Source organism: Ceratotherium simum, chromosome 11 (assembly GCF_057802395.1).
Source record: "Ceratotherium simum simum isolate JZ-2026a chromosome 11, ASM5780239v1, whole genome shotgun sequence".
Classification (NCBI taxonomy): Eukaryota; Metazoa; Chordata; class Mammalia; order Perissodactyla; family Rhinocerotidae; genus Ceratotherium; species Ceratotherium simum.
In genome coordinates, this window is record NC_141910.1 from 11853690 (window position 1) to 12108142 (window position 254453).

At 44.7% G+C, this 254453-nt stretch overlaps 2 protein-coding genes and 1 long non-coding RNA gene across 3 annotated transcripts; 1 reads left to right on the forward strand and 2 right to left on the reverse strand.

The window, feature by feature from the left end:
• Window positions 1-22746: 22746 nt before the first annotated feature.
• POLE4 (DNA polymerase epsilon 4, accessory subunit) lies at window positions 22747-32883 on the reverse strand. Its single transcript, XM_004437185.3, has 4 exons — window positions 32650-32883; window positions 32074-32158; window positions 31384-31425; window positions 22747-24621 (listed from the first exon to the last, which is right to left on the reverse strand). The coding sequence occupies exons 1-4, from the start codon at window positions 32866-32868 to the stop codon at window positions 24608-24610; spliced, it is 360 nt and encodes a 119-aa protein (XP_004437242.1). The 5' UTR covers window positions 32869-32883; the 3' UTR covers window positions 22747-24607.
• A 50065-nt stretch (window positions 32884-82948) lies between these two features.
• HK2 (hexokinase 2) lies at window positions 82949-143300 on the reverse strand. The gene is made up of 18 exons (XM_004437184.3): window positions 142798-143300; window positions 125710-125872; window positions 109970-110118; window positions 104495-104614; window positions 103779-103874; window positions 102855-102954; window positions 102390-102573; window positions 99017-99172; window positions 97454-97687; window positions 95819-96123; window positions 94295-94443; window positions 93920-94039; window positions 90333-90428; window positions 89771-89870; window positions 89490-89673; window positions 88401-88556; window positions 86905-87138; window positions 82949-85034 (listed from the first exon to the last, which is right to left on the reverse strand). Exons 1-18 carry the CDS (start codon window positions 142858-142860, stop codon window positions 84890-84892), a joined length of 2754 nt encoding a protein of 917 aa, XP_004437241.1. The 5' UTR covers window positions 142861-143300; the 3' UTR covers window positions 82949-84889.
• LOC147915920 (uncharacterized) lies at window positions 141884-187507 on the forward strand. Its single transcript, XR_015553617.1, has 3 exons — window positions 141884-142703; window positions 185709-185854; window positions 186374-187507. It is a non-coding gene; the product is annotated as an uncharacterized LOC147915920 (long non-coding RNA).
• Window positions 187508-254453: the final 66946 nt, after the last annotated feature.

Below are 254453 nucleotides of genomic sequence, written 5' to 3' on the forward strand. Positions count from 1 at the left end.
GGTTAGAGTCCCCTGGGTCCCTTCCCCAAGCCTGCCAAAGTAAATAATGTCCCCTAGTCCTCCACTGGATACCATTGATTTATTCTCTGGGAAAACAAATTTGAAATTAAAATGACTTTCAACCTACCAGCTAGCCTATACCCAGCCAAACTATCAAGTCAATGTGACGTAGAATAAAGGTCTTTTAAGACATGCAAAGACTCAGAGAACATACTGTCCTGAAGAAGTGCCTGTGATATTGTGATTTATAATAAGAAACATATATTTCGTCTTCATCGCCATTCCTGGCACAGATCTCCTAAAACTTGGAATTTCCTAAGTCATAATGGAACTAGGAGCATCTTGTTCTAATATTTGGTCTTCGACCCTGGTTCTTGACACAGAGTTCCTAAATCCCTTAGAATATTCTAAGTGATTGCAGCATCTTTTGTTCTAAAAAGCTGACTCTGGGTGGGCTCCTGGATGGGGGCTGGTCACCAGAAAGACCAAGCCATGGTTAGAAGCTTGACATTTGCAGCCCCATCACTCATTCTCCAGAGAGGAGAGGGGTGCTAGAAATGGAGTTAATAATTGATCCTGCCTCATGAGGAAGCCCCCATAAAATCCCAACAGCATGGGGTTCAGAGAGCTTCCACGTTGGTGAACACATCCATGTACCATGAGGGGGATGCACCCCAACTCCACAGGGACAGAGGCTCCTGCACTCGGGACCCTCCCAGACCTCACCCTGTGTATCTCCTCATCTGGCTGTTCATCCATATCCTTTATCATATCCTTTAATAAACTGGTAAACGTAAGTAAGTGTTTCCTGAGTTCTGTGAGCCACTCTAGGAAATTAATGGAATGCAAGGAGCGGGTCATGGGAACCTCAGATTTATAACTATCGGTCAGAAGCACAGGTTGCAACTTGGATTTGTGATTGTCATCTGAATTGGGGGCAGTCTTGTGGGACTGACCCCTTAAGCTGTGGGATCTGACGCTATCTCCAGATAGCGTCAGAATTGAATTAAATTGAGTTAAATTGTAGGACATCCAGCTGGTGTTGCAGAGAATTGCTTGGTAAGGGGAAAAAGACCCCTACATACGTGGTGTCAGAAGTGTTGTGAGTGTGGTGATAGTGTGAGAATAAAGGAGACACATAGGAGGAAAGACAGGTTTTACTTTAAACAATGCCTATCAAACTTTCCTGGGCACAGGAACCACCTAAGGATCTTATTAAACTGTATATTCTGATTCAGAAGGTCTGCGAGTCTACATTCCTAATGGATCCTGTGCTATTTTGGTGCTGCTGGTCCCTGGACCATACTTTGAGCAGTAAGATGCCACAGTAGCAGTTTTCAAAGTGTTATGAAGGGACCTCTGGGGGCTCCTGAGATCCTTTCAGGGATCAGTGAGGTCTTTGCTTTTCCAACTACATATATATTTCTGTCAAGACCAGATTTTCTTCATACACTTTAACTAAAATGAAACAGGGCAACAGGTACGAGCATCCAGCTGTCTTCTATTAAACCAGACATTAAAGAGATTTGCAAAAATGTAAAACAAACCCTCTCTTCTCAGTAATTTTTTGTTTTAAAAAATTTTTTTCATAAAGAATGTTACTAATGTTAATATGTAATGTGTTTTATTATTGTTCTTTTGAAATTAATTAACGAATATTTGAAAGATCTCTCAGCTTTGATTTCCAACATGGTAAATATAAGTAGATATAACCATGTCAACAAACATTCTTTGAGGTCCTCAATAATTTTTAAGAATATAAAAGGCTTCTGAGACCAAAATGTTTGAGAACAGCTGTACTAGACAATATGCTCCAGGAGGAAGACAAAGGATGGAGAAAATGAGGAGTTCAACGCAGCAAAGATGAGAGTGAAGCCTGTGATGACAGCTGTACTAGTTTTCTCTTGCTGATGTCACAAATTACCACAAACTTAAGTGGTTTAAAGCAACACAAATTTATTATCTTACAGTGTCTGTGAGTCAGAAGTCCAGGCACAACATGGCTTAGCCGGTTCTCAGAGTCTCATGAGGCCAAGATCAAAATGTTGCAGGATACATTCCTTTCTGGAGGCCCTGTAGTTGACTCTGCTTCCAAGCTCATTGAGATTGTTGGCAGAATGCAGTTCCATACAGTTGTAGGACTGAGGGCCCTGATTCTTTGAGGTCAGTCTCAGTTTCTGGAGGCCATCCCCATTTCTTGGCTCATGGCTCCCCTCTTTCATCTTCAAAGCCCACAACAGCAGATCAAGCCCTTCTCAAGCTTTAAATCTCTCTGACCTCCTCTCCTGCTTCGTCTTTCCTGCCACATCTCTCTGACCAATTTTTCTGCCTCCCTTTTCTGCTTTTAAGGGCTCATGTGGCTACACTGGGCCTGTTACTGGATACATACCCAGGTTCTTTACTTGCCATACAAGAGGGGCCAAATAAAAAACTGAAATGCCAAGCTTATGGCAAGGAAAGAGTTTTTATTTCAGGTGACGTCAGCTGGGAGACGAGAGCTCTCAAATTTGTCCCATCACCCCGAAAGATGGGAGGCAAGGGGTTTTAAAGGTTGCAAGGGAGAGCATGTGCTGGGGTTTTAGGTAAAGGAGGGGGAGCCTGTGGCAGTGATGGTTGGCACCTTCCCACCGGCTTGTGTTTGGCCTTGAAAACTGAATTTCTTTCCCTTGACTGTCTGGACTTTTCTGGTTAGTTTTCATCTTCAGCCTGCATTTGGCCTTGTGAGGCTGAATCTTGATGTCTGGACCTTGATTCCCTGGGAAAGACAGCTCACTCATATACTAAGGAGGGACAGGGAGACCTGGTTAGTTTTAAACAACAGTTGATTATGCTGAATATGCACAGCTGCAGTTAGCAAAGCTTATCTCAAAGTTTTTGGTCGCTTCTTCTAGCCCAGGGAAGACTTTTTAACCTCTTCATGCTCGATTTCAATCCCCACTGTCTTATGATCATTCCTCAATCTTGGTGAATGGGGGCAAAGACTGCTCTAGCTACTTCCTGCTGTAAAAGGGCGAAGATCAGGATCAGAGGAATGAAACTGTTTTACCTTTGTTTTAAAATATTTTGGAGTACCAGGTGGGAGAGCAAGATATGCTTTGCATGACTAACATTTAAGAACTCTGATCAATGGCTTTGGAGCAATACTTAAGGTTAAGTTCACATTTTATAAAGGCATAGATGACCACACTATTAGCAAATAGCCCAAATTTTAGTATCCCCTCAATAATGGACCTCAGGCCTTGGGGAATCTAGGAAAAGAGGCCTGTAAACCAATCAAGGTTAGTGCCTAGAACCTCAAGTGAAATCTGATGTAGCCAAGTAGCCTGCTGTCTATAGTCCAACAAATAAGGTAGGAACCTGGGAGTCATTTATTACTTATCTTTAGAAGACTGTTTTCTGAACAGCAACTTGCAGTCTGTCAGGGATTCACTTAACCATTCAGAGAAGTCAGTGTCTAGAGTATGAAGTCACCCAAGGTTTGGGTGATTCCAGTTGTAATGTTTTTCTATGGCATGGTTCATATTCCCTGTAGTGTTTCTCATACGGTCCCATCCAGCAGGGATGAAGTCCACGATTTCAATAGGACCCAGTCTCAATGACAAAGATGATGTAGAGAAACATCTGACATTGGCTAGTTCCGTAGTTTAAGTTCCCTTCAAGTCCTTTGGATCATCTCTAGAACATAGAAAGCATCTCCCAAAGTTAGGCCTACATTGTGTAAGCAAGTAACCAGATGTTTAATAACAATAAAAAGAAAAACAAGGTTAATGATTGGAGCAAATTATAAACCAATTTCTGAGCCCAGGGGATGGTCAGTCAAGAAGATCTCTAGGTGTCAAGGTTGAAGCATCCCCTGCAGTTTAAAATGCTTCCAATGATGTCATCAGGCATCCAGGTAAACCTTTTAAGTGACTTACAGAGCAACAGGCACGAAGATTGTCCAAACGAGGGCTATCTTGGTGCCCTCACTTAGGTTTATATCAAGTTGTCCAGCTTCAGTTTGCAGGGCTTCAGGAAAAAGGATGGTTTTAGTTCTCAATGACTCCAAATGAAAAGGACAGAAAAAAAAATTGAAAATGTTAATTTGGAGATCTGTACCAGTTATTTGAGGAAACTAGAAGAATTCAGGATCCAGATCAGTTTACAAATAGAAAACAAAAACCGCAAAAACAATTCACAGAACCAGAATCCAGCATCCACAAATATGTATTATAGTTTATGTTGAAACATAATTTTCTCTCTAAAATCACCCTCATTTTTACCAAAGATAGCCAAATTAAGACTCATTGGTTTGCTAAATAAGTCTAATTTCAATAAACTCGGCCCAATTATTTACATAAGTACAGCAAGAATAGCAACTGATCATATAGGCCCTTTTAAATCTGCTTTACTGGAACTTTTTATAAGGAATCTCAGATTGAACTTTAAAGGCCTCTTGAGGTCAGGAAAGTCAAGCCAAGGACTTGCCATCAGATTCTGCCTGCAACACCTACAGATTTGGGTGAATTCCTCTCTTCTTGAAGTCCCCAAAATTTACTGGGGTTCTCTGCACCTGCCAGAGGAGTGACATTCCTTACTCAACTCGAAAGGTTGCTGGGAACAATGTAAGCAAGGTACTAGGCCAATATTTCCAAGTGGCTTTATTCCATAAAGTCCAATCTTCATTCCTCAAAAGCTGTCTGGTCATCTCTGAGTCTGCATATGTTTTTCTCAAATATAACGTTCCAGGCAAAGCTTTGGTAATATAACCAATGTTTCCAATTGTGTCCTGTTATAAGAAGACCAGATTCTTATTGAACTTATGCAAATGACTATATTGCCGTGAAATAAGAACATTCACTCACTAAGAGTTTCCAAATTCTGGAGGGATCAGGTAGAGAGAAAAAGATAAATGCCTCAATTCTGTTTACAAAAGTGTAACTTACCAAATTGTTATAAGTCATAATTACCTTAAGAGAAAAGAGAAAAAGTTTTCCTTAAACCTGAAAAAACAAAACATTAAAAAATCAGTAATATTTCAAACAAAAAGTCATAAAAATTATAATCATTCTTGTCAGTTTACTTAGTTTCATGTAACCAACTCTTGATCTTCTATTAGCAGTTTCATGAGGCCATGAGTTTCTCTTTTATAGTTCTGTAATTTTTACCCAGCTCAGTTTCATAATCTGAAAGCTTATCATAAATCTGTATTTTAGAGCAAATGTCAGTCTTTTCCATGAATCTCTCTGAAGATGAAACATATTTTCAAAAACATTAGAGTAAAACAACAATCTTCTGCAAATGACAAAACATTTAAAAATGGCAATTGATAAAGACACTTGGCTATTTCTGTAACATACAACACTTTGAAATAATAACTAGAATTATGACTGACAATCAGGACAGATCAGAACTTTTGGAATCTTATATATTTTTTTAAAAAACACTTATACTAATAACATTTACCCATACAATGTAACCTAAGAAGGCTCATTATTATTTATTTGACAATATTTCCCATGTAACTTAACATACCAAATAAGTCTAATTAGTTTAATATCTTCCTCTTTATAGAAAGAGAGAACAAATTCTTTGAGAAGTCTCAAGGCTGATTGAAAATTCTCAAAGTTTCCTTTTTAAAACAAAAAAAGAATTTAATTTGGGGGAAGTTTGTCAAAAATATCAAAAGGCTTTAAAACACTTGGTCAAATAGGAAACAATGCCTAGTTATCCATTTAAACAAGGTGACAACAAACAGTCAAAGGCAAAAAGAGTTAAAGCAGTCAAAAAAACCTTAATAGAGAGACCTCAGTCCTTTTGAACTCAGGAAATTATTTTAACAAAACATAGATATTCTGTCTGTTAGGTAGACTTACTCAAATGAACACCTTTTTAAGCTCTACATAAAGAGCAGACCAAAAGTTTAAGAAAATTACCTTTACAAGAGAGAAAGCCAAATCCTAATTTTCCACCAGCTTACTTTAGCCAACTTGACCATATACAAAACTTCTCAGGGTTTCACTTCTACAAACCTTTTGTCACTTACTTTTTACGTTCAGAATTTGTCCCATGCCTTCTTTTCCTTTTTCTTTCCTAGTCCATTAGGACAAATTTATCTTTCTTAACAAAACAAACAAAAATATCTATATTATTTATACCTTCTTTACTGACAACATACATTTTGCTTTCCTTGTATACAGACTTTCCAGAAATGTGTGCTTTCTCATAGAAAATTTCTCAGCAAGCACAAAATATGTCTATCAGTAAACCCAAGCATAGTTCAGCTTCTTTGAGATAAGAAACCAAAGGTAGACAAATCTATACTTAGTAATCAATTTCTAACATTTGATCTTGTGAGGAAATGACCCAGATACTCAATAAATTTTATCATTTAACTTAATTTAGCAAAACTCTAAAGTTTCAAGTTACCAAAAAGATTTTGGAAGCTGTTTTTCAAGTATACAGACCATAACACATAATTATTGTTAAAAAAGTTCCCCCAAAACTTTCATCCTTTTCACATTTATTTAGTTTACTTGTTCCCAATAAATATATTTAGATTGTCTACAAAACCCTCATGAGACATCAGACAGAAACAGTTATTATTCTGTTATTACTTTTGCTGATGAATTTTGTAACAGAGATAAGATGAGCTCATTTGACCAGTAAACCCAGGCTGTATGTCTGCATCATATCCAATGTTGATAACTCTGAAAACATATTTATTTCAATTAAACCAACAAACTTAAACAAGCTTTTATGTACTAAAGATCATTTTACATCACGTTAATTTGAAAGACATCTGGGCTAGTTTCTGTTACATTTAGAAATAACTTATTAGAGCTCCTTTAGAAACTGTACCATCCAGAAGCAAACAAATACACATAGAGACAGATAAACACAAACAGAGATCTTCAAAATTTTAGCCATGTCTCAGGTACAAAACTCAAAAGAATAGTTAGATCCAAACTATTTTTCTAGCAGGTGGATCTGCTCAGATGGTCAAAAATATTCACTAAAGATTCTTTCCTTTTGCTCTAAGGCCTTTTTACAGCTGTTTTTGAAATAACTTTGTTTTCTAGAAGTTTCTGTATATTAATCAAACATTGCATCCCATCGTGAGAGGTTTTGAATCTTCTCTTTTAAGGGTGACCTTTAAGGCAAACTCATTTGAAACAGAAGTTCCCCAGAATGGCCATTACAATTCCAAATTACCTCAAAAGTTTACTTATTTTCACTTATTTAATTTTAGATCAGGAATTTTGGAGAGTTGAAGTGGGGGAGCTCAGCAAGAGAGGAGAGAAGAGCAGCAGATTTGGCTTCTGCTGCTGGCATGTTTAATTATTTAATTATTTTCTTTTAAAGATGCAGTACAGTATTCCTGATTTCATTCAGAAGCCTCAAAAGATTAAAATAGGCTTTCCATTGGTTCTTTAACTTTGTAGCTGGCTTTTTCCAATTGCATAAGTAAATACACCAGTTTGGGTAAACTGAAATTGCCCCATTTTGGCCATTTTAAAGTGAGATCTTCTTTAGCATGTTTAATTAACACTGCCTAAAGAGGAGATTTAATGCTCTTACAATATCAGGCAGGGGAAACATTCCCTTTCCCCAGTGAGACACAATGTCTATCCCCATAACATAATCTATAATGCAATCAGACAAAAGAGATGTAATCATTTTACTTAAAGCCCATTTAAATATACCAACTTTTACAAAACATCATCTTAATTTTATCAACTCTTATATCTCTAATTACAACTTTTATTAGGATTCCATTAACAAGTTTCGCTATTACAATACTGTGTAGACAAAGCATTCTCAGCCAGACATAACATTCATTTCCAAAAAAAAATTCAGGCAAAATTGACATAACCTCTTCATACAATATTAGCTTAAACACTTTAATCTTTATAATCTTATCAACCTGAGCAGCCCAACTGTTGCTGAAAAGAATTGTTGGTCAGGTTTCTCATTGTGATTTTTGCCTACTGGCTTTTTAAATTTTTCAAACTGGGGTGAATAGAACAGGCCTGTCTGAGGTCCTTTAGTGTTGGGGGGGCCAATAGGAGGTTCCTTTAGCCCATCCAACCTTAGGCAGTGTTTTATTAAAACCTTTGTTTTAATTTCATTCATGTCCATTCAATTCATCCCATTCTTCTTTTTAGTAACTAGTTAAAGATTTCCATCCTGTTGAGATGAGTCCTGAGACTCTTCCCTTTTTTATTCCTCTTTGCTTTTTCCCCTTTTAATATTTGTCTTATTTACCCCACTGTCTTATTTACCTTATTATTTTTTTTTTAACTCTTCTAAAAATTTCCACCTTGTTGAGGAGTCCCTTTTTTTTTCTCCCAGCTTCCCTTCTCCCCTCTGTTAACTCAATCCTTCATTAGCATCTGTAAGACCATGAAAGGAAGCTGAAACCCCGAGTTTAATTAAGTTTTTTAAGACTAGTCCTTGTATTTCCTTTACATAGGTACCAATAAAACAGTTGTTTATGAGGAGAGCTCTCTAAAACTTTTCCAACTTGAGGATCCACTGTTTGGCCATTTTTTTTCCTCCACAGTCTAAAGAATATTGTGGCCATGTGGTGTTATAAAAGAAAACCATCTTCTTCTTGGACGTGGGCTCACAGCTGAATACAGCTCATTTAGCCAAGAGGTGGCACAGAGGGCTTTGCTTGGGGACAGATGGAGTTCCCCCCCTTTCAGAATTATAAATATACAGAACAGACAGCCAGACAGGACCCCAAACAGAACCAATAGCCAGACAGGATCCCAAACGGAACAGATAGCCAGATGGGATCCCATACAGAACAGACAGGTGCACTCAACAGATTCTGGGTAAATGTCCTACAACTATTCCCACTCTGGTAGGGCACCTTATTAACCAGATGGCCCTATCTCACAAAGAGATAGGACCCCAGATGGAGGAGAAGGGAGTTGTCAGTGTACACGTGAGGCAACTTACCCTACTCCAGATCGAGTCTGTCGACTCACCATAAGCAAAAACAAAGAAATAAACACACAAACAATTCTAGAGCCTGTTTCCTTGCCATAAGAAAATGTGCCTAGGGTCAGCGGTGCCGGGTCAGACAGAAAGTACTGGGGCAGTCCCTAGGGCAAATCACCTAGGCAGCTGCTGGACTGCTTCCCAGGAAATCCCAGTCAGCCCGGGGTCGCAGAGCCACGAGCAAAGAGCCACCTGGCTGGCTCACCAAACTGTTACCAGACACGTACGCAGGTTCTTTACCCACCACACAAGAGGGGCCAAATAAAAAACTGGAACACCAGGCTTATGGCAAGGAAAGAGTTTTTATTTCGGGTGACGTCAGCCAGGAGACGAGAGCTCATAAATTTGTCCCCTCTCCCCGAAAGATGGGAGGCAAGGGGTTTTAAAGGTTGCAAGGGAGAGCATGTGCTGGGGTTTTAGGTAAAGGAGGGGGAGCCTGTGGTTGTGCTGGTTGGCACCTTCCCACCAGCTTGTGTTTGGCCTTGAAGACTGAATTTCTTTCCCTTGACTGTCTGGACTTTTCTGGTTAGTTTTCATCTTCAGCCTGCATTTGGCCTTGTGAGGCTGAATCTTGATGTCTGGACCTTGATTCCCTGGGAAAGACAGCTCACTCTTATACTAAGGAGGGACAGCGAGACCTGGTTAGTTTTAAACAACAGTTGATTATGCTGAATATGCACAGCTGCAGTTAGCAAAGCCTATCTCAAAGTTTTTGCTCTCTTCTTCTAGCCCAGGGAAGACTTTTTAACCTCTTCGTGCTCGGTTTCAGGCCCACCAGGATAATCTCCCTATTTAAGGTCAGCTGATTAGTGACCTTAATAAGATCTGCAAAATCTCCCATAGTCATACCTTGACTAGTGTTTGCCTGAATAAGCATTGGATGGGAAACTTGGGGAATGTCTTTACAATTCTGCCTATCACAACGACAGAGCGAAACTTGCAGACGACAGCAGGTAGCTGGTCTAGGCCCCAACCTGCCCAGATTGGAACAGGCAGACTGAGGAATATAAAATAAAATAAAAGGAACAGATATGTCTGAGCATATGAAAAATTTTATTGAAGGCATGGCACATAGCTGTTAGAGTGTCTGGATAAGCTTAGCCAGAAGCTAGTAGAAAGCTAGGCAAATGAAAAAGCAATGTGCTTATTACTCCAGAACAAAATGAGGCATTTAAAAAGAAAGTAGGTCCAATCATCATGAACCTCTTGGCTTTGCACACTCATAATACTTGACTATTTATTTAACAACAACAGCAAAAATATAAAACTATGATGGGAGTGAAAGAAGGGGATGAGGTGGTTAAGGAAGTCAATTGATAAATCAAAAAATGGCAGTAGAAGTCTATTGTTCAGAAATATGGAAGTGAGTACTGAAGAGACAACTAGAATAGCTGAAGATGGTTGTCTCTGAGGAGCAGGACTGGGAATAGACTGGACAGGGCATGGCTGTTTCTCATTCGAAGCCTATGGGTACGGTGCTGGCCCTTCTCTCTCTGCCCAGCATGCCCACTGTCCCTCCCCCACCCACTCTTCACCCTTCTTGGTCGGTCCTGCTCAGAGGCCAGGAGGCTGACTTTGTGTTCCCTTGCCCCTGGGCTCTGGTTGAACTCAGCCACTGGGAGGCGCTGCAGAGATAAAAGGCTGGAAGGAGGGAGGGGGTCCTGAAACGTGGCGACCTCCGTGCTCTGGGGGGTGTTCCTGGGCAGGGGCTCCATTTCTCCTCCAAGCTCCAGCTCCCCCCAGGTCTCCTGCAATGTCCCCTCTTGTTGCCCTTCAGGCCCAGGAATGGGATTGGCTTCTCAATATCCCTTGCTCTATCCCTTAATCCTGCCCACACCTTAGAAAATTGTCCCTTTACTAAAGTCTCTTGAACTCCTGAGTGCCTTTCTTTTCTGCCAGGACCCTGACTGATACAAACACTATAATGTGTGACTTTTAAATTTTTGTACATGCCCAAATTATATTCTAAAAAAAAAAAAATTAATGGTCTGTTTTCTTAAAATGTCAAAATCATGAATAACAAAGTCTGAAGATCTGTTACAGATTAAAGAAGACAAAAGAGACATGAAGACTAAATAGAAGAAGTGATCCTGGATTGCATCTAGATCAGAAAAAAAACTACTATGAAAATTACTGTAAAGGACATTTTTGAGAAAATTGACAGAATTGGAATAAATTCCATAGATTAAATAATAGCGTTATAAAAATGTTACATTTCCTGATTTTTATCATTGTACTTTGGTTATGTAAGTGAATGTCCTTGTTCATAGAAAATAATTGCTGAAGTCATTAGGAGTAAAGGTACATTGTGTCTGCAATTTACTTTTAAATGGTTCAGAATAAAAATTATGTAATAATAATATATATAATAAAGAGAGTGATAAAGCAAAGGTGAATCTGGTGAAGGGAATATGGGAGTTCTTCCATACTAGTCTTGCAACTCGGGTTTGAAATTATTTTAAAATGTGAAGTTCCAAAAAACATATAAAGCTTTGGGCCGGCCCCGTGGCTTAGCGGTTAAGTGCGCATGCTCTGCTACTGGCAGCCCGGGTTCGGATCCCGGGCGCGCACCGCTGCACCGCTTGTCCGGCCATGCTGAGGCCACGTCCCACATACAGCAACTAGAAGGATGTGCAACTATGACATACAACTATCTACTGGGGCTTTAGGGAAAAAAAAAATATATATATATATATATATATAAAGCTTATTTTGACAAAAGGTTTAAATTAAATAAACAGTTTGGCACTAGTACATGAATAGACTGATGAGTGGAACAGAACAGAGAATCCATAAATCCATGTATTCAAGCATGGAAGGGATGTAAGACATTAAAACGGTGGCATTTGGAAGCGTGTCCTGAGGGTAGGGGTGGGATGGATTATTTTTAAAACGGAACATGGAAAACTGAGTAGCCACCCAGAAGAGGAATGAAGTTGACTCCCTATATCACTCTATAGGCCAAAATAAATTCCAGATGAGTCAAAAACTTAAGCATCAAAAGAAAACAAAAAATACTAAGAGAAAAACCACGAGAGGAGGGGACTTAGCGGGAGGTAGAGCCACCTCTCTAGGAGTCAAAGTCTCCACAATCTGCATGTCCAGTCCCTCTGCTGCTGCTGCCATCTCACCGGCCCTGGCCAATCCTCTGACCGGTCCTTTGTACAGAGAATTAACGAGGCAAAGACCACGGGTTGGGGGTGGGGTGGCTCCATCATGACACGGGGGGCAGCGTGGCAGGATTTGTTGGTCGGGGCAGTGGTGGCAGCAGCAAGGAGCACTGACAGAGATGGTGGGGGCCTGGCTGAGGAGTCTCGGCTCAGGGGACAGCGGAGGTGTCCTCACCAGACCTGCTCTGCGGGGGATCTGGCTGCGCCGCTGGTCGCCCAGCTTCTTGTTCTTCCCGCCTGCTTTCCCAGCCTGCTTCTCCAGCCTACTGCTGATTCTATGAGCCACTTGACGTTAAATTCCTTTTCTGTTTGAAATCAACCATGGTTCGCTTCTGTTGCGAACCATGTAGAATGTCAACTACACACACACATATTCATTTTTACATAAACCTGTGTGTGCATATATATCTATATATCACATATTTACCATGATATGGCTTGTTAGCACAGATACTGATTTGCTGGCACCTGCTGGCATATTCACTCTCCTCTTCCTGGCTCCCAGTGCCACCCCAGCTTAGGGTTTCCTCTTGTCTTGGGCTCAAGCGTGTGCTTTTAGGCCATAGTCTGTCTCTCAAGCTCTGAGCTTGAGGGTTTCCCTTAACAATGAGCTCTCTTGGGAATTTTCTCTCCCCAATTCTGTTATGTCTGACATTTTTCTCTACTAGGACTCTCGTTCTGACTTACAGACCTTTTCACTTTTACAAACTGCTTCATGAAATCACTGTGATTTTTGCCACTCGCAATTAGGAATGACAATTAGGAGAAAAACCAATTAAGATTCTTGCTTTTAGCATGCAGCATATAGTAACAGTGGCATGAGGAGAAGTCCAGAAATCATCCCTAAGATTTTCATCCAGCATTCACCCAGTGAGTATTTTACTATTTTAAAGCACTGAAGGCACAAAGTTTCTTTTAGCGTAAAGAAAATAAGAAATATTACAGCCCACTGTTTTGAAATACAGTTTCACAGTTGTTGATTCTGAAATGATGCATTTCTTTAAAACACATTGAGAGGCTTTAGTGAATTCATTATCTTTACTGTAGTAATTTAAAAAGCCAAACATTGATTTCCGCTTCGTGACACTCTGGTGTGGCATTCCCAAGATGAGGACAGATGATTTCCACAATTGTCACTGCCCTGCAGTGCCCGGGTCAGTCTCTATTTATCTTCTCTAACAAAGTAGAGAAGTGCTCATTATCAACTCGTCAAGAAAACACCATGATGGGCATAGACATCTTTTTTTAAAGCATGTCTTTCTCCATTCTCTGTACTAGACTTTATTAGGGAATGGAGAGCAAAAGAGATATGTTGTCTGTCTTGGGTAAAAGCTCTCCAGTGTCTCCAAAGATGTCCTTCACGGTGACATTAATAATCTCAGTGAGTATGTCTCAGGCTAAGAAACCTGGGATTGTCAGCACATCAGAATGAACCTTTTCCTCAGAAGCAAACTCATTAACCAAGCTCAGTGTCTGATATGCAGACACATGTCTATTTACGGTGTTTCCCTTCTGTGTGTTTGGAAGAGCCCTCATTTGTTAGAGCTTTGGTTACTGCAGGCGAGCCACGTTCAGAATAGGAAGGGCTGCAATGCTCGGTCAGCATTATTGAAGGCTGACACTGGAGTTGATAAAAACCTCAGTAACAATGCCCAATATTGACTCAATACTATGTGCCCAGGGGACTTGACCAGCATTATCTCATTGTGACCCTCACAACAACCTTATGGAGTAGTGACCATTATTATAACGGAGCCTTAGAAACGTTCATGTGCCCATAGTCCCACAGTTAAGAGTCGCAAAGATGAGACGCTGTAGCTGAGACTTCTAGATGTCCACCAAAATCTGCCCATCACTTGATCATGAGAATAGAATTGTAGCTGGGCACCTGGCCACCTCACCAGAAGCTGTACTTCCTCACTGTCCTTGCAACTAGATAACGGCCAGTTGACTAAGTATGGATCAATGGTATTTGACCTGAAGTAATGTATACAACCTCTGGGTCCTCTCCAACTTCACAGATGAGCCCCTTGCTCTACTAACACTCTCTTTCCCTTCCTGTGAACTGGAACTGGACTTGGAGACCACCCAGCTTTGATGTAGAGTTGTGCTGTCAAACACGGTAACCACCAGACCTGTGGCTATTTAAATTTAAATTAAGTAAAGTTAAAAATTTAGTTCCTCGGTCATACTAGCCACATGTGGCTGGTGGCTACCATATTATACACCACAGTTGTAGAACATTTCAAAGAAAGTTCTCTTGGACAGTACTATAGAATAGGGAATGAGAAAGCATTAAGATGGAAGGAGGCTGGATCCCGGAATGACCCCATGGAACAGAGCTTCCCACTAGTCTAGACTGGTGGAATTGTTACATGGAGGAGAAATAAACTTCTACTTGATTTAAGTCAGTGTGTTTTGGGGCATATTTGTTACAGCAAATTAGCTTTTTTACCCTAATACGGAAACCTAGGAGTGTCATTGCCAGGCAATTCAGCACAACAGCCAGTGGGTGGCAGTGCTGTCTTTCTCACCCGCCCCACGGTTTCCACTGCCTTGAGACTGGACATTTTTGTGTGTTTTGTGTTTTGATTATTTTAGACCTGGTCCATGATGCCCCACACCCTTGACCTGTGTAGATCACTTTCTCCTGATTCTACAGCATCTCCTTCCTCTCTCTTCCTCCACCAACACATCTGACACATTGAAATACCCACAGAATTTTATAAATATGGGCATAACACAGCCTAAAGATTCTCCCAAACGTGACCAAAATGCTTCAATTCCTTCCTGGATCATTTCCCATGAGAAATTTTCTTTTAATGGGTTTTCTGGCTGTACACAATTTTCCAAGAACACATCTCTCGCCCATGTCCCTTGCTCATCCCTTGCTTGACAAGTCAGTAATCTGCAATGTGGAACAACTCGCACAAGGACTGAAATATTCCCAATGCGTATGGCCACCACATCCTCTCATCTCTCTGTAATGATGCAACACGGACAGACAACTCATAACTGAAAATGGCCCTATTCATTCACAAGGAGAAGTCACTGTCACAGTGAGTGGAAATAGCCCATATCTCCATGATCAGCGTCTTTTCTTCCTGGGGTAGAGCTACCTGGGAAGCCAGGTCAGCATCAAACCATTGCTTGGGGAAGGTGGGCTCAGAACAAAGGGAGTCCGATATATGATTCCAGTGTTTGAAGGCACCTGAATGGGACAGGCTGACATGTCTGGTCAACAGGACCGTAGTAATCAGAGGCACTGCCAAAGGCTCAAGCTACCCTACGTAGCGGGGGGATGGGCTCTACCAAAGTGTCTCTGGGACTCTTTCCTCACTCTCACGACTGATCAGTGCCCTCTACTAACTGACACACTATTCTAGATACATTTGATCAGGTCTAGTTGAGTCTGGGAGCAATTCAGCCTCTGAAGTGCTTGACTTTGAGGTTCCACTTTCAGAAGGCAATCTTCCTACCTCTTATTTCCAAATTTTGGGGGAAGCCCACAGTAGTTCACATACTGGAGTATGTTATTATGAGGAAAGGGCTTTGACCCTGGGATTCTGAGAAGAAAACACTTGTTTTCTTTGTACTACACGCAATCTTCCAAGAAGGACAACACATTTCTGAGGTTCAGAGAGCCAGCAGTGAAAGACAAGTGAGAACTCTGTGTATTGCACTTGATATACTGCTTGGAGAGAGTCTGGGAGGCTTCTGGGCCAGAATCCATAGAAAAAGTGTAACTGTCATTTTTCAGAAAACTCAAAGGAAATTCCCAAAATTGTCACAGCCTTAACCTGATTTGGTTGGCAGAAGACAGCACTTCTACCAAGTGGTGGTCTAAGGGCAGCTGCCTTCACCAAGGGCTTGAGGAGCCAGCCTCCTTCTGCTGGTTGTGGCCCAGGCATGTGGGAGCCTCTGAATTCCTAGGCCACCTGCAGGCTTTAGGTCAGCATTCCAGGACCGCTTTTTACCATGACAGTGGCTGCTTTATTAATGATGAATCAGTTCAACAGACATGAATGAAGGACCCCTGAGCCAGGCACTCTGCATTATGAGGACTGTATAGACAAGGAATGTGATAAACTACGAACACAAGTACACTGAATAGATGGAATAGCTTTGCAGACAGTCTAACTGGGGCCCTTCTTTGGTTTGAATCTTTCTCTGCACCTTTCTGTGTCCAGTCCTTTCCTTGACCCAGGACTCTCACTAGAAGGCCTACACAATCTGATTTTCTCCTCTTACTTCTTAAAACGGATGGTTGTTGTTGCTATTTTCCTTCATTTCCTCTCTATTCCAGACATTCTACACTCATGCTTTCTCTCCACTGTCCTTAGGAGGGAGATTTACATCTTCCTGTAGACCAGAAGTTTGTGGACCAGTGCTGGGATAAAAATTACCTGGGGAATTTGTTTAAAAAAAGAGAAAGCGATTCTTGGACCTGAGATTCTGATTCATTAGGTCTTGTGGGGGTGGGGGGGTAACATCCAGAAATTGGCATTTTTAACAAATGGCACAGATGAATCTGATATATGGTGAAGTTTTGGAACTGGTGTTTAAATTGGTAATTTCCAAACTGAATTTCCAGCAAGAGATACATAGCAGGGGCTGATCATTCATGTGATGCTCTAAAGGATGCAACCTCAGTATGTGCAGTTCTCACGGAGCCAGCTCTAACTGTACCCGTAGGCTCCCATTGAAAGAGTACATTAGAATGGACATGAGAATGGTTTTATCTGGGAAAAGCCTTAAATCTATTCTAATAAACATTTTAAAGTCAATTATAACTGTTATTAGTAACAAGTCACTTCTGATTGATCTATCAACACACCTATAACATAACTAAGAACAGCTGTTCCACAACAGGGACTGAAGACACCAGCATCAGTCACCTCTTCTGGAGGCGAGGGGAGCATTCAGGTAGGGATCCTCAAGGTCTAGGAGATGGCTGCCCTTTGTTGGGGGTGGTGAGGTGGTTTATCGTAATTTCCTCTGGTTGGGATGTAACTTTTCTTTCTCACATTCACCACTTTGAGTCTCTATTAATGCATCACTACAATATTCATTTGGATTGGAGAAATCCAATCCAAGTGGATTTCTTTACTCCCAAGTGGCTCTCCTCCCAGATTCTCATTTCCTGCAGGACCAGGATGGATCTTATTCATCTCAGTGCCTGTGCTGCACATAAAATGCTTGATGGACTGGACCTTTGCTTCCCCTGTCTCTCTTCCATTTTCACTCAACTCTCATGGGACTGCAATGGTCTTTATTTTCCCAAAATTTTATTACGAAAATTTTCAAAAAGAAAAGTCGACTTATCACCTAGATTCTATTTGTTAACATTTTGCTCCATTTTATCACATTTCTCTTCATCCATCAATCCACCTTATTTTTGATGCATTTCAAAGTAAGTTGTAAATATCACTACACGTTGCCCCTAAACACTTCAATACGCACATCATTAACTAGAATAAAAATTTGTTAATGGGCTTTTTTTAGGTAAAATTTATACATATTGAACTATTTCAATATATGTAATTAAGTGTACCATTTGCTGAGTTTTGACAAACACGCACCTCCATATGACCCACACCCCTATCAAAATGTAGCACATAGAAAATTCCCTCCCCTTCCCAGTCAATTCCCACCTCCATCCCCCAGAGATAACCACTGTTCTGATTTTTTTCCTCTATAAATTAATTTTGCCTGTTCTAGAGCTTCATATAAATGGAATTATACAGTATTACTCTTTTGTGTAACATAGAGAAGACGAAATGTAATCTGGCTTCCAAAAAATTGGGAGATTCTTACCACTCTTGGGAAACCATTAGGCAATACTGGGGCAAGCAATCTCAAGCCCAGCTCGGAGATTGTAGTGGTTAGTCCTAACCCAGTTTCAAAAAAGCTTTTCCAATCTCCTCTTAGTTCTGGTGCCTCCTTGCATCATAAAACTTGCATCGTGTAATAAGCAATGCAGGAAAGAACACAGGTGAAAGCTTTTAAAAAAATGCCCACCACCTAGAAATAACCATCATTAAGATTAGGTAAAAAATCACCCTAGGCATATTTCTATGACAGAAAGTTTGGTAGGTTGAGTAGATAGGTAAATAGAAATACTTACATAAAATAACATTACAGCTGCTATTTTAATTACAAAATACTAAAATTGGTTTTATTAAAATTTAACAAAAGAAAAAAACTAAAGTGAAAATGAACTTTAATTAGGCTTAACATCAAATATTTCTTCAGCGTAAGAAAATGATTTCCTAAAACATTCCTCTAAGGTTAAGAAGAGAGACTAGAAAAATATAAGAAATTAGTCATTTTTTTAAATTACATGTTTCCATTTTAGATAGTATAGCCTGGTTACTGGCAATGAAAAGTAAGGTCTGCAACCTCTCCTTCATTTCTTTAATGTATTACTAGCTTTTGAACTCTTATTAAATTCATGTTATTATGTTATGCTGTAATACAAAACACTCATGAGGAATCTTCTTGTGTTCCTTGCACCATGTTTTCTTCTAGACTGGGCTCCTTGTCTTTTGAATACTATGTTTCTATTGTTTGTTTGTTTTGCTGTTGCTTGTTTATATAGTTGTGCTATTTATTTTCACTCTGCTCATGCTTGGGCAGTCTTTCTAGACCTTTTATTTGCTCTGATATAATAGTAACAGCAATATTACCTAGCACTTAGCTATATGGCACTTACTATGTACCAGTCACTTTTATAAGTGCTTTCTATATATTAACTCACTTAATCCTCACAAGAATCCTGAGGTATTATTACTAGCCCCATTTTATAGATGAGGAACTTTAGGCACAAAGAGGTTAAATAACTTGTTCAAGTAACTTGTAAGTAGCAGAGGCAGGTTAGAAACTAGGCATGCTGGCTCCAGCCTCCATTCCTTAACCACTTTACTTCCCACCAGGTGTTCTCTACTGAACTATAGTTTGAGGACTGGATATTTCCTGATCTATATACTTTTCCTGCAGCCTGAAGGCATGGTGAGTGGAGAGAGAGAGCCCATCCTAGATGCTGGGCCAACTTGGAGGTTTAACTTAGAGTACTAGTATTCACTCCACCTTGTTGGAGGCTGTTTTCCAATCCCCTTAGAAAGAGTGCCCTTGGCCTTTGGATTCATCCTCTAGCTCAGCCTACTGCCCTCACAGCCACTCAGAAGGGTCCACTTACATCTGCTTCACCCATTTCTCCCCAGCAACCATTTCCACTTCTCTCCAGTGAGAAAAGGGAAAAGGAAATATCTCCTTGGTTTTCTTTTCTCCTGATTGAGGGTATAAGTAAGAATCCTCAGGATTTTGGGCGACTCACAGTTACAATTCTGGAAGAGGGGGTGAGGAACCTTTCTATGCAATGTACTTCCTCTCAATTCCGGAATCTGTTCTGTCATTCTTTATTTACCCCTTTTTGAAGTTTGTGGCACTGCAACGTGCCTATTCCTTGTTTGACTGTTGCAGTAAAATATTTTGCTAATTCGTATGAACTTGGAGGGGATTGTTCATTTATTTAATTAGATAGGTATTAGAGAAAGGAGACGTCATAAGGCATATCCACTCCACCATCCTGAATCAAACATGCATGCCCACAGTTAAGCATTCACTGTTTCTTGAAGATCCCAAGTTACCTGAATTTTATATCTGCTAGGGGAAATAAGGTTCCTATAGGAAAGGATGGAGGAAGAAACATAAAACACTAAAGAGTAAAAAATATCCAAGATTAGGTAGAATATTCTGAACCAATCAATCGGGAAAATAAAGAAAAATGCTTTATGTACTGGGATGTTCAGAGCTATTCAGTCTTGAGTGAGGAATGTCAGATCCCTGGTTCAGATACAGAGAAAAAAGGAACTGGGACAAATTTAACATTTTTCTTTTTAGCATGATTTGCACTTATTCTTTTTGAATATTAGGCCTTCATACTATTAACATCAGGATTTGGTAGCCTTGGGCCTTCACCCTACTTAACATCTAGTAATGGTCTCATTTGCCTTTCCCAGCCCCAAACATGATCTGAGATACCAGGGAACTCTACGGTAGCGCTCCCAGCCAGCTACACTGGGAATGCAGGCTCCCTTTCTGACCCATTAGCTCAAGACTGATTGATAACGAGCGAAAAGAAGGAGGGCATGGGAGCTGCTGACCATGAAGGAAGCCCGCTCCTCCACAGGCCTCATACAGAAACGTAAAAGAGCAAGGAGTCCCTGGAAGTCACAGATGCCTCATTTAAGCCATTTCACCAACAGAACAGAGTGCAGTTAAGACTTATTTATACGATTAAAAATAACAATGTCAGGTCCGGCCCCGTGGCTTAGCGGTTAAGTGCGCGCGCTCCACTACTGGCAGCCCAGGTTCAGATCCCGGGCGCACACCGACGCACCGCTTCTCCAGCCATGCTGAGGCCGCATCCCACATACAGCAACTAGAAGGATGTGCAACTATGACATACAACTATCTACTGGGGCTTTGGGGAGAAAAAAAAAGGAGGAGGATTGGCAATAGATGTTAGCTCAGAGCCGGTCTTCCTCAGCAAAAAGAAGAGGATTAGCATGGATGTTAGTTCAGGGCTGATCTTCCTCACAATAAATAAATAAATAAATAAATAAATAAATAAATAAATAAATAAAACTGTAAAAATAACAATGTCATGTAGGACTGGGAGAAAATATCTGCATAACACATATCTAACAAAGAATTTGTATCTAGAATACATAAAGAACTCTCAAAACTCAATAATAAAAAAAATCAACTCAATTTCTAAAATAGGAAAAAGCTAAGAGCAGATAATTCACCAAAGAAGTCATACAGTGACAAATAAGCACACACAAAAATGCTCAACATACTAGTCATTAGGGAAATGAAAACTAAAACCACAATGAGATACCACTACGTACCTATTAGAATGGCTAAAATTTTTTTAACACCAAGTGCTAGCAAGGATGCAGAACAATTGAAATTCTCAAACACTGCTGGTATAAATGCAAAATGGTACAAGCCACTTTGGAAAACAGTTGGCCAATTTCTTTAAAAACTAAACATATGTCTACAATAAGATCCAGCATTCCCACTCCTATGTATTTACCCAAGAGAAAATTTATGTCCACACAAAAACCTGTATGCAAATGTTTATAGCAGCTCTATTCATAATTACCAAAAACTGGCAACAACCCAAATATCCCTCAATTGGTGAATGGATAAACAAAATGTGGTGCATACATTCCCTACAATGGGATCCTACTGAGAAATAAAAAGAAATAAATTACTGATACACACAACATACAGTCATACGTCACTTAAAGACAGGGATATTCTGAGATGCGTCGTCAAGTGATTTCGTCGCTGTGCAAACATCACAGAGCGTACTTACACAAACCTAGATGGTATACCCTGCTACACACCTAGGCTATATGGTACTAATCTTATTGGACCACAGTTGTATATGTGGTCCGTCATGACCAAAACATCACTATGTGGCACATGACTGTAGATGAATCTTAAATGCATTATGGTAATAAGCCAGACTCAAAGTCCACATACTCTATCATTCTATTTATGAAGGCAAAAATATAGGGGCAATAAATAGATCAGTGGTTGCTAGGGGCTGAGACACCAGTGGGGTGGGAGAGTACTACAAAGAGGCAGCATGATGGAATTTTTGTGGTGATCTAACTGTTCTAAATTTTGATTGAGATGCTAATTACGTGCATTTATCAAAACTCACAGAACTGTGCACTAAAAGGGATGACTTTTGCTGAAAAAAAATAAAGCAGTTCATAAAAGAAAAATACATCATGTAGAAGAAACTTCAGAATATCCCGCTCAACTGAGAAGACAGAAAACTCAGGAAGGATGAATGATCAGCACAATTTCATCTAACGTAGTGGGAGCGGTGAGATGAGAAAGTCTCCAGACCTCCGTCCAGGATCCTTTCCACGACAGCATTTTCCAATGTTTTCTTACCTTGACCGCCAGTAAGAAATATATCGTTACCACAATTTTGGCAGCTTAAAGCAACACTCATTTATTATCTCACACTTTTACAGGTCAGAAGTCTGGCACAGTGTGGCTGGATTCTCTGCTCAAGGTCTCACAAGGTCAAAGTAAAGGTGTCAGCTGGCCTGGGCTCTCTCTGGAGGCTCTAGGGGAAAATTCATTTCCAAGACCATACAAGTTAGTGGCAACATTCAGTTCAATGCATTTGTGGGACTGAGGCTGTTTCCTTGCCGGCTGTCAGCCAGAGACTGTTCTCAGCTTCTTAAGGCTGCCACATTCCTCGGCTTGTGGCCCTCTCCATCTTCAAAGCCAGCAACAACAGGTCAAGTCCTTTACATGCTTTGAATCTTTCTGACATCCTCTTCTGCCACATCTCTGTAACCTCCTCTTCTACCCTCAGCCAGGAGAAAGCTCTGCTTTTAAGGTTCATGTGATTACTTTGGACATGCCCAGGTAATCCAAGATAATCTACTTTAAAGTCAACTGATTAGTAACCTTAATTACATCTGCAACAACCCTTTTGCCATGTAACATAACATATTCACAGGCAAAGGGGCAAAAGTCATGGGGGCCAAAATTCTACCCAGCACTTAGATTTTACACAACGACCTGGTGCACACACATACAAATGAAAGAAAAATTAATACTCTTTACTCAACACTCTTGATGCTTTTAATTTAAAAATGCCAGTGGCAACATACTACATTGATTCCATGTCCCACTAATGGGCTGCAACCTCTAATTTGAGTTTATCTTGGAAAAAGTCCAGCATGCCCTTTGAAAGTCCCCTTTGCAATACTAGGAGGCCCATGGAAGGCCCTCGGGAGTCTGTGTAACCCCCAAAATTATGTACAAAGTTATGAGACCTACTAATCATGAGAAAAATACAAACCCATTTGGGTACATTCTATAGATACCTCCCCCATGCTACTGAAGGCTGTCAAGGTCACAAAAAATGAGGAAAGACTGAGAAATTGTCACAGACGAAAGGAGACTGGGGAGATGTGAGAAGTAAATGCAATGTAACATTCTAGATTGGATCTTAGAACAGAACAAGGGTATTAATGGGAAAATTGGAGAAATCCAAATAAAGTCTGGAGTTTAGTTAACAGCAACGTATAAACATCAGTTTCTTAGTTTTGACAAATGTACCTGGCAATGTAAGATGTTAAGGGGAACAGGTGAGGGGTATATAAGAACTCTGTACTATCTTTGCAATGTACTTTTCTGCAAATCAGTATTATTCTAAAAGAAAGCTTATTTATAAAACATCACAGGACTGAGCATCTGTACATTTTTCTAGGGAGATCTGTAGACTTTATATCTTCAATCCATGATCCAAAAATACTTAAGACCCACTGACTGAGGCTTCCTGCTGCTTTCCTCAACGACTGCTTTCTAAGCCTCTTTCCTGCTATGTGACCCACGCCTTCCCTCAAAAACCAAAATTTAGGCAGGACCTGGGGGGAGGGGAGAATGGGGAGTTACTGTTTAATGGGTACAGTTTCAGTTTAAGATGGAAAATGTTCTGGAGGTGGATGATGCAGATGGTTACACAACAATATGAATGTATTTAATGCCACAGTACTGTACACTTAGAAATGGTTAAAATGGTAAACTTTATGTTATCTACATTTTGCCACAATTTAAAAAATAAAAATAAAGGAATTGGTACTGATACATGCTATAACAGATAAACCTTGAAAACATTATCTAAGTGAAAGAAGCCAGACAAAAAACACCACATAATATATGATTCCATTAATAATGTTCTAAAATAGACAGCAGCGATAGTTGCACATTATCTGTGACTATACTAAAAACTACTGAAACGTACACTTTAAGTGGGTAAATAGTACGGTATGTGAATTATTTCTCGATAAAGCCATTAAAAATTTTTCATTGGTTTTAAATCTAGGATCACGTTTATTTGAACTTTCGAGACCTTAAATGGCATCCTGTAAATTGTGGAACCACAATCTGGTAACATGCTGGAAAAAAATGAACAAATAAATGAAAGACTGAAGTTTACAATGGCTGGCAGGGAAGATCAGAAGGGTCTGTGACTGGGCATGGGGCTCTCCAGGGGCCAAAACAAAGGCAAGATTATACAACACACTAAGTTGAAGCTGATCACAGACCTTTATTCTGGTCCTTATCATTCATTAAGCAACCTACACACATCATTTTCTTTATCTCTGCCCCAAGCAGCAGCAGCTGCATCCAGGCCAGAAACGGAAGACACAAGTAGTGGAAGATCTTGTAGAAAAAGCTAACAGGTGAGATGTCTGCTTATCCCGGCTTGGCAGAAGATAGAACAGGAAAGTGTGAAAGTGCAATATTCCAAAGACTCTGTTCTTCAAAGCTGAGGCCTGCAGATGGACTAGCTGAAGGATGCAGGTGAAGGCTCACAAAACTGCCCGGCTCAGCAATCAATCCAAAGTACCTAACAACACAAAGAGCAATGAGTAAAGCAAGGTGCCTCCAGAGCCGGATGAGTGTAACAAGCTGGGCAAAGTTAAAGTGGAACCTGCTCTGGTACTGGTAGTTCTCTAAGAGCAAAATACTCATTTGGAAGAATATTGATCCAAAAGATCCTTGGGGCAAAACACATCATTACAGGGGGTGGGCAATTGGGAATTAAGAATACTGGTCTGGAGAGTTAGAATTAGAGGTGGGAAAAGGGCTAAGAAGTTGTGTTGGTTAATGAGCATTTGTGGAGTCCATGCAGGGGGTGAGTGATACAAAATAAATGAGGTAAGTTCTCAGCAAAGAGTTTATAATCTTTTCAGAAAGTTCCATTTCAAGATGGTAGACTGAGCCCACAAGTTTGTATGCCCTCCCATCCAAGATTCCATTCAAAAGGAAAAAACGTTTAAAAAAGGTATAAATCTACAACAAAGAACGGGGGCCCATCAGCAGTCAAGAGATTTCAACAAAAAGCTAAATAATAGAAATCTGACTGAAGTATGTTTATAAATAGAGCAGAGGAAAATGAGCCTAGAATGAACACAGAGGGGGCTGCAGCAGAGGTGGGAGCTCATCTGCCTAGAACACTCATGGGGAGGCTCCAACCCAGACACTGGGAATGACAGAAAGAGACGCAAGACTAAAACAGGTTAATGGCTCCAGGGTCGACATGAAAAACGGCTGGCCCCATCTCCCCACAACCCTCCCTGCATGCAGCACTGCCAGAAAACCAGCATTTAAACCTAACTAGAAAACAAAATCAGAGGGCTCTCTTCTAAAGAACTAAATGAATTACCTGGAGAAGTAGAGCAGCTTCTGAAAATACCAGCTCCCCACAGTACAGCTTTCTGCATTCTGGCCTCAGAGGCCCACAGCATAAAATCTGGCCCCACTCCTGCCCACTCCAAAGTAAAACTGTAGACAAACGCCACCCTCTCATACACACACATATACGGCTTCCAAACAGTCTTCTTATTCTTTCATTCTTAAATAGAATGAAAATTACCAGGCACTTGAAGAAAGCCTACATAGTGAAAGATTAAAATTTATTTAAATAGATAAATAAATAAGAAAAATACCTAGAATAAAACAGATAATCCATGGAAAAGAACACATAAGAAAACAAAGCAAAAATATCTCTATTTTTTTTTAAAAAAACAGCCTCTGTTTTTGATAATGGCAAATTACTGCTGAGACCAACTGATAAAGATGATTAAAATATTTTTTAAAAGAAAATCCTTCAGACATTGAAAAGGCATCAAGAACAGGCAAACTCAAAATCTAGAGAAGGAAAGAACACAAAGAAAATCCAGCTTCCAAAACTGCTTTTGCCCTGAGGGCATTTGCCAAACCAAAAGATAGAGCTGAGCAACTGTGCTGTGATTTTCATAGGCTGAGAAAATCCAGAGTCAAATCTGAGAGTCTGCTCAAATGGGAAAGTCTGATAACCGCTCCCTTTTTAAAAGCTGGAGTCCCAAAAGGCTACACCCTCAGAGTAAGGCTGGACTAGAATTAAGTGAGCCTCCTCAATGGCCTGTAGTCAGGGTTCACATCACCACGGTGATCAAAGAATCCTCAAGTCTTGGATTTGGAAAGGAGGTCCTGCACTGATACATGCCACCAGGTGCCTTGCAGAAGCAAACAAAAATCTTCTTTGGAGAAAGGTTTCATCATACAGGCCTCAAATTATCCAACAAATAATTTTCTCAAGTACAATGACCAGTATACCAAGATAACTAGGCATATAGGGGAAAAGACCATGAGACATTACCAACAGAAATAGACAGAAAAATAAAATAAAATAAACCAGCCTCAAAAGGCTTTGGATATTAGCTTAGACACAGACCATTACACAATTGTACTTTCTATGTTTAAAGAAATAAAAGACAAGCTTCAAAACATTTGCAACAAGTACAAACAATAAAAAGTGACAAAAGAGATCTGAAAATAACTAAATAGAATTCACAGAACTTGAAAATACAAAAACTAAAACTAAGAAATCAATAGAAAAGTTTAAAGGAGACAAAACCACTGAAGAGAGAATTATTAATTCTCTCTTCCGGTCAGAAAAATTACATAGAATGCATCAAAAAGAGGCAAAATTATGGTTGAGTTTTAACATATGTTTAACAGGAATCCCAGAGAGAAAGGAGAAAGAACAAAACAGAGCGAATATCTGAAAAGATACTGTCTGAGACTTCTCCAGGACAGATGAAAGACATCGATCCATAGATTTAAGAAGCCTAAGCAGACTACAAAAAGGGAAATTACACCTGGATACCACAGAGTGAAATTATAGAGAAATCAAAGACAAAGAGAAGATCTTAAAAGCAGACAGAAAAAAAAGGACAAATTAGCTTCAAAAGATTAACAGACTGATTTCTCAACATAAACAATGAAAGCCGAAAAACAGTAAAAGGACAGCTTCAACATGCTAAAAGAAGTAACTTCCCATCCAGACTTCTATATTCAGCAAAATGTCCTTCAACAACGAAAGTAAAATCAAGGCTTTTTCACACCAAAAAAAAAAAAACCAGAAGAGTCAGCTACCAGCAGACCCATATTAAAGGAAGTTCTAAAGGATTTACTTCAGAAAGAAAGAAAATAATCACAAATGGAGGAGAAGAAATATAAAAAGAGCAAAGACAGTATAAATACATGGATAAATTCATATATCATTTGCCTTTATAATATAGCAATAATAATGCCTTTTGTGGATTGATGAAGACAAAACAAAAATACTTTACGATAACAGCGTGAGTGGGGGATGAGGAACTTAGAATTAATGGACTCTAAAACTCCATTTGTTCAGGATGAGGGGGAAGGTACTAACATTAGGCTCTGATAAATTACAGATGCATGTAGTAACTGGCAGAGTAACAATAAAAGAAGAGATGTATAACTTCCAAACTGATAGAGGAAAAAATAGAATAATAAATTATACTCAAAAAAAGGGCAAAAAATGGAAAGAAAAAGATAAAACATAAAACAGGCAAGATAAACAGAAAGCACAAAATAAGATGGTAGATTTAAACCCATATGTATCACTAATTATATTAAACTTAAATGAACTAAGTGCTCCTGTTAAAGACAGTCAACCTGAATTTTAAAAAATAATCCAATTATATACTGTTTACAAAGCTATGGAAAGGTAAAAATAAAATGATGAAAAATACATACCATGCAAATACTAACAAAAGAAAGCTGCTAAGTTTTAACAATATTAGACAAAATAGACTTTAAGGCAAAAAGCACTACTAGAAGTAACAATGGTTAACTTATAAAAGTCTCAATCACCAACAATATATAACAATATTAAATTTATATACAGCTAATCACATGGGCTCATATAAAGAAAAAACAGACCTAGAAATATAAGTAGAAATAGTCTGCATTCATAGTAGAAGACTTTAACACATAACTCTCAAGAATCAACAAAAGAAGCAGACAAAAGAAATTCATTAAGAACAGAGAAAATCTGAACTACACAATAACCAAACTTGACATTGCACCCAACAACTACAGAACACACTTTTCTTCAAGCACACACACAATGTTCACAAGGTTGACCATACACGCTGAGCCATAAACCCAGTTTCAAATATTCCAATGGACAGAAATAATAGAGTACATTTTTTGAACACAATACAATTATCATTAACAACAAAGATAACTAAAAAATTCCCATATTTTTGGAAATTAAGAAATAGTCATCTAAATAATGCACAGGCCAAAAAAAAGCACTTAAAAATATTTCAAACCAAATGATGATGAAAATACTACCTATTAAAACTTGTACAATACAGCTAAAGCAGTATGTAGCAGGAAATTTATAACTTAAATGTATAAAGCTAAAAATTAATGAACAAAAGATCCATCTCAGGAAGTTAGAAAAGAGCAGCAAATTAAATGCAAAAAAATCTAAAAAGAGCAAATAATAAAGCACAGAAACTAATGAAATATGAAACAAAAATATATTAGAAAGAATCAACAAAACCAAAGGTTACGTCTTTGAAAAGCCTAAGGGACAAACCTCTAGTGAAAGTGATCAAGGAAAAAGAGAAAAGGCTCTGATAATACCAAGAATAAAAAGAGGACATCAATAAATATCTTATTTACATTACAAAGATAATAAGAGAATACTGTGAAAAACTTTATGTCAATAAATTTAGATAAAACACAAATTCTTACAAAAACTATAACTCTTTGGGGGGAAAAAATGTCTCAAGAAAATAAAACCAGAATAGTCCCGGAAACATTCAAAAAACTGAATCAATAAAAATATTCCCACAAAGAAAATTCCAGGCCCAGATGGCTTCACTGATGAATTTCACCAAACATTCAAAGAAATAATTCCCATCTTACAAAGTTTTCCAGAGAACAGATAAAAAGGGTACACTCTCCAACTAATTTGTATGAGGCTCACATTCAATATGAAAAAAAAATGCCAATCTCTCTTATAAACAATGATGCAGCATTTGCAATTTGACTAAATCCTAGTATTTAGGGATACATGCTTATGTGGTAAAACTACAAAGAAAAATCAAGGAAGTAATTACCAAAAAGTCAGGATACAGTTATGTCAGGAAAGCGGTGGAAAGACTTATGACAAAGAAGGAACATATATGGGGCTTCTGGGGGCTGACAGTATTCCACCTCTTGGCCTAGTTGGTGGTTACAATGGTGTTCATTTTATTATTTATTGACTTCACATTTTTTCTTTGTGTTACATTTCATAAGGGAAGGCTTAAAAATATAAATATACATATATAAACATATTTGCATAAAAGATTACACAAGAGACTAATAAGAGTTGCCGGCAGGGAGGGGACCTGTAGGGGATTAAAAGACAGAGAGGGTAGAAAAGGACTGTTCACAGTACTGTTTTTCAACTTCCACACTCAACCTACAGATAAAGCACAGAAGATTTAATTACGATAAGAAGATATGTTATCAGCCTCGACAATGTCAAAGTACAAGTATAGATGACACAAAGTGACAGTTAGAAGTGGGCTAAAAATGGGAAAGGATAGGTGCACCAATAGTCATATCTCACAAAGTGGGGAATAAACAAAAAAAATAGATATTTTAGTATGTTACGTAAACTGAAAAGGTAACAAAGGAACTAAAAATAATGATATAACTATGAAAAATCAGAAAGGAGGGAAGGGATTTATGGGGTAGTATAGGTTAGCCAAATGTTTACTGATCATAGCAGGAAGTCAACAGATAACATCCACAGTCAATAAATCAAAGACAAAGCATAATATTTAGAAATATCTAAGTAATCACCTGAAAAGCTAAAAACAGAAACAACAAAAGGGTGAGAGGCAGCAGCTGCATTTCATTATAAGCCATTAGGTAACTATTTGATTTTTTAAGCATGAATATATATTGCCTTGACTAAAAAAGAAAAAATCATAATTTTCTATTTAGAACATACACATCTATGGATATAAAACATTTATTTTACCAGGCAGAAAATAATATATACTGATTGAATCCACAAGGTCTAAAATGGCCAAAACTCCGATCTACTAATGTACAGCAGAGTAGAGGGATTCAATTACCGAGATTATTGGATCAGAAGATGAAAATGAACACATCCACCACTCAATAAATGGCCATTTATTAAAAATCCAAGCTAAGCACCATGCCGTGGTAGAGGCTAGACTGGGAAACTGCATAAGGTCTCTCCATTTCTATTCCCGGCACCCTCCAACTTATTATCCACAGGTCGGTAGTGTTATATCTTTAAAATACGAATTTGATCATATCGCTCACCTCTTTGAAAAGCTGGTAACTAAAAATGAACAGGTAAAGTAGCCCCTAAACATTTTTGATTGGGGAACTGACAGGAAGTCAGTCACAGGAAGTTGCCTGCCTTAGGTAGGCAGCTAACAAGTTATTTTTAAGAAAAATGAGTAAACAGAAAAGAAGGCTTAAGAAAGATCTACAAATTAAGAGAATAGTCAATAATCTAGGTTTGAAGCTGACCATGGGAATGTATCTTAAAAAACATTTAAAAGAATATATCAAAAAGGCCAGAAGCCTAGGTTGATGTACAGATGCAGAACAAAGGAGTAAAAACAGCCAACGAGGCTTGAAGGAAGTAATGCGAACACTCTGGTACGGTATGGTAAAGCTACGCCACAGTATACCAGAGGCAGGTATGGTACAGATGAGAATGAACTGAAGGTGCACGGCTTTCACACAACTATTCAACCAGAATATGCGTACAGAGGAGTAAGCTGATCAGATTTAGGAAAGAGAAGGTAGATAAGATGAGGTATTTCAAATATTTTCTATTTCAATGACAAGATTTAGTTAGCACATGAGCTAATCCAAAATTCCTAAGAACAAACAGATACAGGAAAATACAGAATCTCACTGCAGCAAAATCATCACTTTACACAGATTGTTAAAGAAGAAAAAGGAACAGAAGCAACCCTTTAAATGTTAGCAACTGTTTCTGATCTCTAGCATTATGATGAGGGAAGGAGACATATCTAGAGATGGAAATCAAAGTAGTAAGCAAACTTCTGAGTCCACCTAACTCCACTGGGATCTTTATATTCTCTTCCATTTTGTATGGATAGCAACATTCAGGAAACAGTTCTAATTCCAAAGGGAATTAGAATTAAAATTGCTAAATCTCACCAGTTTTATAAGGTTTTGAACTCAGATCATTAGCATGGAAGGACAGGTGGAAATGATTACCCATTGACAGAGAACTCACCTTCCAGAAAAGCAAATTCATCCACAGCTTCTATTGCATTATCTGAAACACAAGATAAAGGGACATCTGACCAACTCTGGTCATTTGGACATCAGCCCCTTAAAAAAGTACAACCCACACAGTGAAGGGCATTTATAAAATTTGTTCTTTGCTGTCTTGAGACTCATTCCTACTCCACCTCCAAGTCTTACATATCAGCTGTCTCTCCACAAGAGCAAGAAAAGCATGGGTAAATACTGTTCAGTGGGGGGGGAACTTCTTTGCTCTGAAAGTCATCAGAGAAGAGTTTGGCAATGTAGCAGGGCAGTAAGATGACAGTATATGCAAGTTTACACATGTGCGAGGGTCACCAACTAGAAAGAAGAGTCAGAAATCAAACCCTCAGTTTCCAGGGGAAAAAGAAATGTCAAGCCTGGTACAATATGGCAGAGGGTATAAAGGGGTCTAGTTAGCTTTGGCAACACCTAGACTCCTTTTGTTCTCCAACCCGCACCTCTCCAGCCACCCAAAGTATATAGATTCTAAAGGTGGGGCTTTCTGGCACTGTGGCAGTCCAACAGAACACATGATAGAAAGACCCTGCGGCACCTCTCTTTTTGCAGTGATGCCTTCTCAACCAGTGAAACAGAAAGCCTGGCCCAGCCCTCCCTTGTCTGCCCCCAGATTCAAGATACCACTGTGACACTCTACCCAAATCTCTCCTCTGCAGGGTTTTCCTCTTCCCTTGTTGAGCACAGCAGTAGGCATCTTTTGCAATGGTCTCCACGAACAGTTCCTGTGAAGCAAACAAGGAGAGTTGTACCCATGGGTTCTAGCACAATTCTGGTGAGTGCTCCTGCTTGAGGAGAGGGAGAGGGATGAAAGGGGGCTCAGACGCATGGGGAGGTTCTCAGGACGCTGAAGGTTGTCCTGGACTTCATGAAGGCCTATTCCCCTTCCTCCTCCCTCACTTGTAAATTCAACCCACTCATTCATTTGAGACTCCTACATGTTCTGTGTTAGACACTGGAGATGCAAATTAAAGTCGCTGTCCAGGCCCTCATGAAGACGCAGGTATGTCAACAAACCAACATAACCATGGTATGTGACCCTTTTCCTGTCTTCCCTCCCTCCACTCACATCTCAGAATGCGGCCCCAGCAGCTCCTTCCCCTCCCTGTCCTCAGCACACCCCGCCCTCCCCAAATCCGGCCCAAGACGCCGCTAAGTCCCGCCCCTCTGACGACCCGAGGCCCCGCCCTCCGTGTCCCTGGCGCTCCCGCCGCACCGCGGCTCGCGCCAGAATGAAGATGGCTTCCTGTCCCGCGAGCGTCACGTCGGGGTCCGCCTTCACCAAGGCCTTCACTCGCGCCAGAGGCAGCCTCGACAGACGAGCCCCGGGCGCACTCGTCGGGGCCTGGGGCGGCGGGGCCGCTGCCTCCGCACCGGGCCCCTCCTCCTCCCGGGGCGTCCCGCTTCCAGCCGCCGCCGCCGCCGCCGCCGCCATCCGGCCCCAAGCGTGCTGCGCGCGGCCGCCGCCTGTGCGCGCGCAGGCGGCGCCGGCCCCTTTCCCGCGCGCATGGAGGCCACGCCCCCTGTGCTCGCGTGGCTCCGCCCGTCACGCGGCAGGGCGCTCCCGGGACCATGGTGGGCGGGGGCTGGGCGCCGGGCGGTTTTCTCTCGGTGTCCGGTCGCCGCTGCTGGGCTCTGAAGGCCTCGCTTGTCGTGCCTGGTGACTCTCCCGGCCTAGCGGAGCCCAGGCAGCGCCTCTTAGTTGGTGAATATGGTGGCTGGGAGAGGCTGGTGCCGGGAGGAGTGCCGAGGTCTGGAGAAACCCAGACCTGACCCGCTAGAGAGTCTCAGTCAATTCAGAGTGATACCCAAGGCTAGGAAGGGCAAGTGTCCGAGGGAGCCCCGGACCTTCCGCCGAGAGCCTAGCCCGGAAAGAGGGTGCCAAGGAGGGTGGAAATCTGGACCAGCTTCAAGGAGAACAAGATGCTCTTGAAGGCGGGGTAGGACTTTTAGGCAGAAATGGGAGAAGTTCAGTGCAGACAGGAAACCGCGAGAAAAATGCATAGAGGCTGGAAAGCATGAAGTTGTGGCGATCACAAGGCGTCCACGTTTGTTCAGTTACCAGTAGCATCAGAACACTGGTTCTCAAACTTGTAAAACTTGACGCTTTACACTCTGAAATTATTGAGGCCCCAAAGAGCTATTGTTTCTGTAGGTAATATAGATATTGATAGTATTAGAAATTAAAACAAATTTTTTAAAATATTTAATACATTACATATAAATAACATTTTCATGACAAATAACTTTTCAAAAAAGTTTAACAAGAAAAATCTCTTTAATGTCTGGCTGGATTCTCTAGCTGCTTCTTTATGTTAACGTTATCACTTTTCATGTAAATCTGGAAAACACTGCATCTTCTAGAGAGAATGAGAATGAAAAGGGCAAATAACATCTCAATATTATTAAGAAAATAGTTTTGACTTCACGGACCCTTGAAAAGGGTCTCTGAGAACACACACACCCCAATTGGTCCCCACACCAAACCTTGAGATCTGCTGGTATAGAGGAACAGTTGATATTTGCAATAATAGGTTTAATCTGTCAATTCTGTTATAATAGCTCACATTTTTTAAGCACTTACTATGTGCGTGGTTCAAAGTGCTTTACATTTATGTATGTCATACTGATTTATATAATTTTCATAATACTTATTTGAAGTAGGTAATATTTTAACCTTGTTTTACATTTGCGGAAATTGAGACACAAGGTGGTTAATTTACCCACAGCAGAATGTGGTGAAGCCAAGAAGAGGTTGAATTAGATAAAATCTGAAATCACTCTCCCTTCCAAAATGATGTAGTAAACTGTACCTGACTGGATTAGCAGAGAGGCTCCACTAGAGCAGAGCAAGAGGCTTGGCTCAGATTAAAATCTTCAGAAGGGGGTCTGAGTCACTGAAAATTTCACTACAGCCTCCTTTAGGACCTCAGTCCTGAGTCCATCTTCAGATTACATTTGTGGACACTCCTGCACGTGGAAAGCTCCATGTAAAATTCATAGAAGCATGGCCAGATTCTTGTGTCACCTTACAGTAAAGTGCTTCATGGTGCAATATTCCAACAATGTCAAAGTAGTTAAGCACTAATGGCGCCTAAATTCTGAGTTAACACAATAAAATGGTTGACCACTGTGGGAACAGGGTTAGTTACGACTTCCTGAAGTTTCTGGGTCAAATTGGCTTTTGGAGGATTCTCTCTTTAACCTCTCTTCCTTCCCAGTTTTCTCTCAGTATTTGTATTTTCCCTACCTTTCTTCCATTTCCTCCTCTCCCTCCTTTCTCTCCCCTCAATGCCTGTTTTTTTCCTCATCACTTGAATATTTTACTGCTTGGCCCAGCTTCATCCTTCTTTCCCTGGTTTTACATGACTAAAAGAAAGAGGTTTATTTAAACCACACAGGACTTCCCGACTATGGGCGCTGAAAAGTGGTAAGTCGTGTTAAAAAGGGGAATCATGTTTGAATTTCAGTGGCAAAAGGGCAGAGGAAACAGGAAGACAAGGGTCAAAAAAGCTACACACACAAAAAAAGTTTACATATCAATCCATATAGAATGAAAGGCTAAAATTACCTTTAAAAGGCTACAAGAAGAAAATTAATGCAAAAGAGAAATGTCATGTGAACATTTTATGTAATAAACTAAATGTTTAAAGACAACTTACCATCTACCCCCCTGGAGTAAGAGTTCTATCCAGGAGATATGTATTTGGAGGAAACCAGTGACACTTCATTTCTGAATTATTTTTAAAAATAATTGTGTATGTGTTGTATATTGTTAAAAAATAAAAGTCAACTGAGTAAATTTTAAAGATCTTGTTACTGTACCAGGTCCGTTTTTGCCCGCCACCTGGAAAGCCAGTCACTGAGACAACAAGATTGCAGAACGAGAGAGGGTTTATTAATCTTAAGGCAGCCAAGTGAGGAAACGGGAGAGTGAATCTCAAATCCGCTTCCCTGAAAACAGGGACTTGGGGATATTTATGGGGTAGGGGGCAAGGTGGTCTGAAATGATTGGAGGTGAGGAAAGATGAGTTAATTGATGATCTGGGCAAGTGTAGTCAGGCTTCATGCCTCTTCCTAGGACGTGTCTTCACAGAATGGCATGTTCACAAAATGGGGGCATTAGCATGCCCTGAGAGTGGAGTTCCAATCTCTTGACGTCAAAAGGCCGCTTATCGGACACATGTCTGCTTGGGCCCAGTTGATGAGTTGGTGGTCTCAACCGGCCTGAAGTGGATAATGGGTTCCAATTCCTGAAAAAAAATAGCTCAAACACCCATTACCATGGTGACCCAGTCTCCAGGGAGATGTCATCCATAGGAACCTAGTGGGAGTCAGATACCACATTGCCTAAACAGCACGGTTAGCAATGGGTAAGTTTATCATGCAGATTTAAGTCCTCACCTTCTGTTCTGATAAGTTTCCAGGTAAAGCCATTCCCCCTTCTTCCTGGCAGAGGGAAGAAGACACCCTTATAAATGGAGATTTCCTTTACAAATGTGGATGTCTCTCACAAAGGGTAACCAGAACTAAGAATGGGCTTAGCAAGGACCCTCCAGATACCCGGAGACGTCTATGGTAATGAGCTGTTCTGGGGGCAGGCCTCCCATTCCAAACTCCTTTGGTCAGTTGGTGGGGGTGGGGGCCAAAGTGTCTTTCAGGCAGAGACATAGTTTGAGGTGGCCAATTCCTATCCCCCATGGTTACTAGCTGCTTGCTCATCAATAGCTAATTCTTTGCCGGTTTCAATCTGATTGGCTTTATTCAATAATTCATGAATTGGGCAGCATCCAGCCTAGCAGAAAGAAACGAGCTCTGAGGAGCTGTACAAAATGAAAGACTTTTATAGGCAGAAGGCAGCAGGAACAAGGAAGTTGTACTGGGCAAAAAAGCAGATTGGTTATTATACAATTTCTTTCCTTTAGAGGATGACAGGGGTCCATCAGGCAGATTACCTAACTAGTGCTGATCAGGCAATTCCTGATTGACTAATTTAAGATTCCATTTATGAGAGAGCTGAAACTATTTTGGTTGGGTGACAGGAGCTTAGCATAAATGACTTCACTTTGGGCCTGTTGTCTTGTTTTTAACAATGTGTTACAGAACACTCCTCCTTCAAGAAGTGGGACCTAAATCTCCTCTTCTGAGTGTGGGCTGGACTCATTTCTAATGAGTAGAACCTGGCACAAGTGATGCTATGTGGTTTCCAAGACTAGATCATAAAACACATTGCACCTGCTGGAGCTAATAAATGAGCTCACCAAGATTGCAGGATACAAAATCACTATACAAAAATCAGTTGTATTTCTATACACCTGCAATGAACAATCTGAAAATGAAACTAAAAAATAATTTCATTTATAATCATCAAAATGAACAAAATGTTTAGGAATAAAATTAACAAAAGTAGTGCAAGATTTGTATGCTAAAAACTGTAAAATCATTGAAAGAAATTAAAAGGAGACCTAAACAAATGAGAAGACATCCGTATTCATGGATTGGAAGACTTCATATTTGTCAAAATGGCAGTATTCCCCAGATTGATCTACAGATTCAGTGCCTATCAAAATCCCACCTGGCTTTTTTGTAGACGTTGACAATCTGATCCTAAAACTCATATGGAAATGCAAGGGGCCTAGAAGAGCAAGACAATTTTGTAAAGGAAGGACAAAGTTGGAGGACTTACACATCCCAGTTTCAAAACTTACTACAAAGGTATAGTCATCAAAATTATGTGGTAGTGTCATAAGGATAGACATGTAGATCAATGGAATAGAGTTGAAAGTCCAGAAATAAACCAGTACATTTATGGTCAATTGATATTTAACAAGGGTACTAAGACAATTCAATGGGGGAAAGAATAGCCTTTTTAACAAATTTTGCTAGGACAACTGGATATCCACATGCAAAAGAATTCATTTGTACCCTATCTCACAGGATATACAAAATTTAACTCAAAATGGAACCTAAATGTAAGATAAAAAACTATAAAACTCTTAGATAAAAGCATAGGGATAAATCTTCATGACCTTGGATTTGATTCTTAGACATCAGAAGCATGAGCAGCAGAAGAAAAATTAGATAAATTGAACTTCACAAAAATTAAAAAATGTTGTGCTTCCAAGGACACTATCAAGAAAATGAAAAGACAAAATATTTGTAAATCATATATATGATAAGGGCCTTGCATCTAGAATATATAAAATAATTACACCTCACTAATGAAAAGACAACCCAATTTAAAAATGGACAAAGGATTTGAACAGATTTCTCTCCAAAAAAGATATATAAATGGCCCATGAAAAGCACATGAAAATAAGTACATGAAAAGATGTTCAACATCATTGTGCATTAGGAAAATAGAAATACAAATCAAAACTACAATGAAATATCACTTCTCACTAGGATGACTATAATCAAAAAGACAGATAATAACAACTACTGGTGAGGATGTGGAGAAATTGGAATCCTTTTATGTTGTTGGTCAAAATATAGATGGTGCAGCCACTTTGGAAAATAGTTTAGCAGTTCCCCAAAAAGTTAAACAGAGTCACCATATGACTCAGCACTTCCATCTCTAGGTATATACCCAAGAAAATTGAAAACATATATCCACACAAAAACTTGTAGACAAATGTTCACAGCAGCATTATTCATAATATCTAAAAAGTGAAAACAACCCAAATGTCAATCAACTGATGAATGGATAAACAAAATGTGGTATAACCATGTAGTGGAATATTATTTGGCCATAAAAAGGAATAAAGTACTGATACAGGCTGCAGTATGATGAACCTTGAAAACATTCTGCTAAGTTAAAGAAGCCAGTCACAAAAGGCCACATATTATATGATTCCATTTATACAAAATGTCCAGAATAAGCATTCATAGAAACAGAAAGTAGATAAATGGTACCACAGGCTGGGAGGAGGGAGGAAGGGGAAATGTCTGCTAATGGCTATGGGGTTTCTTTTTTGGGGACAATGAAAATATTCTGGAATTAGATACTGGTGACAGTGCAAAACCTTGTAAATGTACTTTAAAACCCCCACTGAATTATACGTTTTAAAAGAGTGAATTTTATGGTATGTGAATCACAGCTCAATTTTTAAAAAGAAGAAAAAAGAGCCTGAAGAGCCTGTTTTTTAAAAAGGCATTGCTGCTCGTCTCTCTCTCTCTCTCTCTCTCTCTCTCTTTCTCTCCCCTTCCACCAACATCCAGGAAAGGAACTGAGACCTTCTGCTAACCGCCATGAGAGTGAGCCGTCTTAGAAGTGTATCCTCCAACCCTAGTCAAGCCTTCAGATGACTGCAGCCTGGCTAATATCTTGACTACAATCTCATGAGGGACCCTGAGCCAGAACCACCCAGCTAAGAAACTCCCACATCCCTGACCCGCAGAAATCGTGAGATAATAAATATTTGTTGTTTTAAGCTGCTAAGTTTTGGGATAATTTGTTATGCAGCAATAGATAACTAATACCTATAACCAGGAATAGCAGTCAGTCAGTCATTCTTAAAGAATTTGTTGAAAACCCTCTCAGGCACTGTGGTAGCCACTGGGCTCCACTGGCAAGTAAAAGTAGATACAATCCCTGCCCTTGTATAGCTTAAAATATAGAACGCATGACAGACGTTAATCAATTAAGTGCACAAATATGTCATTACAAACTATTATAGGTAATAAAAGAAAATTACAGGTTGTTATAAGAAAGTAGAATAAGAAAACCTTGGATCTCAATTTGTATCTTTATTCTAGAAAGTATTATTCAAAGCCTCTCCATTTTCTAGTTCACCTATCTACCACTCATCACCCACAGATAGGGTCAGGGAGGATACACTGAGCAGGTCATAGACCAGTACTGCTGCTGCTGCCCAGTGAACAGATAACACACCTGTACTGTCACTCTACTACTGCGTCCAGAAGAGTCCATTTCACAATATCTATAGGATGTTTCTGTACGTCAGGGAACTACTGCCCAGCAGCTGACCAGTATATTGAGGAACTAGAGGTAGCTTACAGCATCTGTCAGTCATCCTCTGGTACACCAAGGCTTACACTAATCAGCACCAAGCCCTGGAGAGAGCATGTCACAAGTGTCATTAATCCTTGGCATTCTCCCTCCAACTACATCTATCCGTGTGGATTCATCTGGTCTTTCACTCTTCCCAGAAAAACTTTGACCAAGACCTACTTCTCCATCCTATATACATATTTAAACAACCATGACACAGAACTGAAATAAACAGTAGAAGAGGTGGTAGAAGGAGTGCTGGCCTCCCAGCAGCACCATGGTCACCCCAACACTCGATTGCAATGGAAAGTAATAGTTCTGAGAAGCAGTTGTGGGAGCTTGTCTCCAACCCCAGAACACATCTGGACTTACACCTGGGAGAACCCAGGGAAGCCCCAGACCAAACCCTTCTGGGGAAAGAGGGTGATGCCATTCAGCCACATACCCCATCCACCAGCTCACAGACACCTGTAGACAAATATCTTGGGAACTTCAACACATACACACACATTCATTTGTTCCAGACACACATAAGCTTCATCTCATCTCTATGAACCTAAATTTCTAGTTTTCTACACTTACCCCAATATCCACCTTTACCCCATTTGGTTTGATCAACACTTAAAACTCTCTCCTGATTTTCTTAGAACTCAGATGTCCCATAAGGCCTAAAAAATCTATCAGCCTCCTTAACAAAATAAAATAAAATTCATCAAGGTTGAGACTGAAGGGAAATTATCCACATGGAGAGGATGAGCTAGTCCACAAATATCTAACTCATCCCAGATTCTTCCCTTATCTCTCATTAATTGCCTCTGTCACCAGCCTCAAGAGGGGCTGTGACCCCTTTAACCTGGGACAGAAAGAATAGACATAAGAACCTGCCATTAGTTCTCTATAATAGGTTTCTGAACTTGAATAATGTTTGAATATCCTGTAAAGAAAAAGATTTCCATAAACTCTTACTGTTGATCTACATTATTTTTATTATGTTACTTTAAAAATGAGCAAATATAAAACTAGGTACAAATTTTCTAGACATATAGCTCTTAAATTACTTTAAAACCCAAACAAAGCTACAAATTAAAAACAAACAAACCTACAAAATCACTGGAGTTCAAATTGAAACATCAATGTGATGGATGATGTTTTGCTGGAACTAAATTGCTGATGTCGGGTTTAATAGATCTACTATTTGCATGTCTTATGCTTCACATCCTGTCGACCTGATTCTTTTGACTTTGAACAATATTGGGACCATCACTTGAAATGACAGAGGGTCTTTGGAACTGAAGATGCCTGCAGTACCCTTGGGCCGGGAAATTGATCAATTTTACCACCACCTTAATCTAATTCAAATTTACCACAAAATCTTTATTCTCATAGCATACCATGATGATATTTGTCCTTCAGTTGTCACCAAACTCAGCCTCAGGCACTAAAATAATGTGGTAGAACATTTTAACTTTTTTAAGATTATTTTCAAAACAAAAACACAAAATTTGGAAATTCTTGTGGAAGACTCCTTCACAAATATGCGTCTACAGACCTACTTTGAGAAACACAGCTTCAATAACACAACTGAGTCACGGCCAAAACATTTAAATAGTGTTGTACTAAAACCTTGAAAGATTTCCCAGAAAACAGCAAAAGGGAATGTCATGAAGTTGGTAATCTGGTTTACAGAATATGGTTCATCCATCTTCAGATTGAAGCCCACTTCAGGGCTACCTCCCAGCCTCATCCACCCACAGGCAGGTCAAGACCCAGCAAGAGATGAGATCACCCTCTGCTGCTGACCTGGGGACCATTTTCCCTTGCCCTTTTCCATGAAAGGTCCTGACTTCCCCAAGAGTTAATGCTGGGGTTGATTCTGCCTTTCAGAGGAAACTGTTACTTGGGGTGGGGACAGCCTGGGTTACCCAATAGGCCTCAAGGGGATCATCTTCATCATTCCACTGATCATCTTTGTCATTCCACATCATTCCATTCATTCCATTCCACATCTTCATCATTCCACAGTAGCACAGGACTCTCATTACTGATGCTCCCTGTCCTTGGCTTTCTCCTTTGGTTTTCACTCTTTCTCATTCCCTCGGGTAAGAACTCTCTTGCCAGCTTTAATTATGAACAAATTTTCAGTCTTGCTATACCATTAGCTCAAGGATTACAAACATGATTACCTCCACTAATTGCCACATATGACTGTTCCAGTCCCACCAAACTTGCCTCCCCCAGCCCTGAGGACTCCCTCCTCGGACTCCTTCCCCTTTACAACCATGAAGCAAGATGCTGCAGAAAGTTCCAATAGTTCAGACGTCATGAGTACCTGCAGATATTATTTTCCTAGACTTGAAGATCTACTGAGTAACAAAGCCAAGGGGGTTTGGTGAAAGGAAATTCAACTTTGGAAAAACTGGGCAAATTGCTTTGGGTTGCTGAAAAGGCCTTTTCAAGGAGAAAAGTTTCCTCTTTATGTATTTGGCCAAGGACCCTCTTCACAACCATCCCATTTGTGGCTCCACTTCTCTGTCCTGTTGTAAAGTTACAGTCAAAGCCAGATGAAACATTATGTGGAAATAAATAAAGTTAGTAAAATGAGTATACCAAGAACAAAATTGTGTGATTATCATGGCGTTAAGATAAAGTAGCAGAAAAGAGATTAGGAAGCAGAATAAATATTAAGGATAAATAATATAAAACATGAAAGATTAAAAAACAGAAGTTCAAAAGATAAAATAGGCAAAAAAAGAAGAAAATAATGTTAGCTAAATAAATATACAAGAAAGACAAAAAAGAAGGAATAAAAAATGCAGAGTGCAAAGGCTAACATTCTCTAATAGGGCATAGAAGATGGGCCCTTTGAGCTGTGTATCCTGCAGATTTCCCACTTGACTTATCTCCCAGGATTGAGAGCCACTGAAAGCAGTCCCTGGGGGTCTGTTCTCTGGGGAGGTCTCCCCAAGTCAGCAAGCCCCAGCTAGAAAAGGTCAGAGAAACAAGCTGCTATTAGGGTCTCACCATTCAGCTCAAGCCTCCAAGCACTTTTAGGTAGCTTTCATTCCCATAACTAAGAAGCTTTGCCATTAGACATCAAATTACGCCAGTTGACTTTAGAACCTGACCCCTATAGGCATGCAAAACCATAGCCAAATTGGATGGTTTCCCCATAATCAGAGAGCATGCCTGCCAGTGCCTATTAACTACATATTTTAGCCTGGGAGGCAACACTTAACAGAATCTTCATGGGATCCCTATTTATTAGTCCTGCACTTCACACTGCTCTGGGCTGGTCCATGTTAGACCGGGGCTGCTCTGCTAATTCAAATTGATAGCTTCCAGGCCTCAGGTCAAAATACAGGCTTCTACTGTTTTTCTTTTGCTCAAGCGATATCTGTTTCTATTTGGCACTTAATAAAGCTGAAATCCTAGAGAGCCACTGCCTGCTTGCCTCATCTAGTGAGAAGTGACAGGCTGAAGCCTGCAAAAGCAGCTTTCTCTAGCCTGATGCGGTGCCAGGAGCCGTCACCTCTTCAGCTTTGTTAAGAAAACCAGAAGCATAATTACTCAGATGGGAGGAGGGACCAGAGAGCGGTTGCTTCCCCTTAGCACCTTCTTCCAAAGAGACACCTTTCAAACACATTTTTAAGGTAATCTGTTCTCAGAACTGTTAAGACAATGCTAAAAAGGCTAGAAAAAAAATGTGAATGGAAGACCTTGACATCCTGGAGACGGAAACCAAAGGTAACTTGTTTTGTCTTATTCACCTCCCCACGCTAATAATGAAGATTCCGTCTCTAGAGCCACACCAGTCCCGCAGCACACTGTCCGCCCCCATCCTCTGTGTCTGGAGCTTGGTCAGCCCTGCGGGGGCCAGGCAACAGGGAAGGATGGCTACATGCCGTCTAGCCTCTCTGTCTAAAAGTCAACAATGTCCTGCCTGTTGCTAAAATGGTTGCTTTTTGTCCATTTCTTAACTCCTTTGCTGTTGAAATACTGGACAAAACAAAACCTTGCTTCCAAATCTCTTCAGTTCTGTCAAAAATCTGTTACTAAGATAGTACTCAAAGTGTGATCTTCACCAATCATGAATAGTTTCATGCTTCAAATGGACTTTTTAATTGACATATGTCAAAGAAGAGACAAAGATCTCAAAAAAGAAGGTTACTAGAGCCAGGGATCACAGCCTTCTTCTATACACAGGGGTACCAGTGCAGGGTGAGGCCCCTGATTATTGGGGCCCCACCAGCAAGGCAGATAAAGAAAAAACTGACTTTCTAGGTACAACAGCAAGTCACAGGCAAGAACAGAAATAAATGTTCAGCTGCATATATCATTGAGCAATTCAGAATCCACATGATGAAATGGAAAGAATTTAGGACTGGACATTAGGCAATGCTCATTCCAGTCCTCTATCTATCAGTCACCTTGAGCAAGTCACTTAATCTCCCTGGACTAGATTTCCTTATCTACAAAATGAGAGGGTTGGAATAAATGATTCCTCAGGTCTGTTCTGCTAAAATAGTTATTGTCATATCACAATGGTGCTTCTTTTACTCTGATACAACTACATTCTTTTTAATGTTTTGCTAGAGTCTATTAAAAAATTGTGGTTTATATCCTATACCATTAGTATTGACAGACCTTTTTAGCAATGACCCTTTGTGTCTGCTGCAGATCAGAACTGCTGTGGTTGTGGTGGTGGTTATGACTGTATATATTTGTCAAAACTCATAACACTAAACAGGGTGAATTTGACTGTATATAAATTATACCTTGATAAATCTGCCTTTAAAACATATATTTCTCCCTTATACACCGCTGGTGGGAATGAAAACTGGTACAGCCATTATGGAAAACAGTATGGAGAGTTCTCAAAAATTAGAAATAGAAATACCATATGATCCAGCTATTCCATTTCTGGGTATTTATCCAAAGAACATGAAAACACTAATTTGAAAAGATATATGCACCCCTATGTTCATTGCAGCATTATTCACAATAGCCAAGACATGGAAGCAACCCAAGTGCCCATCAATGGGTGAATGGATAAGGAAGATGTGGTGTAAAAATACAGTGGAATACTACTCAGCCATAAAAAAAAAGATGAAATCGTGCCATTTGTGACAACATGGATGGACCTTGAGGGAATTAGGCTAAGCCAAATAAGTCAGACAGAGAAAGACAAATACGTATGACTTCACTCATATGTGGAAGATAAACAAACACACACAGATACAGAGAACAGACTGATAGTTTTACCAGAGGGGCTGGGGGTGGGGAGAGGGCAAAAGGGGTAAAGGGGCACATTTGTGACGGATGGAAACTAGACTTGGGCTGGTGAACACAATGCAGTCTATACAGAAGCTGAAATATAAGAATGTACACCTGAAAGTTACACAATGTTATAAACCAATGTGACCTCAATAAAAAAAATACAGCTCTAAAATACATTTAAAAATTTTAAACCGCTGGACTACATGAACAAACCAATTATGTATTCAACAACTATTTACTGAGTTAAGCATTGTGCTAGGCACTGTACAATGGTGAAAATGACAGACAAAGGCCCTCCCTTTGGAGTTTACAGTCTAGCTTGGGAGAAAAACATTAAACAAATTACTAACACATAGATAATTATACTTATAATAAGGGATATGAAGAATTCTTACTAAGCTTGAGATTTTGTGATTTTGAATCTAATTTTTTATTATTAAAATGGTTAATTAATAGAAGCTGCTATTGCTGACAAAGCTACATAAGAAATATGAAAGTTTTGTAAAGGTTTTTGTGTTTCTATAAAAATAAGGATACACGCAAAGGCCATAGTGTGCATGTACATGTGTATGTGTGTGCACGCATGTGTGTATAGGAAGATCATGGAGGAAGGAAGATGTGTGAAAGTACACACCAGGCTATTCACACATGTTATTACCTCCAGAGGGTGAGAAGGGAGAGGTTGGGGAGGCAGGGATTATTAAGTTTTTCTCTACAGATCTTAGCATTATCTTTCTGGTTACAATGAATATATGTTACTCTTGTTATTTAAAAAATTATAACAAAATTAATTTTAAAAAGAAAGGAAAATTTTTCCATTACAGTAAGACTGCAAAGAAAGAAGAAATGGTTTACAAAGAGTGGCTGAGGGTATGCATTTGTGTTAAGTACCGGAAGACATACCTGATGAATAAATATACCCAACCAGATCAAAGACTATTAGCATAAAACACATCTGCTCTCCTTCCAGACCAGATCAGGTCCTGCAGGATGTTGGTACTTCAAATCATCACTCCAAGAGCAAACGTGGCCTGGCCAGGCAAGAATGAGAGATAACTATCTTCACAGGGAGGGGTCTGTGCAAACTCCTTTGACTTTGGGGCTCTGAGAATAGAATATCTTAGAGGCAACTTAACTCTACCACCCTTGAAGACGCTGCCTCAAACTTCTCTAACACCATAACCAGCAGAACCGAATGGATTAGTCACTATGAACTCTCGGTGCAAGTGTGTGTGTGTGTGTGTGTGTGTGTGTAAGAGAAACATTGTGATTAATAAGTTTATTAAAATAGGAATTCCGTGGGCACTAATTTTTTAATTTTTATTTATTTTTTCACAAATAAAAATTGTATATATTTAAGGAATACAGCATGATGCTTTGATATGTGTATACACTGTGAAATGATTACCACGATCAAACTGATCACCCCCCATAGTTACATTTGCGTGTGTGTCGTGAGAATACTTGAGATCTACTCTCTTAGCAAATTTCAAATATACAACACATTATTATTAACTATAGCCATCATGTTGTACATTAAGTCTCCAGAACTTACTCATCTTATAACTGAAAGTTTGTACCCTCTGATCAATCTTTCCTTTTCCTTCAACCCTCAGCCTCTGGTAGCCACCATTCTACTCTGTTACTATGAGTTTGACTTTTTCTTTTTTTAGATCCCACATATAAATGAGATCATGTATATTTGTCTTTCTGTGTTTGGCTCCAGGTTCATCCATATTGTCACAAATGGTAGGATTTCCTTTCCTTTTAAGGCTGAATAATATTCCATTGTATATATGTGCCACATTTTCTTTATCCATTCATCTGTTGATGAACACTTAGGTTGTTTCCGTATCTTGGCTACTGTGAAAAATGCTGCAGTGAACATGGGAGTGCAGATGTCTCTTCAAGATTCTGATTTTATTTCCTTTAGATATATCCCGGAAGTGGGGTTGCTGGATCATACGGGAGTTCTCTTTTTAATTTTTTGAGGAACCTCCGTACTATTTTCCATAGTGGCCGTACCAATTTACATTCTCACCAATAGTGCACAGGTGTTCCATTTTCTCCACATCCTTGCCAACACTTGTTATCTCTTGTCCTTTTGATAGTAGCCATCCTAACGGGTGTGATACGATATTTCATTGTGGTTTTAATTTGCATTTCCCTGATAATTAGTGATGTTGAGCACCTTCTCATATACCTGTTGGCCATTTGTATGTCTTCTTTGGAAAATATCTGTTCAGGTCCTTTGCCCATTTTTTAATTGAGTTGTTTTCTTGCTATTGAGTTGTATGAGTTCCTTATATATTTTGGATGTTGATCTCTTATCAGATACATGGTTTGCAAATATTTTCTCCCATTCCGTAGATTGCCTTTTCATTTTATTGATTGTTTCCTGTGCTGTGCAGAAACTTTTTAGCTTGATGTAGTCCTACTTGTTTATTTTTGCTTTTGTTGCCTGTGCTTTTAGTGTCAATTCCAAAAAACCATTGCCAAGACCAATGTCAAGAAGTTTGACATGCCCTAAGTTTTCTTCTAAGAGTTTTACAGTTTCAGGTTTTATATTTAAGTCTTTAATCCATTTTGAGTGGATTTTTGTGAGTGGTGTAAGATAGGGGTCCAATTTTATTCTATTGCATGTGAATAACCAGTTTTCTCTAATTCTACCTTCTTAAGGTATTTCACTGGTAGATATCCTATTTTCCTTTATTTAAAATTCCTTTAAAAATGTTCCCACATAAGTGGGGGAATTGATTTTTCAAGATGGCCAAGGTTCTAACAAAAAAAATGACCCCACTTTTCTCTCACCATAGTCACCACCTCTATCAAAATAGTCTGTAGTGTCAAAGTCCAGTCCAGAGACCCAGCCCGAACTCCAAATTTCAGATGAGAGGGAAGATTCTGAGGGTCCTGGTGTCTCATGGGGGAAAGAAGGCAGGCGGAGCTGATGAAGGTTTGAATGCCAGAAGCCTGTGGCACTGCCCACAGACATGGTCCGTGAGTGGGGCTGGAGAGATGAGGACGTGGCTCCTGACACAGAGGAACTCAACATTGCCTAACAGGCCCTGGTGCTTTAGACGAGGAAAGGTTTCTTTTTAGGAATACATGGCTTCCCTGGGAGTTTTCCTTGGTGCTTGTCTCAGATGCTGGCCTTCAGTGGACCTCAGCAGCTACACTCACCTCTTATCTTGACCCTGCCCTGGCTCCTGGAGCAACTGCTTAACAACTGCTTCTCATGTTTCAGCCAGGCTCCTGCCTGCGTTGTCCACTGCTCTTTGCCCCACTGCACCTGACCTTCACCTATCCAACCACCACCTCACCTGTGGCTCCTGCCTAAACCCCTGCCCTACCTGACTTCTCTCCCAACTTACATCTCCTGCTGACCTGCCCCATTGTTCTGTTTTTTAAAAAGACTCTGATAAGGAAAATCAAGCGAATATGATTACGGATAGCACACAAATCAAGTACTGATGGTCCAAAATGGAATGAGTTGCTCTTAACTTTTTCTCCATGCCAGCTCCTCCAGAGGCTTCTTCTAGCCAAGTGACCCTCAATTCTCTTTCTCTTTTTGGAAACCGTAGAGGGCTACAAGGTCTGAGGTTGTTCCTTGATGACTTATGTATAACCACTTGGGTCTTCTCCAAAACACTAAGTTCCCTGAGGCAGAGTTGATGTCCTATCTCTTTTGTACTCCCCACAGCACCTAACAAATGGTTTCAAAGTAGATGCTTAATAAATGCTTACTGGTTGATTGGTTGTTTGATTAATTAATTTAGAACTCAGTTATTCTTTAGTCATTAAGCGTGCCCATGAAGAACCTAATCTCAGCATTTAAATATCAGTGAGAAGATGTACAGAAAAACAGTGACATCAATGGATTATGTATCAAATTGATGATTTTTTCTGGCCATAGCTGAGGAGTGTTTTTTGACCTTTTATGAGGGGAGAGCAAACACAGAATTGAGCACATTTATACTTGACATCAAACCCTAGGAAATTAGAGCTCAATAAACTTTAAAGCTTTTTGAATCCAACTCCCACATCCCCATTTGAAGTGAAAAAGCAGAAACCTAGTGAGTTTAAGGAATTACCCAACTTTCCAACACAGAATTATCTCCTGGGTTCTGAATTTTTACTTTTTAATAAATTTTTGCTCAATTTTTATTTTTATAATTTATATTTACAAACCCCTTATTACATTATATTCTTTCTTCTAACTGTTTTACTATAAAAATTTCAAACATACAGAAAAGTTGAAAGAATAGTACAATAAACACTCATTCACCCTCCACCTAGATTCAACATTGTTAAGGTTTTGCTATATTTACTTCATCTCTCCATAGATAGATAGATAGACATAGACAGACTGTTTTTTCTGAATGATTTGAAAATGAGTTTCAGACATGTAACATTTCAGCCTCTCTTAAAAAGAGTTAAGACTTCACTCAGCGAGCCCCATAAGAGAAGATCTACAGAACCCACTCCCACTCTGTGCTACAGTTCCCACCAAAGACCCACAGCTCGGGACAAAGAAAGTGTGAGATAATAAAAAATACATATTGGTCTCTGGACCCCAGTGTCCTAGTCTGTAAAATAGAAATAGCTGAAGCTTTACCTCCTTCCCTTAATCCTTAGGTCTAATCTTCTAAGTGGATTTAACAGCTCCCTCCTGAGCTCCTACAGCGTCTGTACACAACTACGCTAAACTTGCCACCTACATCCGTAAGGTTTGTTTCCGCTAGACTGGAAATTGTGATCCCATATGCCCTCCTGGGCCAAGCTGTTGATACAAATCAGAGGCCAGAAAACTATGGTCTGAGGGTGAAATTGGGCCTGCCACTTTTTTTGTAAATAAAGTTTTATTGAAACCCAACCACACCCATTCGTTTATGTATTTTCCATGACTGCTTTCATGCTACAAAGGCAGAGTTGAGTGCTTATGACCAAGACCACATGAGCCAAAAATCTTAAAATAGTTAGTCTAAGCTTTGCTGAAAAAGTTTGTCAACCTCTCATATAAATGGCGAAGCAGCCATATGAAATGCAAATTCAGACTACTGGATCTTCCAATTTTCCAAAACTTCTCATTTTTAAATGGCCCTGAGGAGCCCATGAGCCACCTGTGTGATCTCTGCAAGAAACCACACCCTCCTAGAGAGCAAGGACTCCATCATTCCTCTCTGTATCTCCAAGCCTTTTACATAACAGGAAATCATTGTTTATGGAATAAATATAGGTAGGACAAGATTGTCCCTAGTTTCTCTCAGTTCTAACAGTCTATGGTTTCCACGTCACGTGAGAGCTTTTGAAGAATAGTTTGGTGACCATCTGCCACATCTACCCATTTTAGCAAAATCTCGACAGCCCTACATCCTTTAGAGAAAGGTGTGAATTCCCTGGGGAGCAGACATTTCTCGAGCCTTCAAAAACATTGGTTAAAACTCCCTTCCAATAAGTGTCCTAAGAGAAGTTCCATGCACCTTCAGCCACTGCGACTCAGCACCTCCCAGGTTGTCTGTAGGGTCAAGTTGATGCATTGAGGGAACACTGGCTGTTTGCTCCAGCCAAGCTGGATGGCATGGGAGATACAAGGAGAGGAAAAAGATCCTAGCACTGCAGGTTTTACAATCTGCCCAAGACAGGAGTAGCACACAGCAAACAACTGGAGACCAAGCCAAGGCAGTGGATTCTACAGTGCAAATCATGAAGACTGCAAAGATCCAGACAAAAGTGAGATAGGGCTGAAGGAGGAGGTCAGAGAGAGCTTCAGGGTGGAGAACCAGACTCTGGACAACAGGTAAGATTTGGATAGAAGGATGTTCAGAGCTGACAAGTATCACCAAAGGGTGGAGGGGTGGGGACTTTGGTGTGAAGGCCCTTAAAACCATCAAGCAGGAAACTGACTTTTTGCTGGCTGAAAAACAGCCAGATATTCAACTGAGACAATTTTTGGTGGCTCTATTTAACTTAAAGGTGACTTTAGCAGAGTTTTATCATTATGGAAAGAAAAGTACTCTGTCTCATGATTGTCCTTATTGCCATTTGCACTGTACTCATGTAATCTCGTGCCTGAGGAAGAATTAATCAATAAACCACTTTAAAAAATCAAAAAGTGGGGGGCTGGCCCAGCGGCATAGTGTTTAACTTCGTGCACTCCGCTTCAGCGGCCTGGGGTTCATGGATTCAGATCCCGGGCATAGACCTACACACCGCTTATCAAGCCATGCTGTGGCAGCATCCCACATAAAAAATACAGGAAGATTGGTACAGGTGTTAGCTCAGGGCCAATCTTCCTCACCAAAAAAAAAAAAAAAAAGTCAATAAGTGGTAATTAAGGTAAAGATTATCTACAAATGGAGAAAGTAAGTAATTTGGGCATAGTACAAAGATAGGACAAAGGGTCTCTGATAAGTGTCCTGAAATATCTTTTTGAAGAAAGTAAGATAGAACTACAAGAACAGTAGATACCTATTTGGCTATTGAGGAATTTGGTGAGGCCTCTCTCAAGTATGTGTAAATTAAGGAAGTAAGGTGACCCTCTGAGAATTAAGCTCTACAACTACAGAAAATCAATCAGAGCTGAGGTAGATAAGTCATCTTAGGGAGATAGAATAAGCCTGAAAGCTGAGCAAGGAGAAAGACTAAAAGGGCCAGTCAAAGCAGGGTTGGTTGGCCATGAAAGCACTGAAAAAGGAGGATCATGGTGGTGAACATCAGCAGAACCCATTTAAGAAATGTCCACTGGAGATGGCCCCTCAGCCAATGGCTGTGAATATTCTGGTGCCACTGGCATGGCCATTCCTACAGTAAAAATGGTGATGTCAGGCTTTCCCAGCTTAAGCCATTAAACATTTGAATCATCTAACTTGCTCCCCTCATTTGGATTCCAAGCTTGCTAAGCAACCTTCAGATAATTTGCCTTCCTTGCAGGTCTGTCTTCAGTGAAACAATGAGCGAGCCACGTGGAGACAAGTATTCCAGACACGGAGGTGGTTCCAGTCCTCTTGTGAATTGATAAATAGACATTCTGGTTTCATGCATCAGCTCTCTGAGCTTAATTAATTAGACTCAAAGCTAAGAGATGGATCCACACTCGGTATGCTGACAGTTTCTGAACCTACAGGGTGGGGACCAGACCCTTGGCAGAGGGAGTACCACACCGTGAGGTCTCCTGGGAGAGAGCCAAATACTCATCCTCTGATATCCCCACATTGCCTTTGGCAGTGAAATTCCTCTAAGCTTTGTACCTGTCTGCTGACTCTGAGAGCACTGATTTACAGGGAAAGAACCTGATGCAGATTGGCAAATCTCCAATCCTGATTAGAGAGAAGACACTAGAGTAAAGTCAGAGCAAATATGACCCTCTTCACTAACCAGCTCAAGCAATTCCTAATGCAGTTGGTGCCTGAAAATGTTATTTGATCCTGGTCCACTTTTCTATTAATTTTGGTTAATGAAATGCCATTTGTGACTCTGGGTTGTGAGTATTAAGCATCTCTTCACAGCTGTCAACTTTCTCCACTATAAAATGAAAATAATAATACCTACCATCGCATTGATTTACTAATCATTTAGTCATTCAACAAATATTTATTGAGAGTCTGTCATGCATGAGGCACCATGCCAGGCACTGGTGACACTGGGAAAATAGAGATGCATGCCTTCTAATGGGGAGACATAATTTAAATCAATTGTAACACTCTGCTCGGGCCGCTATAACAAAATACCACAGACTGGCTTACTCAACAGAAATTCATTTGTCACAGTTCTGGAGTTTGAGAAGTCCAAGATGAAGTTGTCAGTTGATTCAGTTCCTGATGAGAGCTCTCTTTCTGGGTTGTAGACGGCTGCCTTCTCACTGTGTGCTCACATGATCTCTTCTTTCTGCATGCACAGAGAAAGAAAACTCTCTGGTGTCTTGTCTTATAAGCACACTAATCCTACTGGATTGAGGCCCTACTCTTATGACCTCATTTAACCTTAATTATCTCCTTAAAGGCTCTGTCTCCAAATACTGTCACCTTGGGGGTTAGGGCTTCAACATACGAATTTGAGGGAGACACAAACATCAATAATGGCAACTGATGAATTAATTAATTATAGTTGTGGTCAATGTTGCAAAGACGCTAAGAAAACCCTTTTGGGAGGGTTAAATGTGATCACCTACCTGGTTTTTTGCCCACTCCATTTCCCTGGGTGCTCCATTGTCATTACCAGAAGAACAGCACAATCTCCTACCAACTTACCTAATGTGCTCCTAATCTTCTTTCTTTCCTGTAGAACCTAGTCCTTAGCTAAACCTATAAACAGAGCTCCCCAATGGGATAAAACAATTGATCACAATTGCTAGAACTGAACAAATGATGCAGCATGAGCATCAGTAGAAGATGCTTGTGTCCTTCTGATTCTAGAACCCACTGTGCCTCTGCTCTGCCTCTGCTGCCCCCTGAAAAGAGTTAACCAGGGCAGCCTTGGCCACTGCGGCTTGCGCACCCACTGTTCTTACTGCTGCTGGAAGCTGGCAGAGCATATCTCCTTCAATGATAACTCCTTTTTGTTTTTGCTTTATCTTCCTCTCTGTCTTGGGGACTGTAGAATAAATTCTCCCAGGACCTGGATAGAACTTCAACTCTCTTCTACCTTAGAAAGTGTTCCCTGCATATTCAGAAGACTCTACCTACCCAAGATGTTGGAAGAGGCTTTTCTCCCTCCTCATTTCTCAGGAGAGTTAATCCTAATTGTTATAGATTGAATTGTGTCCCCCAAAATGTATATGTTGAAGTCCTAACCCCCAGCTTATTTGGATATAAGGTCTGTACAGAGGTCATTAGGGTGAGCCCTAGCCTGATATGACTGGTGTCTTTATAAAAAGTGGAAATGTGGAGACAGACACACATACAGGGAGACACCATATGAACAAGAAGACAGTCATCTACAAGCCAAGGAGAGAGGCCTGGAACAGATCCTTCCCTCACAGCCTCAGAAGGAACCAACCCTGCCTATGTCTAGCCTCCAGACCCAGTTTATGTTACTTTGTTATGGCAGCTCTAGCAAGCTAGTACACTAGTGTTCTAGAGCCCAACCTCAGCATCAGGATCCTCTCTACCAATTTTACTCATGTAATCAGGACTCCTGAAGGCCTGCCCTGATTTGCCAGGACTCTTGAAGTCCTCATTTGGGTTATATGCCTATATGAAAATGATTTCCTTAGGGACTAGGGATCAAATATGAGTAAGACTCAAAGTTTTGAAAATATAGTGAAATATTGGAATATTTTTGTTGCTTTTCTTTATTTCTGAAGCTAAGATGGTACCAGGGAAAAGAGTAGGGTGGTGGTCAAAGCTACGTTCACAGAGCAGGCCCTCAGCTGGGCTCCACATGACTTCTCATTCCAGGTCCCAGGCCAAAGGAGCAGCCACAATCTCTCATGTTAGAGAACAGATGCTCAAGAAGGATGAGTGGAAATATGTCTTGTCTCATAAATCTGCTTAGAACTGTCACTCTGTTATTTCCGCTGATGCTCCGTAGATCAAAGCAACCATCATGGCCAAGACCCAAATCAATGGAGCAGGGATGTGCACTTCCCTTCAAGAAGGATGGTCAAGGCACATGATGGGCAGGGTTGTGTCATTCTATTTCAGGGAAGGAACTGATAGTTGGAAACAACAGTGCATTCTACCACAGTAATTTTGGAGTATATTATTTTGAGGATCTTGATTGTAAAAGTAAACAGAGCAGTAACTATAGGAAGAGAAGGGGCCAAGTATGGGTTCTGTTTTGTCTTATTTTTCATATAGGAGAAATCTGAACAAGTTTATACGCTACTGGAGAAGGAGTTAGTAAATTAGGAGCAATTAAAATATAGGAAGGAAAAGAAATATTTCTTTCCTCTCTCTCCTGACAAAACCTCGACTATATCATTTAGGGTCCAGTTAAGAGACAGAAACCACAGAGGATTTGAACAGGGAAAGTAATTTGAATGGGAAACTTTAATATAAAAAATTACTAGCTATAAGAGGGGATTGGCTACTAAGGGGTCAAGAGAAGTTGAAAGAATAAAGGAATTGCATGTATAGGGAGCAGCTACTACCTCCAGGCTTGGGGTAGAAAACTCACAGATGGGATGATTACGGGAGAGCACTCCTGCCACCAGAGCTGAGACTGAGACCTTGCTGGAGAGGGCACAGCCATGACTGACTAAGTGGTGAAGGCATTGAAGTGCCTGCTGACAGGGCTCACTGGCAATCCACCGTCTGGGATGCTTTGGGAAGATGCCTATGGAGAGGTGCTGCACACTGTGCGCTATGAAAACCTGCTCAAAAAAAAGGACACTGGACCAGGAAATGCGCCCTTTGTCCTCCAATGCCCTCTATTGATTAAGCACGACATCACGTCACCTGGCCAAGGAGAAACAGTCCAATATCACAAGCAAGCAATGAAGGTGGATTCGAAGCTGAGAATCAATAGGCTGATAACAGCACACCACCCCTGGTTAAATCAAATTCTACGCCTATTTCACACTGGCACCCGTGCAGCTGTATGTGGGTAGAGAAGACAACATCCCCACGACAACATCAACAACAACAACCAACCTGACTGGTCTCACTGGTCTTGCCATTAGTCTCAAGTGGGCATCAGGGCAGCCAGCAACCAACCACATTTCCCTGGTCTGCTCACTCACCTACTCACCCAGGTGATTATGTGACACCTCCTCCTCACTCCTCAAACGTATAACACCTTCTCCCCAGTCCAGGCACTCTCTCTGCTGATGACCTCAGTTCTTATTTCACAGAGAGAATAGAAGCACTGAGAAGACAGCTTCTGCCCACTCTCCCCACCACACCTACACACCTACCAGTCCCTGCACCACATATTCTGCCTTCCCATCTGCTGCAGGCTGAGATGTTGGTGCTCCTCTGAGGCCAGCTCCTCTGCCTCTCTCCATTGGAGTCCCATCCCTCCTGCATACCCAAAGAAATCACTGTGGCATTTCTTCTCTCTCTCTCTCTCACAGCATCAATTTTTCCTCCTTCTGCAGGACCATTCCTATCAGCACACATCTAAAAAAAACAACCCACATTCTTGACCCCACACATTCCTCCAACTTCTGCCTCATTTCTTTGTTGTCATTTACAGCAAAAGTCTCTTTAAAACTTGTCTGTATTTATTGTCTCCAGTTTTTCTCTTCTCACTCCCTCTTGCACTTACTCCAACGAGTGTTTATCACCACCAGTCCACTGAGACAGCATTTTCAAGATCACCAATGACCAGGGCCGCCCCTGGTGTGCAGGGCCCTGGAAAGATATTTTTTGCAGGGTCTTTGTCTATCTAAACAATTTGATTTAAAAATTTATTTCAAAATGTATGGGCCCATGTGAGATGTTGACATTTATCAATGATTTAGAATCCTCAGTAGCAAAGAGGTACTTACGTACTTGTTCACTGTTCTATCCCTGCGTGTGAAGATCCTCCATAGAATCCAGGCACCAGCTATTCCTGGTTCAGATCCAGGAAACATCTCTTCACGCTCTTTTGGTTGGTGTTATTCTCTCACAGTGACAAAAAGGCAGGAACACTGTTATTGTTCACAACGTCATGGCTTTTTGAAACATGTTCGTATTGAAACGATATGGTTTCTGGTTTGGGGTTTTTGTTTGTGCCTCTGCAGTTCTCCAATACTGGAGCATTAAATACAATATTTAATGCTGGTTGCATCATTACTCCCAATGCTGCATCACTCGTCATGGCATCGGTGAGTACGGCTCTCGGTCACTCTCTCAAATGTTGTCTCTGTGCTTCATTGATGATGACCAAAAATGCAAGTCTTACCCAAAGTATGCAGGAAAATGTAATTATACTTAAAGTTTTATGTTTGGAATTTCATTGTAACATAGAACAACACATTTTCCAACTACATATTCTCTTGAATTCTTTACACTGTAATTATTGCATTGCTGGAATATTGCCTGTTTAATGTTGCCTGTACTCCTGCTTCCACACCCCACCACCGACACAGAGGATAGGCAAGGAGGCATGGACAGAGCGAGAAAAATAGTCCCATTCACACAAGGAAGCTTCATTCCTTGTTGGGCATAGCTTAAGATCGACCTGTGATATCACAGGATCACCATATCATTTGGAGGCAAGAGAGGACACTGGATGGAAGACCTGTTGGCATTGCAAAGCAGCAGTCTTAAAAGCCCTCAGAGGAGATAGGCATGACTGCCCCCGGAGGACCTCATGATGGTGTGATGCAGAGCCCAAGGAGGACGGGGGTGACAACCGTAGGTGCCAGTGGCAAGGGGGCATATAGGGTAAAGAATGCCTGCTACCATCCCATACCTTTGAGGGCTATAAATCAGAGACACCGTGCATGGTTGGAACACAGACAGGTGAGAGCTGAGGCATGAGACCACACATGCAGCCCAAGTCCAAGTGTTGGCAGTGGGTCATCAGTAGGCCAGTGCCCTGAATTTGTCCTGTGCTGATGTGACAATCACCCCAAATTAGTGTGTCAGTGCCATTCTGGTGACCCAGTCTCACATAATCCCACACCAGCGAGCAAGAGCAATCCAATTGCCAGGCCGCCCTCCTGGACCAGGGCCCAGCCAAGAGCCCTCAGATGACCCCATTGGTGCAAATCTTAGAGTTCCTTGAGGCACTGAGTCAACTCTACACATAGACTGGAGATTCAGAGAGTCTCCCAAAGGGGAGAAAACAAGGAGTGGGATCCATGCAATTACCTATCTAAAGACAGGGGCTGCTCTTTGTCCCCAACCCCCTGAGGTCTGCCATGACTAAGCCAGCTCTACTGAAAGAGGAGATCAGATAAGCCCACTTATATTTTGCTACTTACATTATTGCCCGAGCTTCACTCCAGGGATCCTCATCTTTGTTCTGGGTTTAACTTTACCCATGATCACTTTAAGGCCCAGATACAAAATTCCATATTGCCGAGAATTTATTTTTGTAGTCTTTGGAGTGACTCTGATTCATCAGGAGGTTTGTTTTCCGAAAGATGCAGTAGAGTCACAGAATTTCCCAGCTTGAAGAGATTTGAGACGTTCATAAAATCATAGAAATTCAGATCTGAAAGCTTTAATGGTCATTCAGACCAATGCTTTCTTTCTGAATTCCCTCTTTCCAAGCCTCCTCTCTTGGTTTTTATAACATCCAATGCCCTAGTTTCCCTCCTACCTTTCTGGCCACTCCTTCTCAGTCTTCTTTTTCAGGCTACTCTTTCCAGGGCTCAATCTTCATACTCTTCTTCTCCCTCTAGATTCTCCCCAGGTCATTTCATCTAGGCCAGTGTCTTTAAATAGCATCCATATGTTGATGATTCCCAAATTTGTATTTCTGGCCCTATCCTCTCCACTGAGTTTCAAGCTCATATATCCATCTGTCTATTCCTTGCCATTAGTATATCTCGCAAACAACTCAAACTTTGCATGCTTAAAAATGGACTCTGGATCTTGTCTTTCACCCATATCAATGAGTTCCTCTTCTAGTCTTCCAATCAAAGAAAATGTCTCCACTATCCACACAGATGCTCAAGCCTGAAACCTGAGAGTCCTTTTGCTTACCTACCTTCCTTTTCCTCGCTCTCACATCCAGTCTGTTAGTGAGTTCTTTCCATTCTTCCCACCATTTCTCAAGTGCATCTACTTCTCTTCATCTCCACTGCCAACATTCTTGTCCAAGCCATCATCATTTCTCCTCTGGACCACTCCAGTAACTGGTTTCCCTACTCCTATATCACCTCAATCCATTCTCTATGGAACAACTGGGGGGCATCCATTCAAGATGTGAATTTAAATCTTAAATCTTCCAATGGCTCCCCCTGTACCCAGAATAAAGTCCCAACTCCTACAACTGCTTAATATGGCTATGTCACCTCTAACCTCATCTCATATGTCCCCCTGGCTCACTGTGTCCAGCCTTGCTGGCCTTTCATTGCCTTGAACACACCAAGCTTTTTCCAGCCTCGGGGACTTTACTTACTAGGACCTCTTTCTGGAGTTCCCGTCCACCAATTTCTTCTTTAGGTCGTAGCTTGTTGTGGTTTTAAACACATCCACAAATTCTTTGCCTTTAACCTATCAAAAAGTGGAGTGTCGTTCTCCTCGCCTTGAATAGGGACTGGACTTATGGACTTGTTTCTAATGAATAAAATGCTGCAGAAGTGACTGTGTGTAACTTCTAAGATTAGGTCAAAAAAGTGATACAGCGTCCAACCTTGTTCTCTCTCTTGGGAGGCTCACCCCTGGAAGCAGGCCACCATGCTGTGACAAAGACAAGCAGCCACATAGAGAGGTCACACACAGGTGTCTCAGTTGACAGCTCCAGCTGAGTCCCTGCTGAGAGCCAGCATCAACCACTAGACATGTAAATGAGGAAGCCTTCAGATGAGTCCATTTCCCAGCCTCCAAGCTGCCCCAGCTGATGCTAGATGGAACAGAGACATGCTGTCCCCACCTAGCCCTGCCTAAACTGCAGATTTGTGAGCAAAATAATTGCTGTCATTATTTTAAGTCATTAGATTTTGGGGTGGTGTGTTACGTAGCAATAGATACCTGGAACACAGCTGATATGTCCCCTTCTCAGACCTGCCCTCCCTGATCATCCTATCTAAGTCTCCACTGGCTCCATCCACCACTAATAAATGATTAATTATTATTATTAACCTCAATGCCCAGCCTAGTGCTCAATGAATATTCATAGAATGACTGAATAAGTGAATGAATCCTCTTGTCACATTTGTAGTTATCAGTCATTGATGGAGGTTTGTTTAATCATTTGCAGGATGGTGATGTCAAAAATCAACTCAGATAAAGGGAAGGGTAGTTACGGAGCATGCTCTCCTGGTACTGCTGTGTGGGGAGGGTGAGCAGACTTGATGACCACCAGTCAGGCGCCTAGATGAGCAGAAGTCATTGGAGCCTAGAAAGGTAGGTAGGTAGGGGCACCCCAATGACACTAGTCCTGGTGTCAATGCAGCAGACAGTCTGCCTTATCTGTTGTTGAGGAAACAAGTGACTCTCTTTGTCATCTGTCACGCCTGCCAGCACAAGTCTTTCTCAGAGGTGGGCCTATTCCCAATTTGGGAAACAGAAGACGGGGACTGAGGTGGAAGAAGTTTCAGAGAATCATTCTTGCAAGAGGTGCTGCACTTGGGCAGAGTTGATAATGACAAACATGTCAGACACCTGAGTTTCAGGCTGGTTCCTGGGGGCCCTGTTCATCATTTTCTGCTCTGACATGTGGTTTCCTTTGTGACAGGATGGCTGCCGGATGGACGGCAGCTCTGGGACCATCTGACTAGCTCTGATACTAACTGGCTCTGACAGCTTTGATTGGAATGAAAAGATTTGGGGTCCCTACTGGCTTTCTTAAATTAAACCCTACCTCCTGGAATGAGTTTGTTTATAAATGTTGCATTACATTAGGAGGGTTTTCTTGAGATGAGAGAATTCCTTTACCGTAGAGGTAGACTCGCTGAGGCTGCTGGCAATGTTTCTGAGATCAAGCTCCTCCAAGCAACCCAGCCAGGCAGGGCTACACCTTCGCCTGCTCCCTAGGCAATGCTGCTGAGGGGAGTGCACCAGTCAGGCCTAGATAGGAAACCAGGAACCACACCAGTTAGTTTAACAGGGAGAATTCAATCTAGACAATAGGGGAAGCGGGCATTGGAGGCTGAAAAGGCAAAGAGGGAAGATCAAGATAAACACAGAGGCAGTAACTGCAGGAAGCAGCTCCACCTCTGGAGCTGGAAATCAAAGGCAAGAAATTGGGGTTCTAATCACTTAGAAGCTTAGAAGAGGGGCCCTGCAGAGCCGGGACCCAGACCTCCAAGGAGGGGTGACTACCTAGTATCTCTGAGGCTGGTGCTGGGAGTGTAGAAAAAACTGGCAACTGGAACACATTGCCATTGGAAGGAACAGTCACTGCAAGGTAAAGGGTCATTGCCGGGGTGATGCTCACAGGGACAAGAAGCAGCGAGGAAGGAGCAAGTCCCTGTTCCCCCCTCCATCCTTGCAATCCAGTGCCCCTCCCGCCCCCGCCGCCCCTTATTAACAGAGCCTAACCTAGAGCCTAACCTGGAGCAGCTGGCCAGAAAGAATTGTGGTTTGCAGAGCCCCGGCACCAGAATCACAGAGTAGAGTATAGAAGAGGTGGGTCTGAGCTGGGAGACAGCAGCTTTGTAACCAGTACAGGGAGTCTGAGCAAGACAATCATGGAGACCACAGGATAGACCCTTGGTGATGGGTATATGGGATTCATTGTACTCTCTTACCTACTTTGCCTTTGTCTGAATTTCTCCACAGGAAAAAGTTTTTGAAAAATATAGTAGGCATTTACATGAAGAGCAGTAAACCCAAGAACTCTGTGTGTGTGAGAGTGGGGGTGGGGGTGGGCAGAGCTGGGAAGAGCCCTAAAATTGGCGAGTGCAACAGGGTGAGGAAACATCACATTTCCGCTTTTCTAGAATTAATCACTTCCCCCTCCCCCCACCCCTTCCATCAGCCAAGACGAGGCAGGGCTCAGTGTACACATTTGCAAGAGTATACATGGAGGCAGCTTGCCCGCACCCCCACCTTCTCTTCCCGTGTCTTGCTGGGATGCCGGGGGCCTGTGCAGGCCTGAATGGAGCTCCCCCAGGCTTCTGTCTAAGCAGATGGTGCCCTGACCAGCCTGCATGGCTGGAGCCACTCTTGCCTTCTCTGCCACGGGATGCTGCTGTTGAGCGCTGGCCCCTTACCTTGACCCAGATCGCAATCACCCCACCTACCCTTTTACTCGTGGAAATCACCTGTGTTTACTTAGTTCTTTGCACATTACAGTGAACTTATCTTATGTAAGGGCACATATTGGTAACGTGGGGCAACTGCCTGTGCGTTCTGGCACTGAGGAGAATGGGGGACTGTCCCCAGGGTCCAGGATTGGTCCCCTTTGCTCCTGCCTTGATCCTGAGCTCCTGCTCCCGGATCCTGGAACAGCCTGGTGCACCCTGACCTGTGGTTCCCTCGTCTAGTGCATTTCCCTAGATCTGGACGTTTTCAGCTTATTCCTCTGGAGCAGGTGGGCGGGTCACCAAGCAGGACAGTCACCTGCCCCCAATCCTGTTTTGGCCAGAACAGCTCCACAGCATTTGTTTCTCACCTTGGGTTTCCAGGTCAGCTGACATTTGAAGAGGAGGTTCTGCAGGGAACAATAGCTCAGAAACCCTCACTCAGGGGAGAATCCTTCAACCTGCAGGTTGCCAAGGGAGCCCACAATTCTCACTTCCAATGGCCTCCTCCTCTGAGATGTCCTGTCCCTGCCAGCCTGAGGCAGATGTCAGGCCCTGTTTCTCCCTTTGAGAGGCTAACCCTCCCCCAAACCCCCTGAGTGTCTCTTCAAAGCATGATGGCGGGTGGTCTGTGGAGTGCTCGGTCTCCAGGTGCACGGGTTGTGCCCGTTTGTCTGGAGGTGTAGTCTGAGGTACTGCTTTTTGTTCATTTGTTGGTTGGTGTGTTTTTCTGCAAGTCTGTTGATCATCCTAGAGGAAGGGAAGAGTAGGGAAGAGGATGACTCACTAGGAAGGAAGGAATAGTATCTTTCTTTTCCCAAATGGACCCAGGCCCACACCTGCCCTAACATTTGCAAGAGCATAAATGGATTCAGCTGGCCCACACTCCCACCCTCTCCTCTGACCCCCAACTCCACCTAGCAGGCTTTGAACAAACACTCAACCCACATGTCCAAATTCCATCCAAAGGATTGTTACAAACATCCACCTTTGGCATCCCTGAGGCCTAGGTGAGCTCACCATAGGTAGGACAGATGGGGAAGAGGCTCATGCAGCCCTAGAAGAGACTGGAGCATTTGGGCAGGGAATTTTGGATCGCAGGTGCCCAAGCATGGTCTACAGGGAGGACTGACCCTGTTTGGCACAGACTTGGCCCATGGACTTCTCACCCCATAAGGAGGTGTTGGCCCCCACCAGGGCCAAAGCAGGGTTCCTGAAATCACGGCTCAGGACTGCAGCCTGAGAGAACAAAAGAGAAGGAGGGGGTCACCGTGCAGCCAGCCTCCTCTGAAGCCCCCACCCAGGCAAGCACCCCTCTGCCAGGACAAGAAGCAACAGTAGTCAAGGTAAGGGCCAGCACTCAACAGCAGCATCCCGTGGCAGAGAGCTCCAGCCATGCAGGCTGGCCAGGGCACCATCCGCTTAGGAAGAAGCCTGGGGGAGCTCCATCCAGGCCTGCACAGGCCCCCTGGATCCCAGTAAGACACAGGAAGGAGGTGGGCTCCCCAGAGATGAACACTTGACCTTGCCCTGTCTTGGCTGATGGAAGGGGTGGGGGGAGAGTGAAGCAGTAGCTGGTTACAAACTAATTCTAGAAAAGCAGAAATGTGATGTTTCCTCACCTTGTCGCACTCGCCAGTCTTAGGCCCCTTCCCAGCTCTGCCCACCCCCACCCCCACTCTCACACACACAGAGTTCTTGAGTTTACTGCCCTTCATTTAAATGCCTGATATCTTTTTTAAAACTTTCTGCTGTGGAGAAATTCAGATAGAGGCAGAGTAGATAGGAGAGTACAATGAAGCCCACATAGCCATCACCAGGGTCCAGCATCAGCAGGTCACACGCAATCCTGTTCTCTCCAAACTACCCCCTAGTTCTCCCCTCCCATGGTATTTTGAGACGATGCCATGTATTGTTGGGTTTCATCAATTACTATTTCAGTGTATATCTCTTAAAAATGATTCTCTTAGAACATATAACCCAAATGCCTTTACCACACCTAGGTAAACATTCCTTAATATCATCAGTGTTCCTTAATATCAGTCAGTGTTCTCATTTCTGCATCTCCTAAACACCACTCCTCGTGCTGTTTGAGAGGCTCTGGCAAAAGCTTGATCCGACACAGGACAACAGTGGCCCCGCTGTGGCCTGGACCAGGTGGGCGCTAGAGGTTCAAATGGGGGAAGAGATGGTGGGTGATGCCCAGGGAGTGTGGGAACTGGGGCAAGCGCTGAGCAAAGAGGGCTGGAATCCTGTCCCACACCGTCACAGCCAGATGGAAAGGGTAGGTCCAGTAAGAAGAGATTGTCAGAGAACAGCCAAGTGAATTTTTCTTCTTAAATGCTGAGTAGTTATTATTATCAGTAAATGTGTAGAAGGGTCAACTTGGCTGGTTCTGAGGATGAGACTGAATTTCCTCAGGAGATAATCAATGTGATGCAGATGGAGGGGTGGGGCGGGAAGAAAGATTGGTTTTGGCCCATGATGAGTGTCAAGACCTAGCACTGCCCCTTTGGAGAGCGAGATATGGAGGGAAAAATGTGTAGACTTTGCCTTCACACCAGCCTGGGCTTAAAGCCTGCTGCTGCCAGATATTAGCTGTGTGACCTTGAGCAAGCTGCTTAACCTTTCTGAGTCTGTTCTCTCATCTCTAAAACTATAAAATGGGGAATGTAAAAGCCCCCTAAAGGAATAGATCTAGGAACACATGTGAAATGCCTCATCAGTGCTTAGCCAGAAAGACAGTTCAGCAGCCTGTTGGTTCTTTCCCATCCTCTATCTTTTCCCTTGCCATCTAGATCCAGTCACACAGGGAGCTGAGGAGATGAGCCTCTGAGGGGGTCACTGTGACAGAGATGCTCTGTCTTTGTCTACCATGCGTGTGGTCCAGATGGCTTTCACACTGGTGGGAACTCTAGTCTTTCTCCTCCACTTAAGAAAGCCCTCCAGAAGGCAAGTGAGGCTGGAGGGATGTTGTCTGGGACTGGGATGGTATGGGATACCTGAGGACAGCAGTGGTGGCTGGCCAATGGAGAGGGCAGGAGAGACAGCAGGCCTGAGACACCAGGTGATCAGACAGCCCTGTAAGCTCTGTGAAGGTGGGAGCCATGTTTATGACCTGGCACCATGGCTTCACGGGTGTGTGAGCTGTGCCATCATACAGGGTCCCACGCTTAGAAGGGCCCTGCTCTTGGTTTAATGCTCTGCTGTCGCCATTTTGAAATTCTTAAAATTTTTAACAAGGGCCCTACATGTTCATTTTGCACTGGGCCCCACGAATCATGTAGCTGGTCCTACTTGGCACCAACCTGCCAGCTGTGTGAATTCCTGAGCATCCAGAGTAAAGGAGTAGACAAAGTAGATCCCAGCTGATTCAGCCTGGTGGACTTTCAGAGCAGGGAGACAGGAAAGTTGAGGGACCAGCAAGAAAGTGGTTCAAGTGATCAACCATGGCGTCTAGGATGGGTGAGGAAGGGCAGCAAAGCCAGTAGGGAACTGACATATTAGAAGAAAAGGGAAGAGTCTAGAGTCTGCAAGTCTTACAGACACCACTAGTTAGAGTGGAAGTAGAGGTGTGGTTGAGCCAGAGGAGAGCGAGCTGGGGCTTGAAGATCTCAGAGGAGGAGCAGATGCTAAGGCTGGGCTGGGGCCTTGGAAAGCAGAGCTTAGTGGAGGATCAGGCAAGCTGCTGCTGCTGGTGGTGGGGCCAGGACGAGGATGGGCAAGTGTGGGGAGGATGTGTGTGTGGGGGGGGGTGGCATGTGGTTGTATGATAATCAAGTGGAACACAGGCCTGGATATTCAGAAATCGAGGCAGCAGGCAGCACTGGGGAGGCTGGTGCTTAAGGACAAGGGTCCGAGCACTAATGCAGGGATTCCAGGACAAGACTGGGGTGGGGATGCCCGAGCCCCCACAGCTTTCCAGCACCAAGAGTGGAGCCCTGGTGGACAAAAAAGGCGACCAATAACCAGAATGAGACACGAAAAAAAAAAGTGCCACATGGGCTGCCTGGGAGGGCAGTGAAAAGGCTGGTGTCTCCTTTCCCATCACTCCTCTCCTGGGCACCTACCTGGCACATCCCCTCCCAACACTTCCGTCTCCCTTGACAGCCTGGAGGCTCCTATAAGGGAGACACTTTCTCTTCAGCTGCTCACCCCAGCACAAACCAAGGTACTTGGTGCACAACTGCTTAATAACTGTAGTCTGGCTGGCTGCACGCTAGCTGGCTGGACAGCCAATGGCCACTCAGTTCAACAGTCAGCGGGAAGCAGGGTGCAGAGGGGAGCCTGAGGACTCTGGCATCAGACCGCCTGGGTTCTAAGCCCCCCTCTGCGACCTGATAAATCAGCCATCTTGGCCGAGTTACTCGACCTCCGTACCTGAGTTTGCTCGCTATAAAATGGAAATTTGTGATTTTTAAAACTCTTATTATGTACCTTTGAGTTAACGAATATAAAGCACTCAGACCAGTGCTTGACCCCTAGTAAGCGTGCTGGACAAGCCACGCATTTGCTGTTATTATTAAGACAAATGAATAACATTGTGTGTGCGCGCGTGTGCGCGCGTTGCAGCTGTCGGCCGCCAGCAGAGATGTGACTCCTTCAGCTACTGGCGCCAGAGGCTTAGATATCGCCCAGGAGACCCCGGCAGGCGGCAGCCGTCTCCCCCCTCCCCAGTTAACGTTCCTGAAATATCTGCGAAGAGGCCCAAGAGGGCAGGGAAGCAAGGCACCCCTGAAGCCCGCCGCCCGGCAGCCCCCTCGCGGGGACCCAGCCCGGCGCGGCTGTGCGCTGAGCCGGTGCGGCCAGGCCTACGCCCAGGCCAGGCACTTCCGAGCAGCGGGCGCCACCTGGAGGCCACCTCGAGATCTGCGGGAATGCCACGTGCCCTTGGAAAGGTGGTAGGGTCCTTTCACTCTATTTTATCCTTTAAATTTTGATTGAGCCACTGCTGTGTATTAGGGTCTGGTGATATGGGTAGAAATAAAGATAACGTCTCGTCTCCCACGGCATTCATGGAGTGATGGAGAGGACAGACCCTCAACAAATAATTCAATGTGCAGTGCTAAGGACTGGGAAAGATGGATGCAAAGGAGGGAATAACCAACAGTTTTTCCCCAAGGAGTTTATTGGTGCCAGGCGCTGTCCACGGCACTAAAAATAAAGAAAGGAACGCAATGGCGCTCCTGCTCTCAAGGAGCTCATAGCAGGAAAGAACGACAGGCAAACGTAGAGGCCAGGGACAGAGCCACGGAGCCGGCCAGGATCAGAGGTGCCCGGGGGGGAGCTCAGGGAACTCCTCCAGGAAAACCTACTACTTACACTGAGTCTTAAAAGATGGGCAGGATTTCGCCAGATTGGAGGGTGGAGGAAGAGCATCTTCTGTAAAATCGTGGAAGCAAAAAGAAAGGCTATAGGTTGAAGAACGGCAAGTTTCTGTGTCTGAAATGCAAGGAACACGGAAGAGAAGGGCTGGGACGCGGGGCTGGGAAAGGAGGTGGGGCCAGACCGTGAAGCGCTGGGTTCGGCAGGTGAGCCGAGGGCAGCAGGGAGCGTCAGAGGTTCTGTAGCGGAGACCTGCGCTGTGGAAAGCTCCCTCCGAAACGCGGACGTGAGGACTGGGGAGAACGCTAACAGCCCGAGCTCAGACGTGCCGGGGTTCTGAGCGCTGGGCACCCGCCGTCATTTTAATCTCTAAATGGGCCTAGGAAGTAAGTACTATTATTATTCCGATTTTACCAATGGAAAAAAGGGCAGCCATCAAGTGCCCGCTAGACTCAAGCTAGGTTCAAACTCGGGTGGCCGGCGGCGGAGCCTGAGCAATCCTGCGGTGGAACAGAGCCCGCGCGCGGGGAGGGGGCGGCGCTGCGCTGGGGCGAGGGGGGCGCCAGAGCCGAGACCCGCCTGGTGTGTGGAATCAACAGTGCTTAATGACTGCCCGCATCTGCAAGACGAAGAAGAGGAAAGAGCTGACGACAGGATTATAATGAAAAGTTCGTTTTTGAGATGATAAATTTTTAGACCTAACAAAACCTTATCGATCATCTAGAACAAGCCCCTGTTCTGCTCATACTCCTGGCACCGCATCAACCCTGGTGCACCTGTACCCGCATTTCTGCCTTCCCCCTCTCCCCCAAGCATGAGCGCTGCATGTTCCCAAGTTTAGGCCTCCGCGGGATCCCATCCTTGTGCCTACTCACGGACACCACTTCATCCACCCGCCCCTCTCCCACTACCTGAGAATTTTTTATCTTTCTACTGAATCATTCCCAAAAACATACATGAGTACACAATTTTTCCCATCAAAAAAAAAAATACCTCCGTGACCCAGATTCTGTCCCCGCCATCAGCATTCTATTACATCAGTCCTCTTCAAGAGCGTTGATTACACTCAAGCTGCACTTTCTCTCCTCTCCTTCTTTCTTGAACCCACTTCAATCAGTTTCATTTCCACAACTCCACCAAAATTGCTCTTGTTGAGATCACTCATCACTCCACATTGCAACTTCAAGTCAATTGAGTTCTCAGCCTAGGTGACCTGTCAGCAGTATTCAACACAGCTGAGTCTCTTCCCCCAGCACCTTAAGGCTGTCCACACTCTGCTCTGCCCGCACTCACTTCCTAGTGATCTTACCTGGCCTCAAGCTTGTAACTTTCGGATATATATTTCCACCCTGACTTCTCACCCAAAATTCAGACCTGTGTATCCACCTGCCCACTCAACATCTACACTTGGATGCCCTACAGGCACCTCAAACTTAGCAGACCCAAAAACAGACACCTGATCCTGCCCCCAAAACCTGCTCCTCCCACACTCTCTCCTGTCTCAAGAAATGAAAACCCCAATCTTCTGGTTGCTCAGAACAAACCCTTTCATGCTGATATCTGTGCAAACACAGGTTATGCTGCAGTAATGTAGAACCCCAAAATCTCAGTGGCATAACACAACACATGTTTATTTTGTTGTTCGTGTTCCCCTGAGTTGGCAGGAGCTCTACTCATCATGTCCACTAGGAACCCAACCAAACATTTCCACCTTCCTCCAGACAGAAGAAGGAGCGTGTGGCAGGGTCTTGCTCTCACACTTAAATGCTTCTGCCCCGAAACCACATGCATCTCTTCTGCTCACATTTTGTTATCCAAAGCATATCATATGGCCACATATGACTTAAAGGAGGGTGGGAAATGCAAAACTACTATGTTCCAAGGGAAGAAAACAACCGAAATATTGTGGACAGCTCTAATGACTACACCGTCCTTGAGCCCTCTCTTTCCTTGCCAGTGCACATGCCAACCGTCAGCATGCCTTGTCTCAGTTTCAAAAATTATCCAGAGTCTGACCTCTTCTAACACCTCCACCAATGCACCAACATCGTTCACCTGGATAATTGCAGTAGCTTCTTTCCTGGACTTTCTGCTTCTGCCCTCGCCCCCCTCAACCTATTCTCTACACAGCACCTGAGTGATTCTTTTCAACAGGCCACTCCTCTTCTCAGACCCCTCCAGTGTTTCCCATCTGAGCAAGTGTAAAAGCCAGAGTCCTTACAATGACTCATGAGGCTACATAACCCACCCACTCTGTCCGCACTTCTCAAACCTAATCTCCTACGACCTTCTCCTTGGGTCACTCCTGTCAGGGTTGATGGGGGTTTCTGGGATACCAAGCATGCTTGGTATCAGCCTCAAGGCCTTTGTACCTGCCGTTCCTCCTACCTGGAACGCTCTCCTCAGGTAACCATGCGTCTTTCTCCTTCAGGTCTCTGCTCAAATATCTCCTCTTCGTAGAGGCCTATCCTGACCATCTTTAAAATCACACACACACACGCGCACACACACACACACCAACAGCTCTCCCCACCCCTCACCCCACTTTATTTCTCTTCATAGAACTTGTCACTGCCTGGCATATCGTTCATTTGGTTTAATTTGCTTAATATCTGTCTCCCCAACTAGAATATATGTTTTATGCAGGCAGGAATTGTGGTTCATCACTGCTGCACCTCCAGCGCCTGCAGCATACAATGTGGTGAACCTGAGGAGGTGAGGCCCAAAACTGGTCAGCACAGAGCCTGAGATAAACTGTAGCTCTCCGGACCTTCCACCCAGGGCTCTTCCCAATAGACCATGAAGCATCCCGAAAAGCCACGTTAGGGCCCAGACTCTTGGGGAAATTAATAGCTGCCCGGTTTTCCAAATCAGAGCTTCTGTGAGGGCATAAGAAATTGGAGTGACTGCTCCACACCTTGCATCGAGCCACTCCCTGTGGGAAGTGAGTGTGTGCAGTGGCTGGGGGAAGCCCCTCTGAGCTCCATGCTGTGTGTTGAGACTTATGTTTGGAGGAGCCACATGCAGGCACCCAGGAAGGCTGACTCAATCAGTGGTGAGGTAATATTTGTGATTTGTCCCCCAGAGTCTACCAGACTTCTTCTTATTAGTATTCACATGATGGAAATAAAACAAGACTTAATAGAGGGAAATGTTTATGGGGAAAGAGGGTGTATTGATCAAAAAACCAAAGGGTCTAGAGCTCCTCCAACCACTTCATCCCCAGTACCTGCTCTGGTCCCAGCTCCAACCCCAGCCTCGCCTCTGGCCTCCTCCTCAGACCCAGAGGCAGCATCTAGATTTCCTGCCCCAGCAGAGCCTGGCCTCAGTGGGGACCCCAGTGCTGACCAGCTAGCTCCCCCCAGGTCCTTCCCCAGCGGGTGGTCTCTGTGGTCTGGCCACCCCTCATCATTGTGTCGTCAATCACAGATTGCTGCAAGGAGCAGCAGAGCAGGGCACAGCCTGAGTTGTCCAGATGCTGCTGGGAACCGTGGACACATGCTCTGCTCATGCTGGGATCGGAAGTCATCAATTGCTTCTTGGTGCCACCCAGTGAGTGGAAGGAGAGGAATTTGCTGAGAACATGTACAAGTTGCCCAAGAAAGTATCTCCAACTGAGCTCAACGTGGGCTGGCACAGGACCTCACAAGGCACCCTGTGCTGATGTATGAGTCCGGCACTCGGGGGACCCCCAAGCTCATGCCCTCACTGTGGATGCAGCTCCAGAATGGCCACATGAGCATCAAAGCTGCATCAGCACTTTCATGGGGTCCCTGGGAAGACCACAGGGGTGACAGTCAGGCCTCTGACAGTGAAATATGCGTGTCACAACACCAAATGCGTTGTAGTTAACCTGATCATGAACTTGTTTCAGGCCCACGTGGGTGATCCAGGACATCGAGCTAGCAATTGCCCCTCTCTCCGCCCGCATTATTTATTCTCTCTCTCTCTTTCCACTGGATCATTCCCATCAGAATAAAAACATGCCGTAATTCTTTCCATCTTGAAAAATAACCTGTCGGCCCCAGACCCCACTCACACCTCTGTCTCATTTCTCTGCTGCTCTCTTGCATAATTCCTCTAAACACTCAACTGTGCTCACCACCTCTGGTCACCTTCTCTGCCTTCCAGAGTCCACACCACCCTCCCCCAAACCGCTCTGGTCCAGGTCAGCAGTGACCTCCCTCTGCCAAATGCAATGGTCAGAGGTATAGCTCCTTTTCTGCCATCTTCCAGACCCCTCAATTTTGGAAATCTTCAAGACTTAATCTGCAACATCTCTTCTCTCTTATTTATACTCATTTATACTCATAAGGTGATCTCATCCAGTTCCATGATTTTAATACATTTATAAATTTAGGACTCCTTAATTTGTGTCTCTAGCCTTAACACTGTCCTGAACTTCCGTCCCACATACTCACATCCGACTCAACACCTCTGTCTGGATGTCATATTAGCAGCTCAGACTTCACACGCCCAAAACACTTCCTTTCCTTTCTCCCTCCCTCCTTCCCTTTTGCCCTACCTTCCTTCTTTCTTCCTTTCTTTTTCCTTTTTATCTTTTATCTCTCTCTCTTTTTTTTTTCACTTAGAATGGGGAATTTCAAACATCTAGAAAAGTAGATAGACAGCCTAGTATAGTGAATCCTGTGTACCCATCACACAGGTTCAACAATGACTAACTCATGGCCAATTTTGTTTCTCTTCCCCCCAACCCTGTATTATTATGAAGCCAATCCCAGACATACACATTGCATCATCTGTGCATATTTCAATGTGTATCTCTAAAATATAAGACCTCATTTTTAAACATGATCATCATACCACTACTGCACTCATAGAAAATAACAATTTCTCAATATCATCTAATAGACAATCAGTGTTTGAATTTCCAACGGTCTCATAATTTTTTGTGTTTGTTTGAATCATGATCCAAATAAGATCTAGACAGTGTGATGGTTTGATATAGCTCTTAAGTCTCTTTTAGTCTATAGGTTCTCCTTCCTTCTCTCTTCTTTCTTTTCAATTTACTTGTTGAAACAAGGTCATTTGTCCTATAGAGTTTTCTTCATTTTAGATTTTGCTGAATGCCCCCCTGGTGTGGTTTACCATGTCCCTCCTTCCTCTGTATTAGCTACAAGTTGGTACTTGGATTCTAGAGGTGGTGGTGTAGGCTTCCATCAGGAGGCACAGAATGTCTGCTTCACTCTCTTTTTGTCATATTCGAGCAGTTTATGCTCACTGCTTGGGCCCAATACCTCATTAAGATTGTCAAATGGTGATATTCAAATTGTGTCATTCTTCATTCATTAGCTGGGATACTTCTATAAAGAGAAATGTCCTTCATCTACTGTTTGTTTTTGTTACCCTGAGGTACAGTTTGTACAGGAAAGGCAGGAGAAATGCTTGATTCTTTCCCTCTATTAACCAGTTTTCAAAATAATGAATTGGGTCCCTATCATTCTCCAACAGAGACCAATTAAGAGACCAATTTTAATACCATCATAAACTCATGGATTTAAGCCTCTTTGATGATGTTTCAATCCATTGTAGTTTTATCCTTATTGATTCTCACATTATCTCATCTTTAGTGAGTGGCTTAGTCCTTTGACAGGACCCTATTTTCTTTCATAGCTTCTTTGCTATTTGGTATTGCAAGATGCTCCAGGATCATCTGGTGCATGTCCTGCCCCCGACCTGAGATCAGCAAACCTGGTAAATGGTATTTCAAAACCACAATCCCGGTGTTAGGGTGACTGTTGCTCCTGAGTTTGTTCAAAATAGATCTCTTGATTTTTCTCCTCAAAACCTGCCCCTCTCTCAGTTTTCTCCATGTCAGTGGATGACAGCTCCGTTATTCCAGTTACTCAGGCCGAAAACCTTGGAGCCAGCTTTGATCCTCTCTCTCCTTCACACCCCCCATCCATTCTGTTAGCAAGTCTGTTGACTTCACCTTCAGAACATATCCAGACTCCGACGGCTTCTCCCCTCTGGCACTGCCACCTGCCTGGTCTGTCATCTCTCACCTGGTTTTTTGCAATAGCCTCATAACTGGTTTTTCTGTGTTAGCCTATTCTCTGCATGGCAGTTACTGAGCTCTTTTTAAAAACATAACTCAGATCTTGGCATTACTTTGCTCAAAACCATTTCCAATGACTTCTCATTTCACTGGGAGCAAATTCCAAAAGCCTTACAATGGTTTGTAAGCCTTACATGATCCGGCCTGCAACTGCCTTCTTATCTCGTCTCGTCACACTCTCCCCGTTGCGCACTCTGCCCAGCCACAAGGCCTCCTGGATACTCCTCAGTGTCTCCTGCTCTTCCCTCTGCTTGGAAAGCCCTTCCTCACTTGTGCACATGGCTCCCACTTTATCTAAAAGGCCTGTCCTCTTCTCCATATAAAATAGCCACACTGCCTCACCACCACTCTCTATCCTCTCTCTCTGCTATGTTTTTCGTTACAGCACCAACCACATGTAATATTTTCTATGTTAGGTGTTCACTCTGTCTCTACCAGGAGTTTGTTCACTTTGTTCACTGCTGTATCCTAACAATGGTCCTAGTTAGTGCTCAACCAATATTTGTTGGATGACGAAATGAATAAGTGAATTAAGGCAAGGAAGAGGAGGGAACATCTGGAGATGAGGCTGGCCATCTGGGGTAATTTGCTGGCTGAAGAATTCCAGAGAGCACAGGGAAGGGTTGAGAGGAGGAAGGAGTGAAGGGTTAAATCAGAGAAAGAAAGTACGGAGCCTTCTGAGGATGTAGGGGCTATAGAAGAGGGAAGGCCTCCAGGGAGCGAATGTTTGCAGCACTGACTGATGAAACAGAGGGGTTGTGTAAGGTGCACTTTCCCACGAACCCCACACAGGGCAGATGCTGCAGCTAATGGATGGGAGATTCGGCTCTGCCCGTTTGGGGTGGTCTCTGCCCAGCAACAGTGGACTTGTGCGTGAGGAGTCTGGAGGCCTCTCTTTTAGCCTCTGGTGGGGGTAGTGTTGATCCCCGACCTCACTCTACCTGGTGAGGTGTCGCCAATGGGAAATATTACAGAGCTCTCCCCAACCCAGACGCTTTGATTAAAATGTCCCTTCCTCATCTTCTACAACAGTACCCTCAGCCAACTTACAGACAAGTCAGGATTCAGCACTGAACCCTAAGCAAGAAAATTCATTCCAGAGAGCTGGAAGAGACAGTGATATAAAGACGAAAGAAACACTGTGAGTGGAAGAAAAATAAATCCTCCTGAGTTTCCATAAATACAAGAGAGCAAGAGAACCCAGAAGTTCTGGGTAGATGCCAAACAGCTCAGCCAGGCCCTTGGAAGCATCCCAGCAAGAGGCCCGGGCTGTCCAGATGCATATTTCACAGAGCGCACTTCTTCACAGCCAGCCTGCTCTCTGATCCCACCACAGCATTCAGGTGGGATGTTTAAACTATTGATTTACAGTAAATCTGATTATTGATTTATTAAATTACTGATTTACAAGAAACAACTGTGGCTTTTCTTTTAGACTGTCCAGCGTAGACCACTTGTCTTGGGAACTCTGACTGTCTTTTTAAGTGGTAGACTCGTGCTTTTGAGGGCACTATGCAGGATGGGGACCCAGAGGTATTAGGGGGGACAGTGGAGTGAGGTTGGGGTGGACAGTGCCCTGAACACACACACTGGACAAAGCCCTCTGCCCGTTCTCCCTACACCTCGCCGCTATCACCCTTGCTTCCTCCTCCACGCTCTGGCGTGAATAAGCCTTCTTAGCAACTTCTCCCTCCTCCTCCCTGTTCCTCCCCTTCCCCCAAGATGAAATATTGTCTATAACATAGGGAACAAAGGAAACACACATGATTTTAAACTAATATGCTTGTTTGGGGGAACCTAAATGAAAAATACCCATCCAGTGTCGAAGGCTGGAGCAGCCTCCAGTCTTTAAGCTGATTCAGAGACCCAAAGAGGAGTTTGGGGACAGGGCAAAATCAGGAACGCTTTAAACGCAGGGATGATTCCTGCAGACAGTGCAGTTCCCAGAAATGGCCACACGAGGGCGTCTCTGAGGCCAAGCTGCTGACAGCACAGGGATGGGCGTTTGCCGAGTTGGGTGCCGGTGCCGCCTCCAGGGGCGCCGTCTCCTCAGCAGGGTCTGGACCAGCATCTCGCACGAGGCGAGGTGGATACTCGCGCAGGGGCTGCCGCAGGCTGGCCGCCTGGGATCGGAAAGCAGGAGGACCACAATGCACTGAAGACTGGAGGCCCTGTCTCAGGTGCCTCTGGACTGTGTCGCCCCCAAGGACTCCTGCTCCATCCTGGGGAGGGGAAGAGCACCCCATACCCGATATTCGACGTCTCAGCCTCTTGGTGAGGGAGGGCTCAGAGCTGATTTCAGTATTGTGACATTTCTTGCATCCAAGTGTTGAAAAGCAAATTCACTTCATGCATAATGTATATAAACTGAATAATACACATGCACAAACGCTGGTTTCCCGATATTTTCACTCTATGGAGCATGGGAAAATGGCCTTAGGGCAACATCTGGGGCTTAGAAATGTGTAGAAAGTTGCCAAGGAAAGGGTTGCTAGGTCCTGCCCCGATAGAACGCGGAGCTACTCCCCTGGGGCGATTCTGGCTCCCCAAGGTGAAGATATGACTGAGCAAACGGAAAATAGAAGCTCAGAGGCCCACTGGGCCACCCTCCCCAGCCCCCAGGGTCAGCAGGCAGCTGCAGACGGTTTTGGCATTTCTCACTGCTTATTAAAAAGAAAAACATTTAGTAAAACAGAGCACGCGTTTGTTCCTCAGCAGCCCCAAGTTCCGGCACTGCCAGGGGTACTGGTTTCTGTTTCTTTCAACGCTCCGATGGGCTTCATTCGTGTGTGCTTTCCCCAGAAATGGGCTTGCAGCCTGGAGAACAGGGAGCATGATGGGAGAAAGAAACAGTGTCTATTGGTAAATGAAAGAAGGGAAGAGGTCACATCATCTCCTGATAATGCAGCCAGGGAGCCCTCATCTCTCCTCCCACGCCTGTGGGTGGGATCGTGCACTCCCTCCAGGGCAGGTTTCTGAAGTGTCCTGCGATGCTGGACCTGCACCTAGACCACGGCTGGTGGCGCCAGGATTTTCAGGTAACCATGCCAGCAGCAAATGGAGCTTACAAATAACAGAACATAAATGTTCAAGCTGGGCATGAGCTGAAATCCCCTCATTTTACAGAGCAGGATGGCAGTCCAGAAAACATGGGTGAGTCACTCAAGTGACAGTGACTCATAGTGGCAAATGGCACCCATTGTCCATACCAGGACAGCAGGTGCCATGTGAATCTTTGACGTCGATTTCAAGAACATTTGGAAACGTGGACAAACAAAATCAACTTCCATCCAAGAAGAAGAAAATATAGGTCACCTGTAATTCCACCATCAAGAAACTCAGAAATAACTTTTGTTAATGCTCTGGCATATATCCATAGTCACTCTGCCTCTGTGCTTGTCTTTCTCTCTCTCTTTGTCTAATTCTATGCCCAACACCAGAGAATGCAGTTTTTAGACATATCTAGAAGGGTTACGGCATTGCCCATATACTAGGCCACAAAGGATGGCTTGATACATTCCAAAGATTCAGTATCAATATCATGTCCTCAGACCATCAGGCCAAAAAATTAGAAATGAATAAGAAAGGGATAGTTTTAAAAAAACATATTACTGGAAACTAAAAAAGAGACTATTAAATTTTAAAAGGTGAAAAAAATAAAACATATACCAAATTACTGATTACTTAGAATTTCAATGAAATGGCAATGTATCAAAATTTGTGGGACCTAAAACAGTAGATAGGGGGAAATTTATAACTTCAAATACAAGCCAAACAGTTCGCTTAAGAAGTCAGAATAGGGGCCGGCCCTGTGGCTTGGTGGTTAAGTGTGCGCGCTGCGATGCTGGTGGCCCGGGTTCGGATCCCGGGTGCGCATCGAGGCACCGCTTCTCCGTTCATCCTGAGGCCGAGTCCCACATACAGCAACTAGAAGGATGTGCAGCTACGACATACAACTATCCACTGGGGCTTTGGGGGGAAAAAAAATAAAATAAATAAAATCTTTAAAAAAAAAAAAAAAAAAAGAAGTCAGAATAGGAGCAACAAAGCAAACTCAAGAAACAAGAAGGAAGGCAACAAATGAGAGCAAAAATCAATGAAGTGGAGAAGGAAGAGAAAAAATGAACAAAACTCACAAGCTAGTTCTTTGTAAAGATTAATGAAATAAAATTCTGGCAAGACTGATCAAGAAAAGGGGTGAGAAAGAGAAATTATACATTGGAATATACAAATATAGAATGAAAAGTAGGGGGAACAATTCTAGACGCAACAGAGTTGGAAGAATAATGCACTAAGCAGTCTCGCTAAAATATCAAATCCACATCTGATCAAGAGTCGAGATTAAACTACCAGTTTATGGGAATACAGAGGACAGGGGACCATGTCAATCTACACATCCGTACATGGGAAACTCCAGACAAATGACACGATTTCTTCAGAAGAGGGGAAAACAGAGGGAGCAGAAGGTTCTGAGAGATTAGAAGACAGGTCAACCAAGCACAACATGTAGGCTTCATTTGGATTCTGATTTAAATTTTTTTTTAAATGACATTTATGAGCCAACTGGAAGTTTAAACACAGACTGGGAGTTTCTTGATGTTGAGGAACTATTAGTACACCTGGAGAGGAGATGATGGCATTGTGGATAGGTTGAAAAAAGAGAGTCCTTGTTGAAGATCTCTGCTGGAGCATTTGCAGCTGTTGTGATACAATGTCTGAGGTTTGCTTCAAAATAATACGAGGGGATGAGTGTGGGGCTATACATGAAACAAGATGGGCCATGAGTTGACAACTATTGGAGCACAGAGGATTCAGTAATCTATTCTGTTCACTTTTGTTTGTGTTTGCAATTTTCTAAAATAAAAGTTTTAAAAGTATTGTGGACTACTATACTCTAAACAATGTGAAAATCTAGACACTATTGACAAATTTCTTGGGAAATATGAAGTGTCAAGTTATAGAATACTTGACTAGACCAATAAGGATCAAAGGAATCGAAACAATCATCATAGCTCCGCTCCCCAAAGCGCCAGGCCCAGATGGCTTTCCAGATGTGTTCTACCCCAATTTCAAGAGACGGGTACTCTTTATCTTATCACAAATTGTTCCAGTAAATGAAATAAAGAGAGCCTTTTTTTGTTAACTTCACAAAAAAGAAATCCCAGGCTGTTTTGTGCAGTTAATGTAATCTTGATTCCAAAGCAGGTCAGTACAATAGAAAGGAAAAAAAATGATGGGCCCATTTCACTTATGAATGAGCATACAAGAAATAAAACGGCCCCTGAACTAATCCAACAGGGTGCTGAAAGACACAGTTTATCCCAGAAGTAAAGGAAGACTTACCAGAGGTTCATCACAGTAAAGACTAAAGGAGGAAAACCATGTATCTTTTTAAATAGATGCAGAAAAAGCATTTAATATAGTACAACATCTATTTCAGATTTTATAATTAAAAATCTTAGCAAACTAGGAACAGAAAAGAGAAAGTCCTTAAATTGATACCCAAAAATCTACATCAAACACTTTTCTTAATAGAGAAAATTTAGGCACATTTCTCTTAAGATTGGGAACAGGACAAAAATGTACTATTACTGGTACTACATAACGCTGCTGGAGATCCTAACTAATGTGGTAAGAACAGAAAAAAAAAAGGTTTAGCAATTTGAAGGGAAAGATGAAACTGCAATTATTTATAAAAAATGTGATCATCTACGTAGAAAAACCAACAGAATAAAGAACCTATTACAATTAATTAAAAAATTGAGCAAGGTTATCAGAAATAAGATCAACTTACACAAATTTCCAACGTTTCTCTACACCAGTGGTTCTCAACAAGGAGTGATTTTGCCTCTCAGATAGGATTGATAAATTTAACAAATAAAATTTAAAAAGGACACTCAGTTAAATTTGAATTTAGATAAGCAATAAATAATTATTTAGTAAAACATGTCCCATGCAACGTTTAGGACAAAATACTGGGTGTTAGTATTTTATGTGGCAACCCCACTCCCAGGGGACATTCAGCAATGTCTGAAGACACTTTGTCACAACTGGGGAAGGGGTGCTACTGGCATCTGATGGGTGTAAGCCAGGGAGCTGCTAACATCCTACAAGTCACAGGACATCCCTCCCAACAAAGGATTATCCAGCCCAAAATGTCAATGGTGCTGAGACTGAGAAACCCTGTGATAAGGAACCAGAAAATATAATAAAAATCAAGGACCATGCACAGCACGTACAAACTGTCTGGGGATTAACTTACCAAAGGATTCACAAACACTCTCTAGAGAAACTTTGAAATTCTGAGAAAAGGCAGGAAAGTTTATATGAATACACAGAGAGACATTCTATGCTCTTGTGAACACGCAAAAGGTCAATTCTACCCCCAAAATCGGTAAATTCGTTGCAACGCTAATCAAAATGTAAGCTGATTTTTTTCATAGATTTGATAAACTTATTCTAAAATTTACATGGAGGAATAAAGGACCACGGTGAGCACAGTCAAATTTGAGAAAGAAAAGAGGGAGACTTGCCCTGCCAGATATTAAAACGCGCCTGAAAGTGGTGGTAATGGAAACAGTCTGTTACTGGTTCAAGAACAAACAAAAAGATCAATGGAGCAGAAAGGAACACTCAGAAACAGACCCTTGCAAACTTATTATATTTCAGAAAAGCTGTTACTAATCAGTGGGAAAGGGCAGACTCACTAATGACTTGAAAAAAAATAATAAAACTGGACCCTACCCGATATTACATAGAAAGATGGACTCCCTAAGGGTTTTACATTGACCCTTTAAAAAGTAAAACTATAAATAAAATTAATAGAAGACAATGTTAGTAGGGTAAGGGTGAAAAAGGCCAAAAGCACAAACCATAAAGCAAGAAAGATCGGTGATTTGATTACACCAAAAGAAAGGATTCCTAGTCAACGAAGGGTGCCGTGGACCAAATTAACAGATTGGGAGAAGATGCATGCAATATCTAAAGCAAGAAGGGACTCCAGCAAATCAGCAAGGAAAAAGAAAGAACCCTGGATGAAAAATCAGCAAATATGGACAGGCAATTAACTGAAGGAAACCTAAAAGGCTAAGAAACATACAAAGAGATCCTCAAACGCATAATAATTAGAGAAATGTAAATTAAAACAACCACACAATCTCATTTGACACTCAGCACATTTATAAAAATTAGAAAACTAGATAATGCCGAGTGTTGCCAGAAATCACTGCTGGGGGTTTTGGGGGCGGGGGCACCCTTTCAGAAAAGTAAGCTGGCAGTAGAGTCAAATTAAGTAAATACACACACTACCATCCAGCTCTCCCCCTCTTGGTTACATGCCCAGGGAGATTAGCACAGAGATGATGAAGGGGACATGTACAGAGATGCTCACTGCCATGATGTTTGTGTAGGCTGAGGTGAGACAATCCACATGTCCATCACTGGGAGCGTGGGTGGGAAGAGAGCGCATGGGCACAATGGCATATGATGCAGTAATTGGAAGTTATGAATTAGATGTACACATAGCAGCATCTATGGGTCTTTAAAAGCACGGCGCTTAGCGGAAAAAAACAAGTGGCTTTTAGCCAATTGCATTTTGTAAATTAAAATAGCATGCAGACAAAATAACATATGCTTCACAAAGACACACAAATAAGTTGCACATCAATACAACAATATGGTTGCCGATCATGACTACAGACTGGGAAGGAGGATAAAAGGAAATAAGAAAATTTAAAAAGCAAGAAAGGTCCTTGCAAAGATTAGAAAAGGCTCTGAAGCGAGGAGGAGGAGGAGTAATTTAGCCTTCTGCACCTGGGGCCCAAAGTAAAGAAAACAAAGCAACAAAGAAAGAAAAGAGAGGCTTGATGGGCTCAGCAGAAGCTGGAAAAGCTATTTCCAAGCTGCAAGCAACCTGAGTGCAGACTGTCCGTTTGTCTGAAGGAAATGGATTTCTCCAGCAGTCAGGGACCCCACGGAGGAGGTGCAAGTTGGGCAGGGAGGCAGCCCGAGGGAAACCCGTGTGCACAGGTGGCCCAGGGGCTTCGAGGGCTTCCAAGTGCAAGAACCGTTTTAAACTATACACTGAGAAAATTCCCTCCTGAGCGTCTTGCCCAATATTATAATCTGTGGGGCATTAAGGGTCTATGTCCACCTGGGAGCCCCTGTGCGAAAAGGGAGAGCAGTTCTTCCCCAGGCTCTGCGGTGGGACAGCAGCGACCTAGGGACAGCAGCGACCTAGGGAGGGCGGGTGCTACCGAAGCTGCCCCGAGCAGAGCGGCCGCTCCAGAGCCCGGCGGGGGTGGCAGCTCCCAGAAGGGGAACTCTGAGGGCAGCTGCCGAGGAACGGAGATGGGGCCCTTAGCACAGAGGTGGGGCCCTTAGCACAGAGGTGGGGCCCTCATCTGTGCCCACAGTCCAGCAGGGCAGAAGGGACATTCAGGGAAACACATACCTCTTATGTCATATATAATTTATTAACAAAAGCAGGATCATACTATACTGCTCTGTAACATACTTTCAGCATGAAGCAGCTTTCTGTCAACATTTTCTGTGATATTAGGTATCCTTCTGTAACACTGTATCGGCTTTACGGGGCCCACGCCAGGTACTTGTTCAGCCCCAGGCCCCGCCCTCCCCTGCTCTGGCTGGGCCTCACCGGTACGCCGTTTTCCAGGCTCCCTTTGCCAGCTCACTTCCTGCTACGTCCAGTCAATGGGAGACACCGCAGGAAACTAGAGTGGGAGGGAGAAGCCAGGGTATTTGAACACCCCCTTACTGTGGTTCTAGCTCAGCACCGCCTCTCCAGCTTTTGGACTCTAGTCCAGCCAGTGGGATAGAAGCAGCTTTTTTTTGTTTTCCTTTTTTTGGATATTGCTAATCTCTTGATCACTTGTTTGGCTTCTCATCTCTTCCATCCCCTCTATAACCAAGTCCCTGTGTTAAAATCTCTGAAATAACTGAAGCGAATTGTCCTCCTGACTGGACCCTGATACTGAGTGGCAGACCCACCGTACGCAGGTCCCCTCCTTTGCTATTATAAGCCAGACAATAGCCAATACCATTAAAGCTAAATCTTAGTCCCCAACCTATGTCTATTTCTTCTGCACAAATTTCTAGAAAATTACACAAAACATGCTTTTGATGCATATGCCTATTTCCCTCCTAAATGCTTGTACCAGCTTGCACTCCCACCAATAGTATATGAGAACACTCCCATAATTTCACCAATTTGAATTTGGAAAAATAGGGTCAAATTTGAATTTCTTCACCACCAGTGAGGCCAAATTTTGTTTTGGCTATTTCTGGTGTCCTCTTAGCCTTGGTCAGCTTCCTCCCTGTTACTGTTAGGCAGGGCCATGTCAACGTCAGTAGGTGTCGCTAGGGACTTGTGAGGAATTTATTTCCCAGGTTTGTGATTTGCTTGTTAAGACAGAGGCAAGTGCTTTTTAGATGTTCATATAAGTCATGCATTGCTTAACGACCAGGATATGTTCTGAGAAATGTGTTGTTAAGCAATTTTGTCATTGTGCAAACATCATGGAGTGTACTTACTACACAAACCTAGAGGGTATAGCCTACTACACATCTAGGCTCTATGGTACTAATCTTATGGGACCACCATTGTATATGTGGTCCATCATTGACTGAAATGTCGTTATGTAGCATATGACTGTATATCCCGAGTGTGAATCACATATGCCTATAGAGACCAACCAGAGCCCATGAGGGTTCTGCTACATTTCAGCCAAACCACTTAAACAGTAGACTGCAGGGCCACCCGTGGTTCTTCAGTGGTGCTTGAAATCTACATCAATGATGGCCTAGGAAAAGTCATCTTCCAGTTGCAGTGGGACCCGAGTTTCTGGGAAGAGAAATATCTGGGGTCAAGGCCAAATCTTGGCCACATGCCTGTCAAGCACATACAGTCAAAATCACGACATCCATAAATTATTCATACTGACCAGGAAGTACTAATATCCCCAAAAGATGACTGTCCTCTTGAAAATGCTCAGGAATCACACATAGAATATTTTGAAAAATGTTAAAATTTATTAATAGTTAACATCACATAGTTAATTCAACTAGCTCTTTATTGTACATGACAACATCTTCACTAGACTGAGTGTGAGGATTTGAGATGATCCACTATTCAAAACATCCCAAAGACTGAGATGAGAGTCACTGTATTTACATCAGGCAAAGCAGCGTCAGCACGGAACTGTCACCTAATTGTGGGAACACAGACATCCAAAATGCAGTTGCCAGTGTTCCTTTTTGGAAACCAACACCACATATTTAATAGCTACACACACAGCTCTACCTTTAAAAAGTGTGCAATTTCAAAAATGGTGCCTAATTTCCAAGTTTAAAAGTTTATCTCTATTTCTTGGCCATCCTTTAGTGATACACAAATCTAGACACTGTTCTCAGTATAAGTTTGATAAATGTGCAAAAATTGGGTGCCATTGAGTGGTGTCTTTCCATCTTCCTCTTTTGATCTTTGTATCTTACTCTATAATGTTACAAGGGCATTCCCTCTTTATCGTGTGCTATTCAGGTGTAATGCATGTGGGTGTACATATTTTAGGGCAGAAGTGGGCTTTCAGATTCAGAATTAACTGCACTCCTGAAAAGGAGGGTATGGAAGATTTTATGCCACTCCTCCCCCACCCCCCACCCCAGAAGTTTAAAATATAAATACTGGGGACAAAAACAGCTCAGCCTAGAGAAGCCTTCAGCCAACGCTTCTTGCAAAACATTTACAAAACACACCAATTTTGCTAGGAGGGGACAAATCCATCAAAAGTGTTGTCCCTGAGGTTTTGTTTGATTGTTTCATTGTTTTGTTTTGGTTTGCTATCAAGAGTTAGACACAATTTTTTAAAAATGTTTTTGGTGGCTTCCTTTATCTTGTGAGAGAGCTTTAAAATACTACTGGCTGCCCTAAGAATGAAGATTCCTAAGCAGTGAGTCTGTTTGAAATGATTTCCGTTTCCTTTGGTTAACATCCCATGTAATATTGCCCCAGGAAAGTCTCTAGACAGAACAGCCAGTTGCTGTGGTTTCTTCAATCCGTAGGCCCAGCCTCCTTCACTTCATCCCCCGCCGCTGCCTTCCAAGTTTCCAAGTCTGGAGGGAAAGGAGGAGCCGAGAAGGAGCTACTTGGCCATTCACTCACCCTGAAGAGGATTCCCTTCTCTTCCCGCAGGCGAATGAGGTATTTTTAGCAACCACTCAGTATCTTCACCTTCCATCCTTTAACTACACTGATCTACTAGTGAGGCTGAGTCTGAAGAGACCCTGTGTATCTATATACATAACAATTCACATATAAATACATAACATACAATTGATCATTACATACAGTATCAAGATGAAGGAGCAGATGTACTTCATGAGCTAAATAAATTTCAAACATAAGTTAAAATGAAAATACAGTGTTTCCACTTCTGCAGTAAAAATTTTTAAAACGGACCAAAAAGCTCCCCCTCCCCTAGAGGTCTGTTGCTCATGGATGACTCATGAACCCACAAGGAGATGTGACAAGCCCACTCGGCAGGAAGTATCAACTCGTGGCTTTGGTTTTGCTTGCTCAGACTCAGCATGCTTTCACTCCAGGAAGAGCATCCGCCAGAACCTGTGTCCCCTGTAGGATTACACAGGGTTGTGGAATTTGGCCAAGGGGATTACTAAAGGTTCAATTTGTTTTAAGTTTTAAGAGAACCAATGGGAACGGTTGTGATGGGTGTGAGCAAATCCTTACTTCAAACTGTATTGATCTCAGGAAGACCAAGGCTTGGGCACCGAACTCTACAGTTGAGTATACACCGAGATAAAACCCAATCCGATAGGGTCCTCTCTGCCAAGGAAAAGCTAAGGGGTCTGTCTCTGACATCGGGGTTGGCATCTTATAATTTAAAGCAGGGAAGAGGGGGAACCGGAGGAAGTCCCTTCTGATTTCAGGGACTCTATCGCTGCCCAGCCTCGCGGATGCGGCAGGCAACAGCAGTGATGAGAGCCGCCCCCTTCCCGCTGCCGTCCTCTGACTCCAGGAAGGACACGTCACATTTTGGAGCCAGGTCCTTCACCGTCTCACGCATGACTTTGGCAAAGCTGGAAAAGTCGGGAGGAAGACACAGAAAAAACACCTTAGTCATGATTGATTTGTGTCCTTGGAGATGAGACCCTAAGAAGTGATGCTGGAAACCCAGGAATAATTAAGCTGAGGAAGAGGATGACAGCTACCATGTATTAAGCACTTACTATGCATTGTGTATCAGAAAACCAAGGCTTGGAGAGGCTAGCAACATGCCCAGATTCTATGTCATGGCAGGAGAGTGGGGAGCTAAGATTCAACTGTGGGACAACTGTCAGAGAGTCTGGGAAATTGTGCTCTTAAAACCAATCAATGAAAGAGAAACTCAGCAGTCCTGGATGCCACAGTGTGCCTTGCAGAAGTGTATATAACCTGTTCGTAAACTCCGCAGGAAAAGACCAAGCCCGACGCATATGATGTTCTATTTTCCACAGGTATTGACTCACATGAGACCCATGTCTAATCCAAAATGCATTAATGGCAAAAGGAGCAGGCTTAGGGGGCTGCTGTTGGGACACTACGGTGATCACAGATCTTTTCAATATGGTACACGAGCACTAGAGAAAGAGGTGGTCACCATCTGCCCCAACACAGCAGTGTCCGGATGCCCCTCCCCACCCGCGAAACCAAGCCCCAGTGCCATGGCTCGGCTTGTCCCCCTCCCAATCCTCATCTGGGACTGAGGCTCCTATTTCACAGGGACACTAATCATCAAGAAAAGGGACTTGGAACTTTTCAAGGTCCACTCTTTTCACTAACTATGTAGACTCTGGGCAAGTCTCTTAGCTCCTTGACATCATCATGGTGAGAGCAGGTAAGAATTCAATCGAGGAGTCTCCCCATCCTCATTCCGGTGCCCAGGCCAGGGACACAGCTCTATTCTTTTAACTTTGAGCTGAAAAGCTTTCAAGGGAAAGAGATTGGGGCACTTCCTGACTTCAAAATAATTTGTTCAAGACAAATGCAAATGAGTGGAGAAGAGGGAAGAGAAATGGTGATGAGAGGAGAGACAGGAGAAGACAGATGGAGAAAGACAGAGAAGAGAGTAAAAGAAAAGAGAATTCAGTACTTTCATACTAGGGAGTAAGGGGGGAACTTTTTCTATAAAGGGCCAGACAGTAGATATTTTCAGTTTTGCGGCCCCTGTAGTCTGTTGTGACTACTCTGCCATCGTAGCTGAAAGCAGCCATGGACAATACATCAACGAGTGGGCATGGCTGCATCCCAGGAAAACTTTATTCACGAAAACAGCTGTGACTGTAGTCTGCCAGTCCCCACTCTAGACTGGAGAAAAAATCTTGCTCCAGAGTTCCAGCATACATTCACTAGAATGTTCACAGGAGCACTGTTTGAAATAGTCAAAACCTAAAAATAACCCAAATATCCATTAGCAATACAATAAACTATAGCATACTCATTCGAAGGTACGTATACAGCCCTGAAAATTAATGAACTACAGGTGCATACTTCAATGCGGATGCATCTTAAAACCATAAATGCTGTGTGAGAAAAGCCAATCACAAAAGAAGAGATGTCATATGATTCCCCTCATGGCAAGTTCAAAACTAAGTAAAACTAAACAATGCCGATGCATTCCTAGATACATGGGGAGAAAGGATGGCGTCACCAGAGCACTTACCCCTGGCAGGAAGAGATAGGGGTGCAATTGGGGAGGGGCTCACAGGGGGCTCCAAGCTGGTGGGGAACACCAGTCTACCTCTGGTTATTAATCTTTAATCTAAGTATACACATTATATACATTCTGGAATGCCTGATTATTTGCTCTAAAGTGGAGAGAGAGAAGGGAAAACAAGGAAGGAACAAAGAGATGGAGAGAGAAAGATGGCTACGGAGGGTTGTCAGGACGGAGGGTTGTTAGGCACTCACTGAGGATGTAGCTTGTAGAGGGTCCCGTCCACGCCCACTGTCACTTTGAGGGTGTCCAGCCCACGGTTTTCTCGTATTTTATCCACCACAGCTGCCATGCCTGCACCACAGAGCTGGGCTGCCCGCTGCGCCACCACGGTGCACACCTCCTTGACGATGATGCTGTCGTCACAGGTGCTCTCGAGCCCCAGGTGCTGCAAGATGGCGCGGACCTGCTGCAGGGCCAGGCAGTCACTGGGGCAGGAGGGAGACATCAAGTGGTCAGTCATGTGCCAAGAGGGGCTGGTGGCTCAGCGCTCCAGGGGCCTGGCTCCTTTCTCAGGAGAGGTTCCGTGGGGCCTGGCCATCGGGAAGCTAGATGTAAAGGCCACTGCCCTGCGAGGTGGCTCTCGTTCTTGAACTGAGTTCAGGAACCAGTGCTCATCCCACTGGACCACACAGACTCTTCCTGAGCATGACAGGAATATGAAGAAACAGCACCCTATTCCACTTTGCCCAGGCGAGGTCGGGCATTACTACCCAAAACCGATACTCAAAACAAAAGGAAATGCACTGTCTCTGTCTTCCACTCAGTTGGAAATAATAAAGACAAGACAATGCTAGTATGTGGCAGTTGCAAAGCTGGTCCATGTCCCTTCTCTCATTGCTGCTCACGGGTCAGCAGGACAAGCATCACCAACCAACATGCAATCCCATTCTATTTCTACTGCCCCCCCGGGCTGGTCTGAAATCTACTTGTGCACTATTTATGAAACAAATGTTAACAAAACTGTAGGGAGAAAATGAACCCTATTATATAGAGAATTATCTGAGAAGCCTGGAATCATCTTCTCGCACATAAACAGACATGGTAGAACATATTCTTGCTAGTCACTGGTGCAGACAGCCTAGGGCTCCACTTATGGCAATCGTCCAGCCCCTGTTTTTCTATACACCTGAGGAATGACACAGCATTAATTTTTAAGGGGCTCTGAAATTCACCATTCTAATTTGGAGCTGACTTCTCCACCATTAGACTGGAGGGGGAAGCTTTACTTTAATGAGCCGTCCACTGCATGGCCTGTTTCTGCATTGCCTGACATGCCACCTTCACTCAATCTCAGTTGCCTTATTACTGCAGCCAGCAGTTAAGAAGAACCTTCCAGTGAAGCATAAGTACTTTCATAGGTTATCCTCCTCTGTGCATTCCAATTTGCATCTTATGAGCAGGTATCTTTCCAACCTTGATATTTGGTCTAAAAACCAACAATATTACTTTGTATGGGCTCATGCCAGATTAGCATGATTTTTCATGAGAACATTATATGTTTCCCTTAAAGTGCCAACTCTCCATAAGGTACTTTAAATAAACACTATACATATGAATGTGTTAGCCACTAAACTAACCTTTACGTAGGGCACACCCTGATCTTACGTGAGCTATGGAAATCCTTCAGCTCGCCTGACCATGAAAAGGAGGACACAGGCCCACCCTAACCTGGGCCCTGAATTCTCACCTCTCAATCTGAGACAGGAACTTGGTTTCAAAGATTCCCCTTGTCTTGAGCCGCTCTGAGATGCGGCCACGGAAGAGCAGCCCACGCTTGGTGAAATCGATGAGGATGTTACGGACAATCTCGCCCAAGTACATGCCACTCATCATTTTCTCGAACCTGCAATGTGGATAATGTTTGTGGAGGTTAAGTAGGCAGCTGGTGGGATGTTCTGAGACAGGACAGACCAGCTCAGTCCCACCTAATGCATTAGAAAGTAGAGGGCACGTGGATTCCTCTTGGTGGGAGAGGAAATGCTACTTGATTCACTTGGGCAGGATCCCTGGTGTCCACATGCTGAGCCACAGGCTTTGGTGAAGCTGACCACAGTGCCTGAGGCTCACAGGGTTCCCGGGGGTTGGCCCCACCTTCTGGGCTCATTTCCCTTCCAAGGCTTATTCCTGACTCCTCAAGAAGGAATCCACACCCCACCACACTTCCAGGAGAAGGGTAGGATGCCGAGTCTTAATCCTTAACTTTAGTAGGCATTTGGCATGCTTTCTCTTCAACCTAATCATTATCACTCAAGTAACTAGTGCCAGCTGGAGATCCTGTCCAGCCACTAGAACTGAACGTGACTACTCAGTGGTTTGAGCGCATTTTGGGAGCAAGTGGTTCAACTGGGTATGTGTTTTTCCTCACAGTCCCAGACCTAGGTTTTAACTCTCTCTCCCCTGCCTGTTCTCCCAGTCCTGGGGGGTGGCTGCTTCTTACACATATTGACTCTGTGCTCCTCGGTGTCTCCTTTTTGTCTTTTCATCCCTCTAAAACCCATGTAACCAATACCCTTTATGAAATTCTCCTTGCAATATAACTGCTGTGATTTGTTTTCCAAACTGGAATTTGAAAGTGTCCAGTCCAGCAGGGGGAAAAAGGGCTTAACCCAGAACATTCCAGAGGTATCTGACAGAAACCAATTCCAAGGAAATCTCGTCTATTAACATCTCTAGAGAATGAGCATCCTGGGATTTGCTGTTGTACAGACTCTCCTCACTCGTCACTGTCCAGTTCTGGGATACACATACCAGGGCCCACACGCACTTGGGTGCCTACCTCTGTTTGCCAGGGTTAAGGGAAAGCTCATCCACAGCCACATCAAATTCCGTACAGAAGTCGTCTAGGCATCCATTATCCCCGAAGGCCCCCCACTCCGTGTTGACACACATCCGCCCCTCTTCCCCTTCCACCAGCTCCACGTTCCGCATCTCCTCCATGTAGCAGGCGTTGCTCCCCGTGCCTGCCAATCACGGAGACGTCAGGGCTTCACCCAGCATGTCCTCCCACCCATCCAAGGTCGTGGGTCCCCATGCAGGAGGGACAGCCCAGGTCCTTACCAACAATGAGGCCGACTTCACAGTGAGGGTCTTCATAGCCACAGGTCATCATAGTCCCAACCGTGTCGTTCACCACAGCGACCACGTCCAGGTCAAATTCCTGAGAGGGCAAAAGCAGATCCCCAGTCCACAAATGAACCACAATATTCTCCCTTTGGATACTTGCAAGGGAGATTTATATATGTACAGAAAACTTACCTTATACGGCAATGTTCATTCTCTCTTTTCACTCAGGTCTCTGCTCAAATGTCACCCCCTCAGAGGCCTTCCCTGGTTATGCTATTTAAAAAAGCGTGTCCTTCCCCAGCCCACTCACCCAACTTCATTTTCCTTCACAGCTCTATAGCACCTGACATTAGCTCATGGGTTTGTTTATAGAACGAGAGTTTGTTGTGGTCATTCTGGAATCTCCACTGCCAAGAGTAGGGCTTGACACCCAGCAGACACTCGAGAATTGCTGGAGGACTAAGTTAATTCTCCCCTCAACCAACACCCTGCCCTCAACATCTCCCCCACTTTCTGAACACAGATCGTTTCAGGCCTCAGGCCACGTCGCTCCCACCTCGCGCCGGTGGATGGCTTCCTTCAGCAGGGTGACCACGTCCTCGCCCTCGCAGCCGGACGCCTTGAAGCCTTTAGTCCACTTGAGCAGGATGCTCTAAAAATCGCACACAAGCACATATGAGGGTATCAGAGAAGGTATCATTCCCAGGGGCTGGCTGTGTGCCTAGTTCTCAACCTCACAGGTTATAGATTCCCTTTAATAGCCAATCATCTCACCCACGAATGATTCGAAACCTATTCCACTTGCTTGAATTTACTGAGTGCCACAGTGCACCAGGCACCGGGCTAAGCACATCCCATGTGTTACATCATTTAATCCTCACAGCAACCTTGTGAAATATTTATCATTAGCAGGCCAATTTTACAGGTAACTGCAGCTTTGAAGTAACTTGCCCAAGGCCCGTGGCTTGGAGGAGAGGAGCAGGATGCCCCCCCAGGCCCGCCGACTCCAATGGATGGGCTCATGAGCGCCACACAACTGCCCCTGCCAGGAACTGAGTTCCACACACTTGTTTCCTTCACTGGGAAAAGCAGTTTGCCCTGTCCCTGCCCTATATTTACATCAGAGGGGTCAGTGTGAGTCTCTTAATTTTCAAACTCCAGTATGGAGTGAACAAGCGCCGTGCCTATAGTTGGCGTGACATCTAGGCTTCCCCCCCACTCCAGTGAGGGAAGCGCTGCAAGCACCCTGGAGTCCCCAAGCCCCCTCATCTTCAGTGCGGCCCTTCGCCATGTCACGAGGCCCTTGAGGAGCAGACACACGGTGGCTTTGAACATGGGAGGAATGTTCCAGGTTGTGTTCCCTGATTCCCTCTTTGCCACACCCCTCAAGGAATGAGTGTCAAGGACTCCCAGGCCCCCTTCCCGAGAGGCCAAAGTCCATAAATGGGCTGTGTGCTCACTATCCACCCATTTGTGTGGTTCCTCCAGGCCTTGTTCGGTTGTTCATGCCCATCATCTTGGCATTTCATGGCCCAGGAGTTTGGTATCACAAGTCAACCTGATGTGTCATACTGTGTTGAAAACCTGGGCAACTTGAAAAAACAAAGTACAATCTGGCAGTGTCTGGGTTTACACACCTACATCCAACAACTGTGTGCTTATCTCCACCCAACTTTCCTGTCCACAAATTAGCTTCATGGCTCTGATGAAATTTTGTATTGGGCACTTTCAAGTTTGCAGAATGTGTAAATAACACTATTGCAGGTGGTCCTTAATAATAAGATGAGGAGAGGCCTCAACAGCCTGGGAGACTTGCCCAAAACCACCAGCTAATCAAGGCGGCTTGAGGCCTTCAGGCCTCAGCACCTGCTGGTTTTCCCATCAACAGGATGATCTCACCAGAGCAGAACCTGGCTTACAGAGAGTTAGAACAACAGGTAGAACCCAGCTTCTGTTTCATTTGCTCTTAATTTTTACAATTCTAGACTGAACACATGGTCCTTATGGAAACTTAGAACATATAGATTAAAACCTGCGCTGGCCCCGTGGCTTAGCGGTTAAGTGCGCGTGCTCCGCTACTGGCGGCCCGGGTTCGGATCCCAGGCGCGCACCGACGCACTGCTTCTCCAGCCATGCTGAGGCCGTGTCCCACATACAGCAACTAGAAGGATGTGCAACTATGACATACAACTATCTACTGGGGCTTTGGGGAACAAAGGAGGAGGATTGGCAATAGATGTTAGCTCAGAGCTGGTCTTCCTCAGCAAAAAGAGGAGGATTAGCATGTGTTAGCTCAGGGCTGATCTTCCTCACAAAAAAAAAAAAAAAAAGAATAAAACCTAAAATGATGATCTGGAATCTTATAATTCAGGCAGAAACAGTTAACGTGTCTTGGGGCCACGTGATAAATATACAAAGATATATATATGTTGACATGAAAAGATAGTGTCTTTTTAAAAATATTTCAGTGGGAACAACCTGGAAGTATATACACTGGAGTGTTACATTTTTATCTTCCTATTAATTGCATTTTTTGGATGTTTCTATATTATAGAGATTATACTTTTCTTTAAAAAATTATTTTAGTTGTACCACCAATATTTTCCCATGTCATTGAAATTTCTTCCAAAGAACTAGTAGCTGATATGAGACAGTGAATGGTTCATAATTTACTATTTCTGTTGAACAATTAGGTTTGTTTCTAATGTCTTTGTTATAGTAAGTAATATTTCATTAAATATCACATAAATATTTATCCGTGTTTGATAATTCCCTTTGCCAAATGAGAAGACTTTGAAAACCCAATGCATTGACACTGAAAAAAATAATGTGTTGAGACGAAGAAATTGGAAAAGATAAGAGCAACCCTGGACTGGTAACACTGGACAAAGGTTAACAGGTGCTGGGAAATACTGATGAGGCAGTACAGGACATCCCCTTCACTGCAAGACATACCCAAACCTTAACTGTACTAGTACACATGGTGAATTTAACTCTCAGAGGGAAGGAGCAGGAGGCATTTACAAAACTCAGCTGAGCAACGTGACGGTTGCCGTTCCAGGGACCCTGTGGTCCTCCTACATGCCCCCTCCACACTGCCAGGCCTTCCTGCCTTTCTTCCCCATCAACTCACTCTTCTGACTTGGATGATCCAAGTCTCCCTCATGCCCTCCAGGGATGTGCTCAGAATAACATCACCCTGCACGTCCTCAGGGCTCCAGCATCCCATTGGTGCCACATTCCAAACAGCAGCTCTGGCTTTTTTGAGCTTGCTTCGTCAGTCCAGTTTGTTTGTGAGCATCTAAAGCAGGAGCCATGCCTCTAGACCCTGGCCTCTCCGTCCACAGCACACTGTCCACTTGAACCCTGCATGTAAGCTTCTAGATGACCGATTGAGACACAGAGGAGCAACTGCTTAAGTAACAGTATCCTGACACCTAATATACCAATTGTCAACCCAGCACAAGCCCAAGCATCGCCTACTCAGCTCTCCTACACTTCTCAACACACCCACGTCCAGAATACCTGGGAGCACCGGATCTTCACCCACCCGCTTCCTTCATCCAAGGCAAGTTGAAAGGGAATGAAAAGCCAAGATGTGACTAGAGAAGCACCAGGGCATCTAAAAATAAGAGGGGAACGAAAATGTCCTGAGCCCAAAACAAGGGCCTCAGGAGCAGGTGAGCTAATTGAGAGCATGGGCTGAGGTGTCAGGAAACTGGAACTCTAACTGTGGCTTGGCCACTCCCAAGCTGTATGATCTGGTGCAAGATACTTGGCATCTCTGTAGACCTTGTTTTTCTTTCTGCAAAACGGGTACAAACACCTACCTTATATGGTTGCTGTGAGGGTTAAATGAGATAATGCACATAGGAAGCCTAGAATAGTAGCTGGCATAAAGTTCTTAAAAAATGTTAGTTGTTAATATTTTGATTAGAAGCATCATCATCATACCAAAGATTGTTACTTACTTAACCTCCACCAACTCTGACTTACTCACTCCCATCAACAGCGCCCTCCCACGACTGGTCACTCATGCCTTTCTTTTGCTCCTCTCAGCTCGACTTCCTCCTCCGCTCCAAACTCTGGCTGGTTTAGAGTCAATAAAGCCCCTAGGAGAGCCCTCCAGGAAGGCACTGTTACCTCGTCCAGTCTGTTCTGCTGGCAGGGGAAGGAGAAGGTGAAACCCAGGGGCAGGGACACGCCCTTCATGCCCATGTACTCAAGGAAGTCGGCGATGCACTGGACGATGTGGTCGAAGAGCTGCGGGGAGAAGTCGGGCTCTGAGGGAGGGGGCCCTGGTCAGGGCAGGCCGCCCCTGGCAGGGCCTGAGCGCGAGCTCGAGAGCTCCACCCAGGAGAAATGCAAGCTCAGGCACACGCCTGATTAAAGACCAGGCCAGGGCCCTGGCCCCCCTAGCCTTCCCTGGGACCATGGGTGAACAGAGAAAGCGCTGTCCTCCCAGGTGAGAAGTGGGTGTCTACTGGGGTCCCCTCCTGTACTGCCAGCCTGCCTCACCTCGTCCCCTGTGCCGTGCATGATATCCTGTGGGATGGAGTAGATCTTGTTGTGCATCTCCACTCCACGCCGCTTCCCATTCCGCACGCGCACCAGCAGGACCCGGAAATTGGTACCGCCAAGGTCCAAGGCCAGGAAGTCACCTTTCTCTGGAAAATAAACCCGAGAACATGATGAGTTGGGGCATCATCACCACTTCACCACAGCAAAGAGTGACAGCCTAAAGGGCCTTCCTCTAAGGGAGAGCTCTCCTGGGAGCCCCTTGACAACCTCGGGGATGATGGACTGTGAGCTCCACCTAATAGTAAAGAAAATAAGATCCCAGGACCAGGGACCTGCTGGCTCCTTAGTGGTTCTCAAATGAGTTCAAGTGTTGAGGTCCCAGAAATCACAATGAGCTCTGCAGAACACGGGAAATGGTGATACAGTAAACTCAAAAGTATCCAAATACACCATTCATGCTAAATCAAAGGCCACCTTATGTTAGGTTCTAGAATAGAGAAGGAACAGCACAGTCCTACTCTTTGAAGAAAATTGAAGGGATATCTTTTTGGATTAGAAAAGTCTCCTTTGTTGGGCAATCAATGTGCTACGTGTCTCATACACAGTCCTCAGACAACCTTCAGGCAGCCCTGAGAGGGAGGCATTGTGTTCCCCTCTGATGGTGGAACAAGACGTGGCTGAGCAAGGCTGAGTCACTTGCTCAGGGCCACACCGCCAGGAGAGGGTAGAGCAGGGACCAAGTCCCCATCTCTACCTCTAGAACCTGTACCAAATGTGCTACAATGGCCTGTTCGATGATTGTTTTCTCTGAATAGGGAAAAGACCTCCATTTCTTAGGTTTAAGACCCAGACCAGGGATTAGCAATCTTTTTCTGCAAAGGGCGAGGCAGAAAACATTTTAGGCTTTGTGAGCCGTAGTCTCTGCTGCAACCACACAACTTTGCCATGGTAATGCAAACCAGCCATAAATAATACATAGACAAATGGGCATGGCCATGTACTAATAAAACTTTATTTACAAAGACAGGCGGTGGGCCAGATTTAGCCCATGGGCTTTAGTTTGCCAACCCCTGACCTAGGGCTTATAAGACCTGGCCCTGGAACCAAAATTCCTGGGTTTGAATCCCAGCTCTGCCATTTTCTAGCTGTGTGAACTCGGGCAAGTTTCTGAATTTCTCTGTGCCTCAGTTTTGTGCCAAACACAATAGTTTGTTAATAAACAAAATGAACTACTAATCTCCGTTAACAGTTGAAGATTAAATGAATTAATATGTATAAAATGCTTAGAGAAGTGTCAGACACATAGTAAATATTCAATAAGTATTTACTATCATTACCATTCAGTTTCTAGCAGAAAAATGCCTTGGTTGAGCTTACTGGACACTAGAATTCCCTACTACTGTAGCTGAAGAAACATTCTGGTCCAAATATCCAATGCTAAGGCTGAGGGAGTCCTTCCGGAGCATCAATATCAGGACAAAGACCCAGCGTGCTGTGCTGGGTGGCGGCCCTGCCACATACCTGTGCCATCAGGGGTGGCACACACATAGGTGGGTAGCATCTTGACGGGGGCACTGGCGTGAGTCTCCTTGCTCAGACCTCGCTCCATTTCTACCTTCATCCTTCTCTTGACCTCTAGCAGCTGCTCGTGGCTCAGCTTCAGAGGCTCCAGGGTCTTCAGGCGGGCTCGGTGTTGGTAGGCCAGCCGGTAAGCCACTGCCGTCACCATGGCTGCCCCCTTGCCACTGCCGTCCTCGGAGCAGAGGAAGCGGATGTCACAGTTGGGCACCAGGCGCCGCACAGTCTTCTGAAGACGTTTGGCGAAACTGCAGTCACCGAGGTGAGTTAAGAGATGGGTGTTCACAATTAGGTCAATGGTGCAAAGGGTTGGGGAACATCTGGAGGCACCTGCAGGTGCAGATGCTGCCCTGGACATCCTCTCCCCACTCTTTCTCAATTCAGGGGTCACTGTATAAAAGCTTAGACATTCAACTGTGACCACACTGGCTGGGGTTCAACTTCTGCTGAAAGGAAAGGACGCTTCCAGGAAGCCACTGTCCCCTGCATATGGTCACACAAGACCTCCTCTTCCCACAGGCCAGAGCTCCTCTGCCCAATGTACCAGCCTCTTTGCTGGAGCCCAATGGAATCAGGTGATTCTGACACCAACTACTTTCATGTTTCATCACTCATTCCTTTAGATGCTGCCTGAAAAAGATCCAAAACAGAAAAAGTAGAAATGCTCTTCTGGATTTTGGCCTTTTTTTTTGCCAATTTCTGCCAATGATCCCAAAGATATCTCAACAGCTAAAGACAACAGTTGTGTTCAGCCAGAAATTCTCAGGTGGTGGCTGCTTTGAGCCATGGTCCCCAGGGCCTCACTACTCCAAGTGTGGTCTGTGGGCCAGCAGCATCACAGGGGGCTGTTCAACATAAAGGATCTCAGGCTGAACTCAGACCTTCTGAATCAGAATCTGCCTCTCAACAAGATCCCCAGGGGATTCATGTGCCCTGTGACGTTTTTGAAGCACTGGAGTAGGAGACTAGGGAATGGTAGGGCCGAGACCCTCTACATCAACCAATTCAGTTAACGAAGGCCCACCGACCTGGCACTCATATTAGGTGAAAATGATGGGACAATAAGTGGGCACAATAGAGAGATATCTTCCAGGTCCCAACTGAAATTTGATTAGTTTGGCACTTATGATCAAAACGTGGAGGGCAGAGCAGGATCAATTCAATGCCCAGGTCAGCCAGAGAGACTGGTAACCCACTGGGTTGGGGGGCCCCTGGCAGAGGACACAGCACCTGAAGGGACCATCAAGAATCATGAGAGACTCAAAGAAACAAGTAGAGAGAAACACTAACTCCTAAACAAGTGGGAGGCAAAAGAGCCCCCAGTGGCCAGGAGAGCTCTGAGTAGAGCCCCAGTCATTGGCAGCCTTCAGAAATCGCTTCCACCCGTGCCAAGGACAACACCCTCCCAGCTCCCCCTTGCCAGGTTGGGAACATTTTATTCTCCAGAGACCTTCAACTCCACGGTCCATTTCTACCATCCCAGAACACAAAATGGAATTGGCCCATAGAGTCACTGGGGTCTCTCTCGAGCCTGTCAGGGGACCCCAAATCACTATGGGTCCCCAAACACCGACTCACTGGGGGTGTTTCTTGTAGACAGAGCCATCGACCCCAATGGTGGAGCGCAGCCGCTCCTCGCCCTTGTTCTCCTTGATGCGCTGCAGCACAGCCGCCAGGGTGGCCGCGCACAGACTGGCTGAGCGCGTGGACACGATCTGGCAGATCCGGTGAGTGGCCACGCAGTCCTCCTGTGTCGGGTCCATGCCCAGCCGCACCAGGACCTCACGGGCCTTCTGGATGCCATCCTTCTCCCTGGGAAATAGAAAGACAGCATGTAGGCACATGTCCAACCCACTGTGGCCAGTGGGAGAGTGGTGTGTGGGTTCAGAAGGTAACCCCTCAGCTCCAGCACACACCATCTCCCACTGGGGGCAGACACTCACTTCACTCTGCCCACCTATGGGGGGTAGAACAAGGAGGGGGAAAACACAACAGAGCCAACCTGAGGTTCCTCTCCCAGACACACAGACACAGACACATAGACACACACACACACACAGTGCTTCAGCTGCCCCTTTTTCCCCAGTGAGTAGAACTAGTATTTCTTACACACAGAATATATAAGGACAAGGCCTTGTTCTCCGGGCTTTGTGCACTGAGTTGTGTGGGTGTGAGTTTGTGCTTTGTTTGCTTGGGGTAAAGAGAACGTGTGTCCCTGCCACAATCACCTCTGACTGTGAGCCCAGCGTGGGGCCCGCCCTGTTGCTCTGTGTACAGCAGTCAGAGTCTCCTGCATTTCACAACCCAGTGCGCACTGCTTTCACTTGTGCTAAGGACGGTGACAAAGGGCTCATGCTATGGGATTAGCACTCTTCTTAGGGGAACTAGATGCCTCACAAAAAGGACTTTCATCCCCTCAGAGTGAACAAGTAGGCACAGCTCCCTCAAGAGTTTCCACTTCAAGTCATTTGAACAGTTTCACTGCTCCCTTCAGCACCAAAATCACCTCCTCTCCACCATCGGTCCCTGAAACAAAGGGCCTCCCCAAGCAACAAGTGGAAGTCTCAAAACAGGAAACTAGGCCCAACTCTTTGCGTATTGTTAACCGAAAAACAAAAATTAGACCCTCTTCACTCCCACCCCTGCCGCTCTGTGAAAATGCAGGCCTCAGCTCTACTTGTTGGAACTAAATGGGTAAATCTCGGGGCCATCCAAGGACATATTTTCCTGTTATGATGCAAGAATCAGGATAGAGCCTCTTTGGAGAATCACCAATAGAGAATGAAATGTCAGAGCTTCAGGGGAAGGGAAAGAAGTAGATGGAAGTGAGTCATGAAGGGGCCCACTGGAACCTTCAGCAGTAGTAAGCCAAGCCCTCCCCGCCCTCTGCCGTGCCAGGCAGGAACGCCAATCCTTCCCAGCACTGTGAGTCACCTTGGTAGTTAGCATGCTCCAAACGGACGAGAGTGGAGACTATCTGGTAAGCAAAGTCAAGCCACAGGCCTGCCACAGCCCACATTGGGCGAGAACTTCTTGCTGTCCACTCATGAAGGGTCAAGTGCCAGCACCCTTTCTTCATTCCCCAACTGCCTGCCAACTCTTCTGGGGACCCAGTGAACAGAGAGGGACCCGGAAGCTTACCCTTCAATTTCTGAAACGTCTTTGGTCTCAAAGCGGCCAGTGGCAAGGAGTTCCGGGCTGAGGTTCCCCCTGAAAAGCAGCTCCTCCTTGGCCATCTTCACCAGGATAAGCCTCACCAGTTCCCCCATGTACATCCCACTGATCATCTTCTCAAACCTGCAAGGAGATACAGACCAAAAAATAAATAAATTCCCTGCTGTCAATAAACTCATAACTTCTCTGTGGAGGCGACATGTACACATGTGAGGCTGATGCACAATTAATGTGAACTTGTGTGGCACTGACGAGCAATGAGATGTGTGGAGAAGTGACAGCTTAGGAGGGGCTGGAGGAGCTGAGGAGCTTGGGCTGTCTCTACAGGTGGGTGGGCCTTGAACCATGGAGAAGGATGGTCCTTTAACAGCCAAACTAAACAGCCAGGGAATGTGGAACATTCTGGAACAGCCTGAATCTGAAGTAAAGTAGGTTACATGTAGGGTAGCGATTTTTAAAAATTTTTCTTGGGGCCAGCCCGGTGGCACAGCGACTAAGTGCACGCGCTCTACTTTGGCGGCCTGGGGTTCATAGGTTCGGATCCCGGGCGTGCACCAATGCACCACTTGTCAGGCCATGCTGTGGCGGCGTCCCATATAAAGTAGAGGAAGATGGGCACGGATGTTAGCCCAGGGCCAATCTTCCTCGGCAAAAAGAGGAGGATTGGCATCAGATGTTAGCTCAGGGCTGATCTTCCTCACCAAAAAAAAAAAAAATTTCTCTAGCAAGAAAATGCTTTCTGAAAATGAAAGCTTTCTACACAAATTCTATCTGTGAACTACATCTCAGATGAAATAAAAGATGCTTATATTGCGGGGGGGAAGAAAGCTTATGTAGAACCTCAATATTTATTTACAAGAGAAAAAGATCAACCTGATTAAATTTGGGGCATAGGCCCAGCAACTCACCTCACACTGCCCCTCCCCTTGCAGGGCCTCTTGTGGATTCCTATGAAAACAACCCAGGGCCAGGAGTGATGGGCAAGATTAGACAGGCAAGTTGGGACAGATGAGAAGGAGCTCTAAATGTCAGGTGGTCTCGGGAATCTGGGAGCCAGACATGTTGGAAGTTTCCGAGCAGGCAGGTGACAAGATAAAGGCATATTTTGGAAAGGCAGAGGCGGGCACCCAAGCTGAGTGGGCAGTTAGGTAATTTATTTTTTCAACACTAGGTGACACTGTTTTCTTTAGAAGACAGTCCATCTGGCTCAGACCAGGTGACAGAAGAAATCAAGCCTTTACAATTCTTTCTGGCAAAGAAGGCCCTTTCTTGGTGTATCAGAAAGGATCCAGGTCCAAGGAAGAGGAGGCACCCAGGGCCTGTGGGAACTAATGAGGCCGGGCTTCCCCAAGAAGGTCTAGACAAAGGGTGTGGAAGAGAGTCCATCATCACCTGGTGTAATCTACAAGAGAGGAAGCCAGGCTCTCAGGAAGTGACTTCCTCAAGACCCAAGGCCAGGTAAGGCAGAACTGGAGCCAAGTGGAGAGCTGGCAAAACTGCTTGAGCAGAGTGCATTTAAAGTGCTTAAGCACCAGCAGGGGCACACTCGGGAGACAGCCCGGCTTCAACAGTTAGGAACTCATGTGTCTGCAACCGCACCTTCTCCGAAATAGCTGGTTCTATGGGAGACAGGGGAGGAGGGCCAGTGCGGCTCTGAAGTGCGGGCAACTTATAAGTTTCTATTCCAGTTTTTTTGTGTGAGGAAGATCAGCCCTGAGCTAACATCCGATGCCAATCCTCCTCTTTTTGCTGAGGAAGATTGGCCCTGGGCTAACATCCGTGCCCATCTTCCTCTACTTTATACGGGACGCCGCCACAGCATGGCTTGACAAGTGGTGCGTCGGTGCACCTGGGATCTGAACCTGCGAACCCCGGGCTGCCGCAGCGGAGCTCATGCACTTAACCGCTGCGCCACTGGGCTGGCCCCTCTATTCCAGTTTTTAAAAACACTTTATTTCAGTCAACATTTGGAAAATTTTTATTTAGAAACATATAAAGAGTGAAAAAAAGTTCCCGCTTGAGTCCAACAATGACTTCAGCACTCCCACAGCTGACGCTCTGGTACATGTCCTCCCAGTCTTTGATTTGTCTAAGGCTAAGCCAGTGGCATGGTGCCAAGGCTGGGTTGGCAATTCTGTCTTCTGACACTTCAAAGGACATATGGCTCCTTGGAATGGCTTGGGTGTGCCTCATTCATGGAGGCAGGCATTGAATGAGTGACTTTTCAGTCCATAAACTTCTCACCAGCCATGGCGGACATAGCCAGTAGGTCCCTATGAAAGTTACAAGTAATTGGACTCACGTTTCAACATGTGAGAGAAGCTTGTGACTTAACCATGCTTTGAGGAAGCAAAGACTCTGCTTGTAAAGCAAAAGGCTCCCCACCATGGAGCTGGTTTATAGGGTTGGATTTTCCTCTCCAAGCAGAGATCTGTGCTAGAAGCTTTCTGCAACAAGCCACAGCAAAGAGAAGACCAGAGAGGGCCTGAATTGCTCAAAACATTTTGCAATTGCCTTCAGAGCTTGCAGCAATCCGTGTTTCAAGATCTTTAATAGAGACATTAGGCAAATGTTTGTGAGAGTGAAAGAATGTTTTGTAAAGTTAAAAGTAACTAACAACCAAGCCCGGCCAGGCTGAAGAGTATAACATTCAGGGTCCGAAATGTTGGAGCCCCTCCTCCAGTCCACCCCAGGACCCTGGCTGGGCCACAGGTCCAGGGAAGGTGGCCAAGGAGGCTCCTTAGCCAACTTTTCCACAGGCCTTGGGTCTGCCTACAGCTAGGGCAAGAGGCCCTGGGACTCCGTGGGGTCCAGCCTGGCTCACAGGCAGCTCTACCAGAGGTCTGAGTCAGAGCCTCAGACAGGAATCAGGAGCTAACCTTCAGAGCCTCATTGTCTGGGCAGTGACAGTGGTGGGAGGGACAAAAGAAGCTTTCAGAGGCCCTAATCTTGGCCATCTCAACACGACTTTTCTTATGTGGCTCACAAACTGTTTCTATGGACAACTTACAAATTGAAGGTAGAAAGCAAGATCAGGGCTACACACTTAGACTCGAATATGACCTTCTAAAATGACTGTTCTAAAGGGTAGAGCCAAATGATTACCTATAATCTGGTTTGCCCACTTGCTCTATTTTTTAAAAGCCCTCTCAGCAACTTATAGTCACAATGTGTGTAGTAATAAGCACAACATTCCCATAACCAGTGGGTGCCTTGGCAACCTTTCAGGGATATAAGACTGCAAAGCAAAAATGAGAACTGCTCCCCAGCCCTGCCCAGCCCCCACCTCAGTTCCTGAGCCCACCCTCCAAGCCCACCGCACACAGGGAGGCCTGCTCACAGTTGCTGTCCGGGGTTCAGGGAGCCCATGTCGATCTCCTTGTCAAACTCGGTGCGGATGTCGTCGAGCGTGCCATCATCCCCAAAGGCCCCCCACTCCATGTTGATACACATTCGCCCCTCGTCGCCCTCCACCGTGTCGATGTGGCGCATCTCTTCCATGTAGCAGGCATTGCTGCCCATTCCTGGGCAAGACAAGAAACTGCTCAGTGCCCACCTGTGCTGTCCTCTCCCCAACCCACATCTCCCTCTTATTCCACTGTGGTGTCAGGGTATCTCAACATGGTCCAGTCCACTACCACCCCCAACTCCACAAGTCCTGGCTCAGCTCTCCAAAGCGAATCCATCATTATCTTCCAATATGAAGTACAAAGGAACTTCCAGGCCATGGACCGCTCTCCTCCCTTTGCAGCCCACACCCGCATCCATTGGCCAGCACTGGCCCTCACTGCCAGTGTTCACGCACCCACAATGAGACCAATCTCGCAGTTCTGGTCATCGTAACCACAGGTCATCATGGTCGCAACTGTGTCATTCACCATGGCCACGATATCAATATCAAAGTCCTGTGGGGACAAAAGGGGGACTCTGACCTTCACCATCACACAAAGGTTACAGATGTAAAGGTGGAGAGAAAGAGCAGCCAGACACACAGCTCAAGTGCAACTGGGCTGCCCCCTTACTAACCCTACTCAAAGACAAAGAAGGTTAGAGCTGGAAATCAGGTCCAGATCTAGTCTAACAGTGCATGTCACTCCCTAACCTGCTTGTCCTCATTATGGAGGGCTTTCCTAACACCAGTCTCTGTAGTCTAGTTCACAGCCATCACTGCACTAAGAGCCTGTCTTGTCATCATTGTCTTCTCCTTCTCTTTCATCTTCTTGTCTTTCTCTCTTTCTCCCTCCTTCCCTCCCAGAAGGTCTTGTCCTCTCTCTGCCCCTTTCCACCCTAATGCCAACTTTCCTACTTGAAAATGATATTCAAGTCTTCTTCAGGTTAAGAACTAAAGGGTTTTGCTTGTACCAAGTCTAAGATAATTTATCCACCATGCTAATCTGAAGACCCCAAAGGTATCTGATCATATATAAGATTAGTGATGTGGTAATCATTTCGAAATATATGTATGTCAAGTCATTATGCAGCACACCTTAAACTTATACAGTGCTGTATGTCAATTATATCTCAATAAAACTAGAAAAAAATAAAAAATAAAGATTATTGGGTAAACCTAGCAGAGAAAAAGAAAAGAAAACCTCTCCTTAAGAACCACGAAAGATTCTTGTGCTGATTTGAGGACAGTCAGGGAAAAACTTCAGATTGGACCCAAAAGAATGTAAAGAGCCTCCAGACCTCAGGCTCCCGTCTTCCCATCCCTGCTGCCCCCACTCACCCCTCTCCTCTGGATGGCCTTCCGGATCAGAGTGACCACGTCTCTCCCTTCCACACCCCTGGACTTGAACCCCTTGGTCCACGAGACCAGGTAACTCTGGAAAAGGACCAAGGAATGAACATGAATTCCTCACAAAACTCAGACCACATTCCACATACAATCATCATTAGGAGACCTCTGCCATGGGGATAAACTCAAGTCATGATTGAACTTGTGTACTGTTTCTTGAGGAGCCTAGGAAGGAAAAATTTGGGCCTGTCAAAGACCAAGAAAGGAGATTCAATGAATGATTCCTTCATGATTTACTATCCCCAAGAAGTGGAAAGAGCAGGCTATAGAACTGCCAAAATAAGCTATTTGTATACTCACATCATTAACTCCCCAGGCATCTTTTCTCCAAGGATCATTATCATAACACTTAGATCAAAGGAGTTCCTAACTAATTTCTCATTCCTGGATAACATGCAATGTATGTGGGGTTGCACATCATCCTTTGAGGGGAGGGTGATAAAGATCCCCCTTCTCTGGTACTTCCTCACCTCCCCCTACACTGACATACACTCACCCAGAAGGACAGAACTCTCAGTACTCAAACATCGTCCATGCAGTCCATCAGGGCTGCCTCCAACACCACAGTAGCAGGTGGTTCAGAGTTCTTTCCAGTCCTCCCAGCCCAAAGAATGAAGTAACGAAAGTGTCTGAAGAACTCATCTTACCTCGTCTAGTTTTGTTTGGATGCAGGGGAATGAGAAGGTAAAACCCAAGGGGAGCTTCTTGTCTTTGATTTGTAGCTTATCCATGAAGTTGGCCAGGCATCCGGCAATGTGGTCAAACAGCTAAGGATACATAACACAGGAAGGTGAGCAGGGAGGCAGAATGCATAGATATTAAGAGCATCTGAAGTCTTAATTTGCTCATCTATAACATGGGGGTGATAACTTTCCTGCCCTCAGAGTTACCAAAGGTTTATATGAATCAATAAATATAAGGGCTTAACATCAGTTAGTGCTTATTAAATACTGTCTTCCACTTAAACCATTTATCCAACCGCTGTCAAAATAACACCATGAGGCAGGGATAATCATAGCCAAAGCTAATCAGAAAGTCATCGCATGCCCTGGGAACAGAACATCCTTTGACATGAATGCACAGCTGATTATCTTACCAGAAAGGGCAGCCCATCTTACTGCCAAGAAGTATTTTAGCATTCCTGCCTCTTGTGATTGGGGAAGTGGGTGGGACATTTTCTGTTGGCACTCTATGAATGAATTCAACAAAAATAAGTAACTTTTATATTTTTCCTCCATTCTAGAAAACTAATGTCTTTGTTTAACTGAAAAACAATTCAAAGAAGTTATCTTTGTTTTCTAATTTCAAAATGCAACACCCAGTGAGTCCAAGAAGAGCACTGAAGAATAAATAGGGTTTTGTGGATGGGCAGCCTCACAACTGTGACCATGCTAAGCAGGACCTGCAGCTCCTAAGAAAAACCCTAAGCCTAAGGAAAAGCTGTAGTCACACTCATCCAGGCTTTCAATCAGTCCCAAAGCCCACAGCCCCATGGCTTCCTTCTTGCCCACTCAACATCCTCAAAGAGAAGGTGGTGATCCCTCCAGATGCTTAGAGGCTGAGGCCAGGGCCATTCTGGTGCAAAAAGTAAGCAGAGGCCAAAGAGTGAGCAGAGTACAAGGGCCAGGTTGACCAGATGGCAAAATCTAAAAGCCAAGGGAGATAGAGGAGAACCACATTCCTTTTCCTCTCCAGGCAGAAGCAAGGAAGATTCCACTAAAACTTTTGGGTTCCCAAAGTGTGGTCCTGAACTAGCAGCATCACCATCATCATGTTATAAATGCAAATTCTAGAGCCCCAGACCAAACCTGTTGACTCTGAAACTGTGGGAGTGGGGGCCTCCAGGTGATCCAGAAGCAGTGGATTGAGAACCACTCCACTAAACCACAAAAAGTACTTGCATTTACAAAGGAACTGAGAGGTTGGATGTGGCAGGGTAGGCTGAAAGGCCCACTGGCTCCCCAGATGTCTGGGGTATGTTCATTAGGAGGGATCCAGGCCACCCCCATCAAGAAGGTGGCCAGCTCCAACTGAACCTCCTGCCTCGGTCCTGGCCCTCTGTCTGATCATGTGCACAATTAACCTCAGCTGATGCTGAAACTCTCGCTCTCCAAACCAAAACATTCTCAAGAGCCAAGGCTGGGCAAGGACCAGACTCTCTCACTAAAAGACCACCAATACACAAGTGCCAACTCCCTTGAGCAGAGGTCAAGCATTTTAATATGAAATAGGGTTTCTAGACAGATATTCAGCAAATTCTGTTTTTCTGTTGGGAATTTGATCAGAGACAAAATTTACGGTATGGTCAAAACAAATTCCCAGCACCTTCTTCCTGGTACTCTAGTCAAAATGATGTTTAGTACAAACAGTTTTTTTTCTTTTTTTTTTTTTTTTAATTGATGTTTTAATGGTTTCTAACATTGTGAAATTTTGGGTTGTACATTTTTGTTAGTACAAACAGTTTTTATCCAAAAAAAAGAAAGTTGCAGAAGCTGTGCAAAGAGATAAGGCCAAACATCAGAGATGGGGGGAAGGGAAGCTTTAGAAGGGGGGAAAGCAAAATGGTTTCCCCTCACCCAGTCCTGATCACTGCTCCCTTTCCAATAGCGCTGCCAACAGGAGGCAGAAAAAAAGGGGAGGCAGTGAAGAGGCATTAAATAATGTATTGCCCAATACAGTAGCCACTAGCCTTCTGTGGCTATTTCAATTAATTGGAATTTTAAAAAATTAAAAAGTCACTTCCTCAGTCACATTAGCCACATTTCAAGTGCTCGATGCCACAGGTAGCTAGCGGCTACCATATTGCAGAGGGCAAACAAAGAACAGTTCTGCCATTGTGGAGAGTTCTATTGGACAGTGCTGGGTTAGAAGAACTTACACCTTTTTTAAAGTGGGGAAGAGGAGACCATCTGCTTCCTTAATTGGAAGACTATCTCCTCTTCTGTTAGCTGATGATCTAAGGATAAGATACTGGGAGAAAGAGTTAACACCTTCCTGCCATAAAGAGGCTCAAAGGGCACCGTTTTATGAAGTTAGAAAGGATTCCTTTTCCTTACTGGTGAAAATCTGCTCGCTCCCCTTCCCACAAGATACACTTTACAAATCTTAAGTGGCTGCTATTATAACTTGTAATTCACTGCTCTTAAGTGAAGTTCATGTGCTAGAAGACAGATTTCATCCAGGGAGACACTGCCAGGTTCACAGATCTTCAGAAAGCTTTGCAAGTGTTGGGTTTGGTGATTTGGTCTCTGTTTTAACTAAATTTTATTTTTAAAATCTATTTGTTTTCTTACAATTAACATATTGATACCTAAGATCAAATATATATGGGGAAAAAACACCAGTAATTCCACCACTAAAAAAGCCACTATGAATTTCCTTCTAATCTTTTACCAATTGTTTTCTGCTGCTTTTAGGCATATAGTATTCTTTCTCTTCCTTAGGGTGAAATAAATGCCTATATTTTTTCCAGTTTTTTAATGTTTCATTTTTATATAGCATTTTTCCATTTATTTGAAACCTTTTTAACATCACAATAGTTTTGTAGTTTCTTCCAGGTGGGTCTCACAGATTTTTCTTGTTCTTGAGGAAGATTCTCCCTGAGCTAACATCTATTGTCAATCTTTCTATTTTTTTGCTTGAGGAAGATTCTCCCTGAGCTAACATCTGTGCCAATCTTCCTCTATTTTGTATGTGGGCTGCTGCCACAGCATGGCTGACAAGTGGTCTGGGTCTGTGCCTGGGATCCGAAGCCAGGTGAACCCAGGCCATTAAAGCGGAGCACAGTGAACCCAACCACCAAGCCAAGGGGCTGCCCTTGATTTTTTTTTTTTAATTTGGACTAAAACATTTTGTTTATGTACACTGAAGCTATGTGACAACCTCAATAGAGCTAAAATCCCACGGTCCCAGGGACTCAGTCTCCCTTGTCCAACCACAACATTAAAACAAGGAAAGCAGGTTGATCCTCAGGGCTGCCCCCAAAGACATTTAAAGGGTCTAAAAATATCTCCCCCACACGTTCTACCCATGGTCCGAAATTCCTTTCCCAGAAGGTGGCCTGGTGTGGTGTAAAGAACGGTGCACCAGGAGTGTGAAGGCTCCACCTCCTCCAAGCCCAAGGCCCACGAGGTGCCCACGTTGGAAGAGCATCTTACTTGCATTTCATTTTCTCCATTTTTTAAAAAATTATTTTATTCAGGTCATATTGGTTTACAACATTGTGTAATTTCAGGTGTACATTATCATATATCAGTTTCTGTATAGACTGCATCATGCTCACCACCAATAGTCTATTTTCTATCTGTCATCATACATATGTGCCCCTTTACCCCTTTCGCCCACCCCCTCTACCCTCTTCCCCTCTGTAACCACTAATCTGTTCTCCTTATCCATGCATTTGTTTATCTTCCATTCACTCTTTTATTGCGAACATGCTGGGCATAAAATACAGCAGGAATAGGCAGCGCTCAAGCCAAGAGTGATCCCTATTGCTGTGTTAGTATCCCAGAATGTCTTCAGTGATTCCTATCCATGGGCTGAGAGCAGCTGAAGAAGAAGCAGAAAGAACATCCCAAGGAAGGTTTTTGTAGAGCAGGTGAAAGGGGCTACCAGCTTCCCTGGACAACCAAGAGCAGAGAATAATGGCTGGACCTGTGGTGTGGTGGCAGTGAGTGCCCCACCTGCATGAGGGCTCTCCTGGGGGAACTCTTGAGAGGGAGAGCCCCCAGAGGGTCTCCTCCACAAGATTTCATGTCTGCATGAGCACCAGTCCCTTCAGGGAGTGCCTGCTTCTCTGGAAGCAGGAGCAAGTAGTCAGGACCCAGGACCACCATGTTGCCCAATTCCAGGAAACACCACACATGTGGACCACATCACACGGCCTACAAAGTGGATGGAGCCCCCTAGAGTTTGCAAACACAGGATCTAATCACGTCAATCTGGCTCTGTGTCTTGCCTCTGGCCCCTCCCACCCCTGTGATCTAAGGCCAAGTCACTCAATCATTCAAAGCCCAATTCCACACCTATAACGTGGAGATAACAGGAGCACCCAGCTTCTTAATGTGAGGATAAAATGAGGAAATCCATACAAAGTGCTTTTGCTGAGCCTGACATACATGAGGTCATCACGTCAGTTCCTCCTCCTGATGGTCGCTATCTGCTTCAACACAACATTTATTACTTTCTGTGGGGGGTATGTATGTCCTGTTGGTCCAGCTGGGCTTTAAGCCCCGGACGCGAAGGACCAGGACTTTGATTCCCAGCAAAGATCAGTGCCCAATGCATAGCAGATGCTCAATACAGGTTTGGAGACTATCGCGATGGCAGTTCCAGCCTTGCTCATTTTTTTCTGACTATTACTGAGAGGACTCTCACTTGGATTTCACATTTCTTCCCTATCCACTCCTTTTATTGTGTAGTTGCTGAGTATAAAACACAGCTCTAGAAGCCAGGGAGATATAGGGATGACTAAGCATGATTTGAGGCCAATGTGGAAGCACATCATGCCCATTGCAGTGCCAAAAGGGACAGACACCCCAAAGCTGGATTTTGATATTTTCTCAACAGGCTCCCATCCCCATGTGCAAAACCTCTTCTGTTTCAGACGGTCAAGAAGAGAGAAAGCAAATAAAGGCACAGGGGCAGGTTCCATTTGCATGCAATGCTGTGGTAACAACTGTGAGTCAAAGAGGCCTGCAGAATGACCACAGTGGCAGGTGGTGGTGTCAAACCACAATCGTGACTCACCACTCAAAGGCACCACTAACAAACACAGGTGTCCAGGAGTGTGGGCCCAGCCTCCTGACAGCAGGCTTTCCTCAATAACCAGCGCATGTAAGCAGACCTCAAAAGAGATGGCAAATCAAAACACCTCCTACTATAGCACATCCAGACCCCGGTTCTCACACACACACTCCTTGCTCTCCGGCCCATGTGCACCTCTCCTGTTGGAGGGCCCCCCATTTAGCCTCCAGGCATGGGGAGTGGATCAACCTGCAAAGAAAGGCCAAGAAATCCGAGCCTCAGTCAGGGTCTCCTCCCTCTAGACCACAGAGAAGGAGCAGCATCCTGCTCCTGTGGGGCCCAGAGCCCCAGTGGCCACCCTGAGAGAAGGGTCATACCTGGGTGCCACTGCCTTGCATGATGTCCTCGGGGATGGCGTAGATCTGGTTCTCCATCTCAACCTTCTGGAGCCCATTGTCTGTTACTCTGACCCGAAGCACACGGAAGTTGGTCCCTCCAAGGTCCAGAGCCAGGAACTCTCCGTGTTCTGCAGAGAGAGGAAGGGCCACTATTAGTTTGGGAAAGACAAGATCAAACTGCTTCACAGAGACCAAGACTTAAAACCCATGAGTCCCTCCATAGACACTGGTCGTCTCTGGGTGACAGGGTGGCCAGCGGGTCTTACCTTTTCCCACACACATTTATGTATCATCTGATTCTTTTTCTTAATGCCAAGCGCTTTTATATTACTTTTAGAAGTCACATAAACAATGAGACAGTTTCACATCCAATGATGGGGTGTCCAGCCCCTCACGAGAGCTGAGTACTTCCCAAGGGCTTTCAGCCAAGTCCCCATCGTGCTCACGGGGCCATCAAGCCCTGAGCCAGGAGTCTACACCTCAGTTTTCTTCTTCGTGCCCCCAGGACACCTTTCAAACTGCTACAGGCCTGTCAGCCCCTGGGCCTTCTGCCACATTGTGATGCCCATACAATTTACTTCTTAATGTTTGCAAACCGTGATGGCAATGTCCCATGGCAGGAGGAGAGGGTCATGTGATGGAGTGGAATGGGGTCCAAATGGGTATAATTTAAGAGGCCTAGCAAATAAGCCAAGCAGGTGCCCCCCAAAAAGAACCCAGGCTTATCCAAATGTGAGAGAATGCTAACCCAAGAGTACGTAAGACAAGAGTCAGGCCACTCAGCTGTCCCACTCAGACAAGCCACAGAGCTGGGTCAGACGAGGGAGAAGAAGACTCCACAGACACAAGTGGGTCAAGATCTTCAGGTGTCACCAGGAAGTCACAGTCCCTTCCCTCCAGGAAACCAGCAGTGCAGATAGGAAACATCCAGATTCTAGACAATAATACAGCTGGCTGCAGGGACATGCTCCATTGTGTGGCATAGAATGAAAGTGCTGAAGAGGCGCAGAGGCCAGAGCTAGGGCTGGGGGCTGGCGGGGCAGGCAAGTGCTGGGGGAGGAGGTGGGCTCACTCCCTCGGCAGCCTTCTCAACTAGTAAAGGCTCCACCAGTAATGGCTCTACCAGTCTTCCACTGCCTTGCCACACACCTTCTCAAAAGATACAGGGTATTTCCTGGAGGGTTCACTTATCGGCATGTGTGTCAACACTGGGCCCCTTTCCCAATGGGAGACTGCCACTGAACTAAGGCGGAATGGCTTGGAGGGTCAGAGAAATGCTCTGACTAAATGAACCAACAAGGGTTTATTCCATGCCCAGGTCCCTTCAGCAGCAATAACTGTTTGGCCCTAAGAAAAGCTACATCTGCCCAGCAACTTGAGGACACTACCCACAGCCTCTACAGTCCAGAGGGGCAACTTGGGGTGGACATCCTCCACCCTAGATTCCACAGAAACTTGCCTCCACACAACCGTAGTCTGGTGGTAACAATATACGGAGACTGGCTCTGAAGCCCACATTACCCATGTCAGAACTCCAGCCACTTTTTGTTCCTGGCAAGTTCCTGAGCCTCTGAGCCTCAGCTGCCTCGTCTATGAAACAGGGAAGCCATACCTCATGTGGTTGTTATGAGGGGAAAAGGAGACAGTGGGCCTCAAGCACCCAGCAGTGCCAAGAACTTAGGACACGCTCAATAAGTACTAGAAACTTTCCATCCAGCCTCTCGGCAAACACTGCCCAACGCCCACACTTGAGTCTCCCAGGCCCAGTGTTAGGGATGCTTCTTGGACTGAAAAGTAAAATCAACATCACCGGGGGAGACTGCAGAAACCTGTCCAAGAAAAGCCATTGGAATCTGCTCCAATGACTTCAGCATTCCTCCTCAGGGGTACTAATTTTCCGTTCCCTCCCTGGCACTGGAGTCCCCCTGCCCCCAACAGCTACGGTTGTTAGATAGCTAGGGCAACCTCAACCCCGTCTAGGGTGATTCTGCCTCTCTCGTGGCCATGGGCGACTTTTCCAGGCACTCCAGTTCTGGGCCTCCCCTGGTAGTGGGACCTCAGTCAGAATGCAGGAAAAGCTATGTGGTGGTTGTCATGGGGAACGAAAAGGAAAATCACAGACGAACTGCCTGCATCAGCCCAGGATACGTGCCATCTGCTGAATGGGCAGCCACAAGAGTTTGAGGCGGCCGAGGCTGCCCCTGGCTGGTCATGATTCAAGGGCAGCCCAGCTGGATTCACTGGAAGGTCACAGTTTCATCAAGAATGGTGGTTTTGCAGCATTTTCTGATGAAAGCACACATAATAAAGTACTGCTGATAATTCTGTTCCCAAGAAGGAATGTCAACTCTTGCTTTCTTTTCAGGCTCTGCCAGAACAGACATTCCTTTGCATCCCTTCTCCCCGGCAGCCCCCTCCACCAACACACATGATCACAGCTACCACAGCCAAGGACCATATTCCTTCCAGAGTCCAAAATCTGAGGCAGGCCCAGTGCTATGACTTCTGGAGCTAAATCCCAAGGTGACCCATTGGCACAGTGGATGGGCCCCTCTCCTAATGCCCACCTCCTCACCATGTATGAGAGGCCCTCAGAGAACAGCGGCTAAGGGTTGGACCTTAGAGATGTGTGGGCAGGCTTCGTCTTGAATTCCAGCTCAGCTGTTTCACTACCTGTGTGGCATGTCACCTCACCTGTAGAACAGGGCTCATAATGCTGACTTCTCCCAGGGGTTGCGAGGCTTACATGAAATACAAAACATGTTACATGTGAACATAGAGGGACATAGTGAGCCGTCAATAAGTGGCGCTGTCATCACTGTTATTATTCTTTTGTTTGATAATGTAGCTCCTCTCCTAGTTCTTCTCAGCCCCTCCAATCCCTACCTACCCCGACTCCTACTCCTGGCTCAAGTCCTACCTCCACTGTGAACCTTCCGGGACATTCCAGAAGCCCAGAGCAGAGAGTGCGTGATGGGGAGTGAAGGAGGATCGCTGTGGGCCTGGGACAGTCAGACTGGATGGGCAGGAGCAAGGCTCTGGGGCAGGAAAAGATGCCAATAGCAAGTTTCTTAAGAAAGTACACAGCCACGTGGCAGAGGACGCAGCAAGGTCCAGAGAGATCATCCTGTTAAATGATCATGGTTGGTATTTGAGGCGATCTATTAAGAAAACATCTCATATTGCATTTGCTCATTGATGGTTCATTTGTTAAACAAAATGTTTGAGTGTCAACTGTGAGATTTATATATGAGACTGTCAGGTCAGAGGTAAGGTTCTTTTATTGTTAAGCATGCTGTTATGTCTGGAAAACGATTTTAACTTTGGTTTTTTTTGGTGAGGAAGATCAGCCCTGAGCTAACATCCAATGCCAATCCTCCTCTTTTTTGCTGAGGATGATTGGCCCTGGGCTAAGATCTGTGCCCATCTTCCTCTACTTCATATGGGACGCCACGACAGCATGGCTTGACAAGCAGTACGTTGGTGCACGCCCAGAATCCGAACTGGCGAACCCCGGGCCGCCGCAGCGGAGCATGTGCACTTAACCGCTGCGCCACTGGGCCAGCCCCCTAACTTTTTAAAAATAACAAAATAGAAACATTTGATTTTTAAAAGACGAAAGAGTACGAAAGTGGAAAAAATAAAAAGCAATCATCTCTTTTCTTCTCGACTCCCTGAAAGTAACCACTATTAGTGTTTCTTTGGTGTTCTTATTTTATCAAGAGAGAAGAGGCTGTTAACTAACACATTCCAAGAAAAGGGTTTGAGTCACTGGTTCTAAGGAAGTGTATTTTTAATATGGAAGATATTGCCAAATTATCTTCCTAAAAATTCTTGCCAATTTCCACATAAACCAACTGATGAGTCTTGCTCTCCCCAGTGTCCCATGCTACATAGCAATTAATCTTTGCCGGCCTTCTCGGTCAAAGTGGTATCTCATTTTTTAAACTTGGTTTCTTTCTTATGTGTGAGGTTAGCCATTTGGAATTATTGACCGGTCTTTTGAATTTCTTTTTCTGTTATTTTTCTATACATGTCTTTTGCCTTTTTTTAAAAAAATCCATTATTTTCTTAGTAACCTAAAAGAGCTCTTCGTATATTAAGGAAAATAGTTTCGTTGGTTGTATGTTTGCAATTATTTTCTTCTAGTTGGATGTTTGTCTTTTAATTTTGTTCATGGCATTTTTGCCATGCAGAAGTGTTAATTTTTCTGTTGTCAAAATACTTATGGTTTCTGGGTTTTACGTTTTGTCCCAAGACATTCTGAAGAATTACATTGGTTCACCACCCTTCCTGAATCTCTCTAATCCCTCCTAAATGTGGCCACCACTGCTGCTAAAATAAAGGAAGCAAAGTTTCACCATTGGTTTGTTTAAAAGACCAAATTCATCTTCTATTTTCTTATCTGACTTTTTTGAAAAAGGAAGCCCAGAACCCTGTCTTCATCTCTCTTGACTCTAGAGCAGTTTGGACTTTCCCACTCGCATCTAGATTGTTGAGGTCATAAAACAATGGAAAGACAGAGGCAGGCATGAGGAAGATTTAGTTGATTAGAGGCCCAACATGTAGATATTTTTAATGGAAGAGAAACTAATATTTGTTAAATGATGGTCACTTTGTTTATAAACATAATCTCATTAATATAATCCTCAGCAACCCTGTTGGGCATTATAGTCCCAATTTTTCAGATGAGAAAACCAAGGTTCAGGTCAAGTAATTGAAACCAAGATTCAAATCCAGGTCTGGCTTTCTAGTAAGGTTTTCTACTGCAGTGAGCAAGGGGGCTGCTCATGGGAACGTTGTAAATCCTCAAACAATGAATTCTTCATTAACAATACCAAGAGTATAAAACCCAGAGGTCACCAGCAGCCTCCAAGCTGGCCTGGGTGGCAGAGGAAGTGACACTGCGGTTCAGAAATTGAGTCATGTGGTTAAGGTCATGCAGGGATAAACGACTACCAGGTGTGAACTGACCTCAAAGCCCGTGCTTGTCCCACTGCACCACACCCACACCTCTCATGGCTCTGGTTCCTGGAAGCTGAGGGTTACCCAGCTCTGAATCCAGGACAGAAGCAAATAAGCCATAAAGTGATGAAAAAGAAAGCAAACATACCCTAATCTTTATCAGTAACTGCAGCCCACCCCCTGGGGCTTACTGGATGGCCAAGTGCTCTGACTTGAGTGGGAGGTGGCAGACACGCATCCACTGGCAAGAGGTGACATGCCCACCTTCCCAGTTGAACCCAGGACTTGCTTAAGCTTCTCAATGCAGGCTTTTTTGGGAGTCACAATTTTGGTGCCATCTCATACACTTCTACCAAACTTCTGTTCCAACCTTACTGGACACTCTCCAAGCCCTCTCTGCTGAAGGTCCTCCTAATTAAATGCATACCCTTCCAAAAATAGACAAGAGGAGAGGTACAAACTCTCTATTAAAAGAAAACAAGGGCTCAAAGAAGTGATGCTGGGTCACAGTTAAGAGGAACTGGCAATAGGAGTATGAGGTCGTGCCACCCTCCATCAAATTGTCCAGCAGTTAAGATTCAAGTTGTTCCCTTTGGCAGAGTTTGTTTGCTGACTCATTTCCCATCCTGGACTCCCATTCTGCTCACTTTCAGTGAGGTTCTTATCAAATATATAAGGTCAGCAAGATAAAGGGGTTTCAATTTCTCCTGGGAACTCACCTGTCTCAGGGAAAGGCTGAGGGCTAAAATGGCATTTGACTAACGGCCTGAACATGAAGTTACCATCTTCTTAGTTGATGCAACATCAGTAATGAATTTGAACAGGCCATAAGTCCAGCATTGTTAAAATCATGCATTACCAGGTGGCCTGGTACCTGACAATGTCCACGTGGTTTTTGAGGGGTGAGGGGCGAGGGCCAGTTGAATTTTCCAACAGGGTCTATTTTCAATCATTAGGTACTTGCCACTAATTAAAATAGATCGCCACCTGTTCCTCTCATCAGGCACTGGAAGCGGGGCACCAACCAGGGCTCTAAGAGTGACTGGCAAACAGGTTTGGTTTGGTTTTGTATTTTTAATCAGCAGTGCCCTTTTGTTAAATGCACCTGTGTTCAGAAGTGGCAGTGCCCTGCCTGGTTAAGCCTGGAGTTCCCAGCGTTCTGGGGACCCTGAAGGTGGCAAGTTCTGCTCTTAGCGAGGGTTAAAGGAGGCTAATTAAGGTGCAGCCTCACCTCCAACAGCCTCACTTCCAATTTTCTCTCTTAAACATGGCATTCATGAAAGATTTCATTCTGTCTAAAGTTGGGAGTGGGGTCCACTACTTTAAAAACGTTTTAAAAATCACTATTTTGAGAGTCCAACACTGAATCTATTCTAGGATCTGCCAACAAAATACTCCCCATTCTGCAATTAGTTATTTCAACACTGAGCATGGAAGACAGTTACTAAAAGCTTCTTAGCTGCCTGGTGCCGTAGGCAACCCAGTCCCTGACTGGACAGGGAGGAAGGGAGCAACCAGATGCACTGTGGAGAGTACCATGACAGGAGTGTTGCAGAAGGAGTGATTATTTCTACTCGTACAAGGAAGCCTTCTTGAGGAGAGAGGCAGGTCTTAGTGGATGGGTATGAAGTTGCCAGACAGAGAAAAGGGAGCACATATAGACGCATGGAAGTTCATGGCGTGCTCAGGGAGTAGCATGTCTAAAGTGGCCACAACATAGGGCTCCTATGACATGGCTACAAGCACACAGCAAACGCCAATGCCAAGGAATTTGGATTTTAAGCAGAAGGGCAGATTTATGTTTTCAAAAGGGCTCCAGTAGCACTACGGATGATGAGTCTAGAGCTAGGAAGGCTGGTGAGGAGGCTTCTGCGATATGGCCTAGCCAAGCAGTGATGAAGGCCTGGGTTCCAGGGCCACGTAGGGTGGTCAGTCACCCTAGTTTGCCCAAGATTGGCAAGGGAGTTTCAGTGCTAAAACTGGGAGAGTCCTGGAAAACTAGGATGGCTGGTCACCCCAAGGTCATGTTAGATCCAACCACAGGGCCATCAGCTTTTCCTTGTCACTCAGTGTCCGAGACATGCAGCCTTGATCTTTGAGGTAGGTCGAAGACATACATCCATACTTTCACATCCAGATTCTGAAGTGGCCCTTTAATAATTGAGTGCCCCCAAAGCAACCTGCTTTTACCTGCCCTGCAATAGCAGGAATGTTTCCAGGGACTGCACTGAATATTCTGACCTCCCTCCATGGAGTGGCTCTGGTTTGGGGGTTGGGGGGGACCTCGTTTATCCTTTAGTTTTCAAGTGCCTGCTAGCACACTGCAATGGGCCGCTCTAAGAACGTATGGCATGGACACCAACTGAGGAGAGGACTAAAAAGATAAATGTCCAGGCCCTGACCAGGTAATCCAGCGAAACTACCTATGGCAGACACAGGTTTCAGGGCAGGTATTTCCCATGTACACGGAACTACCACAGTTCCTACCACATCTGGTAAGCTCCAGGGTCCCAGCTACTCCATCATAACACAATGCCATCTCCACTCAATAGCTCAGAAATAAAGTGACTCCACGTTACTAAAGCTATAAATCACACAATCAGTTAATGTTGGTATCTGGTACATTCAAGGAATGGGGTAATCTGATCTTCTACGTCACTGGTTTTCAAACCATTTTAAGCAACAAGGTGCCAAATGCCAAAATGGAGAAATGGAGAAACATAGAGCCGCTCCAATTGAAGGGAAGGTCCAGGAGCACACATAAACACGTTGTGAGTCCCACCAAGCTCGGAGAACACCGTCTTGGTGCCTTCATTCTCAGAAAATGTTTCTTAAGCTCAAAATACGTGCCAGTCACAGAGAGGTGTTACATTAGCTGCAGAGATGTGAAACCACTCTTCAAAAGATTAAAACGTGATTATGTTTCAATATGTTGAGCGTGTTAATATTTTCAGGCAGGCAGACTTGGGTTCAAATCCCATTTTAACATGTATTAGCCACATGATTTGGGGTAAATTATTAGAAATCTGATACTCAGATTTCATCATCTGTTACAAGAGGATGTTAATAACTTCTCTGGCCATCACCTCCCCACCATTCCTCAGGACGCAGGGACACACACACACACACACACACACACAGAGTTTTGGGGCAAGATTCAATGCAATGAAGAGGTAACGTGTTTGGCATAATGCCCGGTGCATGTAAATATTTAATAAACTCTAGCTACTACTATATGGAGGCTATTTATCACTGCAATGTCCAGTTTATATTGTAGGCACCATATATCCAGTTATTAACTGCATGTGTGCTAGCTATTGATCTATGTCTCCAATGCATGGCTGTTGATATAATGCTGAGCAACCAAGATAAGGACTCCTGTCAGGGTTTTACCAGCCTCTATGCAACCCATCCGCAGCCTCGTCTCTCTTTATCATATCGTGTGATTGTGTTATATGACCCAGTATCATTCTGTAATTGTTTCATCTGTGTAAGCCTTATCTCCCCGAGGACAACTTTTACTCTTCCAAGGCAGGACACGAGGCAGCTCAGCACACTGCTGCCCCAGAGACAACCAGCCTCAGAGGGGACTCTATGGAACTAACTGAACAGTGAGGCCTGACTTACTAACAGAAGAATTAATGCATTGTGCCAGCAGTGTAGGTGGTAGATAAGCATAAAACATGCCACCAGCAGTGTGTCTAAGGGCCAGGCATTGCCTCACCCATGAAAATAATCCAAAATTCAGGGAAGGGGGCACGTGTCAAATGATCAATATGGCAGAGGCTTCGTCTCACTCTGCCTTATAAAACATCATATATCTATACAATCTTGACAAGACAAGGAGGGCGATAAAGACACTACAAAGATACCTTATTTCTCAATTGGAACATGCAGCTGGAATATTTGTAGATTTTCAGTTGGGTTGTACTTGAGCTTCTTGTTTTAATGGTACAAAGCCAATCCATATTCATGATCTATTTAAAAAGATAAAAATCTGATTTTCTCTAGAAACTTCTGTTCACCAACATGAGCCAATGTAAACTAGGAATCGTATGGCCATGGAGTTAGGACAACCTACGCTTAAATCCCAACCCTGCCACTAACTGGCCACCGGTGACCTTGGCAATCACCAACCCTCTTTTAGCCTCATTTGCCTTATTTTTATATTGGGAATGTGTCTCTTGTAGAGTTTGCATGGAGAGTAAAACAGATTATTTATGTGAACAGCCTAGTCCAGACACCGTGGGTACTCATCAAATAGTGTCAATTATTTCTGCCTTTCCTCTGAAGATGGAATTGTCCTCTGAAAGCCATATCCCTGCGATGTGTGTGGTGGGCCCACAACAGGGCTGTGGTTGAGGCTGGTACCACAATCACATGCATAGCCATAGCTCAGGTGAGGGCTGCCTACAGAGACATCAAGATGGCAGGATTCCTGACAGATACCAATGGAAGCTTTCTTTACTCAACTCTGCACTGTAACAAACAAAGTGGGGGGGGGGAGGGTAAGGGGGAGGGTACAGACAACAAATACTTGTGAGGAGGGTATGGAGCAAGCGGAACTCTCATACATTGTTAGTGAGAGTATAAAATGGTTTAATCACTTTGGAAAAAGATCTGGGAGTTTCTTGTAATAAAACACACCCCAAACTCTATGACTCAGAAATTCCACCCCTAATTGTTTACCCAAGAAAATGAAGAAAATGAAAACATTTGTGTGTCTACAAAGAGGCTTGTGCAAGAATGTTTATAGCAGCTTTAGTCATAATAGACAAAAACTGGAAGCAGCCCAGGTATCCATCAATATTCATGTCATATAGGATTCCAATTATACCGTGGAATCAGCAATCAAAAAGGAACTACTGATACACACAACATGTGTCCACATTGTGGTGGGTAAATGAAGCCTGCATAAAGAGTAAATACTGTATGATTGTATTTATAGGAAGTTCTAGAATAGGCAAAACTAATACATGTGGAAAATTTAAAACAGTGATTGCTTCTGGGGTTTGGGGACAGGGATTGTCTGGGGTGGGGCAGAAGGGAACTTCCTGGGCTGATGGTAATGTTCTCTATCTTTATGAGGGTTGTACTAAACAGGTGTACGTATTTGTCAATTCATCAGATAATACTTAAGATTTGCCACCTCACGGTATGAAATTTTACATCAAAAGAAAAAAGGCCAAATATTGAACTCTAGTTAATAACGCACATGCTGAAGTTTTAGGGTTGAAATGAACTGATTTCTGCAATTTACTTTGCAATGCCTCAAATTGTTTAGATAAACTGATGGAAGGATGGAGGAGTGTGATAAAGTAAATCTAGTAAAATACGAATGTAGAATCTAGGTAGTCCGTAGATGGATGTTCATTAAACAATCCTTTCAATTTTTTTTAAACTGGGGGACAAAAAACAAGTAGGGAGCAGTTTTTATATACATACCCTGGCTGACACCAAATTCAGTCATCTAAGTAAGATATTTTTGGACCATTTATATGTATTTCATCTTTATCTGTGCCAACTATGTTTCTTCGCATCGCATGGTCCACACAATCTATGAAGCACAAGTATTTTAGAATCAGTCCTCATGGGGCTCAGTGGCTGCTGACAATCCCTTCCTTGTCACAGAGAACTCAAACCATAACTGGGAGGTTCATTTTTCTTTGGTGTAATGGAGGCCTCCACCATAAACTGATGGCCTGAAACTTCCTGAAGGCTCTCCTACATTTTCTACCAGGACTTTGATTACCATTAGACAGATGAGACCTGTATAAAAGAGAGCTGGGACCTGGTCCTCTCTCCAACATGTAATGTAAGGTCTCCAGTGATGAGGATGAACCCTCAGACCTGCTCCCTCCAAAATAAAGGACCTGAGAGGCTCATTCACCCTCTCTCGGTAAAAATGGTGCTGGATGTGCCTCCTGCTGTGGTGCGTTGTGGCTGCATAGGACTGTGTTCATAATACATGAGAAGGTCATATACCTGATTCTCCCTTAATTCTCAGATAGCCAACCTTCTTGTATTTCCTCTTTTCACAAATGAGGAAAAGGAGGACCAGGGCATAAATTAACTGCTCTAAAGCATACAGCTTGACTTCAACCCCATTTAAACCTAGAATTCTGATCTTTACCCCTCACCGCACACTGCCCTGAAACCACCTCTCATCTCTGACAGGAAGTAGCCAATTTTACAAATGCCCATCTAGGACAAGACCAGGTAAAAAGCATTTAAGGCAGTGGCTTTCAAACTACAAGCTGAAAAAAATTTAGTGGGTCCTGACTAGCAACCTTTTTAAAGAATAGAAGATAATAGAACTGACTGTGTCACAATTAATAAACATTGGTCCCTGGAACTTGTTTCAGTTGTATATCAATACGTATACATATGTGTTTCTTGCTATTGAGTATGTAGTCCAGAAAAGTAAGAGAGCCACGGATTACAAGATTAAGCCCCTCTAGATCAGAGGTTTAGATTCGTGAGGTTTAATTTCCCAGATTTGAAAAGTAATGCTAGGAAGGAATGGGCTGAGAAAGGTTCTGGGTAAGGCCAGAGTGGAGCAAGCACCACTTGAGCAAAGGCCTCTAGCCTTCTATGGGAGAGACACACAATCACCAATAGCAGCAACAGAGCTTGACTGTGGCCTGGGCCAGGAAGCGGATGCAGCGGCAAGGTCCCATGGGCTTTGTGACCACACCTGGGGGAAAGGCAGCCATCCGTGTGCACACTGTTCCCTTGGTCTCTCCTCTCAGCACTTTACTAAGGTGCCAATAACAAAGGAGAATTTTCAGTTTTGATAGGCTTATCTATCAAAGAGTCACCAATCCTCGCTGCCATATTCCATTCCTCATAGCCCCAACTAACAAACCACAAAATTGAAAGCCTTGATGTGGACCACTTTCAATTACATTCTCTCACGTTTCCCTCCCCAGTTCCATTTTCCTTTCTTTCTCTCCAGCAATAACCCCTATCATTTATCTGGTGTACATTTTCCAATTTATATCCTAATAATTGTATGTGTGTATGCGTGTCCATAAGCAATGTATAGCATTGCTTTGAGGGATTTTTTTAAATTTTTCACTCATTGTCTTTTGATGTATCCATATTTATATATGCTCCTTTATGGAATGTGTTGTACAGTATTCCACCACATGGATATTTCATAAACTGTTTCCAATATGTTGTCTTTATAAGCAATACTGCTATGAACATTCTTGGACATGTCTCCTTGAGTTCATATGGGAGTTTGCTCAAGGTATAATTGGAGGGTCGGCCCCGTGGCTTAGCGGTTAAGTGCGTGCGCTCCGCTGCTGGTGGCCCGGGTTCGGATCCCGGGCGCACACCGACGCACCGCTTCTCCGGCCATGCTGAGGTCGCGTCCCACACACAGCAACTAGAAGGATGTGCAGCTATGACATACGACAATCTACTGGGGCTTTGGGGGGAAAAAATAAATAAATAAAATCTTAAGAAAAAAAGGTATAATTGGAAGTAGAATTGCTGAGTTCTCATATACACATATTTTTATCTAAACTAGTTATTGCCAACCTCACATCCCAAAATAACTACTGCTAATAGTTCAATATATGTCCTTGAGACTTATAACCTGTACGCACATATATATACATGAGTTTACAGAATATGAATACTGTACAGTCATGTGTTACTTAACCATGGGGATAGGTTCTGAGAAATGCATCATTAGACAGTTTTGTCATTGTCAGAACATCATAACTACTTACACAAACCTAGATAGTGTAGCCTACTACACACCTAGGCTATATGGTACTAATCTTATGGGACCACCATCATATAAATGGTCCATGGTTACTGAAACATTGTTATGCAGCTCATGACTGTATAGATAAATCTATCTCATACTTTATGATGAGTTGCAGAGGACTGTTTTCTGCATTAATTGACCAGTGCCAACTGATGCACATGAAGGGTTTTTCCCTCATTACAGTGTTTCAAGGAACTTTGTGTGTAAATAGACTAACCCACTGGTTCTAGTGCACATGTAGAACAGATTGGGACTGCTGGATCCACCTCTCATTTTACAAAGGAGAAAAGGCTGTGAGTCCCAGAGATCCAGGGTGAGGAGCTGGCCCATGGACCCCCCAGCAAGTGAGGAACGAAGGAGCTGGGGGCCAGGTTCCCTACAGTCTGGTTTCTAGTACTCTAGGAGGCACTTGCTCTGCTTAAGTGAATAAAACATTCCAATACACAGTATTCCTTCTACACACCACCTCCATTTACGCTGCAGAATTTGAGATTATAAAGAGGCACTCTGGGTATCATAAAAGTTATATAAAATCTTCCTGTTTCTGCATGGAAAGGAGGTCAGGCAAACAAGTCTTACCCTAGACCCTTCCGCCCCAGAAGGCTGCAGGAGTCAGCCTCTGGCTCCCATCCTCAGTCCAGGCAATGCACATTCATTCATAGAGGCCCAAAGCATACTTGCTTGCTCCACTCTGGGGCAGCAGTGGGACACAGACGGGCTCCCAGGAGTCCAGCCCGAGGTCAGGGAAGGAGACTCAATGACCACATAGTGCAGCAACCGGTGCAAACTTCAAGAGGCAGAGGGAGGTCTCCATGCCTCCAATCTCAGGAAAGCAATGAGAACTTAAAAAGCCAGTCCCATACCTAGTCCTCCCCAACAAATTTATTCACCTGCCTATAATACAGGTAAGACATCCAGCCCCAACCCCATTTCAAAAAAATCTCAGCTGAGCATGTGCCGTGTGCTCTGGTGCTGCGTGCACAGGCCCACACGTGCATGCACACACGTAATAGATGGGGTGCAGTCTTGATGCCTGACCTGTGGCATATATGAGTTTGAATCCTGACTCAGCCTCTCATTAGCTGTGTGACCTTGGGCAAGTTATTTGACCACCCAAGCTTCAAATTCCTCGTCTAAAAAAAACGGTAAATAAAATTTGTTCCTACCTTACAGGGTTTTGTGAAAAGTAAGTGAGTTACTACATGTAGGTGCTCAGAAAAGCTCTTAGCCCATAATATATATTTAATAAATATTTTAAGATACTTGCCTAGTGCTCCTTCCTGAAATAAAGACAAGGTCTCCGGCTTTAAGGAGTTAGTAAATTTATCCAAATGTCAAATAAACAATAGAAGCGGGTGTGGCTGCCAGGCAGAGGGCGTGGTAGGTACAGTAAACATGCCAATCAAGACGGCATACAAGGGATACCCAAGAATTGGAGGAGGCCCCTCACCTCAGGGAGCTCTTTGATGGGCTGAGACACACACACTCAGAGAACAATTCTGAACATGGTCACAGCCTCAGCGCTGGGTCCAGGCTGGGTCCCAAGGCTTCAGCAAACACATACTTATTTTAGGAATCATAGACAGGTACAAAGCCTTGTTAGACAAACCAGGTCCCCAGAGGCTCTCAGGCAGGTAAGCCCAAGGACACAGATGTGATGGAAATGCTCAAGGCATGTGGCCTATGAACAAGCCCTGTTCTGTGCCCTTCCCCAACCCCACCCCAGGACTCCTCTGCAGATGCCTCACCAGGGACCAGCTTCTCGGCACTCTCTCCTCCCTTAGGTTCTCGGACTCTTGCTTCGTGGTTCCTCCACTGCCCCGGCAGCTGTCCCTTGGGCTCTTTCTCCCACCCTGTAGAGGTGGGTAGCCATCCCACACACCTCATCCCTCCTGCTGCACCGATCCCTCATCTCTAAAACGGAGGGTTATTGTGAGGATTAAATGAAACAAGCCATGCGAAAGCGCTGACAGAACTTAGATCCGTTCCCTCCTATGAGGATGTTGCCACTCCCCAGGCAGCTGGGCTCGACGTCTTGGCATCACCTTAGAATCCTCTCTCCTCCCTGCCCACCACATCCTACCAGGGCCATGTCTTGTGCTCTACTAGCTGCCCACCCCTCCTCCTCCCCTCCACATATACTGTTGATGATGTGCATTCCCAAGACAGTTAAGCTCACACCCCTCAACACCTCTGTTACTCCCCGACGCTTACTGCAGAAAGACTCAATGGTTTAGGTCGGCATGCAAGGCCTTCTGTGAGCTAGCCCAACCCACCTGCCAACTTTCATCTCCACCCCGACCCCTTTCTCCAGTTTGATTAAATCACTTGCTGGGTGGTGCATCACGAAATACAGATTCTGTGTCTAATAAGGGGATTAAACAAAGCTTGACAGGTTCTTATTGCACAACTCCAGAGCCTTTAATACCTTAATATACGCTGTGGCTCTTCACGTTCTCCCAAGTTTATTTGGACTTCTAGTGCTCTTTTTTCATGGAGTTCGAGAACAATCTAGGACTACACTGTTTCTCCAGCAAGCCTGTGGAATGTGCCAGTTAGAGGGGCCAGAGAGCGACTGCCATGGTCTATGGCTGTGATCATCTTAGGCACACTTGCCGTTCATCACCATCGCTGTGTGCAATACCAGCGGGACTATAAAATACCAAACTGAGCCAAGCAGCCTTTCTCAGCACATGGATGGGAAACAAATGGCTGACAGCAATGCCCTGGTAGGGCTGACAGAGATTTCCTTCTGCCTTGACTGCCAAGGCTGCCTGCTTCCCCAGTCTTCCCGTCCATCCCATCCCACAGCCTTCTGTTCAATTCCCTGTTTGCTTAAATTAGCCAGAGTTTCTGAAGCTTGAAATCAAAGAATCTTCACCAGCACATAGTTCTTTGGGTCACTGAGCAAAGCCACCCACATCTCCCTCTAGTAACGGAGCACCCAGAGCCATCCCCCCAGGTGCAGTACCTGTCCCGTCTGGAGTGGACCTCACAAAGGTGGGCAGCATTTTCACGGAAGCAGTAGGGTGGGTGGTGGCTGCAAGCCCTTTCTCCATCTCCTTGCGGAACCGCTTAGAGATCTCCAGGAGGGTCTCATCAGAAAGACGCATGTGGTAGAGATACTGGTCAACCTGAAGGGGGAGAAAACAAGAGTAGAGACCTGTTGATTAAATAAATTATGGTATATGTCTGTGTCATGGAACATCATCACTCCGCCCTTAGAAAGAATAAAATCTGTTATGTACAGGTTATTATTAAAGACCATTTAACAAGAATCTATTTGACAAGACTTTGTCTTTTAGAAAAGAAACTGAACTAAAAATTAAAATTAGAAAAATAGGTTTAATTTTATCTCTGGAGAATAGTGAAGACCAAGGGAAAGGCATATTAGTAAAGAGTTCTTTTCAGAAAGGTTGGGTTTCATGAAGTGTCTGTGACAATATCCCTGGAACTGGGGTTCATTACTGACCCTCATCTCTTGCCCCCCCCCACATCATGAGGCCAGTCATGCCAATCCTATCACCCCTCCCCCTAGGCCAAGCAGCCATCACCTCTTGCCTGGACTTATACAGTCTCCAATTCTACTTTTATCTCTTCCATCCATTTTCCACCCCCAGCCAGAGTCTACTATTCTCCTGCTTAAAACCTTGCAGTGACTTCTAATTAGAACAAAACCCAAAATCCTTCCAAGGCCCTATACGACCTGGCCTCTGCCCACTCCTATTCTTGTTGCACACCTCCGCACTCCTTGTGCAGACTCTATCCTTGGTTCTGTGCCCCAACTCACTCACCTCACCCTCCCCAGCCTCGGAACCCATTCACAGGCTCTACAGACCTCACCCTACTCTTCCTCTGCCGATCTCTTACCAATCCTTCAGACGTCTGTCCACGGAGGCCTTCTCTGATCCTACTAACAAAACAGTCAGGCCTCCTTGATATTCTAAGAACTTTTCCCTTTACAACACCATCCACAATTTGGAAATATATATTTATTAGTGTTCAAATCATAAGTACAAAGGGCAAGAATAAGAGTGTCTATGAGTTCACCCTTGCATCCTTGGAGCCTCGCACGGTGCCTGACACCTAACAGAGACTCCTTGTGCACAGTAATGCAACCTCTCCCGTCCCCGGAGGCAGGGACAGGGCAGCTCTCCCTAGTTATTTCATTGTTCTTGTCTCCAACATTCATTTACGTGAACTTTTCCCAGATTTAACACGGGGAGAAGGAGAAACATCGGGAGTCTCTCTCAATTTCCTTCTTGAAACTTCTTATCTGCCTTGGCCATGGATACTCCCAGTTTTCTCCTATCAGGAAAAGTTCTGATAGAAACCCACTCAAGGAGGCACTGAAGTTTCCACAATATCCCTGCTCTCAGCATCAGTGTCCAGGACAGGAGAGGACACTGACCACCGAAGGACAGTGATAGAATCAGGACCCTTGGGCCAGGTCCCAGCTGTGCCCTCAATGTGTGAGGGTCGTGGTCCTCGCAGCCTCATCAGCAAACTGAGGGACCAGAAGGGACTCTGCTTTTCCCAGCTCCGAAACTCCAGGCCACATCTGGGAACAGCCCAAGATGTCCTCGTGGGCAACAGTAATAACAGCAAAGCCCGAAGTGGTACTGACCCTGTTCTCAAGGTTTTACACCCATTACACCCATTAGCTCATTTAATCCTCACCACAGCCCTGCGAGGTAGGCAGTGTTATTACCTCCATTCTACTGAAAGGGGAAGGCAACGTGACCAAAGTCACACAGACACAAAGGGCCAAGCCAGGACTGGACTGGGCAGCCTGGCTTGTCTGTGCTCTCGTCTGCTCTGCTAGATGAAGGCCCCTCTTCTGCTCAACAGCGGGGTCTGTACAGGCCAAATGGCACTGCAGCGCATTCATGCAGCCACGTTCATTAAAAGGCCATCTTCTAGTCCAGTCATGCCACGATGCACACACGAAGGGCAAGCAGCAGTGGGCGCAGCCCATGGGGCTGGCACATGTCAGAGGCAGCAGAGACGTCTCTGGACATTATCATGAGTTTGACACATGACAAAGTCGGAGCTCCCACATTACTACTTTCCCAAACAGAGAAGGAGAGGGCCAGAAGCCTCGCTGCCACCCACCCCCACCTCCATAGATGGCTCTGGGTGTTGCCAAGGAGGCAGGAGAGTTCCTGCATGGGAGGGCAGAGCCTGTACAGCCTTGTTAAGAGGTTGTGCTATCAGTTCTTAGAGTGTGAAGTCACGTATGCAGAAGAGCAAAAGTGGACTGGCCACAATTCTAGAGCGGCCGTCCTTAGTTTAACTTTGATGTTTAAGCTGCTACAAGCCTTGCTAGAAATCCAGTCTATACTTCTCATTCTTAACTTTCAAAGACTCTAACAAGCTAAACAGTCAGCCTTTACTAAGTCATGTTGCCCTCTACCCAATAGGTTATAATCATCTTTCAGTGTTATTATGACAGATGAAAACGATAATGATGATCATTACAGTAGCTAAACATTTACCAAGCATTTCTTACCTGCCAGACACCATCCTATGGCTTTATTGACTTGACCTCCATTGTACTCCTATATTCCTGTTTTATAGGAAATGACAGTGGTGAGGGGCAGAGCTAGGATTCCAACTGAGGTATGTCTCGCTCTAAAGCCAGGCCCTTGGAACCACCACTCTCACGTGTCCTATGGGCACTCTTCGTGTGGGCAGGCACTCTCTGCCCTGTGGTTTCTTGGATGACCCCAGGGCCTTGGTTTCTTCTCCATCACATGAGACTAACAGAAAGGATATGAGGCAGCTGTGAAAAATACAACTGTGGCAGCTTGGCCCAAACTTTCCTTCTTTCACAGCATGATGTTGTATCCACCGCAAGTTTATTAGGGCCACTCAGGAAGGGATGATTAATCACCTAATGTCACAGCTTCCTAAACACACCACTGGGGCCCACCTAGCCTTGGCCAACACTGTGTGTTGGGTAAAGGGTGGCCAAGGGAAGCAAAAGTTGGAAACAAGAAGCAGCCTCCATATAAAGACGGTTTTGCTGGATTGGGAAGGAAGTGAATGCACTTGGCAGAATCCTGCCAACTTTCACCCACAGTGCAGCCAGAGGGAGGGAGCACCAGGCCAAAGCCATGGAAGAAAGTCATTTAGGAGACACTAAATGTACACGAGGCAGTAAGAATATAGCTAAAAAATACTCACTCTTAGAAAGGCCCTTAGAGTAATGAGTTCAAAATCCAATGAACAGGGCCGGCCCCGTGGCTTAGCAGTTAAGCGCACGCGCTCCGCTGCTGGCGGCCCGGGCCCGGATCCCGGGCGCGCACTGACGCACCGCTTCTCCGGCCATGCTGAGGCTGCGTCCCACATACAGCAACTAGAAGGATGTGCAGCTATGACATACAACTATCTACTGGGGCTTTGGGGGAAAAAATAAATAAATAAAATCTTTAAAAAAAAATCCAATGAACATAGCATTTGATTTGGTCCAGTTTGTCTCTCTCACCCCAATAGTCATCTGGCCTAGGTTTGAATGCTTCCAATCATGACAGACTCACTACTTCTCTAAGTTGGTTAGCTTCTATTGTTGGTCAGCTCTATTTGTTAGAAAGTCTTTCCTCAATCTGAGACAAATTTACTTTCTGATAACTTCTGTCACGTCTCCATTCTTTTTTTTTTTTTAAAGGTTACTCTTTGTTTTTTCTTCCCAAAGCCCCAGTGCATAGCTGTATATCCTAGTTGTACATCTTTCTAGTTCTTCTATGTGGGACGCTGCCTCAGCATGGCTTGATGAGCAACGTAGGTCCACGCCCAGGATCCGAACCAGCGAACCGCGGCCCACTGAAGTGGAGTGCACAAACTTAACCGTTATGCCACCAGGCTGGCCCCTGTCTAGTCTCCATTCTGCCACTTGGGATAGGAGTTCCCAAACTTGGCTGCACATCAGAATGACATGAGGAGATTTTAAAAAGTGGTAGGAATTCCAAAGATCCATTCCAGACTCACCAAACTGACACCTTTAGGGTTGGGTGCTCAAACATCTTTCTCCTTGGGCTGGGATCCCCCATGCCAATAATGTGAGAATGGTGGGCTGTGTTCTGGTCAACACTTTTCTGCCTGGGATCTTTAAAAGTCAGTAGTTAAGGTACCAGGCCAAGTGTGTCCCTGTGAGATAATCCTGTGTTGATCCTGGATGCTAGGAGTTGGAAAGACAAACTCTGTACTGGTTGGAAACAGATTTAAGTTGTTGGAAACTATCAAAGCAGAATCATTCAGGCCAACCCTCATTTGTTAGCTGGTGGTGGTGAAGTGCAGGCTATGGCATCAGAAAAATCAGTGTGCAAATCCTGGCTCTAGTATTTGTACAGGTGTGTAACATTGGATGACTCACTCTCCATCTGAGCCCATTTCCTCCCTATAAACAGGATGAAGAGCCCTGCACCACAGAGTCACTGGCACAAATGAGGAAACCAGTGTAAAGCTCCAGATCACCCCCTTCCTTACTACCCCTTCTCTTTTTCTCCTAGACTCCCCTCCGCCAAGTGGCACCCTCAGACGATCAAGGACATTTCCTAACCCTACTGAGTCACACCTGGGGTTTATGACACAGTGGCTGTTTCCCCAAATCGTTTCTTCTCTCTGCGGTGGGTGTGTGGCCTAACACATGGGGCTGCTTCTCTAAATTTCTGTCGGGGGAAAGAGGGAACACTCCAGGCTGGGGAACCAGAAGCAGGCAGGAAGCAAAGCCTGGCTGAGGTGTGGGAAGGCCACCTGCCTGCTTGGAGGCAAGGGTTTCTATTAAAGAGAAAGAGATAGCAGTTTCAGACCTCTATTTAGCAATCTTGAGGAGATTAGAACTTCCTTATTGGGCAATTTTGGTCAGTTTCCTTCTTCCCATAACACACCAGTCTGACATGCCCACTTCCTCTCCAGAATTGTGGGTAGAGGCAGAAGAAGTCCTAAAGAGAAATAAACCCCATACTCTTTATGAAATAAGTTAACACCACAAATGGGAAGCTCACCTCCTTAAGTACCAGCATTTTCCTCAAGACTAGCACTAAAAGGAGGAAAAATTGTGTCATAGCAGTGATGCAAGGAATGGAGGGAGCAAAAGGCCACCCTCACAGAGGCTCCACTCAAAGTGTGCAATGGCCTAGGTGGGGCAGACACAGCCCAGGCCAGGTATGGGGAAGCCCCAAAAGGAAAGGCCTGGAGGTGAGAGCCAGAAAGGGACATCAGAGAAAATGAGGCCAGGGAGTAGCCTGGACCAAGATCACACGGTTGAGACTAGATCACCCAGATGCTTCACTCCATTGTCAAAAACAACAAATGACAGTCCTACTGCTGGTCCAGAAGGGCCCATCTCATCTCACAGGCTAATTCCGATTGAATGGCTGGTGTGACCACTGCCTGGATCCTGAGGCCACCCTGTCCGGTCCCAGTGGGAAAATGGTCCTGATCAAACTATTTATATACAGAAGAGAGCAATATTCCAACTTTGACAGTTTGTTATGTAAAGTACTACAAATTCTACCCTGAAGACCCTTAAGAGGTTTCAAAGGAAAGTATAGACAAAGCCTTAAATTTCAACATCTAAATCTTTGAGTCATATCACGCAACCCCTGAATCCCTGACCACTGCTGGGACCCCAGCTTCTCCCATTTTATAGCCTTTATTGAAAATTAATTATATGCAAAGCACCAGAGTATACAGAAACATACTTTAAAAAGAAATCAATTTTGGAGATGGATAGTGGTGATGGTTGTACAACAATGTGAATGTACTTAATGCCATTGAATTGTACACTTTAAAATGGTTAAAATGGCAAATTTTATATCTATCTATATGTGTGTGTGTATATATATACGTATATATATACATACGTATATATATATATGTATTACCACAATCAAAACATATTTTAAAGAAATCAAGATTCCTGCTCTCAGGACTTTACAAGACAGCACAGAACTCAATTCATATTAGAGACCCAATAAATATTTCTGAAATGAGTGGAGGGATGGGTCTTAGCAGATTCCAGAAAAGCAAGCACAATACAAGACAGGCCATGGGAAGTGTCACAGGGTAAGTGGTCCACAAGACTGGCATTCAGGGGCTATTGCCTCTGGGCTAAGAACATACATATACCTGTACGACATACATGTCAGTGGATGTATGTTGATCTGGAGACAGTAGGGAGACTGTGTGAAAAGGCTCAAAAGGTGTGGGCAAGCCCAAGATCCCGGAAGGATGTTATGAATTCTAGGTGAGCTACTCACCTCACTACAATACATTAGCTCCCTACTGCAATGCCTTCCTATCAGTATGATCTAACACTATCACTTTTAATCAAGGGATCACAGGAAGGAAGGATCATAAAGAGGCCCCCACTGTATGAAGTTGCTGCGTTGTTCACTGACCAGTCAATTCTCTGTAGGGTTTAGTGTCAGGAGAAACTCTGGCTGCCCAGACTCACTGTGCTTCCTGCTACCGGCCAATGAAATTAAAATGACTGACTCAAAGAGAGCTGTCCTTTTTGCCTTGACTGTCAGGAAGCTCAGAGGTCTGTACTCAACTCCAGTGAACTATCTTTAGTCTAAGTTTTTTGGTAATCAACACTGCCTGTTCCATGACTCTTGTTCAAGAAATCCTCTTACTGAAAGCTGAACCGTATCACCTAACCCTTTTAGTAAGCAGACAGAAAATAAATACACAATCAAGCAAACATTCATCAGTCCTTTCTACAGGATACACTCTCCTGGTAGAAAAAGGTGAATTCAAGTGACCAAATAGGATAAGGTGCTGGTGATGATATGTTACTGGATCCGGGTGGTGGTTACCTGGTGTGTTCACTTTCCTATGTATATTATACTCCAATTAAAAAAAATATAGGAAGAAAAAAGGGCAGTGGGCACTGACGAGGACCTACGCCACCCACTAGACATGGTAAGAGGGCCACAGGAGATCAAAGAGGTCAAAAGAGGTCAAACCAGAAGGGAGAGCCAAAATCTAAAAGCGGCCATTCATGGCCTTCCAGGGACTATTTGCTGACACATGCTTGCAACTTAGTTTTGAAAGAATTTCATATTTTTGCATTATTTCTTTGCCAGTGTTTTACCGAAAATCTTTGACAAGGAAACCAAGGCTTGGAGAAGCTTCCCCAAGCCACAGGCAAAGTCCCCGGCAGGACCCACAACATCCGGTGGCCAGCCAAGTGCCCTAACCTGAGGCACAGGTGTGCCCAACCTGGAAAGCCAGGTAACTGCTGTCAGTGACCTCATTAATAATAATGCCCTCACAGACTCCTCCTCGGAGGACCAAGGCTGTGTAAAGAGCAGCAAGTTTGCCCTGTAAAGTTGCCAAGCCAAGGCCAGATGTTTCTGGTATAAAAAACTTTTTTAAAAAGATGAGTCGGGGAGGAAAAGACACAGCAGATCCTGGATTCTTTAAGTCTCCTGTCCTCTGAAACACAGCTAACCAAAAGTAACAGACCTGCCACAACACTTTCTTCAGATGGGACATGGCGGAGCCTCACTGGTGCTGCCGCCGTGCCCCCTCAGGGAGATTCCGGCTCTGACGCACCACGCACTCACTATCCTGGGGCGCCAGTGTGAGTGTGGAGCTGACCGAAGAGGCTTAGAGGCCACTCCTCCAGGATCCTGTTGCCTCGTTGAGTCATAGGGTTTCCTGTTCTTCCAGTTCTTGCTCTCAGCTGCATCGAATTACAGCCAGACAGACCTCGGGCAGCAGCACCTGTCAGGGGTCCAGAAGATGGGCATTTGGGACACCTGTCCTGGGACCCTCCTGTCCTCAGACGTTCTGTTCTGTGGGGCAGCAGTGCAAAGAAATAATATGTCCCAGATGTCCATGACCGTGGCACAGTTCATTTACCAACACATAGAGATGGAGCACTAAATTGAATGTGCCAGGGCCAGGCGCTGAGGATCCTGGGATAAAGAAGACCCCAATCTTTGTCTGCAAGGGGTTCAGTCTATTGGCAAGAGGTAAATATGTCAATAAGAAACTACAAACTGAAGGTAAGGGCAGAGAGTAAGCAGTTTCTTTCACTGTAATAAAATACAACATGCACAGCATAACAACATTTCAGTCAATGATGGCCCACATATACGACGGTGGTCCCATAAGATGAGTACCATATAGCCTAGGTGTGCAGCAGGCTGTACCATCTAGGTTTGTGTAAGTACACTCCATGATGTTCACCATCGAAATCGCCTAACGACGTGTTTCTCAGAATGCGTCCCCGTCGTTAAGTGACACTTGACTGTACAGATTTATGATCACTTAAATCATGCACATCAATACAAATCTGAGGAGCGTTTGTCTTGAAAAGGTTAGAAACATATGTATGTGTTGACCTCATGCCTAGAATGTTCTCCTCCTCTGGCCTCCTCTGGCCTAACAAACTCCCACTTGCTCTACAGGGCCCAGCACAAACGGCCTCTCCCCAAGTGCTTTCCCCAAATTCCCTGTCACCTTGTGTCTCTCGCTCACCCTCACTGGTCCCAGAGGACGAAAGGCACCAACTCCATGTTCCCGACTTCATATTTGTGATGCCAGCAGCTATCTGAGTACTGAGATATAGTAGTGCTCAAGACATACTTGCTATGGTTACATACAAAGGGCTGTGGGAGGGCCAGAGAGAAGAGTGGGAGAGTGACCTGGGGGAAGGAGTGACCTTGGGGAAGGGGAAGAGCTGGCTCCTCCAGACTGCCAGGTGCTCAGAGCCTGACCTGGTTCTTCAGGCCCAGGCCCTTGCTGTGCGTGATCCCGACAGCAGCATCATTTCCTCTCCATCTGTGTGGCTGCCCTGCCCAGTTCCCTAGGTCCCCTAGGGGTCGGACTCTGCCTCTCCTGGGCAGCCTCATGCCAGGACCAGTCTACCCCGGAGCCCCTTGCCCACAGGGGCATCTAAACTACCCACTCCTGCCCGCTGCCAACTGTCCACCTGCTGGACCAAATCCCTTTGGGCCTGTTCCTTTGCATCATGTCCCGCTCCAGACCTTCCCCATCTGCCCCACCCACCCCACCATCACACCCACCATAGACAGGGCAATCATCTGTCCTAGTTTGCCCAAGACAATCTCAGTTGACATATGGTAGCAGCATAACTATTAATAGTGTCCCCTTTTACTCTCAAAATGGCCCAGTTTGGGCAATAAATTATAGGGTCACCCTAGGTACAGGCCACAAAGCAAATCTTGCCTTTGTTCTTGGGGAGCCCAACCTGAATGATGAGAACTCGAGCTGCACAAATGGTGCTGAAAGGACATGGGATGGGGATCGAGAAACTGGGTGCCACCTCTGAGGCTTGTGCTATGCCAGACTGGGTTGGTCCCTTAGTACACAGCACCTGGTTTCCTCATCTGTAAAATGAAGGGTTTGGACTAGATGAACCCAAAGGCCCTTTCCCAGCTGACACCTGACTTATAACCCCATGAAACTGAAACGCAATTGACCATCTCCAGTTGTTCCAGAAAGCCCCATGCTGGGGTTAACGGCCTGGACTCTGGAGTCAAGCTGCCTAGGTTTGAATCCTGGCTTGGTCTTGAGCAAGTACTGTCCCTTCCTGTGCCTCAGTGTCTTCAGCTGAGTAACAGGTAATAACGATGTCAACCCTGGAGGGCTGCTTTAGGATGACCTAAGCTCTGGTAGAGCGCATAGATGAGCCGGCACTTAGTAAGCACTGCATCTGCTGGTTACTTTGAGACCTTTGGGAACTGAAAGGAAAAGGAACAGATGGGACACGGCTGGAAGGCTTCAGGGAAGGGGTGGAGACAGGCAAATTTGGGAGGAAGCAGGAAGAAGTCCTTCAAATGGGAAAAAGGAAAAGTGGCCACTTCAAATGCCCTATTTAACCCTAATTAAAGCTGTCTGATGGCTTACCTGGCTTTATTCCTTCATTTATCAGACATTATGGAGATGCCAGAAGGAAGAGGCTGGGAATAAGGCCTTTGAAGAACATGGGCCACCTCCAGGCCTCCAGGGCAGGGAGGCTGAGCTGAGGGGTGAGGAGAGGCAGGAAGGCTGGGGGAGGTGGAGGGGGGAGCACCACAGGCTCCCAGGGCCAGGTTCTCAGCCCTGACTTATTCTCTTGGTTAACTCTGGGATAAGCTTTGACCAAGGCCACTCCAGAGAAGGAATGTCAAGGAAATGCTTAGAGATCCACAGATGAAATTGCAAAAAGCATGGCGATCCCTGAAAGAGGGCAGCACTCCAGGGGAAATGAGATTCTCTGGCTCTTGTTCCCATGGGAACAAGGCCAGGACTCCCGACTGGGTTTGCAAAAGACAAAGACTGTAGGATGAGGGGAGTAGAATGTGAGTTCCACACACAGGGTCCCTTTGGACTTTGTCAAGAACCCCAGACACACCAGAGTCAGAAGGGGCCACAGTGGACAGCCCGGAGTCTGTATATGAAAGGCAAAGTGCTCTCTCCTGAGACCCAAGATGGCCGGGGACCCTCCACCCAATGTGCCAAAAGAATGTGTGAACAACGCTTCCCCCCAGTGAAACCCCACAGGCGAGTAGGACCAAAACCTACATGACCTGGTCCTATGACTCGACAACACAAGGCACCTCAAGTGGTTTCCCCAGTGGGAAGCCAGAGTCTGGGGCAGATCAGAGGAGTGAGCAAGCATCTCATTGACCAGCTCCAGCCTAAGACTGCCCTCTGAGCCTCTGTCCTTCTGCCCTCCAGGGAAGGTACTGGAGGAGAGGACTAGATTTCTGCAGTGAAAAGGGGTTAACTAGTGTTGTGATTATTCAGTGCAGTTGTGTCTCTCATGACTTCCCAAGGAGGACGCTTCAACCTGAGGTGCACCAATGGCAAGGGCATCCCAGAGACCCCCAATGCGGATGCTATCTCCCCAGAGGAGGTTTTAGAAGTTGAGGGGGCAATGAGGACGCTTCCTTATTCCTTGGTTTTCGGAACTTTCCATCCATCTGCCCTTCCTGTCCTCTGCTCTAATCTGACATCAGACAGAGAGCATAAATGGGCCAAAACCCATGGACCCTCAAGTCCTTGGGAAGAAAGCAGCAGGGCCTCTTTGCTCCCGCCCAGATGGACAGCGCAGTAGGGTATCTCAGAGTATGTAATATTTAACACATAAAGTGTTGACCATGTGTCAGGCACAGCTCTAAGAGCGTCACATAGATTAACTCTCTTTAATCCTTACAACAACCCTATTAAGGTGTTATCCAGACACTCTCCATTTTACAAGATGAAGAGACTGAGGCCTAGAGATGTTAAATTAACTGGCCCAAGTTCACACAGTTGGTTACGTGGTGAGCCAGGATTCAACCTCAGGGATCCTGGCTCTACATCTCACCATGCATCCTCTCCCCATGACTGCTGGACTGTCCCTCAGTGGGTGTCACCAGCCCTTCTCCTCTGCTCCCAGCTATGGCAGCTCCTGAGCTCACATTCTGCCAGCTCAGATGCCTGCCTTATTCAGAGGTCTGGTGGATGCCTGGCTTCCACGGAAACCCCAGCAACAGCCAGGGTGAGATTCTCCCAGGGACAACTGAGCAGACTTCTCCCCCGCTGGCTTTCTGGAGTGCTTACATTGCACACATTTTTCTGGTTGAGGACAGAAAAACAGTAACCTGGGTAACCTACCCTTTGGCTAGGGGTCATGGACATCTGCCAACTGCTGTGGTCTGCAGACCTCACCTTAAATTCACTTTTTTTTAAAAGGCCACTTCCCACCATGACTGTCCCATGACATGGCACACTGAGAGCTGAGAGCCATGGTCCTAGTGTATGACCATGAGCAATGCATCACAAAACTGAGAAGCAGAAAGAACTATGTTCTTCTAATGCAGTTTCTCAACCTATAGATATTTGGAGCCAGAAAAGTCTTTGTTGTGGAGAGGCTGTCCTGTGCATTGTTAGGATATTTAGCATCATCCCTGGCCTCTGCTTACCAGATGAAATAACACATCCTCACCCACCAGCCTTGTAACAACCAAAGATGTCTCCAGACATTGCCAAAGTCCACTGGGGAGCAAAATCGCTAACAGTTGAAAATCACTGCTCTAAAGGAATAGTATTTTTTTTAAAAAGGCTTTTCTCCTGTAAATTTGGGTAAGATGGAAATTCTTGTTCTTTATGATAGGCTGGGATAGCTCCCAGATAAAAGATTATCCTGCCCAAAATATCAATAGCGCTGAGCTTGAGAGATCTGCTTTAGAAGTAAGCAGAAACATCCACGCCAGCGCAAGGAAGCATGGCCTGTGATCCACGGCGTGTGATTAAGACACAGCCAATGAACTCTGGGATTGGATTTGCCACCCACCCCCCACCCCCACTGCTTTGGAAAAGCAAAGACAGACAACACACACTCTTGGAAAACAAACCAACATGCTGACTTCAAAACTCAACAATGATAATGAGGAATCCGTTATTAAGAGTCGCCTTTGAAACTGGAAGTATCTGAACAAAGGAAGCCAGTTTTCTCGGGTTCCTTATCTCCTTACTCTGGCTGCCAGATTTTTCGAGAAAACTGTTTTGGTTTGTGTTGTTTTGATTCCCCCTGGAAAAGGGCCCCTAACTGCCCTCAAACTCTTCAGGGTGCTGGAAATGTTCAACCTTGAAAAGTGATATTAAAAAAAAAAAAATGTTGGCTTTGTCTGAGGAGCCTCAGAGGAAATTTTACTTCATTCGGGGGTAAAGAAGAAAGTGTTTCCCAGGGCTCTCTGAAATAGAAGTTTGGCAACACAAAACAAACGGATGGTTATCAAAAGCTACAAAATATTCCTACTACCACCAATTGTCTTCTGAGCAGGGAAGGGTCAGTATTAGGATACTAAGTATTAGGTTACAAGTGGAACAAATGAGACAAACTGTACCTGTCAATGCCAGTTAACTCAGTCAAAGATAATCTTATTAAGGTTTTAATCAGTAGTTTATTCCCAGTAATTTAATCTCTTATCTGAAGATTAATGGCACATAGTAGGTGCTTAAAACATATCAATCAAGGTTCCCAGGAGGTCCCTAACTCCCCATCCCGTAGTAATGCGCCCTCTCTTGACTGCTACAGCCCCAGGGACTATCCATCACCCTTTAGTGGCTGTGAGGTATCTTTTCCTGGAGCCTTGCGTTACCAGACAACTGAAAGGTGTCTTAGTTTCAATTTCCCATATAGTATCCAGAGGGTCTGGTACCCACACTAGGTTCTCAAAAAACCTTAAAATTCTTGTTTATCTTGACTCTCAGGGGCTCTATTGAATCTTTCTGCTTCCAAGATATTCCCTCCTCTCTTAAGTCCAGAGTTGAAAGCCACCTCTCACTCATACAGCAAGGACACAAGCGAGCTATCTATATTCCAGGATTGGAGTGAAAATGTTGCCAGTCTAGGGGTGTCAAACAATTTGGTCAATGGCCAAAGGAAGGCATGTATACTTCATTTCACTCCTATGTTTAACCCTGATTCTCATTTCTAAGAGACAAAAATCCTGTATCTTGTATATTAATTATACTTCAATTAATAAAAAGAATCCTCTATCTCTCCACAGACAGGACATAAAGCCTTGATTGCTGGAGGACAGGAAATGCACTCTCCCTCTCTCCCTGCTCCCTTTCCCCTCCGGATTAGCCTCAGGGCTTGAGGAAGGCACAGCCCACTGCCTTTCCCTCCAAGGGGCCACCTAGCGGCTCATCCCTTCTGCCCAGGACCTGCATTCCCCCTAATCGCCTCTCACCCTCCTCCACTTCCTGCAGCCCTTGCTCAACTTCTTTCTCCAGGAAAGTACCCCCCATTCTTGCACTCCCTGAGCACCTCACCAGGGAAACTGTGGCTTCAAAGGTGAACAAGCAGGATTCTTCCTGCCCTGAGGAAGGAACCGGAACTGAAAACTATCAATTCCTATGTACAGTGGAATGACACAAATGCCACGATAGGACAAAAGCACCTGTATGATGTTTAGAAGAATGGCACTTCTGGTCTTTGGGGAATGAAGATAGAGATGAGGCTGAGGTGGGGGGTGGGGTCAGGGGGCATTCAGTATGCTGAGTCTTAAAAGGTTTCTGAAATGATCCAGAAAGAGACTGGAAACAGAGAAACCCTAGGAGGCCTCTGAAGTAACCCAGAGACCAGTTGACAAAGGTGTAGCAACAGAAAGGAAAGTCAGTGAAATGAGTCAAGGGCTCCCAGCCAGAAGAGCCAGAGGGTACTGGTGTCATTAATCTAACCAAGAGGAGCGCTAGCTGCATTTCTGGACATGCTGGGTGCGGGTGCTGCCAGCATCCAAGAGTGAATGCAGACATGGGCCAGGATGGAGTCCACTGATGTTCCCAGAGGCAGGTGAATGCAGTCAAGAGCGTGGGGCTCTAGAGCCGAACTGCATGGCTTCAATTCCCCACTCTTACAAAAAAGCTAGTGACTGTAGACAAGTTACTCTGTGCTTCAGTTCCTTACCAGTAAAACAGGGATGCTGAAAATAATTGTAGCTACTTCCTCGGGCTGTTATGAATGTTAGTGAGCTAACATAAATAAAGAACTTAAAACAGTGCCCAGTACACAGTAGATACTATTACGTGTTTGCTCTTGCATTTCAAAATGTCAATCAGCAAAAGTGAGCAAATAACTCTTAGTCTCCTCCTAATGGCACAAAAAACTGGGCTTGTCCATCAGGAGACAAGGGACCCCGATAAGGCTAATTCTGGGCAGGTGAACCTAAGCTTCCCATGCCTCAGACTACAACCCAGAATATGTAAGAAGATGGGGATTTCAGAAGAGTCCAAATCAAGGCCTTTTCAAAAGACTCTAAAATTAAACTCAAGCTTCATCCTTCTCCTAATTCTTCATTCTAGCAGCAACTTGGAAAGATGCTTCCAAAATATTCTCTCTGATTCTCTTCCTACTTCCTGTCGAATTACAGGTGGAATCAAACAGCTTGCTCACCTAAGCCAGGAGGCTTAGTCCCAGGCTCTGACACCTGGCAAGTCAAAGGCCAGACTCAATTCTGCCTCTATTGGTAATTTAGAGGAAATACACCAAAGTGTCCCCCAGACACCTCACAGGCTGAAAGGTAGCTGCAAGAACAGAAGAGAAGCCTACAAGAAAGACGATTCCACATCTCTGTGCTTAATCATCACAAGACCACAAAGTGGACAAGGCCACTGATACCATTCCCATTTCACAAGAAGAAATCGGTGGTCCAGGGATAAAGTGACTTGCTCAGGGTCCTGTGGTTAATAAACCACAAAATAGAGATTAGAACTCATATCCAGATACCCTGGCTAGTTCTCTTTCCACTCTGGGACCAAAGCGATGACCCCCATTCCAGGCCAGGAGGGTGGTACACTCCACAATTCTGGTCCCAGCCTCCTTCCTCTGGATTGGGGGAGAGGAAATTTGTAAAGGGAATTAAAATGTCCTGGGGCGATATTCACCCAACTGAGAAGACCTCCCCTGGATTAATGATCCTCCAGCTTTGTATTTTAGGACTTGCCAAGAGATGAGTCTTCCCCAAGGGTTAACTCACTTGTTGGGCAGAGAAGCCCTAAGATGTTGCCAAGATCCTGCCGGCTCACAGACACGTTCTTAAATAAACTGAATTAAAGCGCAGAGCAGAGTCACATCCCAGGTATGAGTTAGAGAGTAACAGCCGTCTGTAAGCAGAGTAAAACTCAACTAAACCAGCAGCTCTCTGCTCCCTACTCCAGTCTGAGGCTGGGTAATGTCATGCTTTCTTTTGGGGTTCATCTGCCACGCCTCTGAAAACACCAAGATGGTAACCCACCCTCCTCTCCTTTGCTCTCAGGATCCCCAGAATGGGAGTACAAGCAGGTCGCCCCACCGAAAGATAATGTCAAGACATTTTCCCAAAAATGTGGTCCCACTAAGACATAGAAATTTCAAGTATGTAATTGAGCAACGCTCGGTCATTGCCTCACGGCTCTAAACACCCTCACCCCCCCTCTCCACCCCCACCTCCCCCCCACAGCCCATTCCCTCTTCTCAAGTCCTAGCTGAGGCCCAGGGCCAGGAGCCAATCCTGAAATCCCAGGCATTTCTGAAACTCAATTCTCCCCTGAGTGAGAGCGCCTTGGGCCCAGCCCAGCCCCGCCCCCACCCCATACCCGGAGGCACCGAGAGCTGGGCTCCCGGCTGGGCCGGAGGCTCTTTCTTATGTAAATGAACTGGCCGGAGGGAGAGCTCGGGCTTGAGGGGCTGCTGAGAGCGCGGTGGGCACCGACAGGTCCGGGCCTAGGAAAGGAAAAAGCTGCTTTTGAACAAGAATCTCAAGGAAGACAGGAAAGTGTGTGTGTGTGGAGAAAGGAGGCGGAGGGTCCTCTCCGAATAACTTTTAGGAGCACCATTAGTAACCTCTGAAGTCCACCCCCGACTTGGAGGCTGGCCCCGGGAACTCAGGCGGGCCGTCCGGAGGCAGATCGGGGTGGGGGGGATCTACGCCCCTCGCGGAGCCTGAGTTCCGGACGCCTCAGTTCGGAGGAGGAGGCGCGGCGGGCGGAGTTCTTCTGCCTCTGTCCCGGCTCCTTCCCAGGTCGGCTTCTCCCCAAGCCCACCTCCGCAAGGCGGTGAGGAACGCCAAGGGGAACCGCATGTCCCCAAAACGCAGTCCCTGAGTGCAGGAGGCTCCAGGCAGCCCCACGCGGCAGCGGAGCCTCCTCCCGCAGCCACGACTCTCCCCACGTGCTTTCGCCGGAACTCGGTCTGCGAAAGAGGGGTTCCTCCCACGTGGGCCCAGCAGCCTAAGACTACGTGCCGGGTGACCAGCCCCTCCAAAAACAAAAAAAAAGCGCGAGCGCGAGCAGACTGGCAGGGAGGGAGAGAGCCGCGCGGTGCGCGAGCCCCGGAGACTCGCACGCGCGCACACGCCGGCCGGTGCCTAGCGGACGTGGCTCCTCGCGCCCAGGAGTTTCCCGGCCGCCCTGACTTTTTCTGCGTCCCCGGCCCGGAATGGGGAAGGCGCGGCTCCTCGCAGGGTCAAGCAGGTGAGTCCCGGCCGGCCACGACCCCAGAGAGAGGGCCGGGGACCACGTATCTTTGTTAGAGGAAAGCCAGCCGCCCCCGACCGCGCTTACTTACCTTCTGCACTTGGTCATGGTTGAGCTCCGTGAAGAAGTAGGCGAGCAGATGCGAGGCGATCATCCTGCCGCGGCCGGACAGCAGCGAGTTGGGAAACTGAGGCTGGAGCGCGTGCGAGGGAGGAAGGCGGCGCGATCGGACCGCTTTGTACCCGGGTTTGGCGGCGGGGCCGGGAGCGGTGAGTTCGGGCGGAACACAAAAAAAGGCTAGCGGCGATGGCGCACCTGGCTGGAGGGTCTCGGGTCTCTAGAAACAGGTGTTGAGAGTCACGACTGCTAGATAGGCGCCCAAGAATCACTCCCGGCGACGTGTGGGGTTTTCCCACCGTCAAGGCGCTAACTTCAGCCACAGGATCACTAAGGCTCTGCTTGGGAAAAACTGCAGGCCCGCTCCACTAGGGCGATCAGACCTCTCCGGCTCACACGCGGGCTGCTCTCGCCCACAGATCTCAGTTGGTGACACCGCGGTACTAGCAGTGGAAACTCCTGCGCTGGAGTTTCGTGCAACAATGTGGCTTATTGAAGGGCTGCCGGCTCGCGGGCCGCCCAGTCAGTGACGCGCACACGCCCATTGGCTGCGCGGGGAGGGTGTGTGCGGCCACGGGCCGCCCGCCGCCGCGGCGCAGCCAATCAGTGCGCACGGCCCGCGGGCGCGGCGGCTCCGACACCCGAGCCGGCAAGCTGGAGGGTAGCGCCCGGGGCGGGAGGCGGGGCCGGGCGGCAGGGATGGGACGTGTGGTCCGTGGCGAGAGGCTGGGGCGGAAAGGCGCATGAGCCAGCGCCGCGTCAGGCTAAGCTATGGGTGGGGGGCGCATGATCACAGACCTGGAGTGTGGGGCGACTGGAAAGACGGGTCACGGGACTAGCACACGCCCTGTGCGGGGAGAGAGACACCATCTGGCATCTCGGGGTCATGTGAGGGGCCCCCACTGCCAGGTCACATTTCTGAACCACCTTAATTCTCACCTATTGTGGCTCCAGGCGTTTGTGCAACGCTGTTGCAGAGTGAACCGCTGCAGCTGCTGCTTTATGTCAGGCATCGCAGAGCTGATAGGATGTCGGTTGCACTAACCTCGTTTTACAGATGAGGAAACTGAGGCACGGGGCCGTTAAGAGACTTACCCGAGGTCACACAGCTGCTAAGTGGCAGATGGAGGTAGGAACCCAGGTCCGTCTGACTTTGAGGCCCTATTCTTTTCCCTGTTATCCTATCCTGCTGCTCTAAGAACCGGGGAAGTAGGGGCAGGAAAGAAGCTTTGTCCGCAGCTGGGGGACAGATACGTTGGTGAAACTGGGTGGGTGACAAGTGTGTAACCGAATGATCCTAGACACGGGTGGGGTGGAGTGGGGTGGTTTAGAGGAGTGGGAGCCCCAGCCACAGCTAATGCCTGGCACCAGACTCTGAATTTATATATACGGTGGAAGCTGGCAAGAAGCAAATACTGATACAGCACACATGAGATTAGTGCTTGTGGAGAATAGCAAGCCTGGGGTTGGAGAGGTCTCAGTCGAGGGAAGACGAAGGTCTGCCGTGTTCTACTGAGGAGTTTCTCCTTCTCCCATAAACAGTGGGGTGCTATCTGCAATGTGGTTTTTATTATTATTATTATTATTATTATTACACAAGTAATAAATGTTCATTGTTGGAAAATAAGAATATACAAACAGAAAAACAAAAACATCCATGATCCAGCCTCTCAGCAAAACTTCTTGAAAGCTATGTACCCTTGCCAACTACACCTTCTTACCACTCCTTCCCTGAACTGCAGTCAGACTTGGGTCCCAAACTGCTTTTTTCATAATCACCATAATGACCTACATGTTGCCAAATCCTGTGTTCTCATCTCTTTTCTCCCCTTGCCTTACTCTGCCTCTCAGGGATGCACAATTGACCGCCTCCCCGATCTGGACAAGCTCCACCCTTCTGGTTTCACTCCAACCTCACTTTCCAGGCTCCTCAGCCCTGGTTTCTCTCCTGGTAAATGCTGGAGTATTCCAGGGCTGTCCTCCACCCTCTTCTGTGATCTAGTTATGCTCTGTCCGTGGGTGATCCCTCCAAGCCCACGACTGTTATATCAGCCACATGGTGATGACTCACTAATGTAAAGCCATAGCGAGGACCTCTCCCGGAACTCCAGACTTATTTCTCCAACTACCATGTGTCATCTCCGTGAAGTGACTAGCATCTCACACTTAACATGTCCAAGGCTGAACTCAACTTTTCTTTCCAAATCTATTCTTTTCCCAGTTGTCTCAGCAAATGGCATCACCGTCCACGCTAAGTCATCCTTGATTCCTTCCTGCCACTCACCAGTCAATCCATCAGTTAGCAGTGGATTTGGCCCACAAAATAGATCCTGTAATTGGCCACTTCTCTCCGTGTCCTTGGACACCTGCTAGCCAAACCACCAACAACTCAGCCAGAGCCAATGCCACATTGTCCTACCTGGCCCCCTGCTTCCATTCATGTGTACCTCCACCCTGAGCCCTATGGTCTCTTCTTCCCTCAGGGGTCAAAGTGACCTGTTTACAATATAAACCATTCTATGTCTTTCCCTGGCTCAAAGCCATTTAACAGCTTCCAATCTTAGAATAATATTCAAACTCCTGACAATGACCACTCAGTCTTTAGATGATATGGCCGCTGCCTCCCTCTCCACCCCATCACATACTACTCTCCTCGGTACACTGCTTAGCACTCTCTCTGGCATGTTTTCCTCAAAAATATCAAACTCTTTCCCACCCAAGGGCCTTTACTCTTCCTTTTTCTTCTGTTATAGTCTTCTCCAGAACTGTGTCCAGCTGACTCTTCCTTCTCATTGAGGTTTAGCTTAAATATCACTTCCTCAGAGAACTTTCCCCTGACCAGTTGATCTCAAGCAGTTCCCCAAGTCATTATCACATGCCCTGAGTGATTTCCTATTGACTTTTCTGTATATTCTTTCTATCCTCACTAGAATGTGAGCTCAAGAGGGCAGGATCGCGGCCGGCCTGTTGGCACAAGCGGTTAAGTGCGTGTGCTCTGCTTTGGCGGACTGGGGTTCGCAGGTTCCGATCCCAGGAGTGCACTGACGCACCGCTTGTCAAAGCCATGCTGTGGCAGCTTCCCATATAAAGTGGAGGAAGATGGGCAAAGATGTTAGCTCAGGGCCAACCTTCCTCAGCAACAAAAAAAAAAAAAAAGAGGAAGATTGGCATCAGATGTTAGCTCAGGGCTGATCTTCCTCACACAAAAAAAAAGAGAGGGCAGGATCTGTTGTTCCCCAATATCTGCAGGGGTTAGAACGGTGCCCGTCATGTGGTAGGCATGCAATAAATATATATTGGATAAATGATAGAAGAAATCTTACAGATAACCATTGTTCACATTTTGTATAACAATATACACACACACATACAGAGAGAGACAGAGTTTATAGTTTTATATACTATTTCTCAAGTCTTTTCCCTCCTCTCTATCTATCTCAGTTCACACACCCAACATCTCTCACCTGATTGCACCTCCTCATAACTGGGCTTCCCTCTTTAGAGATAGAACACCGTAGATATATAGGTTTAGATATCCAACATAGTTTCTTAGAGAATTAATATGATCAAATTTCCCTTTTTTTTTTTTTTTTTTTGAGAAAGATTAGCCCCGAGCTAACATCTGTTGCCAATCCTCCTCTTTTTTTGCTGAGGAAGATTGGCCCTGGGCTAACATCTGTGCCCATCTTCCTCTACTTTATATGGGACGCCACCACAGCATGGCTTTGATAAGTGGTGCATAGGTGCCCGGGATCTGAACCTGTGAACTTCGGGTCGCCGAAGCAGAGCACATGAACTTAACTGCTACGGCACCGGCCAGCCCCTCAAATTTGCCTTTTTAGGGCAATAACTGCCCTCTGTGTAGATAGGGGGGAGGAGGTCAGAGGCCAAAGGCAGAAAGAGGCCGAAGCTGGATCAGGGCCTGAACCAAGGAGAGGGTGGGACAGGGAGCCAGGCTATGGGTTCAGATGTTTTAAAGGTGAGGTAGAATTGATGGCTTTGGCTAGGAGTGGGAGATGAAGAGGAGGATGCCTGCTGCCTAGAAATATTTGGAAACCCAATAGTCCACTGCTACAAAACCTGTTGGCCTCAGACCGGTGGGACCCAACCCAGTGGGTCATGTCAGCTATGATCCCTTCTCCACACAGCACTTTTAGAGCGTCTTTTCCACTTCCTTCTCTGGTCCCATTTCATGTGGACCAGATAACAATCACAACGCACTTTAAGTCCATGTTATCTCTGACAAAGCTCCCAATCCCAGGAGGTGGTTGGAGTAGGTACTGTTATAAGCCAGAATACATGACAAACTAAGTGTGGGTTACTCGTACAAGGCTGATGCTTGTGTCTTCGACTTTTCTGGCTCCAGACTGCATGCCTGGAGTTTATTATTTATTGATTCTCAGATCTCTCTCTCTCAATCTCTTGCCCTCTCCTTCTCCCTCCCTCTCTCTCTCTCTTTCACACACACTCGCGCGCGCACACACACACACAAATCTTGAAGAGTGATGAGACATCCATGTAATTTATGCTCCACAGCCCAAGAGAGAAATCAATCAGCAAATATTTATTAAACAAATCCTTACAAAGTTCAGGACAGTCTGCTCAGTGCTGTGAGAGATACAAAAGAAACACAAGATGTGGTTCTTGTCCCTGAAGGATTAACTGTTTAATCAGAGATATAAAACCAACATATAAAACAATTATTACAGAATGGAAAAGTCTATCATTGAGAGCCAGACGTGTGTGTGTCTTTACATGTGATGGAGTTTGGGAGGAAGAAGAGACAGAGCCATAGGCCAGAGGTCAGCCAAAGGTGGCAAATGTTCCTTTTTCTAATTAGGTGGTAAATATTAGAAAAAGGCAAATATTCCTTTTTCTAATTAGGACTGATGATGTTTGCAGCATGTCATAAGTGATAGGATTACATAGAGGATGTTAAAACTTAGGGTGGGCCTGCCCTAACTGTAAATACTTAGGACTCCTTGCATTGTGTTGTCTTTAATATTGGGCCCTAATGATTGCCATAATCTCTTGTGTTTCTTAGTTTAGTTATAATGTATGAAGACGGGGGGGATTGAGAAAGAAAGGCATTGGAAAGCAATTAAAATAGAAAACTGCAAGCCACAGGATACACAGCAATCTCATTTTATCTGTCAGATCTGCAAACAGAGCCCATTCAAACTAGTTTAAGCAGAAAAGGAGTTTACTGAAGAACATTTAATCCCTTTCAGGATTTTCAGGTGGGCCAGAGAATCAGGCATGGAGGCTAGCCATTTAAGAGTGATGCTCAAGTTATATCATCAAACACCACTCGTGGAAATGCTATTGCTACAGCCACTGGGCTCGGGCATCTTGGCCCATACTCCTAATGCTGGACACAGGATTTTACAGCTAGACATGCCACAGCCACCTTTGACAGTGAATGTCTGTCTCTCAGCATCCTTGCTATAGAAGGATTCTGCACAGTTCCTCCTTCTTTACGGTATTTGCTTGCAACTGACATCCTGCAGCTGGTTGCCAGAGCCTGGGTCACATGCCCATGCCCCAGCTGCAAGGGATTCTGGGAAAGCAGGCCCAGGGAGTCAGGAGTCATAACTTGAAGAAGTCCTGAATCATAAAAAAGGTGTTCAAAGGGGCTGGGTAGGCCCAAAGTTTGACAAACATCCACTACACCCAGCAGTCACTGAATACACTACATCGCAAAGTTTAAAGTGCCCTTAGACACACTGGCTTCCTAAAAATCCAAAATATATCAAAAAGATTAAAAAATAGGACATCTAGGGGCTGGCTGCATGGCCTAGTGGTTAAATTCAGCATGCTCCACTTCAACAGCCCGCGTTCAGTTTCTGCGCATGGACCTACACCACTCGGCATTGGCCATGCTGTGGTGGCAACTCACATACAAAATAGAGAAAGATTGGTGCAGATGTTAGCTCAGGGCAAATCTTCCTCAGCAAAAAAAAAAAGAACATCTGTACTCAATGGGAATTAAACTAGGGAGAAAGTAGTCAGTAGGCCCAATGATATCAGGAAAACTAACTATAAATGGATTGACATGTGGTGGGTGATTTCCCTCTCCATACACATTCTATAACCACAGATGTCTTCAGTGTCACAGTAAGTGAGGAAAAGGCCACTATGAAATAATACCAGGAGATTCCCCTCCAATGCCATCCCAAACTTGAGGACTATGGTGTCTGATCCTCTCATCCTGATGGCCATAGGGCCATATATCCCCCAAAGAGTTTGCCTGAGAAGAGCATGGTGGTATGCTGAGGCTGGCAGGGGAACACTGTGTGGTCTTGGGCCTTTCTGAGCCCCAGTTTCCTCATCTGCAAAGAAATCATGGGTGGATTATGCAAAGCCTTTAGTTCGAAGCCTGGTACGGAGTCGATCCTGAATACAAGTCTTCTATGCCATAAGAACTCAGTGATTAAAGAAAATTCCCGATGTCAGGAACAGCGAATGCAGAGACTCGGGGACTTGGGAGAGGTTGGTTTGTTGCAAATGGCACGCAGTGCTCTGGTCTAGAGAGCCGATTTCAGAAGGGAATGGCAGGAGGGAGGCTGGGCAGGTAGGCAGGGAGGGCTCAGCCAAAAGAGAAGTAATAGAATCCCATCAGCACTCAAAGGCACGTGCTTGGGCTGGAAACAACGCGGAAGAGAAATTGGTGGGGAATGAGACCAGAGTCCCCGGGAAAGATGCCGAAGGCCTCTACTAGGCCTATGGCAGAAGGACAGAGAAGTGAATGAAGTGAGAAAAGTAAGAGGTAGCCCAAACAGGACATGAAAAATGATTGAATGTGAGGGGTGGGGACAGGGAAGAATCCAAGACAGTGGTTCTCACCGTTGGCTGCTCTTTAGAAGAGTCGTGTACCAAGGGGTGGGGCGATTGGCACTGGGTAAAGGCAGTGAGGGGTGCCTTGCTGTAGAGAATTTATAAACAATAATAAAACCTTTAGTCAGTCTGGTTTTTTATCATCCCCACGGGCTGGCAATTCTAAACAATGTCAGTGGCAATATATGCCTTTGTGGATTACAGCTGATGGCCCTCCCTGCATCGACCCTTCCTGCCCTTATGTATCCAGTATGTTAAAATCATCTGGAGGGATTTTTAAAATCCTGATACCGTATAAACAATCAACAGATGTTAATGGCATCTTTTCTTCCGTTGTAATAGTGAACAAGACAACAAAACATCTAGGAACTTAAATATACGAGGAATTGAGGTATCTGACAACTAGCACAAGTAGAGAGGCTTGTCAGTGCTTCACCGGATTTCATTTCCTCTTAAGTAAACCTGTAGACTTTAACTGCAACCAACTAAAAATAGTCGATTAAAAAAAAAATAGGCTAATCTAACACTCATATGGAAAAGTAAACAAAACTATCTCCCCAAATTCCGCAACCATGGAAAGAAGCTTGCTCATTTGTTTTTTTAATATCAGAGTGGTGAAGCCCTTTCTAAGTAAGACTAAAATCCTAACTGTCGTAAAAGAAAAGATCCATAAAAGAGTCTCTATTAAGGAGGAGGATTGGCGATGTTAGCTCAGGGCCGATCTTCCTCACGAAAAAAAAAAAGAGTCTCTATTAAGCAAAGTCAAAAGAGAACCTAGACAAAAATATGCATCGGATACGAAAGGCTCATTTTCCTGCTATATAAAGAGCTTCTTCAAATTAATAAGAGAAAGAAATCAAGAACTCTTGGGTAAAGGATACAGACAGCGAGTTCACAGGAAAGGAACAAATGGCTATTTGACATATGAAAAGATAATTAACATCACTCACAACAGTGAAAATGCAAATTTAAAATATACTGATATACCATTTTTCACCCATCAGCTTGGAAAAAAACAAATAATGATAACACATCTTACCCTGGGGAAAGAGGTGCTCTTTCTCCCAGCACATTGTTGATGGGAGAACACAGCCTCTGGGAAGTCAGTTTGACACTTTACATCAATTACAAGTACATCTGCCCGTTGACTCTGAGATCCCATTTCTCTTACAAGTATACCCACACAACTTGTGTAAGGTTATTCACTAGGTTTGTCATAGCAAGGCTGGGACCATCCTAAATCCTAGGTAGAGGGAGTGGTTGACTGGGAGGCAGGCCTGAAAGAGACTTTACTGTGTAGTCTTTTGTACCAGGTGCAAGTATTATCTATTCACAAAAAAATTGAATTAAATTAAGAAAAGAGTCTACTGGTGTAAAGACACACAACACAGTGAAAAGGACATGGGGTTAGACACCTCAATCCATGAGAAATTAAAATTTTTAAGTTTAAAAAAAACAATGTGGGGCTGGCCCAGTGGCGTAGTGGTTAAGGTCAGCGCCCTCCACTTCTGCAGCCCGGGTTCACTGATTCGGATCCCGGGCGTGGTCCTACACCACTCATCAAACTATGCTGTGGCAGCGACCCACATACATAATAGAGGAGGATGGGCATAGGTGTTAGCACAGGGCCACTCTTCCTCACCAAAAAAAAACGATGCCCAGGCCACACCCCAGTCCAATTACATCGGAATGTCTGGGGGTGGGAGCCAGGCGTCAGTCTTCTTTAAAGCTCCCAAGGTGATTCTAATGTGCAGCCAATGGTAAAAACCACGGCTGTAGCATGACTCTGGGTGTTTTAACTTCAGTGCTGGCAGGATGGGCTGAACCCGGATCAGTCTTAGCATCTAAATCTGACTCCTCTACCCACTAAGCACCAGGTCGATCCCTGATCTTTGTATCTGTTCCAGCCCAGCAGCATCTGGTCCTTATCTTTATAGCTGCCTCATCCCTCCCTCTAGACAGTAGGAGCTCAGTTTTCTTCTTATGAACTTGCCAAAAACCCAAGTAAACTTCCTAACCTCCTGTCACTTCAATGATGGGATATGTATTACTTTTAATTAAGAGGGCACTTGTCCCAGCAGGAATGAGCAAGGGCCCTGCCTCTCTGTGTGCCACTCTCTCCCGATGACTTCAGTTCGGATGGTTTCAGGTGCAAAGGACAGAGCACTCGGGCTCCAACAATGAAGATATTTGTTGTTTCAAGTAACAAGCTGGCCGGCGGTGGGCCAGACTCCAGGCTGGATGCGTCAGGGCTCTGGCCCCACTTCTCTGAGAATCTCTTGGCTCTGCCTTGCTCTCTGAGTTGACTTCATCTTCATGCTGGTAGCAAGATGGCTGTAACATGTCCAGGTTTTATCCACAAACTGCAAGATCCAGGGAAAAGGAAAGGAACTGTCTCCTCCTGGATCTCTTTCTTATTTAAAAAAAAGAAAAAAACATTTCCTGAAACTCCCCAGCAGCTTTCTCTCCCCTTCATCTCATTAGTCAAATTGTCATATAACCGTTCTTAAACCAGTTATCTAGAAAGAGGACTAAGATTAGCATCGTTAGCTTACACCAGTGCTTCTCAGCCGGAGGTGATTTTGCCTCCCAGAAGACATATGACAATATCTGGAGACGTTTTTGGTTGCTTCAACTGGGGTTGGGAATGCTACCAGCAGAGGTGCTGCTCAACATCCTCTAATACACATGACAGCCGCCACAACAAAAAATTTTGTTGTTAGTGCTGTCGAATGATTGCAACTCCTAGCGATCCTGTGACAGCAGAGCTGAGCTCTGTCTGGTATTTTTGCGCCATCCTCTCACCTTCTGGCTCCATATCAGACAATGCTCCACCGCTATTCATCAGATTTTCATGGCCAATTTTTTCAGAAATGGGTGGCGAGGTCCTTCTTCCTAGTCTGCCTTACTCTGGAAGCTCTGCTGAAACCTGTCCACTATGGGTGACCCTACTGGTATTTGAAATACAGGTGGCATAGCTTTCAGCATCACAGCAACAGGCAGCTGCCACAGTATGACAACCGACAGACAGGTGGTGCGGTTCCCTGACTGGGAAATGAACCCCAGGCCACGGTGGTGAGAGCACTGAATCTTAACCACTAGACCACCAGGGCTAGCTACAACAAAGAATTATCCAGCCCCAAGTGTCAATAGTGCCAAGGCTGAGACACCCCGGCTTAGACTAATCAGGGCCCACCCCTAGAGCTGAGGACGGGATCCCCTTCCCTTAGTCATTTGGTGGATCCCAAACAATATCAGGGTTTCTTGAGGGAGAAGAAGAGTAATTACTGCAAAGTAATCCAGATGGGGAATTTAGACATTGGTGGTCTAATCACAACAGATTATATGGATCTATAGTCCTAGAAGCCAGTGAGGCTACCATTCTTTTTTTAAATTTTTATTTATTTTAATTTTACATTTTTGATTGAGATATAATTGACATATAACAATAGATTAGTTTCAGTTGTACAACATAACAATTCAGTATGTGTATATGTTGTGAAATGATCACCACAACAAATCTAGTTAACATCCCTCACCACAACTTTTTTTCCTTGTGATGAGCACTCTTAAGATCTTCTCTCTCAGCAACTTTCAAATATACAATACAGTATTGTTAGCTGTAGTCACTATGCTGTACACTACATCCCCAGGACTTATTTATTTTATAACTGGAAGTTCGTATCTTTTGACCCCCTTCACCTATTTTGCCCTCCCCCTACTCCCCTAACATTCTTGATTTAATATTTATATTTCTGCAGAACTAGAAGGCTGGCACTCAAAATGGCCACAGGTCACTTGGTCAATCTGAGCACATTACAAATTTGCTTCTCTAAATCTTATCAGGGAGGAAGGTGTAACATCACTATTGTAGGATTTGAGCCATTGGGGAAACTGTGAGGTTGGCTGCTTCCACTTGCAACATTGGTGGGTATCTTAAGGAGACCTGGGAGTACAGGGAGTCAAGATTAAAGTATCAGCTAAAACATCCAGAAGAACAATATATCCCTGTTCTGTTTTTTGCTGAGACAGTTATTTATCCAATATCTCTCTGGTCTGAAAACAAAACCATTAATTACAAAGACCAACTTTTTAGGGCAAACAGCAGGGTTGACGTGCTATCCTAAGAACTGTGTATGTCTGTGTAGATTTCTGATTACTAAGCCTCCATAAATATCTTGAGAATTAACTCATGCCTACAGAACAGGTACAGACTCCTGGTGTCATCAGGACTCAGCCACTCCCCAGTGGATGACAACTGGTTTCCATGCCAACATGCCTCTGTCCCAGAGTTCTGTTCTAAAACTTAAAGTTGGGTTAATTCACCCTATGACCCACATCCCTTTAAGTTATAGTCATTACCTGTAGTAATCATTAGTTCTAGTCACCTAATATTTCTAGTTCTCCCTCTAAATTCACGGTATGATTGCATAACCCTGCCCTTTTAAATTTAAATGTGGTCATGTGACTTGCTTTAGCCAATGAAAACTCTGGCAAGTGGACACAAAAAATTGAGCTTTGGCTGTCATGGAAGCACAGGGACAGAGTCTCCATCAACCTGGATCCCTAAGTGAGAGTGACATAGAGCAGAGTTGCCATCAACCTGTAATGGACAAGTAGTATAAGCAAGAAATGACCTTTGTAGTTCTGAGCCACTAAGATTTAGGGTCATTTGTTACAACAGTATAACCTATTTTATCCTGACTAATAAAATCCCCAAAATGTTGGCTCCCCTCCCGTCACTTGTTTCCGCCTCCATCTCCTTCGTGTATTGCTCTAGGTTTGCTCTCTTCTGTCTAATTTCCTGCTTTTCTTTTCACATCCCAAAATCTGCAGTGTACCTAAAATATAGCCCCAATTTTATGCCAGAGAAATTCCCTGGCATTCTTTTAGCTTCTCCGCAGAATGTGTCCTTCATCTCTGGGCCTCACCTGAACCCTGGCTCTCCTCTAGAGGCCTCTTCTCTCACTCACCACAGACCTGACGGGTAGGAGGTAAGATTGGTATTCCCAGTGCCAATGCTGCTTCTGTCCTTGAGTAAAAGTCCCACTCCTTTAAGACTGATGGCCTCCAGCCGGGTCACCCCCAGATCTTTCCTCATTTTACTGATATCCTAGTCACTCTTCCTCTTTCACTGCATTTTTGGGCACCTGGATCATAGTTTTCCTCTCTTCTCCAAGTCCTACAGAATCCTAGGAAATTTCAGTAACACTATGGACAACTGCAAACACCCTGGCCTCACAGCTTCCTGACCTTCCCAAATCCAGAGGCCTCTACCATCTTTGCACTCCGGGTACTCTCTCTCAGGCTATATCCTAAACCTTGTCCCCACTCAGAACGGCTTCCCTTCTGCGGTTGAAGCTGTGATGACTGCTCTGGAGGGACAAGGAGATATCTTAGTAGGTTGAGCTGCACGGGATCCTATGCAACCTTCTGCTTCCCAAACTACGTCCTAGAGCAGAGGTTCTCAAATTTTAATGTGTATTCTAATCATCTGGGGATCTTGTTAAAAGGCAGACTCTGATTAAGCAGGTCTGGGGTGGGGCCTAAGACTCTGTATTTCTAACAAGCTCCCAGTGATGGCCATGCCTCTGGTCCATGGACCTTACTTTGAGTCGCAAGGGGCTAAGTGTCCATGAGACCCAGCTGTCCTGGCTTCCTGTTCTTCCTAAGAGAAGAGCCCACCGCTGCCTCTTAGAGCTCTAATCAGTGTCCATGTAACCCCCCCCAACAACTGGAGACCCCTCACAAGGAGTCCAGGGTTCTGCCTGGAGTCTTACATTTTGACCTTTAATTTTTTAAAAGATCTCAGATGTAAATGGTTCACTATTCTTCGACACATAGCACACACTCACCAGCCCATAAAAGCTCTCTCTACTTGTAGTTTATTTCTTTTCATTTTTATTTAATCCTTCAACCCTGACACCTGTACCCTTTCCCTCCCCAGCCCTTGACATAGGTCAGCACTCTAATATGTTTCATATAGATCCTTAAATAGGAATGCATTCAACCTTGTAAAATGAATTTTGTATACTTATGTTTTTAAATTAGATAAATGACGTGTAATTTAAAAGGAAAAAACATAGGAGATTTTCCTATGAGATCTTGCTGTGTTGTTTCTCCCGATGAGGTGGCTGAGATCCATGTCCCCCTTATTTATATAGGAAAATAATGCACTCCTTATTATTTGGACTGGTCCCAGTGAGTCTCTGTTACTTGCAACCAAAGTAACCCAAGCAACACATGACCTCATAGGGTGGTTGTGAGGCTTAACTGAGGGTGGAATGTGGTGTCTAGACTTCTCCAGCCATTGCTCCTTAGGTGTCTGAACCTGTTTTGTTGTAGTTGGCAAAGGGCTGAATGAAGAGTGATTCAGGCCAGGATTAAGGATTCAGTCTCCATACGGCCCAGTTAGCTTTGCCAGATACCAACAGCACCCCTAACACTAGCCTAAAATACTGTTGTAACTCCTTTGACATAATAATGGAAGAAGTTAAAGAGTTTAAAACAGCCAGCCAGACATGATTAGACAGACAGACAGACAAGTGGGCAGAATAAAAAGCCAGAAACAGACCCAAAGACATATAGAGGTTTAGTATATGCTAAAGCTCATTTTTCAGATCATCAAGGAAAAGATGGAGTAACTAATAAATGACATTGAAACATCAGGGTGACTATCTGGGAGGAAAAATTAATTTGGATTCTTATCTTACTGCTTATAACAAAATAAATTCCAGATGAAGCAAAGATTTATACGTAAAAAATTAAATTATTGGAGCCAGTACGGTGGCGCAAGTGGTTAAGTGCGCGCGCTCCACTGCGGCGGCCCGGGGTTTGCCAGTTCAGATTCCGGGCGCGCACCAACGCACTGCTTGGCAAGCCATGCTGTGGCAGCGTCCCATATAAAGTGGAGGAAGATGGTCACGGATGTTAGCCCAGGGCCAGTCTTCCTCAGCAAAAAAAGAGGAGGATTGGCAGATGTTAGCACAGGGCTGATCCCCTCACAAAAAAAATAAATTAATTAATAAATTAGAAAAAATCATGGGAGAATTTTTGTAATGCCTTCAGTTAAAGCTTTTCTAAGCATCACACAAAACCCAGATGCCTCAAAAGAAAGATGAATTTAACTATACTAAAATTTTTTTAATTCCTCAAGACAAACCCACCATAAACAAACTTCCTCAAAACATAAGTAACTTTTACAAATCAATAAGAAAAAGACCATTGTCTGATTCGAAAAACTGGGCAAGGATACGAAGAGTTCATAGAAAAGAAAATATAAATGCTCTAAACATATGAAAATACACTTGAGATCTCTTATAATAAGAAAAGTGCAAATTAAAATTGCAACGTCAATGCATTTTTTAGCTCACAGATTGACGAAATCAAAAGATTTTAGAAACTATAGAGGCAAAGATGTATGGAAACAGGCACTCTTGTAAATTACTCCAGAGGGCAATTTGATAATCTCTATCAAATTAAAAATGAACATACCCTTTGACTTCTAGGAATGTATTCACAAAAATACTTGAATATGTGTGAAATTACATGTCAATTTATTAATGTAAATTATGAATTGCCCAAATAATGGAATACTAAACATCTATGAAAACTTGTAAAGCTTTTGGATTTTTGATGCAGAACATATCACTCAGAAAAGAACAAGAATGTAAGAGCCAGAAGAGAAGGAGAGTGAACATACATACATGTTTGCAAGTGCGTAGAAGATCTCCGGAAGGAAGAAACTTACAGAGTTGCAAGAAACTTACAGAGGGGAAGTAGAGGCAATGTGGCATGGGAGAGAGACTTAACATTTCATGTTTACCTTTTCATATCCATTGAATTTTACAGCACGTGCATGATTATAAAATGTAATAAAATTTTAAATAACAATAAATAAATATATCAAATGTACTGGTTTTTCCAGCAGAATCTTTGATGCCCACTGAGTTATGGTTCTAATTCCTTTGACTGGAATACAAACAAGCAAAAAAGGAAGTTTAAAGAGGAAGTGGAAAGAGACTAGAGAGAAAAGGTCTGTTTTTATTCTGGGGTTTGGTTTTTCTAGGCACTTAGTGATGAAGTAATGCCCGCTTTCTCAAACCACAGGTGCATGAAAAATGGCTCTCCTTCCCTCTTGAGAGAGAGCTACAGGTAGCCCAGAGAGTGGGCATCAGGTTGCAAAGAGGACATATTGATCCGTGAGAGCCAGTGCTGGTGGGTGGGGGGCAGGCAAGCGGTAGGGGCTCTCTAGCCAAGGGAGTCAGGAAGGATGTGAGCCTAGGGACTGTTGAGTCACCCCTCATGCCCCAAGTCAAGATCCAGAATGCCTGAGACCCCTCTGGAACTCAGGGACCAAAAAGAAAGGGCAGCCTTCTGGGCATGGAGAAGGAAGCGCCAAAAAAATAATTAAATAGCAGAGGCAGAACACAGCAGCTTGAAAGGGCAAAAAATATCAGGATATGGAGTGGGGGTGTAAGAGGAGGGGAAAGGCAGAGGTTCAGGGTGGCCGAGGCAGAGAATACAGATCTCTCTTCATTTTGTGTGTCTGGTGATCATATCAAGAGATAAGCCTTTCAACTAGTACTGTGCAGGCTAAGTTCATATTCGGGGTAATGATGGTGTGGTAATATTTATCCCCACTTAGAGAACTATCAGCACACAGTTCTAAGAGCTTTGACAGATGGGACGCTCAGAGAAGCACCCAGCATGTCATGCCCTCAAGCTTCGAGTTCTCTCAGTATCGGTGCCGTGCAGCTGCTTAATTCATCCTTACCCAGCCCTGTAAGACCTTGTTCCCCTTGCCATGTAGACTTTCATTCACTCATTCATTCATTCATTCAACAGGAATTTATTGAGTACCTATTATGCCCAGCACTGCATCAAGCCCAGAGAGACAGTGGTTCACATGACAAATATGACTCTTACCTTCATGGAGCTCACAGTCTAGGGAGGAGACAGACAGTTAAAAAGTGAAATCCCAAGTAAATATGTAATACAAACTATGATACGTGCTATGAGGGAAGAAATATGGTGCTCTGAGAGTGAGAAGCCGGCAGCCTATTCTAGATCGTGTGTTCAGGTAAGGGGGCTGCCCCGATGCACATCTCCAGGGACACTGCACACAGAAAACACAATGCATATGGCTTCCCCAGATGCCAGCCAGGCAGAGCAGAGCCAAAAAGCCTTCCAGGAGAGGGCACAGCATGCTCAAAGTCACCAGAATAGGAAACACTTTGGCACGGACAAGCCACTGTGAGAAGTACAGAGTAGGGGCAGCACAGAGGAAGAGGGACGTGAGATGAGGCTCGGATTCATGGAGAATCTGGAAGCCTGGGAGAAGAAGGTGGGGTTTTTATTCTATGTTCTAAAGGGTACTAAGCAGGTGAGTGACATGGTTCAATATATAAATATTTTCAGCCACTCTGGCTACTGTCTGGAGCATGGATTAGAAGAGAGCAGAGGAGGAAGTAGGTAACCAGTTAGGAGGCCACTGAGTCAACCAGACAAAAGATGGAGGTGGCTTGGCAAAGGGTGATGGCTGCAGAGAGTCATAAAAGTGGATGGAGTCAAGACATGTTTGGAGACATAACTGACAGCACTTGCTGGTGGAATGGGTGTGAGAGGTGAAGAATGACTCCAGGTTTCTGGCTTAAGCAAATGAGTAGTACCATTTACTGAGACGGGAATATGTGGAAGAACGGATTTAGTAGGTAGATCCAGAGTTCCATTTTGGACATGCTAAGTTGACATGCTTGTGATAATCTAAGTGGAGATGACACGTAGACAGCTGGTTCTGTGAGTTTTTGTTCATATCAGAGATCTGGCTGGAGATAAAATATGGGAGTTGTCAGCATACGTTTGTGTTTAAAGCCATGGGGAAGGATCAGATCCCTTAGCAAGGGAGTGTGGACAAAGAAGCTTTAGTTTCTAATACGCTTGAAATTTTTCTGTCTCCTAAACATTGTGAACCACATCGCCTAGAGTTTTTCTGGAGAAGCTGGCAGCAAGTCTTCTCCTTTGTTTGACCAACTTGGTATTTGTAGTGTTTTGGGCTGGAGCATAATGTCTCATTTCTCAGACACTCAGCTCTCTCACATGTGGGAATCCTCGATTTATTCTCTTCATCTTTACCTCTGATTCTGGGTATATTCACACATTGATGAAAAGGCCTTTTAATTGTTTTAGGGCATAATAATGTTACTCCATAAGATTTCCAGGATAGGTTACAAACAGAGATAAGGATACAAGGGAATGTGAGAAGATGGAAGGAAGACAGAACCAGAGCTTTCAATGAGACTGAAGAAACAGGTGTGCAGACACAGGTGTAAGAGTCAGAGAGGAGTATCTGAGGTTCTGAGTAGGTATCAGATTTTAGAGGTGGTGCAGGTTCTGATCATGACACGGTCCAGATGTGGTCATAGAAGAGGACAAGTGAAGAAAAGTGTAGAACCTTGTATTAGTCAGGGTTCTCCAGAGAAACAGAACCAATATGTTGTCAATGTATAAAGAGAGAGATTTATTTTAAGGAATTGGCTCACGTGATTGTGAGGGCTGGTAAGTCTGAAATCTGCAGGGCAGGCCAGCAGGCTGGAGACCCAGGGAAGAGATGATGTTGCATTCCATTATACTCCATACGTATTGTTTCAAATTTTTACTATTATAAGAAGTATTGTCATAAAGGTCCTAGGATCAATTTTGGTAAGTATTTCATGTATATACAACTTTGTATCTTAAGACAATCCATTGTCTTTTCCAAAACATATATCTCTGGACTGTGGATCAACCAAATGAATGTTGAAATTGCAGAGCATGATGCCAGGTCTAGGGTGGAGAGGAAGCCTATGGGCCATGAGCATAAGTCTATGCATCTTTTTTCTCTTCCACGTTCTCTCTCTTGACTTGTCATGGTGTTTTTCATTTGCTATTTAATGCCATTCTGAGTACAGAAAAATTAAAATTTTAAATTAAGAGCATGAATTTTACTGTTCATCTTTATAGTGTGCAATGCTTGTTTTAAATGCAAACACCAGAGCATTTAATTCATATGCAGAATCACTGAAACTACAGGATTTGTATTTTGTAGCTGGTACATGCATGTGTATTTCATTCTTACCAGAACAAAACTAACTCACCTCTTTTTGTTTCACTTCTCGATGTGTACACAGTTCTACCAACACTCTCTGCCTTAGGCTTACTGATGAGTAAGGAAGCACTGAAAGGAAAAGGAACTATACATTGCCCAGTCTTTCCCTCTCCTCCTGAGTCATCATTCAGAGTAAAGTGGTGGGCTGATACAGTGAGAGAGGATATGACAGGCTTCCTTGATTGTTTTTGATTCTTAAAATGACTTCTTTCTACATTTGAAGCAAGGTCTAGTGGGAACAGAAAGTGTGGCCTCTGGGGCTGTAAACCCCCCCCCCTTATTCAGTCATTGCACAACACACTTACCATGTACTCATTTTAAGTCTTACTAAACTCCCACACATCATGAGTCCACCAGGATTCTGTGCTCATGGGGGTTGTGAATGCAACACACATGGGGAGCAAGGAATGGCAGACACACATGTTGTGTGTATCTCCTCTGCTCACGTGCATGCACCATTGTCCCATTGGACTTCCCCCTCTAAACACAAGTTCAAAGACAAAATTATTAAGAATTTCAACATGGCAACAGCAGAGCATTAAACCAAGTGTGGGGCCCTTCTGAGCGTGGGGCCCTATGTGACTACCCAGGTCACATGTCCATGAACCATTGATGTCAGTAATGAGACAAGGGGACACAGTCAGATGGCATGTTTCTCAAAAGAGTTGCTTTCTGAAAAACAAAGGAGACAATGGAGGAGTGATGTGTTAGGAAAGAGTTTGGAGAACAGTGATAACTTCTGCTTCCTGGAAAATGTCCCAGGAATGCTGGAAAATATAGTATATTCTCTGTCTGTGGGATACAAAATTTAATATAGACCTATTAAATCAATTATGAGATCACAGAACTTTGAATCCAATACAGTGTGGATCAACCTCATGGTTGAAGTTGTCCAGCATGACACAGAACTTGGGTTGGGCAAAAACGCTATGGTCTGGGTCCCTAGGACCTCAAGGACTAGGAAGAAGATACACAGAGCACACTGTAAGACAGGCTGACACTGCCCCAAAGGAGAAAGGACTTCAGAAGAGGGTGGAAGAAAATGTTTTGGGAAGAGCAACAAGACTCTAGAAGAATTCTGACAACCCGCCCCCACTCCTAGGTGGGAGCTGGTGAATAAACAGCCCAATGCCCTCCAGATACAACGAGGCAAGGGAGGCAAGGGAAGGTTTTGTTGGTTTGTTGGTTTTTTTTAAAAAAGATTCAGGCTATAATGAGGTTTGTTTACCATAACCAAGTGTTCCAGAGACATGTTCGAATGGTCTTGAATTCTGAGTATAACAGACATTTGAAGCTTGGTGGGACTAGCTGGGCTTGGGTCCAGAAGGAAATCTTGCCGTTAGAATTGCCTTGGGACCAGCACAAGCAGAGACTTGGCCGTGCTCTGTTGAGACTCTCATCGTTGTTATCTGTACTCTTACAGGTGCCTCATCAACAGTTTCCCTGCCTCCATTCCCACTGCACATCCGTCCACCAACTATTCTGCTCAGTTATTATCTTTCTAAAACACAACCTCGGTACCTTTGCATGGCTCACCAGGCCCCTCCGAAAGCAGCCTCCCACCTTCACTCCAGCCCTAGCGCCCACCACTGCCCAGTCAGCAGAGGGTTGGCTTTCTCAAACAAGCCAGGCCCTCCCTGCCTACCTGCTTTGTCTCTTGTAATTCTCTGTCTAGAATGTTCTCTCTCTTCTCTGTCAAGTAAGAATCCACGGATGTACTACTAAATTGGCTCTCCTAAAGATAAACAAATAAGCCTGATTTGTAGCATTTGCTGATTTCTGTTGTGTAAACACTCCCACCATGGCTGATTTCAAACTAGCAAGATGAGGTCGCGGAACAGGAGGTTGAGATGAGATGGGCGTAGTCTCCACTTCCGAGCCAGAACGAACCACTCCAACACACCACTGTATCTGAGCAGATCACCTGCCTTGCTTAAAAATTTCTTTCAGCAAATTGTACATATCAGAAGATCATCATTAAGTAAAATGAATATTCAAGCTAAATCTATGCATAAAAAACACTGGAAGGATATACTGTAAAGTATGAACAAATCTTAGCTCTAGGTGGCAGAAACATGGATGATTTTGTTCTTTTAGCTGTCCCTGTAGTGAGTTGAATAGTGCCCCCGCCCCCAAATTCATGTCTGCTCAGAACCTCAGAGTGTGACCTCATTTGGAAAAAGAGTCTTCGCAGATGTAATTAGTTAAGGATGTCAAGATGAAATCATCCTAGTTTTAGGGGGGGTCCTAAATCCAATGACTGCTCTCCTTATAAGAAGAGAAGACGGAGAAGAAGGTGATGTGAAAATGGAAGCAGAGATTCCTTGGACAAGCCAAGGAATGCCAAGGATTGCTGGCGACCAGGAAGCTAGGAGAAGCTAGGAGAAAGGCACTGGACAGTTTCTCCCTCAGAGACTCCAGAAGGAACCAACCCTGCCAACACCTTGATGTTGGACTTCTGGCCTCTTGAACTATGAGAGAATACATTTCTGTTGCTTTAGGCCAGCCAGTTTGTGGTCATTTTTTACAGCAGCCCTAGGAAACTAATATAGTCCTATATTTCAAAAGTTTCTGTGTCAATTATGTATTACTATATCTTTCAACTTTAAAATAAAAGTTTTATGGCTCTCCTTTTGCCTATCTGTTAAATTTTATATTCTTATCTGCCTTTCTCACCTCACCTCCTGCCCCTCCTCACCTCAGAACTCACTCTTACTCTTCTCTTACAATGGACCACCTTGCGGTTCCACTAACATGCTACATCTTTACACATCCTGGCCACAGAACTGGCCTCATGGCCACGTGGCCAGTACAGTCACACAGGGATCCACACTCAGAGGGCTCTGTGCTTGGAGTTCAATGCTCTGTGGTCCCTGTCTTGAAATTCTTAATAATCGTGTCTTTGAATTTGTAAGTGAAATCCAATGGGCAATGGAACACGCACTGGGGGCTTGGAGCCTTGGCTTGTGTGTGGTCCCACCTCCCACCACCTCCCTGGGATGAGTTCTTGGCCATCTGCTCCTTGGCCCCAGAGCCCAATATTCCCCCTCCCATTCCATGAGAGCTGCCACCCTCTGCCTGGGTGACAGCTGGGTCGTTCCTCCATTGCCCTCCAGCCCAAGAGAGGGCCCAGGTGCATGAGCGGGGAGGGTCAGGGTTGAGCATGTTCCCTGCAGGACCTGATGACAGTCATCCCTGCCCTGGGCTGGCAGTGCTCTGGTGATGGTGTTTGGCAGGTGACTCAGAGGATGTCTCTTGCCCACCCCTGATCCAGGTTCCGAGCATGTCCCTGCACAGAGGTTGCAGTCTCTTGGGGGTCACCTGTCAGACATGGGTTGGGGCAGTGGGCCCATGGGAAGGGGAGATTCATTTCTCAGCCCCCTGGCCAGGCCTCACATTTTCACTTTGCACCGGGCCTCGCAAATTATGTAGCCTACCATGCTGTTCCCTCTCCTGGGATGCCCTTCCCTTCTTGTCCCCTGTTTAAAACAAAATAATAACAACAATAATAGTAACTATCATTTATTGAGCTCTTTACTATATGCTAAGCACTTTAGATTGTAAGGAAGACAAGACATAGTGAGAGGAATGGTTGCAATTCTAGGTAGAGTTTGGGAGTAGAGTAAGTGCAGGTGAAGCAGAGATGGTTTCCGAGTGAGGGATCTGAGAGTCAGAGGCGTTGGAGCTGGCCCTGAGGGGTTCACAGCAATTCAGCGCAGCCCTGGCCTCCTTGTTCTGCGGGAGGCCCAAGTGGGAGGCTCTGTCCTTGGATAATGAGAACAAGTGGGGAACGGCTACAGAGTCTGGAGACCCAGCAGGGAACACATTGTTAACACCCTAGAACTAGATGACCCAGTGCCTTCTGAGGACCTCTTTTGGGTTACTTCCAGATCCTTTTTAACCCAAAGAGAGAAGCAATAGATTTGAGCAAGCACTATGAAGTCTTAACTCTTGGATGCTTCTCTACCTGTAAATAAAATCCCAACTAACCGTTCAGAGGCAAGCCCTCACCTCATGCCGTTATGTCAGAGAAGAGGACTCCTCTAGAGCTTGGAGAGCCAACCCAGGGCACCCCACCTAAGAGGGTAGGCTAATGGATAATCGAGGCAACTGGCTTTTCTTTTGCTAGTTTTTTTGCTAGTTTTGCTAGTTTTTTTCCCTGGGGGCAGAGAGCATTGTCCCAACTTGGGAACACTTTAAACCAGTGGTTTCAGACTTCTACATACATCAAAATCACCTGGCGAGCTTATTAAAACAGAGTTGGGCTCTATCCCCAGAGTTTCTGATGTAATACATCTGAGTCGGGGCCTGAGAATTTGCGTTTTTAACATGTTCCCAGGTGAGGCCAATGCCGCTGGTCTGGGTAACACACTCTGAGAGCCACAGTTCTGAACCCAGAGCAGGGTGGTATAGGGTCTTTGAAAACAGGACTCCATAAACACAGTTTCTGTCATGGTCATCACTGAGTTCCTACCCCATATACCACTTGCTTACACACCCCACCTTCCAGCCACATCTGACCTCTTGTGGGCCCCCAAAACCTCCCCACTATTTCACATCTATGCCTGTATTTTTTAAAATGCAGAACCATATAAAAAATAAAATAAGAATCAACTCTAATTCTGCTACCTAGAGATAACTGCCATTGATGTTTGGGTGTGCCTGGTAAGAGAGAATGAGTGAGTTGCCAGCAAGTTACTTTGGAGCAAAGCCTGCAAATAAATCTCTCAAGTGCCTGCTTTTAACTGCTCAAGTGTAAAGCAGCAGCACCGTTGCCCCAGGACAGGTGGAACAAGTCGTTCTCTCCTGTCACAGGGATTGCCCTCCCGATGAAGGTTTGCCCATTTGGGGAATAGTATCTTGTTCTTGTGTGGCATTTCACAAAACAACTTGGTATATGTTGTCTTATTTGGGTTAAGTGCTGAGAGAGGGTTCCTGACTTGCTCAAGGTCTAATAAACAGAAGTCATGAAATCCTGGTCTTCTGGCTCCAGGCTCTGCTCTTCCCACGTGGTAAGGTTTTCTACCAAGGTCTCACAGCTGTGACCACCGCGTGGTTGACCATCTCCTGACATGGTCTCCTGACAATAACAATCACACTATTTGCCACTTCTAGCAGCTTTTTCTCTTGTAGAGATGTACCCTCCCCCATTCTCTCCCCACTGTCCCCTGCCAAATCTCCTGGGACAGAAACTTCAGGAAGCTCCAAATCCTCACCTAGTCACTCTCTCCTGTCACCTCTGTGCCCAGTTGCCAGTCCCCCTCTCCCCACTGCCCCATTTTCCTCCTTACTCTGAGAGATGGTCACAAAGGGAGTATTCCAGATTAGACTATTGGATGGTGAAGGGTAGTGGGAAGTTATGGCGCCCTCTGGCCCAGGGACCCCTGGAGCTGGAGGCCTGGAAGCTGATCCCTTACTCGCTGGGCGATCTGAGACAAGAAACCTGTTTCTTTATCTGTGAAATGTGGAGGATAATAAGTGTGTAACATTGAGGAAGTGAGCCACAGATTTAAGCAGCTCTCATTAATATTATAACAGCCGATGAAAACGATGGCAAGTCCCTAAACTCAAGGGGAAGGGATGAGAGGCTTTAGAGTCACCAGGAAAAAAGGGCAGAGAAGGAAGTTGGAGCCAAAGATAATAATTATCAACAAGCTCTCAGCTCTCCCAAAGTTGTTGGGGCCCAGCCTATATCAGGTGTTAAAATATCACAGGTTATCCTCCGTGTTCTACTCGCACTGATAAAATGTCCCCACTCCCTTTCCCCTTAGCCTCCTTCCAGCCGACACACACACACACACACATACACACACACAGATAGCACCTCCTGCATGCACACACACACACTACTTCTAAAAACGGCTGCTTTAAAACAGTGGTTTTCAGACTTTAGCGTGCATTAAAATCACCTCCCTGCTTTTCAGCAACTTTGTGGAAGAAGATTTTGTCACAGCTGTCTGTAATCCACCCGATGTGTCCTCCACTGACAAGGATGGCTGGGGGCTCATCTCTGCACCATTGTGACAGAGTGACCTTTATAAAAGTAGCCTAGCAGGACTCAGGGCACAGGAATTGTATCTGCCCCAAGGTCATGGCTTTGTTATCCCCTCCCCATGTCCAAGTAGGAGGGGGTCTTATTGTTTTAAATCAGCTTTATTGAGGTATGAATCACACACAGTAAAATTTACACGGTAAATTTTAAGTGTATAACAATGAATTTTGGCAAATGTATAGAGTTGTGTAAGAACCACCATGATATATAGAACAGTACTATCACCCCCTCCAAAATTCACCCAGGTTCCTTTGGAGTCAATCCCCTCACCTCCGCCCAGCCCCTGGCAACCCCCAGTCTATTTAGGTTCCTATAGTTTTGCCTCTCCAAAAACATCCTGTAAATGGAACATGCAGTATATAGCCTTTTACCTCTGGTTTCTTTCACTCAGCATGATGCTTTTGAGATTCATCCATGTTGTTGCTTGTATCGATAGTTCAGTCCATTTTACTGCTGAGCAGTATTCCATTGTGTGGATGTGCCACAATTCGCTCATCTTTTCACCAGTTGAGGGACACTGGGTTGTTTCTAGTTGTGAGGTATCATGAATAAAGCTGCTATAAACATTCCCATACAGATTTTCAGTAAAATGTTTCCATTTCTCTTGGTTTAACACTTAAGAGTGGGATTGCTGGGTCAAATGGTGAGAGTATGTTTAAACCCTTTAAGAAACTGCCAAACTGTTTTCCAAAGTGGTATTATTTTGCATTCCCACCAGCAGTGTGTGAGATTTCCATTGCTCTGTATTTCTGTCAACACTGGTGTCATCAAGTTTTTTTTAAGCCACTCTAGTAGATGTACAGTGATATCTCATTATGGCTTTAATTTGCATATCCTTTTTTTATAATTTTATTTATTTATTTTTTCCCCCCAAAGCCCCAGTAGATAGTTGTATGTCATAGCTGCACATCCTTCTAGGTGCTGTATGTGGGACATGGCCTCAGCATGGCCGGAGAAGCAGTGCGGTTATGCGTGCCCGGGATCCGAACCTGGGCCACTAGCAGTGGAGCACAAGCACTTAACCGCTAAGCCATGGGGCCGGCCTGCATATCCTTAATTACTAACAATCTTGAGCATCCTTTCATGTGCTTATTTGACATCCAAACATCTTCTAATGTGACGTATCTGTTCAAATCTTTTGCCCACGTTTTATTTAGGTGGTCTATGTATTCTGGATACAAGCCTTTATCAGATACGTGTTTTGCAAATAGTTTCTCCCAGTCTGTGGCTTGCCTTTTCATTTTCTGAACAATGTCTTTTGAAGAGCAAAAGATTTTTTTTAAGTGGGCACACCTGGTGGGGTTGCTTCAGCAAGATCCTGCCGACTATGGGACTTCCTCCTCTGGCAGGAATCCTGAACTGAGGGTCAGGAGGGTCTGCATCTGGGTTTCAGGAAGGCATTTAGAATTTGTGTTAGTTTGCTAGGGCTGCCATAACCAAATCCACAGACTGGGTGGCTTAACAACAGAAATTTATTTCTGACGGTTTTGGAGGCTGAAAGTCCAAGATCAAAGTGTTGGCAGGGTTGGTTTCTTCTGAGGCATCTCTTCTTGGCTTGCAGATGGCTGCCTTCTTGCTGTATCCTCACATGGCCTTTCTTCTATGCATGTGCATCCTTGGTGTCTCTTTATATGTCCAAATTTTCTCTTTTTATACAGAAACCAGTCAGAGTGGATTAGGACCCACCCTAATAGCCTCATTTTAACTTAATCATCCCTTTAAAGGCCCTATCTCCAAATACGGCCACATTCTGAGGTGTTGGGGGTTAGGGCTTTAACATACGAATTTTGGAGGGACACAGTTCAGCCCATAACAGAATTATATGCTCATTTGTGTGGGAGCAGCCTACAAGGTCCTTAGGAGTTAAAGAAGAGATTCACTTTAATATAATAACTAGTTTTCCCATTTCCATTCTTGCCCCCACAAAACTATTTTCAACACAATAGCTACCATGACTCTTAAAGTGTTTATCAGATTGTGTCACTGCTCTAAAGCCTTCCCATGGTAGCTGAATAGTGGTTCCCCAAAGAACCTAATTCCCAGAACCTGTGAATATGTGATGTAAAAGGGATGCTGCAGATGTGATTAAGTTAAGGATCTTGCGATGGGGAGATTATCCTGGATTATCCAGGTGGGCCCAGTGTAATCACAGTGTTCTGGTAAGCAGGTAGCAGGAGGGGCCAACCTAGTGGCATAGTGGTTAAGTTCGCCTGCTCCGCTTCAGCAGCCTGGGGTTCACAGGTTTGCATCCCGGGTGCCGACCTACACACCGCTTATCAAGCCATGCTGTGGCAGGCGTCCCACATATAAAGTAGAGCAATATGGGCATGGATGTTAGCCCAGGGCTGATCTTCCTCAGTGAAAAGGGGGAGGATTGCAATGGATATTAGCTCAGGGTTAATCTTCCTCACAAAAAAAAAAGAGCGTGGCAGGAGAGTCAGAGAAGGAGATGACAACAACAGAAGCAGAGTTTGGAGTGATGTAGCCAAAAGCCAAGGAATGCCAGCAGCCTCTAGAAGCTGGAAGAGGCAAGGAACAGATTGTCCCCTGGAGTCTCTGGAAGGAACCAGGCCTGCCAACACCTTGATGTTAGTCCTGTAAGACTCATTTCAGACTTCTGACCTCCAGAACTGTAAGAGAATAAATTTGTGTTGTTTTAACCTACTAAGTTTGTGGCAATTTGTTACAGCAGCAATAAGAAAACTAATACACTTCCCATGTCATACACTGTAAAAGCCAAAGTCCTCACAATGGCTGTAAGACCCTCTATGACGTGTCCCCCTATTACCTCTCTGACCACATCTCCTGCAGCTCTCTCCCTTGCTCCCTCTGCTCTAGCCACACTTGCCTCCTTGCTGCTCTGCCTCAGGACCTTTGCACTTGCTGTTTCCTTGCTGCCTGAAATAATCATCCTCCAGTTATACATATGGCTTCCTCCCTCACTTCCTTCAGGATGTTATTCAATTGCCCCTTTTCACTCAGGCCTTCCCTGGCCACTTTGTCTAAAATAACAAGTCCTTCCTCTCCCCTCACCCACACACTGCCTGCCTCCCTGCCCTGCCTTATTTTTCTCCCTAGCACATTTCACCTTTTAAATACCACATATTTTATTTTTTTATCTCAATCATTGTTCCCTACAAGAATGTAAGGTCTATGACGGCAAGAGTTTGTGTCTATTTGGTCACAGTTGTTTCCACAATGCTAGAATAATGCCTGACCCAATAAACATTTGTTAAATCAATGAATAAATAATGCATACTTTTAGTTCAACAGCTCATTCATTCCCCAGCTGCTATTTCTTTTATTCAGCTACAGCAACTGGTTAAGAATCACAAAGCTGGAGAGATGGCCCTACATTTCTGTACACCCCACACTCTGTTTAAGAAGCACTTGAGGGCCGGCCCCGTGGCTTAGCGGTTAAGTGCCTGCACTCTGCTACTGGCGGCCCGGGTTCGGATCCCGGGCGCGCACCGACGCACCACTTCTCTGGCCATGCTGAGGCCGCGTCCCACATACAGCAACTAGAAGGATGTGTAACTATGACATACAACTATCTACTGGGGCTTTGGGGGAAAAAATAAATAAATAAAATTATAAAAAAAAAAAGAATCACTTGAACTTGAGCCGGCATCAGAATCACTGGAGGGTGTGTTAAAACAGATTCCTGAGCCCCACCCCCATAGTTTCTGATTCAGCAGGCCTGAGCAGGGCCTGAGGTTCTGCATTGCTAACAACCTCCCAGGTCGTGCAGATGCAGCGTATCCCAAGACCTCACTGTAAGGAGCAAGTGTCTAGATCAGGAAGCGGGACAATATACAGAGCCAGGGTTCTAAATCCCGCTGCGCAGTTACTGCCTGCGTCCAGTCTATTTCCAGCCTATGTCATCTCCCATCTGTCTCCCAGCAGAATCGGTTTCACCCTGCCCCGCCTTAGATCCCTGCTTGAACTTTCCCTGACATGCCCTGGGCAGACCGGGAGGGCATCGGGCATTAATGATCAGGTCCTCTGTCTGAACTGGCTCCCAGGCCCTCTGGGCACTGGATCTCTGCCGCTGTCGCCAGCCTCTTCTGCAACCTCAGCTACACTCCTAATTCATCCCTTCCTTCTTTTCTTCCTTCCTTCCCCTGCCCACTGCTTTTTAGTTAGTAGAGTCCTGCCTTCATCACTTGCTTGAGTGTGCCCATCAGGCTCTCCAGGTTCATGGCTGGTTCAAGTCCAAAGGGCAAGTACAAGATTCACCGGTCTCTAACAGCAGCAGTGAGCTCCACCCCAGCCCCACTGAAGAGCTCGGAGGCTGGAGGGAGATTCCTGGGACAGCGCCTTCCCAGAGCCCGGCATGAGCAGAGTCCTGAAGGTTCTGGGGTAGGAGAAGCAGGGGGTGGCTGGAAACACACCAAGGGGAAACTGGAATAGAGACATTGTGATGGGGGTCCAGTGGCATAAGAAGGTTATAGGAGGAACGAGGGGGTCAGATGGGACAAAGGATTTGAAAGCAAAAAACTAGGAGTCTAGATCTCTCAAGGTGGCCAGTTACAAACGATCTTGTGAGGGACACCAAATTTTCAGTGCAAGACAAGTGAAACACACGATACTGTCTATTTCAGACCCATTCCTGGCAACTTCTTATCTTGACCTCTTCAACTGCTTGGTGTCTGTCTTGGATTCCTGCACAGCTAACACACGCAGGATTCAGGTCTCATGGCAGAATATACACTGGCTGCCCTCTGGCATTTGTGGTTTGTTGAGTGTAGCCTTTAATTCTGCACAATCTTATTTTATATCAATGGTTTATTTTTCCAGGTAGAGTGTAAATTTTTGAAGGCCAGACCACCTATAACATGGAGTAAGAATCGAATACTAATTTAGGAACTTAGCTGACTTTTGAACCTAATCTCCTTATTTTGTTTAATCCTTACAGCATCAAATGAACTTTTAATGAGATTTAAGCTATGAAATCTGATTGCCAAAATAGAATAGAATAATTGAAGTGTTTATGGATGAACTGTTAAGATGCCTGTGATATGCTTTAAAATACTAAAAAAAGGGGTCCCAGCCCCGTGGCCTAGTGGTTAAGTTCAGCGTGTTCCACTTCGGCAGCCCGGGTTCACAGGTCAGGATCCTGGGTGCAGACCCACACCAGACCCACATCAGCCATGCTGTGGTGGTGACCAACATCTAAAGTAGAGGAAGATGGGCATAGATGTTAGCTCAGGGCTAATCTTCCTCAAGCAAAAAAAAGAGCAAACTTGGCAACAGATGTTAGCTCAGGGTGAATCTTCCTCAGCAAAAAAAAACTAAAAAACAGTGTTGTAGGAATATATAAACAAGAACAGCAAAAGTTGATGGTTGTTGAAGCTGGGTCCTGGATTCAAATGGGGTTCAATTCTTCCCACTTTTCACGTGTGTTTTTAAATTTCCATAATAAAAAGTTCAAAAAGAAAAAAGTCAGAATGGAATAAATCCTGCAGATAAGCAAGAACTCTTTGTAATTCTTCACCCATCCTCCTTTTGGAGGTTAAAGGGGAATTATTTAAATGTCCCACATGCACATATAGACTTGCTTTTTATCATGTCCTCTAGTCTAGCTCATTGGTTCGTTTTGAGGAGGGGTGGGGGTGGTAAAATATATATATAACATAAAATTTACCATTTTTAAGTGTACGATTCAATGGCATTCATTACATTTGCAAAGTTGTACCACCATCATTAGTGGCTCTTAAATGTTAAATGTTAGCGTGCAAAAGAATTCCTAGGCGGGGTGGGACATGCACATCCTAAGCATCGGACTTCATGGGCAAAGGCAGGCCCTTGAAGGGAATTTTGACAGTAGGAAAGTTTGACTTTAAGCACCAATGCCACTCACTCCCCATGAGATTCCACTCCTCCCGCAGAGCATCTGGCTCTCAGCTGAGGCCTTGAGGCTCACCCTCCACTCCTCACGCTTAGGAGAGGGAGGTCCTGAAGTAGAAATCGCATTATTCACTTTGTCTACTAAGCTCTGCTCACCAGGGCTCGTCCCTTCTCCCCCTCACTCTCAGCAAGTCCAGTCTCAGCCCACATTGCTACTAACGCGCCAGCCTCCCCATCCCTCAACAGGAAGTCCTGCTTCACAGAGCACCTGCTTTGTACCTCACTTGGCAACTGTCTGGCTTTGGAGCCAGGTGAGGTTTGAGCCAAGCACAACTGTGGCCACAACTTGCAAATCTGTCGGCCCATCAGAACCAATGAGAGACTCTAAAAAATACTCATTTCTGGGCCCACCTCAGACCTACCGAAGCCAGATCACCAGAGGTGGGGCAACTTTAAAAAGTCAAGGGGGTAGAGTTTGGTGAACCAGTGGAAGATGGGGGAAGATGCGGTTAGATTTAGGCAAGGGCTGGATCACTCAGGGTCTTGAAGGCCATATTAAAGAGTTTGGATTGTATTCTGTGCTAATTTCCTCTTTAATAAACTACAAGAGATATTTTATGCTACCAGCTTGCATAGCCTTTGGCAAAGCCACTCTGCGATTTCTCATTGTTAGAATAATAATAATAGCAATAATAATGACAGAGATAACTAACACTTATTGTTTATTTTGTTTCAGCTGTGAGACTAAGTGCATTCTCCATCACAGTGTAGAAATGGGTTCAGTTTTCAGCCTTTATTGATCATATCTTGGCCTTTGAGACTGCAGCCTGAAAATAGTGAAGGTCAGGGGCTCTGTCTGAGCAGCATTCACGTACTGGGAACCCGTGACTTAGAACCACCTCTAGGATCAGAGTTGGTAGGAACAATCTGGTAGATCAGAGAATATTTTCAAGCAAGTTAATTCTGACATATTTTAGCCCCAATCTCATACCCTTTATTTTATTTCCTTTGTATGTATGACATGAAACCACTTTGGGATGTGTAGCTTAATGCCCTCCTGCTACTGAGAACTGAAAGGAATGTATTGAAGGCAGTCCTGTCTATGCTGCTGATTGCGAGTCATCATTTACCAAGAGAGGTCTTAACAGATCACCCCTATTCCTAATGGTTGTGAGAAAGCATGACCCGAGACCAACCACTCTTGAGTCAACATTGTCATTTATGTTCCCTCCTGCAACATTTAATTGGCTCATTTTCAACAATTTTATTCATCAATATTTATTCTATCATTCAGTTACTCAGTGGTTCTCAACCTGGGGCAGTTTTGCCCCCCAGGGGACACTTGGCAATGTCCAGAGACATTTTTGGTTGTCACAACTGGGAAAGAGGGGCAGAGGATGCTAGTGGCGTCTAGTGTGTAGAGGCCAGGGAAGCTCCTAACATCCTATAAAGCACAGGACAGCCCCCACAGCAAAGAATTATCTGGCCTAAAATGTAAAGAGTGCCAAAGCTGAGAATCCTTGAGTTACCTGGAAATACATTTTAAGATGACTGTATATATTGCTTAATTCTATAAATTCCCTAATTCTTTGTTGATGATTTTTTATGGCCATATTGGGCAACTGGTCACAACTCTTTGAAGCTTTTCCAGACAAAACATGTTACAGTCATTCTTTTGTGTGAAGAACATTGAGGCTTCCACCACCTACATGTTGGAGCTCGTATTGGGCATACTCAGAGTGGTTTTCGGAGGGAAGTCTTGGCCCTCCATGTATGCCAGGCATGTGGCCTGGTTAGTAGCTTTAACTTTCATAGAAGAACGTCCTCTCTATACTCAGCTTGGTTCACAGAATCACCCATAATCAGCAACACTATCCACACTCAAATTCTTGACCAGGAACATCACATGGCAGGGACAGCCGGCAACCCAACACAGACTTGCACTCCCTTCCACAGGGGAGCATCAGTATCAGACAGTGGACAGCTACTGTCTTTCTCAGCACGGCCCCCAACTTCCCTTTCCATTGAAATGTGGTCCAGTTATGTGCACCACTTCTGGGCTGATATGTTGAGAAGCGGGCCCATTATCACCTTGTCATCCCCCATCTGCTGACTGGGAGTGGAGCCACAAGGTGGATGCAGCCCAGGTCCCTAAGTCACCCTTTGGAGGAGAGCCACCTACCCATCAGGGACACCTATTTGGACTTTATATGAGCAGAAATACACTCATGGTAAGCCACTGAGATTTTGAGGTTTTCTGGTATAGTAGCAAGCCTTACCCAAACTAACTTCAAACCCTTCACCTCCTGCTTTCTTTATCAGTTATAAAAATTACTCTTTATGGAGGATCATCTGAAGCAGAGGTCAGCAAACCACGGCACAAATCCATGGCACATGGGCCAAATCCAGCCTGCTGCCTGTTTTTATATGGCTACAGCCCACAAGCCAAGAATGGTTTTCACACATTTAAATGGTTGGGGAAAAAACGCTAAAGAATAGTAATATTTTGCGACACATAGAAAGTATAAGAGGGGCTGGCCCCCGTGGCTTAGCGGTTAAGTGCACGCGCTCCGCTACTGGCGGCCTGGGTTTGGATCCCGGACGCGCACCGACGCACTGTTTCTCCGGCCATGCTGAGGTGGCGTCCCACATACAGCAACTAGAAGGATGTGCAGCTATGACATACAACTATCTACTGGGGCTTTGGGGAAAAAAAAGGAGGAGGATTGGCAATAGATGTTAGCCTTTCTTCAGCAAAAAGAGGAGGATTAGCATGGATGTTAGCTCAGGGCTGATCTTCCTCACAAAAAAAAAAGAAAAGAAATTAGAATTTTAGTGTCACTTAATAAAGTTTTATTGGAACCCAGCCACACTCATTTGTTTACAGATTCTCTATGGCTGCTTTTTTTTTTTTTTAATAAATTTTCTTTTTTTTATATGGTATTTTTTATTTTATTTTATTTTATTTATTTTTTTTCCCCCAAAGCCCCAGTAGATAGTTGTATGTCATAGCTGCACGTCCTTCTAGTTGCTGTATGTGGGACGCAGCCTCAGCATGGCCGGAGAAGCGGTGCGTCGGTGCGCGCCCGGGATCCGAACCTGGGCTGCCAGTAGCGGAGTGCGCGCACTTAACCGCTAAGCCATGGGGCTGGCCCTCTATGGCTGCTTTTACCCTACAATAACAGTGTTTAGTAGTTGTAACAGAGCCTAATGGCCCTAACGTCTAAAATGTTTATTATCTGGCCCTTTACAGAAAGTTTGTCAACGCCAGCCTTGAAGAATATGCAGATCATCCATTTATCTAGACATAATGTTTAGAAATTGTTTCCTGCACCTATTCTAGCAAGAGAGTCTGGATACAGCCCAGAGAGCCTGAAGCTCAAGTTAGGTCTATTTTGTTTTAACCCCTCGTAGTACAGCTTTCATTGAATAATTCCAAGGCACGATTGCACGGCTGTTTTTGAGGATCCCAGGAGATACTTCTCTTAGGTCTAGGGACCAGAAAAATCTGTACCACTCCCTTTGTGACAACCCTGGTCACAAAATATTTGCTTTGGCTCCAAGGCTGCTCTGAACCAAATCCATAGCCCCATCTTCAGAGAACAGGCTCTTAGAGGAATTTCTTGAACGCTAAAACTACCCCAGAATTATTTTGTTGCCCTACACTTTCCTCTTTGCCTCTATCACTTCCTTTAAGAATTCCACTCAATTGTAAGTGTTTCTCCACTCTTCTTCAGAAATCCTTTTTAAAATGAGGCAAAATATGAATTCATAAAAATATAAACAACCATGAATTGTATGATGTCATTATAATAATGTGCTTGATTGTTCTATCATCAACTTGGCTATGCTGGGAGCTCTGTCTCACAAGATCCTCTTGACCATCTGCTCATGGGTCTCAGAGGTGAAGTTGAGGGAGACGCTGGGACCAGAAGCAGCAGCCATTGCCTCATATGTTAGAGGAGGGGAGAGACACCGGCAAAGGTACAGGCAGTTTCCCCACTCCATGACTCGCTCCTTTACCAGTTCTCTTTCCTGATTGCCAGCCCTATGGACCAGCAGTGACCCCAGCTCCCACCACCAGACACTTTGCTTCAAACCCACAAAGGCAATAGACGCCCTGACCCCTCCACCTTCCACAGACTTCTACACCAGGCCCCTTCTCGGGCTAACTCCAGCTGCAGGACGTGCCCGGCTTCCAGATTTCCCTACAAGTTTCAGCTCATTTACCAGCATTAAGGCTGGTTAGTGACTCTTACGTGATCCCTCACATCCCTTTTTCAGACCTGTCCTCTCCCAGACTCTACCACCATTGTGTAAGGTCTACTCCCTCTACGTTCTTTATTCCACAATACTTATAGTGGTTCAACTTCCCTGATTGACCTCGGACTGATACAAATAATGTAACACATTTTATTACAAGTAGGATTAATGGTAAAGAACACTTCTCTACCCTAACTCCCAACTTGTGTTATTGGCCATGTGTGATCCTCTCATTAAGTGAAAATGTCCTTGTTTCTAGATCCCAACCTGCATTAGAAGCATTTCTAATTATGCAAGGGTTCGGTGCTATGAAAATTTCTCAAGTATTGGGCCAACAGGAAGGTACAGGCTGTGTTAGAGGTGGGTAGACTCAGCATCACTTTGAGCCACCTCCTCCCTCCCACTCTCACAAGAGAGTTGGTTTGGCCATGTCCCATGTTTCTCCCATCTGAAAAACAGAAGTTAGCAATTTGGCTGGCTGCTTGGGACCAAGAACCACCCTACTCATGCAATATTTCTAAATCTTCTTTCAGTCCCAGCAAAATAGCACCTGAACTGGGTCTTGGGCACTGCCTTTTTGGTGTATTCTGAAAGATATTGGAATTCAGTCATTAATGATTCATTCTTTGCGCTATACCCAATCGTAAATACTTCTGCATTTAGGGTCTCTTGTAAAAATGCAAATGCTTCTGAAAGAGATAATAATAATTGCAAACCACTACATAGCTCTTATTATGTGCTGGAGACTGTTCGAGGCACATTACAGATATTAACTCATCTAAGCCTCACAACAACCCTTTGAGGCAGTTACTTTTATTATCGTCCCCTTTTTTCAGATGAAGAAACTGAGTTAAGTAGCTTGCCCAAGGTCTCCCAGCTAGTCAATAGCGGATTGGGAACCCTAGCAGTTTGGCTCTGGCGTCTATGTTTTTAACCAGCACATTGTACTATATCTCTGCAGAGAGAAATGGATTTGGCTTGATTTTATTTATTCATTTATTTAGATTAATAAATACTTATTGAGCACTTACTCTTTGCTAGGTAGTTTGCTGGGCCCTGTGGCTATGGTGGTGAAAGCATTCCCATCCTGCCACCATGGATATGGTCCCTGCTACCCTAGACTCATTTGCCTTTTCATATCCATTAGCATTTGTATTGTCTGGGATTTCCAGTTACAGAGCGCTTTGAAAAATAACATAGTGTGCAAGTAGTAATAATAACTAGCACTTATGGAGTGCATACTGTGTGTGGGACATTGTGCTCGTTTCTGTAACGACCTGCCTAGTTCCCCAGGCAGTGATGCCAGCCTACCCCACCCCACCACGCCCCAGCCAGCCCTCCACAGTCGACCACTGGGGCCTTTGAACCACCTTCCTGCCCAGGAGCAGCCCAGACCCTCTCTAATCTCTGTGCTTAGTCTTGTGCTTGGCTTGGAGGGAGGGGAGGGATTTGGGTAGGACCCCTATGGGTCCTAGAAATTGGAAGCTGTCATTGCACTAAAATTAAGTTGAGTGATTCTTCCTTTATCTGAAAAAGGACTGGGATTTTTTTAAGAAGGATTTTTTTTTAAGTATTTACTGAGCACCTCTACGAAGAGATTTTTAAAAACTCTTATTACTGTTATTACTAGTTACCTACACAACATCAGAAAATGTTTACAAAAATCTAAGTAAAAGAAAAGTTTTATCTCAAATTACCCCTTCGCCCCACTACCCCTCTTAGCTTTCCATTCATTCTCACCTGTTGTTGACTGGCATGGTACAGAATTAGGGAGCCCTGGGTTTCAATCTTGACTCCTTCACTCTCTAAGACATGTAAGCTCAGGAAAGTGCCTCAACTCTCCAGGCTTCAGCTTCTCATCTGGAAATGGGAATGAGTGAGTTGTGAGAATCAAATGACACAATGAAAGCAGAGTGCTCTCCTCAGCACCTGGTGCATTAAAAGCGCTCAGTAAACTGGTAAAAATTGTTATTCCCTTCCATGGCCCTCAAGGATGCCACTCCAAGTTTCTTTCTAAGGCTCTAAGGCCTGACTGTATTTTGTCCAAGTGTCCCGTTCCTTCTGACCTCCCTCATTGGGAGGACCACTTCAAGACACTGCTGTAGAAGCATAGGTGCTAGTGGAAGAAGATGTGAAATCTAATCCCCTCGTTATCCAGTGAGAGAACAGAGTCCCAGAAACCAGAGTTCTTTGCCTCAGGTCACACAGGGAGTTAAATGGAGCTGGAATTGGAACCAGGTATCCTGATTCTCTGCTGGGGCTCTTTCTACTCTGAAAGCTCTGCTCTCAGTGGTTCTCCACCTGGGCTGTTTAGGGCAGCATTCCTTAATCCATGGGGAGGACTCGGGGAAGACTGGAGCAACTTCACCAAGCGTCCAGTGGCACCATGCCCAGAGGCCTATATCCCAGTTACTCCTCACCCTTTATCCCCACCCTTGAGCTCTCTTTCGAACCCTAGACTCATAGAGCTCACTGACTCTTGGACAGCACCTGGAAGTCTCACAGGCCCCTCAAACCCGACAGTTCACAACTGAGGTCGTGGTCTTCTCCCCCAAACACATTATCCGTCCTATATTCTCTTCTTGCTTAGCGGCCTCTCTATTCATCAAACCAGACCCTCCTCCCCTCTTTTGTCCATGCTTCTCCTCTCCACACTTGGTTAATCTATATCTTAGCCTGTCAGTTTGGGAGGGGCACCCTAATCAGTGCCCAGAGCCTGCTGTGTCCACATCCAGCTCCAGGCTAACCCCACCTGAGGCCAGCTCCCAAAGCTGATGCTGGGATTGTAAGAGAGAAAATGTGTTAAGGAACAAAGTCTCCCTTCTGCCTTATCTCTAGCCGATCTAGATCCTGGGAGAATCTTGTTCAAAATGCTTCAAGGAGGGCAGGTGTGTAGTTAGGTGTTATCCATTATCTTAGCTGTGTTTGGAAAGCCCAAGTTAAAATTCTGGGGGCGGGGGGAGGTGGTGAGAATGACACATTTATCTTCCAAACAAGAGAAGGCTAGGCTGCTCACCTGACGAGCTCATCCCTCTCTCCTCAGAGCCAAGTCCTCTTCTGGATGGGTTAATCCCCAGAGAGCAGAAAGTGCTTGGTAAAAGCCACTTGGTGACAGCTGCAACCACCTGGGAAGACCAGAGGCAACTAAAGGCCTGGCCTGGGATTGGAAGAGTGGAAGATGAGGAATAAGATTGCATTGAAGGCAGAGAACTTTTGTTTTAAGTAATTAAGTTCACTTCCCATTCAATCTTCTGTGATGACCTCTGTTCTCACCACTCTCCAGAAACTACCCTCACCAAGTCACCGCTGACCGCCTGCTTGCTTATGGTGGTCTTTCCTTGCCTCTCCCCCAACTTGGACTCCTGAACTTTCACCACTGTCCAACCTGCCTTATTCTGAACTTCCCTTCCTAACAACTTCTCCTAGAGATTCCCTTCCACCTCTCTGATCCTTCCTTTGGATCTGTTGAAGGTTCCCCTCTCTCCTCCCTTCCTCTAAATGCCAGTGTTTGCCAAGGACTAGTCCTTGGGTCTCCACTTGTCTCTTTCCACACCTTCTCCCTCAAAGAGACTACCACCTCTACCTTAACTGACCCCAACACTGTCTCCTCCAGGGGAACTATTCACAGGTACTGTCATCACCTCCACCTGTAACAACTCTTCCCACTGTTCTTGCCTTTCTCAAGAGCTACACCAGCCTTTTATCTTCCAAGATCAAAATTGAGAGGTCATCTCTGTCTCTTCGCTGCTCCTTTGTCCTCCGTATTCAATCAGACCCCAAGTCTGTCCACTTGCCTAACTGAACCTTCCTACCCCATTCCTGTTTCCATGGCCACTGCTGTACAATAAGCCTTCAAGACATGGCTACATAAAGATCTCAGCCTCTTCACTGGTTTCCATCTCCAGTTCTGAGTGCTGATTTGGCTCTTAAACTCCCTTCAGATCCAAATAAGTCATTTGAGTCATTCTTACCACTTCTACTTTGGATTCACAATTTTTTAAATCAGATGCAGAGAATGAACTCACTTCAATCCATCCCCATCCCAGTGATATATTGGGATATTGTATTAATCCTCCTGCCGATAATTAAAAACTCGAGACAAAATATTTTTTAAAAACAATTGTTTGAAGGCACTGGAGAGTAGTGATGGACAGGCAGAAACAGGAGAGAATTTAACCTTTAAAAGAAGGAAAACATACTGGATTAGATCCATATTTGTCCAATCTTTCCCCTAAGGATTGTGTGGTGTGGTGCATGGGAATAGAGCTCAAGCAGAAAGCATCAGTCTTACTCAGCTAAGGAGTCAGGGGTCAGAGATTGGGGCTGCCAAAGCACCTGGACATTGAAGGGGGAAATCCTGGAAAGGAGGGAATCACAGAGGAGGAATCCCAAAATCTGTACAAATTCCCGTTGAATTCTTGGACGATGGAACTGGACATGTTCAGGGAAAGAACCCAAGAAATCCAGCAGAAAACAGCTGAAAGGCTAGGAGAGATTTCAACAGCTGTCTGATACTGAGGAGACTGAGTTTGAAGTTCAAGTACCAGGAATTTAGAGGATCTTAGTTTTCCAGTGAAACCCCAGAAGGGCCATACCTTAGGAGTAAGAACTATATCCCAAGATTAAGAGCTAAGCCTTGGGGAGCTGGCCCGGTGGTGCAGTGGTTAAGTGTGCGTGCCCTGCTTTGGCAGCCCAGGGTTCACAGGTTCGGATCCTGGGTGCACACCAATGCGCCATTTGTCAAGCCATGCTGTGGCGGTGTCCCATATAAAGCAGAGGAAGATGAGCATGAATGTTAGTCCAGGGCCAATCTTCCTCAGCAAAAAAGAGGAGGATTGGCAACGGATGTTAGCTAAGGGCTGGTCTTCCTCACAAAAAAAAAAAAAAAAAAGGAGCTAAGCCTTGGGATTAAGAGAAAAATAACCCTACCATAACAGAGCCTAAATGAAGCCTCCATAGGAACAAAGTGATCCCCTAGTAATGTAACTGCCATCCAGAACAAAACTCAACACTTTTTGGAGTAAGATAACTAAACCCAGAGTCTCTACAGTGTTAACATCCACAATATCAAATATATTATAAAAAATTATCGGACTTATGAAAAAGCAGGAAATTGTGATCTATAATCAAGAGAATATAGTCAATAGAAACAGACATATTGGCAATTCACATGTTGAAATTAGCAGACAGGATTTTAAAATAATTATGATAAACATGTCAAAGCATCTCTGGATGGATATGATGGATGAAAAGATGAGAAGATCCAGAAGAAATATGAAAATTCTAAAAAATAACCAGGGACCCACCCAGTGGCATGGTGGTTGGGTTCGTGTGCTCTGCTTTGGTGGCCCGGGGTTTGCAGGTTCAGATCCCAGGCACAGACTGACACACTGCGCATCAAGCTATGCTGTGGCAGCATCCCATCTACAAAAGAAAGGAAGATGGGCACAGATGTTAGCTCAGGGCCAATCTTCCTCAGAAAAAGAGGAAGATTGGCAACAGATGTTAGCTCATGGACAATCTCTCTCACAAAACAAAAAAACAAAACAAAGAAAAAATGACCAAATGAGTATTATAAAACTGAAAATTCTAATATCCGAAATTCTTTAAAAAACGCATTGAATAAGATTAAGAGTAGATTAGACACTGTAGAAGAAAATATTAGTGAATTTAATAAAAGGTCAATAACGATTATCCAAACTGAATCACAAAGACAAAAAATGTTGAAAGAAATGAAGATAACCTCAATGATTTACGAGATAATAAGAAGTCTGACACAGGCAACTGGAATCCCAGACAGAGATGAGAGAATTGACCAGAAAGAATGTTTAAAAAAATATGGACCAAATTTTTTTAAGTTTTATTAAAAATATCAACTTATAGACCCAGGAAGTTCAAGAAAACTTAAGTAGAACAAATACAAAGAAAACCACACTGTCAGTTAAATTTCTGAAAATCAAAGAGAAAGAGAAAATCTTAAAAAGGGGGAAAACATTACATACAGAAAACCAATGATAAGAATGACAATTAATTTCTCACCAGAAACAATAGAGACCAGAAAACAATAGAATATTATCTGTAAAGTGTTGAAAGAACAATGTCATCAAATTAGAATTCTGTATCCAGTGAAAATATCCTTCAAAACTGAAAGTCAAATAAAGATATTCCAGGTAAGTCAAAACTGAATTTATCATGAGTAAATCCACATATGAGAAATGTTAAAGGAAGTTTTTCAGGCTAAAGGGAAATGATACCATATGAAAGTTCAGATCTACGGAAAGGAATGAAGAGCATCAAAAATGGTAAATATATGGGAAATATTTTTTAATCTATTTTTCTTTCTTTTCTTAAAATTTTAAGCAAAATAGTAACAGTCCATTATGAAGTGTGTACCTTTGTGGAAGTAAAATCTGTAACTACTTCCAAGCACCTCCTGTCTCCTTTCCCACCACCTAGCTATCACTAAGGAATGAAGAAAGTCCCTTCAAGCTGGCCACCTCAAGACCCTCAGATCAACTGTGCAACGATCATTAATATTCTCTTCAGTTAGGAAGGAGCTTCCTTCCCAGATTCTGTCCCCTTTGCAGGTGAAGAGGAGGAAGACTATCCTCTACCCACTCTGGGTCCTTTCTGGCTGGGCTACAAATTAAATTGACATGAGACCGAATAGCAGGAGAAAGTCAAGCAAAGCTTTATAACATGTATACATGGGAGAGACCGACTGGGTAACTCAACAAGATGGTGGAGATTCTCATCTTAAATACTATCTCCAGCTAAAGACACAGGAGGATGTTGGGGGTGGGGGGACTCAGCTATGGGAGATTACCAGAAAAGCACAGTAAACAAGAGTAAGGTTATTATGCAGATTTAAGGCCTCACCTTCCACATTGACAAGTTTCTAGAGATGAAGTCATCGCCCTCTGTTCCCAGCACAGAGAGGGAGATACCTTTATAAATGGAGATTTCCGTTACAAATGTACATGTCTCTTACAAAAGATAACGTCTACTTTTACTTGGAATGGGCTTAGCAAGGACCCTCCCAGTCTATCCATACCCAGAGTTAAATTCTTTTAGGCAGTTGGTTGGGGGGTCAAAATTTCTTTCAGAGAAAATAATCAAGGTAAAGAGACATATTTTGAGGTGGCCAATTCTGATCCCCCACACAGGCTTCCTGATGTCTTCCAGGGCCTAGCCAATCTCCCCAGCTATTTAAGGTTCCTGAGCTCTTGTTCATTCTCCACAGAAGGGGAGACCATTGATTCTATTCAGGCAGCAGCCATTGATAGCCTCTTCTCCACACGGCCTCCACATTCTGCTTCCTCTTCTTGGAATAATTTCTTCCTCTCTTTGTCTAGTTAATTCTTACTCATCCTTCAGATCTCAGCTCAAATATCATTTCCTCAGGGAATCTCTTACAGACCACCCCCCCACACACACACACACACATTGTGCCCTGTGTCTGGCCAATTTGAAAGTAAAACTACAGATAAGAGGGGGGGCTACTCTGTATCCTTGAAGTCATGCCTAAGAGGGGTTCCATGATAGTCATTTTTTCCTGTACTAAATGACACTCCATAATGAGGTAAGTGACATCACTGCCGTAAGAGCCCAGGACTAATCAGATGATATACTCTCAGTATATCCTCTGCAATTATCTGAGTGTACTTGGAATTTATCTCTAATTCAGTGATTCACAGTCCTGGTGTGACTGCTCTCAAGGTGTCTCTAATTATCTCAGGTATATCAACAGACTCTCCAAATGATTTGAATTTACATTCACCTTCATACAGATTCCCAGGGCCCACCCCAGACATATTTAATAGGACTTCCTTGAGTTGGGCCCAGAAATCTGCATTTCTCAGTAAAGATTCTCAGATGGTTCTGACACAGCACTTTGGAATCATTGCTCTGTTCCAGTCTTCTCATTTTCCAGACAAGCAAACTGAGCCAGGAGGATGGAAATGACTTGTCTAAGGTCACACTGTGCTAGGATTAGGGCTAGAACCAGGTTTCTTGACTTCAATTCCAGTGCTTTCTCAACTGTACTGTACTGCCTCGGGGTCCCCAGATCCTTGCACCTGGCTTCTGGGAAACCAAGCTACGCTTCATTACAGTAACCCTGCTCTGCCTGGCCTTGTTCCTGAACGCCATGCAGCCTGTGGGGGGAGGGAGAGAGCAGGCGGTGGGTGTGGTGTAATATGATCAGCTCTGAGGGGCTTCTCTAGCCCTGGTGGCAGAGCTGTGAGCCAGGCCATGAGCCACTGCCTCACTGGTCTGCTGGGAGCCCCCCACCCACCAGCTGTTTTCCTACCCAGGCTCCACTCAACCTCTCTCCACCCCCTTTGCCAACAACTCCTCCTCAGCTCTGTGGCTTCCCAGAGATGAGAAAAAGGAGGAGAGACAGCTATGCACGTGTCTCTTTGGAACGAATGGCACAAAGGAACCTAGAGATTGTGAGTGGAAAAGCTGCCTGGGCAATTTCCATAGCGACGCCTCCATCCCTGCCCTAGCAGCTACGTGCTGCCTGGCATGTGCACTTTGCCAGGTCCCTGGAGGGCACTGCTGTCTCTCACTCACTCAGGGTTCAGGAGTGAGTTTTTAATCTCGACATTCAGATAATAATATCCAAAGGCATTTGTGGGACCTTGAACCAGCCGGAGCTGAAGGCATGTGTCCGTGGGCCATCTAGGGAGGGGTCCGGAACTTGGTCACCTCTACATTCCTCCTCCTACCACAGGGCCTGGCACTCAGTGGATGCTTAAATACTGTTGGATGGATGGCAGAACAAATGAGAGTTTCTCCGAGGCTTCAGTAAGCTCTTTTGCTCATGGAGGTGAGAGAAAACCAGAGCAGAGCATGCAGCGGAGCCTGGGGGAGAGGAAGGTAAGCCCTCCCCAGTTATGGAGGACACACATTGATCTCCCTTCTCCTCTTCACTCCTCACACACCGAGTGTCTGCTGGCCCCTCAGAGCTGCAAGCCACCAGTACCAAGGAGTCAGTAACAAAGTGTTACTCCCAGGGGCATGTGCTCCCCTCCCTCTGCAGAACCCTCCACCCATACCCACCCCCAAAGCACACACACTTCAGAAGAGAGGTATGCAGCAATGGATCACTGAGAGTGGAATTTCAAGCACCAGTGATGAAAATGTTTTTAGGAAAGGAGAGGGGATACTTGGAGTCCTGCAAATCATTTACCATCATAATCATAGCCAGAAGCATATTTAAAAACATATATCTTCAATATCTTCCTTTGAGAGTGGTTTTCATATTTAGCAACAGCAAACAAGTCTGGTGAGCAAAGTAGGTAAATAAGCTGGATAATGCCATTTGGGATAAAAGACCCCTCACAGCTTTAATAAAGTGATGACGGGTTTTGTTTGTGTTTGTTTTTGTTTTTGCAGGGTCCCTGAACAATTCAGAAACATTCCATGGGTGTGTGCCATGATCAGGCACCCTCTCAGGCCCTGGGGACCACAAAAAGCGGGTCTGGGATGGGATGGGGCTCCCTGCCCTGGGAGTGAAAGGGATCCCAATCCACTGAGGAGACAAACAGGCAGCCGCAGGACATAACTGCTTACGCTCTCCCCACATTTGGCGTCAGACCTCGTCCACTCTGACCGCCCATCCGCCAGCCCCTTCCCTTCCTCACTTCCTGCTGACCCTCTGCTTGGTGTCCCAGGTTGCCAAAAGCCGCTAAAGAAAACCCAGCCCCGCAGACTGACATCACTGAAGGTTCATGAGCCATCAAAGCTGCCCAACTATTAACCTTCTGAGCCTCTTCAATGCTTGTTTGCTTGCACACAATATCTGCTTTAAATTTTAACCACTGTCCTTGTGCCCCCAGGCTACCAGATCCTCCCTCACTGGCAGGAGATAACTTATCTCACATTTTCCAGAGAAAATAGTGGCCGTGAGGCTGGAGCTCCCTCAACCCCACCCCATTCCCCCAGTTTCATCTTTCTAGGGACCAACCCCCCTTTATCTCCTCCGCATCCGGGAGGGAGGTGTGGCAGCTCCCGCCCAAAGCTAAGGCCGCCCTCGTGATCCTGATTTCACTCCCCAGATAACGGGCTCCCTCAGTCTTTTCCTTTCCCCTGATGTTATCGCGAGTCACATGCACATACCCAAGTCTCCCCCCAGCTGTTTAAAAAACGAACGGCAGACAACAACAAACCCTGACCCTCTGTCTCTTCCAGATGCCAGTTTATATCGCTCTTTCCCTCCCCAGTGAAGCTTTATTTAAAGAAAAAAGAATTCTTTTGGAGAGGTTAAACATTCACAAAGGTTTGTTTTTAATCAATTTAAAAAAGAACACAATGAAAAATGTCTTCTTTATAGCCCAGCTCTCTTCCCAGTGGCTTCTTTTTTTTACCATTTTCTTACATTCAGAGAATTACATTTATTTTGTATCCTTGCTCTTAATTTACACTTACTGCTGTCACATAGTGACAATCATTCCATGTTAGCATATATAGATCTGCCTTATTTTTTTAACCTCCCATCGAGTATTCCAAAGTACATACAATGGACATATCAAAATTTACTTGTCTTCTATTAATAGATGTTTGAATCTATCTTTTGCTATTTCAAAAAATATTGTAGTTAATAACCTTATACATATGTCATTTTGTATATGAATATCTCTATAGAATAAATTCCTAGATGTGGAATTATGGAATCAAATTGTGTGCATGTTGGGAATTTCGATTGATATTGCCAAATAGGCCCACCATAGAAAATATACCAATTTATATTATGTCTTATTCCCACCAGCAAGGGATAAGAATGACTTTTTTCTAAGGTCCTTACCAACAACTGAGTTAGTCAGCATTTTTTCTGCTTTTCCAACTAAGTGAAAATGATATTTCAGTGTAGTTTTAATTTTTTTGTCTCTTACAGAGTGAGAATGGTCTTTTTTCATGAGTTTAAGAATCATTTGTATTTTGTTTTCTGTAAACAGTCTGTTCGTATCTTTTACTCATTTTTACATTGGGTTGCTCTTTCTATTAATGATTTGTGGAAGCTCTTTATATATAAGTCCCCTTTTATGATAGGTTACCTTATTTTTTCCCATCTGTTGTTTATATTTTGATCGTGACTATGATGTTTTTTGTAATGCAATGTTTTATTGTGGTAAAATATATATAACATAAAATATACCATTTTAACCACTTTTGAGTGTATGACTCAATGGCATTTAAGGCATACACAATGTGCAACCATCACCACCATCTACATCCAGAACTTTGTATCTTCCCAAACTGAAACTCCATATCCATCAAATAATAACTCCCCACTACTGAATTTATCGCTTTTTCTTTAGGATTTTTGAGTTTTATATAGTATATGGGAAAGTTTTCTCTTTTTCTAGATTTTTTTTTAATCTACATGTTTTTTGGTCAAGGCTTCTCAGCCCTGGCTGCATTTCAAAAACCAGGGCAGCCTTTATAAAATACCAGTGCTGGGGCCGGCCCCATGGCGTAGTGGTTAAGTTCAGTGCACTCCGCTTCAGTGGCCCGGGCTCGAGAGTTTGGTTCCCACGCACGGACCTACACTACTCATCAACCATGCCAAGGTGGCAACCCATATGCCAAGGTGGCAACCCACATGCAAAATAGAGGAAGATTGGCACAGATGTTAGCTCAGGGCTAATCTTCCTCAACTAAAAAAAGAGGAAGATTGGCAACAGATGTTAGCTCAGGGTAAATCTTCCTCACCAAAAAAAGAAAAAAGAAAAGAAAATACCAGTGTTTAGGCCCTACCTCCTGAGTTTCTGATTTAAATAGCTTGGGGTGGGGCCCAAATGTTGATAAATCCCGAATAAATTCTCCAGGTGATTCTAAAGCTTAACCAGCATTGAGAGACACTGTTTTTGCATATTTAAGATTTTCATCTTTTATATTCAAGTCTTCAATTCATCTGGAATTTATTCTAAGGTAAAATGTGATGTGAAAATCAACCTAATTTTTTTCCAGACGGCTATTTGATTATTCCATTACCATGTAATAAACATAAACTATCAAAACTGACTTCAGAAGAGAGAACAATTCCTGCTCCCACCACTTAGTATCTGGGTGATTTGAGGCAAGTTACTTAAACTCTCTGTGCCTCAGTTTCTTCATCTGTAAAATAGGGATAATAATAATACCTCATAGAGTTATTTTGAGGATTAAAAAGTCTCATAAATTTTAAAGCACTGCTAACAGTAGCTGGGCCTTAGTAACATATCATATTAATGTTTGCTATTATTTGTTTTGGTTCAGCAGCTGAACATGCACAGACCCAACGCAGATATGATGGAATTCTATTTAATCATTACAAATTATGCCTTAAAAGAGTTTAGTTTAAGTGAAAAGAGGGTATAAAATTAACTCGTCTAGATAAAAATGTGTATACATTAAACAAACACTGTAAAGAGATATACTAACATGGTGGCAATGGTTATATTTGGATGAGGGGAGATCATGAATTCTTTTTATTTTCTTCCTTAGTCTCTCCTATATTTCTCAAATTGCCTGCAACAAGCAGGTATTGCTTATATTCAGGGAGGAAAAGGAGGTTGAAAAATTGCTAACTAAGTTCTGTGCTCTGGAGTCCATCCCTCAGCAGGTATGCTGCCCGGCCCAGCACGGTTGGAAGAGCCTGTTCTCCATGTCACATCCGTGTCATGGAGTTCTTTCTGGGGGGTGACAACCCAGCATTAGGACTCTGCCTCCAGGCTGGTATGAATGGCATTTTCGGGGCTATTCTGACCCAGCTAATTGCCCTTGCATCCAGCCTGCATTGTGCTATCACTTTATCAACCGGGTCATGAAAGACCTTATCCAAAGCCTTGCAAAAGCCTTTGTTTGTTCAGTCAACAAATATGGATTGAGTGTCTATTATGCTCCACATCTTGTGTCTATTTCTTTAATAGATGAGTCTCAAAACAATATTAAGGAAAGAAAAAGGTCAGGCTGGCATATTTTGTTGTTAAAAATCTCTTGCTAAATGCCAGTGATGGCTGTTTTTCCAAAAGTCTCCCAAACTTTACTATCATCATTATTATTATTTTAAATAATCTAGACTAGAATTTTATGTGAGGCTGAAGCCAAACTCAGCCAGTGGTATTTGAGCAAGCCGCATTCTTCTCGCTTGGGCATCCAAATGACTTTTATTTAGCTCTCTTCTTCCAGGTCTTCTGTCACTGCCCTAAAATGGCTCAAAGAGCACCATTGGGGCAATTCCTCTATCAGGCAAGCCTTCCAGTAACTGGGATATAATTTCTTTGCACCTGGAGACCAGAATTCAATGAGAGCAGCAAAATCCTGGAAACTCTTCCCTTATCCTGGCACTGGTGTAGGAGAAGGTCAAGGAGACTCCAGACACTTTAAAGTGCTAGAGAAAATTTCTCCCACCTCACTCGTATTCTTCACAGTATCATTCAAAATACCATTGAAAATACTTATTATTAAAATAAAATCTGAAAGTAAAAGCAGTTCTATTCTTTCCTAACACATAAAGGATGATATGATAGATGGATAAACTGATAGATGACAACTCAATACTTCAAAGAGCTGAATGGTGACGACTTGAATGAGTGACGAATGAATGAGTACTCTACAGTAACACAGAGTAGGTCTGTCTAAACTCAACTACATATGATAGGTGCCAGCTATAGGAAATTACTTTCCATGTTAGAACTTAGAAGGGAATTAGATATACGACCCAAAGTTCTTTTTAAAAGTGGTCCAGGGACATTTAAAATTATGCTATCTTTAATATGGTATCTCAGTGTAACAAGTAGAAAAAATTTAAGTGTTCGCTGTTTTTTGGCAGCATCAAAGACTTGTAAGGGCTTAGAGAGCAAGTAATTCTAAAAGTTTGATCTCTAACAATTGTTCTCAAATGTAAGCCTGTCTCAGAATCTCCTGAAGGGTTGTTAGAATACAAATGGCTGGGGCCCACCCTAGACTTTCGATTCTTCAGGTCTGGGGATGCAAAAAATCTAAAGGCTAAGAAAAAGATAGAAAAGGATGAGGGACACTCCTGTTGGAGGGCTTGACGCTTCTGTCACTAGCTACAGAAAGAGCAAAGGGGAAAAGTATGACAGTAACAGCTAACCTTTGTGAGTGGTTCCAGTGGTGGCTCTGTTCTCATAGGCGTCAATTCGTTTAATCCTCCATCAACCTGAGGGAATGGATATTGTCATTGTCATCACCATCACCACCACCATCATCATCGTGATCTGCTTTTCACAGATGAGGAAACTGATGCACACAGCTAGTAATTGGAAAATCTAGGGTTTGGGCCTAAGAGTTTCAAATTCCATGTTAGCATGCTTAACCCCACATTATAAACCTTCCTGAGGAACATCTGACCACTTGGGCACCTTTCACTAGAGCAGATCTAATGAGGTGTCTTTCCCCCATATGCTCTCATGTAAATGCCTTATGGGTAGTCATTCACACAGGGCCACTGATAAATGTGACCCTTCCAGGCACTCACCATCTGCCATGAGGCTGGAGGCCCTGACCCCATAGGCACATGACAATCCAGAGGAAAACCCTCCTGGCTGGCCGGGACTCCTTGGCCTACTGAGGATAAGGCCACACAATCAAAACACATTTATTATAGGCCACATTGCACCAGACATTTTACATACATTCTCTCTAATTCCCAATGCCCTCCAAGGTAGATTTTTATCATTTTCCTTATTATATAGATAAAGAAAGTGTAGTTCAGAAAGGGTAAGTGACTTGCCCGCACCCTCCCTCACCCCCCATCATACAACAGAGCTGGGATTTGAACCACTGTCTGTTACTCCAAAGACCAAGCTCATCCCACCCCTCTCCCTGCCCCTGGGCAGATTGAGTTGCTGTCTGTTATGACAGACACAAGAATTGGTAAGAATGAAGGCAATATGCTGGTGGGACTGGCTACAGCCTGAGGACCTACCCGGGTCTGGGGGTTGGGGTGTGGGAGTGTATGTGGCAGCCCCAAGGCAGCTTGGGGAGGAACAGGACCAAACTTTAAGCATGTGGGAGAGGGAAGGGGGGAGACTGAAAGCGACAGCTCTCTCACTATCTTAGCCTTCTCAGGCCAGGCCAGGCCCAACAAGGCTGGGCAGCCTTTGGCCCTACCTGGGAGGGAGAGAGAATGCCTTTCACAGAACATAGACTAGAATCCCCCCCAAAGCACGCTAAGGCCTGGGCGGAGGGCCCAGTGGACCACCCCAGGGCTGCCAGGGACCAGGCCCTAACTGGATATCTCTCTTTTTTTTTTAGCTTCTTGACCTGAAAACAGGTCAAGGGGACAGGGAGGGAAGGAAAGAGCTGTACCCAAAATAATGTATAGAATAATAAGCGAAGCTTACTGTGCATGAAATCAGGGTAAAAAAAAACTGTGTTTTTCAACATTTTACGCAGATAGTAATTTTATTTTTTTGTTTGTTTTTTTGTGTGTGTGTGAGGAAGATCAGCCCTGAGCTAACATCCGTGCTAATCCTCCTCTTTTTGCTGAGGAAGACTGGCTCTGAGCTAACATCTATTGCCAATCCTCCTCCTTTTTTTTTTCCCCCAAAGCCCCAGTAGATAGTTGTGTGTCATACTTGCACATCCTTTTAGTTGTTGTATGTGGGACGCGGTCTCAGCATGGCCGGACAAGCGGTGCGTTGGTGAGCGCCCGGGATCCAAACCCCGGGCCGCCAGTAGCGGAGTGCGCACACTTAACCGCTAAGCCACGGGGCCGGCCCCAACAGATAGTAATTTTAAAAGTAAAAGAACTATTGCTAAGGGCCAGCCTGGTGGCATAGTGGTTAAGTTTGCATGCTCCACCTCCACAGGGTTCACAGGTTCGGATCCCGGGCGCAGACCTACGCACTGTTTATCAAGCCATGCTGTGGCAGGCAGCCCACATATAAAGCAGAGGAAGATGGGCATGGATGTTAGCCCAGGGCCAATCTTTCTCAGCAAAAAGAGGAGGATTGGCAACAGATGTTAGCTCAGGGCTAATCTTCCTCACACACACACACACAAAATAGCGCTAATTTTATAGAGCTGTTATGAGAATTAAACAAAATAATGCACCTAAAGTGAGCACTGAATAAATGGAAATTCATTTCATTATTCCCCCTCCTGTAGACCCCTTTTGCTGCCTCTGGCCACGTTCCCACCCCTTGTACAGGGTGGGATTTTAGAGGCAATCCTCATTCCAACAAGCTTTGGGCAGCTTCCAGAGGCTTGAGGCCTTTATTTTGGTGCCCGCTGGGCTTCCTAGGTTGCACGAGGGCCAACACTCATTTACGGCTGTGGTTTCACATCTGAGCTTCCAGGATTCCCCTGGGGATCTGCTGGGGGTAGAGTCGGGGAAAGGGGTGGAGGGGTCAAAGGAAGAAATGAGTTTCGAGGAAAAATTTATTTTGAAGAAAGAGTGTCATGACTTTTTTGCCTGTTTGTTTTATTTTTAATTTGAAAACCACTGACTTGCAGCATTGTTTCCAGGAAGTAGAATGTGCTGCAAGTTCCAGACCAGACACTTAGGACACAACCTGTTCCTCCTTCGGGTAACAGAATGACACAATCAACGAGCCAGTGTCAAAATGCAGCAAGAGGCAATGAAACAGAACCTGGCCTGAGTTGATGTCAACTCAGACATCAAAAGCATTCCAAGCTCAAGAGTAACTGGTGTTATGGCTCCTTTTCTCCTCTTTTAACTAAACGCATCTATTCATTCAACAACGATTTATCCAGCCCCTGATTTGAGCCAGCAGCAGAGGCCAGCTTTGGAGATACTGAGATGAATAAACCCCAGGCCCAGCCTTCTAGGAACGGTTAGCCTCATGGGAGAGACGGATGGGGAAGCCATTGAGCTTTCTTAAGTGAGGCAGGAGTGCAAAGAGACAGAAGGAGGCTCCAAAGGGTATAGTCAAGCTTCATGAGGAAGGTAATGCTGGATGGAGACTCAACAGATGAGGAGGTATTGGGAGTGGGTTGATTCTAAAGCATGGAGCACAGCATAGAAAGGCAAGATAGCAAAGCACAGGTACCACACGGGTCCACCGACACCTGCCACCCTAACTTCCTCTTCAGACTGAAAGTGCCATGCCCATAGGCCCCTAAACTAGCACACTGCGATAGGGTGGTCTTCAACAAGAGTAGCTACTCATTGGGTGGAAACACCTGATCCAAAGGCTCAGGCTGGCCGGGGTGTCCCAGGAGGTGTTCAATACAGAAGATGTGAACTAACTCAGCCAGTCACCCTGGATCCCTCTGGAATTTACCCAGGAAGAGCAGCAGGAACTTGGCCAGTAAGTGAACAGAGTCAAGGGCAGGGAAGCAAGACCCCAGACCAGTCCAGACACTACATACTAAAGCTGCCTCTGCCCCTGCCCACACTTTGAGCTCTATTTCAAGTCTGTTCTGCATAACAAATCATCCCCAAACCTAGTGGCTTATTATAACAATAATCATTTTCTCTCTCACGATTTTCGTGAGTCAGGAATTCCGGCAGAGCTCAGCCAGGCAACTCTGGCTCAGGGTCTCTGGGGCAGTTGTAGTCAGGTTGAGCAGAGCTAGAACAGTAGGGACCTGTAGCACCTGGGGACTGGCTGGGCAACTCACTCTGTTTATGTCACCTCAGAACTTCTCCATGGTGTCTCTCCCCCACAGCTAGTTTGGGCTTCTTCATGACATGGTGGCTCTAACACAATCAGGCTGCTTAGAGGGCAGCTGAAGGCTTCGAGAGGGCGAGTTCCAGCAAGCGAGTGGAAGCTGCATCATCTTTTATGACCTAGCCTGGGAAGTCATATAGTGTCACCATCATGTCCTTTCTTGATTGAACTTGTCACAAAAGCCCAACCAGTTTTCAAGCCCACTACCTAATGGAAGGAGTGTAGAAAAATCTAGTTGTAAACATATTTTAGAATTTCCACAGTCTCAACTCAGCCTTATTATGAAACTCCATTTTCCTGAGGGTTTAGATTAAGGTGAAAGTTGACTCTTTGTTCCTTGCACATTAGACAAGTTACAGTTAGCTCAGCAGGACTGAAGTGTAAAGCATGAGGAGAGCACAGGGAAAGATAAGTCTAGAGGAGTAGGCAAGGATTTTCATGTCAGACTAGAGAGACTAAACTTTTTCCTACAGGTGTCTAGTCTTCCTTCTAGGACAGTGAGGACAGGTATGGGCAACTTCCATAAGTAGCTGGCCTCTAGGGCAGAGACAGGAAACTGGTGGTCCATGGCAGGAGGCACCCCATACAGTCTTCCTTAGACTGGGAAATTTCTTAGAGAAAGTCAGCATTTCTGGCTTCTGTTGAAAAATGAGAAAATCTGGTCACAGTGGACTCTTATTCTCGCACAGACGCAAAGCAGGGAAGAAAATAGCTGCTGTCCTCTTTAAATGAGGTGTGTTTTCTCTGATTAGCCATAGTCGCCACCATTTCCTGTTGCATCACAATCATCTGTTTCATTATTTAAGTTGTCTTCCCAATAAACATTTAAGTTTGTGAACTCTGACCTCAGGTTTCCCATGGGCAAGAGCTTTTGTGGACACAGACTGAAACCCCCATCTCATTTAACACTCAACCATAGAATGGAGACATATTCTCTCTTCATTCAAAGTGTAGTTTGCTTGAACTTTGAAAACACTATATGCACACATGTGTTTTCAGCTGTTTTTTAAAAAGAAACCTTGTGCTTGGGGTCATCTCCCTTGCTGAATTGGATTTGGTCAATTTGGTAGAACAAGTAGAAACAATTGTGTACCCTATAAAGTGTAAATCAGGGGCAAGGTAACTTCCCCGAGGAGAAGTTACCTCAGCTGCTCCCTGAGCCAGCATCCTGGCCTGATGGCTGGGCCCATTAGCCTGCAGGTGATTTCAGCAAATTAAAACATGGAAATACCCAGTTTAGGTGCAAATCACTGAGTGATGTGTGTTCTCACCTCACAGGAAGTAGTTTGTCATACTCCTTTTCAACTCTACAAATCCTACTCTTTCTTCAAGCCCCAAATCCAGTCTCAGCTCCTTCTGAAAGCCTTTCCAGATTACTCTAGTTGTGTAGACGGGGCTTGCTACCAAGACAGCCTCTGTGGTTGGCTTTATGCCTGTGTTTCCAAGTCCCTTCATCCCAGCTCCTTCCTCACTGTGCCTCATCTTCCATGACTCCCTTTTGGCCCATAGCTTGCCTGGACCTTGCCCTAGTACGGCTGTAACTCCAGTTTGCCTGGCAGCCTGATGCCCTGCGGCAGCCTCTGTGGCTGGACCAGCTCCCCCAAGGCCTGCGCTGCCCTACTGGGTAGCTCTGAGGTCAGTACTGCACCCCTTTCCCACCAGTGCTTCCATAAATGCCTATTCCTATGTCTATCAGAGACACTGAAATGAGTGAGAGGGCGAGAAAATGAAAAAAACGAAAAGAACAGATTCTTGGGGACAGACAAAGAAATGACCAGAGGAAACTCTAGCCAGGGGCTGGCTGAAACAGACTCTGGTGAACTTGGAATTAAAAATGAACCACTGGAGATGCGTGGGCACAAGAGTGGCCACCACTGGTCCACACCTGTTTTTCTGTTCATATTGTATTTGGATTTGAGAAGAGTGTTCCTGAAGGAAGAGCTCAACATAAGAAGCCAGTAGGGGAAGCGCCACCATTAGCAATAAAAAGAAGAGCGAGAGGACAATGGGGGTCTCAGAACTGCTCATGAAAGGGAATCAAAAGCAATAGAGGGGGAGAGAGACTGGATGCTTTTTGTTGATTGGTAACTGTCATTAGGCAGTATTGTATAATGTGGCCTGACCCAAACTTTTAAAAATGAAATGCTATTGTAACTTAGGTAAATGGATGGGGCAGCAACAAGCTCGTGAGATAGAAAACTTCATGCTTGAATTAAAGCAGTCACGTGATTTAATTGCTGCAAGAAATAATCAATATTTGATTTATGTATCTAATATATAATAAACATTGAATAATATCACAGGCATGTTGAGATTATATAGACCAGATGCCCAGTGAGATCAAATTACATGCAATAACATGCAACATGATGGTTAAATGCTGCCCATCTATTAATCATCACATATTCATGAGTTGATGACTTCCTGATTTCTACTAAAGGCCTACTCTGAGCCAGATGTTGGGGATGCAGTGTGGAGTAAGAAAGACACAGTCCCTGGCTTCATGGTAATTACAGTCTAGGGTTAGTTATCCTCAATTGGAGGCAGTAACGTCCATATCCCCAGTGGACATTTGGACACAGGAGGGCATTCTTGGTTGCATATTGACTAAGGAACCCACTGGCATTTAGCTGGCAGGGACCAGGGATACTCAACATTCTACGTTGTACAGACTCTGACTATAAGCCAACAGCACCCCCATTGGGAAACTTTGGTAGTGCAAGATATGACACATCATTTTGAGAGGCAGATTTTTTCATAATAACAAGACTGAGTACATAATATTTATTACTGAAGCATAAATTTTTCAAATTTCTTTACAGAATTCCCATTTAAATCTCATGGAATATTTATCTTATAAATAAGACACTTTAGAATACACTTGAGAAGAGGTTAAGAGCAGATGCTCCTAGGTTTGAATCCCACCTCTTATCACTTACTGGTTTGGACCACGAGAAAGTTACTTAATGTCTCTGAGTTTCCTAACACGAGGTAAATAATAGCTAGTTCATTGAGGTAGTGTTGGATTGTTGATAGGACTAAAGGCAGTGAAGTTCATAAATTGCCTTGCATAGTGTCTGGAAATCTAGATGTTAAACGGAGGTGGCCGATGTAGACAATGTGGTCCAAGCAGTTTCGGTGTGAAAAAAGATGGCGAGATGGATGGAGGGGGAATTGGGGATAGGGGGATGGCTTCTTGAAGAACAAGGAGACCTGAAGTACTAGAGGGCACAGAGGAATGAGAAAGAGAGAAGAAGGCCCAGCAGCTGAGGATGGAGGACAGTGGGGATCCAGGCAAGAAGACACACCTGGAAGGTGCTATACCTATTCCATTGCACGTCCGAGGAGTGATTCATTTCCACACACATACCCCTGAGCAAACAGGTCCCTCATGATCCCTCACCTCACATCTACCTTTCATCTCTTTTGTGTATCCAGTGCCACTCCCAGTGGAGGCAATATAAACTCATTCTTTTGGTCTCATGTGGTCCTGCCTCAGATGATTCACCCACAGAAAAGCCTACTGGGGGAAGAGGGCAGTGTCTAAGCAAGCTCTAACCAAGCCCTTTGCCTGCCCTTTGCCTAGCCTCTCTTGGCAGGTCATTTCAGGGCCCCATCACTGGATTGTGAGGTCAGGAGCAGGGACGGAGCAGGGAGTGTAAGCAAACAGGGAATTTGCTTCTACTCTCTATGGTTTTGCTTGTTGGCTTGTTGGCTTAACATGTTAACTATCTGGACAAGAATTCTGCAAAATTCCTTCTGATCACTTATGTTGGTCAGAAGTCTGTCTGTTAGCCAAAGAGTTCCCCCCACTGGTCATGAGCAGTGTTCTCACATTCTGGAGGCAACTCACGTGCCAGTTGCATAATATAGAGCCGTGGTTTGGGTGTGTGTTCCCTCAGAACCATGCGAGGGGCTCTCTGTTTCTTGGCATTTATCCCCATGCAGGCCATTGTAGGCTTTGTAAATACTTGTTGAGTCTTTGTAAAATCTTGTTGACAATTTGTAAACACTTGTTGCTTGTTGCAGGAAGCCCCAGCTTTACAATTCTAGTGTTGGGTCCACTCACACTTTGATGAAAGGCAACATCCCAGCTGCTGTCCCCACCCCCTTTGCCTCTTTCCCGAAATAAAAATATTCAGAAACTGACCCATACACCTTCTTAGTCTTGCTCATGCTTTCCTTTTATTCTCAGTAGCAGCTCTCCAAGAAGGTAAGTTACAGCCGACAGTCATGGCCAGTGGGGCATACTTCTGTCCAGTCCTTTTGGATGTCACCAGGCAGGTTTTCTTGGCTTGTTTTTGGCATCTGTCCTTGGCTAAATGCTGAGCTCTCCAATCGGTCCGCTTGATCAGCGCATGTGGGGTGACTGAACTGTGGTGTTTGGTTTGTTTAGGAGGGAAAAAAGTAGTCATACAACTATTCTTTCTTTTCCTTTATTTTCTTTCTATTCACACTTTAGAGTTGATGGTCAGGCAGCATTATTTAGAGAAGGACCTTGGCCTTCCCTATTGATAAGGTCTTCTCCCAAACCTGTCTTTCTATGCAAAATCTCATCCTTCCATTTGTACTAGGGATTCAACATCAGAGCAGCAGTTACACTCTCTGTAGGAAAGAGAGCTGCGATTATTGATATCTGTCTTGAAAGCAGAGTGGGGAAGTGGCAACATGAATGTCATGTGTTTGTCATCCTTGATTGATAACCAACTAGATATGAAATTGCTTTTCCTACTATTCCTAGGGTCATGGTTCAGCCCATTGTCTCTGTTTTTGGAATCTATAATTACCTTTGAAAGGAATCTATTGTTAGCTGGGTAATTATATCGCATATCTTCGTGCCATTCAACTCCTTGCATTCCATCAAGAAATATTTATGGAGCCCCATATATGTTCCAAATATTATTCTAGGACCCCAAGGAAATAGCAGTGAACAAGAAAGACAAGATCTCTGCCTCATGGAGCTTATTTCCTAGATTAGGGAGGCAAATAATAAGTGAAAAAAAATAGACACACAAAAACATCTCAGGTATTAAGGGTTTGCAAGAAATGGAACATACCAATGTGACAAAGAGTGACTGGAATGTGACTTTCCCTAAGTAGACAGGCTAAAAGATAAAAACAAGAAAGAATATCTGACAGGGACATCAGAGACTGTACACTGAGGGGAAATAGACTTTGCAGAGTCAGATTAGTCAATTCACTAAAAAAGTAAGTAAATGACTAAGCAAACAGCTGTGACATCAACCCATGGGGGAGGGTATCAGTATCCAGAAGTTGCTACAATATGTTATTGAAAGTTTCCAATTTCCAGCCAAAAATTATGAGACATGCAAAGAAATAGGAAAGGGTGAACCATACACAGAAAAAAAGCAGGCAACCGAAACTCCTTTTGAAGGGGTCCAGATGTGGGACTTAGCAAGCGAAGACTTCAAAGCAGCCGTTATAGGTATCTGCAAAGAACAAAAGGAAAACATGTATAAATAATTAAAGGAAGGTGTGAGGACAATGTTTCAGCAAATATAAAATATCAAAAAAAAAGATAGAAACTATTTTTAAATAGCAAAAAAAAGAAAAAAAGTGACTGGAGGAACATTTTGTTACTGTTTGTTTTGAAGATGCCAGATACACGATAGCATGTTTGTATGACGCTGGGAGAATTACTGTATAGAAAGAGAAAGGAGTGATGCAGGAGAGAGAAGGAATAATTACAGGAACTACCTGGATGCCCCTTTCTCTTCCACACACCCTTTCTTCACCAGAGCGGATCTGTTTTTCTCTCTCCAGTTGATCCCTTTGTAGCCTATGGTCATCAGCTTCTCTGTGCTTTCAGGGTTGTTTCCCACCATATATACCATGTTCGTCAGTATACCAAAGAAAGTTATGCCTGAGAGCATGAGATGCCCATGTACCAATACCTTCACATAAAGTTAGGTATTTTTCTACTATTTGGACTCATTTGTGTGTTCTTAAAGTCAGCTTGACTGTCTAGTATGCTGTCACTGGCATTGGCTTCCTTCTTTCATATTTCTTCAAAAAGATCCATTTTCTTGATCTTTTCTCTCAAATAATCCTCTCCATCTGTTTTTGACAGCAACAGCAAAAGCAACATCCCACAAACTATTATGGTCATTCATAGTATTAATCTTTCCCAGTAGAAAGTAAGAGAGAGATTCCTATAACACCAAATCTCCAAATTTATGGTCAGCTGCTCATCCCTTCCATAAGTTCTTGAGAAAATAAGCAAACATATAGTATTTACTACCAGAGAACTTTGGCCCCAAATCCCAGCATGGATCTCCTAAACTTTGTGAGCTCAACCAGGCCATGCATGAACCATAATGAAACTTTTGGATCCCTTAACTCAGAGCTCAGACTAACTCCAGGTTCAAACTTGATCCTGGCCCAAACTTAACCTTGACCTAAGTAGTAGAGTTTTTCTCTAACTTGTAGAACAAAGCCAGCCAAGGCCCAGTCCAGGGCAGAGAGTCCTTCATTAAGCCAGCTGCTCTAGAGGAAGAGGGCTAAGAGCCAGGAGATCTCAAAAGAAAGATTCTAAAGAAATATCAACAGAAAAAAGGGATTAATGCAGAAAAGCTTTTAATCCTTTACTGATTCTACCACTGTGGCCCACTTGTTTCCTTGACTTTGACCCACACCAAAGGTCCTCTTCCCTCCTCTTCTTCCTCTTTCTCCTGTTCTTCCTTTTTCCTTTCCGATGTGTGTGTGAAAAGGTTTGGCAGAGAGGTTCACTGGCTCCTCCTAGAAATTTGAGCCTGCCATTAACACAAAGCTGACAGATTGCAGTCAAGAACAATCAAATTTCCAGCTATTGCGTGTTGCTTCTTTAGCAACTCCTCCCAGAAGTGCTCTTTAAATTTTCTTTCTCTTACATTCTACATCTGAGATTGTGGTCTGGATCCCTGAGACCTGCACTTCATCGCAAGGCGCTTGTTTGTAATCCTTCAATGGAGGAACAGCTCAGAAGAGTTCTTCAGGCAGCCGGGTACAAAGAGGAGTTCATTCAGAAACTTTCATTTGCTATAGGTCAGAATCTTAATTGAAAATGTCTTCTTATACAATGTTTAAATTCTCATAGCCAAAGCACAACTTCTGTTTCTTTGCTTCACACCGTTATCTTAATGCTGACCTTAACCCATGTTAATTAATTTTGTCAGATAAAATCTATGTTTAGTACCATCTTTTGGTCAATTTAATTCTACTATCAGGTGCCAGTTAAACAAAAGCAAACCAGCATATTTGTCAGTGTATTAATTTCAAATGTTTCATGAGCACGTTTAAGAAGGACTGAGTAGAAAATCATAACCAAAACCTATCCAATTCATATCAAACAAATTTTGATATCAGAATCTATTCAACATTAACTCAAAAGGAATTTCCTTAGCTTTGAAAAACACATCAAGGCATTATTTATATATATATATATATACACACACATATATATATATACATATATATATATGTATATATATACATACATATATCCCCTAGAAACAGAGTTATAAATTTTAAAAATTACTTAGAATGTAACACAGTTATTTGTCAAATCATGTTTCTTCTTTCATTCATTACTAATCATGAGACAAAACTGTTAATTACCAGATTTAATCTTCAGCTAAATAAATATTACTGTGACTTTAAGGGAGAAAAAAAAGCAAGGGAATGATATACACAAAAGTGGGATGGAGATTCTTCCCTATGGGTATTAGAAAGTCAGGTGGGTGAAACCAGCGTGCATAGATCTCCAACAGAATGGGTAATGTTCTGGGATATAAATTGGGAGGTTCTAGGTTATAAACAGATGTGTTATTACCATGATTTATAATGTACTAATGTTTCATACATTCTCTTACATGTACAAATATTATAGAAAAGAAAAAAAGTATTCCAGCCTGGGTAATAAGCAAAGAATGCATCATTTTTTTCTTGGACAGGATACCATTATTTTAAAGACAAAAACAAATTTAAAAACATTGTTCTGGTTTTCTTGCTTATTCCCAGCAGGATATTTTTTTAAAGTTTTCCAGGTGTTGTTTACATGTTAATTAATTTTGTCAGGTAAAATATATTTTTGGAGACTTCTTTCAGTCAATTTAATTCTACTACACGTGCCAGTTGAATAAAAGCAAGCCACCACATTTGTTAATGTTAATTCCAAATGTTTCATGCAGTCCTCTGTGTTCTAATGTTTCCAAAGGGCTAGAATGAATTTGAAATCAGATATATTTTTTCTTTTGTAAAATGTTTATATTCATTTTTCTACTCTATTGGTGACCCTTTTTCTTATTGATTTATAGAAGCTCTTTCTATATGCAAATGTTTTTCCAGTTTTTCATTTGCTATTTGTGTTTGTTAATAGTTTTTTAATGTGAAAAAGATTTTTTTTGTTTTTTTCCCAAATATTTGTTACTTTTACATTACTTACATAGATTCCTTTTTTTTTTTTTTTTTGGAAGATTGGCCCTGAGCTAACATCTGTTGCCAATCTTCCTCTTTTTCTTTTTTCTCCCCAAAGCCCCAGTACATAGTTGTATATCATAGTTGTAGGTCCTTCTAGTTCTTCTACGCGGGACACCACCTCTGCATGGCTTGATGAACAGCATGTAGGTCCACACCCAGGATCAGAAGTGGCAAACCCCGGGCCACCAAAGCAGAATGTGCAAACTTAGCCGATACGCCACTGGGCTGGCCCCTGTGAAAAAGTTTTTAGCTTTTAAATGATTAGATTATCAACACTTCCCTTTGTTTTTTGGTTTTTTGTTTTTGCCTTTGTATTATGACAGGCTCCTTTATCACAAGATGAAATTATCCATCTCAGTTTTCTTCTAGTGTGTTTGTGGTTTCATTTATGTTAGTATATGGCACAAGTCAACAAACTACAGCCCTCAATCCAAATCCAGTCTGCTACCTATTTTTGTAAATAAAGTTTTATTGGGACACAGCCACACTCATTTGTTTATATATTGCCCATGCCCACTCTCACTCTACAATGGCAGTTACGTAGCTGTAACAGATATGATATGGTGCACAAAGCCTAAAATATTTACTATCTGGCGTTAGAAAAAACTTTGTCAACTCCTGGTAATATGGCATTAACAGTTATTCTAGCTCTCTATCTTAGAGTGATTGCTTTTACCTGCTGATTTAAGTGCCACTCTTATTAGATATAAAAACACATGTACACACATATACAGGCTATTTTGTTTTATTGATCTACTTGCTTATTTCTACAACAGTATCATAGTTTTTAATAAAAACTCTAGTTTAAAACATATTTAAGATGCTGATAGTGAAAGTTCTTCCATTAGCACTTTTAAAATCTTATTGACTGCCCTTAAATCTATTCTTTTGAGTGAAATATGGAATCATCTTGTCAAATTCCTATAACTGTTATGAGCATTTATATAAAAAGTCTTTATGTGGACATATGTTTTCATTCATCTCATTCATATCGTTTCATTCATACCTAAGAGTGGATGGAATTGCTGGATCATATGGTAAGTGTACATTTAACTTTATAAGAAATCATCTGTTTTTCTTCTATTACATTTTAAATATTTTTTTACATTGTTTTGATTTTTTTTCTTGGGGCGGGGTGGGGGGACCAATTATGTCTATGTTGGATCTCCTTTGACTGTTTTCTATATCTACTATTCTCTCTTTAATCCTTTTTAATCATTATTTCCACTTCATTGTATTAAGTTTCCTCATTTCTATCTTATGTTCTGCCACTGTTATCTCCTCTTCAATGTAGTCCAGGTCTTCTCTAGTTGTTCTCCTGTGATCTCAGGATTTCTAACTAAGCTCAGACTTTGTAATGCATGTCTGTTCATAGTAACTTTTGCTTCAGCTATTGCACTTTAGGGTATAATTTGGCACAATCATTTTGGAAAACTGTTTGTTACTATCTACCAAAGTTAAAGAAACACATACCTTAAGATCCTATGGACCCTGGATCTTTATATATTCTATATATATTTAAAGAGCTGTAAAGATATAGATTCTTTATATAGTCTATATATATATATATTCAAAATGATATAAGCCCTTTGTCAGTCATATGTGTAGCATATCTTCTCCCTCTATAGCTTTTTTCTTTTCCTTTTTCAATGTTACACTTGACGAACAGAAGATTTATTTTAATGTATTCATGTATATCAATCTTTTCCTTTATAGTTGGTGCTTTTTATGTTCTGTTTAAGAAGTCTTTCCTTATCTTGAGATCATAAAAATATTCTTTTTTTTTTTTTGGTGAGGAAAATCAGCCCTGAGCTAACATCCCATGCCAATCCTCCTCTTTTTTTCTGAGGGAGACCGGCCCCGGGCTAACATCATGCCCATCTTCCTCTACTTTATCTGGGACACCACCACAGCATGGCTTGACAAGCAGTGCATCAGTGTGCACCTGGGATCCAAACCTGTGAACCCCTGGGCCACCGACGTGGAGCACGCGCACTTAACTGCTGCACCACCAGATCGGCCCCAAAATATTCTTTTATACTATGTTCTAGAAACTGTATTGTTTTGCCTTTCCTTTAAAAGAATAGTTTCCCTGAATTTTATTTTTCTGTATATATGAGGCAAAAACTAATTTTTATCTTTTTCCAAATGGGTATTCAAGTATCCCAGAACATTCACTGAAAAGACTTTCCTTTTCCCACTGCTCTACAGGGCTACCTTTGACATAATCAGGGGTCCATATACCTGTTTTACTATTCTAATCCATTGGTAAATTTGTCCATCCTTGTCCATCCTTGAGCAAATACCACAAAATCTTAATTGCTACAGTTTTATAATAAATCTTGATACTGCTAGCTAGAGTAATTTCTCCCATATTATTCTTGTTTATATATTATTTTACATTAATTAATTTTATATTATACTTATATATTATTTAATTTATAATATATATTTATTTCCATAAACATATAAACTTACATAAATATATATTATAAGCATATTTATTATATATTATCTATACTTGTTTATATATTTATATACAAATTTTCCTCTAAGCACAGCTTTATCTGCATCCCACAACTTTGAATATATAGTTTTTTTGGAGAGGGGGAGGGGGTAGGAAAATTAGCTCTGAGCTAACATCCGTTGCCAATCCTCCTCTTTTTGCTGAGGAAACATGGCCCTGGGCTAACATCCATGCCTATCTTCCTCTACTTTATATGGGACACCGCCACAACGTGGCTTGACAAGCAGTGAGTAGGTCCGCGACCGGGATCGAACCTGCAAACCCCATGCCGCCAAAGCAGAGCACGCACACTTAACCGCTACACCACTGGGCTGGCCCCTAGTATTTTTATTATTATTCAGCTCAAAATATTTTATAATATGTTTGGGTACATACATATTTAGCATTGTTATATCTTCCTGGTGAACTAAATCTTTAATTATATCTTTTTCCAGAGTGAGCTTGTGTTACTTCTGCCCTGTGCCTGGGCACTAGTAACCTGGGATCACCTTAATCCAATTTCAGAGACTGAATAATTAAAGCTGAGTTGCAATCCCTCCGAAGGCCTACTTACTTGTGGTTCAACCTTCCTCTAGGGTGCAGGCATCCCTTTGAGGTCATAATCTAAAGGGAGGAAAATTCATCAGGCTTCCTTCTTGGTGAGCCCTAGCCCCAGGAGGCTAACAAAGGTGTCACTCAGCCTCCCAGCCACCCCCTCTAGGATGGGCAAGCACCCCATTAAACTGCTTATTGTTGGGAAATAAGAAAATTGTTACTCTTCTATATTAGTTTCAAACTGGTCATGTTACTGAAATTTGGTTATAATTCTGGAAATTTTTTTCTTCTGCTTCTGTCACATTTTCCAGGGAGATAACAATATCATTGGCAAATGATGATGCTTTTGTCTCTTCTTAGCATTTAGTATTACAGAGGAAATGTATACAGCCCATCTAATTTTTAAGTGCACCTCCTTACTGGATGCTTCACACATTGTGCCTGTGTGTGCCCAGAGGTGAGTCTCTGTCCATTGATACTGTATGGAAGGAGAACTCATTTTTAATCAACATAGAAAGCTCTTTCTGACTGTCTGAAAATACTCTCTTATTCCCTAAAGAAGTATTCTGTCCCATTTGTTCTGTTTTCTTCTTCAGAAACAATTATTTGTAAGTCATCTCAATTTTCTGTTCTCTATATCTACTACAATCTTTCACACCATTTGTTTTCCTTTTCCTCTGCATTCTGGGAGATTATCTCGAGCTTATTCTCCACATATTCTTGTTTTCATCTTCTATGTTATTAGTTCTATTCTTTATTGGCTCAAAGTGCATTTTTAAATTTTATCTCATTCTTGTATCTCTTTGTGGGTTTCTGTCCTGTTTCTTAAAGATCACATCTTCTTTTTCTCCGTTGAGGATACCAAACAGCTTCCTGAAACTCTCTTTTGGAGCATGCCGTACATTATTTCTGAAGATATCTTAGGCCTCTGAATCTTTGGCCTGCTATTTCCTTTCCCTTGTTTCTGTAATTTATTTACAGGTTCCATATTAAATTGTTTTTCTCTTTAATCGTACTCTTCATCATCATAATATAGCTCACATTTATTGAGTGCTCAGCATGTACTGTCTTAAGTATTTCTCGTGTATTGACTCATGTAATCCTCACAACAATCGGGAAGAAAGAAGCATTATTAATCTCATTTTATAGATGGGAATACTGAGACACCAAGGTGAGGTAACTTGCCCAAGGTCACAGAGCCATGAATGGTGGAGTCAGAATTTGAACTCAGACAGTCTGGCTCCAGAGTATCAATGCTATTCTCCTCTCAGTCATATTTAAATCATTTTTAAAAGATAAACACTATCTAAACTTGGTATTTGACAACGAACAATGTGTGGAGATTTCCCCTGGCTCCATTTCTACTTATGTGAAGGTCAAACTCCATTCTCATTTCCACAGCTAAAGGGCGATTGGGGTACATAACATCCAGCCCAGTTCTGATTTCCAGTAGGTGTTCATCCATTTAAGTCCTGCACTTGACTCTCTGAACCACTGTGATGCTTGAACAGCTACTATTCTGACTGGTTCTGACGCAATTCTTTCTCTCAATGCCAACTCTAGCAGCTCTTTACCTGTAAGGATTATATCTCCTGGGATGTAGGTACTACTGCCAGCCTCCTACCCTGGTGTCTCCCAACATACACACACACACACACACACACACACACACCCCATCCCTCTATTTATTGCCTAGCTAACTTCTGGGGAATTGCTGTCTCTAAATAGATGCAGAAAGATAACAAGGAAGGAGGAGGAGACTCAACCTCAATCACCTCACAGGACCCCACAGTAGAGGATCAAGGTGAGTCTTTGAGTCAAAAGGTAAACAGTGCGGAGGTCTGAAGGGTCCTATGTTTTTCAGGTACGTTCTGTTTCATGATCCAAGTGAGGTGAAGGTTTGTCTTAACCTTCATTTGTCTATGTTAAAGGTTCCTCTGAAATTCTGGGTTGATGCTGTCTATTAGATTTAGTTTTCAGGAGGGTTACAAGCTTCCCCGTCACCACTATCTGCCATGGCTTCATGGATATTTTATTGAAAAGGCAAGAGATGGTGTATAAAGGGGTGTTAATCCAGAAGTCCCCTCAGCTAGTGTTTTTAAAGCTTACCAAACAGATTAGATCAGATCAGCAATCAAAGGGCTTCATAAAGGTATCAAAGAGCCATATTAATTTCTAAACCTGATTACAGTCTCTTAAGTGGCTTTTGCGTATGTACAGACACTTTACACCTTACTTAGCATCTCCCAAATCCTCAGCATATAAAAGTAACCAATCAAGATTATCCTAAAACACGAGCTTCTTATCTGGGATATAACTAGGCAGCAACCACTGGTTGCCTCCCCAAGCAGTACTACTCTCCTCTTCTTCCTTAGTAACACAACCCCAATTTTATTTGGAGTAACTACATTTTTCAGCCTCCTTTAAAACCATATGGCCATGTGACATTATTTTAGCTAAGGAAATGTGAGAAGAACCTGTTGGGGAGGGGGAAGAGGGCACAGGAAAAACTCTTTAAATGGGGACAGGCAACTGGAGATTGCTTCTCTTTTTGTTCTTCCCCACTTCCTCCTGCTTCCTGCCTGGAACACACATGTCATAGCTTGATTTTCGGTAGCTATGTTAAACCACGAGCAACCCAGAGATGGAAGTCATGCACTATGGATGACGGAGCAGATGGATGATAGAGCAGACGGATGACAGAGCAGATAGATGATAGAGCAGATGGCTGATAGAGCAGAGGATAGAGGGAATTCTACGGGTCCCTCACACCAGTTTTGTAATTCATACCTATGTACTTCTTTTACAAAAAAGAAAAAAATAAAATAAAGCTCATATTTTTTTTTAAACCACAGTTATTTACGTCCATTTACTAGCAGTCCAATGCAATTTCTATCTGAGATCCTTCTCTACATAATAAAAGCAATAAAAAGCTAATACTTAAATTGCCCACCATGTGCTGGGCACTCTTCCTTTTTTTTTTTTTTTTTTTTTGTGAGGGAGATAAACCCTGAGCTAACATCCGTGCTAATCCTCCTCTTTTTGCTGAGGAAGACCAGCTCTGAGCTAACATCCATCGCCAATCCTCCTCCTTTTTTTCTTCCCCAAAGCCCCAGTAGACAGTTGTATGTCATAGTTGCACATCCTCCTAGTTGCTGTATGTGGGATGCGGCCTCAGCATGGCGGGAGAAGCGATGTGTCGGTGCGCGCCCGGGATCTGAACCCCGGGCCGCCAGTAGCGGAGTGTGCGCACTTAACTGCTAAGCCCTGGGCACTCTTCTAACTGATATTTATTCCTTTAATCCTCATAGCAACATTGTTATCTCACTGTACAGGGGAGGAAATACAGACCAGAATGCTTAAGTAACTTGCCCAAGGTCACACAGCTAGACCTAGAATTTGATTCCAAGCAAGGCTCGAGAGTCTGCGCTCTTAGCCACACGCTAACTGCCCCTAATATCCCAGCCCAAACATCAAAAATGGTCCAGAAAATACACTGGCACTGCAATTCAGCAACTGCAGTCCCAGCTGTTTAAGCTGGGTGCTTTCCAGGCTTCTGTGTGTCTTCCATGATATTCTATGACTCTTCTTTGCATCCTATTACAAATGTTGACAAAAACTCAGATGGACAGCCTGCTGCACAGCCTGAGCAGAAATCCTGGGAGGGATTCACAGGCACTGTTGTATCCAGATGCTGGTCCTCCTACTGCCTTCCCATATCCCAGCTGTAGTTCCACATTCACATCCCATTTGGGAATCTCACAGTATAAGTCATCCTTGAGCAAAACCTCAATTTTTCCCCAAAGTAAAACAGAAGCAGAACAGTTGTAAAAATCACATATTAGCAATCCTTTAGTGTTCCTATTAAAATGTGGTTAAGTGCATGTGTTCAGATCATTAGTGTGCTGTATATTCACTGTTCCAGAGCATCATTCCCAGTTTTTCTGTCTGCAGCTATGTTCATTCACAGCTCACGCAGAGTAATAATCAATTTCATTTATAAGAATGCGTCCAGATTCTCCAGACCATTTATAGACGCATTCATATAAGGTGTTTCTAGCTCTTTCTCAGTTGACTTCAAGTTAAAATGTTATTATTATGCTTACAGAGAGTTGTTGCTTTTCCTCTTCTTTTCTCTTTCTCACCCGCAATCTGTTAATCAGACTGAGAGCATCTGACTGAAAAGGCAGAGACAGAGATACACCTATTTCGATAAACGGAAGATACACACTGTAAGTTTTACCAGATCTCAAACACATATTAGTCAATACTGCAGTAGGACCCCTTTGAAAAGTACATGCATTGCCGCGTCTCAGGGTTCTAGAAGCCTAAGAGAGACGGGACCTAGGGGGCAGGATAGACGCTGCTCTTCGGCAATTTGGGTAGTTTCCCTCGCTGCAAAGCATGATTCCATAGTGAGCAGAACGATTCCTCTAACTGTAAATCCCCCTGCCCATTGACTGTCGATAATGTCTGAAATCCTATCACAGAAGGGCTTTTTCAATTCCTCTTGCAGTTAGGGGATGCAAATTCTACTGGGAAACATAGCACCATACAACAATGATTTTCTTCCCCAGGTAGAGTGACCTAGTTTGTCAGTGCCTTTCCAACCTAACAGCTGCCTGAGAGTAAATAAATCAGGACACCAAAAGAGGTACGTGTGTCTGCGCGCGCGCGTGCGCAAGAGTGGGAGGCGCCAGGAGCGGAGACACTGGGAAGTGCAGAGGCACGCGGAGGAGGGGCGCCGGGAGAGGTGAGACCAGTGGAGAGAGGGGGCGCGACCGAGGGCGAGCGCGCGGGAGGGGGCGCGCGGACTGGTGTGCGGGGAGGGGTGGGGCGCCCGGAGGAGTGGGGTCTAGTGAGGCAGCCGAGGAAAGGAGAAGTGGACAGATAGTCTTCAGCACCGATCAGAACACCTGGCTAGATCCGGCCCATGGGGAGTGAAGGGCAGCAGCATGTGGGCCCTGGGTTCCAGAGAGTGGGAGAATGGGCTGGAGTAGGGAAGTCAGAGATAAAAGGCAGCAGAGTCCATTGTCCCCTTCTTCGTGCAAACACTCGCTTCCGTGAGACCAGGACGAACGCGTGGTGGATGCTGTTCCCAGTTAGTCCCTAGCCCCGCCTCACTGCTCCTCTTGTCAAGGTCGGTCGCCAAAAAGTGGTTGCCCAATCACGTGGAAATGAGTCAGGGTCCTGCCAGACTGGGTGGGGCGTGGGTGTGGGCTGGAGCCCGGGAGACTTGCACAATCCTGGACCGCTGAGGTCACCGGAGGGAGCCCAGCTGCCTGCGAAACCCCACAGTGGCCCCTCCAAAGGCTGCGAGAAGAGGGGCGCCAGATAGTAGGATTTCTGGCTTCCCCTTTAGGTTGGCCCTCTGATGTGCCCTGTCACTTCCCTGACTAGAGTATTAACAGGGATAATGAGTCCCATTCCTGTCTGACCCTGTGGATAATGGGAGAGCCTAGGAGATGTTAGAACCAACAGCCCTGACATCCCCAAGCTTGACTTTCTGTTCCAGTGATGGGCACTGGGCACTCCTGGGTTGGAGAGTGGGGTCATCGCATCTCGGAGGAGGGGGGGGCTTCCCCTAGCCTGTGTCAGGGTGGAATGGGGCCCCCTTCAAAGGACCACTGGCCTTGGGATCCCCAGCCAGCTTGGGTCTGAGGGGAGGGGGATAAAGGATGCTGTCTCCAACCCAGGTCAGCTCAATCTTCGGGCTTCAGAGTCAGCCCAAGCTTGTGGCAAGTTTGGGGTACAGCCACCTTGGTCCCCCAAAACCACCTGTGGAGCAAAGGCAGGGAGCCAAGCTAATAGGAATAAAGGTATATATCCCTAGAGATAGAGCAGAAAGCAGCAAGTTAGAAATAGAGGAAGCTGTCCCTCTCCTCATACCTAGAGCTTGTCACATCTGAGTTAAAGTCAACGAAGAAACTCTAGTGCAGTGATTCCAAGAGGACAGGCCTCTAAGTGTTGGGGTGTGGAGGGGAGGTATATGTGATTCTCAATAGGAGCAGGGGGGATTTTTAAATTCCCCCCAGCTACTGCCACACCCATCTGCAGAAATTCTGAATCATCTTCCAGGTAAGAATGGCTGCAGTATGGACAGCCAAGATTCAGAAACTATTTGGTGAGCACCTCTTGTGTTCTGGCGCCATGTGTAGATTCCTCAGGGTCCTAAGGCAGACACAGGTAAAGAACCATTGCTCCATTGGGTCATCACTCTGGACTTGTCTGAGCATGATGGTTTATCTACTCATAAGACAGTCCAGCAGTGAAGGTCTGAACCAGCCCAACTTTACCACTGGGGTGGGATGGGTACTGAGGGAAGTGACCTTCTGGCCAAACCTGATCCCAGATGCACAGCCAGCCGGGTAAGGCTGGATGTCACTGTCACGGGACAGTCTCCAGCTCTTGTGGAAACAGACAGTGAATAGTGGGGGGACAGAGCAGGAGTTAGACTTGCAAGTGGGCAGAGTGCAGGCAATATCAGCAGAGTGGCACTTGGAAGTCTGGTCAGACAGGTTATCCACAGCTGGGAATCTGCAGCTAAGCTCCAGGATTTAGGAGAATTCCCCAGCCTTGGGGCCCGGGAACTGGAAGGTACAGGTGGGGAAGCAGGGTAACTTCCTAGGAAGTTACCAGAAACAGAACCAGGAACAAAGGCCAAAGGGCAAGCAAATGGGATCGTGGCCTTGGATCTTGGGAGTTGGCCCTGGATGACCTAGTCTTAGATTAGATGGAGGAGGGAGAAGGGGAGTGAATGGCGCACAGCCATGGGAGAACATGGATTGGACAGAGAACTGTGAGCCTGCCACAGAGTGGATCCATGGGCCCAGCAGAGGATAATTGGGAGCTGGAGGTAGGGGTTGAGTTCCTGGGCAGCAAAGGAGTCCAACGTCTGTATCTTTAGGGTACACAACCGGGGCCCCCGCTAGCCCACAGGGGGCCTTCATATGAACCGAAAATGGCGCCCCCTCTGGGAAGACCAATTGAGTAGACACACCAGAGGCACTCAGATAGCACCTTTGTACAAAGAGAAAGACTGCTTCTTCCTAGGGGTACAGCCCACAACAGGACACATGCTCTGTGAACAGAGCATGAGCTGAATTTCAGCGCCCATCTGCTCCCTTCGTCAGCACCAGCATGCAGTCCACAGACTGCACTCCTGTACATGGGTGCCGTGGGAACTGCTCAGCGAGAGGGTGTGTGAACCCTCCTCTTCTCCCTGGCTGTGGGCAAGCCTGGACCTCCCAACAAGGAGCAGTGACTGTAGGTGGGCTTAATTCAGCGGTGGGAGGAAAGGATGTTGAAATAAACTAGACCTTGTAACTTTGAAAACCGGCCCCACACCTCAGCTGCCACCCTGCAGCGTAGCCTCTAATGGATTCCTTGTTCACACCATTTTGGAATTTCAAGAATCGATGCTAGTGACACCTGCTCCCCGCCTAGCAGCCACAGAGCCACAGCTGGAGGGAGACTGACAAGCAGGGTAGCCTCAGCCACAGGCTTCCAGTTTGAATCCTGACTTACAGGTTATAGTAATTACTAATAACAACTAACATAGAGCACGTCGCAGTTTACCACGTGCTTCACACACCTGACTTCGTTTGCCCCCTGTGAGGCAAGGATGACTGGCAGACCTTTCACAGATGAGAAGACCGACTCAGAGAAGTCTAATGTGGCCAGGTGGAGCAGGGTGGTTCTGGAGTCTGACTGCCTGGGTTCCCCTCCCAGCCCTGCCATTTCCTGGCTGTGTGACACAGAGCAAGTTGCTTTACCTTTCTGGGCCTCACTTTCTCCATGCATGAGATGGGGCTGTTAGTAGCTACCTCATGCATGGGTGTTTGCAGCAGTTAAAGTACATAGAACAGTGCCTGACATGGAACAAGTGATCCCAGCATAGACAGCCTGCTTTCACGGCCTCGTCTGGAAAAGACGTTCCACCAATATGTACAAAAGCTCACATCTTTTGGCAGCCCATTGGGGGCCCAGTTAAGATTGGGCCAGATTGCAGTGTCACATTTGGGAAATTTAATTGCCCATAAGTTTGTTGAGCATGACTTAGGCCCCCACGTAGCTGGACACAGTGGGCTGAGTACTCAGGGAAGGTGCCCACAGATGCAGGTGACAGGGACAAGCGTGGAGGAGGCCCTGGGCTGGACTGGACAGTGTCTGCTCCCTATGAAGGGGCACCTGGCCAAAGGTGGCCAGTGGGAGTACAGTCTCAATGCAGCCCCTTCCCATTTTTCAACAGAAGCCCAAACTGCTGATTTTTAATGTGAAATATTCTGAGTTTCAATTTTAGCAATTATTTTGAATTTCTTTAAACCATTGCATGGATCAGACCAGACCCAGCTTCAGGCCACCAGCTTGTGCTGCCTCTCCAGGCTGCTCTTTCTGACTGCTGCCCACCCCAGCCCCGGAGCCTTCAGTGCCCGTCGACCACACACCTCTCTCCAGGCCTGTCCTTGTCTGTCCCCTTGATGGACACCACCCTGCTTGTTCCCCTCCTTGAGGTCTGTAGGTGGTAAATGTCTACCATGAATGCGATGGGTGTTCTCCCTGGAGCATATCGGCAGGAAGGTGCCATAAAAATCAATTACTCAGTTACCATGTAGTATGAAAACTATTGTGCCATGTAAAATAAGATAGACTGAAAAGCCCTTCTGAATGTGAACGTGCAATGGAAAGTGTTCACGAAGCTCCACACACGTGTAAGATACTATGTGCTCACTGTAATTTTTAAAATAATCCTCATCTCAGGAGAAAGATTTGACACCACATGAAAACCCCTTATTTCCATAAAGAGAGGAACCTCAAAGTCATCTTCCCCAGCTTCTCACATTAAGATGGAGAAATTGAAGAAAACTGCTCAAGATCCCAGAGCCAGCACCCAGCCTCCCAACACCAATACAGTGCTCCCCACATGCTGGCTAAGCCCACTCTTCCAACTGTAATGTGTAATTCCTGCTCTCCAGGGCTGTGAGTTCCCTCCTCAGGGTGCATCCCCATAATTGCCACCCCAAGCATGTTCATTGGCAGCACTTCTCACGTGGAGGGTAGCACTGGAGCCTCGGGAAGGTAATAAGTCAGCAGCTTACATTTGTAGGGTGCCCCACATGGTTATCCAAGTCTTCATGTGTTCCCCTACTTTTATGAAAGGAGCACGAGGCACACAAGAAAGGACCCGGGCTCAGGGTCAGGCAGACCTGGTGTAAACACCATTTATGAGCCGAGTGACTTTGGGTGAGGCATTTGGCCTTCCTGAGCTTCCCACCTCCTCTCTCTGGATATGAATGGATACTAGCTACCACTTAGTGTTGGTATAATTATTAAGCAATTTCCCCAGCCCCCAGTTAAAGACCTATTGCTGAGTGACTCTGACACTACTGGCCCCTGACTCTGAACCAGGCATGTTTCTTGGCTGACAAATGACATTTTGAGAAATGACACAAGGTCCCTAACCCACCAAAGGGAGAGTTACACACACAGACACACACAGGCACGCACACACATGCACACACATGAGTGTACACAGGCAGAGGGCTGCTGAGGACGTGGCCCTTGGGAACCCACTCCTGGCTGCTATGAGCCAGACTTCAGGTCACCCAGGGTTTCCTGGCACCAAGGGCCAGCTAATGCCTTGGCTGGGGCTGGTAGCCCTGGCACCTGGCTGGCCGCTGGCACGGGGATGCCTTATCCCTGACTTCTGAATCCATTTGGCAATCCCGGTGCGCAGTGAGACCGGACTGTTTTAGCACTGAATTACAGAGACAACAATGTCAGCAAGATTGAGGCAGCAGGGTTAGAGCCGAAGAGCACCTGTGCTCACATGTGCACCCCTAAAGTTACACAGGCTAGTAGTGCTTAAATTGGAGGGGGTCAACTTTTAGGGTAGAAAGGATTTTCCAGAGAGGAACAGCCAGGGACTGATGAAGAGCATCACCTGAGAGACTGTCTGGGCAGAGATAGAATAGCCTGTGGCGTAGGTGAGAGGAATCGGGTCCATGTTATAAGCTCCATCATTAGGATTCTAGTTAACTTAAGAAAATAGCTTAGTCTTCTTGGCTCTTGTCCTCTCCATTTATAAAGGGGGTAAAATATCTAGCCGTCAGCTCCTAGTAAAGGCTTACAGTACGCCAGGCACTCTGTTAAGCACCTTGCATAGGTATCTCATTTAATCCTCACAGTGAACTAGGCTCTATTATTATTCCTATTGTCCAGATGCAGAAACTGAGGCTTAAGGAAGTTTATTCATTTGCTACGAAAAAAGAGTGAGAAATTATCACAGGAGGGGCTGGGGAAGGCTTCACAGAAGAGGTGATGTTGGAACTGTCTTAAAAAAATGAATAGAAGTTTGCCGAGTGGGCAACATGAGGAGGAGGAGAGAGCACAGGAGTACATTCTAAGCAGAGGGATCAGCTTGTACCAAGGCCCAGAGCAGGAAATGAGCTGGAAAAGCATTCAACTGAGAAAGGCTAAGCTAAAGAGTTGGGCAATGATGGGCCATCCAGGAGTTTTTGGTGGGAGAGTCGTGATCAGATTTGTTGGGTGGACTAATGACTTTATGGTGCCTTTGGATAAAGTTTTACATTCTTCATTTATTATGGCTACAGTTTACTCTTAATTCCCCACCAATTCCATCTGATTCCTTTTTTACTATCCTAGTGTAGTGCATATTTCTGTCACCTGTTTAAATCCTTTTTGGAAAGAGACAGGGGATCAATACCTGCCTACCTGCAAGTACATGTGTACATATGTGTATGTGGTATCCAGGCCAAGGAAGAGAAAACGGCAAGAGAGACCGAGCAGGAGGTGATTATTTCTGAGAGCTAGATCGAGTCGTAAAGAGATGGGTCGCAGAAGCCAAGAGGAGAGAGAGTTAGGAGAGGGAGCAACTGGTTGGCATGTCACATGTTGCCAAGAGGTTAAATTGGATGAGGACTAAAAAAAGGCCTTGGGGTTGAGCGATGAGAAGGTCACGGGGGACTGCAAGGACAGTTCATTGCCCTCTAGAGTCAGACACAAATGGGAGATGAAGAAGTGGAGGCAGCAAAGACAGACTCATGCATTCAAGAAATTTACGAAAGGAAAGACAGAGAAAGAGTGACGGGCTCAGTGACAGAGAAGGCTCATGTTTGCTGGTTTTGTGTTGTAGTTTGTAGGGAGTGGATGCGGAGCACAGATGGGAAGGTGAGCTTCAGACAAGTGGAGGGACACAGGAGAAAACAAACCTGGAGGTGGAAGGAATCTTTGACAGTGGAAGTGTCAGGCAATGGAGACGGGAAGAAAGCTAAAATCTAAGCTACACCTTCCCCTTGGAGTGACAGCTGAGTTGAAGCGTGCAACCTGATTGGAGGAATCTGAGAAGCAGGTTTCTATTCTTTCCTTGGAAAATTATTGTTGTGCGGTCGTCGCCCCAGCTGCAGAATCCTGGCACTCCTCTTTCTGTCCCCCCCGCCCCCACACCCCTACCCACACTCACTCACTGCATGTCCCCAGGGACAGTCCCTCCTCTGGGTCTCACTTTTCCTGCCTGGGGCTCCTGGTGAGGGTGGGGCTACCTTGGGGGTGTCCCAGGAGGGAAGGTGGACCACACAGGTGGGGTGGGGGAGGCAGGGAGAGCGGCAAGCCAGGACTGGGCGATGGAGACTCAAGGCTCAGGGATTCCACATTCTGATTTCAGCTTCCCTTCAAGGGTCGGGTTCTCTCCTGTTGACGGACAATTCCTGTTCTGCCTGTTCTCCAATAATGCTTTCATTTCCTTTCCAAAGATGAACTCAAAGAAGCTTGTTTCCAAAAGAAGGATAAAAAAATAGTAGTGAGTCGGATGGGAGAGGTCTGTGGCTGCCAGCATGTATGTGATGCTGCCTGTTCCTGGGTGCTTACATAATCGCAGTTAGTGGTGAATCACAGCTGGCGGCAGAGCTGCAACATGCTTAAGTCCTTACAACCGCTCTGCCTGGAGCAGGGCAAGGCGTGCTATTTAACCCCTCTGCTGCCACAGCCTGGCTCAGGAGAGGGTTGCCCTTGGGTAGACAGCTGCTCAAGATGGTTCAGTTCAGGGCATTGGGAGAGGAATGCCTTTCTGAGACAGCAGCAAATGACCTTTCATTCCACAATGCAAATACCTCTGGGAGAGATAACACATGGAATCCCAGCATTTTAAAGCTGAGAGGAACTTCAGACTTGTCTAGTCGAATCTTCCCCCTAACAGATGAGGACATTGAGGCCCAGTCTCCAATGTCCAGTGAGAGATTAGCGGTGACTCAAAGTCACACAGTGAGACAGTAGCAGAATGAGGACTTGAACCTGGGTCTCCTGACAGCAAGCCCCTGATGTGGAGACATGATGATCTAGTGAGAGTATCGCCCCTCTATTTCAGGCAGGGAGCCAGTGGTGCCCCACTTCACCGTAGCCTGCGGCACCTTGCTCTCCTCACACAGCCCCGGCAAGAATGATCCCCAAAGAATTTTTCCTTAATCCCTAAGTTCTACTTAAAACTCCCATAGCTGGAGTTCTTAAGGAAATAGTATTTGGATTTGGGTGGAATCTCCAGCTCTGGAACCTGTCTGGCTGGCTGGCTGTGGTTCTCTCTCAGACACTTCCTAGCTTAGTGACTTTGGGCATGTTTTCTAACCTATTATTTGAGTCTCAGTTGCCTTGTCTGTGAAATGGGGGTAAAAACAATAGGATTGTTGTAAAATCACTGAAATAATATGGAAAGTGCTAGGACAGTGCCTGGCACAGAGTAAGTGCTCACCAATAGTAGCTACTGGTTAAATGGCAGAAGCACTGCTGGCTTCACAAAGAATGGAGAGCGCCTGTTGGGAGCACCCAGGGAATGCTGCCTTTAGGCCGGGCCCCAGACACTGGCAATCCTCATGATAATCTCCGTCCAGAGCCTTTCTGTGAAGCCCTCAAAGCTCCACCAGCAATGTAGGCACTGTGTGACCCGAATCCTTTCCAGGTCCCTGCTCTGGAGTTGCTGACATCCAGGTGTGAGAACATCTGAATTGCTACATCCTACCTGCTGTTGTCTCTGGCAGTGGCAGCAAGGGATTGTCTGAGGGGGAGTAGATTGTCTCATCAGCATCGTCTGCAAAAGCTGAAAAGGCCAAGCCTCTACCCCAAATGTCTGTCCTGTTCTCACGTAATAACCAACTGATTCTGTCATCCGGGCGTTATCTAAATCAATGATTACCAGAAAACCTTTTCTTTTTTATAATCATTCTATTCGAACATGTTTAGAGCGTGTATTCTAGAGGAAGTGGACCTGAAAACACTGACAGTAGTGAGAGAGGTATCTGACTGGGACAGCAGGCAGAGTGGAAGGTGGGGTGAGGAGATGGCTTGAAAACAGGGAATTAAGTAAAAGTCTACAAGCTGAATGGTGAGACCCCCTTGCCCTTCCTCTGCTTAGTTCTAAGAATGCTGGCAGCCAGATTCATATTCCCCAGGAGAAATATGAAAGTATCTTGATTGGGAGAATTGAATCACACTTGGAGAAAGATCTACAGATACTGACATTTGGAACCTCCTCAGTACAAAAGTCCCATCATTGCCCAATGGCCCTGTAGCAGTTGGCCTCAACTCTATCAGACCCAACACCTTCTCTTTTGGTTTTTAACAGCTATATTGAGATGTAATTGACATACAGTAGATGGCTCACATTTAAGGTGTACAATTTGGAAAATTTTGACATACTCATCAACTCGTGAAGTCATCACCACAATCAAGATAACGAACATATCCATCCCCCTAAAAGTTTCCTTGTACCCCTTTGTAATCCCCGCTCCTGCCACTCCCTGTCCCACCCCCCATTCCCAGGCAACCTAATCTGCTTTCTGTTGTTAAAGGTTAGTTTGCATCTTCAAGAATTTTATAAAAACGGACTCATACAGTATGTACTCTTTTTGTCTGGCTTCTTTCATGAAGCATAATTATTTTGAGGTTTGACCATGCTGTAGGTACTAAACACCTTCTTTTTAAAATAAATATTTTGAAATATCCCCTTTACAATCTGAAATGAAATTCATAATTAAAATAATCAACCTACACATAATTTTTTTTAAAATGTTATAATGTCCTTACAAAGGAGAAATGAAAGGAAGATAATTTACAATACAATAACTGTATTTCACTATGAAAGCACATGGGCAGCATACCCAGGAAGATGTAATGTTAGATGTTTTCATCTTCTTGAGATGAATAAGTTTGAATACAAGATGGACAATATTCAACTGAATATTGTTGACACTTCTTTCATTATATTTTGTTATATTTCTTATATTTGCCATTTTGAAATAAGGTCTAAATTAGTATATTTGAGTCACCATGAGTAAGACAACTACAATTGCAGATTAATATCAGCATATTTGGTCACAAGCAGGGCTGTTGTGAGTGATACGTCTGTCTAAATGGTGAACAACCCTCGGTTAAGTTCTAAACAATACAAAATCCAGTCTCCCCTTTGTTTACATGGTGATTGTATTCCTAGAAATGCAAATCTATGGAAATCTCAGGGTATATTAAATCCATGCCAAAAAAATGATTTGTATTTATATATAAATCAGAGCCAATATCCTGAATCAAATAATTAAAAATGCTTTTTCACCTACATAACTATGCAGGAGGACACTGAAAGTGGAATAGAACACAGATAAAAATGCAATATTTGAGACTTATTGATACAAAAGATATATTTGTTGTTTATCTGAAATTTGATGTTAACTGGGTGTCCTGTATTTTATCTGGCAACCCTAGACACATGGCAATCTTTGTTGTATGGGACTGTCCTACAAGTCAACTAGCGTCCTTGGCCCCCACATACTACATACTAGTAGGCCCCTCAAGGAAGACTTGGTTCCTCTACACTCATTACACTTCTGACACCAAATGTGTGTGGTTTACCCCCCTGCCCCAACCAATTCTCCAACTCTCCAGACACCAACTAGGTGTCCTACAATTCAATTTTGACACTAACTATTCAGAGTTGGGGCAGACCCCATATACATTAAGAGCTCAGTCCTACAGGACTGCCCCCTGCTTCAGATACCAGTCACACGTCCCAGCTTGTCACCTGTACTTCTGACAACCGGCTATAAATCAGGCTTCCCACAACTGCCTTCTCAGGTTGGTAATTTGCTATAATGGCTCACAAAACTCAAGGAAACATTTGCTTATGTTTCCTGGTTTATTATAAAATATATGATAAAGGATACAGATGAACAGCTAGATGAAGAGGTACATAAGACAAGATCTGAAAGAATTTTTCACGCAGGAGCTTCTGTCCCAATAGAGTTTGGGTGAATTACCCTTCCAACCCCTCAATGTGTTCACCAGCCCGGAAGCATTCTAAACACTGTAGTTTAGGAATTTCTATGGAGGCTTCATCACATAAGCATGATTGATTATTAACTATATCTCCAGCCCCACTCCCCTCCCCAGAGGATAGGAGGTGGGGCTGAAAGTTCCAAGCTTCTAATCATGGTTTGGCCTTTCTGGTGACTGGCCCCTATCCTGAAGCTATCCAGGAGCCCACCAAGAGATGCCTCATTAGAACAAAAGATGCTTCTATCATTAGGAAATAAATCAAAGGATTTAGGAACTCTGTGTAAGAAGCTCCTAGTACCCCTGTTACTCAGGAAATTACAGGGGTTTTAGGAACTCTGTGTCAGGACCAGGGGCAAAGACCAAAAATTTATATTTCTTATTATGTCACAGCTCCCCAATAACTGTGACAACTAGAAATCCTCACAACTTTCCAAAATGCCCTAGGAGCTGTCCCTATTGAGAACCACTGTCCTACAGTGAAAATCACCAGAAGGAAACCCTATCCATGCATGTAGAGCCCCCCATCAGCTTTGTAGTGATTGACTCAAACTTTAATAAACAGCTAAGGATCCACAGACATTTGAAAAAGACCCCCAAGGTGAAAAACAAAGACCAGAACAAATAGACAGGAAAAAGGGACTTGGAGGAAAGATCAAGAGGAAAAAACTTCAGGGAAAAATTGTATGTAATCTTTGGAGAGATAATAGCACGAGGAGCCTGCCATAGAAGGAGGAGAAGTAGAAAACCTATAACGGTGCTTGAAAATTAAATATGCAGTAGCCAAAGTTGAAAAAAATCAATAGGAGGGTGAAAGATAAATTCAAGAGAGTCTCATAGAAAACAGAACAAAATAACAAAGAGATAGGGGCCGGCTCAGTGGCATAGTGGTTAAGTTTGTGTTCTCCGCTTCGGCAGCCCGGGGTTCGCGGGTTTGGATCCAGGCGTGGACCTATGCACTGCTCATCAGGCCATGCTGTGGCAGGCATCACACATATAAGGTGGAGGAAAATGGGCACAGATGTTAGCCTAGGGCCAGTCTTCCTCAGCAAAAAAGAGGAGGATTGGTAACAGATGTTACCTCAGGGCTAATCTTCCTCACCAAAAAAAATAATAATAATAACAAAGAGATAGACAACAGGAAAGAATGAGCTGGAAAATAAGAGGTTCAATTCAGGGAGTCCAATATCCAATAAATAAGGATTCTAGAAAGAGAAAACAGAAAATTGAGAAGGGAAGAAATTTATCAAACAAATAATTCAAGAAAAATTCTTAGTACAAAAAGACTTGAGTTTCTAGATTAAAAGGGCCCATCAAGTGCCAGCACAAAGAATACAATCCATATCATGATAACATTTCAGAACACCAGGGATGAAGAGAAGTTTCTAAGGAGAAAAAAAAAGGTTACATCAAAATAACTAGGAATAAGAATGACCACTTCTCAGCTGTAATATAAGAAGCTAGAGAACATGGAGCAACACTTTCAAAATTCTAAGGGGAAAAATCACCTTCCATCTAAAATTCTATACCCAGCCAAATTATCAATCAAGTACGAGAATAAAAAAAATTCAGGCTTGAAAATTCTCAAAAGACTTTTCTCCCATGCCTTCTTTCTCAGGAAACTATTTGAGAATGTGATCCATGAAAACGAGGGAGTTAACAAACCAAAAAAGAGGAAGACATGGGATCCAGGAAACAGGATGAAATGCAGGTGAGAGTCAAAGAGGATTTCCAGGATGATGACGAGAAGTGCCAGAGCCATAGCTGCAAGGCTGACCCAGCGAGTGACAAGTCGACTTGGAGCATGATGACAGAGGCAGGAAAGTTATCGGGTTATTTATCTGATACATTTAACTATGTGAATACTCATGTTAAGAAGGCATCCATAGGAACCGAGAAATTTAAGCAAATGACAGTGGGAGGGGGAGAATTATTAATGCTAAGAATATCAAAAAGTTTATAAGAAAGGAAGCATAATTACAATTATGCTTGGCTCTGCAATGACAGTATTTACATAGTCATAATAATATAAATGCCAAAAATGGATATAACCAAAAATTACAACATTGGCAGAAGGAACAGTGGAAACTGGAGGTGGAAGACAACAAGAAAGCCATGTCGCATTTAACCTATGAGAAAGCTGATAGATAAAGTCTAGAATTCCTGACTCGAACCTACAATATGTGCATAACACATTGGAAAAATAGAGATAAGTAGTAAAGAAAAAATAACTTAAAAATAGTTTAGTAAATGGGGCAAGAGACAGCTGTTTTTCCTTAGGAGGCTTTTGGCATTAACTTTTAAAGATAAGTGTGTGCTTCTTGGACAAAAGTAAAAATTAATTTCAAGACATTAATATGGCTATGGTAGAAGTTGTCTGGAAACTTTGGAGAGCAGGAAGATCTGCTTCATTCTGATGCTGAATTTAATCATTGAGCTACTCTCTGCTCTGTGAGGAGGCGAAGTAGACCAGCCCCTTTGAAAAGGGAAACAAATGACACCTTCTGATTAGAAAAGGACCACACAGGAGGAGGTTTGGGAAGGACCCTGCTGTGCACACCCGCCATGGCCATGATCTCTCTCTTATTCAGTGTTTTGTCAAGTCACCAGGAGCAAGATGCTGCTTTCTCTATTACACAGAACAACAAAGGGGGAATGAGTGGTTCGACAGCAAGGACTGATAACTGCCACACACAAAGAAAGCCTGGGCCTCCCAAAAGCTTTAAATTACAACTTTGATGGCACTGATCAGGGTTCCTGAAGTTGCAACTGGGACATGGAGAAGCCACAGAAGATGGAGGGTGAGTGTTTTTCTCAAACACAAAGTAAAACCTAGACTCAGATTAAACAAAGATTCTCAGCTGTTAAAGCAGATTGGTGGGAAAAAACTAAGAGATGTGTCTATCTCTTTAAATCTTGCTCTAAATTGCAGGTTGCCTTGTATGCATAGTGAAGATTAGAAATTGTTTAATTGCTGTTTGGTTTTAATGGAGAGTTTTATTTTGGTAGGAGAAAAACATAAATGGGCTGGGCGGGGTGCTATGGTTTATGACTCAGTTAGCCACACTTAGGCAAAACCTGTCTGCTTGGCTCACAAGTTCACGGTTCACACAGGTGACGGATTTGCCTGGGCTACAGACCTAGTGCCTAGGAAGGGAAATCCCTTAGGGCCTCGCCGACCTGACCCTGGGACTTGAGAAACAGCACGTCCTGTTTGAGCCTATATTTTCAGTCTAGGCCATCTCGAGCCAGATCTGATTATTTGTATATGTTAGTTCATCACAAATGCTGGTTGAGACATTGACATTGACTTGGCTCTGCAGACCAGAGTGTACTATATCCCAGGTGTGTTTCAGTAACTATCCCATTAAGAACTTTTGAATGTTTAGTAAGAACAGTTAAAGATCTACGAATTAGAGATTAAAGTAATCATTTCTGAAGAGGTTTTTTACTGGACTTTTGTTGGTTTTTCATTACATTTTTTATTACCTAGATCCTAAATATCCCCCAAAATGGATTTGATTTGACCAAAAAAGACAAACAGTTGGACATAGGACATAAGCATAACACACGAGTGTACCCTCTGTAGAATGAGCAGCTCTAAACTCTCAGAGGTGTCTTACACGATTTTCTGCATCCCAGCAGACCTGAAACCACCACCTCAAACTGCAGAGCTCTCAGCTCCCCAGGTAATCTGAAGCAAAATCTCCCTTCATGATTGATGAAGTTTGAAGTTTCCCTGGACTCTGGCTGCAGGGGCCTGCCCATTAGTCAAGAAATAGCTGCTCTGGGCACTGTGAGCGCTCCCTGGGGAGCTCCCGGTGGAGGAGAACGTCAGCAGCATGGCTGTCCACTCCAGCAATCCTTGCAGCAGGTCATGTGGACTCCACCAGGGCGTGCACATGTGAGAAGGCAAGTTCCTGCCTCTCTCCCCCTTGTTTCCTGCCTTCCAACTTCCTCTAGTAATAACACGCTAGCAGCACACTGTCCCCACTCCCTGGGAGACCAGATACTACTCAATGACTGCTGACACTAGCTACCATTCATGGAGCGGTTACCATGTGCCAGGCACATGCTTTATTTCACTCAGCCTCATGAGAAGATAGGTACCATTCTCCTGATGAGGCAACAGAGGCTTTAAGAGGTCAGGTAACGTGCTAAAGACCATGTAGAGCTGGTATTCAAACATACACCATCTGAGCAGACATCCTGTTTTTATTATTTTTACATAAATAAATTTAAGTTGGATTTCTGTCACTTACAACCAAAAGAGTGCTATCCAATACCGAAGGTTAGTGTGATGGTGATGATTAGCCATGGGCAAAACTTGAAACCAGCACACCACAAGAAGGGCAGGTGTCTGAGTCTCAGAAGCTTCTGGAGCCAGAGGTTCACACGCTTCAGTGCTGCTTCTCTCATTTCTGTTTCTGCATGTGTGTTGGTTCTTGCATTGGTGATATGCTGGACTAGGGTGATTATCTCTGAGATTACAACTGATTTTCAATTTATTTTAATATTTTGTCTGTATTTTTTTAAAGTTTTTCTGTAATGAATGTGTATTTCTTATGTAATTTTTTAAAGGTATGAAGAAAACAAATAAAATTAAAACAAACTCTTGAGTGCTAATTGCTCATTACCGCCTAACTGCTCACAATCCTAGAAAATATACCAGGCAGACTCCTGGATGCCAGAAGAGTGGACTAAATGTGGCTGGATAGTATGTTGAAATGTCCATTTTTTTCCTTCCTCTCATTTTCTCTTTCCCTTTTCCTTTCACCCCAATTTAAGGGGTAGCCTGCGCTATCCCAGGGGAGATATGTGATAGGACAGAAAACAAAAATAACAGGCAAAATACTTTCCTTCTTGGTTTTTATTTCCAAAAGCGTAAGCACAGGGAGAGGAGAGGGATTGTGGATGGAAGCTTCACAGCATTGGCCCCAAAGATTCAGCTGTTTTTTTGTTTTTGCTAACATTAAATAATTGTCTAAAAATTTTTAAAACAACTTTCTAATAACTCATACACAAAAGAATATAAAAATACACATGGAAAGCACTGACATAAGGCAATATTTTAGCATCAACCACAGAGACACCTGAACAGGCACCCCCACCAAAAAGTTTTAGAAAGCTCTGAAGTGAGGAAAAAGTCATTGAGTCAAGGGTCTGGTGTTATGTCTGCTTTGAAGTCACTCCTTTAAATTTACAGCTCACTAGGGACAGAGATTAAGCAAGAAGTGAAGTCCTGTGAAGATATTTTTGGCACTCTGCTTTCTAAAAAACTTAAGGGAATTGCATATTCATGTTTTTTCTCTGTAAATGCTTCTGACCTGGTTTCTGCTTCTCAGTTTCTGAATGTCATCTGCCAAGAAGGAGCCATGAGCTGGATGCTCCACAGATGTGATCCACAAAGTCTTCCCTGCTGGCGTTTTCCCTTCCATCTGGGGATCAGCCCAGGTCCGTGGGTAAATCACTTCCTTCTACCAGGTAAATAACCAACTGCTCAAACCCAAGAAAGAGTACAGGGCTGGGAGTTGGGGGAGGGAAAGGGCAGCATCTTACCACCTGATTCAGTTTTCTGTTTATTTCAAAGGTATTTTTAAAAATAAACATTTTAGGGGCAGGCCCTGTAGTGTAGTGGTTAAGTTCGGCATGCTCCACTTTGGCAGCCCGGGTTCATGGGTTTGGATCCCGGGCGCGGACCTATACTACTCGTCAGCCATGCTGTGGCAACTACCCACATACAAAATAAAGGAGGATTGGCAACAGATGTTAGCTCAGGGCAAATCTTCCTTGGCAAAATAAGTAAAAAAATAAACATTTTATTTTGGAGTAATTTCAGATTTACAGAAAAGTTGCAAAGATAATACAGAGAATTACTGTATACCTCTCACCCAGTTTTCCCTAATGTTAACATCTTACAGTACATGGTACATTTGTCAAAACTAAGAAAACCACATTGGTACGTTATAATTAACTAGACTTTATTTAGATTTCACCAGCTTTCCCATTAATGTCCTCTTTCTGTCCCAGGATCCAATTCAGGATACCACATTGTATTTTGTGATTCATTATTTTTAAATTTCATTTTTATTTTTATAAAGTTGTACATGTTCATGGTTTAAAAAGTGAGATGATATGTGACTTGTAACAAAGAAAAGCAGTCTTCTGCCCAGATCCTCCTCCCCTAATTCCCTTCTCCCAAAGGCAAACAATTTCAGCTTCCTCACTGCCTTCACCCTCTCTCCCTTCAGTCCAGCCACACTGGCCTCTGCACTGTTCCTCAAACATACCAGGCCTACTCTCATTTTAAGGCCAAATGTGTTCTTTCCAAAGAAGTCTACCCTGACCACTCTATTTAAAATTGTAATACTTCTCACCCAGCCACTCTCAATCACTCTTACTCTGCTTTATTCTTTCTTACACTATGTAATTTTTTTTGTGTGTGTGAGGAAGATCAGCCCTGAGCTAACATCCTTGCTAATCCTCCTCTTTTTGCTGAGGAAGACCAGCCCTGAGCTAACATCTATTGCCAATCCTCCTCCTTTTTTTTTCCCCAAAACCCCAGTGGATAGTTGTATGTCATAGTTGCACATCCTTCTAGCTGCTGTATGTGGGACACGGCCTCAGTATGGCCGAAGAAGCGGTGCATCGGTGGGCGCCTGGGATCCGAACCCGGGCCGCCAGTAGCAGAGCGCACGCACCCAACCGCCAAGCCACGAGCCCGGCCCTGTAATTTATTTATTTATTATGTACATTGTTTATTATCTTCCTTTCTCTACTGGAAGGTAAGCTCTATGGAGGCAGAGATATTGCCACTGGTGAATCCTGAATACCCAGAACACTGGTTGGCACACAATAGTCATTCAATAAATGTTTGTCGAATAATTAAATGAATAAATGAAGATTGAGAGAGAGAAGGAAGCAGACAGGAAGGCGTAGTTTCTTCCAGCTCTGTAATACCCCTCTAGTTCCCCTGTTGACAGAGCCAGATGGAGCCATCTGGCAAGGGAGAAATGCAGTTTGCAGAGTTCCAGCCCCAGCATCACAGAGCGAAGTATAAAAGGGTGGGTTTGAAGCTGAGACACCGTAGTGTAATAACTGGTGCACACACACACACGCATACACATTTATCCTGCCCTAGTCTTTACAATTTAGGTATATTTTAATTTTTGGTTAAATCTATATTTATTGTTCATGTTATTGTTAATATAATAGTGTTTAGAGCTGATTTATGTAACATGCCATGATAACATTTCCTTTCTTGTACAGCTGTCTGTTTTTCCTGGATTTAATAATTACCTTATCTTTCTATGTCTCAATTTCATCCCCAAAATTCTCACAGAGAACTATAAAACTCCTCTCAATACAAACACCAGGAGTCTATTAGCTCAATTCTCTTCTTGGCTACATCTTTCCTTGCCGTCCTCTGTTCTCCTACCTTGTGATTTTATCTGTTTAGTTTCTTTATTCCTATGGTTATGTCTTCCCATATTCTGTAACAGCCTTTCATTTCCACGTAGTCAAATGTATCAGATGACCCATAAGTTCTTTTATTTTCTTTCCTCCTGGAGCCCTGTACCCTCCTGCTCCAGGCAGGTTGTTTCTTCTTGAGGCCTGGTGCATAGTTGTTGTTCTGGAAAGTCTCTTCCCCATCATCCTGGGTGTCTTCTCTCTTATGTTGAATCTTCTATTTCCTGAGTCCCAAGCTTGCTCTTTCTTAGTCTTGGGGGCTCACATTGTGCAGTGTATTCCTGGGAAGTATACACAGGAGAGAAGCATTTTTCATGTGTTTGTGTGAGGAAGATTAGCCCTGAGCTAACATCTGTTGCCAATCCTCCTCTTTTTGCTGAGGAAGATTGGCCCTGAGCTAACATCTGTGCCCAATTTCCTCTACTTTACATGGGATGCCGCCACACCATGGCTTTACAAGCAATGCATCTGTCCATGCCCAGGATCCAAACCAGCGAACCCTGGGCCACCAAAGCGGAGCGCATGAACTTAACCACTACACCACCAGGCCGGCCCTGAGATAAGCATTTTGTATGTCTGAATTGGCCTGCTCTCCAACTTGATGGATAGTTTGTCTGGGTAAGAAAATCTAAGTTGGAAACTATTTTCCTCAGAATATTGAAGGTATTATTCCATTGTCTTCTAATTTCCCAGTTGCTATTGAAAAGTCCTATGTTATTCTGCCTCTCAGTCCTTTATATGTAAACTATTTTTCTTTTTTGTACTCCTCTCGGGACTCTAGGACCTTCCTTCTTTCCTGTGTTTTTCATTTTTTTGTTTGTCTGTTTTTGTCTCTGGTGATCATGACTATTTACTCATGTGAAAATGAGAAACCAAGAGTCTGAAGTTCAGTGTGCATGGTGGGGCTTGTTGAAAACTAGCCATTTTGTTGATAAATCCTTTCTGTCCATATTTCCTCTTAGATTGGTCAATTTCTTCAGATAGAAGTGATTCTGTTTTTTGTTTTAGGTGTCTCTGATGATAGTGTACTGGGGACGGGAGCCTGCTCAGTGTGTGGGTTCTCACATAATCCCACTCTTTTCAATTTGGAACTCTGCTCTGCCCTCTGCTGTACCCTGAGTCCTCAGCTCCAAAGCTTCTTTGGCTCAGTCTCTGCAGAGAATACATTTGCTCCAGTTCCCTGCCAGAGTGGACAATCACCTGGCTGTGTGACGTAGGAAAAGAGATATGAAATCTAGTGTCACACTCTGAACCACTTCCTGGCTCTACCACTGTGTGACCCTGAGCACATCATGTAGGGGCCTCAGTTTCCTCCTCTGAAATCTGAGGGCCTTTGAGACACGTGTGGTCTCTAGGGCCCTCTCAGCCCTGGCCTTCTGTGATTTATGAACCTTCACAAGCTGGAGCTCTCTGCCTAACAAGTAACACAGACAGGAAGATACAGGAGGTCAAAAAAGGGGAGGTGACAGTGGGACAGAGTGGTAGGGAGACTTCAAAGAAAAGATGAGACTTGAGAAGGACTAGAGCAGGTTGGAGAAGTGGGGGAGGGAGCACCTCCTCAGGTGGTTCAAGTGGAACATATATTGGGCAGGATTGTCACAGCACTTTAGGGGCCCAGTAAGTAGACAGAGAATTCTGGAGGATGATGAAGTTGGAGAATAAACTTGGGTCAGATTGTGAGGAATTTGAGTCTCTTCTCTAAATCAGTGGATCTGATGATTAAAAGCATCTGGAGAGCTTTTAAAAATGCCAGACAGGGGCGTGCCCAGTGGTGTAGTGGTTAAGTTTGCGCACTCTGCTTTGGTGGCCTGGGGTTCGCAGGTTTGGATCCTGGGCGCGGACCTACACCCCACTCATCAGCCATGCTGTGGCAGCATCCACATATAAAATAGAGGAATATTGGCACAAATGTTAGCTTAGGGACAATCTTCCTCAAGCAAAAAGAGGAAGATTGGCAACAGATGTTAGCTCAGGGCCAATCTTCACCAAAAAAAAAAAAAAAAGCCAGACAGACCTTATAAATCAAGATATCAGAGAGTAGAGCCCAGCAATCTGTATTTCTTTAAAGTTGACACATGACTCTGACACACTGAAAGTTTTGAAATCACTTCCCTAGGCAGTGAACTATTGATAGTTTGTAACCAAGAATCATGATAAAAGTGGGAATTTTAGAAAGATGAATTTGACAGCCATATGCAAGGTGGACTGGAGGTTGAGAGACAGGAGACAAGGACTCAGAGGAAGCAATTTTACTACCCCAGGCAGAGGGTCATGGGGGCCTATAGAAGGGAAGTGACTAGGGAGAGAGAAAGAAGGTACTGTGCCAATCCATCTGTCATGGTTTGAATTATGTCCTTCCCAAATTCATATGTTGAAGTTCTAACCCCTAGTACCTCAGAATGTGACCTTATTTTGAAATAGGGTCATTGCAGATGTAATTAGTTAAGTTAGGATGAGGTCATAGGGTGGGCCCTAATATAATATGACTAATATCCTTATAAAAAGGGGAAATTTGGACACTGGCACAGACACACATAGAGGGAAGACAATGTGAAGAGACTTAGGGAGAAGATGGCCATCAACAGACTAAGGAGAGAGGTCTGGAACAGATCCTCCCCTCACAGCCCTCAGAAGGAACCAACCCTGCCAAAACCTTCATCTTGGACTTCTAGCCTCCAGAACTGTGAGACTATGAATTTCTGTTGTTTATGCCACCCAATTTGTAGTACTTTGTTGTGGCAGCCCTAGAAAAAGAATATACCATCTTTTTGGAAACACCTTCCTGGAATCAAGTTACCTCTTCTTCACTTTCTCATGAGGAATGAGTCCCCAAAGCCACGCTGGAAAGAGAGGGCTGGAAGCAGTGGTTGCAGAGTAAGGCATGTATTTCTGACACTGTGGGATGCTCTTCTACCTGAGGAGTGAGTGGGGAGTGGCTTTTCTGGGTCATTGGTCAGTTTGTTCCCAGAACCTGCCTGAGAAATCAAAGAACCAACTCTAGTGATTGGAAATTGCTGGACAGAAATGCCCCTTCTCCCGACCTGAAGAAGTAGCCAGTGCCAAGAATCTCAGATTATGAGTAAAGCCACAGAAGAGAAGGGAGACTCATTTCTGTGGAACCATTAACAACCCACTGGTGGCTCATCCAGAGAGAACGGAGCTGCAAGAGATGGAACAGCCTACAAAAATGGTAAACCCTGGCTCTGTCATTTTATGACTTGCCTTTGCTGAAATAACTATCCCCCTTGGCTAAACAAAGAATTTCCAAGAACTCTATATATCAAAGTCAATGTCATGATGACTGATGTAACACCATGAGGCCAGGGGCAAGCAAGTCTACCACAGAGCTCTTGGCCTCCAGCCATTCAGTGCTGCCCTTGCTAACATCCTTGGCCCCCTTGGCTCTTTCACCTGCCAGTGCTTCCAACACCAACCCTTACTCTAGGTCACCTGCCATCTGCTCACTCCAAGGCTGCCAAGCTTTGCTAGAGAAAAGTATCATAACTGTACCACAGGGCCTGTATTCCCACTCTGCAACCACATCTGGGCCCTCCTTGCTCCCACAGTTATCCATCTGGAATTGGCTTCCTGTTGCTTCCCTCCCAATCCTTGCAAAGAATTTCTAGGCTCCATGAGTCTCCCATTTCATCCCCATGTCTCTCACTTTCATCGAGAATGTCATTTTCATTTTCCTGTGAAGTAAAAAGTCTTCAGGCATACACGACCTCCATGCTGTTTCTCTCCACCTTAGAATTTCTCTCTGTCCACATCCATCCTCTCCTGGGGTCCTCCTATTTCAGAGGTAAAGGTGATGTTTTTATTTCCTTGTCCAGGCAAATCCTTCTCTGCTCTGGATCCTATCCCTCATTATAACATCAATTATTTCATTTATTTAAAAAAAAAAAACTTTTATTACAGAAAACTTTAAACACATGCAAACGATCTTATTTATTTTTTGTATTTTCAAACTCCTCTGGCTTTCTTGCCTGCAAGCTTAGGTCTCCTCCAGCCTTAGAAACAAAATTTTTAAAAACTGTCATAACCTTGCTACTCCCTTGAGCTATTTCCTAATTTCTTTCCATTTTTTAATGGCCAGATGTTGCCAACGAGTTCTTTCCTTTCTCCCCTTTATTTCTTAACTCGCTGCAATCTAGCTTCAATCTCTATAACTCTACTGAAATTCCTCTTTTGACTTGAAAAAAATTCAGACTTATAAAAAAGTTGCAAAAATTGTGAAGAGAGTTTCCATATACCCTTTACCCAGCTTCCCCAAATGTTAAGATCTTATATGACCATAGTACATTGATCAAAACCAGGAAGTTAACGTTGATACAATACTATTAACAAACTACAGACTTTATTAGAATTTCACTATTGTTTCCCCAAAGTCTAATTTCTAAATCCATCCTTTTAAGAAAGCTTTTTACTAATGCCATCTTAAAGAACATTTTTTAAACTTCTTTAGTTCTGAATATAAAAGTAAGTAGAAAAGTTGGAAAATGGGGAAAGATATAAAGAAGAAAATAAAAACCAATCAGAGATAAAACTACTAATTTACAGGACATACAAGGGACAGAAGAACACATTAAATGACACCACCGTGGAGATATTATCAGCAAAATCCATACTGTGGATTTCTTCAGCAAAAAAATACTCAAGGAATAATAGAAGAGGTGAAGAGGGAACTTGTAGTTTAAAAAAGATTCATGAACTAGAGTAACCAATTGCAACATGTTGACTTTGGATCCCAATTTAAATAAACTGTAACAAAAAATTATAAGACAATTGAGAAACTGTGAACTCTAAATATTTGGTAATCTAAGAAATTATTGGTAGTTTCTAAGTGTGATAATGATACTATTATTATGTTTAAAGAACATTTATTTTAGAGATACGTATTGAAATGTTCATAGATGATAAGACTGCTTCAAAGTAACGGAGTGAGAGGAGTATGTGCAGGTACAGGTGAAATCGATTGGCCATATACTAATAATTGTTGAAGCTGCATGATGGGTGAATCAGGTTCATTAAACTATTTTCTCTACTTTTCTATATGTTTGGAAATTTTCCATACTGAAATGCTTTTTTTAAGAAGGACTCATCTATCCAACATCTAAAAAGTCATTAAAAATAAATTTAGATTTTTGTTTCAGTTGTTCAAATAAACAACTCAAGGAATCACATTGCTTGAGACATGGCAAATGTTAGCGCAAAAATCTGAAGACCTCTAGGTCTCCTCTAGATCTCACTAACTGAGGCAATGTCTCCCTTCTCTGACTCACCTCCAAGCTCTCTTCTCTACCCTGCTCTCCTGGCTTCTTCAACAACCTTTCATTCTCATCCCTTCCTGCCCTCTTCCTGATCTTCTGTGATCCTTCAGGTAGCTCCAAGCCCTTTCCAATGTCAAGCCGTCTAGCCTTTTGAATCTCCTTCCAATTCTCAGCTCTGCCTATAATCCTGCTTAGCTCAATAAGAGCAGGAGAGCCTGGCAGAAAACTTAGGAAAACACGCCAGTATATGTCAATATTCTGTTCACGTAAAAAAGTATGCAGACGAAATAAATTTGGGATCATGTTGTGTAGATATAGTTTGTGTCCTCTCTCTTACTCTCACTTTATTTTTATTGCTAAACATTATAAGCACCTTGCCTTAAATATTCTAAGAAAACCTGGTTTTTAATGTCTGCATAATATTCTACCATATACATGGGCGGTAAGGTATTTATCTCATCCTCTAGTCAGTGACCCCTTAGTTGCCAAAGCAATTCAGTCCTCTTCCTCTTTGACTTTCCACAGCACTTGATGCTGCTGACCATCCTTCTGCCTTGAATAGGTCCTCCATTGACTTCTGTGATGTCTTCTTGATCTGCATCCTCACTGACTAGTCCCTCTTTTGTCTTCTGTAACTTGTCTCCCTCCAGTTCCTCCCAAAGGTTCTCTCTAGGCCCCTTCATGGTCCCCTCTTTTCCTCTCTTTTCCCTCTTTCCCTGAGTGGGCTCTTTCTCTCTTGGCTTTGCTGTGAAGGATCCTCAAACCTATATCCTCACCTGTAACCTCATTCCAGTGATCCAGATCAGCATTTCCCTGTCTATTGTACATGACCACCAAAATATAGTCCAGTATAGTCTCACCAACACTACTGACCAAGCAAAAGGAGCCATCTTTAGCCAGCCCTGCATGCCTCCTCGCTCCCACCCATGTTGCTGCCATCTCCTCAGGGTTCAGCTTGATGCCTTGGAGTCACTGTTCACACTTTCCTTCACCCTCCATTTCACCAAGTCCCCAAGCCCTATAGAATCTACTTCTGAAAAGTCTCCCACAACAATTTCTTATGTTCCATTCTCACTGCTCCATTTCAGACTTTGCATTTTCATTTCCCATTCATCTCCTACTTGGTCTTTCCTCCTCCATATCTGTGCTCTCTGATCCATATTACCTCTTACTGCCATATTAATCTTCCTAAAGCTTGACTCTAGTTGAGTGACTTACCCATTCAATAATCTTCAGCAGCTCCCCATTACTTACCAAACTGAGTTCTGACATTTAAGGTCCAATTTATTATGACTTGCCAAACAACCTCCCCAGTCTTATTTCTTACTTCCTCACACACATATCTTGGAGGGGGAATAGCATGGCTCCAGAGTCGGATTCCCAACCTAGTACAGTCATGTGCTGCATAACAACGTTTTGGTCAACGATGCGTATATTTGACAGTGCCTTCTTCATGGTTGGTTGGAAGGGTAAAGTTGGTTAATGGAAAATCGAGTACTTGACACACTCTTCCCCATGGGGGATTGGGAGGGTGAAATGGTTGATGGAAAGTGTAGGTTATGATAATGCCACCACATGGAGTTTGGTGGACAATGGAGATTATGATGCTTTCTCCTTGGGTGGGTGAGAGGGGGAGGGGAGATTGAAGGAAAATGGAGATTGTGACCATGCCTCTGCCCACATAGCCAGGGAGTGGCAGTAGTGGAGAGAATGTGGTGACTTGACCCCGCAAGGCTCTGAGTGGGGTCTAAACAGGACATATTGACATGCTTGGAATGTACAGGATTGGGAGAGCAGGGAGGAGGGCTATCTGCCCTGAGGCTTGAAAGATCAGTAGGAGTTTTTACCAGGCCAGACATACAAATGCCTGTAATACCAAGGACAGCCCCACCTACACCATGGCATGATTGGCCCTCAAGTCTGCCCCTCTTCTGCCTTTTGGCTAGTCCCAGCTGAACCCTAGGGCCCTCACTTCAACCCCTCCAGTGCTGCCCAGCGACCCCTAGTCTCTCTCCTAGAGTTCACCCACACCAGCAGCATCTAGAGACCACCTACCAATCCCTGATGTCTCCCCCACCCACTGCCTAGCTGTGGTTGAGCCAATTGGGGCAGAGCTCAGACCCCTCATGGTGCCCCCTGGGTCTGCATCTTCTCAAACAGTGCCCACAGTCTGTCCCACTCAGGAACTTCTTCTGCTATGCCATCATTCCCATTGGCCCTCAGTCATCTCTGCCCACTTCAAGCTCTCAGCACCTACCCTCATTGCCCTACATGCAACCTCCCCTAATATTCTCACTTGTCCAGGGTCCAGCCCCACAGGATCTCCAGCCTGTGTCTTCTCCAGGAGGGGAAGGGCGTCTCCAGCCAACAGACAGGAATGTGGGGTGTAGTCGCTGTGCATCTCTTAAGCCACTGCTGGACACTGGACAGTCTGGTGGACTGCCCTGCGACCTCTTTCATCAGCCATCTCCAAGAATGGAAAGTAGAAGAATGTCCTCAAACTAGCAAGGACCTAGGCAAAGGGAATCCAGAGTTACTTGTGTAGCCACCTTTGAGCTGTGATGGGCAAGGAGGTGGCCCATGGCAGGCAGGAAGCCAAGTATTTCCGTGTGTTCTTCACGGGGTTCTCCCCGTGTCCCCAGGAGCTGAGTCTCTCATCATGCCCACTTCCAGGGTCGCAGCGGTCACTTGCCTGAAATTATACGTGAGAAAGGGTTGGGCAGAAAATCTATGCTAGGGCCTTCTGACTGAGGCCAACACCCTTGCTCAGCACTGCCTGTGCTGACAAGGAGCATCTTGACCTCACAGGAGCAGAAACACAAAGGTGCAGGAGGCTACGACTCAGCATGTGTGAGTACCTTCCATGTGCTGGGACCGTGCTCAGGACTAGGGAACACAAATGGGGCTGCCTGCTTTCAGGGTACTCAGTGTCATGGAGAAGGGAGACATTAATCAGACCCACAAACACATATATGATTACAATTCTGATAGGACAGTGAAGAAGTAGTCAGAGGAATCTCAGCTAGTGGGGGGCCAGGAGGGCACCCTGGAGGAAATGACTGACAGTGGACTAGCCAGGTGGCCAACATTCCAGGGCAAGGGAGGAGCACATGCAGAGGCCCGGTGGCACAAAGGAGACGGGCCAGTTCTGGCAACTGGAAAAAAATCTCTGTAGCCAAAGAGGAGGGGGCTTTAGAAGTTGTAAGCGTGGGCAGGTGAGGGGCCCCATTCCTGGGACTACAACAGCTGATGGGGAGATACAGGCCTAGTAGACCCCTTCCCTGGGGAGCTGTGGAGCAAGGAAGGAGCCCTGGATAGTTGGGGATCAGTGCGTCTGCATATAACAAAATGCCAACGTAACAATGACTGGGAAAAGAGAATGTAAGTTCTTCTCTCTCATGTAAAGAAGTCTGGATTCCCATTGCCAAGGTTAGGACCCTGTCTCCACCTTTCTGCTCCATCACCCTCCCGTGGCTTCCATCCTCGAGGCACCACCTGAGGGGGTCCAGCCATCACATGCGCACTCCATGTCTGCAGGAGGAAGAAGAGATGGCAACAAGGGGCTGCTGCCTCACTTCCAGATCCTCCTGAGAAATCCCACATGGCCCTTCTACTCAAAACTTAGTCACATGACCACACCAGGGCTCAAGGGAGCCAAGAGACTAGTCTTCTTAGTATGGGTGCATGGCTCTGCAAGGAAAAGGAAGGAGAGGGTGTGTGCATTAAGATTACAGGAGCTGCCTGAACAACTGCCAACGCCTTACTGTTGGCTTATCTCATGACAAGTTCATCTGATCGGTTTGTAGATGAATTCCTGGTCTGTAGGCAGATTCCCTCCCTGCAGGGACTGAGGGGAACACGAGCCCTTCATCTTCAGGATCCACTCTCCTCTGGGCCAGGCCTAGACTTGTCCTCTGACTTGCTTTCACAGCAGTGACCACAAGGAGTACACTGTGCCGTTCAGGTTCTCGATCTCTTTCTCTGTTTTTTGTTTTTATTTTTGCTTGTTTTGTTTCACTTTAGTAAAGATATTGGTCTAGGTGAAGGTCTATGCTCCGTTGATGGTCCAGACCGTAAATGGTCTTTTATTCATGACACATGTTTAGCACTGACTATGAGGTAAGCAAGATGCTAGGACACTGGAGGACACAAAGGGAATGAGCTATGACTCTGATCTACAGTGGCCTATGTCTTAGGATAAATACAAATTTCAGTAGTTAGTGGAATCGGCACAAGAACTATTTACATTACTCTGGAGGTAAAATGGATCAGTTAGGGTGCTTCTGCTTCATGTCATGGAATTTCTGGCCGAAGTGGCTTCAGTGCAGGTGGTTACGATCTCACCAACAAGGAGTCCAGAGTCAGGAGGCTCCAGGGTTGATTAATTCATCCTGTCAGCTGGTGCAGGCCTTTGCATCAGCTACTCTGGGATCGTCTTCTTGGAGTCTCACCTCCTCTGTCCTTGCCCCAGGCCACCTGCAGCCCACCCACCTGGCACTGATGTCTCTTTCCCAGAGGTCCCCTCCTCAGAACCGCTATCAGATGGGACAAGCTTTGGCAGCAAAGGGACCCTCAAGATCCAGGTGTGCTAAAGGTCACCATGGAAACCCCTGGGCGGAGCTTTGGCGATGGGCTGGGCCCCAAGAAGGACTCACACCACATGATGAACACCACCCCCTCCCCCCAGCTTTCAGATGCCCTGGGGTCCTGGGAGCACCAAGTGGCTGCCCCACGTGGGCAGGTGACTGCGCCCACCCCAAGTTGCTCCCTCTGTGAAATGAAGGCTCTGCGGTGGAGGAGAGGCAGCTGGGTAAGGGCCTCAAGGGGCAAGGGCCGGTGTGAGCACAGCCATCCCACGGGTTACGGGAGATGGGGTCAGGGTCGTGACGTCAAGAGGGTCCCGGTGGGAGCCACCGGGCGACTGGTCCGCCAAGCTGCCTGGTGATTGATTGGACACACAAACAAGATCAAGCTGAAAGTCGCCTGACGATTGGCCCGGGGCGCAGCTGTGACGTCACAAGGAGGCATGGTGACGTGCCAGGGCAGTTATAAAAGCCGTGGTACCTGCCTGAGGCCTTTACTGAGGAGAAAGATGGCACTTCTGCCTCAACAACTCCTGCTGTGGGCGATCTCAACCGCATTCTCCACCCCAAAGGACAGCGCCTCCCACCCGTCGTCCTGCCCCAGGCCTCTCGCCCACACCTGTGCTCCACCTTCATGTTTAAGTCCCCTTTCGTGCCCTCTGTGGTCCTGTGAGTCCCCGCCCCCGCACCTGGCGCCTCACGGACCCAAACCCAGAGGGCCTCCTCACCTACATTCCTATTCAGAATCAGAGTACAACAGACCCTCACCCAGTAGGGGAGGGACCCCCAGACCTCCAGCATGAGACTCCCTTCAGCACAGGATAGCCGGGAGCCCTCCAACACCCCTCAGCACAGGGTGAAGGAGTCGCTCAGATATCAGGACGACCAGGAGCCCTCTGACTCAGCATCCCCCAGACACCCCGCCAACCGGGAGCCCCCCACCACCACCCAGCACCGCAAAGAGCAGCCACTGACCCTCCCTGTCACGTGCACACCCGGGTGTCTGGCCCCAAGGTTTCCCCTTTCATTCCCCAAGTCCTTGTCTGCCTGTGGCTGTCAGCACCTCTGCCAGGCCCAGGTGAGATGGCTAGAAGAGGCTGCTACCTGGTAGAAGTATGCTACCTCATACTAGTCATCGTGCGCCCCACCACCACGCTGCACTCCAACAGTCTGAGCCCAGAAGTTGCCGAGAGTGAGGAGAGCTGCCTCAGAAACTTCCCATTGCCTCCTGGCGACCTTGGCCCTGGCCATGTCCCTGGCCCCCAGGCGGTGCCCCAACCGCCAAAAAGGGAAGAACCAGTCCCAGCTGCCCCTCCCGCCCCACGATGATTCAATCAATCTGTAAAACAGACGGAAGGCCAGTAAAGAGGCCAGGAGGAACAACATGAACACAAAAAATGGGGTATCTTGACCCAGACATGACAAATCTGATGGCACCTGTCCGAGTGGAAATCCATCTTCCAGTGGAGGGCCAGGTCAGGGACTGTCTGTGAAGGCAGAATTCGCTGCCTTTGTCGGAGGCTGGCTCAGAAACGTCTGTGGTTCTTGGCTGGTGCAGAGGCCAAGCCAGTGCTTAGAGACATTCAGAGTGCAGTCCCCCTGATGGGTCACTGTGCCAAGGTGCTGGTGGGCTCATGACCTGAAGACCTCTGGCCTGGGACCGACTTCAGCCTGGTGGCATATCACTTTGGAGCCTCTTCTGTGGATTTCTCTTGTTCACAGGGAGCAAAGGCTGCCATGCCTTAGAACAACAGAACAAGTGGAAGTTGGAAGAGCTGTCCATGGAAATCCAACTTATAAAGGTTTGGCAAACTTGAGGGAAGGCTGAAATTGACAAAAGCAGCTCTTAACGCTAGCAGGGAAGGTAATAAAAATCTGTCTAAAGAAGTGTCTGAGCTAAAGGATTCCCTAAAACCGTGTGAAGAAAACCAAAAGCTGAAAACATCTGTTTGTTAACTTGGAGTCACAGGTAAGACACGATTTAAAGAATTTGCCAGAGGACTAGGGCTCCCTGGACATGGCAGGAGATGAGGAGGGGGCCTGCGAGCAAGTTCCGCAGGAGACCGCGGCTCTGAGCGTAGAAGAATCCTCACCAAGCTGCTCCAGGCTAAGAGCAAGTCCTCAGGATTGGAGGGGGAGGTGGAGGCACTACGAGAACAGGCCGAGCAGTGTATGAGTGGCAGGCCGGGGTCGGTGCGCTGGAAAGCTTTTGCTTCGAAATGCGGGGATTCCAGGAAGCTTTTGCCTTCCAGACAACATTTTTGTAGTACCACCAAGGGGTGATGTCCCCACATACGCCCACCCCAGGAGGGCATAGAAGGGGAGCTGGGGCGGAATGTGGGTCACCTCCTTGGGTGGAGGTGACATGAGCTTCATGATGCATGTGAGTTTTAAATATATTGGAATGCAAAAGAAGTGTCCCTGAGTGATTGTGGTTTATAGCCCTGGGTCACAATCACAGCACCGCACCACATGAGTCGTCAAGTTCTCCAGCTGGTTGGGTCTTGACAGGGCAAGTGTCTAAGCTGACCCTCAGAACAGAGCCATGAGGTAAGCAGGGGTCTCCACGGCTCTGAGAAAGTGTCGGTGAACTACAGAGAGCTGCCACTGAGCACAGCCTGCCCTTCCCCGTCAACGCTTCTCACACGTTGCCTCCTTTAAAACTCCGAGCCAGCCGCCGAGGTGGGCACCATTCTGATAGAAAGGAAAGCAGAAGCACAGTGTCTGCACACAGGTGTTTCTGTATAGACCGTTTCTGACCCAAGACCTCACAGCCAGTTTATGACAAAACTTGGGTTTGGACCCCGACATTGTGACTCCAAACTCCAGCCGCGGCAGCAGGTGCTTCTCACCCACAGGTTCCTGTGTGATGCAGGCCTTTGATGAGCAGATGTGAGGGAAAGACCAGGGTGGAGAGAGGCCAGAAGCACAGGACACATTCCCTGTCTCTGGGTGAGGTGGTGTGGGGTGAGGGCAGCAGGGGAGAGACTGGAGAGAGGGGGCCAGGATGGTGGGCTGCGTGCTCAGAGCCGTGGAAACACCGCAGGATTGGAGGAAGACATGTGGGATCGCTCTGGCTGCTCTAGGTGCAGGGGTGGATGGACAGAGCAAGGCAGAGCAGGAGACGTCTGGGAGACTGGAGGGTGTCCATGGACACGGAGGAGGTGACAACCTCCAGGAGTCGGAGCTGCGAATTGGTGAATTGGATACTGGGGGGCCGGGAGGGAAGAGGATGCTGGGGTTCCAGGCTCACCCCTTTCTGGGTGATGGCCCCTCTCAGCTCCAAGGGCTGGAGCTCAGATGAGGCACGGATCCCAATGAACTGGCCAAGGTGGAGGTGGGGAGCCTGGAGCTGTGGCTCATAGTACATGTTCATAGGAACCTGGCCTAAACTGAGGAGAGTGATAAAGAATGCTGGGTCTCTGGGGGCAAAGGTGAACTTGAGGGGAACTTGGATGGTGTCTGAGCTATTTCAAGGGCTGCTGGTTTCAGGAGCCAGTGGAGAGGGTAGTGGCGTCCAGGTAACTGGGAACTGAGGGGAAGTGGCTTGGAGCTGGTGTTAGTGTGATAAATGTCCACGTCAGATGGTGAGGACCAGGAGGAGGTGCAGTTTGAGGAGCGACATTTGGTGAAGATCTGAAGTAGGGGTGGACACCTGTGACCTCTGAGCTGGCCCTTCCACAGGCAAAGGAAGCATTTCACAATCGTTTCCTGTCAGCTGGAGACACCAGGTCTCCTGCACTGGGTGGGGTCTGAGAGGCAGAGGGCGCAGGGTGCACTTGTGTGATCCCAGCACTGGGAACCTCCTCTGCTCAGCTGCTCAGACCCAGCTCACCCACACCCCGGGTCCCTGTACACAGCAGCCTCCTGGAGGCTAGAGGTGCCGGGACCCAAGTTTGGGGGTGTGATCCAGAGCTGCTCACTCTTTCCGAGCCCCTAGTTCCTTCACCTGTAAAATGCAGATGACTTGGGTGGGGATGGGGTGGGGTGAGTGGGAGGCAGGACATGGCAGGGGTTGGGGAGGGGACATCCGGGGCAGAGGACTGATGGAGTTCCAGGCAGGGAGAGTCCACTGTGAGCCAGCTGCTTGTCCTAGCCCTTCCTTCCCGGAGGCAGAACATCAGCTGTGGGAGGAGAGCACTTAATGCTGCCTCTGCCCACACCCGGCCTTCTCTGCCCTTCTTGGTCACAGCTGCCACAGCCCAGCACTTACATTCCCCAGACCCCTCCCGTCTCCTCCACTGCTGCTCAGCACCCATGGGGCCCTGGGGCCACAGGGAAGCTTTGGCCTCACTTGGTCATGGTGTATGATTCTTTTTGTATAGTGCTGAATTCTATTTGATAATGTTTTATTGTGGATTTTTGATAGATGATTGATTTGAGACTTTTCCTCTTTTTTAATGTAAGCATTTAATGATGTAAATTTCCCTCTCAGCACTGCAAAACTGTGTCCTACAAATTTTAATATGTTGTATTTCATTGTAATTTAGTTCAATGGTTTTAGTTTCCCTGACACTTGCTCTTTGACCCATGGATTATACAGAAGTGTGTTGTTCATTTTTTAAATGTTTGGAGATTTTCTCATAATCTTTCTATTATTTTTTAGTATGATTTCACTGTGGTTGGAGAACATACTCTGTATGATTTCAATTCTTTTAAATTTGTTGAAGTTTGTTTTCTGACCCAAGATACAGCCTATCTTGTTATATGTTCTGTGGGCACTTGAAAACAAAATGAATTTTGCTGTTGTTGGGTGGAGTGTTCTATAAATGCCCATGTCAATAATCTAAACTTGCACCTTAAGACACTGGAAAAAAGAAAAGCAAAATATACCCAAACCAAACAGAATGAAGGAAACAATAAAAATAAGAGCAAAAATGAATGAAATTGAAAAATAGAATAATAGGAAATTCAATGAACTAGCGATCGATAAAAGTGACAAATCTCTAGCAAAACTGATAAAAAGAGAAGAAACAAACTAGATCTTGTTGGTTGATGGTGTTTTTGAGTTTCTTCTATATCTGCTGATTTTCTGTATAGCTGTTCCACCACTTGTTGAGAGAGCGGTGTTGAAGTCTGCCACCATAGTTATATTTCTCCTTTCAGTTGTATCAGTTTTTGCTTTATGTATTTTGCAGCTTTGTTGTTTGTTGCATACACGTTTAGGATTGCTATGTCTTCTTGGTGAAATTATCCTTTTATCATTATGTAAATTCCCTCTCTGTCTCTGCAAATTTTCTTTGTCCAAAGTCTACTTTATCTGATGTCAATATAGCCACCACTGTTTTCTTTTGATTAATATTTACATGACATATCATTTTTTATCCTTTTACTTTCAACCTGCCTATATTGATATATTTGAAGTGAGTTTTTTGTAGACAGAGTATGGCTGGGCTATATTTTTTAATGCACTCTGCCCATCTCTTATTTGTTTTATTTAAACCATTTACACTTGATATAATTATTGATATGTTACGACTTAAGTCTGCTCTATGATTTTTTCTTTTCTGTTTGTTCTCTCTGTTTTTTGTTTCCTTTTTTTTTTTAACCTTCCTACAGGTGATTTGAACATTTTTTAGAATTCCTTTTTAAGTGTTTTTTCAGTGTATTTCTTTGTATAATTTTTGTGTGTTCTAAGTATGACATTCTGTGTACATAACATCACAGTCTATTGGTCTCCACATTTTACAGTTTGAGTGATGTGCAGGAACCTTACCTCCTTTTAGGTCCACTTACCCTCCCTTGTTTATAATATCATTGTCTTAAATATTTCCTTTACTTATATTAAGAACTACTATTAGGGGTCAGCTCGGTGGCATAGTGGTTAAGTTCTCGAGCTCCACTTCAGCGGCCCGGGCTTCACAGGTTCGGATCCTGGGCACGGACCTACGCACTGCTTATCAAGCCATGCTGAGGTAGGCGTCCCACATATCAAGTAGAGGAAGATGGGCACGGATCTTAGCCCAGGGCCAATCTTCCTCAGCAAAAAGAGGAGGATTGGCAATGGATGTTAGCTCAGGGCAAATCTTCCTCACACACACACACAAAAAGAACCACTATTAGATAAAAATGTTATAATTTTTGCTTCAACCATCAAACATAATTTAGAAAAATCAAGAGAAGAAAAGTCTATTTTATTTACCCATATTTTTACTCTTTCTGTTGTTCTTTCTTCCTTCATGATGTTCCAGGATTCTTTTTATTTTTCTTTTTAATTTCTTTCCTGTCAAGAACTTCTTTTAGCCATCCTTTTAAGGTAGGTCTGCTGGTGACAAATTCTTTAGTCTTGATTTCCTCATTTTTAAAAGATATTTTCACTGAATATAGAATTCTGAGTTGACAGTGCTTTTTTTTTCAGCATTTGAAAAATATTGTGCCACTTCTGGTTTCTGTGGTTTCTAATGAGAAATCCACTGTCATTCAAGTGCATGTATTTTTCCCTCTAGGTAAGACGTCATTTCTCTCCCACTGCTTTCAAGACTTTGTCTCTAGTTTTCAGAAGTTTGATAATTATGTGTGGTCTTAGTCTGCTCAGGCTCCCATAACAAAATACCACAGACTGGGTGGCTTAAACAACAGACATTTATTTTCTCAAAGTCTGGAGGCTGGAAGTCTGAGGTCAGGGTGCCCACATGGTCAGGTTCTGGGGAGCACTCTCTTCCTGGCTTGCAGATGGCCACCTTCTTGCTGTGTCCACACATGGCAGGGGGACAGAAAGCTCTCTGGTATCTCTTCTCATCAGGGCACTAATCCCACCATGAGGTCCCGCCCTCATGACCTCTTCTAAACCTAATTACCTCACAAAGGCCCCACCTTCAAATACCATTACATGAGGGGTTGGGACTTCAACATGTGAATTTTGAGGGGACAAAATACAGTCCATCACATGTGTCTTAGTGTGGATTTCTTTGAGTTTATCCTCTGGGTTTTGCTCAGTTTCTTAAATCTTTGGGTTAACGTCTTTTGCCAAATTTGGGAGAGATTATCAGCCGTTTTTTCTTCAAATACTTTTTAATCCTCACTTTTTTTCTGTTCTCATTCTGGGATTTCAATGATACAAATGTTAAATTTTTTTGCTATAGTTTCACAGACCTGATGTTCTGTTCTTTCTTTCTTTTTTTCAGTCTATTTTCTCTCTGTTGTTCAGATGAGGTAATTTTTATTGTTTTATCTTCAAGTTTACTGACTCTCTCCTCTGTCTTCTCCATTCTGCTATTTGAGCCCATTTACTGCATTTTTAAAGTTTAAGTTGTATTTTTTCAGTTCTAAATTTTCAGTTTAGTTTTAATTACATCTATTTCTTGCTGAAACTTTCTGTTTTTTTTTTTTATTTGTTTCAAGCATGTTTGTAATTGCTTGTTGAAGTATTTTTATGATGGCTACTTTTAAATCCTCATAGGATAATCCCAACATCCATGTCATCTCGGTGTTGGGGGTCTTTTGATTGTCTAACCTGTTCAAGATGACATTTTCCTGATCCTTGGTATGATGAGTGTTTTTCAATTATATCCTGGATATTTTGGGTGTTATGTTATGAGACTCTAGACCTTATTAAATCTTATGTGTTAGCAGGTGGTGGGTCTATGAACATGTAGCCAGCAAGTGCAGCCCCAGTTATGTGTTCAAACCAGAAGTCACAAATTTAAACCTGACCAGAACTACAGCTGCTCAGCCTGGCCAGACACAGCTGGCAAATTTTGGGACAAATTGTGTGGGAAGTCAAGTCAGTGAGGCATTCTCCCCTGCAGGCATCAATGAGAGTGCGTGCCAACTAACAACACATTGTTTGCTGAATTTATACCTAAGCATGGATGAGAATTTTGTAGTAACCAAAACTCTGGTTGGGAGCGGGGAGTCCATGACAGGTGCCTCAGGAAATGTCTGTTTTGCGTGTTGAGCATGTTTGAGAAGTTTAGCATATGCTGGTGGGAATTGATAGGGGTGGACTTACTGGGATGGTTGGTATTGATGTTGGGCTTGCTCAAAACTTAAATTAAGGTGGTCCCTTCTTAATAGTGTCCCCTCATCTCCTAGGCATTATCCCCTGGGACCCCCAAGGGAGCCTGGGCCAGGGGGTGAGCCAAGGATGAGCCAGCTCTGCCAATGGCCTAGTGCACTGCACTGACATGAGATGAGACACCCATTCCCTCCCTATCCGCTACCCTCAGTTTCCTGCTTGGGAATGACCTCTTCCTTCATCCCCACCACCAAAGTGTAGTCACAGAGGGAGAACAGCCTGGTGGTCACCTCACCTGGAAGCCCCAAAGGCCAGTCTCTTCCTCTCCCTGCATCAGCCCAGGGCAGGTGTGTGGTCCTCCCAAATTAACCTGGGCATTCCCTCAGGGAACGGGACCCCTTACCAGCAACTCCAGGACCAGGCGTCTCATGGAAGGTTCTCCCTCCAGGCAGCTGCCTAGGATGATTCCCAGGCCCAGCCCAGCCTCCTCTGGGCTGCAAGCCCCAGGCGCCTCCCATGGGTTTCCTCTTGCTCAGGTTAGCCAAAGCCAGCCTCTCCACTTGCACCAGAGGACCCAGGTGATACAGAACTGTTGAAACAAGTTGACTTTCCACGTCACCCCAATTAGACAGTGGGAGGGGACTATCCTCAGTGCCCCCAAAGCATGGTTCAGGCATTTCAACCTGAGTCCATCCGTACCAGAGCACCTCCCCATACAGTCAGTCATGGCTGGCCCCATAGAGGGGACAATCCATTCACTCATGGCTAGTGAAAATGTACCTTTGGGAAACTTTTTTTTTGTGAGGGAGAGTAGCCCTGAGCTAACAGCTGTTGCCAATCCTCCTCTTTTTGCTGAGGAAGATTGGCCCTGGGCTAACATCCCTGCCCATCTTCCTCTACTTTAATGGGACGCCACCACAGCATGGCTTGACAAGCGGTGCATAGGTCCGTGCCCAGGGTCCAAACCTGTGAACCCCAAGCTGCCAAAGCGGAGAGCAAACTTAACTACTACGCCACCGGCCTGGCCCCTGGGAAACTCTTTTGCCAAAAGTAACCCCAACCCTTTCCATCACGGGAGCAACTTTCCTGAAATGGAAGTGATGGCCTAAACCACATTCTCAAAGTTGGGGGTTTCAGTTCCACAAGACTTTTTTGAAGATGAGCTCACTGTGTTCATCTCACACTCCTCAGTGTGGCAGAGTGGGAAGTCTGGACCACAGGGTGCTGAGTCACAGGTGTGGCTCAGGGGGCAGCTGCAGTGATGCCCTGGGCATGACTCGCCAGACTCAGGGTTGTGCGGGTATCGCAGGATGGTCAGCCTGAGGGAGCATCACTGCACAGTGATGTGTAGAAGCACCTGCCTTTGTAGACATCGGCTTCCCACTGTGAAAATGAGTAAAACAAAGTGGGCTGAGTCCTCTATCAAACGCGGCAAATCAAGAGATCAGGTTCAACAATGACATGTCACCCAGGAGAAGAGGTGCTGGGTCTCTGGGGCCAAATCACAGAAGTAAAGCTGATATTTTAACATTGCATTTTTAAATTTCAGATTTTCCAATGAGAATTTAAAATATAACTCATTCATATAATACATTTGCAGTAAACTGTGTTTTCTACAGCTTAGCAGGAAGGAAGATGCCCCTGCCACCCTGTTTCTGCCCTAATTGTCCCTGCAGTCCCCCTTGCTCCTCAGCCATCTGTGCTCAGGGCCCTGAGGCAGCCTCTGTCCTGCTGGCCACAGCGAAACAAAATGAACCGGTGATAATTTCTGAATCAGAGCAATATGAATGTCGCTAAACACGCAAAATGAGTTGAAAGAAGCAGCAGCAGAGTGGCATGGAACCTGAAGACTCTGTCCATCGTGCACCCATTTGATAAGGATGACTGCTGAGCATATCTGGGCATCAAGGGCAGGGGCCATGCTGGGCGCTGGGCACAGGGGTGGCGGGAGGACAGAGGGGGGTCCTGGGACCCATGGAACAACGCTGCACAAATCCCACAGAGACAGTCACCCCTGACTCCCCATCCACGAGTGGCCTCATCTTCCCACTTGCTCACGCCCCAAACTAAAGTGTCATCCTGGCCCCCTCCTCCCCACACAGCCGCCATCACCACGCCTGAGCTCCCCCACTCTCGGGCCACCATTCTCCCTGCAGGAGCTTGAGTGACCGGCTAAGCACATCTGCTGCATCCTGCCCAGCCCTGCTCACTTCCAGGACACAAGTTCTTCACCCCACCCTACCCTTGGGACACCGCTCCCCCCCCCCCCACCCCGTATATCACCCCTTCCTTCACTGGCCAGCTCCCTTGGAGTGCTCCTCCCCATCTCAATGTGCCTCGTCCCCCTGGGAACCCCCGTAGGGACCCCAGCAGAGAGGGCCTCACCCCCAAATCTAGCCTGCTACCCACCCCCTCCATCCATCCCCTGAGTTCACTTTGTCCTCCTCACACGCTGGTCCCAGTAGACTGTTAGAGTCGTTGCGATTGCTTCAGTGGACTGGCGTCTGTTCCCCAAGAATTTGATCTCAGCAGGTGCAGGGACTGCTCTGAACCCCTCAATCTAGTGGGTACCCAGTAGGGAGTTTGCACTAATGAGCGCGTTGCTCTTTAGGCTAGGCCACATTTAAAGGAACAGTCAACTCAATCTAGTTCTAGGCAGTGTAATGTTTGAAACAGTAGCTATTCATCCATGGGTCCCATATTGACCCCCAAATCTTTATTAAGCCCTGTGCCTTAGCACATAGTTCACGTGAACAGGACAGGGTACTCTCCTGAACCCAGCGTGGGCCTGCTCTGTTGTTGGCAAACCATGTGTTGAATGCAAGTGGAGACGAGTTCCTGTGGCAGGCAGAGCCTCGGGTCAGCAGGACCACTGGAGGGGATGAAGCCCCAGCTCCGAGGGGCCCACAGCCACACACATCAGGGCACCGTCTAGACTCCAGGCGCTCAGCACTGACATGAGGCAGGCACTGGCCTCACCCGCCTCCCAGCCCATGCTCCTCAGGGCAGCGTCTCCCGCCTCTCGTGGCCACCGTTCCAGAAAAACAGACTCATCCCTGAAATGGGAAAAGGAAAATGAAGAACCAGTTTTCTAGAGCACAGAGAAACATCCAAATAAAAGGAAAGTGCCTTGTCTGCCTGTGGACAGCTGGAGAGGTCGCAGGCTGGTCCAGTTCATGAGCTATTTGCACCGGGAGCTTCTGGGTGGTACTGGTCCCTCGCATCCCAGACACTCAGAAGCTTTTGAAAGGCCACCAGTGCTGAGGTGTTTCCACCAGCCATGAGAGGAATTAACTTGATGCTTCTCACACATCACTTTTCTGTCACGTTGGGTTTTGGGGGACAATGTAGGTGAACATTTTTCTCTATAAATGTTGGTCAGTGCTGTATCGAGGCACTTAGGTTCTAATTGGTTTGGGGTATTGAGCGAGCCACACAAGAATGACCTTGTCTCCTCTGGTTCTCATCTGGACCCCACCCAGGGCATCCCTCACACTCTGATTGCACAGAGAGAGACTCAGTAAAGGTTTGTTGAATGAATGTGTGCACAGAAAAATGAGGCACCAGGGCTAGAAGGGGTGTGGGCGGCAAGTGGCCACATTCCAGACCCAGGAATCCAGGATGGGGCACCCTGAAGCAGGACTCCCATGCTTTTGATTTTAGGAGTCAGCAACAGTCCAGGGCACACCGTACAGTTGCCACCTTTCTATTTTCAGAACTGAAAACATGAAGCACAGTTCCATCCACACTGTCACCTTCTCATCTAAGGAGGGAGATTTTCCCACCAACTGCGAAGGACACAATTTCAGAGAAAAACCAGTCCCTTCTGAGAATAGAGACAGGTGGCTGATTGTCCAAGCCAGGCGCCTTTGAGGGTAAAGGGACGTTCCCCACCGTCTCAGGACATGGGGATAATAGGCATCACTGATGGTCGGGCACAGAGGATGTGCAGTCACCCTGCCAGGAAGGTGGCTGTGACCTCCTTGGCCCCCCGGCAGCAGGTGCACTGTGGTGCCTGCTGTCCTGGAAGCCACACGAAGAAAGTGCTCAGGGAAACAGGTGTGATCAGGTGTGTCAGCCACTGCTGAAAGGCCAAGACGGGAATGCAGTGCGAACCGGCTGGCAGGGGGTGAGGTGGTCCTGCTGGTCCCCCTGTGTCCCTCTTGCTGGTTCTGTGTGCAGCCCCCCGGCTTCTGCATGGTGGGCCTTCTGCCTCCTGCAGAGGACTGCCCTGTGTGACTGGCCTGATTAGGCCACAGGTGCAGGGAGTGGAAGCACCTGACAGGTCGCCCTCGGGGCACCCTGAGCCTTCAATCTGGTTGATGCTAGAGGAGGCAGGTGTACCTTGTGCCCAGAGCCCCACAGGGTCAGATGGTGCCCGCACACGATGCAGCCTCTGGTGTGCTTTGCAGGTGGACTTGGAGGCCGTTGGGAAGCAGCCCCTCCAGCCAGAACGGCCGCATGTGCTTAGGAAGGCACAGACTGGCCGCAGATACAGGCTGAGGGTGGACAAGAAAGCTCTCCTTTCAGATGCCACAGTTGACGGAGGGCCTGAATGGCCCAAAGGCTAGGGTCCCAGGCTCTGTGCGCTCCTTCAGCACTAGCGTAACAAGGGCACGGGACTAGGGCCAGAGGAACAGCAGGTGAAGCGATTTCTCACCTTTTGTAATGGACGTGTAGCTATTTTAACTACTCTAGCATCCTCGATTTAAACAAGCTAAATTCCCCCGCTTGTCACTATCTCCAGTCCCACGTTTCTTCAACCATGAGATCATTTAGGAAACCTCTTGGACAGTTCATGACTGTTCAAGCCCTCAGCTGACCTCAGGTCGGGTCGCCCGGCCAGCTGCAGAAGGAGAGCTCCCGGGGCTGGGTGGCCTCCCCACATTGTGGGGGTGCCGCTGCTGCCTCTGACCTGTGTGCCCAGCTTCTGAAAGAATGGGATCTCGGCAGTGCTGAGAGCCAAAGTCAGAGGCTCACACTCTTTGAGCCAGGTCAGCTCCTCAGCCCTCATCACCCCTCTACCTTCCCATCTCCAAACAGAGCCAGCGGGACCCTGGGGGAGCTCCAGAACCAACAGCATCAGCACAGCTGGGATGCAGGCACACCCAGGACCAGGACATCACACCCTCAGAGCCGTCAAGTGTGGGGCCAGAGGAAATTGCAGGACATAGGATTTGAAGATGGAGTGTGGTGACAGCTGCTGACCTGTCCACCAGGCAAGTCACCAGGCAAGACCCTCCACCAGCAAAAAGATTACGATTCTCTGAAGGCTTAGATGATGGTTAGCATTTTTTAGGAACAAAATATGTTTTATCAAGGTATGTACATTGTTTTTTTTTAGATGTTATGCTATTGCACACTTAGACTACAGTATAGTGTAAACAAAAGCAAAAAATTCGTGTTACTCTCTTTATTGCAATATTAACTTTATTCCGGTGGTCTGGGACCAAACCTTCAGTATCTCTGAGGTATGCCTGTATGCTGGTGGTCCCATAAGATTAGTACTATATAGCTTAGGTATGAAGTAGGCCATACCATCTAGGTTTGTGTAAGTACACTCTATGATGCTGGCACAATGACGAAATCACCTGACAACACATTTCTCAGAATGTGTCTCCATCATTAAGTGTTACATGACTGTAGTGCAACAGCCTGTAAATTAGCTGAGCCTCTGCTTCCCCATCCGTAAGACGGGAGTATTAGCAGCACCTACCTCATGTCGCTGGGAGGATAGGATGAGATAAAGTACGTAGAGCATAATACCAGGCATACACTAGGTTTTTAACAAGTGTCAGATACTGTTATTTTTGTTACATCAGTGCAATCAAACTGAATTGCTTGGTTTCCCCACCCAAGTTTCAGGATTTATTTCCCATCTCCCTACTTTTGCTCATACTGTTCCCTCTGCCTGCACCTTCCACCCATCATCTTCACCTTCTGAAGTCCCTCCCATACTCAAAGGCCCTGCTCAGATGCTGTTTCTCTGAACTTTTCCTCCACCAGCAGCTACAAGAGCTCTCTCCTTGCCCCTCTGAACCTTAGGGCTCTTTGCTTCTGACACTCCTGAGGCATTTACACTGCCTTCTGGTGAGTTAGTGAATACTTTCTCTCTCTACAAATGAGGGCGGGACTATGTCTTCCTCGTATTTATCCTCTCCACAGCCCCTCACAGGGTCTGGCCCAGAGCTGAAACTCAGGAAACTTTAATCAAATGATTAATTGGATGATATCTCCTGTTTCTCAACAATAAAGTTACATCTTGATACCTGTCTATTAAACAATTATTAAGTATCCTATTAACCTTATTAATACATCTTATTAAGCCTAGAATTAATGAATATGGTCCTTGCCCTCTCGATGCTTACAGCCTACTTCAGAAGATTATGCTTTCAGAAAGAAAACTGAGAACAAGTCGGGGCAATATTTAACACCGTGTTTAATCAACTGTAATCAAATTCCGTAATATGTAATCCAGACAGATAGTTTCCTGGGTGGTCAAGCTAGGAAGCAGTCTGGAGGTGTTAGAAGGGGAGAAGGGGAGGGGCAGAGGCAGAAACCTTCACTAGAAGGTTGAGCTCACTAAAAGGCAGAGGAATTTAGGTAGGGAAAGGAGGAGGAGTGATTTTACCGCAGAATAATTACACCTGCTTTCATGGAGGGGGGAGCACAGATAAACTAATAAGAGTGTGCCACCTACTAAGTTAATGACTCTTTGTGCTGGAGTATCCGTAGATGACAATGGACGCCAGCCACACTGTTCACATGCAGTAATTATCATCATCATAAACACCAGGATTAACATTGACCTGTCAGAAGTCCATGTGAGTAATGGCTGTCTCTCAAACCTGTAGCTGAATAAAAGCAACTGCCATTCCTAGAGAATCAGCTTCAGTTAAAGAAGTTTCTGAGCTTTATTCTTTTTCTATTTTGAGGCTCTAAGTTGCTATTCAGATTAGTAAGGACCCATCTCCATGCTTCACTGAAGGGAAGGAAGTTTGCCAGGAATTCAGATTTCCCTCTCAGCCACTTGTATATGGCCTTAAGTAAGGCATGAGCCAATTCTGAGTTATGAGACATAATTTAAGGAATCCTAGAAAGAAACCTACTGCCCCAAAAGATCTCCCCCAGGAGCCTGTCCACGTGCCTGAAATGACGCCCTTATATAGCATGCGGTTGTATCCGGTTTTCTTACAAATGTAAGTTTTCCTGAAGAAGGCGACTTTTCGTCTCTAATCTTTTGGTTTGGACGTGATTAGCATTCATTTGAGGGGAGGAGAGAAGGCATAGAAAGACCTGGAGGACAGGTTCTTACACAGGAAAAGTGGGAGACAAAATCACTACCACCATGTCTGGTCTAAAGGAAGAGCCTCCTGTCCCAAGACTCCGGAGCCAGGACGGATTCTGCAGGGCCTGCAGTAAGCTGGCAGTCAGCGCGGTGGAGCCCGCGGCAGCCCGCCCCTCGTGCCCGTGGAGCCGCGGCCTCGCCTGTCCCCTGCAGGGAGAGCACGTGGGAGGGCAGCCCACTGCGCGCAGATCTTCGGTGGATGCAGTTATGTAAAGCCTTCTGAAACGCGACGGGCCAGCCCTGGCGCTGCAGTATGGCCACGAAGGGACTGATAACCGTCCAGGATATGGCTCAGGACTCTACCCGCAGCGCCCTCGCAAAGGCTTCGGAGCAG

Bases quoted from the DNA above. Each gene is read 5' to 3' on its own strand.
- HK2 (XM_004437184.3), bottom strand. From the start codon at position 142,860: ATGATCGCCTCGCATCTGCTCGCCTACTTCTTCACGGAGCTCAACCAT. The intron at 102,574-102,854 runs GTGCGTGAACAC...TGTCTTGCCCAG, and splicing joins CGAGATTGGTCTCATTGTGG to GAATGGGCAGCAATGCCTGC. The intron at 88,557-89,489 runs GTAGGCACCCAA...TCCACATTGCAG, and splicing joins CTTAACCCTGGCAAACAGAG to GTTCGAGAAAATGATGAGTG.
- POLE4 (XM_004437185.3), bottom strand. From the start codon at position 32,868: ATGGCGGCGGCGGCGGCGGCGGCGGCTGGAAGCGGGACGCCCCGGGAG. The intron at 32,159-32,649 runs GTGCGGCGGGAG...TTTGCTTCACAG, and splicing joins TCATTCTGGCGCGAGCCGCG to GAACTGTTCGTGGAGACCAT. The intron at 31,426-32,073 runs GTAGAGTGTCAC...CTTGTGTTTCAG, and splicing joins CCTGCAGAGGAGAGATTTGG to ATAATGCAATAGAAGCTGTG.